This window comes from Tachypleus tridentatus, chromosome 5, assembly GCF_004210375.1.
Source record: "Tachypleus tridentatus isolate NWPU-2018 chromosome 5, ASM421037v1, whole genome shotgun sequence".
Lineage (NCBI taxonomy): Eukaryota > Metazoa > Arthropoda > Merostomata > Xiphosura > Limulidae > Tachypleus > Tachypleus tridentatus.
In genome coordinates this window covers 16,022,575-16,297,467 of record NC_134829.1, presented here as the reverse complement: position 1 = coordinate 16,297,467, position 274,893 = coordinate 16,022,575, and the positions used below count along the sequence as shown (strand labels likewise).

At 32.8% G+C, this 274,893-nt stretch overlaps 4 protein-coding genes across 12 annotated transcripts; 3 read left to right on the top strand and 1 right to left on the bottom strand.

Moving 5' to 3' along the window:
* The first annotated feature begins 63,026 nt into the window (after positions 1 to 63,026).
* On the top strand, positions 63,027 to 92,475 carry LOC143250599 (protein Wnt-5a-like). 3 transcript variants are annotated; one of them, XM_076501409.1, is made up of 6 exons: positions 63,060 to 63,397; positions 64,493 to 64,598; positions 65,395 to 66,447; positions 69,262 to 69,521; positions 75,027 to 75,319; positions 90,142 to 92,475. In XM_076501409.1, exons 3-6 carry the CDS (start codon positions 66,341 to 66,343, stop codon positions 90,598 to 90,600), a joined length of 1,119 nt encoding a protein of 372 aa, XP_076357524.1. In that variant the 5' UTR covers positions 63,060 to 63,397; positions 64,493 to 64,598; positions 65,395 to 66,340; the 3' UTR covers positions 90,601 to 92,475. The 3 variants fall into 3 exon arrangements, with proteins under 3 accessions (XP_076357522.1, XP_076357524.1, XP_076357523.1); XM_076501407.1 differs by lacking the exon at positions 64,493 to 64,598 and having other exon boundaries at positions 63,027 to 63,397; XM_076501408.1 differs by lacking the exons at positions 63,060 to 63,397; positions 64,493 to 64,598 and adding an exon at positions 64,076 to 64,197.
* A 37,160-nt stretch (positions 92,476 to 129,635) lies between these two features.
* Positions 129,636 to 155,413, top strand: LOC143251276 (protein Wnt-7b-like). Its single transcript, XM_076502716.1, has 4 exons — positions 129,636 to 129,706; positions 131,789 to 132,015; positions 151,876 to 152,144; positions 154,925 to 155,413. The coding sequence occupies exons 1-4, from the start codon at positions 129,636 to 129,638 to the stop codon at positions 155,411 to 155,413; spliced, it is 1,056 nt and encodes a 351-aa protein (XP_076358831.1).
* A 7,791-nt stretch (positions 155,414 to 163,204) lies between these two features.
* Positions 163,205 to 169,221, top strand: LOC143250598 (uncharacterized). Its single transcript, XM_076501405.1, has 5 exons — positions 163,205 to 163,469; positions 164,163 to 164,230; positions 167,779 to 167,871; positions 168,461 to 168,487; positions 168,911 to 169,221. The coding sequence occupies exons 1-5, from the start codon at positions 163,382 to 163,384 to the stop codon at positions 169,136 to 169,138; spliced, it is 504 nt and encodes a 167-aa protein (XP_076357520.1). The 5' UTR covers positions 163,205 to 163,381; the 3' UTR covers positions 169,139 to 169,221.
* Positions 169,222 to 171,222: 2,001 nt separating this feature from the next.
* Positions 171,223 to 274,523, bottom strand: LOC143250596 (uncharacterized). Of its 7 annotated transcripts, none has more exons than XM_076501398.1 (23): positions 273,357 to 274,523; positions 249,889 to 250,084; positions 228,453 to 228,620; positions 225,767 to 225,803; positions 222,879 to 224,518; positions 210,002 to 211,047; positions 203,749 to 204,056; positions 199,498 to 199,717; positions 198,313 to 198,635; positions 195,844 to 195,944; positions 194,892 to 194,982; positions 193,654 to 193,779; positions 191,613 to 191,721; positions 183,963 to 184,237; positions 181,946 to 182,163; positions 181,539 to 181,577; positions 180,993 to 181,126; positions 179,673 to 179,857; positions 179,149 to 179,312; positions 177,868 to 177,940; positions 174,921 to 175,061; positions 171,924 to 173,180; positions 171,223 to 171,838 (listed from the first exon to the last, which is right to left on the bottom strand). In XM_076501398.1, the coding sequence occupies exons 1-21, from the start codon at positions 273,695 to 273,697 to the stop codon at positions 175,015 to 175,017; spliced, it is 5,841 nt and encodes a 1,946-aa protein (XP_076357513.1). In that variant the 5' UTR covers positions 273,698 to 274,523; the 3' UTR covers positions 171,223 to 171,838; positions 171,924 to 173,180; positions 174,921 to 175,014. The 7 variants fall into 7 exon arrangements, with proteins under 7 accessions (XP_076357513.1, XP_076357509.1, XP_076357512.1 ...); XM_076501394.1 differs by having other exon boundaries at positions 174,921 to 175,057; XM_076501397.1 differs by having other exon boundaries at positions 174,921 to 175,057; positions 198,313 to 198,593.
* Positions 274,524 to 274,893: the final 370 nt, after the last annotated feature.

The following is a 274,893-nucleotide window of genomic DNA, read 5'->3' as shown; positions in this document are numbered from 1 at the left end:
AAGGTAAAGACTGTAAATTTTGTATGTGACCCAAAAAGATATTTTAAAACTATCCAAGAAAGAGATAAAAGTAGGTACATATTTCCATGTCTTGATTTTAAACACTTCATTGCACTGTAGATTGATGATAATAGCTAAAGCTAGTGTGTATATTTTCCAACAGTAAAGCCACATTAGGCTATCTGCTGTGTCCACTGAGGGGAATTGAATCCCTGATAGCATAGTAAATCTGAAGACTTATCATTATCTCTATGAGGAAAGCTAAAGTTAGTAATAAGAAAGAGAAAATAGAAAGCAACATATAAACAATTACCTTAAAACCTTTTTATCTTGATTTATGAGATTCTAGAGTATGTACGTGAAATATTAAAACTGCAAGATAAAAAATAGTATTTGTACACTTAACGTAAAAATCGCCTATTGGGTGAACTATTCAGAGTGCAAAAAATCAAAATAAATATTTTGTTTTTCTGAAATGAAATACGTTTTGGAAAGTTCTTTTTAAAATTTAATACAATTTCAATCACTAGTTTTATCTATGGAACGAAATATAACAAGAACGATGTCACCTATGGCAACGCTCATAGCTGGCAGTCGTAGGATTACGATGGATTACCATCAGTTACTATGACAGCTGTCTTTTCAACTATACAGAAACCTACTTTTTAAAACTCACATTTCAGAGTATCTAAATGACTATAATTGAGAAATAGATATTGAGATTTAGAGAATCATCATACATACCTGATTAATAAGACCAGGTAGCTATCAATGACTAAAATTGAGAAATAGATATTGAGATTTAGAGAATCATCATACATACCTGATTAATAAGACCAGGTAGCTATCAATGACTAAAATTGAGAAATAGATATTGAGATTTAGAGAATCATCATACATACCTGATTAATAAGACCAGGTAGCTATCAATGACTAAAATTGAGAAATAGATATTGAGATTTAGAGAATCATCATACATACCTGATTAATAAGACCAGGTAGCTATCAATGACTAAAATTGAGAAATAGATATTGAGATTTAGAGAATCATCATACATACCTGATTAATAAGACCAGGTAGCTATCAATGACTAAAATTGAGAAATAGATATTGAGATTTAGAGAATCATCATACATACCTGATTAATAAGACCAGGTAGCTATCAATGACTAAAAGTGAGAAAAAGATATTGAGATTTAGAGAATCATCATACATACCTGATTAATAAGACCAGGTAGCTATCAATGACTAAAAGTGAGAAATAGATATTGAGATTTAGAGAATCATCATACATACCTGATTAATAAGACCAGGTAGCTATCAATGACTAAAAGTGAGAAAAGATATTGAGATTTAGAGAATCATCATACATACCTGATTAATAAGACCAGGTAGCTATCAATGACTAAAAGTGAGAAATAGATATTGAGATTTAGAGAATCATCATACATACCTGATTAATAAGACCAGGTAGCTAACAATGACTATAATTGAGAAATAGATATTGAGATTTAGAGAATCATCATACATACCTGATTAATAAGACCAGGTAGCTATCAATGACTAAAAGTGAGAAATAGATATTGAGATTTAGAGAATCATCATACATACCTGATTAATAAGACCAGGTAGCTAACAATGACTATAATTGAGAAATAGATATTGAGATTTAGAGAATCATCATACATACCTGATTAATAAGACCTGGTAGCTGTCAATGACTAAAATTGAGAAATAGATATTGAGATTTAGAGAATCATCATACATACCTGATTGATAAGACCAGGTAGCTATCAATGACTAAAATTGAGAAATAGATATTGAGATTTAGAGAATAATCATACATACCTGATTAATAAGACCAGGTAGCTATCAATGACTAAAAGTGAGAAAATAGATATTGAGATTTAGAGAATCATCATACATACCTGATTAATAAGACCAGGTAGCTATCAATGACTAAAATTGAGAAATAGATATTGAGATTTAGAGAATCATCATACATACCTGATTAATAAGACCAGGTAGCTATCAATGACTAAAATTGAGAAATAGATATTGAGATTTAGAGAATCATCATACATACCTGATTAATAAGACCAGGTAGCTATCAATGACTAAAATTGAGAAATAGATATTGAGATTTAGAGAATCATCATACATACCTGATTAATAAGACCAGGTAGCTATCAATGACTAAAATTGAGAAATAGATATTGAGATTTAGAGAATCATCATACATACCTGATTAATAAGACCAGGTAGCTATCAATGACTAAAATTGAGAAATAGATATTGAGATTTAGAGAATCATCATACATACCTGATTAATAAGACCAGGTAGCTATCAATGACTAAAATTGAGAAATAGATATTGAGATTTAGAGAATCATCATACATACCTGATTAATAAGACCAGGTAGCTATCAATGACTAAAATTGAGAAATAGATATTGAGATTTAGAGAATCATCATACATACCTGATTAATAAGACCAGGTAGCTATCAATGACTAAAATTGAGAAATAGATATTGAGATTTAGAGAATCATCATACATACCTGATTAATAAGACCAGGTAGCTATCAATGACTAAAATTGAGAAATAGATATTGAGATTTAGAGAATCATCATACATACCTGATTAATAAGACCAGGTAGCTATCAATGACTAAAATTGAGAAATAGATATTGAGATTTAGAGAATCATCATACATACCTGATTAATAAGACCAGGTAGCTATCAATGACTAAAATTGAGAAATAGATATTGAGATTTAGAGAATCATCATACATACCTGATTAATAAGACCAGGTAGCTATCAATGACTAAAATTGAGAAATAGATATTGAGATTTAGAGAATCATCATACATACCTGATTAATAAGACCAGGTAGCTATCAATGACTAAAATTGAGAAATAGATATTGAGATTTAGAGAATCATCATACATACCTGATTAATAAGACCAGGTAGCTATCAATGACTAAAATTGAGAAATAGATATTGAGATTTAGAGAATCATCATACATACCTGATTAATGAGACCGGGTAGCTATCAATGACTAAAATTGAGAAATAGATATTGAGATTTAGAGAATCATCATACATACCTGATTAATAAGACCAGGTAGCTGTCAATGACTAAAATTGAGAAATAGATATTGAGATTTAGAGAATCATCATACATACCTGATTAATAAGACCAGGTAGCTATCAATGACTAAAATTGAGAAATAGATATTGAGATTTAGAGAATCATCATACATACCTGATTAATAAGACCAGGTAGCTATCAATGACTAAAATTGAGAAATAGATATTGAGATTTAGAGAATCATCATACATACCTGATTAATAAGACCAGGTAGCTATCAATGACTAAAATTGAGAAATAGATATTGAGATTTAGAGAATCATCATACATACCTGATTAATAAGACCAGGTAGCTATCAATGACTAAAATTGAGAAATAGATATTGAGATTTAGAGAATCATCATACATACCTGATTAATAAGACCAGGTAGCTGTCAATGACTAAAATTGAGAAATAGATATTGAGATTTAGAGAATCATCATACATACCTGATTAATAAGACCAGGTAGCTATCAATGACTAAAATTGAGAAATAGATATTGAGATTTAGAGAATCATCATACATACCTGATTAATAAGACCAGGTAGCTATCAATGACTAAAATTGAGAAATAGATATTGAGATTTAGAGAATCATCATACATACCTGATTAATAAGACCAGGTAGCTATCAATGACTAAAATTGAGAAATAGATATTGAGATTTAGAGAATCATCATACATACCTGATTAATAAGACCAGGTAGCTGTCAATGACTAAAATTGAGAAATAGATATTGAGATTTAGAGAATCATCATACATACCTGATTAATAAGACCAGGTAGCTATCAATGACTAAAATTGAGAAATAGATATTGAGATTTAGAGAATCATCATACATACCTGATTAATAAGACCAGGTAGCTATCAATGACTAAAATTGAGAAATAGATATTGAGATTTAGAGAATCATCATACATACCTGATTAATAAGACCAGGTAGCTATCAATGACTAAAATTGAGAAATAGATATTGAGATTTAGAGAATCATCATACATACCTGATTAATAAGACCAGGTAGCTATCAATGACTAAAATTGAGAAATAGATATTGAGATTTAGAGAATCATCATACATACCTGATTAATAAGACCAGGTAGCTATCAATGACTAAAATTGAGAAATAGATATTGAGATTTAGAGAATCATCATACATACCTGATTAATAAGACCAGGTAGCTATCAATGACTAAAATTGAGAAATAGATATTGAGATTTAGAGAATCATCATACATACCTGATTAATAAGACCAGGTAGCTATCAATGACTAAAATTGAGAAATAGATATTGAGATTTAGAGAATCATCATACATACCTGATTAATAAGACCAGGTAGCTATCAATGACTAAAATTGTGAGAAATAGATATTGAGATTTAGAGAATCATCATACATACCTGATTAATAAGACCAGGTAGCTATCAATGACTAAAATTGAGAAATAGATATTGAGATTTAGAGAATCATCATACATACCTGATTAATAAGACCAGGTAGCTATCAATGACTAAAATTGAGAAATAGATATTGAGATTTAGAGAATCATCATACATACCTGATTAATAAGACCAGGTAGCTATCAATGACTAAAAGTGAGAAATAGATATTGAGATTTAGAGAATCATCATACATACCTGATTAATAAGACCAGGTAGCTATCAATGACTAAAAGTGAGAAATAGATATTGAGATTTAGAGAATCATCATACATACCTGATTAATAAGACCAGGTAGCTGTCAATGACTAAAATTGAGAAATAGATATTGAGATTTAGAGAATCATCATACATACCTGATTAATAAGACCAGGTAGCTATCAATGACTATAATTGAGAAATAGATATTGAGATTTAGAGAATCATCATACATACCTGATTAATAAGACCAGGTAGCTATCAATGACTAAAATTGAGAAATAGATATTGAGATTTAGAGAATCATCATACATACCTGATTAATAAGACCAGGTAGCTATCAATGACTAAAATTGAGAAATAGATATTGAGATTTAGAGAATCATCATACATACCTGATTAATAAGACCAGGTAGCTATCAATGACTAAAATTGAGAAATAGATATTGAGATTTAGAGAATCATCATACATACCTGATTAATAAGACCAGGTAGCTATCAATGACTAAAATTGAGAAATAGATATTGAGATTTAGAGAATCATCATACATACCTGATTAATAAGACCAGGTAGCTATCAATGACTATAATTGAGAAATAGATATTGAGATTTAGAGAATCATCATACATACCTGATTAATAAGACCAGGTAGCTATCAATGACTAAAATTGAGAAATAGATATTGAGATTTAGAGAATCATCATACATACCTGATTAATAAGACCAGGTAGCTATCAATGACTAAAATTGAGAAATAGATATTGAGATTTAGAGAATCATCATACATACCTGATTAATAAGACCAGGTAGCTATCAATGACTAAAATTGAGAAATAGATATTGAGATTTAGAGAATCATCATACATACCTGATTAATAAGACCAGGTAGCTATCAATGACTAAAATTGAGAAATAGATATTGAGATTTAGAGAATCATCATACATACCTGATTAATGAGACCAGGTAGCTATCAATGACTAAAATTGAGAAATAGATATTGAGATTTAGAGAATCATCATACATACCTGATTAATAAGACCAGGTAGCTGTCAATGACTAAAATTGAGAAATAGATATTGAGATTTAGAGAATCATCATACATACCTGATTAATAAGACCAGGTAGCTATCAATGACTATAATTGAGAAATATATATTGAGATTTAGAGAATCATCATACATACCTGATTAATAAGACCAGGTAGCTATCAATGACTAAAATTGAGAAATAGATATTGAGATTTAGAGAATCATCATACATACCTGATTAATGAGACCAGGTAGCTATCAATGACTAAAATTGAGAAATAGATATTGAGATTTAGAGAATCATCATACATACCTGATTAATAAGACCAGGTAGCTGTCAATGACTAAAAGTGAGAAATAGATATTGAGATTTAGAGAATCATCATACATACCTGATTAATAAGACCAGGTAGCTGTCAATGACTAAAAGTGAGAAATAGATATTGAGATTTAGAGAATCATCATACATACCTGATTAATAAGACCAGGTAGCTGTCAATGACTAAAAGTGAGAAATAGATATTGAGATTTAGAGAATCATCATACATACCTGATTAATAAGACCAGGTAGCTGTCATACTTCTTTTTCAACACACCTCGTAAAATTACTTTCGAAACTAACTCCAGAAAAACCCTAAAAAAGAACCAACTATTTGAACTAGTATTTTAACGTATCTAATGAACCAACTAACATAATGAGCTTTTTTACATACATTGAAACAAGTTATCTGTAATAGCAGTTCAAAATATGAAAAATAATATTTTCAACATACCAATAGTTATAATTCATGAGAATTAGTTACTTACTATACCAACAGCAAAATTACTGATAATTCTTGAACGAACTAAGTAGCAGTCAAAATCAACCTTTTAATAAACCTAGAGAACCAATTATCAGAGCAAGATTTTTAACAGATTATAAGAGTAATGGTTAGAAATAACTTTTATTATGAATTATACACACATTTCAAAATTATATACAGAGAGAAATAACTTTAATAACCAGTTTCCAATATGTTTGGAGAACTATCTATATCAGAACAAGCTGTTCAACATGCCTAGAGAAATATCTATTAGTACTAATTCTTCAACATTCTGCAACAACTAAATTTACTAGCTCTTCAACATATATAGATATCTAATATTCAATGCTAGTTTTCCAGCATTCTGAGAGAATCATAAGAGCTACCCCGTCGCGCCAAACATGCTCGCCCTTTCAGCTGTGAGGGCGTTATAATATGACGGTCAATCCCATTATTCGTTAGTAAAAGAGTAGCCCAAGAGTTGGCGGTGGGTGGTGATGACTAGCTGCCATCCCTCTAGTCTTACACTGCTAAAATAGGGACGGCTAGCACAGATAGCCCTCGAGCAGCTTTATGCGAAATTCAAAAAACAAACAATCAAACATAAGAGTTAACTCTAACAAATCTTTATTACCTATCAGAACTAGTTCTTCAACTTGCTTAGAGAAGACTATATAAAGTTTGAATTGTCACACGCTTTTTTGTTTTTGAATTTTGTGCAAAGCTACACGAGGGCTATCTGTGCTAGCCGTCTCTAATTTAGCAGTGTAAGACTAGAGGGAAGGCAGCTAGTCATCACCACCCACCGCCAACTCTTGGGCTACTCTTTTAGTGAAATCGAGCAAGTAGTGGGATTGACCCTCACGTTATAATGCCCCCATGGCTGAAAGAGCGACCATGTTTGGTGTGAGGGGGATCGAACCCCGCGACCCTCGGATTACGAATCGAGCACCTTGATCACCTGGCCATGTAGGGTCATATTATTCATTTATAAAATCAAAGTTGTAACAAAAATGGAATAGAATAATAAAAGAAAAATAGCTGAACGTAAAATTATATAAAAGCATAATAAAAACTGCATACAAACTTAAACTGAGTAAAAACTTATTAAAACTAAGGTTTATCATATTGCAGAGAAAAATACAACTAAGCATGGTACAAAATCAAATCAAATCACATGATAATGAGCACAAAACTAATCGAAACTGAAAACTAATTAAACAGTACATGAAGCAAAATTAAAACATTGCAAAATGAATTAAATTTCTGAAAAAGGAATTTCCAGCAAATCTAAACTAATTTTGAAATAGTGTTTACAGTTGAATAGAAACAGAGTACAACTTAACATTAATAAAACAGAATACAAATAAAACCAAATATAAAATAAAACAATGGGAAGCAACCGAAAGTTACATTATAGATCACGTGAGAATTACAAAACTTTAAATAAAAACAAGATCATCAATAGGAACTTGGCTTAGTTGTCTATTTAGAATCAAGGGAGAATAAAATTAAAATGGAAATTAAGGCAAAGTGCAAAATAAAATTTTAAATTATCTGTCAAATTGAGCACAATGGAAAATTAAATGAAATGCAGAGTAAATTAATTTGCAACTTTCAATGACCATAATAAAATAAGCTATAAATTAAAATACTTCCAATGAATAGTGAACCTTAAAATCAAGCGTGAGAATGAATAAATTAAGCTGAACATCGGACCAAAGTGTTCTTACTTTAATCCAAATTTATACAAAAGAGAAATACACAAGATAATTAGATTCAAATTAACCAGACACACAAATAAATGTATAATTATACAGAATTTACGATATCCTTCCAGAAAGTCATATATTGTTTGACTAATAAAATTGAAAAGCATTTTAACACCAAATGAAAATATCTTTATCAAAAACAAACTAAAACAAAAAACACTTTACTACTTTTACAGTTAGATAAAGGGTAATCACCAAATACATTCATATTTGCATGTTCTGTCCGATTCTAGTTCCCAAAGCTTTTGCTCTTATATATTTTAATCAAATAAAGAAATGGATCCATATAAAACACAAACTATGTATATGTTAACACACTAAATGTATATAAAATCAGCATTACAATTAACCAGAGTTTAATTGCAGTACATGACCCTATCATCCAGAAACAACTATGGCAAACAAAATACACCAATAGTAAGGATAGTAAATTGTAAAAATGAAAGCAACCATGGGCGGAAATTTATGAAACTGGTTACCTTCACTACCATAGGAAAGCAGCCAGCCCGAGCTGCTAAATCTTTTGTGTTAGTACATCAATTTAGAAATAAAACATTCTACACAAGATAAATAGGAGAAATAACTCGGAAAAAAATCTGACTGTATAATACATATTCTACTACAAAAGCACAATTTAGAGCACATAAAAATCAGGATTGAACATTGAGTGCATAAGCATATATGTAGCGATTTAAAACACAACTGCATTCTTAATGCACTTCAAAACCATTATATGTCCCACAGGTATGATTCTACATTATGACACAACATAAGGTCTTTGAAAGATAGACTTCGTTCTTTTGCTTTTTTGTTGGAAGTTAAACACGCAGCTACACAATGGGCTATTTGTGTTCTGCCCACTACAGGTATCGAAATCCGGATTTTAGCGTTATAAGTCCACAGACATACAGTTGTGCCAGTGGGAGGCAAAAGATAGTCCAGGAAGATTCATAGGCAACTGTCCACTAATACACACTATAAAACGTAATACTCTTAAAGCAAACTGCTATATTCAGGCAATAATAACGTGTAATCCTCAGAAAGCAATGCCACCTTCTTTCAATGAATATTTTTAAATCAACTAACCATCTTAGCATGCAGATCAAACAATTAATTTTAACCATAATGATTAGAAGACAGATATCGACATCTTGATTATTCGTCAGACAGCTTAAACCACTCACCCATTAGTATCCACCCTTATGTACTGTTAACATCTTCTTCCTCATCAGTTGAATCGTGATTATGTAACACAGTGCTGTAACCATCAGAGTCAATGTACTTATACACCTATGATTCCTGGAAGATCTATACCACAAGATGCTCATCAAGATCATAGAGCTTCAATATTTCGATATGTTGAGTGTGTATATATGTAAATATACACAGCACATGACTGCTGCCTCGTAGTTTACTTCTTTGGGTTTTTGACATACAAAACATGGATCAATCCCCCCAGAAGAGAGTTGCTTGTGCACTGCAAGTAAGCAACTAATCACTAGATTCAAATATTCTGCTTTTTATTTTATAACTTGCAGTTTGAATTATCGCTGTTTTACTACATTTTGAAGCACAATTTCATATGCCCCAATTAATACATAACACAACCATTTCACGTATTTTTAGGGAAACTGCAGTGCACATGTTTCAGGGAAAGGTCATGGATCAGATTCATTAGGACCATTAGCAACCAACCAGCAACTAATACACATTTGCAGGTATATCATCATAAGGTATGTTAGATGTTCACAAGCTTGGCCACTATCCATATCAGTTTGTGTCATCCACCTAATCAGTTTGAGGATGATAACTTGAACTACACATTCTTACCACATCTAATATTCTATTGAGCTCCACAAACAACTTCATGATGTACGTGTGGATCTCACCAAGTACTCCAAATTGTGCTCTCCATTTGCTGTAGGCCCATACCTAATATGACACTATGTGATCATTGACTGTAATGTATATTGCTAACACAAAGTCAGAGGTTTGCCTTCCACTCACATCTAGTTTGTCATCATTTATTAGAACTGACCAAGGTGGTAGGTAGATTCACTCAGAAATATTGATACACAAGAAAGCAGAGTAGTGGCTTGTCTACCTTAATGTCTACCAGAAACTCAAATTCATGTCCTTGTATCTTTATATAAACGTATCATCTCAGACCAAGTCTGTAGTTATTCAAATCAGCCACTATACTGTTGAAGGCAAATTCACTACTGTTTCTGTTTGACCTGGTGGCTGAATCAAATTCAGGCTCAACAAGTGTAAAATAAACTTCATGAAACCAATACCAGATCAGAGCACAAAACTTTAACTTTATAGTTTTACTATTCTGTGATATTCAGGATCATCGATGTCCAACAAATAATATCGAGGTCTACAATAAGCAGCATTTAATAAATGTTTTACGAAATAATAAATAAACACAAACAGCATGGTACTGAAAATTGAAATCCCTATGTAAAAACAAAAGCAGTGATATTTATTTCTTACACAAACATAATGTTTATTGCTGACGTCGTATTCTATTGTATTTGCCAGCGTTTTTTTTCCGTGTTCAAAACCCACACTAATTATTCAAAAATAAAAGAGTAATTTGAGCTTCATCATAAGGTGATGGAAGAATCAAACACTATTTACTTATAACAAACTTACTGCATTCTATTCTCAATATTCATATAATAGATATTTAAATAAGACAAAATTTCTGCTTCTACTAAATCTTATAACCTTTCTGCCATTCCTCAAACAAGCCTTCAGTGACTTTTATGGTATGTAACAAACTCATTGCAGAACACCTGAACAAGGATGTTGAACAGAATTACCTGGTTATACTTAAATAGTTTTTTATCACTAGATATGAAAAACCAACATTTCTTCAACTATTTTATAAATTTTATAAATGTATACTTGTAAAATGTACGACTAAATCTCTCCTAGTTTTACCTTTGCGTTCTGAAAATGTATATTTATTGTGTCATCTTTTATCACTGAGATATATATATACATATATATATGTTTTAAGATAGTTTTAGACTAACCCCAACACATATTTCATTTGTGTAAACATCTGTTCACAAATATGGCTTGAATCACAGACTGAAAACTCAAGTAAAGACTATTTTTTCGATATTTTTCAATATGTGTTCATGTTTTCCTTTACTTCATGTCTTTGTTTTATAAAACAAAAAACAAAAAACAAAAAAAGTTTGATGTTACAGGGAATGTGTGATAGAGTAAACAACCTTTGGCTTTCATGCCTATAGTGTTATTAATACTAATTTCAGATTAATTTGTTTTTAGTGTTAGAAACGCTGATTTCAGGTTAAACTGTTTTTCAATTATTTATTTGTTTGCGCAAAGCTATACAAAGGGCTAATTTTGAGCTGATATATGATAGAGAAAGCAGCTACCTAGTAAACATCATCCACTACCAACTGTTGTGTTATCAGAATAACAGTAGTATTTCATCATCAGTCTTATAACGCCCACACATCTTCAAAGTGCAGAGCGAATTTATATGGTAAAGGGCCGCAAACCATAAACTCCCTGATTCACATTATGAGCACGCTAGCTACTAAGGTCATGATTTCTGGGTACTGAGAATACGAGTCAAAATTCTATTCGGTTTTATTTGCTTAATAAATGTATTTAAGAAATAATTAACTGTTTGTATGTTTGTGGGAAGTTTACGTAACATGTCATACAATATAAATTCATTACATGATAAGTCGTACGTCTGTTCATAAACAACAAGAGCATTCACTAGTAGTATGTGCATGTTCACCATCAAAACACTTTCTAAACTTTAAATCCTGGGAATGTGCCATAAGTCATCACTAGCCCTGAAATGGTTAATATGTTTTGACATTAGTCACAGAAATGTATCCAAAACTTTCTTCGGACAACCTACACCTTAACTCAATTCTGAAAGCCGTAGCCCTAATCAACCACATTGTAAGTATAATAATGTTGAACAATAACATTTGATTTATATTTTAAAATTTAATTAATGTTTGATTTTATACTTATTCTAGTAAATAGCATATACAGTTGTAAGTTAAAGTAAATATGAACAAAACCTAGCCAAATTTCAACTACAATAACCTACTTAATGTTTAGATACATGAACAAAATTAAGTTTTAAAAAAACTAAATTAAATTCACTAATCACAAATATAAATATTTATATACATACATACAATATACATGAATAAGTCCAACGCTAGTACAGCGGTAAATATACGGAATTACATCGCTAAAATCTGAGGTTCGATTTCCCTCGGTGGACTCAGTAGATGACCCGATATGGCTTTGTTATACGAAAAAACACACACATATACAAGGATAAAATAAATTCACTTGTTTCTTCAAGTAGATTACACTAAAATAAATAAAGGTGGGAATAGTGTTAACGTAAACAAAAATATTCCAATGTCTTGGTAACACTATACTAGAATTAACTCCCATTTATTACTTTGTTTCAAACCAAATAGTTTTAAAATCGCATAAGCATTTAGTAGAGACCAACCTCAGAATACTATCGAAGTAGAATAAATTACGGTGCAAGCAAACTCGAATACAAATTAAAATATAGTAATTTTCTCATCATATTCTATTCAAAACAATCATTAAAAATTCTAGATGATTGACAGAAAAGACAAACAAACAAATAATATACACTTAATGAACCCTGTTCGTTATAGAGAAGCTCAAATGAATATTATTCTGAAGTTAAAATATTTTTGCAACATGAGTCATGTTTTGTATGTAACTAAAAATATAGTATTTAGCGTTTATAAAGACAAGTAAACAGGTACTGAATTCCTCTAATGTAAAAACATGTCACTTTATGTTGAATAGGATTTTCGTCCTTAATCTTCGGGTTTAAAACTCTTTGACTACCAACTTCAGTGTATTGTTTATTCACCGATTTACTGATAAGAAAATTCAAGAAAAGCATACTAAAAGTTTACACATATAAATTCTATGCATGTTGTCTCATTTCACTTCTATAGAACCTAAATGCCTTCAACAGATAACAAATAAACATATAGCACATTCACATCACTAACAAAGATTTTACATAACAGTTCCGGAAACTAACACTACTAGTTGTCGTGAAATATTCTACAGGTATTTCACTGTTAGATTTTAGTAAACATAAAGCTATATTTACAACTTTTGTTCGTCTGTACAGTAATGTTTATTGAAGCAAAGTACATTTACACATTTATCTGCTGTATGTTCTGACAATTAAGAAAAAGAAAAAAAAAGTAATTTAGGATTATTGTTCTTAAAATGTAAACTGTTTCTAAGAGATAGGCACACAAATTGGTTTATTTTGGTAGATAAGAAATGGCTTCGATATTCGTGTTAACATTATTCACTTTTCATTGAAAGAAAGGCATGGCAAAGAATTTCTAAATACAAAACGTGAAATATTAAGCCTAATCATATAAATGAACTCAAACCAATATAAAGGAACACCTTTATACCTATACTGACTAATAACTATAACATATACCGCAACGCCCTCTACAACCCGTAACCGTTTACATCCTTATCTCTAAGACATGTTTCCAGTAACGGTCAGTTGCAAACTTTATGTTAGCCTGAAGATGACCTAAGGTCAAAACGTTGTTCTCTACTCTAATTTAATAAAAGTTTTATTACCCATACCAGCTGTCTTGAGTGACAATCATATGAATGACTGTAAAGCCGCCTTTAGTGTTTATTATCGCTACTATGAAAATGTTTTTTTGTCAAGATCATTTTCTCTCTCTTATACATATTTTTATGTTTAGTACAGTTAAAGTTGCTTAAAAATGTTTAGGTAACGGAAAAATCTTTGATGTTTCTGGTATTTCATTTCATTTCAAACAGATTATGGACATTAGATTCTGTTTGTAAATGCAAAGTAATGTTAGTAGATTAGGATGGTGAACTTCTGATGATGCGCTTGCAGGATGCTGTTTCTGAAAGGAATTATTTTCTAGTCCCGAGATGGTTTTACTAGAATATGTTTAGTGCGTAAAATGCTGTGATGTAGCAAAGAGATATGTGTATGCTATAAATACGCTTAACTTTTTTCAACTATGTCAAATACATTTTATAACAGTAGATGTATATTCGTTATATCCTGATACTATTGTGGCATATAACAGAATGTTTTTGTTGCTGTTGTTTTTAGTGAATGGTTAAATAATGGGCAATATGTACTTTGGCTATCGCGAGAAATTCAGCTTCGGATATTAACAATATAACTATAAACTTACTGTTGACCCACAGGAGAGTTCACACGCTTATTGTTGTGATTTACTAAGGAACTACGAACACTTCCTATGTAACTGGTTTTATTGGTATGTTTAATAAATACGTCAGCTGAAGAAAACAAAGCACGGTTTTAGGCGTACTCTACAAGTAAATGAAGCAGAGTAGTTTACAAACTTTCGTGTTATGTTTCAGTTAGATTGTTACTGTTCTGAGTAGAAGAACGTTTTGATCCTTGTGTGTGTAGCCATGATACCCCTAAAATACGTTAACAATTTTACGACGTCCTCTCCCAGTTTTGTTATTAATTCTTGTTATTAGCTATAGAAACACTAATAGATCATATGATACAAGATGTGTTTAGTTTTGAAAAATCAGAAAGATACAAATGGAATTACAACTTCAAATAAAAATATTTCGTCTTGGAATGTTTCTTGCATAATTTCCTAACCATGACTGTGTATATACAGGACCCTTACCTGATGGCTCAGGGTTTATAACTTTAAAAATTAGGTTTCGATACTAGTTCAAGCCCAGCATAAACAGTTCATGGTGTAAGCAGTGATGTCGAGAAAACCCACTTGTAGAGAAATATATATGCAAAAACGGCTCGTTTGGGTTGAGAAAATATTTTACATAGAAGAGCGAACAACGTTTCGACCTTCTTCGGTCATCGTCAGGTTCACAACCTGTTCATGGTGTAGCTCTGCGCTTGATAGCAAACAAAAATAGAAATACACATATATATACACATACTGCTGTTGTTGTTATTTTACACTCGGTATTGTCCTCATAAAAAAGTATAAAGAAAATTTCTAGGAATTCGTCAGCCACGTTATTCATCTTCTATAAATAAAATAATTTCACATTGTACGCCTACACCAAATGAAAGTACCATGATTAAGAAATAAACAACCATCCGCGGTGAATGGTAGATACCTCTAAGGCAGACTATTCTGGGATGGCAAATCTTTCCTTTTTGTTTTTTAGCAGCAAGATCACACGCGAGACCTGCATCTGTCACTCATCTTGCTTAATCGCTGTGGTAACTGCTTCTCTTCTCGAAGTCCACAGGTAAAATAATAATGGTAAATAGTTCAGTTTGTCTCTTATGAGCTTCTTCTTGCCTCTGGTCATGAATATAAAGATGGTAATTGTATTCATATTATCTTATATAATGTGAACTCGTAAAGAGACCTAGTTTTCCCTGGGTTTTGTCATACGTTATCTTATATAATGTGAACTCGTAAAGAGACCTAGTTTTCCCTGGGTTTTGTCATACGTTATCTTATATAATGTGAACTCGTAAAGAGACCTAGTTTTCCCTGGGTTTTGTCATACGTTATCTTATATAATGTGAACTCGTAAAGAGACCTAGTTTTCCCTGGTCTTTGTCATACGTAATTTTATCTTATATAATGTGAACTCGTAAAGAGACCTAGTTTTCCCTGGGTTTTGTCATACGTTATCTTATATAATGTGAACTCGTAAAGAGACCTAGTTTTCCCTGGGTTTTGTCATACGTTATCTTATATAATGTGAACTCGTAAAAGACCTAGTTTTCCTGGGTTTTGTCATACGTTATCTTATATAATGTGAACTCGTAAAGAGACCTAGTTTTCCCTGGGTTTTGTCATACGTTATCTTATATAATGTGAACTCGTAAAGAGACCTAGTTTTCCCTGGGTTTTGTCATACGTTATCTTATATAATGTGAACTCGTAAAGAGACCTAGTTTTCCCTGGTCTTTGTCATACGTAATTTTATCTTATATAATGTGAACTCGTAAAGAGACCTAGTTTTCCCTGGGTTTTGTCATACGTTATCTTATATAATGTGAACTCGTAAAGAGACCTAGTTTTCCCTGGGTTTTGTCATACGTAATTTTAACCTGCTTCACATTCTAATTTCTTTTCTTGTATATTATAGCGTTTGCATCTTTTTAAAGGATACACTTCTTAACTTTACCTGTTCTGTATTATTCAGATTGTCTACCTACATTAAAGCAAACATTAAAAATACGAAGCTATAGTTATATGATGCAAGGTACAAAAAAGGCAATGTGCACATAGCCGACCTTAATTTTTAACTGATGTATTTGAAGGATGGCAGCTTTTCAACAGCATCTTACTGCCAACTCTTTTTGTCTGAGCAAAGTAGTGAGATTTACTGTTTTTTCTTACTGCGAATCCACGACTCAGTAAATTTTCCAAAAATAAGGGTCGCAAACCATAAATTACTTGATTTAAAGTTCATACACACTAATCACTTGGCTACGTCTAACCATATTTATTTTTATTCTTTTCTTTTTTTACCCATTTACACTGACACCAATCAAGAGTTTAAATTATTTACAAAACGCATATTCTGGTATTTTTATGAAAAGTTATATTTCAAATGAGACAAATACACAAGTAAACATAAACAGATAAAATAAATCCTTGTTCGCCGAAGTTTTCCTGGTCTGTTTTTAATAATCATGGACTAGTCTAAATATAAGATTCAGGAGAGAGAAACCCAAACTCATAACAATGAATCTGCGTATCTGTCGCGTACATTATAAAGGGTTTGTCACGTTTCAATGTGTCGACACAGGCAACCGTTGATGTATGCAACCTTTATCTTAGCAAAAGGATTGCAGCACGTTTTTCTTCGACATCTAGTTCACAAACATTTAGCAATTAGATGCTGATTATCTCCACGAAAATTTAGAAAAAATATCCGAATATACTTTAAAACAGACATGTTATAAACAGGTATGTAGAGGGTGAAATTAGTAGTTATTTTAAACATACCACTTCTTAAAATTGTAGAGCTTTTAAAATGAGAATGGAATGGTAGAGTGTGTTTTTCTCCTTTTAAAATGAGAATGGAATGGTAGAGTGTCTTTTTCTCCTTTTAAAATGAGAATGGAATGGTAGAGTGTGTTTGAAAGTCATATGTTGAAAAACAAATACATTGTACTTTGAAACTTGATTTTATGTTTTCCTGTGATGCTTTCTTTTATTAAGCTGAAATATATAGAGTAGTTTATTTTTGAGAGTGCTTTTGTGAAAAAGATATTTGAAACTATTAAAATATTTACTGTTTCTACACACGTAAAAATACGTATTCAGGGAATTGAATTCGGCGCCAGATCTACGCAGTTTGTTCCCCATAATTAGTATACGATTTTCCTTTCCGTGAAAAAAATAATTTCTGAGTACTAGCTCGAAGTTACAAAGACCTAAACCAGTTGTCTTTCAGACTTATCTCAAAAACTCACAAATTCTTCAAATGAAAGATATTTATTTACCATAATTATTATCATTGTTCCAAGTATTTATATGACAATACAAATACTGCACAGCTGTTAAAACATATTTGAATGTATAGTACAAAACTGCCTCACTTAGCCTGCTTACATCTAAAAATACAGATTTAAGAAATTAAGGATAACTATTGTTAAGTATTACAATTTTAAATAGCCTGAAACTGAATTAAATGATAATTTAAATTTGTTAAAATTTTTGTATATAAATCATCACTTGTAGTAACCGTTATTATAAATTGTTGTATTGTTTGTATATTAAAAGATACTTGTGTTGACTGTGTGTGCGTTTTTCTTATAGCAAAGCCACACGGGGCTATCTGCTGAGTCCACCGAGGGAAATCGAACCCTTGATTTTAGCATTGTAAATCTATAGGTTTACCGCTGTATCAGCGGAGGACATTTATGTTTAAAAAGAAAATTGTTGGTATCAATCTTGTTGACAAATATCATAAATTTGATACATATTGACATTTAATTAATTTCTAAGTTAATATTTTGAAATAGTAATACGTAACGTACGTAACATAATAAATCGGATACTTGTCTGGGATAAACTGTAGTACTTAAATGTCGTATAATAATAAATTGGGGGCTCGTCCGGGATAAATTATAATGAGTAACAAATTTTTCTGATCATTTCAGTTTAAAGTTAAGTTCGCTGTTTTTTTTTTCTTTGTGTATGTAATTCTCAAAGTTGTAAAACAGTATTGCTCAAAATATTTTTTAACTTTATTTTTCCCCAAGGGCTAATTGAATCAAGTGTAGATTAGGCATCTTCATGTCTAATTCTTGTATAATATTCCTTTTTAATAAGCAGACTAAACAATTCCTGTTGGCGAATCGAGCAGCAGCTATGGGGAGGCGCGTACACAATATTCACTGCCCATTAATCAGTTGATCTAACAAACACTGTTTTTGTGTGCGAGAAAGTCGAGGTTTTATTGCCACATTTAAAATGGTGTTGGAACCTAAGACTAAAAAGGCAGATTTTAGTAGACTTTTACAGTGATTTTCACCTTATAAATTTCGAAGGGATTTTAGTAGAATAAAAGTGTGACTTTAGTTTGGAATTAAACATCATTTTTATAGTGTTTTTGTAACTTCTAACTTCTGCGTGAAAATTCTGAAAGTTATCACTTCCTTATCAATAAAAGTGTTAATACCCATACCAGCCGTTCTGAGATACTTTCTCGCTTTCAATTGTTGGTAACAGGTTCGTAGAGTGTAAACCTCCAAGAATTCTTTAAGGAGTCTTGTGACTTTAATGTTAATTTTCATTTTCACTTGTGTGTGTGTGTGTGTGCCGTCTGGCTTTCGCCTATAATTTAATTGTTTGTTTAAGTGTGTCAGTGAATTAATTTTGTATACGCTGCTCCATAGAATTACAACTACTACCCTCACACACATTAACACATTTGTAAGGAAAGATGTCCCTTTCGTGAACCTATGTCGGCCCTCTTTATGATATATTACAACAAATAATTATTCATAGTTGCTGTTATCACACTATCCAGGATTTTCTCTCTAACCAGTAAGAGGAACTGGACTATAATTAATTTTTATGATAACTTTTATCAACTCTTTGAAATAGATTTGTTTTGGAATTTCGCACAAAGCTACTCGAGGGCTATCTGTGCTAGCCGTCCCTAATTTAGCAGTGTAAGACTAGAGGGAAGGCAGCTAGTCATCACCACCCACCGCCAACTCTTGGGCTACTCTTTTACCAACGAATAGTGGGATTGACCATCACATTATAACGCCCCCACGGCTGAAAGGGCAAGCATGTTTGGCGCAACCGGAATGCGAACCCGCGACCCTCAGATTACGAGTCGCACGCCTTAACACGCTTGGCCATGCCGGGCCAGCTTTGAAATAGAACTGATGTATAAACTCACCAATCCTTAGGCACCATTTAAACTTTTGTTAAAAATAATTTGTTCCCAGTGCTTTATCTTTTTCGATCTATATTTTTAATTACTTTAAATCTAGATTTTACTTTTACTCAATGAATATTTACCTGCCTCTTACTCTAAAATACTTGGATTTATAGTGGAAGAAGTCTCCTAAAGCTTCAATGATTCCAGGATGAATTTGTTGTTTGGAATGGCTATAGAAGTGATGTTTCGTTCATCATCATAAACAAATTTATGATAAATATTACTTAGGTGAAATAGAGGATGTACTAATTTCACGAGTATTCTACGCATACAAATGTAAGCTTCGAGTTAGATTAATGTTGGCTAGTTAAATAATGTGATCTCGTGACCATATTGAAAAATTCAAAAATATTTTTTTAAAGTTTGGCACCTAAAAATGAGGTCAGTGTTCTAAAGAGTTGAAAGTACCGTCTTTAGTTTACTCTGTCTATATGAATTGGTGTTGTGTTTGTGAATTTGTATGTCCTTGAACTCTTCCCGTCGTTTTGGGGCTAACAGAACCAAACGTGGCATGTTGAGTGTTCTATGGTATGTTGTTATCTGTATGACGTAACCCCTTACCCTTATTCATTTTGGGTACTAAGAAGGACTGAAATATATCCGAGAGTCATCTGGGCATTGTAATACCTAGGAGCAGGATCATTTACTTGAATCTAGAATTGTTATTTGTTTCCTTGGTCTTCTTCAGAACCCCCTTCCCCTTGGTAACGCTATAAAAATAACTAGTGATAGTGTAATGAGATTAATCAGAATAATGGGGCTTCCTTAATCATGAGGGGGGCTTTTGAACTCCGCAGAAGAGTGCCGGTAGTTTAGGCTAATGAACTTAAAGAATAAAGCTTTGTTTGGCTTTATAAAATTGTAAAGAATAAACCTCAAAAATATTTTACAAAAATCTTTAACCCGCCCAGTAGCACAGCAGTGTATGCAGAATTACAACGCCAGAAACCGGTTTTCGATACCAGTGGTAGGCAGAGCACAGATAGCCCATTGCGTAGCCTTGTGCTTAATTTCAAACAAGAAACCTTTTATAGTTAACCTGACACAAAGAATAGTTCTTTGCTGCAAATTGTTACAGAGCATAATAAAACCGAGATCCTCAAAGTATTTCATAACTGCCTTTTGTAAGCAAATTTAAATTAGCTATTGTTTTGAATGCCTAAAAACATAGAAAATCTGATGCAATATAAAACAGTTCTTATATTAATTATTGTCCATAAAGACGACCTAAACATACTTTTATAGAATACGTAAAAGTTCCTCCAAGATTATCTACAGAATTTTAATAGAAACCATTACCTTTAAATGTGAGGTGAATATTGTTAACACGAATATCAAAGACATTTCTTCTCTACCAAAAAAAACTGATTTCTGTACCTGTTTCTTAAAAAAAATGTTTTAAGTGAAATAAATCTAATTCGTCTTATTTTTATTTGTCAGAACGCACAGCAGATAAGTGTGTAAATGTACTTTGTTTCAATAAATATTACTGTACAGACGAACAAAACTTATAAATGTAACTTTATGTTTACTAAAATCTAACAGTGAAATACCTGTAGAATATTTCACGACAACTAGCAGTGTTATGTTTTCGGAATTGTTATGTACAATCTTTGTTAGTGATGTGAATATGCTTCATGTTTGTTTGTTATCTGTGGAAGGTATTTGGGTTCTATAGAAGTGAAGAGACAATTGCATAGGAGAGAAAAAAATACAAAAAAATCGAATTTTCGCCTCATTCAGACACTGGCTGCAAAGGAAGTCGAAAAAGCACAAAAAACCGTTTTAATCTTCCAGTTTCTTGATTTTCAAGTGGTCTACTTTGTTCTTAGAAAACTACAACCTATTATTCTAGCTTTCATTTTCTATCTCATGCAGAAGTTAACATTGCTTAAACAGCCGCACAGACAATGTTAACACACTATTTATATATACGTGAATAAATATATTTTGTGTATGACTGTAATTCTAAAAGCTACATTGATGAAGCTTGAAAGAATATGCCATTTTACAGATTCAGATAAGATCAGTAGTTGTGGGTATGCATCCATTACTAAATGTAAAGCGAGCTGGCTTGTGATACTAAGTAAGGTTAGATGCATCAGAGAAGTGTATTAGCGCGATATCACATTTGTCAATGCTTTTTTTTTGTTTATTTTGTTGTTCAACAGAAACGTACACAACGGGTTATATGTGCTTTGCTAACCAATGGTATATCGAAATCCAGTATTTAGCGTTATAAGCCTACAGATTTACTTCTATGTAATTTTGGGGTTTTCATAATATTCTCTTGCTGTTTAACTTTTGCCATGGAATTATAGGTTTATTACTGTTTCAATAATTCCGATGCATTTTCCTCAAGAAAAGACTACATACGTGCATTACTGGAAGATTAAAGAATTGAAACTACTACTAAAAGACACGAACCATAAAAAGGTTTGAACGTTTTGTTTTAAAACAATTTTGAGTATGCAAATGAGCAAGTTACATGACAACCAAAGCAGATTAAAAGTCGCGTTGAAACAGCGTACCTTTAACATTTTATCTTAACAATGTTACTTCCACGTTATGAGAGACCCACGTCACTAGCAAGTTACAGAAAAGCCACAGTATAGTTTATACACCATATCAGTAATGTCGAGAAAACCCACTTGTAGAGAACAATATATATGTAAAACGGCTCTCAACCCAAACGAGCCGTTTTACATATATATTTTTCTATACACCATATCGTCCCCCAAAGTATCTCTAACAGATGAATGTCAACATTGAGTTCACTTACGTGAACATCATGTTGCGAAATGTTTCAACCTATATACGTTCCTTGTTGTAATTAACTTCTCTGTCAAAGGCAACTAAAAACACTTTCAAGGAAATCAATAAGCATGATATAATTTCAAAAGTAATATGCTGGATAAACCTTTTCATGTAGAACAACGGGCACAGAAAAACTGGCTTTATACTAACAGAGAAAGAATTTTAAAAATTCGAGTTTGTTAGATTTATCTTGCATCATTTACCTTTAAAATGTGAGCTCTAATGTATATCGTATCTACCACCTAAGTTAAAGCCACTGTAATGTTCGAGTGATTTTGTACTTTTGTTAAATATCACGCCTCCTAATATATATAGTGATTACAATACAAACAATCACATACAAAGATTAATCATTAGACTAACAAATAATAATAAAAACCCTGGTGGTGACACAGAGTATACTGTATATATAGGGTAGTGTATGACGATTAGAAAAGATCGATGTTCAATACGAGAAGTGACTATAGGTTAACGAAAATCTATCAATCAGCTAAATTAAGTAAAACAATAAAAGAAAGTAAAAATGTCTAGTACAGTTTTATAGATACTTTTACGAAGTTTAAGACATTTTTACTAAACCTATTGAGAAACCAAGCTTCACGGATAAATAACACCCAACCACTCATCGTTTGTTATATACGTATGTATGTGTTATTAGGAGTTGGGTGGAGGAACATAAAGTGATTAACCGTAACAACCAATCTGAAGTTAAACAAATAAGTTTCCTGAATACATATTGTCTTTACTTGAATTTTTTTTATCGCCATTAGGCTAGAGATTCCAAACTTAAAACTTATTTAAAGAGCCCAGTCACATATGGATTACACGACAGTGTAATTGGTATTTCAAACTGGTAACAGCTAGGACCAAATCAGTCGTTAACGTAGTGAATCTTCATTACACCTCTAGTTCAACATAACTTTATATTTGCGAGATAAAAATGCCTTATTTAAGGATGGATCATTTGTTACATACGATCTTTAAAAAAATATCACTTCATCAATCTAGAAAGTGAATATTTTTTAAGAATACGGTTCTTGCAGACAGCTTTTTTAAACTCCATTATACTTTTGACTTTTCATTTTCTCAACATAAATCATGAAAGACGATTTTGAAATAAGGCACCGCCAAGTGGCATAGCGGTACGTCTGCGAATTCACACCGCTAGAAGTCTGGTTTCGATACCCGTGGTGGGCAGAGTACAGACAGCCCATTATGTAGCTTTGTCAAGCAATGTCACAAAGAACAATACTTATATGGAGTTCTAGCTTCAGTACAATCAACTACCCACATACATAAGAAACCTCTATTTTTAACTTTTCAGTGAGGTGATTATTTGTTATTTTTACACTAAGTCGCTATTGGTTTAATTACCATATGGCATGTTTTGATATTTTCGTATTTAAATTGCATAGTGTGAACCTACAGTCCAATTAAATCTCTCCATCTTGTTTGTCACTGTTTATCAAGTTTATCTTTTTTCTGTTTTCTGATTATTCTACGTCTTTAACGTACAAGTGATATAAAAACACATCATGGTATTGAATATATATTGCTAGTCTGTTGCTAAACGAGACCTAGAATAAAAACACACTAAAAGTGTAAATCACAGCAGTACGTCTATTTAGATAGAAGCCACTTTTTTCCTTCTTCGTCTCTGTTTTTGAGCATCCAGTTAATTTCTAGAAAACCTGAGATTGTAAGGTATTTTCCCTGACATCTTTTCCACAAACCTATTTGGCAACACCCACGGAAAATACACTTTTATCGGAAAGTCAGCTCAAAGTTGCAGTTGAAAATGATTCAACCTCCCTGTTTTTACACAGAAGTTTATACCAGTGTTGGTTTACATTAGCTGTATTGCTCTTTTTATATCAATATGCAACGTTTCTGGAAAATTGAAGCTACTGAAATAATTACTCGGCTATTTCTCATTGGTCACCACCAAGTAGCTGAAACATTTCTTCAGGTATTTTTTATTGGTTATCCAGGCGCTGATACAGTCATGCCATAATCAAAATGTGTCTTTTTATGTCCATCAGCTTTACTTAAGTTGTATTTACTCCCTATCAAAAATCCATCGATGTAAACACAACAAATAGCTGTTCATTACCCGTAATAGAAAACATATAGATTTAGAAATAGGTTTAGTTTCTCACTAGCAGTACATTACTTTTTCCTTCGCTTCGCTTGGTTTATTCAATTCTCTGTCACAACTTACGTGTATTTCTCTTTCTTTCATTGACTTAAGAGTATTGTAATATCCTAATTCCTTAGAGCCTAACTAAAGTCCGGCCATTTTTTCACACTTTCTTAACTTTACCAAACTTTACAAAAGTAATTTTCACTGGACACCAAATTGTTGAAAAAAACTCATTTTCAGGTACTCATCGTTCCAAGTTGTTCAGCAGAAAGTCTAAAGGTCTGTAACACTGAAAATCGGGCTTCTATACCCGTGGTGAGCACAGAACAGATAGCCATTTTTTGTAAATTTATGCTTAATGGCAAACGAACAAGAAAAGGTGTTTTTAATTGGTCACTAAATGCTGTGGAAATAATTCTTCAAGCACTTCCTATTGGTTACCAGTCTTCTAGAACGTTTTTAGATATGTTCTCTTGTGAGAAGTTTCACAAATGAGATATTTTCCTTAACAGTAAAACAACATGTTGCTTCACAAACCATGGATGCATTACATCCTTAATTAAATAGTCACCTGGCAAACATAAAAAACAAGAGAGTTTGCCGTTTTGCTTATGTCAGTATATTTGGTCATATTTTCTGTACAGTAGTTCCGAGATATTGGAACGATTATTTTGGAATAGAATGCAACGCAAAGGAATATTCCATCTGTGTCTAGTGTCTACTGATGACAAAATGAACTCACAAGTCAATATTTGAATATGTCCATCGTGCTGCTACATTTTATTATCAAGCTTCTACTGTGTTAATTTTAGTTCACCGACAATTTCTACCATAGTTTCTGTTAGTTTCCTTACAGGGTGTTACTTTCCATAGGTTCAAAACTTAACAAAATTGTTCTTGCTTGCTGAGTTATTCAGAATGTTTCAACATTGTGTTACTTTCTATTACAAATGTTAAAATCAATCATTTTGTATTTGCATAACTTGACAATTAACTTGGCATAATTAACTTCTCATAAATAAAATAACACATTCTCATTTACTCAAATTAATGATTAATTCCACTTTCATTTCATTTCATATTTAATAAAATAAAACATTTTCATGCTACAGCCCCTTGTTATCATACCTTTTATCGTGTGTGATACATTAGGTTATCCAGAAATAAATGTCGTTTTTGAACTGTGAAGTTTGGAAAAGTATAAACCAGTGTTGTAAAACATGCTTTGATAAAAGTAAGCATCATTTGCTTCAACACACTTTTGCCAACGTGTAACGATGCTGTTTATGCCCCTGCTGTAAAAATGGATGTTGAAACCCGATTTTTAAGGTTATAAACCTTCAAACATGTGATTAAGACACCTGGAATTGCTGCAAAAGGAAAAAGAAAAAGTTGGCTTTCGTATTTGAACTGCACTGAGACATTTGTAAACCGCACTCTTCTCTCAAGACATCATTGTGCAGGTGTAGTGTTGGAAATATTTTATTGTATGTAACTGTGCACTGAAACATTTGTAAAGCGCACTCTTCTCTCAAGACATCATTGTGCAGGTGTAGTGTTGGAAATATTTTATTGTATGTAACTGTGCACTGAGACATTTGTAAAGCGCACTCTTCTCTCAAGACATCATTGTGCAGGTGTAGTGTTGGAAATATTTTATTGTATGTAACTGTGCACTGAGACATTTGTAAAGCGCACTCTTCTCTCAAGACATCATTGTGCAGGTGTAGTGTTGGAAATATTTTATTGTATGTAACTGTGCACTGAGACATTTGTAAACCGCACTCTTCTCTCAAGACATCATTGTGCAGGTGTAGTGTTGGAAATATTTTATTGCATGTAACTGTGCACTGAGACATTTGTAAAGCGCACTCTTCTCTCAAGACATCATTGTGCAGGTGTAGTGTTGGAAATATTTTATTGTATGTAACTGTGCACTGAGACATTTGTAAACCGCACTCTTCTCTCAAGACATCATTGTGCAGGTGTAGTGTTGGAAATATTTTATTGTATGTAACTGTGCACTGAGACATTTGTAAAGCGCACTCTTCTCTCAAGACATCATTGTGCAGGTGTAGTGTTGGAAATATTTTATTGTATGTAACTGTGCACTGAGACATTTGTAAACCGCACTCTTCTCTCAAGACATCACTGTGCAGGTGCAGTGTTGTAAATATTTTATTGTATGTAACTGAATGATTATTATCAGCAACTACTAACATTTCTTTTATACAAAAGCTAAATGAATGTTTATTTTGTTTCCAATTATGGAATAACTATTAAAAAGAGTTAATTTAAACGCATATAAACATCCATTTATATGGTTCCCCTGTTAGTTAATGGTAAGTTTACGGATCCACAACGCTAAAATACGGGGTTTGATTGTTTGACACGAAAAGCGTGAAGATAATCCATTATTCAGCTTTGATCTAATAAAACAACAACAGAACAATGACATGTTATAATATATTAATAATAACTTTGACCATTTTGGAAACTATACCTTCGTTACAAACAAGCCAAATTAGAAATGATTAATATTATTCAAAAGTAAATAATTGTACCTTGCATAACTTCCTTCAGCTACAGGTTTAGATTAGTGTGGCGTGAAAAAAAAAAAAATTTGCATTTTGATTATCAACACAGTCCCACTATTCGTTGGTAAAATAGTCCAAGAGTCGGCGGTGGGTAGTGATGACTAGTTGCCTTCCCTCTCGTCTTACACTGCTAAATTAGAAACGCTAGCGCAGATAACTCTCGTGTAGCTTTGCGCGAATCCAGAAAGAAACAGTAGGTTTTTATAACCATACCGCTCCGTGGAAGAAAAATCTAAAAAATAACACATCAAAACAATATCATAATTAAAGAGGCCAACATTCGCGGGGAGAATGCAACGTATCTCTCCCATGCATTCTTACCATGACCCAATTGAGACAAGAAAAAATCTTGGAAAACATAAAGTAAATAGAAAACTCTCTAACTCTCTGTTTGGAGCCTGGAAGAAGGTATTTTTCGCACCAAATCCATGTAAGTTGGTTGATATATACACGAATAGTTGAAAAAATCCTAATCTGTAGTTTCATTACTTATTTCGAGTTTATTTAACCTTCTGATCCCTCTAAAATGACTAAAAATGGGCATATCCCACATTTTTGTAAGTATATGTATGATATATTTCGAAAAGTATATTTGTAAAAAACCTTATGTAACTTCGTCAAAATACGGCGAAGTAACTGACCAAACGTCCCAAAATGACAATTTTTTGTGAATTCTGCTCCTAAAAAGTCTTAAAATGAGCAAATCCAATTTCTTTATAAGTCAGTGTGTTGGACGTATGAAAATTTATATTTCTGTCAACTTTCATCTTGATTACTGTAATATCACTGCGCGGAAGCCAAAATATATAATTTTGGGTTGTTTGACTCTTGTTGCCATATAATCCTTTAAAAAAACCTATAGAAAAAATACAAACATACATGAAAAATGTGTCTGGGCATACAGGACCGAAGTACAACCCTGTCTAGGTTCAAATGAATCCGCCAAAGAAAAAATAGGTCAATGGTAAAGTGTTAGGAAGAAAAAGCAAGCAATAGGAAACAGCATGTTTCTCTATGGAGATGTAATAAATAACAAACCAATAGGGAGGCACATTGTAAATTATATAAATGTACAAACTGGTTATAATGTGATTCTTACGAATTAGTTTCTCCAAGTAGAAATGGAGATTTTTCTTCTCATCACACTTCCTTTATTCTTATTACATAATCCAACGTACTTGTGCTTAGCATGAGTTGTTGATGGCTTGAATTTACCAAGCATGATGTTGAGCCATGTTACTGTTACGCATGAAGTAACGATTCTAGTTTCCCTGCATCATTTCTAAGGTTCGTTTTGTTTTGACCCCAGGAGGTAGTGATGGTGTAGTTTCGGTTCAGTGAGCTAGTTGAGAAACCCTCCATGTAGCAATAAATCAAGCAGACGTGATAGTTCTCTTCTATCCATATACTTGTGTTCATTTGAATTCAAAGTAATCATTCCTTTCCACAAATAAGAACTGTAATGACCTTAGTAATTTTTTGCTTCTATATTATAAAATAAACCTTTCTCTTTTACTACAGATGCATGCAGTAAACAGTAAACAATTTTTCAATAAAATGTGTATATATATATATATAGCATGCTTACGGCAGTTTCTAGAGATATTCTTCGATTTTTTGCTCTTTTATAGCGGTATTTCAATATGATAGTCTTGTGAACATTGAAATAAACAATGAGCTGAAGTTCAAAAATTACTACTATCGTTATCCAGAAAATAATTTTACGAAGGTAAACGACCATAAGCAACATAAATTCATTTTAAAAACTATTTTTTTATTTAATACTATGACGAGTTCTTAATTTGCTCAAGAAAATTACTTACCTAGGCCTAAATAATATTTCTGTATGCTAACGTATGGGGGTTAAAAAGTACCACACCAAGCCGAGTTTAATTATTATAAAGGAACAAGCGTAGAATCAAACTATTTATATAAAAATTATTTTGTATCTAGTTATTATTTATATTTTCTCACACTGAGTTTGATAACAGCAATATCAGTTTTTAGGTGTAATAAAAGAAACAAGCAGAATATGTTAATATAGTTAACCTTGTGGTATTTCTTCTCGGAAGTTTGATAAAAGCATTTACAGGATTAATTTAGGCCTAACACCTTCAAACAGAATCTTATTTTACTGTTGTCGAAGTTAGATGCTTACATATGCAGAGAGAAAATAAACATTTATAACTGTATTCTGCTTCCTGAAAATAACTTTATCGCCCAGTTTCAATTGTTAGGCACAGCTTTCCTGTAATTACGAGGTCTGTTCAAAAAATACGCGGACTGACGTCATAAAACAAAATGTACTTTATTTAGAAGTTACAGGTCTGGGACCCCTTCAAAGTACTCTCCTCCCCAACGTACACACTTATCCCAACGGTGTTTCCACTTGTTGAAACAGTTCTGGTACGCTTCTTTTGTAATGTCCTCCAGCTCCTTCGTCGCATTTGCCTTAATCTAGGGAATCGTCTCAAATCTTCTTCCTTTCAAGGGTCTTTTGAGTTTGGGGAACAAAAAAAATCGCAAGGAGCAAGGTCAGGTGAGTAGAGGGGTGGGGAAGAACAGTGATCGAGTGTTTGGCCAAAAACTCACGAGTTCTAAGGGCTGAATTTCGCAGCAACGCGGTGCATCTTCAGTTTTTCGGTCAAAATCTCGTAACAAAATCCAACTGATATCCCACACTCTTCAGCAAGCTCCCTGACAGTCAGACGTCGATTTGCCCGCACCAGGGTGTTGATTTTGTCGACGTGTGGGTCGTCAGTTGACGTGGAAGGACGTCCAGGACGCTCATCATCTTCAATGGACTGTCGACCATCCTTAAAACGTTCATGCCACTTGAAACATGCCGTACGCTTCATAGCAACATCACCGTAAGCCGTGTTAAGCATAGCAAAAGTTTCAGTCGCATATTTTCCAAGTTTAACACAAAATTTCACAGCAAGTCGTTGCTCCTTCAGGTCATTCATTCTGAAATCCGCCAAACGAAAAAATCGCACTTCACTTAAAACCGCGTAGCTAATACACAAATGAAGATATCTGCAATCGGGAAATGGCGTCATAATCAGCTGATTTTACAAATCTAGCGACACCAAGCGGATTCCCTTGGAACCAACTGGAGCCGCGCAATTCAAACAGTCCGCGTATTTTTTGAACAGCCCTCGTATAAGAGATTTTGAGCTTTTAGCTCAACTAGAAGAAGCAGGCACTGTAATTCTGTCTGTCAACGTAAGAATACTGTATATATCTAACGGTAGGGCTCATTGGTGAACTGTTCTCTTACCATTTGAGTTAGATAGTTCATACATACTTTTATATTTAAGTGAAATAGAAAAACTAAGCACTGAGAGAATATGTCATTACAGTTAACCTTGTGGCATTTCTTCTCGGAAGTTTGACAAAATCATTTACAGGATTCATTTAGGCCTAGACAAGTGTCCAAAGTAAAATTTAGTTCACGAATAAACACAAATAACTGAAACTTTTGAAAATTTATCCAACAAAACACATTAACTTGCTAATGAAAAAAATATGAGCCCAATATAACAGTTGAATGACAAGATCAGACTTGTGAACTTTACCTCCCATTGATAATGCACTTCTCCCAATGAGTCAAGCTAAGAGAAAAAAATTAAACCAAAGTAGTTCTTCTGGATCACCTAACAATATTGGAGTTATTGTTAGGTCTACATGGTAACACAATACAACAAAACCAAGTGTAAAGCACATGCAACATTTCTATGAGTTGATGTATTACACTCACATGGCGGTAAAAATAAACCTTCAAATGTTATCAATAGCTAAGTTTCTTAAAATAAATACAAAAAGTGTCTCCTACTCTTTTACAATAATATCAGCATTGGATAAAAATAACCTTTTATCTGATTATTACGTTACAAAATGTATTTAAAATTTTTAAATAGTCCATGCGAATATGGCCCGGCATGATCAGGTGGTTAAGATCGCCGGTTTGAATCCCCAAACATTCATACCAAACATGCTCGCCCTTTCAGCCGTAAGGGCGTCATAATGTTACAGTTAATCCCCCTATTCGTTGGTAAAAGTGTAGCCCAAGAGCTAGCGGTGGGTGGTGATCACTAGCTAGTATCCCTCTAGTCATACACTGCTAAATTAGGGAAGGCTAGCGCAGATAGCCCTCTTGCAGCTTTGCGCGAAATTTAAAATAAAGCAAACCATATGGAGACGCCAGTTAATTAGTTATCTAAATCTAGTCTTCTTTAATTAAGATAATATTAAACTGCTTGTATTGTTAGATAACAACAACTCTTCTAATTTACAATATAAGCCAGCCCCTTGATTTAACAGCCTAATCTTGTGACAGTCCCTTACATTTACTGACCATGTATTTAATTAACTTCAAATACAGTAAGTTACTAAATGTAGTAAGCAGCAACAGTGATAACATTAATGCATTGCAATATTTCATCCACACTGAAAACAGATAATAAAGCTTAGATAAGTATAGTGCTATTTAAACAACAATAACAAAAATGAAAGAAACAGATAATGGATCTTACATAAGCATAGGGTTAATTAAAAACAGTCTGTATATTACGCGATGAAAATGGAAAACATTAGAATGCACAGGACCAATCATTAAATGCCATTTTGAGAACTCCTGAAACTGTGTGCATTCTCTTTGTTTTTTCTGTATATTGTAAATGTAAACACAAGTCATCACAGTGCTACTTGACTGTATTTTACAAACAACATTTTGTACATGCTTCATTGTATTTACATAGTATTATATCAGTTGCAATGTACCACTTAAACCTGCGGGAATTATGCCTGAACTATTTTACCCTACGTTAAGATTGAATTTAAATTTGATGACGAGAAACTCACTTTTTATAAAAAAGTTTGGAGATGAAGTGGAAACTTTATTACAAATCAGTTTCCATAAGTCGAAACGTTACATGTTTATAGTTTCTTTCACTACTTATTTCCAAACATTAAGGTCAAAGTTGTTATAAGATCACAGATATTGTCTCTGTTTGTTATTTTTTGGGTTACTCTTCCCAATACCAGCTCGTGTTATCTTTAATGGTAAAAATATATTCCAACCATCCACTATCTAAAGACTTCTTTCTTCTTGTGATGTGTCAGAAAAGAACCAATGCCACTCACAGAAACAACACACAAAAGATCACTGTTGTTTTATTTTTTCTTAATTTCTCACAAAGATAAATGAGGACTATCGGCGCTAGCCACTCTTAATTTAGCAGTGTAAGACTAGAAGGAAGGCAGTTAGTCATCATCACCCACCGCCAGCTCTTGGGCTACTCTTCTACCAACGAATAGTGGATTGACCGTGTAACGGATTTAATATTAATTTAATAGCCATGTTTGTTTCAGTTTAATATATATTTAGAAAAACGTGTAACCTATATTGTTAAGAGAGTATTGCACAGGTCCCGTTAGTTCTTTAACTCTAAACTTGTAGCAGATTTTCGAGAGTAAGAATTAACAATACATGTTAATATTGTTGGTGCAAGTGAACTTTGGAGGATTTCTCCTAACGTTTATAAATCGATACGCCACGAAACAATAATAGAATATTATTAGTTTGCTACAATCAGTACACTATAAGCCTTAGAAGCTATATCTGTGAGAAACGCTTATTAATCGGAAAACTACATATATTTGACCAGGAACCTTTATAGATTTCGAACATCACGAACTGTTCAACTTCAGAGAATTAACTTCGGTTGTTATTATTTCTACGAGAACATTAAATGTCTATCTTTTTCTTTGAAAAGTAAGGTTATGAACCGCGCTAGGTCAAACAATAACAGAGCTAGCTAGCATTCCTGTCAAGTGAAGTGTATCAGTGTATCAACATGAAATTAATTTTCTAATCATGAATCTGAACCGTCAATAAAACATTCAGTTTCAGACCAGAGACAAGACTGAATATTGTTTGTGAGTTCATAACAGTTTTGTATATAAATAATTATTTGTAATAACTATAAACTGTATTGTGGTTTGCATTTTAAATACATTTGTCTCAAGAAAAAACATTGTGTGCATCAATCTTGTTGGCAAATATTGTAAATTTAATACATATCGACATTTAATTAGTTAATTAATTCTAAATTAAAATTAAAATTCCGATTATTTGAAATCGTAAAACTTAACGCTCGTATCATAATAAACTGGAGACTCGTCCTAGTTAAATTATAATACATAACAACCGTCACATTATAACGCTCCCATGGCTGAAGGGGCGAGCAAGTACTGAACATACGCTTACGATGTAAGTGTACGAATAGTTTGCTTTGGATAGAGCTGTTGTATAGCTTTCCAAAAAATTATTAAATTTTAGTGATACCACGCTATAAAAAATCACAAACAATATGAAAAATGTATTTATGGTACATTCCATTCACTTCAGCTTGGTATCAACTGTTACTGTCAGTTGACATGTTGGTTTGCGTATTCAAATTCATTTGATATGTAACGCAACTATAATTTTTTTCTTCTAAAGTGTTACATAAAGTTAACGCAGAAAGAAAAACCTCATGGTAAGAAGTAACATGCCTCTCGGTACACTTAATACGCTTTTCTTTGTTTCACAACATAATATCATGTATTTTCCCCTTCGTTTTATTTCTGAGGATATACAAAAACCTTTTGTATTTGTTTTGTTACCCTGTGTGTTTTTGGTTCTTTTTTTATCTCTTTTTTCCTTGCTTTTTCAATTATTTTCTTAACTAGTATCTTTCAGTTTGGCATCTTTCCAACTTAGGTCTCTCCAATATTTTATCTTTTGTTGTATTTGCCTCAGTATTATTTTTATTACAAAATTTAAACTTTACTTTTCAATGTTTTCATATCTATCCTTTTATATCTTTCTATTGATTTTTTTTTCTACACCCCTTTCGTTATTTCTTACCACATATCATTTCAGCCTTCAGACTTAGCCCTGAAGCTTTTAAACTAGGTTGCAGCAGACAAGCGATAACGCATCACCTAACACTGGCAGCTATACCCTAACACCATGGAGGCATTGATTGATAGTGAAAATCGATTTCTTTTGTTTTTCATCTCTGGACAACTTCCAGAGGTATAATATACACATACACTGCAATTCTAAAACACTTTCGCTCAAACCGTAAATTACAGCGCGAGATTCTGCGTGATTTGTTGACGATATTAATATTCCCTCGTGTAACATACGTGCCATGCACGTTTATAGGGTACGTTTAAAAACTTAGTTATCTTTAAAAACAAAACAATAAAAAAACCTTTTTGTCACCTGGTGGTAGGGTTAGTAAACATCATCGTTTATGACCTTGAAGTGTATGATTAAAGGGAAGAACATGGGAAGCGATATAGACATGCAAAACAAGGGAAACACCTAATTTTTTATACTATTTTAACAAGCTGAATGTCTACTAGATAACTTTGTATTTGATTTTCTGGGTAGTTCGATGAAGAGTTTTGTTAACACTCATTACTGCACATTCCTACCACGATAATTACTGAACTTTTTACAGTATCACTCATTACTGCACATTCCTACCACGATAATTACTGAGCTTTTTACAGTATCACTCATTACTGCACATTCCAACCACGATAATTACTGAACTTTTTACAGTATCGCTCATTACTCGCAAAATTTTATAACTTTTGTATTATCTAGTTATCTAGTTTAGTGTGCTTTCATATCTTTTTAAGAAGCTAAAATAAATAAGCAATGAAATCGAACAAACTGAGCCGAAATACGTCTGTATTGAAATACGTATCACGCGGATAACTCAGTGGTAACCTCCTAGCGAAACAGCGAAATACCTGCGGACTCACATCGCTATAAACCGGATTTCGATACCCGTGATAGTCAAAGCACAGATAGCCCATTGTATAGCTTTGTGCTTAATTCCAACCACTCAACATAGCGGTAAATCTCAAACCTTTTCTTTTCTCTGTGTTTTACGCAGATAGCCTAGCTGCTTTGTGCCATAAAACACTAAATCAACTCTATGTTTTCGAGTCCTGGGCCGCTTACGACCTTAGGAGCATCTTAGATATGATGCATCATCAGTGGTTCGCAGTAGGTTTAGCTGGTAGCACCTATCTCCTTTCCAGATAGCTGTCCCTAATTTAGCCTTGAAAGACTAGCAGGAAGGAAACTAATGAACGCCACCCACTGCTGACGCTTGTGCTATTCCTTTATTGGTAAAAAGTGAGAATAATCAACACATAATAACGTCCTCGTTGCTAAAAGGGCGATCATGTTCGGCGACAAGGATTGAGACACACAAATTGAGAGCCAATGCCCTAACCACCAGGCTATGACAAGCCTCATGTCTCACAACTTACAACACAAAAATTTAGATATTGATAATTGCGTTGGACAGAGAGCACAAATAGTTCATCGTGTAATTTTGTGATTAATAATAAACAAAGTAAAATTTGCAATTTCTATATGGTAAATTATTTGGTTGGTGTGATAGATACATTACGTAGTATGTTAGCTTCACACCTTTTTCTCTGTGTCAGCTTAAAGTCATGCCATCAGATCTTAGTAAAATCTTCGCATTGATTGGTGTATATCTCACACCAAAGCTTATTATACTAAGCTTTTGGCCAACGCTGTCTATCAAGTGTAAGCATCAAATCTACAATATTGACGGAAACAGGATAAAAACCTTTTTTTCTTACTCGCTTGAAATTTTGTGTGAGAAATTATTTACTGTAACATTCGCAACGTTGCTTATTTCCAACGTTTCATAAGTAGTGTTTGAACTTGAGTAAAAAAGATGGTGGAGGCTATCCAAGAGATTGTTTACGATTCATAGCATGAGCTTTCATGTTCAATCACTTTGTCAATAGTTCTCCCGTTGTCTGTGACTACACAAGTTTAACTTCTTACCCTTTAGTGGCAATTTAATTGGAGATAACTGTTATGATGATTACTTCTAAAATTAATTACTTGTGAGTGGCTTACTTTATTCGACATCCTGACACGTACAACAGTGTCCAAGAGAGAATTTTCGGGTTTAAAGGAAAAGTATGTATGCAGTATTTATAACTAATGGTAGAACAAGTGGAGTCATAGTTCCAAAAGGATCAACAAGGTTGCGTCACCGTCGAGTACCAGACATACATTAGAGGTAAGAAATAAAGTTAAATAGTTTGTTACAGTTGCTAAAAAACACAGTCATTTATTTTAGCTAATGCAAGAATCTTCCTTGTAACTAAACAAGAATATCACCATGGATTCAGACTAAAAAAATTACACAAAGTCTGCCTTCACACACTTCTACAGAAATAGCCATACAGAAAAATAACTGTCTGGCATCTGACAAAAGGAAATATATCCTCATTTTCGACGGAACACATGTCTACTTTAAATCAGCAATAAAGTCTGGGTGATGTTTGTGTCTATCGACTTTTTCTAGCAATTTCAGGTTATAATTATAATGGTAAGCTAAAGACCACGAAACTCATGAAAATGCCAATGTGGGCTTTACATACTCTACAAAATAACTATGTTATTATTAATACGAGCAATACACACACATATATATATATATATGAAGGATTTACTTGCAATATTTTGATCGGTTTTTACTCTACTGTGTGTTGTATTAGAGCAAAGTCGCTACAGGATAATTGTTGTACCCATCGAGGAGAACCGAATCCTTGATTTTAGCAGAGTTATTTTATTATACTTTTGTAACTCCGTTTTATTCAAAGAGGATCGAGAAAACTGTTTTCATTTGACGCCTCGTTTCGTCTTTCTTTACGTAAATAAACGTAAAGTAATTATCATGGAGAATATAAACACAAATATTTTTTGTTTAACATATTTCAGATATTTATTATACATTCTAAAATCTAGAAAATTTTCAATTTAACTTTACTTAATTATTTCAAGAGATGGCGCTTCATGTCATAGTATTTATTATCTTTGTATTGACTAGTAAGCCAATGGAAGAGAGAAAATTGCTAAATTTTGTTGGTTGATAAAAGTTTATTTGCGTCATCTTATTTCTCATTTTTATATAATTTGCATTCACAAGTAGTTAAATGTAATAACACAAAAAAGTTTTAACTTTTAAAGTCAGTAACTTTAAATGTTTGTTCTTTGAACCGATAGGTAACTTAAATATATGCTTTATACAGATCGAATCTTTTTTTAAAACTACTATTGCTAAATGAAACGTGAATCGAATTTTAAGCTCCGAAGGAAATATCTACAAGTTCTGAGAGATGATATTAGAGTCCTTTTGTTATTAACATGAGAATCCGCGATGCTAAAGTAATAATACACTGCTGGACAAAATCTTAAGGCCAATGAACATAAAGAAAAAATATGCATTTTGCGTTGTTAAACTCAAACACTTATTTGAGTAGAGTTTCGAAAGATGAAAATAAGAAAAAGGAAAATTAAAAATAAAAACTTTTTTAGCATTTAATAGGGAAAATGTGAACACTAGACCCGTGATATAGTGACAAGACCCGTGATCTAACCAAATACCATGAGAGTCAACACGGAGAAGTTAACTTGTAAATGTAAAGAAAACCGATGTAGCAATCACACATGCTTGAAATATTGTAGATGTGTTTTATGAATGTGGTAGTTTAAATGTAGTGTTTAGGATAAACCATTGGTCCAGCTCGGATGAGGGAAAACTTTTCGAAGATATCCTAATCGATTTGACATACCAGCTGAATCGGTAATTCGTCAGTTGATTATTGTATTGACAGCAAAACATAATAAACAGGTCCAATAGTATTGTGATTTTCACAAAGAAGGAATAGGATCATGTATAATAAATCATTGGTTTCAGTATCTTGTGAATCTAATGGTAGAGTTAAACCCAAAGATCCACTGTTGATTTGGAAGCAGATGCATTATCAGGTGATTTCCTTAGGGATTTTCAAATTAAAAATGTAATTTCTGCAATGAACAATAAATATAAAAAGAATGCATAGTGCTCGGTATGGTATCACCATAGTGTTATCCATATTGATTTCATCATGTCATATTTTCATCAATAAACATTTTGTATGTTTTCCGTTTCTGAAGTTGTGCTGAGCTTCATTCATTGAGATCTCTGAAATAACCTCAAATCACCAGTTTCTGGAATGATACCTATTGACTCTATTAGGTTGAAAACTAAAAGATGTTGCGTTGGCTCATGTGGCAGGTGCTAAAGAACAGCTCCTTTAGAAGGTAAAAAAATGTTGTAGTCAGACGTAAAAAATACTTGGATTGGTTTGTTGCTAAAAATATCTGTGCTGTGCCCATCACGGGGATCAAAACAGAAACAATATAATGTTGTTTGCAGTCATTCTAACCCAGTAGACTTATGCAACTATTTTTTGCTTATATTGAAAGATATTTAGAGCCGTCTCTGATTTGATAAATCATTTTGAACTACCTCCTGTACGTGTATGTAAGTATAGTCTCTTTTACTTTCAGCCATCTTTGTTTAGGAATATCTGTGACTACCATTTGTTTGTCTGTTTATTAAGTAATGAAAATGATAGGTATGAACACTTGTGCTTCTAAAATTATTTGAGCATGCATTTATTAAAGGTAAATACCACTCAAGTTTGCAGTGGTTTATATAGATATATTGACATCCCTCAGTAGCACGGCAGTATGTCTACAAACTTATAACACTATAAAGCGGGTTTCGATCCTGTAGTGGAGAGAGCACAGATATCCCACTGTGTAATCTTCTGCTTAACAACAAATAAATGAAAGATAACTGAAAGCTTATACAAATCTAAAGTTTTGTACCCTTAGATGGTTTCATGCTCAGAACAGATCTATTAAAGTAATACATTATTTTGCAAGTTGTCTTTTCTTTTTTTCTGCATTGCAGTGAAATATAGGTGTTTAGTCTGTTTGCTGGGCAGCCCAGCATGGCCAGGTGGTAAAGGCACTCGACTCGTAATCCGAGAGTTGCGGGTTCGAATCAATTTCACAACAAACATGCTCGCCTTTCAACCATGGGGGCGTTATAATGTGACGGTCAATCCCAGTATTCGTTAGTAAAAGAGTATCCCAAGAGTTGACGGTGGTGGTAATGACTAGCTGTTTTTCCTCTAGTTTTACACTGCTAAATTAGGGACGGCTAGTGCAGATAGCCTTCGTGTAGCTTTGCGTGAAATTCAAAAGAAACAAACTGTTTGTTGGAAGACATATTGTATTTGATTATACATTCAAATGGTTAAAAATGAGCTAAACAGGCAGCACGTTTGAAATACCCTGAAATTATGTGACATATAAAACTAACAAATTTCACAGAAAAATGTGTAGGAACATTGGTGTAGGTGCTGTTTTCTGGCGGCCATTTGGCTTTTTTTTATTACTTTTTAAAAGTTAAAAACAAAAGCTGAAATTTGGCAGTCAGCAAAATTAGGCTTAGCTCTCCAAAGTGGTATGGAAAAAAAGTGCCTGTCAACTTTTTTTCTCAGAAATGTTCACAAGATTTTATGTAGACACATTTCTCATCTTTTCTACTAATCTGTTACATAGTGTTTCAGGTTAAGTTCTCAAATTATGTATCCAACTTAAAGTGACAAGTGTTTACGTTGTTCTACGTTTTATATTTCTTTTGCCAAAAAAACAAAAAGCATAACGTAAATAGTAGCTATTCACGAAATCCAAAATTTAGAATTCTTTGAACAATAACATATCATACAGTTCTTCAGAAAAATATATTAAAACGTGTACGCCATCTAGTGTGATACAAATAAAGTAAAGTACGATAAAAATGATATAACTGCATGTTATTTAGATTCTTTGTTTGTTTTTGAATTTCGCGTAAAGCTATACGAGGACTATCTGCACTAGTTGTCCCTAATTTAGCAGTGTAAGACTAGAGAGAAGGCAGGTAGTCATCACCACGCACCGTCAACTCTTGGACTACTCTTTTACTAACGAATAGTGGATTGACCGAATAACGCCCCCATGGCTGAAAGGGCAAGTATGTTTGGATGTTATTTAGAATGAATACATTTAGATTCACGTATTAGAAGAGCTATTGTTTAATTAAACCTTAACCGCTTTAGTATAATTAGCTAACTCAAGAAACCGAACTCATTTAATGTTTTGGTCTGTTATTTTTCTTTAGTAAATTTTATTTTGGCAGGAGTGTCATAGAGTTTTAATACTTTAAAAGATTTTTAAACACATTTCTATAATTTTTATTAGTGTGTTTAAGTTAGGCCTATTGATACTGAATGAAGTGTCAGTGTAGAGTATATTAAAACAAATTAGGTCATCAAAGTAAAGCTATGTATCAAAATGTTAATGTAAATGCAGATCAGTGTGTTAATAATATCAAAAAATTTATAAAAAGTTAATATAAAGTACCGTTAGTATCCTGACAGCTCATAGGCAAGGCTACGGACTTAAAGTGCTAAAACCTGGGGTTCGGTTTTGCTTTGCACAACGTAAACAAGAATAAAATAAGTAGGTCTGATTAATGTTTGTTGTTGTCATTTGTTGAATTTCGCAAAAAGCTACTTTATCTGCGTTAACCTCCCATAATTTTGAAACAAGACAGTTAATCGATACCATCCTCCGTTAGTTTTTTGAATAATCTAATCGAATAGTAAAATTTGTTCAGAATTCTTATAACGCACCTAAAGTCCCGTATTTCGAAGCTAATTTTTTCAGCGGTTAATGGAAATATGCTTAAATAAATAAAACTATCAGCATACGCTATATATCAGAATCAGTAAACAAATGAAATTATCAGCATATGCTATATATCAGAATCAGTAAACAAATGAAACTATCAGCATACACTATATATCAGAATCAGCAAAAAAATGAAACTATCAGTATCAAGCTATATATCAGAATCAGTAAACAAATAAACTATCAGTATAAAGCTATATATCAGAATCAGTAATCAAATGAAACTATCAGTATAAAGCTATATATCAGAATCAGTAAACAAATTAAATTATCAGCAAAAACCACATGTCAGAATCAATAAAGAAATGAAACTATCAGCATAAAGCTACATATCAGAATCAGTAAACAAATGAAACTATTAGTATAAAGCTATATATCAGAATCAGTAAACAAATAAACTATCAGTATAAAGTTATATATCAGAATCAGTAATCAAATGAAACTATTAGTATAAAGCTATATATCAGAATCAGTAATCAAATGAAACTATTAGTATAAAGCTATATATCAGAATCAGTAAACAAATTAAATTATCAGCAAAAACCACATGTCAGAATCAGTAAAGAAATGAAACTATCAGTATAAAGCTATATATCAGAATCAGTAAACAAATGAAACTATCAGTATAAAGCTATATATCAGAATCAGTAAACAAATTAAATTATCAGCAAAAACCACATGTCAGAATCAGTAAAGAAATGAAACTATTAGCATAAAGCTATATATTAGAACTAGTAAACAAATAAAACTATCAGTATAAAGCTATATATCAGAATCAGTAAACAAATGAATCTATCAGCAGAAAGCTATATAACAGAATCAGTAAACAAATGAGGCTATCAGCATAAAGCTATATATCAGAATCAGTAAACAAATGAAGCTATCAGCATAAAGCTATAAATCAGAATCAGTAAACAAAGAGCTATCAGCATAAAGCTACGTATCAGAATCAGTAAACAAATGAAGCTATCAGCATAAAGCTATAAATCAGAATCAGTAAACAAAGAGCTATCAGCATAAAGCTACGTATCAGAATCAGTGTTAAGTGTCATCAGAAAAACACACTCAAGTCTGAAGGTATGTCCAAAATATTTGCATATTTGAAGGTAAGTACAAAGTTACACAATGGGATATATGTGCTCCAACCACCCCAGGTAACGAAATGCAGTTTTTAACGTTGTAAGGTGCATGTGAAAATACCAGTGTAATATGAAATAGAAACGAAAAAACGATTATATAAATGTTAAGGAAGGCTAATTAAATACACTGTACATGTTTTGACCTTACAAAATTCGACCGTCATCAAGTGTAATTATCCTGTAAACGTCGTTATCATTTCACATTCTCTTTTAGAGTTTGTACTAAGATGCAGAATAGTCAGAATGGTCAGAATAGTCAGAACTGCAGGAACTGAGGTGATTAAATGGTGATTTAAAAAGAATTAAAATGACATCACTAAACATTTATTTTAAAAAAGAGGTAATACAATGAATGCAAGTACATCCCTCTTGGAACATTTTAAACTATATTTACTGGCTTTTTAACTTGCAAATCATGGTTATGATCTAATTTTAAGCTCCAAGTGAAACATAAAAGCAGTCACAATGTGTTTTCTTTATGTATAAAAACAGAATAAAATAAAAAAAACTATTGATCCAAGAAATCTAAGCATTTTTATAGTGTGAACAAACTTGTGTTAGCGAAGTAATCAGATTAATTAACATGATTGTTTGTGTTAGCGAAGTAATCAGATTAATTAACATGATTGTTTGTGTTAGCGAAGTAATCAGATTAATTAACATGATTGTTTGTGGAAGTGAAGTAATCAGATTAATTAACATGATTGTTTGTGGAAGTGAAGTAATCAGATTAATTAACATGATTGTTTGTGGAAGTGAAGTAATCAGATTAATTAACATGATTGTTTGGAACTTATCTTTCTGAAAAACGTCTTTCTTGAGACATATTCCTCACCCGCTTCTTCAGCGGTAAGTTTACGGATTTACAACGCTAAAATCAGGGGTTCGATTCCCCTCGGTGGACTCATCGGGCAGCCCGATGTGGCTTTGCTATAAGAAAAAAACACACACACACACAGAAAAATTTGATCATTTGTAAATTTTATGAGGAAATACTGTATTTTATAAGTAAAGGTAGAATAATACTGATGCAATTCGTTTCTCACATCTGTAGTGAATATTAAAATAACGTGGTTTACAGCTGTGCCAAAACGTGCAATTACAGTATACCAAGCCTGTAATATTTATCAAAATTGTCTTACCCCAGAATTATTGTTAATTTTATGTAATTAGTGCATATATATTTGTAGTTAAAGCTGATGTATTTCTGGGACAAGCAATTTTCATCTCTTTATGATATAATGAAATTAAGTGACTTGAGTCTGTAGAGAGCGGTAAAGGTGCAGTTTCACAGGTGCTTTTTCTCGCTATGAAAAGTGTCTTACATCAGATGTGTTGCCACTTATAAGCTCCTTATACGTGTTCATTTTAATAATTAAGGCCTTTTTCACCTCAGTACAGGAATAACGTGATTGATAATTGTAGATAATACTAAAGATTCACTTTCTTAATAGCTTTCTCTCATACTTGAAATATTCCAACTTTTGTAGACTTTATGGACACACGTACAACAGCTAACGCTGCGATACGTTTAGGGCAAGATCGATATTGAGTAGAGAAATAACTTGGTTTACAACTTTAAAACTGTTTCTTAGACGTTTGCCTTCTTTATCAAAAATCCTTGCCCGACAAATATATTTATATACTTTATGAACAAATACATAACAATTTAAAATACGGACTGAATCCAACATCTATGCGCCTCAAAACGTTAATCTACAGGTGCGGGTGTTTTACTAAATTATCAAGCCTACAGAAATAAACCTTTTTCATGCTCTTTGTGTAAAACTAGTGGATAGCATCGCACACGTGACCCTAATCATCCTACTGCTAGTCACTTCGAACTTTTGAAACATTCATTATAATCCTTTCTACTGCGGGGTAGAAAATGTACATTTTCCCAAAAGAAGTGTAAATTGTTAAACAAATTAAACATATTATGAAACAAACGTAAAAGCTTTAAATTAACAGAATTATTAATAAGTTTTAATAGAAACAACGGCACTTTGAACATTGCATGACTTCTTTTATTGTAGTTATTGTTTATAGACAATTTAGTTATATACTTTAGGAACATATCCAATAGATAGCATTGGTATACTTCTGGGACAGCCCCCTAGTGGCTTAGCGGTATGTCTGCGGACTTACAACGCTAAAATCCGGGTTTCGAAACCCGTGGTGAGCAGAGCACAGATAGCCCATTCTGTAGCTTTGTGCTTAATTCAAAAAACAACAACAACTTCTGGGACAAATCAAACCCTTCCTTTTAACCATACGTATTAATGAAAATACATGATTAACCACTAGTTATTCAAAATACCTGCGATCAGCTGAGGGATTCGCTGAAGTTTTATAAGGGAGGGCTGTTACACCCTCCACAAAACACCCTTGTTAGAACACTCACCCGTGATACCTGAACGCGTGTGAATATTAATATTTGAACACAAAATACGACAGCAAATGCATTTTCAGTGATTCTGTAAACCTATTCCTGGACCAGTCATCACACTTCGGTGATCTCTCAAGTGGTTTACCTCGCCTCTCCTTCGAAGAGAGGCTACTCCATATAAATAATGATATTTCTCAGGTTACAACGATTCTGCTTGCTACGTATGGTCCTGTTAACATTAAAACTGGAGTAGGAGTTTTTGGTTAAAGAAACTGTAAACACATGACATAAATTTATATATTATGCAAAACTGTGCAGTCACAGTTTGTTCCAATCTTAATCCTGTTATCATAATAAATAGAAACATCTTCAGTATAATGGAGTATAAGAAAACAAGATGGAATCCTCAATAGCCGCGACACTTGAGATTCATTTTTGCTGAATTAGAATGATACCTATATTTTGTTCTTCTTTGTATTGGCTATATCTTTGCAACACCAAGCGTGAGACGCGCGTATACCCGATTCAGTTTTATTACTCATCAGGACCCCTACCAATCTACCCACAAATTAGAATTATTTCAAGGTAGGATTACAATAAACTAACCTATGAGGACTTGTTTGTGATGGAACAGATAAATCGAAAGAGTACGATCTTTTGAGTACAAAACTGTCATTAAAAATCAAATCGGTCAAGAGGTGACGGAACTATGAGTTAAAAGTTTGTACAAGACCCGTTTCACGAACATCTATACCGCGGATGACAAAGAAGCGCTGTCACAAAAAATAAACACCAAATCTGTAGACATTGAACTTCGCCAGTAGTTACTAAACCTTTTCTCTAACTTTGAGCTTTTTAAAGGGCATAACGCAAACAGACATAAAACACACACGGGTTTACGAGACTGTATCAAAAATAAGCATGTTTGCAATTTAGCAGAGCGCTAACATAACCATAATAAAGCAGAAATAAAGTATGCAGTTTGTATAATTCTTCCAACAATCTAAACGGCTACATTCAACTCCCGCCCCTTTTACCAAGCTACATTTAACAGTAAATTCGATTACTGCTTTTATAGTAAATCGTCTGCTTCATATTAGTATATTGTAAAAATATATACAGTTTACTCTTTAAAAGAGTATAAAGTCCAAATTAAAAGGGGGAAGAGAGGGAGCAATATGAAATTAAAGTTTTAAGTAAACAGGTTTGCGTTCAAATTAATCAATTCTACTTTTTTTTTCAGATTCGTTATCGCTTTGTCTCGCTGTAACGGGAAAACTCTCACATAAAGGTTCCTATTTCTACATGATTTACACTCGTTACAAATTATAGACGCAGGGTTTACTTTCTTTCCGAGACGAAATTAGCTCAGAAGCACAACCTAATTATCAGTTAACAAAAGGTCCTTTCACATTATATTGGTGCCATATTTAGGGAGAGAATTACGTTTCTAACACGAAAAACAGCTAGCTCCAATAACACACCAGTATTATCAATTACATATGTGTCCATAACGATTATAAAAAAATTATAATAACTTAAAGACACCGCGCCTTCACTCCTGTGTACAGCTTTCAGTGACATTATTTGTTGTTTGGAATTTCGCATGAAGCTACACAAGGGCTATCTGAACTAGCTGTCCCTGATTTAGCAGTGTAAGACTAGATCGAAGGCAGCTAGTCATCACTACCCACCGCCAACTCTTGGGCTAGTCTTTTACTAATGAATAGTGCGATTGAACGTCACATTATAACGCCCCCACAGCTGAGAAAGCGATCTTGTTTGGTGAGACGGAGATTCGGAATCGCGGCCCTCAAATTACCAGTCGAGCTCTCTAACCACCTGGCCATGGTGGGCCTAGTGACATTATGTTATTACTTAGTACTGATGTGAAAAAAGGCTTGCCTCGGAAATATATCAACATACCCTATTAAATATTTCCGTACTGTCCAGTATAAAACACAAAATTGTTAAAACAGGAAGTTTAAGTAAATTAGTAATTCAAGAAATGGTTAGATTTTTAAAAGAAACTGTACTATTATCACAATTTAATTTATTGTTTACCTTTTCCATTTTCACTTAATTCTGTTACATTACTAATTATGTTGGTTAGTTCCGTGGTTAACAAATTACTCAGCTAATTCTGGTATTTTTTGTCCTATTACATTATCAAGTGTGCACATTAGTTTTATAGCTGCCCAATGCCTCAGCTAGTCCTGTTATATTATCAATTATACAAATTACTTTGCCAACTGTGTGCGCCATAAATTAAACCACGTTTACAATTAAATTTTAGAATTACAACTTTTGTTGTTTTTTCACTAAAAAACGATAAATAGTTTTTTGCTAAAATATTTATATTTGACTGTAAAATCTGTACAGCCAATTCGGAAGATAAAGTACCTATTTCTTATAAGTAAAAAAAATTCAAAAAAGGAAGTAAATATCGGGATGGCTATATCAATTCTAAAAACACGTTGCAAACAGGATAGTAGGGAAGACATTTGTATCATATCTACATAATAACATAGGAACCTAGTTTAGTAGAATGTTAACAGGCACAAATAGGATAAATTAACCTCAACTGTGAATAAATAATTCTATATATATATTACTATATGTTAATTTTTGACTATGCTACTATGTAGGAATGATGCAAATGCCATCCCTACTATCTTGTTTGCATCGTTTTTGGAGAATTGATATTAGCCATCCCGACATCCACTTTCTTTTTTTGAATACTTTTTACCATGTTTTTTTCTAATGCAGTGTTTCAATACACATACGAAGGCGGTATTTATAATCAAGTTCTAAATACAACTGCAATATTTAATGTTCACCTGTTATTGGCTGGAAATCAATGTTTCACCTCGTACTTAAGCTTTAAGAACACCATGTTTCTGTAGAAAAAACAACCTCAAGGGGTAATGATAACATCGTTTACACTGGAATTATTTTAAAATTACTACTAGCTGTTAAAAATGCTTATAAATGCGAATACTCAGTGCAATTAGGCGACATCATCGTTTTGGTTTTGATATCATGTAAAAGAAAACAAACAGAAGAAAGAACAACAAGAAATTCAAATTTTTACTATGATATTTACAAACATTACCAGAACTTGTGACTCAGTTTTACATAGGTATTGTTATAAAAGGAAACACTGCATATTATTGTAAAGTTCTAATGACATCTTGAAGAGATATTTAAAATACCTTTTCATTGAACAATCCGAGATATCACTACATAGACAGTGTTACCACCTGCTTGATAAATGCAATTTACAAAGCAAATAATCTTTATTGCATCATTAAAGATACAAAAATAAGCATCGTAGCATTTGACATATATCACTTTGATTTAAAACATTTCGTATTGTTCTTTCATTCAGTAATTTTTCTCTGAATCATATAAATGAGCTACAATATAAAACACACACTTTTCATTGATATAATTTTTGAATCATATAAATGAGCTACAATATAAAACACACACTTTTCATTGATATGATTTTTTTATGTAGAAATAGTAACTACATAACGTATATTTACTGTCTACTCTTTTTAGCTGGCCCCTTGATGAATCAGCGGTAAATGTGAAGACTTGTTAACGTTAATATTTGAGTTTCGATATTTGAGGTGGTCAGAGCGCTGATAGCCCAGTTTTGCAGCTTTGTGCTTATTATATCAGACAAACAAAATCCTTCTAGGTGTTTCAACTGCTATAAGAAGTGGTCATTAACATAATACCTCCAAGGACTCTACAACGTTCCTTCTCTCGGAAGAAGACCCGCGTGAAAACACTCTTTCAAATACTTCATACTAAGAATAATTGTTTGCTTTGAATTTTCCACTACATGAAAGATATCTGCGCTAATCCTCCATAATTTATCGGTGAAGAACTTGAGGGAAAGCAGCTAGTCATCACCACCTATCGCCAACTCTTAGAACAAAGAACTGATCGACACATTATAACACCCTTACAACTGGAAGAGTGGACATGTTTAGTAAAACGGAGATTCGAACCTACGACCCTCAGAATGCGAGTCAGTTACTCTAACCACTTAGCCAGAAAATTTAATTCAAGTGTTGTTGTTTGTAATTGTGTAGCAAACTTCACAAACCTTTATAGGTATACAAAGTTTGAAGTGAAAACAAAATTTATAAAAGAAAAATATTATACCTAATAATGACATGAATTTACAAATTCATACATGCAGGGTTGTTTTTATTTTGTTTTCTAAAAGTTGTTTATTATGCTATCAGTTTAAATAATAACAACTGCAAGTTTAAAAAGTGTTCTTTAAAATAATATGTATCAGGGTCTCAGTTTAATGTTACGCTCATATAGACTAAGTGTAGACATAAATACATATACAAGTTCGTCACTCCTAAGTTATGCAGGCTCACCCTAAAGTGTTAACATAAATCTATCTATAAAGGTCTGTTAAAAACACTAGTATCAACGTACATCTGTGTATCAGAGTATCATATCATTATACAATCATTTTGAAGAACGCCATTGTCAACCTAAATGTGTGCATTGAATAACATTATAAAGTCATTTTGAAACACACACAAGTGTCAACGTAATTCTATGCATCAGAATGTGTGTAAAAGTCATGTTGAGAGATTACAGTGTCAATTTTAATGCATCTCTCAGAATATGGTATAAAATTATATCGAAAACACTCTAGTGTCAACATAGAGTTATGTTCCAAAATGTCAGTGTAAAATTACGCTGAAACACATTAAAGTGTCAACATAATGTCATATATATATATCATAATGTCAAGTAAAAGTCATCTTGAGATATTCTAGTATCAATATGTGTGCCAGAATATCAGTGTAAAGTTCAATCAGAAACACCAAAAGGTTAGCATAACGTTATGTATCTGGTGTTAGAATTTGGTGTGATTCAACGTGACTTTACACTGTTTTTCCGATAGATACATTTATTCTGGCACCAGAGTGTTTTTAAAATATCAGCGCGTTATGCTGAATCAACCCAAATGATAATTTAAATGAAACTGTTTTATTAAATGCATTTAGCAGTATCGTGTATACAAAAAAGACTACTAAAGAACGAAAGACAATAATGTTCTTTGAGTTGAAACAAAAGAAGAAATCAGTCTATCCTATTAATACATTTGTGTGTAACATGATTTGGCTGAACAGTAAAGCGCTTTGATCTTGTTTCTAGGCTGTTCCTCTACAAGAGTTATGTTACTTCAAAAGCACGTAGGAACACAGAGAATGACAAACCGTATTGGGAAGAATCCGGTAATTCGAGTGCTTTCGGACGGTGGAATTGTTTTTTCTCGCGGATGAAGTGGAATTGAGAGAAAAAAAAAGATATTGTTCCCTGTAGATTACACAAGTATTGCATGTGTTCACACTGACTTTAAAATTCAGACGTTCAATGTAGCTTCGACATTAGTCAGCGCAATGCGTAATCATGCCTCGAAAGTGGAAATCTCTTATAGGGTGAATATACAAGTGGCTTAAAAGGAAACAGGGGGTATAAGTACCTCAAATCCTACCCCTTTTTCTTGTTCAACAGTAACAATCAAAATAAACCGCGTCAAATACAAATTCTGTTTCTAAACTAGACGTAAGTGGCACAGAAACCTATGTGATAAATGTCTTTCCTCCTTTTCTCACTGAACAAAGAATTCTGTCATATCAAATTGCTTCTCTTTCTAGAACCAACGTATATAAGAAGGTTAAGAAATCGACTGCGGATAACGTAATAGAAATACAAGTATTTAGATAACAGCTATCAGTACAGTTAAATAAACTAAATACAAGTGATTCAGTAGAAAGAAATAACTTAGTTGATCTCCTTATTTAACCACATAGGAATGAGTGGGAGATCTAAAAATCACTGTTTTAAACAAAACAAATAAAAACAGTCTTTGAACAGACTTCTCACAACTGTAGCTAGACATTCAAGATGTTCTCCTATAAATATATAACTAACAAGTCAGTAGCATATATATAAAAACATGATAATTCATGACTAACAAGTCAGTAGCATATACATAAAAACATGATAATTCATGGCTTCAAATGTAATACAGTTTTGCAGAAGCATGAAGCACTTGCTAGGCTATTCAGTGAGGAAAATGTGCACGATACTTTACTATGTACAGATTTTACACTTACTGCATATTTGTCACTGGGATCTAAGTGATCTGGCTAGGAAATGCTCCCCAAATTCATATTATCCTACATAGGATAACAGGAAGAGCTCAAATTGCTCTGCCTAAGGAATTATGAAACACTTTGTTATCCTGACTAATATGCTAGAGCGGACTTGCGTTACTCTGACTAATGGGTTAAATGTGCTCGTCATCAAGAATTAAATGTGCATGTGTTGACCTGGCTAATGTAATATACCGGACTTGCGTTAATCTTACTAATGTACTAGAGAGGACCCGTGTTACCCTGACTAATGTATTAGAATGTGCTCGTATTAACCTGATTAATGTAATATACTAGACTTGTAAAACCCTACATCAGTTATTAGAATATACTATATCATCCTACAAAAAGCATTACAAGCATTTCAGTTATCCTGACTAATGTACTAGAATTGGCCTGCGGTAATCTGGTTATTATACTATAATGTACTTGTGTTACCTTGACTACTGTTGTGAAATGGACTTGCATCATCCTGTTTAAAATATTAGACTAGACTTGTAAAACCCTGCATGATATTCTAGAAAATACTATTTAACAGCACACGATGTATTACAGAGAGCTTCTGTTATCATTCCTAAGGTACTAGAGTGAAATTCGGTTAGACAATACGATATTTATAAGCGCCTCTGTTACAATATACAACCTAGAAGAGAGGTCTATAATACTTTATATATTCTGCTCGAATGTGAAACTTTTCTAACATTTTCAGATAAAAACTCTTGTTTTAACCATAAGAACATTTAAAAAGTAAACAGAAGAAACACACATATGTATCGCGGAATGCCTTAACGAAATTAAACGTTTAAAAGTCTTACAAGCATTCGACAGTTAATTGAGAGAGGCCTATGTTATTCTATATAACCTATTAGAGAGGCCTATACTATCCCACATAACTTATTAGAAACATATTCTATGTAACTTGTTAAAGGAGAACAAAACAAAAAAATTATATTGTCTAAAGTAATGCGTTACAAATGAATCCGTATTACATTAATAGACTGAAAAGGATTCTTAATAACTTAAATAATGGACTATAAAAGGCTTAGATTACCCTATGTAACATGATGAAGGGAAAACGTGCATCAGTGAAATAAATCTTTATACCATATTTTATTAAAATCCACGTAGAACGCATAATTTTAAATACGCATAACTATTTAAAACACATTGTAATAAACAAAGCTCGCAATATACATGCTTCCAACGGCACCAGTTAGTTATCATCAATATACTAGAATGTAGCATCATCAGGATAATACAGTGTAGCACCAGCCAGTAATCATCAGGATAATACAGTGTAGCACCAGTCAGTTATCATCAGGATAATACAGTGTAGCACCAGTCAGTTATCATCAGGATAATACAGTGTAGCACCAGCCAGTAATCATCAGGATAATACAGTGTAGCACCAGCCAGTAATCATCAGGATAATACAGTGTAGCACCAGCCAGTAATCATCATGATAATACAGTGTAGCACCAGTCAGTTATCATCAGGATAATACAGTGTAGCACCAGCCAGTAATCATCAGGATAATACAGTGTAGCACCAGCCAGTAATCATCAGGATAATACAGTGTAGCACCAGTCAGTTATCATCAGGATAATACAGTGTAGCACCAGCCAGTAATCATCAGGATAATACAGTGTAGCACCAGTCAGTTATCATCAGGATAATACAGTTTCGTACCACACTAGCTAGTAATCATGGTGATACAATACAGAACCAGTCAGCCATCATCAGAATGTCGGTTTTTTTGTCAGTAGTGGAATTTTAATTGCTGCAAATGTCTACGTTAAGTATTAAAAATAAATGTATTTAATTAGCACTGATTTAATATCGTCTTGTTTGTAAATACAATATAACAGAAGTTGTAATTAAACGCACAACACTAATTAATATCACATATGAAAAATCTTATGAATGGTTGTTTTTATTATTTTGTAAATTAATACTTAAATATAGAAACACATAAGGCTTGTAGCGAGTATTGTAAAATTTAAAATCGATTCCTCTTCATGAATAAGAGCTTAATAAAGCGTTACTTAGTTGTCGGCATCTCAAAGCATTTTTTTTAAAAGGTCAAGATACGCGAATACCGCCAAAGGGAAAAAAAAACGCCCTCTTCTGTTGTTGTTATCAAGTTATAATAAGTGATAAAAAAGGAAATCTTTCTATGAAAGCCCGTCTCAAGGCTCACTGCTTCAATTAACAGTACGCCAGTTTATTCCAACTTTTCAAATCCGTTTCTCTAAGTGATGGTTCCTAACTTTAAATTCGATATAATACAAGAGTATTATACTGAATCAACTCTTGGTCTACAAGTTTTGATGATGGCTGTAGTCTGAAAACAACAATAAATTCCACCTTTATTATCTTTATTGAAACATTTACCTTTAAGTATATTTGTTTAATTTACTTGCGATTAAATTTAACATATATAATGGTACCTATGGCGCTTTTGTAAAAATTGTAAAAAAACAATTTTTTTATTACGTCTAACGCCTGAAATATATTTCTTATGCACACATATCTATTCTTCATTGCTACAGTGTTTGCAGAAACTGCCACGACATCTATATTGGAGAAACAAGCAGAAAATGGAAACCAGATTCAGAGAACACACACATACAAAAAAACAAACACTTTTACACGTTTTTAAATACTGAAAATCAAATAAGCAAAACATGACCATAGAAAACACCCAGATAGTAAGTAGAGAAATAAATATAAGCAAACACAAAATCAAAGAAGCCCTACTTATACAATGACTCAAACCAATATAAACGAACGTCTTTACACCTATACCAGTTAATTACCTAACATTTAAGTACAACGCCCTCTACAATCTTGTACTTGTTTACCATTCCGTCATTAAGACGGAACAGTCATATGTAAACTGTCTTTGTTAACCTGAAGATGATCTAAGAAGATCGAAACGTTCTTCTGTACTTTACTTTAGTCACTATAATACCTGGCCTGGCATGGCCTTGTGTGTTAAGGAGTTCGACTCGTAATTCGAGGGTCGCGGGTTCGAATCCCGGTCGCACCAAACATGCTCGCCCTTTCAGCCGTGAGGGCGTTATAATGTGACGGTCAATCCCACTATTCGTTGGTAAAAGAGTAGCCCAAGAGTCGGCGGTGGGTGGTGATGACTAGTTCCCTTCCCTCCAGTCTTACACTGCTAAATTAGGGACGGCTAGCACAGATAGCCCTCGAGTAGCTTTGCGCGAATTAAAGAAAAACAAACAAACACTATAACACGCCTACCAGGCGTCTTGTGAATACACTATAGTAACTATAATATCCCTAACAACCGTCTTGAGAATACACTCTAGTCACTATAATACCCATACCACCAGTCTTGAGAACACACTCTAGTCACTATAATACCCCTAACAACCGTCTTGAGAATACACTCTAGTCACTATAATACCCATACCACCAGTCTTGAGAACACACTCTAGTCACTATAATACCCCTAACAACCGTCTTGAGAACACACTCTAGTCACTATAATACCCATACCACCAGTCTTGAGAACACACTCTAGTCACTATAATACCCCTAACAACCGTCTTGAGAATACACTCTAGTCACTATAATACCCCTACCAACCGTCTTGAGAATACACTCTAGTCACTATAATACCCCTACCAACCGTCTTGAGAATACACTCTGGTCACTATAATACCCCTACCAACCGTCTTGAGAATACACTCTAGTCACTATAATACCCCTACCAACCGTCTTGAGAATACATTCTAGTCACTATAATACCCCTACCACCCGTCTTGAGAATACACTCTAGTCACTATAAAACCCATACCACCAGTCTTGAGAATACTTGTGAATACAAATCTATCATTTTTACTGGCTGCAACTGATTTCGGGAAATTCTACTTCTCATCAGTAACCTGTAATATGTCACCTTTTTACCTGTTCGTACTTTTATTCAAGAGTAATTACAGAATGTAAAACTTTCAAGAAGCAACTTGAAACCAGTAGCAACGTTGCAAAAGATGGGGAAAATTCTTTATTGGTTTAAAGGTAGTTATCGCCATCTTTAAGAAATAAAAATTACCTTACGCACTTTAAGATGATGAAATTTTTGATATGAGATCAAGTGTGAAAAGACAAGATAAAAGAAAATGTTAACTAAAATGTAGATTACGATATAAATGGATAATTTAATGTTGAAAACATCGGTAACACATTTTTTAAAAGCCATTATTTCATTAATTGTAATGAAAAATCAAATTCCAATAGTTCAGATCCAGCTTCATTAAGATTTAAAGAGATTTTGAGCTGTGAATGAACACATGAGAAAAACGTAAGGAATATTTTGTTGGTTTTTGAATAACTTAAACCACTAAAGGAAATCACAGAACACGTAAAAAGCACGTGAAATTTTACTAAAAATTTTTATGACTATTCTGGTTTACAATGCTAAAATTCGGAGTTCGATTCGTTGCTGTTGCGTAGACAAGGTCGGAAATTGCCAGGCACGTGCCCATCCAATGATTGAGTGTGTAATGATACATTTTCGATCTACAAAGGAACTCAAGCGCAATTAATCTAGTTTGTTGCAGGAAAGAGGGAAAATATTTGTTTGTTGGTTTTATTGTTAAGCACAAAGCTACATAGCAGGTCATCCGTACTGTGTCCACCCCTGGTATAGGAACCCAGTTTTTAAGTTGTAAGCCATCAGATTTACCGCCTAACTACTGGAGGACAAGGGAAAAGAAAAGCAATAGATTGCTGACTTAACCCTTTTTACGTTTTGCATATAGAGCCATTAATTATTACCTGGATACATAATTTTATAATTTGGCTCGGAACTTTAGTAATCCATTCACTTTCTTTGATAACTTAGTGAATACAAGTAATCGGTTTACTTGATGATATTATACTACCATATATTCTAGTTGCGAGAACTTTTCCTTTCCTTTTAACTTATTTAGAAAATAATATACTTCGTTCATAGACTTTGTTACTTAGCAACCAGATGACTTAGTTGTTCAGTTGTAAAGAATGATTCATATATCCAGTTGTTGAGCTTCGTCACTACAGAAAACAGTTTACATATAGCTTGACTATCAGTTTACTCTTTGCCACCCAAGCTTTCTCGAAACCTATTAGACTTCTGCCAAGCTAGCAATAACATATGAAGGAAACAAAGTGGTTAGGCAGGCGTAAGTGCTACCTACCATTTGTAATGTTGACTCAAGTACTGCGCCTGCTCTTGTGTCCTCATGGCCTGTTGATGTGATTTAGGTCCAACAAAGCCTATAAGATGATGACTAAGGCAGCACGTCTTTAATAAGCGAGTACAAACACATCCCAAGAAGAGTCTAATACGCATATTGTAGTGTCTGACATGCCTACCTTAGAACACATTGAAGTAGAGTTCAGTTACTGTACAAACACTAGTGTAACATAATATGTTAAAGCCGACACTCGTCAAACTCTAGTTCAACCTGCCGTGATTTTTTCTATTGAATATTAGGAAGTAAAAAGCAGTTATTCATATTTGAGTGGTATAATTAAGGTACTCGAAAGAGAAGGATTCCACTTTCTCTTTCTCTTGTAGCCATATTTTTTGCAGACAATGGATTAAAAGCATTCATTTATAATTACTTTTGTGACTGGAAGTATTCACTTGTAAAACAGAATAGTTCAAACAAGATCATAAGTATGTGACTCACAGAAAAGCCACTATTGCTTCGGGGAGCATGTGTCCAAAAACAGAGTTTTAACAGCTCATCTAATAGGTTGGTCTCAGCAAGAGTGCACAAGTAAATAATGTTTGCTACATGAGAATATTCTCTTGTGTTGAAGTCATCCATTACATGCAGGTACGTATGTACTGTTGCATCACAAGAGAGACTGAACCCTCTAATCTTGGAAGGCAGTTGGTGTAGGAATGATGCCACGAAAAGCAGACATGTGGATGTCACCAAGTTGCTCCTGCACCTTGACTGGTTCTCGAATTGAATTATTCAGTCACACCTTAAGATGTCAACACGAGTGAAACTCTTTTACATGTGCAAATATGTATTGTCTATTGTACATCCAACAGGAGATTGGTTCACATTGAAATAATTTGACTGTACATTAAACAGGTATACCTTCTAGGATGTTCTACAGTTTATCCTTATATATAGCAAAACTATTCTACAAAAGAGGCTGATATACACAGATCACATGATATCCGAAACTAACTTTTGTGTGGTCATGGGAAAAATAGGTCGAAAGGCAGTCAACAGAAAACTGGATTTTTCACAATGGTAATTGATAAAAGCAAAAACTGTAGAAAGTTGAAACATTGAGCTATTGTTTTCAAGTACGCAATTATTGACATTGGTATTATTATTACTGACAAGAAGTTCCCGGTTGTATTGTCAACAGTCTGATATCATATTTTAAGATCCTTAATAAGCACCAGTTAGACCAAAAGAAGATAGTATATCAATTTTTTTCATAGTGCTTTAGTCATGAATGATTGTTTTCAAGTGTCCACGAATTTGAGCAACAGATAGTGTACACTCACTGTTATGCTCGCTGTCTTAATTTGGCACTAGTTGACTGCATCAAATCATTCCCTCTTGGCATGGGATTTCTTTGCATGTATACGAGCTATCTGTACCTTCATACTTACTTCTAAGGAGAGGACAAGAGTTTCAATCATAAACAGCAACAGCTCTCAGGTACCAGGAGAGTATGTCCAAAACAATGCTGCTTATTCAATAACTGTACTTTTGTTTCAATTTTGGCAACCTGTAACGAGAGTGAGAATGTTATCATTGAGCCAAAGCGTTTGGAGAAATTTTTGTTTCTTCTGCATATCAAGTATTTCTAACTGGTTTTGTCTACAGCTCTCTTTGTAGAGTCATTTCGTGTACCAGAGGCTCTCATATATCCTACAAAGCACTGAGACTGACCTTGCCAAAGATAGTGATCTTATATCTCCTATAATTCAAACACCGGAAACTTCTTAGCAGATAAGTACTGGCACAAGATCTTTGCATATGATGTAAATATTTCACAGCATCATAAAAATGAGGTGGAGATTCAATCAAGGTGACAGAACCAACCTCCTAAGCTGCTAAAACACTTTCTCATTGCATTGTTAGGACATCAGGAATTTACCAGCAACCAATTATAATGGAAATTTCAAAGTGACGTTTAGTTATGCTGCGTTAAGTGCATTCCTATCAGTCAGTGGTCAAGGAACTACTTGCAGACAAAGAACTTGTTTTCATTGATGCTGTTACAGTTGAGGTTCTTTTGGGATCAGCATTTCTGCGAAGTAAAACCATAGAAAACCTTAATGACGTTTTTTGTAGTAGAACCTTTTCAAAGCACACTTTTTTCTATAATTAAAGTTCTACAAATTTAAATCATTGTAACCGTAAATATAGTTAAGTGTGAATACAGGTTTTCAGAGCTAAAACAAATTAAGGAAAAGGATCGCTTAATCATGATATAACCACGACTCCGTGACCTTTCGTTCTGTCGTTCAAAGACATATTTTATAAACCTCTACATGCTGTCTTGTTGTTCTAAACTTTGCTTCTTTAGACAAGAACCACAGAATTGTGCGGAATTTATTTTCCTACCTACCTTTATCTTTTCATCTGTTTTATTTAGTGTTTGGTGTATAAAATTAAATATATCATATTAATTAAAATTCAGAATTCACTTTTACAATTCATTTCTGTATCTATGTACGTAAGGAAAGTGCAAAGGGGGAGAACAAATAATGAATTGATGGAAGTACATAACTAACTATATTATTCCATTTTGTAAGATTGATTGTTACTTCGTGTATATAACGTATAACTTGGCTAGTTGCTTATAACATACTATTGTTTTATTGAAACTTTATTCAGTATAATATCAAAGCATTATTCGTTCCGTTGCAAACATTCAGGTTCTACATACATACACACAAAATGACCAAAGCAAAGCTCTATCCGTAATGTGAGCATGACCTGATGGTGTCCATACTATTTAAAAAGCTTATTTGTTGATACCACTGATTTTTTATTGTGAGAAAATTATTTAAAGAACCGTCATTGTACACTAGTAATCTATTACACCAAGTGTACTTTATACGTGGTATCGAACTGGTTGAATTCAAGCTTTAATTTATGTATAATCAAGCTTTATTTGATATGTTCATCTTTAGTCCCAGGTAAGAACTTAAAACAAGTTGAACGAACAATTATGACACATTAATCTGGGACGTGTACTAAGACGCTCTTGTCTAAACGGTATAAAGTACAGTACTAAAGGCTTTTGAAAGAAACGCACGAATAAAAATAAAACGAATTAGGACAAAACGAAAAGCGAAATTGACGTAAATGAATGTTTTATTCGTTCTTCATAAAAGCCACAAATTTCGCACAGAGCTGAATTCTAGTACTCAAAATAAGATATTTGCTGAAATATGAGGAGGAAAAACAACATTCTTATTCAATGAGGAAAGAAATGTTTTAATTAAAATACCACACTCTTCACCAAGTCAGAGAAATATTAAAGTATCTCACAGTTGAACCTTTCCTTCGTCACTAATCATTCACATTAGAAATTGAATGGATAATAGATCATGAAGCTATCAAACTCAGATGTATTGAAGAAATAATATACAAAATAAATTGAAAATATAAAAAAAACTGAGTGAAATAAACCTAGAATTAAATGGAAAATTAAACTCAGTAAAGTTTTACTGAATATAGTACTGATAATAACACTGAGTAATTACAAGGTAAAATAATAGTACTTCATAAATACAAACTATGAATTCATGTAAATTCAAAATCAAAATCAACCAAGGTATCTTACACAATTAAAGTCTGAACTCAAAACTTTACTAACCAAATTAAACTCAAAATAAAGAAAGCTAACTTGAATACAACATGAAATGAACTAAAAAAAGACAGGATTTAAGGAAAAGGAAAATGTTTATTAAGTAAATAGATTTAATAGTTAGGACATAAAGTAAATCAAAATTAAGCCAGTACCAGTATAGATACACAGTAGGAATGTAGTAGCTGTATAGAGATGACCAAAGGCTATTTATTTCCTCTGTGGTTTCCTCCACTTGACTAACATCATGAAGAAAGTTAACCATTTACCCCTGTTTTCTGGAATAACTAGTTCTTGGGAGGTTTCTGAGTGATATAAAGTTTCTCTTTATAAATATATTCAATGACCTGCTAATCATTACGTTTAAGTTTCACTTCATCGAACAGTCACTATGAAAGGTATGAATCAGACCAACCACATTAGAAATTCTTACATACTGCAGAGTAGTACAATATTGTTTTGTCATAACATCTGTTTTGATGAACAGCTAGCTGCCTATAAGGAGAACTTACTATTTTAGTAGTAGAACTTTCTTCGACGCTAGCTGCCTATAAGGAGAACTTACTATTTTAGTAGTAGAACTTTCTTCGACGAAAGAAACTTTTTCTCATCTCTTTTAATTTTGTTAGTCTCACTATAATATATACGAACCGTTAGGCCTATATTTATCGTTAGGCCTTCTTTCTCTTGTCTGAGCATTTCTTTTATATAACTTTGTTTCTCGTCTGCTTTGCTTGTTTGTTGTTTTCCGTTCATCTCATACTATTTATGTTTATTAATAAATCGTCTGCTCGTTATTTTATATATACTCGACATCAATAAATTTCACATATCCTTCTACATCGATGAGCTAGCTATAAACACAACGTACGAGTTACTGAGTTACGTAACTAAATTTGCCATCACATTTACTTTAAAATAATTGCTTCTAGCTCTTTTGTTATAAACAAAACTGAACAGTTATAAATATTCATTCACAAAATCAATGAATTAATAATTTCTACACTAAACAGTATTTTATGTCATGATACCGCCTTTAAATAACGTTTGATGCACAACTTTATATGTATTAACATTTGAAGGTTTGTTTTGTTTGTTTTTTTGGAATTTCGCACAAAGCTACTCGAGGGCTATCTGTGCTAGCCGTCCCTAATTTAGCAGTGTAAGACTAGAGGGAAGGCAGCTAGTCATCACCACCCACCGTCAACTCTTGGGCTACTCTTTTACCAACGAATAGTGGGATTGATCGTCACATTATACACCCCCACGGCTGGGAGGGCGAGCATGTTTAGTGCGACGCGGGCGCGAACCCGCGACCCTCGGATTACGAGTCGCACGCCTTACGCGCTTGGCGATGCCAGGCCTACAACATTTGAAGGACTCAGCCAATCAATATTTCCATGAGCACTAAAGTATGTCTGAATTGTTTGGTTGGCCTACATGATGTTCAGAGGGCTCTGTATTTCCCCTCTAATCATCAGGAGATTTGGAGAATACCAAAATTAATTGTTGTTACTTGCTGAATACAAAGTAATAACTTGTAAATGTTCTTCATCTCAAGCGTATAAAGTAAAGGACACAGATTAACATTTCAACCCTAAGGAAGTGGTATTTTTTTACTGTATCACATTCGGATGTAGCGAATCGACGTACCTGTTGTACGATTTGCTTTATTGTATTACGTAAAAACATAACGCGAAGAAACTGTTTGAAATTAAGCCATAACCTGAATAAATTGTTTGAAACTTAAGCCATAACATGAAAAATTATTTTAACCTTAAAATAAATCTGCTAGTTGTTATGTAACCTTTACAAATAAAATACATTATTTTTATACTAATATTTATATTAATTTGCACCTCTAAAAAATTGGAAAGATTTCATTGTTTTATGATTTTTTAAAGAAACAATTTAAAATGTTTATCTATACTGTGAAGGTAAATACTGGTTTCATGGTTTACTAAATTTTAGTAAAAGTTTTCCTGTAAAGTTTTAATTCATAAAACTGTAAATTCTATCTTTGTTTCGATTAGAAAAAATACACACGTGTTTTCAGTCTGTTTAAAATTACTGCCGTACAATGGAAATAGTTCTTTTACCATATCAAAACTACAAGCAAACAAACTTTTTTAATTGTTAATACGCAGGTTTAATTTAACGTATATAAAAAATTTAAATCCGTTCTATATTCGTAAGTAAATATTCCACACATTCCTTTTTTTGGTGATTTTCTTTGTCCATTAAAGCGGTTACTCAGGCTTATAAAATGCCTAATGTTAACACTACGTAACACACCTCAGTAAAGTTAACCATGAATATAACATCGTACATTGAAGATACGTATGCATACATATATATGGACAGTATATAATTCGTCTTGGTGTAGAAATTTTATCCTTAGCTCTAAACAAAACAGCAAATTATTGGTTGTGATTTTAATATAAATTCTTATGCCAATAATGCGAATAATATGTTCTTATTCCTTTCCTTGAGCTGCTAGTGTATCTGGTTTGTAGAGGGCCAGTGAACAATATTATGAAGGATTTGCAATATCTTTTTTTTTCTCTCACACACTGCTTCATTGTCTTACATGTGAACGAGGCTATTTCTATAGCTTCTAAAATTAGAAATTTTGGAATACTAATAAAAATACACACAACTACAGCAAACGAAACAAGGTCTTTCGTCCAGTGAAGATTTTAAAGCAATGAGATCTGATTCGAAGAAGAAAACTTTTCAGATCAAAGTCTTTATATATTAAACTATTTCAAACAAGCCTGAACATGAAATGGTTCGTCTCGTCATTAAGGGTGAAAATGCAAGTCGTTATCGTCAAGTTTTTTAAAGTATTTTAGTGAACTAGGTTTTTTCACTCAAAGCGTACTTTATCTTCACAATTATGACAAATTCTATCACACTTTAGTTATCCTTCAGCTGTTGACTAATTATTGCCAGGACAGTGTAATAAACAAATTAAAAAAAGGCGGCTTTGAATGCCTTATTTTATCAGAAATTATTTTCAATCCAACCAGCATATTTTGTTCGATATGCCGTTTTGATTGGTTCAAAGTTTTCTTTGATCTTGACTCGCTTTTTCCCATTCAACAATTTACTCTACACGTACACATCCAACCTACCAGTGGAAATACACAACCAGCCAATCAGCGTATCAGTAGTGTTTCTGGATTCACTCACTATTGGTTGTTAGCTACGATGAATGTTCGAAGCCAACTTTCAACTATATGCATTAGAGTGTGTATTCACGTATATAATGAGTGCGTGTGTATAAATATCTACACATTCATTCCGGTAGTACTACTATAATTGCGTATGTAGAATGCAAGTTGTAGGGTAGTTCGATCAGTCGGATCGCTGGTCTCAAAGCAGCGTTTAACAGATCGTCGTATATTGGGTGACCAGGGCAAGATGCAGCTTGTAGCTTGTTATGTATCTGGTAAATAATGTGATCTAATATAATAGTTAATTGTACGATATAACAATGGTCGTATTCACTCTGTACAACTGAGCTTCCGACATTGCCTTATGAAGATTTGTCCTGTCTTGTGTTTGATAAACAGTTATACAACTGTAGTGCAGACTGACGAGTTCTACTAGTAGCCACAGAAGTTGAAAGTAAGTCTGTTTAGCTTAAAGTGAAAACTTAGAACCTGACTTTAAAAAGTTTTTTGGCTCATGATATGAGAAGTTGTCGTTTTCTATCACAAATTGTATTATTTATGATATTTGCTCTTATATTTTTACTACTATATTTAGTCTTCTTTCACCCACTTCAGTTTAGATACAGTTGTTGTTGTTTGGAATTAAGCACAAAGCTTCACAATGGGCTATCTGTGCTCTGCCTATCGCGGGTATCAAAACCCGGTTTTTAACGTTGTGCGTCCGCAAAAACATACCGCTGTGCCACTGGGAGGCTTTAGATGCAGTCTTTCAATATTGTATTAAGAACAAATGAAGACACTGTTCTTTTTATTTTACGTTAGGGACACATAAAGATAGTTTCCATTGTGGTTTTCACATCAGGGGTATACGAAGACACTATCTTTTGTGACATTCACACCAGGGATATGTGAATAAGAAGAAACAATTTCTCTTGTCTTGCACATTACAAATACCCGAGGACACTGTTTTCCGTTAGTTTTGTATCATGTTTCCTTAATTCTAATTAGAATAACTAGCTGTAAGAATTTGTAGTGAAATATATAAGCAACCGGTTTCTTCAACTCATGTTCACAGAAACTTAAAAAAAAAACCGATATATATAATGGTATCGTGTGTGTGTTTTTCTTATAGCAAAGCCACATCAGGCTATCTGCTGAACCCACCGAGGGTAATCGAACCCCTGATTTTAGCGTTGTAAATCCCTAGACTTAACGTTGTACTAGCGGGGGGTACATATAATGGTAAAGAAACAGGTATGAATTTTATATTATCTGTAATATCTATAAAAATGTTACACCAGCTGTTTGTTCGAATCATATCCACGAAAAACATTATGAAATACAAATAAGTAAATGTTAAACCAACTCCTTCCTTCAATCGATGTCCATAGACACCGGTATAAAGAATATAAGTAATGTTAAATTAACTGGTTTATAATATATATAATGTTAAACCAACCAATTTATTCCATATATTTAAAACAACAACAACTTATAGTAGAATAAAGAAGTGACATTAATACAATTACTTCTCACATGGACTTGTTAGAACAACAGAGTGACGTGCTGGAGGCATGATGAACTACTGACTGTGTCTTTGCAGTAGGAATCTGTTGGTGTGACAAATAATTAACGAATCACGTATTCTTAATTTGGTAAGACTTTAATTGTGATCTCGCACAGTAAGACACTTTTAAACTGTTAAATAATTAAACGTTGTTTCACAGAAGGACGTTGTTAAAATGTTAAACAATTGAACAATATATCACAGTGGAACATTGTTCAACTGTCAAATGATTAAACGTTGTATAACAGTTGGACGTTGTTAAACTGTTAATGATTAAACGCTGTATTACAGTGTAACGCCGTTAAACTGTTAAATGATTAAACTATGTATCACAGTGAGACTTTATTAGGAAATTATTAAACTGTTAAATGCTTAAACGTTGTATCATAGTGGGACATTGTTAAGCTTTTAAACGATTAAACGTTGTATTGCAGTGAGACGTTGTTAAAATGTTAAATAATTAAACGTTGTATCACAGTGTAACGTTGTTAAACTGTTAAATAATTAAACGTTGTATCACAGTGTAACGTTGTTAAACTGTTAAATAATTAAACGTTGTATCACAGTGTAACGTTGTTAAACTGTTAAATAATTAAACGTTGTGTCACAGTGTAACATTGTTAAACTGTTAAATAATTAAACGTTGTATCACAGTGTAACGTTGCTAAACTGTTAAATAATTAAACGTTGTATCACAGTGTAACGTTGTTAAACTGTTAAATAATTAAACGTTGTATCACAGTGTAACGTTGTTAAACTGTTAAATAATTAAACGTTGTATCACAGTGTAACGTTGCTAAACTGTTAAATAATTAAACGTTGTATCACAGTGTAACGTTGTTAAACTGTTAAATAATTAAACGTTGTATTCTTCTTCTTTGCAGGCAAAATAAAACAGATCTTATCGTCATTGACTCAAAATCACTGGTAACGTTTTTCCGGAGACCATTTCTGTTATCAAGTGTTTGGACCCTCTCATTTCGGAATGCACGACACTCGTTAAATCGGTTGCAAGTGAATCACGAGTTTAGTTAGTTTCTGGACCTTCCGTAACTTGCTAAGCACGAACACTATGTTGTAGGGACCACATTACATTTGGGATTATGAAAACGTGCTAAGAAAACCATTGTATGACGTCAAACATTATTTTATTTATTTGTTTTACTTGTGAATTATTCCTGGCGAAATGGATAATGAAAGTATTGTAGCAACAAGTGGGCGTTTTGTAACGGAGCATTTCAAAGCCTTAAAGCTATGTCAATTGCACCCTCTGGTAAAGAGTTATTGAACCTATAGCAAGACAAAATACCTAGAATAAAGAGTGGAGACCAACTCGTAACTTTGTGTAAAATATTCCATATAAAACTTGGTACAATCACGGTAGTTTTTTTTATATGTGAAAGTATACTACAAAACAAGCCTATGCGGTGCGGTTTAAAAACGTGTGGAGCGTTTTAATCAGTTAGAGATCTGAAATTCCTGAGATGAAGACTTCTCTGATTGTTCCATAAATTGTCTAAGATCATTTATTTTTGGTTTTCTCTGTCGAAAACGTTAATTCTAATTCTAGGAAGTTACATAAGTTAGATGCCAAAAGATACATAAAGCGCGAGTTGGTTTTTAATATAACACTAATTTTCGGATGTGCTTTTCTTACGATTTTAAACGTTTTTAAAATACTGAAAATCTTGCTGAAATCACACCTACGAAGAAACAACTTCATCTCTACAAAAATAAAAAAAATCCAATCAGTCCATGTTTAATACTATATAGTAAGAAGTGTTCATCACGTCTTGAAAGGTGTTCAGTTTTTGAGTGATTCTGTTGTATATGTTTTGTGCAATAATAAAAATGAAACCTGTTTCTTTGAGAGTGGATGTAGCTGTTCTTCTTTTGATAATTGCAGCAGCGGCGGCCTCTAGTTTAGGAAATTGGATGTAAGTGGTTTTTATTAATTTTATTTTTAAATATAGTTTGATGTCTATAATTGTTGACTGCACGTATTGGAGCTTGAATTATCGTTATATTTATAGCATACATGACCACAAAAGTATATTGATAGTAATAAAATATTAAATAATAATAATAATAAAATATTAAAAACAAAAGACTTTTCTTGTCATCAAGCCTATATTCAAACTATTCTTACCACAGCTTCAGGCGATATTTTATAGCACTATAGTTATTCCTATCACTGTAATATATTGTGTAGATAATCAACGAAATGCATTCAGGACGTCTTGTACAAAATAATTCTGTTAACGCTCTGATGAAAATAGATTTTCCTCACATAACTGAAGAGCAAACACTTTATTACGATACAGTCCGTTAAAATTACAGTTATTCTCTTACCTATCATAGATCTGTCAAATAAAAAGAGAACTAGTTGTAAAAGACTGACATATGGATAGCCCTAAAACACTAGATTATTTTTATTTTAAAACATACATTTTAAAAATAATTTTTATTCTTAAAAACGGTTAATTTTAGAAATAAACACGTATTATTTAGATAAAGGCGTATATTTTAAAATATGCTCTTATTTGTGAGGGGCCTGGCACTGCTTAGTACTAAGGACACTCGGCTCGCAATCTACGGTTCGTGGGCTTGAATCCCATCACCGAAAATTCTCATTCTATTAGCCATAAGGACGTCTGAATGTGTTGTCAATTCCGCTCTTTATTGTTAAAGAGTATTGCAAGAGTTGGCTGAAAGCCCTAACCCTAATCTATGACTTATTAACTGGGGACTGTGAGCGCAGATATCCTTTGAGCAGCTTTCCTTGAAAACCAATAAAACAAACAATAAAGTTTATTGTTATGGAAGTAATAACTACTTTTAAAAAGCGGTGTGTATTCTTAAGAAATTTGGTTTAAAAGAAAAGCTCTTTTTCTTAAAGCAACTTTTTATATTTTAAAAACTTTACATTTTAAAAAAGGCAATCATTCCTTGGGAAAGATTTAATTTTTAATACTTTTCTAGTTCAGTTGAAAGGTCTGCCTGCATTCTTAGATAATTTCTTATTGTTGACTGAAGGATTTTTACATATAAAGAGGTTTATATTCGTGAAAGTAAATAAGGTACAGGAGGAGAGATTAACGGATAATTATTCTTATTTCTAATAAGAGATTTATTGTTTTAAAATAACTGTTAGGTTTATCGAGCAAACGTTATTATTATACGAAATAATGCTTTTTTTAATTTAAGCTGACTTTCAAAACTAAGAGTTTATAATGTAATTTCGATTATCCTATGTGAGTTGTAGCTACTGATAGGATACTATGAATCCCATACGTTTAGGAACAATTTGACTTTTGGTTCTGAAGAATTTTAAGAATTATATTAAAAACTATTTTGTGTTAATACTGAAGAAAAAATAAACTCGTATTTTAAGTAAACTACTTCAACTTAACATGAGAGATTTTCCGATTGTATTAGATATACTTATGACATTAAAATTAAACATGTGTTTGAAATATTAGTTTTAAGACTAGGATTAAAAACCTTGCATTAAAATTTAGATCTATCTTAAGAGCATGCTTAAGGAATTGTGAAAGACCCTTAATAGTTTTAAGTATAATAATGCTCTTTTAAACAACATATTTGGATAACATATCACGTGATTAACATGTTTTGAGCGTATGCACATATGATGGCTGTTTACGTGTCCATCTTCATGTTCAAATATTTGCAAAGTATTATTCAAGACAGATTTAAATAGTCTAATTATCTAGTGTTTGTTTTCTCGTGAACGCGTTTTAGTTGTAATATTTTTAGCGAATACCCTAACTTGTAGTATACGAAGTGTTCGAAATGTCTGGAACCACAGGCACATCAACGAATTTTACAGAATGTGTTCCACGTGATGTCCTTTTACTTCTAAACACGTTTGGATTAACAACAGCATTAACTTGACCTTCTCCATAATCAGTCAAGTATCTGAAACTGAGAAAGGTTGTAAATAACTCAGTATTCTAGACATTTCGGAAACGCTGTATATGTTTCCAGGTGCACGTGTTTAACGCCAATAAGAAGAACCTATATTTTTTAAACAAACTATATTATCTCAAGATACTAGTTTCGTCATATTCATGTGCTCTCCTCAATCGTCAGAAAATAACAACGTGCTGACGAAGACATGAATGTGTGGTAGTTTTTCTGTACAAGTCTTTTAATGGAATGTATTTTCTTTGTTTTGCACGTTATTAGATGTCGACGACGTTTAGAACTTTGGCATTTTCGAATAACGACATCTTATGTGACTCATAAACTAAACGGTTAGGTGACGGATCTTAAGGATAAGGTATAGCCGACCTTAACTTTAAAATGCTGGCCAGAGAGAAGGCAACCAGTAAACTGGACCCGCCGCCTGTATGAATACTCTTAACCCTGGTATTAACTGTCATTTAAGTATTTAATGAGCTCACATGTTAATGTTTTGAGCGTATGCATCAACATATCACAAGTTCGAACTTTAATGTTCAGATCCACAGTTCAGTGCTAGACCACACTCTCTCTGTTATTAGATTGGTCATCTTTAATCACGTGTTTTTGTATCATCATTGCTTATCATTCAAATTACATAATAGTTTCTTCATTTGAAAGTCTTTAAAATTTTATTATAATTTTTTTTGCAGTAAACCCTCTGCTGCTTTTTTTTTTTAATCCAACGTTACGCAGTTGTTGTTTTTACTTGGAATTCTAAGCTGTTTCCATATTTATTATTAATACTTCTGTATTTTCTTATTTAGGTCCATAGGGTTTCAGGGGGTGAACATCATTAACAACCCTCAAGCTTATTTAATTGGAACCCAACCTTTATGTACTCAGTTGACTGGATTGTCCAGAGGTCAGTTCAAGCTCTGCCTTCTGTATTATGACCACATTCAATATATCGCGAAGGGAGCCAAGATGGGTATCAAGGAGTGTCAGTGGCAATTCCGTCATCGGCGGTGGAATTGCTCGACTCTAGCTGACAACAGTACCTTTGGTAATAATATCCTTCGAGTTGGTAAGTTACAACAATTTCAATGGTGTTTCATCACTCTTCTTTAAGTTGGAAAGCCGTATCAAGTTTTTAAAGTGTTTCAGCATTATTCAGTAAAATTCGTAAGTAAGATTAATTCCAGTGACATATTTGGTAACGCATTTCAAACTGTAATATTAATGTTAGAACGTCTTTACCTGTGTTTTAAAAACACGCTCAACTACATCGACTCCAATGTCTCACGAGTTCTTCTGTTAAATTGTAACTGTTAGTGTATTTGGTAATGTTTCAAAGTTCGATAATATTTAGTAGTACACTCTACAATGGTATAGTTTTAGTAAACTTTTCGGCACTTTACATTATGTTAATTAATAAGCTAGACTGGTTTTAGCACGAGAGCATTCTTCTAAGAGAGAGAGAAAGGAAAAAAGAAAAATTACAGTGTGTTAAATACAAGTACGTATTCAAGTTAAAAGCTGAACAAAACTAGAAAGTCAAGAAAAGCGGAAAACAGTAAAGGTTTATGTTGGAGACTTGTAACAGCAACCAAAGCGTTTATTTTTCATATTTTCTTTTTCATCTGAATCTGCCAAGATTTAAGCTTCATTATGAAAGAAATACAACTTGGGCAGGAACTATTGTTTCTACGTGTGTTTGTTTGTTTTTGAAATTCGCACAAAGCTACTCGAGGGCTATCTGTGCTAGCCGTCCCTAATTTAGCAGTGTAAGACCAGAGGGAAGGCAGCTAGTCATCACCACCCACCGCTAACTCTTGGACTACTCTTTTACCAACGAATAGTGGGATTGACCGTAACATTATAACGTCCTCACGGCTGAAAGGGCGAGCATGTTTGGCGCGACGGGGATGCGAACCCGCGACCCTCAGATTATGAGTCGCACGCCTTAACACGCTTGGCCATGCCGGGCCCCGTGTGTTTTGTTGAAAATGAGAGAGTCTAATTTTAATGGATTGATGTATTTATACATGTATAGTTTAGTGAGAGATGTGCTTCTCCATGTGACGTTTGTATTTTAAAAAACACCAATAATCACCAACCAATAAAACACATTTCAAGATATCTTCGGTTTCTGCACCAGAATCTTAATGAACATGCTTTGTTTCTATACTCTCACCGGAATCGCAGCCAATAACTGGAGAAATAAACGCTGATACAGTGCCACGACATAATAAAATTAGCAGTTTTGCTAAAGAGTTTATTACATTGATGATATAAATCTACAATACAACTTAAGTACGAGACTGAGAAGAAACAGCCCCATCAGGACCCGGTAGCTTCACTTTTTTGTATGTTCGAAAGGCTTCCTCATGTTCCGTAGTATTATTGTAAGAATGTAGGTATTTCCAGAGAATACCATTGGTTTTGGTTCGCTTATAAGTCCAGGCGCTGCAACATAGCACTTTAAATATTGAATAAGCAAACAATGTAATTGTTAACAATTCAATATGTTTTCTTAAACTTAAAATATACATATTTACAATGAGAAAAAAGCCAAAGTTCCTCTTTCTTTTTAATCCATGCGTAAAAGTTAATTTCAAATTTAATGTTTTAATGTATAATTTTTCACAGTGACACAGCAGCTACAAGATGACGTCGGTTTTCACCTCACTGTGACACAGCCGCTACAAGGTGACATCAGTTTTCACCTCACGGTGACACACAGCTACAAGGAGACATCATTTTTCACCTCACAGTGACACAGCAGCTACAAGGCGACATTATTTTTCACCTCACAGTGACACAGCAGCTACGAGGTGACACCAGTTTTCACCTCGATAAATCATTACAACTCGTATAATAAAAGCACGTCATGAAAAAAATTGTAATTTAAGAAAAGACTCATTTTCTGTGTAAATTACCAGCCTTTGTAACACTTAAGATGTGAAGGAATAATTTTCTTGTTAAATCTTCACACATTAATGTTGAGAACCTCTATAAACGTGACTAGAAACTTCACGTCGATATCTAATTTTATTATTTTTCAGAACATGACATCATTGCATTGTTAACTTCACTATGCCATGGTAACCTAGTTAACTTCTTTGGTGCAGCTATATAAAATACACCAAACGTATAAGGTACCAATTGAGTAATAAGCCATTTATTTAAACGTTTTAAATACCTAAGTCAGTACAGTCACATCTAGGAGTTGGGTTATTCAGATAAAATCTGTTTCCATGTTCTGTTTCTAGATGAATATCTTTTTATAAACTAAGTTTAAGATACCTTAATTTTGTGTGAAAACAATTGATGAGTACATCCAAATTCAATTGCAAATGATGCATATATAAAATTATACGTAACGTTCTATGTTGTTCAATCCAATCTACCTAAAACTAGAAGTCCATCTACTTGAAACACTACAAACAGTAGCTTTTTCATTACCAAAAGGATTAGGTATAAAGACACCCTAGTCAGAACAGGACAGGAACGAGCATTGAACCTTAGTTAATATCAGGACAACACTTAAGCAGGTATTTGAATTAATATAACCTTATACAATATTTTTACGTAATACACAAGTTACAAAATCGTCCTGTCCAATCTAATAATTATATATCCTAAGACGGCAGTTTTGTACTTCCATGATGATGTCTGAGTAAAACAAGACCGGTTTTCTGACCACTAAGTTTAAAAATAAACAAACATGAAATCACAAATAAAAAATAACATTTCAAGAAGCAGATAGGTGTTACGTTCCCCATGATTTCGAATCTGTTAGCAGTGAGGTTTCAACGATAACTGAAGACCAAAAATATAGTAAAGTTTTCTTGTTTTGAAAATGTTATAAAAGGGAAAATTTCATATATGGAATGTTACATTAGAAACGCCAACGCCTACAAACATTTACAGAACATTCTATTGAGTTGCATGTTCAAATTAACCTAGATACATGATGTTTCAATTAGTTTTGTGCGATACATGATTACAGAAGTGTTATAATATAGGTAGTTTGCAATAGAACGGGCAAGATCAAACTTTTCTATGACTTTCAAAGGTGTAATATGTAAGGACACCCATCTACAGACAGAGCGTCATTATCAATAACTGTCTGTTATTCCTTAAATCAAACTTACCTAACTGTTACTGTTTTACAACACGAACAATTTACTATATTTGTGGACCTCAGCTGTCTTTAGAAATTCACCAAATCATAGGTCTACTTCTAGAAATGTTGCTTTGCCTTTGTAATCTTATTGGTTTGTTGGATCTTCGTACTACTGATTAATTAACGTAGTACTAAAAAGATAATTGTTACAAAATGTTCTAAAACCAATGTTTAAACACCTTTGGCTGGCTTTTTTCCTGATTTCAACACTTAAACCCTACAGTAGTTTTCATTGAATTTCCCCTAGATTTCTCCAGTAGTTTCCAAAATGACTTTCCTTCAGGTTTCTATATTCAATATCTTCAGTCGTTTTCGAGTTGATTTTTTCCCAAGTTTCCGTATTTAAGATCTGCAGTTGAATTTTAGCTCATTTTTGTCGGCTTTTTCGAAATTCAGTCCTGGGTCTTCTTGTTATCAAAAGGTTGGTGTGCTGTCTGCTTGTCAAATTCATGCTAATAAAGAAATAGTTCTTGGGATTTTCGTCTTGTAGACAGCAGAAGAGTATGTGTTTTTTCTTATAGCAAAGCTGCATCAAGCTATCTGCTGTGTCGACCGAGAAGAATCGAACCCCTGATTTTAGTGTTGCAAATCCGAAGACTTATCTCTGTCGACAGCAGAAGATCAGCCGCTGAAATATAGAATATACAATAATTAGTAATTAGTGCTTAGAAAAATAAATAGTTACTGTTTAATCATTATAATTAGGTAGCCGTATAAACTATTAAATGTAACATTAAGGGATTTAACCGTAAGCTGAGAAATAACAGCTATGCAACTAAAGTATTATCTTTATGAAAGAGAATATTAAATATAACAGTTATGTCTCATTACAGATATATATATATAACTGTTATGTCTTATCACAGATATATATATATAACTGTTATGTCTTACCACAGATATATATATATATAACTGTTATGGCTCATCACAGATGTACATATATGTTATGTCTCATCACAGATATTTATATATATAACTGTTATGTCTTATCACAGATATATATATATAACTGTTATGTCTTATCACAGATATATATATATAACTGTTATGACTCATCACAGATATATATATATGTTATGTCTCATCACAAATATATATATAACTGTTATGTCTCATCACAGATATATATATATAACTGTTATGTCTCATCACAGATATATATATAACTGTTATGTCTCATCACAGATATATATATAACTGTTATGTCTTATCACAGATATATATATATATAACTGTTATGTCTTACCACAGATGTACATATATGTTATGTCACAGATATCATCATCAGATATTTATATATATAACTGTTATGTCTTATCACAGATATATATATATAACTGTTATGTCTCATCACAGATATATATATATATAACTGTTATGTCTTACCACAGATGTACATATATGTTATGTCTCATCACAGATATTTATATATATAACTGTTATGTCTTATCACAGATATATATATATAACTGTTATGTCTCATCACAGATATATATATATATAACTGTTATGTCTCATCACAGATGTACATATATGTTATGTCTCATCACAGATGTACATATATGTTATGTCTCATCACAGATATTTATATATATAACTGTTATGTCTTATCACAGATATATATATATAACTGTTATGTCTCATCACAGATATTTATATATATAACTGTTATGTCTTATCACAGATATATATATATAACTGTTATGTCTCATCACAGATGTACATATATGTTACGTCTCATCACAGATATTTATATATATAACTGTTATGTCTTATCACAGATATATATATATAACTGTTATGTCTTATCACAGATATATATATATAACTGTTATGACTCATCACAGATATATATATATGTTATGTCTCATCACAAATATATATATATAACTGTTATGTCTCATCACAGATATATATATATAACTGTTATGTCTCATCACAGATATATATATAACTGTTATGTCTCATCACAGATATATATATAACTGTTATGTCTTATCACAGATATATATATATATAACTGTTATGTCTCATCACAGATATATATATATGTTATGTCTCATCACAGATATATATATATAACTGTTATGTCTTACCACAGATATATATATATATATATAACTGTTATGTCTCATCACAGATGTACATATATGTTATGTCTCATCACAGATATTTATATATATAACTGTTATGTCTTATCACAGATATATATATATAACTGTGATGTCTCATCACAGATATATATATATAACTGTTATGTCTCATCACAGATATATATATATAACTGTTATGTCTCATCGCAGATATATATCTATATCTATAACTGTTATGTCTCATCGCAGATATATATATATATATATATGTATATATATACAGAATATATTTGTTTCTGTTCAGCAAGCAAAGAAGCCGCCTTCGTGCACGCCATCTCAGCCGCCGGTGTGGTTCATGCTGTAGCCCGTGGATGTCGGGACGGCCAACTAACTAGTTGCGGGTGTAGCCGAGCTGCCCGACCGGAAAAACTCCAAAACGACTGGAGATGGGGAGGTTGTGGGGATAACGTCGAGTATGGCTATCGTTTCACAATGGGTTTTGTCGACCTCCGAGAGCGAGAGTATAACTTCAGAAGGGGAACCATGGAGCAAGGGCGCAAACTCATGAATATCCACAACAATGAAGCCGGCAGAAGAGTAAGTCTTTCGCGTTTGATTTGATTTCTTTTCAACAAACATCAAACTAACAATAAACCAAATGGGTAAATTCTAGAACAGACATGGCCAATATAGGAAGTTCCCCCTGTCCAGTGGTTTCCAAACCTAAAATAAAACATTTTCTAGAATTAAATTAGTTGGAACCATTAAGAAGCTGCCAGTTCTTCGATTTCACACCAGATTAAACATAAAAACATGTTTTTGTATAAGTGGTGAAAAACAAATACATGTATTTTACCTTCAAAGTTTACGAAGGTGAAATACGAGTTAAGTTATTCAACACTTTAAATTGCTGACACTATTAAATTTTCTTTGATTAACATTTGTAAATCTGTCATTGAAGAACAGTAAGATACATGTTGATAGGGTCTCTGGCGATGATTTGTGATAACACGTAAAGTCTCTTTGTCAATGAATTCTTTCGTGTGAGGATATTTATTTTTCATTTTTTTTTTACATGCCCTTTCATTTCATATATTTTTGCAGTAGTTTGTACAATTCAAGCCAGAAATTTTGAAGTTCACTTGTAATAGTTCTTTAGTGTTAAAAACAAAAATTCATTTGGCCCTCGGATAAAATCTGAAATATGGTTTCTGCAAACCTATTTTTTTGGCTCTATAAAGTCAGCTATTTATCTTTGCATCACAAAAAATAAAACACTATCATGAAGATTGTTAAGAAAACAAATAATTATACAGAAAAATAATTAATTAAAATGCACAATAAAAAGTCCAAGGAAAACATAGTAACTTTTGAAGGTTTTCTTCATTATTACTTTTACGATATTTTCCAAATCTTTTCATTCTTACGCTATTGAGCTATAAATAAGACTGATATACACCTTTCAAATATTTTCGTTATATATATATTGTAGTATAGCTCCGTGTTAACTAAGAGAAATAAATAATATAATTTAAGTCTTTTTATTCGTATACTGGAGGTCCTCAGCTGGTACAGAGGTAAGTCTATGGATTTATAACCCTACAATCAGGGGTTTGATTCCCCACGGTGGACTTACCAGATAGCTCGATGTGACTTTGTTATAAGAAAACACCTACCTACACTCATATTTTACATTTGGGTGGCTGCGAATAAGGCTAGTTGAACGTATGACATATTTCAAATGATGTCCTTGTTACAGTATAGTGTGGTTAGTAATAACGATTTACATTACCTATGAAATATTTTTATTTTTATTCTGGTGTGATAGTGTTTAAAGTATATCTTAACTGACTTTCCTTTGTTATTTCTGAGAAAATAACCTAGTGTTGATGTTCTTACAAGTTTAAAGTGTTTACACAGGGAAATTGTAGACTCTCGCTGCGTTCCACAAATAAAACGTAATTTCAAGTTTTATTGATCTATGTCTCTACGAAATATTCTTAGTCAAATAAGTGGTAAGTTACTGCTAATGGTTATGTTTAAAAGAAACAATAATTTATAATAATCCCACTAAAACTGTCAAAAAATACGACACCATCATTAAAATCGGATTGTTTCTAACATTGCTAAAAAGAGACACACACAAAATTACCAAAAAGTAAGCAGATATATTTGGAAAAACTGTCACACTATCACATTTAAATTAATTTTTAAAATAACCAAATGACATTTCCCTGAAAACGTCTTTCAAAAATGTATACAAATTATAACAACTAAGCATGCTAAATTCTTGTGAATGAAAATATAATTTTAAATGTCTCCTTATAATTAAGAATTACTCGTTCATGTAATGTCTTTCTATATGCGTATGTCAAATCTTTGAGGTTCAGTTTCTTATAACAATTAATTTTGTTATGTTTACAAAACACCTATAACATTTTAAATTCACTTTGGAAAATTTTGAGCTTGCACAAAGCTACACAAATACTCTAATTTTAAAGCGATACACTAGAGGAAGAGCTGCTAGTCGTAAAGCCTCACCACCATTAACTCTTCTCTCATTGAATAATGGGATTTAACTGTCACTCTTATAACGCACTCATAACCCCAAACTGCTTACCGGGCTTTCGCAACAACAGGATGTGAATCATGAGCATGCGGATTAACAGTCCTGCATCATAATTTCTGGACCAAGCCCGATCCATATTGGTTCGTAATTATCTTTTAGTAACTAGGCATTATACATGTAGTATTTCTCAATCAACGCTATGTGTTGTCAGCTATTAGCCATTTTAAAATTAAGATACTAATAGTAAAGCATAACAAAGAACTTTACGCATGTTGTTGTTGTTAAGGGTAAAGCTACACAAAAGCTACCTTTGCTCTTCTCCCGTATCGAAACTCAATTTTTGTTGTTATAAGTTATTAATCTCATTATTGAACCACAAGGAGGCGGGCTTTTACGTCTGCTAAAAGCTTGTACTTATGAATAAAATATAATACATGTGGAATCTCAGAAAATCGAATTAATTGCAAAAAGTGAAGCACGTATTAATCATAGTACGATTATTTCAATCTATGACTGGAAGAAGCGAAAGCCTATCAGAACAACAGCAACAACGAAATATTACAGGTCACGATCCACATCCTATTCAACACAGTCCAGATAAAATATTTTAATAAATGAAATTTCGAAGAACTTTTGCTTGTAACAGTAAATGCTGTTTCTCTTCGTGAAATCGTGATCTTTTTGTTTTTCTTTCTATCTTTCACAGCACGCTGAGAAAGAATAAAGTATTACAAATGCCGTACAAAATATATATATACGCCGTGCTAGAGTTATGTAACCAAATAACGGCCAGTCTGCGTGTGTGTTTTTCAGATAGCAAAGCCACAAAGGGCTATCTGCTCAGCCCACCGAGGGGAATCGAACCCCTGATTTTAGCGTTGTAAATCCGGAGACATACCGCTATATTAGCGATGGGCGCCAGTCTGCTGTAAAAGAAATAACACTCTTCTCCTTTATTAGTAATTATAGTACTAGACTGATTCTACCAGCACCACGTGCTTTGCGATATTTTATCTACTGATGTAAGCACGACAGTAAGGTTAAACTCGTGCAGTGTGGTGATTTTCGAAAGTAATTAAACTTCGCAGTTTAAACGAAAAAGAAACAAAATAAACGGTTTAATATATGAATAGTATTTATAAGCAATCCTGATTACGTGAATAAATCTTGCGTTCAAATATTTCTTTTATATTCTGAGTAAACACGTTTTGTATATTGTTTTCTACCGATTTTCGTAATCGCCAAAAGCGTGATACTTGTTTGTGGTTGTTCTCGTAAATTATTTGCTTCTCATAATTTTCTACCTCTCTGTATAGGAAGAACGATATTATTTTGAAAAACAAAGTTAATAACATGTAGTTAGCATAACGACTAAAAGAACAGGAATATAATTCAAGGACAACCAAAAGTTATTTGTGTTGTTGTTTGTTTTAAATCCTGGTACATCTTTGACCTATTTATATTTATAGTTTCTGGTACTGTGAACAGAGATACAAGCAATTTCATCTTACAAATGTGCATTAAAGAGTGTATTTGCAGCTTGCATGTCGGGTTTTCTGAAGTTTTATTTTTTCGTAGTTACCATCTGTACGATACAGATTTGTACTTGTGAGCACGCGCGAGGTGACAAGTGACTTACAGTTGAAGGTCACGAGGATTCTTTCTTTATTTCGGTCTTTTGAGCGTGCTCATGTTAAACAGTGGCGCCTTCTGTTACTTTATACACATAACAAAGGTTTGTTCTTTCCATGAACACTTAAGATGCTTTGAAATTTTCCGGACAGTTACTCGCTCCAGTTCTTCCACATTCCGGGGGTGAGGTTTATTTTTCGTGTAAACAGCGGACGTGGTAAACTGAATATAGTATTCTATAAAAACTACGGAATGCCGTTTTGAAAGTTTCTGACGTGTGATTTGAACAATGACATGGAAAATAAAATACGATACATATCATTAAGGAGACAGTGACATATGTAGGTATAAAGAAGTTTTACGTAACGTGAATTTAATGATATTTTCGAATAAGGTGAAATATTAAAGTTTTAGTAAAGAGATGGCGAATCAATCATAAATTCTGATTTTAGCAATTCTTCAGCATCTAATACAAATACAGTGAAATATTGTTTTAAGACTTTCACCAAGGCAATATAGCCATTTACTGAAGGAGCCTTAATAGGACGTTTCGTTAACCTCGTGGCAAGTTCACACCCCAAGCGCTCGAAGTGACTGAAATATTATTTCTGACGTCATACCTGATACAAAATTGTCTTTTATAATACTGATACATCGACGAATAGAAAACTGCCTACGGTAATACGTTAGACACTGACACACCTAACCCTAGCATATTTAATCAAATACTTGTATTCATATGCAGTCGATGTTTGTTATGGCTTTCTGTACACACTTGATCATTCTGAAGTGCCTCAGTGCTGAGTTAACACAAAGAGGTGTTGTTCGACATCTAGAACAACAACACTGAAATGCTTGAATACGATAACATGGATCCTATTGTAAGACATGAAGGGTCTTTGCGTAAACTTTGTAAAAAATAAATGTATCATGAACTTGTATGTAGAATAAAATTGACATAATTGTTTCTTTTAGACACATAGGAATAAATAAAAAAATAATGGTTTCTGTCTTACATTTTACACAAATATATAAAAATATATCAAGTTATTGGATGTATTTAGAGGAATGTATTACAATAAGCCTTTTATTGAATCACAATGCCAAGAAAATATAACGTAACCTTTTCGCTGTTGTTCTACTGTGCTCATGTGCAGTCATTAAACTGAAAAAAAAAAAAAAAAATCTGGCCATATTCGAATATAATTGTTGAATGCATTATTGTGTAGTTCTCGTATTAAACTAAATGAAAAGTTAATTAATAACATAAGTAATTAAGTAAACAGTGCTACTGGGGGCATAACTGTGAATGTGCTGTTCTACAGAGTAAGATTCCAATGTAAACCATTATTTAATAGAAGTACATATGTATGTGTCCACTAGTAACAGGCAAACTGCTGGACTGATTTTCACCGAACTTAGAATGTACCCACAGAGACTCCCGGAGAGTGACATATGATGTCAGCGTGCAGACCTGTTCCCCTACGTTTTCCCCATGCGTTTTGTAAGCTTACAACTGGTGAATCTTGGGACCAATTGTCACTGAGCCTGGCATGCACCCTTAGGACCCTGCGGGAAGTGACAGAACTTCTATATCACCCTTGTGGCCTCCTACGTCTTCCCTGTGTATTGTGTCAGTTTCAACTTGCGAACCACTGTATCAATTTTCATTAAACCTAACACTACTCTTAAAGGTTCCTCATAAGGAGGTTGGGGTTCAGATCTTTATATGCAAAATGGCTCGTTTGGGTTGAGAAAATATTTTACATAGAAGAGCGAACAACGTTTCGACCTTCTTCGGTCATCGTCAGGTTCAGATCTGATCCTTTATCTCACCCTTGGGGTCCTCTATATCTTTCTCTTTACGTTGAACGGGTACATAGATATTTGTACACAAACAAATGAAATAGAAAAAATTAGATGGATTGGAGGAACCGACAGATAAACTCTGAAGAAGTTACTTTATATCGACGAAGAAGTAAAGTAGTGAATAGTGAGACAGGTGGATGAATGGACCTCTAACAAAATAAAAACTATGACGTTGTTTTGCACCTTGTTAAGAAACTTTAAAAAACGAGCACGTGTCCTCGTGTTAGTGGTATCTCCAACTTAAGAAAGTGGAACAGCTAAAATAGTACACTTTACACTTAATCACTTTACTTCTTGGAATACTTGAAGTCAAGCAAGAATTATTCTACTCAGGAGTAAAGTTTAATCATTGTATAGCCTCTATAGTGGTTGGCTTACAGTCGTTATAAATGAGGCTCTTTGAAACCAGTCACTGTTTAGTGAGAAGTCTTCTATAAGATACTACATATCAAGCAATTTCATAATAAGACACTGTAAATAAAGTAATCTTAAATCAGTTGCTAGAAACTAAACAATCTTAAGTCAGTTATAAGGAATCAATATATCTCGAATAATTTGCTAGAAATCAAGTAATCTTAAACCAGTTGCCAAAGTCAATCAATGATAAATCAATTACTATCAGTATAGCAACTTCAAACCAGTTACTATAAATGAAATGTTTGACTTATAAATTTGACTTATAAATGAGTTATAATTGAAGCAATCTTAAATCTATCAGTAGAAATCAAACAATATTTTTTATTAAAATCAGACATACCATGAACTATAATCAAACAGTTTTATATACCTCAGAATGGGGCCCGGCATGGCCAAGCGCGTAAGGCGTGCGACTCGTCATCTGAGGTTCGCGAGTTCGCATCCCCGTCGCGCCAAACATGTTCGCCCTTTCAGCCGTGGGGGCGTTATAATATGACGGTCAATCCCACTATTCGTTGGTAAAAGAGTAGCCCAAGGCTGCCTTCCCTCTAGTCTTACACTACTAAATTAGGGACGGCTAGCACAGATAGCCCGCGAGTAGCTTTGTGCGAAATTCAAAAACAAACAAACCTCAGAATGGAATAAGCATTTTAAATCAAGAACTGCAGATGTTACCTTAAAATTTTTCTAGTTAATGTCTTGCTATCTAAGATTAAGCTTTAATAAATATATATAATTAAGTATCCCATTAAATGTAAATAGATAGATCCATCTATGAAGAACTCCTTTTTAGTCCAATATCAATGAATATTTGACCCATGGTTTAATGTGTAACTAACTGTTAGTAGGCCTTCAGAGTATGTACCCCCAAAAGCATTATAGTTAAAGTTTAATTTGAACTTTAACTAAAAAATACTATCTTTGACTTATGAAACCTTCTAGACAGAAGCGATAAGAAAATGAGAATTCTCAGATTGAACTATGAACTATGTCTTCAGGAGATTTTTTTTACTCCATCTTTCATTTTCTAGTCTTCTTTCGGGCGTATTTCCCTTTTATCTATACGCTTCTTTCACAGAAAACTCTCTACTGAAACAATGAGTAGCTAACCCATTTTTCTGAAAGTACAGGTGCTGTTTCGACTTAGTAACAATTCGCTTCTGCAGTTAGCACTTAGAGAAGAGTGGTGATTAATTGCTACTTAACTTATTCTCCGACTTTCTTTTTGGTTTACTATAAGATCAAATTAGATTTATGGATTTCTTAAACTGGCAAATCCTTCATCTTTCCTTAGCAAGTGTGTCCTTTCGGCCGAATAACACATAAAGAAGAATGTAACCAGATAACCCTTTGGTACTCTTTTCGTATACTTCTCTTATTTAAAACAATTCAAGGTTAGGTATAATTTGCCCAAGAGGCGATCTTTCAAAGAATATGATGCTTTATAAGTGTACATAAAAACACTTCAAGTTAGGAACTTTTCTCTAAATAAGTACGTTTTCAATTAACCGTATAGAAGCACATTCATGCCAGAACCAAGTACAACTTTCGTATTAGGCCTTATTTCATGCAATAAACTCGCTAGTGTTTTATCTTATTTTCCGTTTTTCTTTTGTTTCTATTTTTTATTCTTTGGAATATTGGTATATTTTTTGTTGTTTGTAGTTTCGAATGTTCTCGCCTTAAAAATTATGCTTGCTTTAGTTAAAGTATTTTTCTATCTATTTATTGTTTATTTTATTTGTTCTTACTAGCTGAGCAACAATGATATTCTTTTAACGAGTATTTTGTTGGTTCTCAGGATACAGATGATTGGGTTTTCTTTTCTGAATGCCTCGGAAATAAACTCTCTACTTGTCGCGTCCTAAAATAATTACATGTGATCCATTCTACTGAAAAACAAATAATGAATATAAAAGAAGGGCATATGTTTCCTTCAAAAATATACGAAACAGTGAGCATTACAAACAAAGATCTCCTTTTCGGAAAGAGCCACACTTCGTTATTATGAAGACCAAGTCAAGTCTCTACGTTTACACAGAATTATAATGTCTTGCTCCAGTGTAACCTGCTATATTTTTCAATCAACAAAATAATTTTGTTTTTAATTTGTCTCCTTCATTATCACCTTTGCTTCCTCTTATGTTTTTTATAATTGACCTTTTTTTCATTTGTTTCTAATATACTTTTAAAATTTTATCCGATGTTTCTTTTCCATTTTATGTCTGTGGTCTTACAACACTAGAAACTAGGCAGTCCAATTTGTAACTTTGTGTTTAACTACAAACAAGCAAACAAGTTCTCTCTTTGTCGCGTATGAAATGATTATTCATAAATACGTAACGATTGAACTTCGATTCAGTTTGCAAAATGGTTAAACTTCCAAATTCAAATTATAAAAGAAGCAAACAAAAAAACCCACTGATATCTTGATAATTTTTTCGTTTGAAAAACTTTTCTTTATAACGGTGTGGGTTGTTAATAATACAACTTTATCACTTTAATTTTCTTTTTTGCATTTGCGCATGATCTGTGCTTCGTTCTTCCTGATATTTGTCCCAAATAGATTTTTTTTTCCGAGAGAACTAGGAAACTTACAGGAATAATTAAAAAGTCAATAAATAAAACATTTCAAACATGTACGAGTGGATCAACTAATTAAGTTTTTCTATTGTATGTTCCTTATCTTTTCGATTCGTTATGCACTATAAATTACCTGACTAAAGACATTTTCTAAGGTTCTTCACTTCATCAGAGGAAGAACAACATCAGTAAAAAGGTCCCATTAAGAACATAAGATTTGTCTCCTGTTCCGAACTGGTTAGTCTAGTCGAAGATTGTTTGTTTGTTTTAGAATTTCGCGCAAAGCTACTCGAGGGCTATCTGCGCTAGCCGTCCCTAATTTAGTAGTGTAAGACTAGAGGGAAGGCAGCTGGTCATCACCACTCACCGCCAACTCTTGTGTTACTCTTTTACGACGAATAGTGGGATTGACCCTCACTTTATAACGCCCACACGGCTGAAAGGGCGAACATGTTTGGTGCGATCGGGATTCGAACCTGGTGGAGAAACCTAAAGTCAAGTGGTAAGTTGCAAATTCAGCATTACCTTTACCTTTAGATAGAAATTACGTAGTAAAATCAGAAATGATAACCTATACTGATAGGAATCTTTGCAGGAAATTTATTATCAAGTTTTACATTTGACTGAAATAGATAAAATGCATATTATTGTGATTTAGAATTATTATTAAACAAAATCGCTTCATCTGTATATTTCTCTTCACATCAAAAACACCGTTGTTCACTGAGCACTGGATATTTGTGTAACTAAAAGAAAATCATGCGAGTATTGGAATCTGTCTAAAGGTCATTAATCTATTCCTAATTTCATTTTGTCTGATAAACAAATGAAGAAATTCACCCGCAAAACCTTGACACTTAAAGTACCGGTATTAACATTACTTTGTTGAGTCCTTAGGTACCTGGGAGCAATATTACTGAGTTTTAATACTTGAATCGGATACCTAAGTATTGACTGTTTTTTGTTTTATTTCGCACAAAGCTACACGAGAGCTATCTGCACTAGCCGTCCATAATTTAGCAGTGTAAGACTAGAGGAAAGGCAGCTAGTCATCATCATTCACCGCCAACTCTTGGGATACTCTTTTACAAACAAATAGTGGGATTGACCGTTACATTATAAATCTCCCGGCTGAAAAGGCGATCATATTTGGTGTGACGGAGATTCGAACCCACGACTCCAAGTCAAGACGTTTTAAAAGCGTCACTATATCTGGTGGCATACCTTTTACTTGATAAGTCGATCGGTTTGTCATTTTGACCACAGATTTCAGATTCATTCAGAGCTTGACATACCTAAATGCGAGTCAACTGGCCTCCATATGCAAATCAATTTAATGTTTTGATTACTTTAAATACACAGCGCTACCGTTACATTTTATTAACGTTGTGCAGTCCACTACAAAATACCATAAGCAGAAAAAAAAATCGTAACAAAGCACACGTTTTCATCCTAGTTCAAGATTATAAAGCCAATGAAACACTAATCTATCTATTTTTGCTAAGCAGCAAATGCAATCAACAATAGTTGTACTTATGTTTAGATGGACTTCCCAAATGAGGAAATTGCTAGTACAATAATAACTTATATAGTGTTCATATTACAGTTCCGGAATGGTACCGTAGATGAAAGACAGAAATATAATCTGTATAGTATATAAAGAGCAATCAATGAATGAGGGTTAAAAAGAAACAGTATTAGCATCTGTGATTCATGATGAAAGATTTCATTGAGTGGGGAAGGTTTAGCATAACAGAGAAAATATCAAATGTTAGGCCTGTCGGCTACTTACATCTCATAGTCACGGTCCTGTCTCTTTGTCAGTCTTGAGGTAACAGACTCGTGCAACTCACGATGCTGATGCAACACATATAGGGAAACAAGAGCCGTAACTATCAGAAACTTCGTGTTATTATCTTGTATATTTTACTTATTTAAAAATAATACACTCATTAATAAATGTTAGAGTAACTTGTCAAAGCAAATATCTTAACTTAGAAAGTACTTGTTTAACGTGCAACGTATCGTTGAGTTGTGAATTTACACTGTTAGTTTTTAAATACGAAGAGCATACAGTCAATAAAGCATAGCGTAAAAATATAAACTTAACTGTTGTGTTTTACTGACAAAGTAAACAGTAATAAATACTGAATACGTGTGAAAGTTTTTTAGTTAGAGCTCATCGATGATAAAAACTTAAAATGTAACAATTATTTGTCAGATGTGGGCAAATTAAAAATACATTGATGAAAAATAAACAATTCCGAATATACTGCTCATAAGTCTGATACGAAGATGCCTTCTAGTGTCGAAGATAATAACTGATCATTTTTCTTTTATGATAAATTAGTGTCAACATTTTTCATAAACACACTTTTCCATTAATATCGCCATTATTAGAGTTAATTTAAGTTTCTGTTCGCAAATGTGAATATGAAATGTGATTTAAAATGCCAATAAATTAATTCAGACATATCATGTGTTCTTTAAAACACTAAACTTCCTTCACATGTGTTGTAGCAAAATTACATTACAAAGTAAAGAAAATCAACCTTGTATGACGCCACGATTCGTACCTTAGTGGTGACATTTCCATATGAAATGGAGTACACATGTGGCATACACAGTGGCGTAATTAGGTAGGGTCTCGAGGGGGCTCAGCTCCAGGGCACATGGTCTTAATGAGGGCCCACTGATAATTCTTTTCTATAGAAAATTACATGAGATGTATGGCCCACACAACCTTAAATCCGCCAGTGGACGTAGAACCTTGTTTGTATATAGAACAAAAATAAAGCTGTTAAGTTAAACATTTTCAAAACCTTTTTACAATACTTTGACAAACATTGAAGATTGAACTAGTTAAGTTTGTTTTACTTGTTTGTTTTTGAATTTCGCGCATAGTTACTCGAGATCTATCTGCGCGAGACGTCCCTAATTTAGCAGTGTAAGAAAAGAGGAAAGGCAGTTAGTTGACATCAGCCACCGCCAACTCTTGGGCTACTCTTTTACCAACTAATAGTGGGAGTGACCGTGACATTATAACGCCCCCACCGCTGAAAGGGCGAGCATGTTTGGTGCGACGGGGATTCGAATCCGCGACCCTCAAATTAGGAGTCGAACGCCTTAATCCACCTGGCCATGCCGGGCCAACTACTTAAGTAAGACATAATTATGCTCGAAAGTAAAATATGTATATATATGGCAAAATTCCATAGCCTAAAAGCGAGAAATAAGACACTTTTCTTTATATGCGTTTATATAGACTATAACTAGAAAAAAAAAAAAGACAAGGGACAAAGTATTTTCTCTAGTACTTGAAATCACGCCAAAGCTTATATGATTTTAAAATGTTTTGAAAACAGATTATCACGTGGTTTTTAACTGCTTTGATTAGTGGTCAATTTTCAATTGTGATGGCAAGTTAAAATTAGTATACGGCCAATTACGATATTTTTTTTTCTTATTGTTGCAGTTGTTGACTGTCACTCTTCTACTCCCGTAGATAAATAAGAGGTTTGTATAAATCGTTTTGCGCAGACGCAGACCACCTGGTCATCACGAGTTTGTGTGGTTTTTGTTGTTTCACAGTATAATTGTTATATACGTACATATAACAATAATATCATTTTTTTAACACCACAAGTTTTAAAAATTCTTAGGTTAAAAATGTGACAGAAACTTCAACTGAGCACAGGGAAAGAACATTAGACAAAAAGAAATATTTTAGACAAAGATAGTTCAAATTTATAAACATCGAAAGTAGTCCACTTTCAAATAAAGATTCCACAAGTTTACGAACATCTAAAGACGTTCATGTTATGGAAGATAATAGCATAAGTTTTGGATGTTAGAGAGCCATCTTCTGGACCAAAATATCTTAAATGTGATGAATGTCCATATAAACTAACTTACAACAAAAACTTTCAAGTTTATTAATTTCCTGGGAAATTCTTGTCCTAGAGAAAAATACCAAAAGTTCATGTATATCCAGGGAAGCTCATGTTCTAGACAAAGATAAAGGTAAGTTTGTAAATGTACAAATGAGCTCATGTTTTAAACAAATATATTCCCGTTTAATAAATAGCTAGATAAGCTCATATTATAGACTTATATCTTAAGTTTATGACTGTTTGGAAATGTTCAGTTTTAGAAAAAGATATCTCGAGTTTATTAGTAGCCAAGGAAGCTTGTGTTCTGGATAGATACCTTAAATTTATGACTTTCCAGAAAAGTTTATATTTTAGACAAGGATATCTCAGATCAGTTAATAGCCAGAGGAGCTCATATTCTAGGTAGATACCTCAAGTTTATGACAGTCCATAAAGGTTAATTTTCTAGACAAAGATATTCCAGATTTATGAATTACTAGAGAAGTTCGTATTCTGGACAAAGACATTCCAAGTTAATGAGTTACCAGAGAAGTTCGTATTGTGAGCAAAGGTATACCAAGTGCATATTCCGAGGCTATGGCAATTGGACATCAATTGCTGTCACTATGAATGCTTTATATGATTATTAAATGCAATTGTTGATTTGTGAGTAATTTTATTACTATACACTGATTAATTTGATCCATCTAACGGTATTCTGTTATCGTCTTGAGGGAAATCTTGATTAAAAATCACTTGTTGTAGAATTTTTCCTGAATACGGCAGCGGACTAGAAGTAGGATATAAACTAATTTATATCTAGCTGGAAAACAGTAACTAATAAAATAGATTAACAACTAAGACAAAGTGTCAATCAGGACTTGAAAAGGAAGTTTTATGCTGCGAAATCACTACCATTTTATGGAGATACAACCAGATCTAACCTATATGCTCGAAATCACTACCATTTTATGGAGATACAACCAGATCTAACCTATATGCTGCGAAATCACTACCATTTTATGGAGATACAACCAGATCTAACCTATATGCTGCGAAATCACTACCATTTTATGGAGATACAACCAGATCTAACCTATATGCTGCGAAATCACTACCATTTTATGGAGATACAACCAGATCTAACCTATATGCTCGAAATCACTACCATTTTATGGAGATACAACCAGATCTAACCTATATGCTCAGAAGTTACCATCCGAGACGATCGCATTTAGAGCACACCAAACCGCCTCACTATCATTTACAATATAATTTGTGAATGCATACTCTAGTATCTTAGAGAAACAAGCAGACTAACAGACGGGATTGATGAGTATAATAAATATGGAAGACTGTGTAAAGGTTATCTGTGTATAAGGGTGCATCATGACAGAAAAAAAATATAATAGACTTAAGTGGTATGACACGAAGATAACGAAATAAGAAACACACACAAGAAAATAAAACAAGGTGAAAGAAGATATTTAACAGAAGGCTTGTACAATTATCTAACTTATAACACATGTCAACTAAGCTCACAAATAATCAAAACCTAGATAACTCTCTTTAAATAATTCGTACAGTTAGTTCGTTTAAAGTCTAATCTTAGAAGATTGGATAGATGGTTAACCTTTCCTAAATCCTATTACCGCAAACATGTCCACCACAGGACATACCCACCAACGGCACTGATGGAACAGAAACGTGAGGTTAGTTTCTAGTGTTGGAAAACACAGTAAAATTTTGGTGAATTATCATTTAGGCTACTCTAGTATGATACGTCAATTCCTTCTTTAGACAACTACGTACTTCATGCAACAATAGTATTCCATACAAATACGTCTTTTGTTTAAGAATGTCGAGAAAAGTTCATTACATGGAAAAATTACTACCACATTTCATCTCTGCAATTTATATGTTTAAATATATTTAACTGATTTTTGTTATTCTACTTTAATCTATGTATTCGTTTTGCATTTAATCCATAAAGACAACAGTAAAAAAAATATCAAAGACAAATATTCATCATATGTTCCTCACATTATAATTACCTAAAATCTAACATTTTTCTAAGGTGTTTCAATGTATATGTTGTTTTACCTTACAAGTATTTTTCTTAACTCACACACACAAAAATAACACTACATTATTGGATTTCTTAAGGTTATCAATTTACATTTTTATCATTTTCTTAGATGACATTATATGTATTTTAACGTTATACACTGTAATAATGAAAAAGTCAAGATGTCCTCTTATTACACATAATTGTTGTTTAGTTTTTATCATTGCATAAATCTTACGGTAACGATGTATAATATAATTTTACTTCAGACAATTTAATTTTTTTAATGAAGGTTAATAGGAATATCAGCACGAGCAACGACATCATAAATTATACATACCAAAAGTAGCAAATTAGAACTATGAATAAACATATGTCTACCATTTTTTCTATTTTTGTTATTTTTCAGGCGATTATTCATAACATCGGCGTCACGTGCAAGTGCCATGGAGTTTCTGGCTCATGCACCCTTGTCACGTGCTGGCAACAGGTGTCTGCGTTTCGAGAGATCGGAGATTACCTTAAAGAGAAATACGACAGTGCCACTGAAGTAAAGATTAATTGGAGGGGAAAACTGCAGATCAAAGATTCGAAAACTCCTCTTCCAACAGGGGCAGATATGGTATACCTGGAGCAATCCCCGGATTATTGCGTGGCCAATGAGCGCACAGGTTCGATGGGCACACAAGGTCGGAAGTGTAATCGGACTTCGCCCTCCACTGACGGCTGTACTTTCCTGTGTTGTGGTCGAGGGTACAATTCCCACAAGACCTGGATGGAGGAACGGTGTGACTGTAAATTTCATTGGTGTTGTTATGTAGAATGTAAAACTTGCAGAAAACTTGTAGACATGCATACGTGCAAATGAAAGAAATACTGTGTTTTATACAGAAGGAATTATTCAAATACACAGAAAAAAACAGAACATTTTAACTAATAAGAGATAATGGTTCTAGAGTGTTTTTATGTGTATGAACATAAGAACACATAGTTAATATTTAAATGTTTATGGAACAGCTAATTCCAAAAATTGGGATTCGTTTGGGTGCGTACATCCTAGTTCGACTTTCAGCGTGTTAACAATGTTCAGTGTAGAAAAAAAAATATTGCATTCCCTTTATGAAACAAAGAAGTTTGTAATGTTAGGTCTGAAACTAGAATTTGAGGCTACTCAGGTCATTTACTACTCATTGTAGTTAGTAAAGAAGTCTCAGACTAAGGAGTGTGTTTTAAGTGCTTTGCAACGTCTGTTAAAAAACATTCCTGAGAAATTAAGTGAGCTCAAACTAAATAAACTCTCATTGAAACGATTGAAAGAACTATAATTAAAATTATATGAAATAAGTACTTAGTGGACTTATATTACTTAATCTTGGCTACAAGAGAGGAGTGCACTCAAACTAAACAGTTCTGAATATAAATGATTCAGTGAACCAGGACTTAGCAAGTTTGATTGAAAATGATAGAGTGTTCTGCGATTATAAAGTTCTGTTTATAGGCGATTGAGAAACCTGAAGGAAGAGGTACAAATCAACGCACAAATTTACTGTTATTATATGTAATACATTGTCTTGAAGACTGGGCCTAAGTTTTTGCATAATGTTTACACCAGTTTTTGTGTTCCAAATTGAATATCGTTTCGGTTACGATTTCCTCTAAAAATTAGAAGAGAAAAAAATGAGCGCTATTGGTCACTTTAAGAAAACAGAACCTAATGACCCAGGAAACGTTCAGTTACTGAAGTGAAATGAATGGCTCACCCAGGAAACGTTCAGTTACTGAAGTGAAATGAATGGCTCACCCAGGAAACGTTCAGTTACTGAAGTGAAATGAATGGCTCTTTTAAAACCAATTCCTAATGGTAGTTTTCGCCAACATCTTAATTCACCTTGCGGTATTCAGTTACTAAATGAAAAACTGCTTAAATGTTTGGGAACGTACAATTAGGTAGGTATGAGCCTGATACACATTATGTATACTTATATAAAGCTTCTCAGTATATCAGCAGAATGGTATGTAACATACTAAGGATATTTGTCTTTAACCCAGCGGCACATCCAGCCAATTGGTCTCCACAACAACAAAAATGTTTTTTGTCAATGTATACAACGAACTGATACAATAGTAAAAACTGTTCGAAAATGTTTTCAGCAAAATAATGTTACTAAAATTTAAAATTATTATTAATATATCGAATAAATCTGTATCTGTCATAGTAACAATATTTGTCATTATACTCAGCAAACTCTTGACTGCCACAGTAAAATTGTTTTCCAGCGTATCCAGCAAATTGTTGACTGACACAGAAAAATGTTTGTCATTATATCCAGGAAACTGGTGATTGGCATAGAGAAATTATTACTAGTAGTGCCAGCGAACTTAAAGTTGTCTAAAGTAGTAAACAGTTTCTGTCAGTATACCCAGCAAGTTGTTACGTGCCATTGTAAAATGTTTCTTTTACAACATAGCTATCACAACACTGACATTGTGTGTCTTAGTAAAAAAAAAAACTTTTCTACTATACCCAGCAAACTCTTTTCTAAAGATAACAACACGCTTTGATTTTGTTTTACATATTTTCCTACTTTGTTTGTAAAGCAGAACACATTTTACAATGCTAAAATCTGGCGTTAAATTTTCTATGATGAACAAAATCTAAATAGTTCGTTATGTATCTTTGTCATAATATGATATTTCATGTAATAATTATTTTCGTGAGTAATATTTGTGTCACAAATTTCCATGTATATTTTTTGTTTCGTTTTGATTATTCGCTTCTCATCAACGATTTCGAAAGCTATTTTTACTTTGCAATTTATAAATCGTTTTGCAATTAAAACAAATAATTCAAATGCCATAATTATTTCACAGAAGAGTATATGAAGACATAACATCGTTTATATACCATCTCTTTCGCACCGTACACTAAGAAGATCAAAAATAAGATAAAATATCAATATACGTAAGTTTCGTAGGACATCCGAATCTAATATAAACACTAAGGAAGAATAACTACACAACATTTTTACAAGTAAAATATTTTTCTTTTTCTATAAATAATTATTATATTTTCCATTAATATATTCGTTACCTTGACGTAAGTTCGAATAAAGCATATTTCAAAACAATATCAACTTGAATAACGAAAATATTATTAATAATTAATTATTGATACAATTTCACTGAGTAAAAGAAGTTTGTATGATATTTCTAATTCACTAGAGGGCGCAACAACATTTATGTGTTTTTTTTTTCTTCAAATTTATTAGAGCGTTTTTTGTTTCTTAATCATACAAACGACATTTTCTTTAACATCAAAGCTGAATATTAATAATTCGTAAGTAAATTAGTTTGTGTTGGATTTAGTGCAAGGCTACTTGAGGGCTATCTACATTAGCCATACCTAATTTAGGAGCATAAGACTAGAGGAAAGGCACCGCACCTAGTCAACTCTTCGGCTACTCTTATACCAACGATTAATAAGAATGACCGTCACCTTATAACACCCTCCACGGCGGAAGGGGGTGGATGTGTGGTGTGACAGGGATTATTCGAACACGCGACCATCAAAGTAGAATTTGAGTGCCTTAACCACCTACCCATGCCGGTAGTAGTAAATTTGCTAATCTTTATTTATTATTTCACTAATTTTATCAAAATAACTCGATTAGAAAGTTTAGTTACTCAAAAAGTTTTGTAACTGTTAATAAATTTTAGTTGATTTTGGTGCAGCTAACATTGGAAGGGTTTAACGTTAATTGGAAAAATAGTCGAATGATCAACAATATTTTCCTAGAAAATGTACAAGAAACTTAACACATTTGAGCTCTACTTATTTTTAAATCTATGAACTTCTTCACGTACAAACAATATGTTTTAAAAATAAAACAAAAGTATTAAAAAATTATAAAGAAATTGATGATTTATTTTTCTGAATTATTTAGTAGACTTGCTGTTTAAAATACAAGAAAGAAATGCAGAGCCCGGTCGATTTGTTGAATCGCCATTTTTCATATTTTTAAATGCCATATTTATGTCAGAGAAGATTGTATGAAGACAAAACATAAATATCGTACTATATATCCATCTCTTTCTCACCGTACACTGAGCAGATAAAGAAATAAAATTTTATTGTGGTGTATTCCAGTTAACTGTTGGAAAATCATGACGTCGAAGAAATACGTAGCCAACTTATTTACGAAACAATTAATAGTACACAAGATAATATATTTACCAAAATTAACTGTCTTTTAGAATATGTTATTCTCAATACATACTTCAACAAGAGCTTTTAACAGGTTGAAGCAATTGAACATAAATTGTCATCTGAAAAAAATTAAGGCATAGTTTTGTAATGGTTATGACCTTTATATTATAATAAAAATGTATTTTTATAATACAAGGAATTATTTAAGTTAAAAAAAGATTAGTTGTTCTGCGGATTAAAGATGCTTTTTAAACCTTGGTAGCGCATTATAAAATAAGATGATGAAACCTGCATATAATTCGTAGAAAATCCAGTTTCATTTTAACATAAAAAGGGCTTCATTGTTATAGGAAAAAATATATAAAATGAAATAAGCCTCAACTTGTTCTATTCTGTAAACAATTTGCACATGACGATAATCATGTTCTATTTAGAAGTGTGACATAATGTGTTTGTATCTTTTAAGAGCTGGTAGATTATCAGGCAACTCAGGTATTTGATAGCCATCTACCGGAATTTATGCAAACCACAAAATAAATCAGAGTATCATAACATTAAACTAGAAAAAAAAAAAAAAAAGTGCCCCCCAGTGGCACAGTGGTATGTCTGCGGACTTACCCACTAAAAACCGGGTTTCGATACCCGTGGTGGGCAGAGCACAGATAGCCCATTGAGTAGCTTTGTGCTTAATTCTAAACAAACAAATAAACAAACAAACGAACTAGAAAAGAAAATTTGACAGCTTACGAAAAAGTTATATTTACATTTACAATAACGAATTTCTGCTAGAAAATAATAAATAATTAATCACTTCAAGCATTATATGACTAAAGCATTTATTTATACAACTTTTAAAGTTATGGTATACATGAAAATAATAGACGTTTCAAGAGAAAGGGTGAAATTGTGTGATTAACATTGAATTCAGAACGTATCCTGTGAATACAGACTCTTTAGTTCGTGTATAGCATCTCTTTGATACACGATCTCTTCAAGATGTTGAAATACCTAGAAATGATATTTAGATTGCATTCCTGTAAATTCTGGCGAGAAATGGATGACTGATTATGTACAGTAGCATTTCCGAAAATATTTCTTGGCCACGTAACTCTTTTCAGCTCAAAAGAAACTTACGGAACACTCATAACATATTTTGGATGTTTGATTTTGAAATTAAAAGTGGAGATATTAGTTTACAGCTTTGTTTTACAACGATAAACAAAAATAAAGAATAATTAGACTGAACAATTTACTAAAAAATATTCGTTAAAAAACTACTTTAAGGTCAAAATAATATTTATTTATGATTGACATAAATCAGGTTTTAATGGGATTGGTGTATTTTCGTTTTCGAATCACAAATTCTCTTAATATCAGCAACAAGACTTGAAAGCTGAATTCTCATATTAGATCCAGCATTTAGACTGTTCTTATATTTTGTCTTTATTGCAATCTAATACGACAATCCAGTCTCACATAAATAAGTCGAAGGAAACGGAAGAAGCAGCTGAAGTGCACGTTTAGTATAAAGTCAGGTAATCTGTTATTAGGCTACTCCAAAAATTATTTAGCGGAAGTTTCTTGAACTTCTGCTTTAGTCAAGAGTCAGAAATCAAGCCAATTATGTCCTCGTAGTCTCGCGCTGCAAACCGGACCAGCTTAGCTGTAACTTCAAATGAATTTTGAACCCAGGTATTATCATTAGTACTAACATGAAAGTATTCCAATAATGCCGAGTGTAAGTCACGCAAGTGTTGTAAAATAGTGTTGCTAGCTTTCTCGTAGTTTTCTTCATTTATTTCTGTAAGAAATTCATTTCAACGTAGGAAAGTAGTCAAAGATATTTTTTTCTACAGACTACATGTCCAGAATTCTAATTTCTTTATTTTAACGACGAAATTTTATCCATTGTAACAAAAATTGTAACATTCCTTACTTACAATGATAGGTTAACTTCATTTATAATAATTTACAAAATATATCTGCATGATATGCTTGTCTCATCAGCCACAAGTTAGTTGTCAAACAGTCATTGAATCATCGTCCTGAATTACTGAAGTGGAAGAATTTCAATCGTTCACTACGAAGCTCAAAAAGCCTTACAAGTACTTCACCTCTGGACAACCACCTAACTTCTGACCCTCCAGTGTCTCACTGGTATGTCTGCGGACACACACCGTTAAAAACTTGGTTTCCATGCCTGTGGTGGGTAGAGCACAGACAGCCCATTGTGTAGCATTGTGTTTAATTCTAAACAAACCAACCTAACTTCTGTACGTGAAAAAAAAAACGATTTGTTTTAATTACCCATATCCTCGTATAACATTTTAAATAACCTCGGTTGAAGTGAACAAAATTTAACGATATTGAACAATTGTACTGCTTCGTCTAGTACGATTTTTTCATCTGTCTATGGGGAACACACTGACTGCTTACCATTGTGGTGTCACATTTAAGGTTTGGTTTGTCTTGAATTTCGCCCAAAGCTGCACGAGGGCTATCTGCGCTAGCCATCTCTAATTTAGCAGTGTAAGACTAGAGGGAAGTCATCACCACCAACCGCCAACTCTTGGGCTACTCTTTCACCAACAAATAGTGAGAACGCCCCCACGGCTGAAAGGGCGAGCATGTTTGGTGTTACGAGGATTCGATCGAACCTGCGACCCTCGAATTACGAGTCGAGTGCCTTAACCACTTGGCCATGCCAGGCCTATATGACATAAAAGCAATGCATTGTCCCCAAATTTTGTGATGATTAAATAATATACTGATTCATTGGGTTGCTAACCTAATTATCAGCAACACAATTGGATATTATCGGATAAATGATTAAATAAATATTTTGTAACAATAACTACCTTAAACTATACCAGTTTAATCAGAATAAGAATTTATAATGTGTTTCTTTAAATTGATTTTATTATAGTCTAAGCGGAACAGTTTGAAACCTTTTTACACATTTTATTCAAAATATAATGTTTCCTTTGGTGATAAATTTTATAAGATGACGCGTCACAATAATATGCATTCATTAACAAAAGAATGATAAAAATATAAGTCGAAAGACGTTTTATACTGTTTAAAAAAACAAATAAAATGAAACATAAAAAAACGCCGGAACTATTCACTGGTTAGACGATACCAAGTAATGTTGGTTAATTTTTTTTATAAAAGATGTCTCTGTCAATCGCGTGCAACTCAATTTGTAACGTTATGAGCCTTCTTGTTTACCGCTGAGCCACTGAAGGGCATTGACTTTTAGCAAAGTTTTTCCATATAAGATTTACTTCATTGAGTTTGGACGAACAAACTTTCAGGCCATTGCTTATTTTGACATTAAATATTACTGAATATTTGAAATAGAATTTAACAAAAAAAAAAACACCACAAAATGTTAATAGTACAAAAAAATAAATTGTTAATTCGGAGCAACATCAAACTAAATTACTAAACTTTCAAGAAATCCAAAGTAAAAATGCTTTAGTATCGAAAACGTACATTATGGTGTCTGCTTGTTTAATTTACTTAAAATATTCAAATAAAATATGCTTGCATTACCAGTGACACCTTTCAGTATTGAACTTTGTAAAATTTACGTTTTTGAGTTAACCCATTACAAATGGCAGATTTTGTGTTGAGTTGATATTGTAGTAGTAAACATTTTTCACACCTATTATATTTTGAAAACAATAATAGGTTATTTCTGGTATTAATGATCATTATTGTATATCACAATTTAATGTAATTGACTCACATTAGTTTAACAATTTGTCGATAGGTGCCTCCCCAGTGGCAGACCATTGATATTTCTTCTATTAGTTCTGCAGTAATCAGCCGGATAAGCAGTAGGTTACCAGGCTTATAATAGAAAAATCCGTGGCTCGACTCTCGATGATGGATAGAGCGCAGATAACAAACTGTGTAGCTTTGCCCTATAATTTTGAAAACAATGAAAGAAAAACGTCTCTGTTAAATTTCTACAGTAATTTAAAAATAATGAATGATAAACTTCCCTGTTCAAGTTCCAAAGTAATTAAAAACAATTAATGAAAAACTTCTCCTTTCCATTATAAAAACTTTTTGGTAATGATCTCCCAGTTTCAAAAATAGTCAATAAGTTTCTCTACACGTTGCGAATAACTATTATTTGTTTGTCACGTGATGTTTGGATCTACAATTAGTTTAAAAAATTGTCAACAATAACATAAAATGAGTGCTAAAAATATTTATGATGTTTTATCTCATAATTATGTATATTAAAGATTAAAGTATAATTTATAAATTGTCTTTAATATTACACTGATTATATACATCAGAACTAAATAATTTGTAGAAGTTATTTATAAACTAATGAAGATGATCCTGTACAAACAAAACATAACGAACGATAACAGTTAAGGGAAAAAAATCATATAAGATATAGCAGATAAGGTATAATAATCTGGGATTTTCCTACACATTGATAACTCCAAACAACAGCATATGTACGAGTTTTTCTAAATTAAAGTTAAGCGTTAGAATGCTGGTTAAATTTATTTATATTTATTCTTAAATTATAAAGTATTAATTTTACTTTTTAAATTATTAAATATGTTGAAATTATGTAAGATTTAATTATAGAAGCTGGAAATACAGTTAATAAGGAATACAATTGTGTTTTCAAGTGTCATTAAATATCACTTGTACAAGTTCATATAATTGATTCATAAAATCATTAGCTTCTAATTGTTGCTCTGTTTATTCGTTTGTAATTAATTACAAGGCTACATAAGGAGCTATCTGTTCTTTGCTCATCACGAGTATCAAAACCTGGTTTCTAGCGTTGTAAGTGCCCAGACATGCCGCTGTGCCAGTGGGGGATATTTAATTCTAGCAATTCCAACATGTACAAATTGTATTTAAAAACAAACAAACAAAATTCAAATCTAATGAGTAATTAAAATGCTATATTTTTCTGCGCACCGTTAAATTTGAAGTGACGTAGTAACGTCATATAGAATATGTGATTATTTTTTTAAAAAAGCCATTGCTGCCTTCATTAGACATATGTTAAGTGTGTTTCGTATATATAGCGCGCACCTCCCCTTGTGGCTCAGCGACGGCAAGTCTGAAAGCTTATAACGCCAGGTATCGTGTTTTGATACCTGAAAAGTTCTAAGTGTGGTATCCTGTAATCAGTGGCTTACTCATGTTATTAAATATTCCAAATACATCATTCAGGTAAGAGAATTTACAACTCAAAATAATTTGTACAAATGTCTGTGTTACTCTTTGCCCAAACCCATTGAGAGAACATAAACTTAGGCGCAAAATGATATCAACTTCAACAGGATAGTTTTATGAAACATTTATTTTCGATATTTTCGTCATCGGTTAACAAGAATGTCATAATTATAATTAAAATTATATATATATATATATATCATCTTCTTAAACATACATTCTAAACAACTTATGAAAGGGTGAAATTAAGAGTTATATCACCTGTGACAGCTTTACCCTAATTAGAGCGTAAGCATAACCGAACCATATTAGGTTGTTCAGCTTTAGTTTAACACACACGAACTTAAATTTATTGTGTACTACGAATTTTAACTCTTACGATTAAATGGAGTTCACGTTAAATATTACTCCAGTCTTTTACATTAAATTGTCTAAGTTCGTAAATAACGAACTAATTATTTTATATTAATTCAATAATATCTTTAATGGTTTTTCTGTTAATTACCTAAGAAAAGATACTGAGAAAAGCCTGTTTCTACACTTTAAAACTCAACCACACATTAAGCTATATAATGGTTATCTCTACATAACTTCCCCAGGTGTGTGCTTCTAGGCAAGAGGAAAGCATCTAGTCAAACACATACCGCCAATTGTTGGACAGATTTTGTCTGACAGATTAATAAGAGTTGACTGGTACTCTTAAAGTACATTATGGCTTTGAAATGAGGAGAGCATTTTTGCAACAATGGAATGCGAATCATAGGTCCTCCGATTTATAATCAAGGCTTCATAGCCACTGAATCATATCTGGTCCATATTTTGTAAGTATTAGTTCACTATAATCTGTTTAAATATAAGTGGATATTTTGTAAATAATGTGTTTAGCTTAATTTTAGTTTTATTAGCTCTCTGACTTTCTGTTGATCAACTGTAGGACCGTTTATATGGATAAGTTACAATAAGTGAGGAATTTTCCAAATTAAAGTAGTTATTATATCGATAAAAAAACATTTTAAAATTATCCTTGAATTCCTAGGCCTAATTGTTTTAATCTTCTTTCTCTTATCTTGATTCTTAAAATATTTATGTCTTTATTTATTTCTCAAGGAATATGAGTATTTTAGGTAGGTAAATTTACTGTGTCAGTACTATGGTAGTGTAATCTTCAGTAAGCTCAGTTAGTTTTTTCGTATCCTAACCGCATCAGTTAACTGATACACATGTTGATGAACTGAGAGTAAGAAGGACAAAGGAGTCAACACCATCTACCAAGTGATGATAACGAATATTTAAATTAAGCACATCAAATACAGATACCCAGAACGAGAATCAGAAATATTCACCTAATTCGTTTATTTCAAATGTATAAACAAGCAATTAATCATAGACATGGGTGCAAACTACTTCGTATTTATTAGGCACGTTCTCTAATTCTGCGTACGAAATCTAAATCCTAAGGTAATTAATAATTTAGTGATTTTCTGAACAAAGATATATTGCTAATTCTTCTCGTGTTGTATTGACCAGGAATTTATTTTTTGATTAACATCATTATTTATCAGCTGTGGCAAAGTTAAGGACGTTTAACATATTTGCATCAATAATGTTCTTGTTCTTTAACTGTTATGTTCCTGTTTAACTATCAAGTAACAGTTTTATGATGTCCACATTTAAAATCTCCATTGGGTTTGTACACTGGTAGTTGGTTCATTAAGAGAACACAGAGAGAAAGAATGACGTTACACTTGGATTTTGAATATTCGTTGTTACGAAAAAAACTGCACAGTGGGCTACCGTAGGCATTGAAACCTGATTTTTTAGTATTGTAAGCCCTCAAACTTACCGATAATCCATGATATTTTGACTACACGTGGATCAAGGAAATCTTAGTATTTGGCTCTGGTGTACAAACTTTTTATTTCCATAAAGGGTATAATTAATTTCTATATTATGCAGTTTTATATACTTGGAATATAATACACAACTTCGTTATAAAGTTACATTATATATCATTGGTTGAAGTTTAGAGAAATGAGGAAGCAGCCGGCCTTTGGTCAGTCTCCGAGGAACCGAAGAATTAAAGTATTCAAAGTCATCAGACAATTACTGAATTATTATAAAATGTTATAATCCGAAATACGGGAAACAGGTGTAACATGGAATTGAAATGTATCAAGCCAACAACTAACATACGTCAATTTATTTTCAGTCATAATTCTTTAATACTGTTAAAGTTACCAGTATTACAGTCACAAACGCAAACACCTTCAGTTTAACTCAGAATCATCTGCGTGTATTAGGTTTTTAAACGTCACTTTAATTTATAAGTAAAACTGATTCATAGTCGTTTCACTAATTCCACGTGTATGTATCTTCCCACCAACTTGCTACGTCAAGTAGAGAGTTGTTTGATTTTAGTTAAGCACAAAGCTACATAATGTAAGATAACGCAAATATCAAACTAGAATAAGATAAACTCGAACGAGGTTACGTAAGCTTGACTTAGAAATCATTTAAGCTTATTTGTACTCATGTTTTGTCGTCTGAATTTAGACGATTCAACCAGTTTAAAACTAGAATAATATTATCATTTTTAATTTCTGTATTTACGAAATTATTACTTCCTTTTTATTATTATTTTTTCTTGCAAAGTAAAACGAAACAATTCATAAAATAAGCTTAAACAAGTTATATTGTATTTAATTATGAAAGTGGTATGATTTAGCAAGTTTTAACAATAAAATAGTGTTAAGGTTGACTATGCCAAAAATAAGACATGTTGATACTACAACTAGCACTTGCCAACTAGCATAAACGTGTGTAATTTAAAATGGTTTAGAATTCCATAACCATTTCTTTATACGTAATAAATTTCTATAAATTAAAAAAAAAAAAGAAACAACGTTCCTCAATTCATAACATGTTCCATGAAAGTAAACTTTCTAACATATATTATTAAAATTTAAAAATTCGATAAGTAGAGAGAAACACTGGACGTGAAAGATAGGCTAACAAGGACGATGATCTAACCGAGGGTACAAGCTGTTTTTATTTACCTTTGTTTATGAGAATTTTTTTTAACCATGGGTATGAAAGTATAAAACTTTAACTTACTCTGTATTGTTCTGGTCAGGCAGTTAGAGTATTTTTTATCATCCAACCACATGATAAGACTCGACTAACATATATACTTTTTTATTATTATTATCTTTAATTCATAACATACGTCATGTCAAGATGGTTAGGGCGCTTGACTTGTAATCTGAGGGTTACGGATACGAATCCCCGTCACACCAAACATTCCCACCCATTTAGCCTTGGGGTTGTTATAATTTTTCGATCAATCCCACTATTCATTGATTAAAGAGCATCCCAAGAGTTGGTAGTGGGTGGTGATGAATAGCTGTCTTTCTTGCTAAATAAAGGATGTCTAATGTAGATAGCCTTTGTGTACCTTTGCGTGAAATTTAAAACAAACGAACATAAGATAAATCAATAAAAGCAATTTTTCTGTGAAACATTATTACAACTGAGAAAACCAATATATTAAGGGAAACCCCGAGACTAAATGGTGGTAAATCAACCCAATAACACAACAACACAAGGTAATATAAAATTTCTTACTCATAGTTAAAAAGCCGCAAGAGGAAACACAAATGAGGAGGACTTGTACTCTTGAATAGATCTTTGGATTGTCAAAGTCCTAGAGTTTCTTTTCACTTCTTGGCATTGGACTTGATAGTCAGAGGTCTTGACTACCAGTCAGAGTCTTAGAGTTCCTTTTCACTTATCGATAATGTTTATTAGAAAGAAATAATAATAATTTTATCAAAAATAAAGAGATCAAACATAAAAAAAATTGACAGTTCAGATAGAAAGATCACATTTTACAAGAATATAAACGGTTGATAGTTGTTTTGGAATTTCGCACAAAGCTACTCAAGGGCTATCTGTGCTAGCCGTCCCTAATTTAGCAGTGTAAGACTAGAGAAAAGGCAGCTAGTCATCACCACCCACCGCCAACTCTTGGGCTACTTTTTTACCAACGAATAGTGGGATTGACCGTCACATTATACACCCCCACGGCTGGGAGGGCGAGCATGTTTAGCGCGACGCGGGCGCGAACCCGCGACCCTCGGATTACGAGTCGCACGCCTTACGCGCTTGTCCATGCCAGGCCGAATATAAAAGGAAGAGTATCGATAAATTTGTTTGATTTATTCCAAACGTAGACCATGTGATTCGTTATTGTGCTAACTGGTTTCATTCTTTACTTAGCTTCTGTAAATTAATCCTTGAATAATTATTATTTAAAATAATTAAATATCTTAAAAATGGCATTTTGATTATCATTTCGTTAATCAGAAGAAGCAGTTAGTCTTAAAAATTAATGAAAGTTTCTGTTAAAAAAGACTATACAACGATCTCATCACAAACTGTCCATTTATTTTTCTACCATCTAAAAACTAAGAGAATGATTGTTTGTTTTGAATTTCGCACAAAGCTACTCGAGAGCTATCTGTGGTAGCCGTCCCTAATTTAGCAGTGTAAGACTAGAGGGACAACAGCTAGTCATCACCACCCACCACCAACCTTTGGGCTACTATTTTACCAATGAATAGTGGGATTGACCGTCACATTATAACGCCCCCACGGCTGAAAGGGCAAGCATGTTTGGTGCGACCGGGATTTGAACCCGCGACCTTCGGATTACGAGTCGAACGCCTTAACAAACTTGGCCCTGTCGGACCTAAGATAATTGATACATAAGATGGAGGAATGGCTAACTTGGCGAACGTGTTGTCCGAATCTGAGCTCAGAAAAGTTCGGGGCATTGCTTTACGTTGTACTAGTATGACCAGTCCACAACAGAATGATTAACTTATTTGTTCAGTCTCAGAGATAGACATAATTCTAATTCAAAGAATAAAGCTAAATTGATCAGGTTATGGTCAGATAATTAGTTTATGAATTCCCACATGCATTCTACGTGAATAATTTCTCAGTGTTTGATTAGAAGTTTATAAGTAATGTACAACATTTTTACTAATCAATGTAGCCACACCTGTAGCTAGGTTTGTTCTTTCTCTGTTCCAAGTTGTATAAGTGAACCTTTGTTGTACGATTTCAGATCACCAAGCATGGTTTTCTGTGCATTAGCCACTTGTATGCGATTTTTAATCTAATACAAACTCTATTCAGAAGATGTAAAGCTAGCACATTGAGTGACATGTATGTTTTTTACTACAAAAAATGAACACAACATTCCACGTTATAAATTACTGATGTACGTTATGAAGCAATCATTTCTGAAAAGAGATCGGTTAATTAAAAATATTTAGGGTTAGTAATAATACGACTAATTAACCTTCTGTGTCACTCCTGTTTATCTTTGCGCAGTTAAAAATAGATAAGGTTCCTAGTGAAGCATAAATTCTCTCTCTACTGAATCTGGGGCGACTTTTAAGCTCCTGCTTTTGTAACTACATATTTTATTGATGTCAAGTGATCATTTAAAAATATACCTTTAATAACTGTAATATCGAATCAATAAAACTATTTTCCTTTAATCTCTGAGTATTGTATTTGTTATTCATGGAAAGAAGCAACACTGATCAGTTATTTTAGTTGGAAAAATTAACACACATACCCGATACTAAATATTATTAATTCAGCTGTACCATATGTGAACACCAAAGAAGTTGAACTGTAAAAAATAAATAAAGTATGATCTTTATAACCTATTACTAATAACCTACTTAGATAAACTATCACTAATAACCTACTTAGATAAACTATCACCAATAACCTACTTAGATAAACTATCACTAATAAGCTCTTTTCATAACATGTCATTGATGCTATACGTTTAATAATTTGCATCTACTAATTCACCATTGACAACCTCCTACTGATAAGTCACTCTTGAATATCTGTCACTCATAGCCTATCCTTAATAACCTGCCATCGATAATATACCTTGATGTTCTACAAGTGATAATCCACCTTTGATAACCGTTACTCATGACCCCCTTAGTCAATGATAACTTACCATTGATAACTTGCCAACACTATTCTACCTTGATATTTTACCACTGATAACCTAATCTTGATAAAAAGTAATTGATAAATCACCCTTGATAACCTGCTATCAATAACCCATCTTGATAATTTTACTACTGATAAACCACCTTTAACAATTTGATACTAATAATCTAGATAATTACAGTCTGTCATTGTAAAAGAATTAGATAACATGCCGTAAATAATCCATTTCTGGTAACCTGTCACCAATGATACACTAAGGGGAAATGTCACTGAGATCCTAGATTTGACAAGTTGCCACGGTTACCAAATTTAAGAACGTACCACCAATAACCCACCGCACTGAGATTCTGGAGCTGATATTATCGATGTTCTTTAAATGTTTTGTCAGCACAAAATAACAGTAGTCTTTCAAATAACTAGTGTCGACAGACTTGACAGATACGATTTGTGAATTAATTTATCGTAATGCTTAACTCACCAAAACTTTGAAAAAACAAACTAAAATGTACTATTTCGTCACGTTATGTCTAACCTGCGGAGCCCCAGAGGGAGCCGATTGAGCACCAGGTCATTAGTTCGGAGTGATATAGTAGCATTTCTCGCTCCGAGAACCAATAGAATCGGTTCAGGTGCGCACCATTTCGCCAGCTACCAAACAACCTCTTATTACCTGATCACGAAGATCATATACCAGTTTAAGTAAAAACTATTCCAAAATGTTAGCAAGATCCACAATAACTGTGCCCAATTCAGGTTACATTTTGTAAGTTTTCTTTAGTTAAACTGTTTATTGTGATTTATAGACATTTTTTATAATGTTGCTGGTTAGCTGAATTTTTATAGACACTACTCAATGAGAAACATGGAATTCTTTTGAATATCAGAGCGAAACGTATGAAACATTAGCCCAGGAATGTCTGATCGGCGATTTTGAGAGGGTTTCCATGACATCACAAATAGCGTTTCTCTGAAGAAGATGCAACGCCTGTCCATAAATTTCCCTGTAATTACTAGTTTTGTCTTACTGTTTCTGCTTGACGCTAGTTTCTGGTAAGTTTAAAATTTTGATACAGACTGGACTTTTGAGTTTAGGAGAACAAAATACAGGTCTAAAATAACAAAAGGAGGTGTTTATTTAAATCCAAGACTTGCTATTATGTTCGCCAGTACTACTTTAACGGCTCTAAAAGAACTATTGTAAGTATATATGTATTTGTTCAGTTCATGGATAATTCACTAGATAAGGTCAGTGATCACACACCTTTCGTTTTTATCAGTAAATTTTTCATTAAATAACGTATGTCCAATTACTTGACCAGATCAATAGACATTGTTATAATGATTATTTCGTATGTTGTTCATGATACTACATTCAACTGCTTGAATAACGTACATAAATAAGGAATAAGGAATTGAATAAATTAACTTTTGAAACAGGAATATGGGAAAATAAAACAGAATAAAAAGGCATATTACGACCTTGTACCCGATGATTATAAGCAAATTTCTTAAAATGTAGTAATGTGTTTTACTTTCTAGTTTTATCTTCCAATATATCAGTTTTAAAAATATGTTTATTCAGTGTACCGATTATTTCTCTCACCTGACTTGCTATTACTTAAGGTAATTACTTTGTTTATAATTTTTTTTTATCATAGTACATATTTTATTGCACTGCAGTAAGCTAACAGTAACGACAGTAAAACAACTAAAAACAAATGACAAGGTCTAAACTTTATTCCAACATTTCGGTGACCGCAAAGTTCACCTTCATGAGGAAAGACCACAACGTTCTCTGCTGACCACAACTGCTAAAAGAATGTATTATAATATAAAGAACAGTTGTATAGTAGTTCAGCCATTGATACTTCTCGACATGATCAAACAATTAAAAATGCTGTTTTTTTGTTTTGCTATTCCTTGTTGTTAAGCACAAAGCTACCTAAAGGGCTATCTGTGATCTGCCCACCACAGGTATCGAATCTCGGTTTGTAGCAGTATAAGTTCACAAATATGTCACTGTGACACAACAGGGCTTTTTGTTTTAAATAAAATATTTCTGATAAGTAAATAAACTATAGGTGTGATACAGTATATAAAATATATGAACAGTATGTAAGAAAACGAAACGAAGAGATAACTTTAAAACAGGAAGCTATTAGGCAGGTATTTCGGTACGAAGTAGATTAATACATGTTTTTCTTCTCTCCTTAATTTCCGGTTCGCTTTTAGCTTTAACGAGATATATGGATTTAGAAGCTTTCATTCCACAGGACTGATTTCTTGTAAGCCAGATGAAAATGGACGTACATATGTTCCATACTTTATTATGATGCTTTACAATATAATACTCTCTATTAAATAACTTTGTGATATTATCTTAAGTCTGTGATTGTACGTTTCGAGACATGTAGGAGTGGTTTAATTTTTGTCGCTTACAGTTAGAAGGCAGGACATACGAACAATTTTATTTGAATATTTAGTTTGAATATGTTTATTTAAAATAGCTCTTTTAATCATGATGAAGTTTAATGAAGAAACATTTTGCTCACGTATTTCGTCTCGAGTAATAGATTTTGTGTCTTCTTACATTATAACAAATATATCATAATTCGAATTCATTGTTTGGTGTACATTAATTCAAAATTTAGGTGAAACCGCGTGTTATTTCTACTGTTGAACCTATGAAAAAATGGTCCTTTGTGCGTGTGTGTGTGTGTTTTCCTTATAGCAAAGCCACATCGGGCTATCTGCTGAGTCAACCGAGTGGAATCGAACCCCTGATTTTAGCACTGTAAATCCGTAGATTTACCGCTGTACCAGCGAAGGACGTCTTTCGTGTGTATAACGCTTTTATATTTAGATATATTTAATCAGAACATCTGGTTGTTGATCAGAATATTAAGTTTCCAGGAAGACGAAATTTTAATTTATAACACGAATATGTAGCTAGAAATTAGGATGTTTTATATCTAGTAGGCCAGATACATAATATATGAATTAGATATAGTTTAGTAACGATACTCGTCCAGTCATATGAAATCACCACAACTCAAGTAACCCACTTGAAGTAAAAATGTATCTCAAGACGGCTGGTATGAGTATTAAAACTTGTATTAAAATAAAGTAGAGAACAAGGTTTCGGCCTTCTTGGGTCAATTTTAGGTTAACAAATCACTGAAACGTTACACAAAAATATAAAATATCAGTATTCAGAGAACTGAATGGCTTAACCTGTGCAGTAGCCTTTGAAAGCAACCACAGAAACTAAAATCACAGTTAGACGTAGGTAAGATAAAATCTATAACATTTTTATCATCTTAACAAAGTATTATATCAGAGAGATCTACATTGTCGGTTAATTCACTACATTTACAATTATAGTAAATTTATGAAAATAAATCATCTTGCCTCTGTGTGAAGACAAGAGAATTTGTAGTAATTTTGTATGTAATTGTCTAATTTTGAATTAATTCTTCAAAAAACATGTTATATTTTTTTAAATATAAATGAATGATATGGGACTAGTGGTATTTGAACTATTAATGGTTCTTATTTGAAAGACATTACACATTATCATGGTTTGTCTTATTTTTTTTCTTTTTCCTCAAAAATGTCTAAGCAATCTTTTCCGTTTTAAACAACAAAGTTAATTCCTCTTTAGGTTTTAACGTTTTGCAAAATGTTTACATTATGTCCGTCAATAAATTAAAAACTTACATATCAAGATCAAACGTTTTGTCTTATTAAAAGGTTAACGAGACTTTCACAAAAAAACAATCACTTTTTCAATTCAGTTTTAACATTCTCTTTCTATATTGGATATTGTCGTCTTTCTTAACTTCACCCAGAAATACTCAATATTCGTTCCTAGTTTTGAAATTATAAGCTAGTCTTCACTATTTACTACCATTCATTGAGATACTCTAACATAATACTGAGATTGACCGTCATATTATAATGACCTCATTACTGAAAGTACGAGCATGTTTAGTGATGGTATTCGAACCCGCCATCAATAGATAGGAAGATGAATGTCATAACTACTAGACTGTGAGAGGTCAATAATGTATGACTTAAAATGATAGCAGTCCATGACTTCCGTACTCCAAGCCGGAACTCGTATTCAAAAATTTGACTGCTTGCCGTATTTTAAGCTATATTTTTATATATTTTTCTTTTTAAGTTAAAATAATATCAAGGGGTAGACTATTCTTGTGTTAAGTTGCTTCAATAAAGTCGTTAAACTATAAGCTAGTATTAATACAGAAACTAATCTTTCAACAGTATTTTGACGCGTGGTATACTAATGCAATACATTATAACATAAATAAAACTAATTAGGTTTCCGACTGTTTCGTGTTGTTAATATTATAGCGAGACAGTATGGGGTCGTCCTATGATTTTTATTCGTTGGGGGTCTGAAAGCTACCATGGTAACTTTGTTAATAGGTGGACCTTTTATTTGTTCTTATTGCACATCTACATCCCTAAATGTTAATTTTCTACTTCGTACAAACATCGATACAAAAGCTTGTTTGTTTGTTTGTTTGGAAATTTGGCACAAAGCTGCTCGAGGGCTATCTGTGCTAGCCGTCCCTAATTTAGCAGTGTAAGACTAGAGGGAAGGCAGCTAGTCATCACCACCCACCGCCAACTCTTGGGCTACTCTTTTACCAACGAATAGTGGGATTGACCGTCACATTATACACCCCCACGGCTGGGAGGGCGAGCATGTTTAGCGCGACGCGGGCGCGAACCCGCGACCCTCGGATTACGAGTAGCACGCCTTACGCGCGATACAAAAGCTAGGACTGATTATTGTCAAACGGCCCTTAGCTACAATAAAAATGGCCCTTGGCAACCGTCTATCTATATGTATATATACATATAGCGTTTCAACCGAGGCTTTGCGTATTGTAAACCCAAACGTTCTAATGTGGTTTGGTAGTCGGTGAAAAGTCTCGTCGGCAGCAGCGTTTTAACCTGTAAATATGCTGTTGAAATGATATTATGTTCTTCTCACTGATGTGATGAGTGCTGGAGTGTAGAGACATGGGAAAGATAAGCTCTTAGAAACCTTTTTGTATTTTTTAAGGTTCAAATTAATATTCTCGCCAATTTATTTAAAATATTTCGATTAATTTCAGTTTAAGTTTAAAGTACAATAAGTATCTTCAGTTAATATGAGCACATTGTTATACAGTTTTTATTAAACTATTATCACTAGGCTAGTCATAGTGATTATTACAATTAAATCATTATATGTAATCTTAATCTCTGCCTTTTTAACTTACAATATACTATATTCTTCTTTAACTGAAAAAGATGACAGGAGAAACTCACTAATGAGGGATCAGAAAGCACTTCTAATGAGGGATCAGAAAGCACTTCTTGAAGAGGTGGAAAGTGATAAGTGTTTCCAACAAAAAATGATCATAATAAAAATAACATGTTTTATAATGAAAACGTTTACATTTATGTTCATATCATTTTAGATGCCACCATTCAACTTCGCTTGTGCAAGAAATATTTATTCAATTAATTCTATAAAATTACCTATTTCTGTTCTTGTGTTAAGCGGACTTGAGTAACCGGTGACAACATTTCATGTGGAGACTTGTTATCCAACAGAAAGTAGAAGGGGACTTTTTTTCTACTGATTTTTACGGTAGTATTTTTGATGTATATTTATACAAGTGATTTGTCGTCATTTGCTTTTTCTAGTTATGTCATACAATACTTTGTTTGCCAGTAGAATAACCCCCTCAGTGAAGACCATCCATGGACATAGTATTTTCACTTTACTAGTGCAGAAGAAGTCGATACCCTGCCAGTAAAGTTGTTCCTAATTTCATTTGGGCTTTTCTTGCGAGATTGCTAGCTTTCCCTTTCAGTTTTACGTCTGCATAGTGTGGTACGTACATATAGATTATTTTTTTTTAACCACGCAGTTGCGTTAATTTCTGTTATCCATCTGGTGATCAGTTACTTTCAATAGTACGTAATACCACCTGCAATTCACGTATGAATTTCATTTTATGGAACTCGTGATAATAAATAGTCCCACATTTATTATCTCATTTTATGTTTATTATTGCATAATTATATATGTATTAAACAAGCACACGTAGTTAAGCAAGGAAAATACTTCCACGTGCAGTAAAGATGTATCATACGTGGAGTTCCTTTACTGAACTTCAGCTTTAACTCCAGTTCAACTGTCAGTAACACTAACTGCGATTACCTAAAAACTTAAATCTATAAAGAAACAGCTTAACACTTATAACACTGTATGTATTAAAAAATAAAACAGTCTAATTCTGTGTTTGAAACTAAATAATGATAACTTGTACTCAACCTATATGGTAATTCCGTAATGTATCTACATTAAAACCAAACTCGTGCTACTACATTTGTACTTACAGGCTTACCTATAACATAGCAATTGGCTCATGTGTGATTAAATTAAATGGTTTATTAAATTAGTTCTAGTTAATATTGCTAAAAACGAATCCAAAATCACTCAAAATTCCTTATAAACCACTATAAAAACCTTATATTTTAATTCCTTTCCTCATTGTTTGTTTGTTTCGTTGAGATATTTGCCAGAATACAAACATTTCAAAAAATAAATTATTCCAACTAATTTATCACTAATTTTTTGTTAAGCTTCTGTTTCATAACACATCCAGGCTTAGACTGAATTTAAAATAATTTGAAATAGGTTTAACGATAACCTTTCATGAGATCTCATAAACTGTCATAAAGGAGTTGAAGGATGTTATTTTATCCTTTTTTAACGTAAATAATAAAAAGGAGATTAAAATTTTAATATAAAAGAGCGAAGGTTAAGATTCACCGAACATAAAAGGTATAGTTATAGTAACAGAACAAATAATCGCAAAGCCTAGTAGCTTAGTAAAAATATACACAATCTCAAGTTATTTACATATTCTCAAAATATACAGAAATTAATTACAATAAGAAATGAATGAACTTTAAAAATATAAGAGGTTCTAAGAACTGATCTGTTACACATCTTTACTATCCAGAAACCCCCTCATAAAAGATCGTCGCAATAAACTGATACATCTGTTTGAATAATATGCATCTATTTTACTGTATAAAACCTGAAGAAAGTAAGACGTAGATAGAAATAAAAAGTTATAAAATAGATAGAGAAAATAAATGCATTCAAAATAACTTAACCCAAAAGTTCTGAGAAGTTATAAAAGGTGTGGTATTGGCAAATCATGAATAATCTCACAAAATCTTATTACCATCTATTTCTGTGTAATATATTTAATTACAAAATGAAAGTGCAGATAACGTGAGAAAACACTGTATTGACATGGAAGATCTGATTACTTAACAACAATGTCAGTTGTACAATATTAATGACCTAGAGTTCTGATGAACATAGATGGTTGTCAGTATTATTATCCCATCAAGGGCAACCCAACTTCACACAGCCGGAAATATCGCAGACAATACTTTTTTTTTTTAATGCTGTCTTTGTTATTGAATCTTGCGCAACCTCATTGGAGGACCAGCAGTCCCTAATTTTGAATTGATAAACTAGAAAAAATCAGTTAGTTATGACCATCCATATCTAGCTTTTGAGCTATTATTTGCGAACGAATACTGAGATTGACTTTTATGTTATAACGACTAAACAGTTGAAAGGGAGGGGTTTTTGCTGACAGGATTTAATCTTCCAAGCTAATTATGTTACCTAAAAAGTCATGCAACATTTTAGCAGAAAACTAAAAATAAAAGTTTGTTTGGTTTGTTTTGAATTTCGTGCAAAGTTACTCGAGGGCTATCTGCGCTAGCCCTCCCTAATTTAGCAGTGTAAAACTAGAGGGAAGGCAGCTAGTCATCACCACCCACTGCCAGCTCTTGGGCTACTTTTGTACCAACGAATAGCAAGATTGACCGTTACATTATAACGCCCCCAGGGCTGAAAGGGCAAGCATGTTTGGTGTGATGGGGATTCGAAATCGCGACTCTCAGATTACCGTTACCCATTACAGTAATAATGTGAGACGAAGCTTCTAGAAACTGTAAACAATCAAAACTTGCACGAGATCAACATGAAACAAAAGTGTTTATCTATTCCTGAATTTTGAGTGACAACTGTTTTATTGTTTTCTTTTTTTTTTGGCATGCAAAAGTTAAACATTCAGCTTTTTAAATGTTTATCTTTTATGAAAATTTCCAATTTAGTAGTTAAAATAAATTCAGTTTCGTTTTGACTATGTAAAATAATCCATAAGATTTCTATCGCCGCATTACATAATTAGATTTATCCAACTTTGTCTTGGATAGTAAAAACTTTGAGGCTGGAACAGATTACTTGTATTTATAATTAAATATCTTTCCAATTTTTCTGTTTGATTTTGTTACTGAACGTCATAGTTCAAACTCAAAAGTCCAGATGTAGTACAAAACGTTCCATAATGGGTAACTTAATCCTGATAAAACGCACACTGTATAAGCACAAAGTAGCTATTCGATATCTTAGATTATTTGTTGTTCTATTATTATTTTTCATTAAGCTTTAAAGATATTTAAAAACAAAATATACTGATACAAAATTCTCGCTTGGCGTCATCTTCCATACAAGAAATATATTGTATTACTATATTTAAAACAGTTATTCATGTTTGAAAAAAAAAACACACACAGAAAAACAGAGTGCACCAACAACATTACTTGATGAAACCGAACTTTCATAAACGATTTACTCATTCAATGTTTAAATGTATGTACATTTTAAATAAGCAGCCATATAAAAAACCAAGTAACACACTTTACCGTTTTTTGTTTGTCTGTCTAAGCATTTGTTTTGTTTTTTTAGCCTTGCAATATGGTTCAGTTTAGGTGAACAGGGTGTAAATTAGGAAAATAAATTGAGAAGAAAAATGGATATAATCACAGTTTATGGACCAAAGTTTGTTATGTATAAAGTAACAAGTTTGTTGAACTGTATTATTTGGTAGTAAGATTATTTGTGGTATTTATGTGAGCAAGTTAAAGTATCCATCAAACGCAGGTTCGTGATCTTTAGACGAAAAATAAATCGAACAGAGACAGGAGAAAATCAAACAGTAACAACAAAATATGTTGTTTAAAAAGTGTAGTGCATTTCAACAGTTAGGCTGATTTCTAACGTTTTGTACTCAGACTAGCTGCTGAGCTTGGAGAGCTCACAACTCAACCACACAGGACAAGGACGGAAGAATTACTCTCATAACGTACTTTTATGACAGATAAAAGTTCTAAGTGTGGTATCCTGTAATCAGTGGCTTACTCATGTTATTAAATATTCCAAATACATCATTCAGGTAAGAGAATTTACAACTCAAAATAATTTGTACAAATGTCTGTGTTACTCTTTGCCCAAACCCATTGAGAGAACATAAACTTAGGCGCAAAATGATATCAACTTCAACAGGATAGTTTTATGAAACATTTATTTTCGATATTTTCGTCATCGGTTAACAAGAATGTCATAATTATAATTAAAATTATATATATATATATATCATCTTCTTAAACATACATTCTAAACAACTTATGAAAGGGTGAAATTAAGAGTTATATCACCTGTGACAGCTTTACCCTAATTAGAGCGTAAGCATAACCGAACCATATTAGGTTGTTCAGCTTTAGTTTAACACACACGAACTTAAATTTATTGTGTACTACGAATTTTAACTCTTACGATTAAATGGAGTTTACGTTAAATATTACTCCAGTCTTTTACATTAAATTGTCTAAGTTCGTAAATAACGAACTAATTATTTTATATTAATTCAATAATATCTTTAATGGTTTTCCTGTTAATTACCTAAGAAAAGATACTGAGAAAAGCCTGTTTCTACACTTTAAAACTCAACCACACATTAAGCTATATAATGGTTATCTCTACATAACTTCCCCAGGTGTGTGCTTCTAGGCAAGAGAAAAGCATCTAGTCAAACACATACCGCCAATTGTTGGACAGATTTTGTCTGACAGATTAATAAAAGTTGACTGGTACTCTTAAAGTACATTATGGCTCTGAAATGAGGAGAGCATTTTTGCAACAATGGAATGCGAATCATAGGTCCTCCGATTTATAATCAAGGCTTCATAGCCACTGAATCATATCTGGTCCATATTTTGTAAGTATTAGTTCATTATAATCTGTTTAAATATAAGTGGATATTTTGTAAATAATATGTTTAGCTTAATTTTAGTTTTATTAGCTCTCTGACTTTCTGTTGATCAACTGTAGGACCGTTTATATGGATAAGTTACAATAAGTGAGGAATTTTCCAAATTAAAGTAGTTATTATATCGATAAAAAAAACATCTCTAAATTATACTTGAATTCCTAGGCCTAATTGTTTTAATCTTCTTTCTCTTATCTTGATTCTTAAAATATTTATGTCTTTATTTATTTCTCAAGGAATATGAGTATTTTAGGTAGGTAAATTTACTGTGTCAGTACTATGGTAGTGTAATCTTCAGTAAGCTCAGTTAGTTTTTTCGTATCCTAACCGCATCAGTTAACTGATACACATGTTGATGAACTGAGAGTAAAAGGACAAAGGAGTCAACACCATCTACCAAGTGATGATAACGAATATTTAAATTAATCACATCAAATACAGATACCCAGAACGAGAATAAGAAATATTCACCTAATTCGTTTATTTCAAATGTATAAACAAGCAATTAATCATAGACATGGGTGCAAACTACTTCGTATTTATTAAGCACGTTCTCTAATTCTGCGTACGAAATCTAAATCCTAAGGTAATTAATAATTTAGTGATTTTCTGAACAAAGATATATTGCTAATTCTTCTCGTGTTGTATTGACCAGGAATTTATTTTTTGATTAACATCATTATTTATCAGCTGTGGCAAAGTTAAGGACGTTTAACATATTTGCATCAATAATGTTCTTGTTCTTTAACTGTTATGTTCCTGTTTAACTATTACGATATGTACTGAAGGGCAGTCAAGTAATAGTTTTATGATGTCCACATTTAAAATCTTCATTGGGTTTGTACACTGGTAGTTGGTTCATTAAGAGAACACAGAGAGAAAGAATGACGTTACACTTGGATTTTGAATATTCGTTGTTACGAAAAAAACTGCACAGTGGGCTACCGTAGGCATTGAAACCTGATTTTTCAGTGTTGTAAGCCCTCAAACTTACCGATAATCCATGATATTTTGACTACACGTGGATCAAGGAAAGCTTAGTATTTGGCTCTGGTGTACAAACTTTTTATTTTCATAAAGGGTATAATTAATTTCTATATTATGCAGTTTTATATACTTGGAATATAATACACAACTTCGTTATAAAGTTACATTATATATCATTGGTTGAAGTTTAGAGAAATGAGGAAGCAGCCGGCCTTTGGTCAGTCTCCGAGGAACCGAAGAATTAAAGTATTCAAAGTCATCAGACAATTACTGAATTATTATAAAATGTTATAATCCGAAATACGGGAAACAGGTGTAAGCTCAGAAAGAAAATGTGGTTTAACGTGAGTTTGGGAAAATATTATGAAAGAAAGGAGACTGTGACATGTGAGAGAATGAATAACCTGAGAAGTGCAAAAAAAAAAAGAAAGTAAATAATAGAATCTGTTTTAAATTTATGTCTTATTGTCAACCAGTAGGAAACAGAAAGTTTGTTTACATTGATGTGAGTCAATTCCAAACAGAAACAAGTAGAACCTTAGTACAGTTGATGGACAAAAGAAGGGCTAGCAAAGAGCAAGAATAGACGTTATGTAACAAAAGTTCTATTTGCATACTGTTAGTGGTTAGAAAAAAAACAACGAATCCGTAAGTTATAGATATATAAACAAACAACCAGAAAAAATGATACAACTGAACATTGTATTCAGACAAGTTTGATCTTTATTTTAGGTAAATAAAGTTTTTTCTGTGGATTGTTTTATGTACAAACAACCAGAAAAAATGATACAACTGAACATTGTATTCAGACAATGTTGATCTTTATTTGTTTATATTATATATAAACATTTATATATTTCTGATGGCAGTTATTTGGCAATTTACCAAATTGCATACTGAATTTGGTATGCATTTGTGATTCCAAACACTAATCTTATGTTTGCAAGATTAGTATTTGGTTCTATCCGCTAACGATAGAAACCAGTTTTTCTGGTTGTTTTGGATATTTAAAAACAGCTTGGAAAGCTTTTAAGTAAATTTAAATATAATTATTTAAATATACGGTTATATTTGTTTAGTAAATATAACAAAGTAGGGAAGAACATTAAAGACTACACTAGCTATAATATTAGGCTACTATTTGGCCTAATAGTAAGAAACTATACTTTTCTTAACAGAAGTCGGCAATATAATATAGTTATATTATAACTATAATATAAAAAACAGTTTATATATACTGTTTTAATCAACATTAAAATGTTGATTTTAATGAGAAAATTACTTATAGAAAAAAGTATTTCTATCTGTAAAAATAAAGGTAATCATAAAAATAATGTTTCACTACTTAATGTCACTAAATGTCATAAGCAGATGGCACAATATCCAATATCAAGTGTATAAACACTAGTATTTCGACGAGGATACAGAAGACTCATATAATATGCTACAATTTTATTCTATGGGTTCCACGGTTAAAATGCTGTTGAGATTAGGGTTAGATGGACTGCTCTTGCATTTTTTTTTAAAGTGTGACGACGTTTTAACTTCTATATAGAAGGTTTCTTTATCTCAAAGCTGTTAAGTTTGTTGTCTATTATTGTTGGTTAGCGTGTTTCTCTGAAGGTATTTTATCCGAACGTAATGTATTTGGTCAAAATATGTGGTAACTTGAATAGCCCACTCAAACCAAATCTTTGTTATGTCTACACCGCCTAAAATACCCTTGAAACGACATACCTATTTCTTTACTGTGTAGCCTCCTTAAGTAACTAAGTTTCTAAGTAATGTTTAAAATGATATTTATAGAGTCTTACAACTTTTCACATGTTGATTTTAAATGTTTGACTCTAATGAGACAGTGAGTGAGAGAGCAGCAGTTTATTATACTGTTGACTATCTTACCACTGTGAGAAAAACAGCAATTCGGTATATTGTGTCTACCTTCATTAGTGAAAAGCTGCATATCAATACACTATTGACTGTCTTGCATTTCAATACACTATTGACTGTCTTGCATTTCAATACACTATTGACTGTCTTGCACGCACTACTGACTGTCTATACCAGTGAGAGAATAAAAGTTCGACACACTGAGTCCACCTTCATCAAAGAAAGGACACTCTAGTGTCTTATGTTTGGATCGTTAAAAGAAGAGCATCATCAGTGTGACATCCTCTGCTTATGTCATTTCAATTCATCGTATTCGGCTTTCACAAGCTAGAAGACAGTATTTAAATATACGGTTATTTTCCTATATTTCTCAGTGGTCAGCAATACGTATGAATTTACAAGGTTACCGAGCAGAATATATTCGGTTTATATTTTCTTTTCTTAAAATTTTGAGCTGTTAGTAAATAATTTTTGCATTAAAGACTACGGTTTATTATGTATGTTAATGTATTGGAGAAATTTATTGAACTTCAATAACATAAACACATGTCACGCTAAAGTTATTACACTTTAATACATATCTAACATAACTGAATAAAATAAGATTTTAAGAGCAAAACGTTTTTCTCTAAATATAATCTGTACATATTGTAATTGCTACTATTAAATATCTTCTAGTGGCACAGCGGCACGTCTGTGTACTTACAACGCTAGAAATCAGGTTTCAATACCAAGAGAATAGATAAGCCATTGTGTAACTTTGTTCTCAATTACAAATAAACATAATATTATCTTAATATAGCTAACAAGCATTCTCAACAATACACTTTCCTATCCTTATTTGACCATAAAATAAAGTAGGAGATCGATTTATCATAATCTTAGTAGTATAGTAATGTCTCTGACTATTAGCAATATAACTATCTTAATACAACTAACAAGTCTCCTAGCAGTTCACTTCTCTTCATATTGCCCAGTATGTATTAGTACTGCAAATTTTCATAGTATTTGTCCAGTCTGCTGTAGCGATACAATTTCCTTAGTTAAGCTAACAACTCTCTCTTACATTGCTCTAATTGTACAGTTACCTAAACTGCTCATTTTAGCAATATATTATTCCACTATGGTAGTTAAACAGATTATCTTATCATCAGATTTTTGTTAGATTTTAGCTTACAAGACTATCATAAACAGTGCAGAATGTTTCACTTTCTTACACAAGGTATGACGGTTACAAAAAAGTTAACACACACAGTTATACATGTTAAATGTTGCTGGTCATATTTTCAGTTGAAAGATACATTGATATGCGTTTATATATTTTTTCACTTTGTTAGAAAATTCAACAGACGTTTCACGTTTTTTTTTTCATCACCTCCTAACTTCTCATCCTTCAAAGGTAGTGCGGGCCTACTTAGGAAGGTGCTACGTATAAGACTTTCAGTGGTAGATTCAATAATCTTAAAGAACAGGACCTGTCTTTTTTAAATTTAGAACTATTAAGAAAAATCATCAGTGTTTACGCGGATGAATTATTGAAAGTTTCACTTTTAGGATTGGACCATAGGCAGACTCAACAAAGTTTTTGTGTAAGGTTTGCCTTTCAATTTCACTAGCTATTCCCAATTTATCAATGATAGCTAAGAGGGAACAAAGTTATCAACACCATCTACTGTCATCACTTGTACTACTCTTTATCACCGAACAGTGAAATTAACTGTTACACGACAACGCCCTTACAACTAGAAGAGACGAGCATGTTTAATGACGGGATTCGAGCTTAAGACCCGCATATTGCGAATTGAGTGCTCTACCCACCAGGTCATACAAGACTCTTTTGTGAGAAATAGAACAAATAGTGAGTTAAATCAGAAACATTTAGTAACAGAGTCAGTATTATTAAGGAATTTGGCAAGAAACATTTAAACATGCAGAATCAGTAATGTTTGAGATAGTTTGAATTTTAAATCAGTATAGATAAGAGATATTTATTATCATGAGTAAAGTCAGTGCGGTTAAAGATCAGAATAGGTAATTTTAAGAAAACAATCAGTAAAGTAAAGTAGCAGAGTCAATATGGTAAAAAATCAATGATAATAGAAGTATAAATGGATTATAATAAAATTTAGAATGATAAAGGAACAGAGTCAATAAGACGTGAAATAGGTTGGGACAACAATTGTTATAGTTAACGAATAGATTCTGTTAAACGGTAATTTTAGTAGAGGAATATAGTCGGGGCATTAAAACAGAATACAAAATCATTTTTATTAAGAAGAAATCTTTACTGTTAAAAAAAGTCAGTAGGGGCTGATAAATGGCAGAATGGGTATTGTTATATACAGAACGTGAATAAAGTCAGCGAACTGGGTCAGTAACGTTAGGAGTTTGTTTGTTTTGGAATTTCGCACAAAAGCTACTAGTCAGTAGGGGCTGATAAATGGCAGAATGGGTATTGTTATTTACAGAACATGAATAAAGTCAGCGAACTGGGTCAGTAACGTTAGGAGTAAATCGTGATTAGACAAACCAAATTAATGAGGAAAGTCAGCACTGCTAAGAAATGAATTTCCTTCTGAAGATGGTATAAAATTGTCGCGTATGCATCGAAATATAATTTTGTATGTAGTTTGCGAATGTTATTATGATACTTAAACGGTCATAATGGGTAATAATATATAGTACATTTCATAAAATGTAGTTCATTTTGTAGGTATAAGATGCAAATTAATTTCCCGGAAGCAGGAACACAAAAGACACCTATCCATATCATGTTCAATCACATTGAAAGATAAAAAAAAAAATAACCTGAATTATCGTGAAGTCGTCGTGTGAGTCTTAACTTTGAATGACAAGTACAGTATACTAATCACTTATCTCATGTGTTAGTTGGGCGTTTCTAGTTGTAAATTTATATCACCAGTTTTATCTTAAAGGAGAATCGTTAAATAGAAGTAAAACATACTAAACAAATTGGAAATTATCTTTGCACATACACGTCTGTGTAGTAAATTTCAAACTTGAACACTTTACTCTAAAGTTGTTATAAAAATGTTAACATCGTTTACCAGTGAAAATTATTATCGTAATGAAAAATATAAAAATCTGATTTAATATTTCTTGCTAGTTTTGTAATTTGCTAATGGGTTTAGTGATTTATTTAAAAAAGAGAGAACTGCACGTAGAATAAGCTTGTGAATTATTTTAAAATAATTTTATAAAACTTAAACTTTTAAACAATAATTCACATTCGCAGGTTGTAAATAAATGTATACAAGACATATCGTAAAGACTGAAACGTTTTTTGTAAGTTGCGTAATCTAGTGAAAACATAACTGTGGTTTTTCAGCTTACCTACGTGGCTATACTTGTTGCATTAACGCAAGGTTAAGTAAGTAATTACTTGGCGCAAGAAAAGGGTAATTTTTCATCGTTCATTATCTGCTATCATAGAGATTTTTTTGATAATTAATGTTGCCAGGGTGTACAACGGCGAAAAAATCATAAGATCTGAAAGCTTGGACAATATTTTTACGCCCACTATGTAAAAAACAACAACAAAAACAGCCGCGAATTCTCAATTCTCATAAACGAAGATATCAAATACTTAATCATTAAATGAAATGTGTTGATTATTAATATATAAATATAGTTTTATCACTTATGATGTCTGTAGTCGTTATTAAAGTACAAAGTTTCACAATAGGCTATCTGTGCACTGTCCACCGTAAACTTACTATTAGCCCACCAAGGATATCACTTGAGAAATATGTTCCTTTCAACACACGTTTTCGAAGCTGAATTAAGATTTCTATTATTATTTTATTACTACTTTCAAAAGTACACAATAGTATCTATATCCATTATAACATTTTATAGCATTTATAAGTAAAAAAAAATAAGTTAAGCAGCAATATGATGTATGTTATAAGGAATGATATAAATCGAGAAGGACAAACTCGCAAAACGTTATAGAGAAATGAAACTAAAACCACGTGGTAAGTAGAACAAAGAAATCCTTCCTCTTATCCGAAATTTATCTTATTATATTACACTTCGAACTGTTGTGTATAGCTGATAAAACCCATTGCAACTTCATAAACACATCTTACGTTTTTATACTGACAATAAAAAGATAAAGATAAAACATAGCACTTGTTAAACACATCCAATTTTATAATACAAAATTCAATAAAGCTGGTATTCTTTGTTCATAAATGCACTTCATAAATCCATACAAAAATCCACATTTAGTTACATTCCTCAAAATGTTAAGGTACTGAGAATAGTTTATTTTCCGAATAAAAATACCGAATCTAAACAAAATCTTATCAGACATCTTTACTGCAAGAATAAAATTTTATTAAACATCTGTACTGCAAGTCCTAAACCTTATTAAACATCTGTACTGCAAGTATTAATTCTTATTACACATCTGTACTGCAAGTCCTAAACATTATTAAACATCTGTACTGCAAGTCCTAAACCTTATTACACATTTGTACTGCAAGTATTAATCCTTATTAAACATCTGTACTGCAAGTCCTAAACCTTATTAAACATCTGTACTGCAAGTCCTAAACCTTATTAAACATCTGTACTGCAAGTCCTAAACCTTATTAAACATCTGTACTGCAAGTGTTAAACCTTATTAAACATATGTACTGCAAGTCCTAAACCTTATTAAACATCTGTACTGCAAGTGTTAAACCTTATTAAACATCTGTACTGCAAGAATTAAACCTTAATAAACATCTGTACTGTAAGTGTTAAACCTTATTAAACATTTGTACTGCAAGGTTTAAACCTTATTAAGCATCTGTATTACAAGTGTTAAACCTTATTAAACATCTGTACTACAAGTGTTAAACTTTATTAAACATTTGTACTGCAAGGTTTAAACCTTATTAAACATCTGTATTACAAGTGTTAAACCTTATTAAACATCTGTACTGCAAGTGTTAAACCTTATTAAACATCTGTACTGCAAGTCCTAAACCTTATTAAACATCTGTACTGCAAGTGTTAAACCTTATTAAACATCTGTACTGCAAGTGTTAAACCTTATTAAACATCTGTACTGCAAGTCCTAAACCTTATTAAACATCTGTACTGCAAGTGTTGAACTTTATTCAACATCTGTACTGCAAGTGTTAAACCTTATTAAACATCTGTACTGCAAGTGTTAAACCTTATTAAACATCTGTACTGCAAGCATTAAACCTTATTAAACATCTGTACTGCAAGAATTAAACCTTAATAAACATTTGTACTGCAAGTATTAAACCTTATTAAATATCTGTACTGCAAGCATTAAACCTTATTAAACATCTGTACTGCAAGCATTAAACCTTATTAAACATCTGTACTGCAAGAATTAAATTTTAATAAACATCTGTACTGTAAGTGTTAAACCTTATTAAACATTTGTACTGCAAGGTTTAAACCTTATTAAACATCTGTATTACAAGTGTTAAACCTTATTAAACATCTGTACTACAAGTGTTAAACTTTATTAAACATTTGTACTGCAAGGTTTAAACCTTATTAAACATCTGTATTACAAATGTTAAACCTTATTAAACATCTGTACTGCAAGTGTTAAACCTTATTAAACATCTGTACTGCAAGTCCTAAACCTTATTAAACATCTGTACTGCAAGTGTTAAACCTTATTAAACATCTGTACTGCAAGTGTTAAACCTTATTAAACATCTGTACTGCAAATCCTAAACCTTATTAAACATCTGTACTGCAAGTGTTGAACTTTATTCAACATCTGTACTGCAAGTGTTAAACCTTATTAAACATCTGTACTGCAAGTGTTAAACCTTATTAAACATCTGTACTGCAAGCATTAAACCTTATTAAACATCTGTACTGCAAGAATTAAACCTTAATAAACATTTGTACTGCAAGTATTAAACCTTATTAAATATCTGTACTGCAAGTGTTAAACCTTATTAAACATCTGTACTGCAAGCATTAAACCTTATTAAACATCTGTACTGCAAGAATTAAATTTTAATAAACATCTGTACTGCAAGTGTTAAACCTTATTAAACATCTGTACTGCAAGCATTAAACCTTATTAAACATCTGTACTGCAAGAATTAAATTTTAATAAACATCTGTACTGTAAGTGTTAAACCTTATTAAACATTTGTACTGCAAGGTTTAAACCTTATTAAACATCTGTACTGCAAGTGTTAAACCTTATTAAACATATGTACTGCAAGTCCTAAACCTTATTAAACATCTGTACTGCAAGTGTTAAACCTTATTAAACATCTGTACTGCAAGAATTAAACCTTAATAAACATCTGTACTGTAAGTGTTAAACCTTATTAAACATTTGTACTGCAAGGTTTAAACCTTATTAAACATCTGTATTACAAGTGTTAAACCTTATTAAACATCTGTACTACAAGTGTTAAACTTTATTAAACATTTGTACTGCAAGGTTTAAACCTTATTAAACATCTGTATTACAAGCGTTAAACCTTATTAAACATCTGTACTGCAAGTGTTAAACCTTATTAAACATCTGTACTGCAAGTCCTAAACCTTATTAAACATCTGTACTGCAAGTGTTAAACCTTATTAAACATCTGTACTGCAAGTGTTAAACCTTATTAAACATCTGTACTGCAAGTGTTGAACTTTATTCAACATCTGTACTGCAAGTGTTAAACCTTATTAAACATCTGTACTGCAAGTGTTAAACCTTATTAAACATCTGTACTGCAAGCATTAAACCTTATTAAACATCTGTACTGCAAGAATTAAACCTTAATAAACATTTGTACTGCAAGTATTAAACCTTATTAAATATCTGTACTGCAAGTGTTAAACCTTATTAAACATCTGTACTGCAAGCATTAAACCTTATTAAACATCTGTACTGCAAGCATTAAACCTTATTAAACATCTGTACTGCAAGAATTAAATTTTAATAAACATCTGTACTGTAAGTGTTAAACCTTATTAAACATTTGTACTGCAAGGTTTAAACCTTATTAAACATCTGTATTACAAGTGTTAAACCTTATTAAACATCTGTACTACAAGTGTTAAACTTTATTAAACATTTGTACTGCAAGGTTTAAACCTTATTAAACATCTGTATTACAAATGTTAAACCTTATTAAACATCTGTACTGCAAGTTTTAAACCTTATTAAACATCTGTACTGCAGGTGTTAAACCTTATTAAACATCTGTACTGCAAGTTTTAAACCTTATTAAACATCTGTACTGCAGGTGTTAAACCTTATCAAGTTACCTTTTACATAAACGTGTTGTTGTTTTTTTAAATCAAGACATGTTTTATGTTATTTACGATATCGCTCTCTTAAAAATGTTGAGGAAAGAATTATCTTGTTATGTAAAAATAATTTCTCTGTATCATAACTAGTAATAAAACGTAAGAATTTCCTTTGAACACAGGCTAAATGTCAACCCTGAATTATCAGGCTCCTTTCTCGAAACCTGATTATTAAGCAACAAGAAATTATCGACCCTCACTCTACCAGTGAACCATTTAAGGTCTAGTAGCTAAAGAAGTTTAAAAATATTAATCGATTCCAATAATCAAAGTTTTATTGACAATCCATCTAAATTAACAATATTTTAGTGGTTTAATAAGTACAGACTTGAAATCTAAAAAGAAAAAAACACCAATCATTGAATAATGTTGTAAAGATTTATAGAACCTCACACACTTTTCAATCGCACAAAAAATCTCTTACGATATTCGAACATTGGTTCGATCCATGCTTCAAAATGTTAATCAAAATTACTTAAAGTATAAACGATTTCATTTCTTACAAATTAGATTATTACAGCGCAGGATGATAAATGTATTTTGTTCTTATAACTTCAGAAAAACAATTTTCTGATATTTTGCCAAATTTTTCCATATAAAAAGCCATTTAAAACTTCTCTGTTTAATCTGTATGTGTTTGTTAGTGTAAGCACAGTACTTAATCTTTAGTATAATAGATTAAGACCTAACAACAAAGAGTTCAACACAAAAATATTACGAATGGATTACGAAATTACATTTATGTCAAAATATAAAAACAATATACTTAATAATATTCAATAAGTGGAATGTCCACTAATTTAATACCTGATATATTGTTTAAATGCACTGTCTCTATAGCAAAGCAAACTGTACAATTAAAAATGTCATATGCAAATTTCTGGCTTGGGAGTGTTTTAGTCTCGAAGCTGGTTACTACCATTGGAACACCTTAGACGTTGTTACTAATAGTAACAATATCTTTTTACCAACAAATAGTGCGATAGATTGTGGTGTTATAACATCCTCTATGGCTGAAAGGACAAGTATTTTTTGCAACGGATTTCGAACACGTTATCCGCAGACTGCGATCATGCCACGCCCTCTTTTAATACGCAAAAATAAGTTTGAACTTTAAATCAATGTGTGCCAGGTCTATCCTGGAGTGTTTTAATACTATTAAGGTATTATTACACGCTACTTCTTCATATCTTTCTTAAATCATTATTAGTTTTTATTTCGGTTAGTTACAACAATCAATATTCGATAATTAATGGCTAGAAGATACGACATACGTGGCACATTTTACAATTTCATTTACCTGTAACAATCCACATTCCATAACTAATGACCAGCACAAATGATATATGTGACATAATTTTAGCTTTCAGTTATGTGTAAAATCACATTTTAAAAACTAAAGGCCAGCACAAACGATATATATATGATACAATTTTCGCCTTCAATCACCCGTAACATCACATCTTGAAAACTAAAGGTCAGCACAAACGATATGTGTGACACAATTTTTTGTAAATTTTATAAAACTTCGCTTCTAAACGTATAACTGTTGTTAAGAGCAATTCTGAGATAGGTTGTAACTTATTAAATTCAACCTACGTTCCATTTGTGGATGTTCTTTAGCAGTGTTTTAAATAAATAAATAAACATGGCTTTATATGTTCTATTATTTAAAGGTACATACTATATCAACGTTTGTTGTTTAGTTTCTAGAAACCCCTGTTGTCAGACTAAAATGATTGGCTATCTAAGTCATTTTATGATAAAAGAAATGTCAATGTGACGTGAACATATATCTTGAAATGCTTTATGGGTCATTGTATTATTGTTATTTTTTTTCTTGAACTTGTTGTCAGTTCAATTAACTTCGAAACAAAAGTGTCATTTTAAAATTCAAGTTCGCCCCTTGTTTACTCACGCGTGTGGTCTAGCTCAAAACTTGAAAGAAATTATATTCTAGCCATTTTTCCACGAGTTATTTTTGTAATAGTGGTTTCAAAACCACAAGAGATAATGTGAGCTAACTGTACACGAAAAGCGTTTTAGTGATACTTAATGTTGGAAAATTCTCAAGTTGGCGTGAAATGTTCATGGCCAATAAAACCCATTATCTGTCACAATGCCAGTGGCGAATCAGAACAACACTTACTCTTATCAGATCTATGGCTGTCTGTTTATGTCTCCTGACAAACATTTACACCATTTTGGTAATTTCTGTTTGAAAGAACCAACGAAATTCACTTCTTTATCTGTGCTAATTTAACATTGTAAAACTAGAAAAACATTTTCAGCGGACTTCAAGATAAAGAATCATGCTTTCACACTGCAACACTAAGCATAAGTTTTGTCACTTTAAATAGGAAAAAAGTTGTTATCGTTACCATAAAGTGGTAACATAGATTAAAACTTAGTCACCTTAGATTGCAAGTGAATAAAATAACGACGGTATGTCACAACTTAGGACTAATAGTCCTCATAGGACTAATTTTCATGTTAAGTTTATTATAATAATATTACTGAAATGCCATAAAAAGTGCTATCGAACGATCGCATTAGTTCATTTTACTGATGTCACAACCACTCTTTAAAATCAAATCAGAGAAAATTTATCACGCAATCAGTGCAAAAATTTACAAACAATATGTTAAGAAAAAATGTACAAGAAATTATAAATCAACGAACAAAAGATGACTTGACGGTGCTGGTGAAGTCATAATACGGATTAACCTATAAGTGGCTGTAGACAGCGAGATTTTTAGATGTAAAGCAAACCTAAGTGGTCCATCTTTTAATACATAACAATATGATGACTTACGTTCTTTTTTATGGCTTATAATGTAAATAGGTTGAAAATATAAATCTCACATCTCATGCTGACAGTGGGAAGTATTCTAGTCTGTCAGATCAAAATTAGGGACGACTAGCTCTCGAGTATCTTTGCACCAAATTCAACAAAACAAACACAATCTACACATATTCGTCAAACACCATAATAATCTCAGAAACAGATAGGAATCTTGATATGTTTATTAACTATAGAAAGTTCTACTGAAAACACAACTTGGTTACTGGTGAAACTTATGACCATGATTCTTATTAACAGCGGTTAATTTTCTATTTCAGCGTGAAAGTTTTCTTCATTTAGAATAATTACGTTGTAATTCATGGCTTAAGTTTCATTAATTAGCGGAACTACGCTCTAAATAAAAGCCTAGATGTGGAAGTTTTCTCAGTTAGCAGAATTACGTTATAACTCGAAACCTGGATATAAAGGTTTTCCTCAGCAAAAATTGTCATAACTCAAAGTTTGACATAAAGTTTCCTCAGTTAGTAAAATAACTGAAAGCTCCTCTCAATTAGAAACATTATGTTTCAGTTTCTGTTTAATACACCACTCATATTCTCACCGAACCAAACATTTTGAATTTTGAATTGATAATAAAGGTAGCAGTATATAGGAACTCGGTGTATCATAACTCCGAACTTACTTTGAATGTCGTTTTCTTTTCTTGATACTTCAACATATAGTTGATGCATGTAGTAAAGACAACATTGAAATAATTACTTGCAACTGGACCGATGCTATGTAATATGCACTGTAGTGCTTATTGTGTGTTCAGGTTCTGAACGTTCACTTGTGGTGAGGCAAAATAAAGGAAAAAAAAACCGTAAATTATTTATATAAACTTTACTGTGTAAAAACAGCGGAATAAAAGGAAAAAAAGTCGATTTGAATGTTAAAGGAAGTTCTACGATTCAGCAACTTTAGCTTATATTTTACAAATGTTTTACTAATATGATATCAGCTAACACATCTAATTGCAAGTTAAATTAGGATACAAAAAGCCAGAAAAAAGTTTCGTAAAGTTGGTCTTTTATGCTAAACGGTTATTACTATGATTTGTCATCTGTTTGACAGAAACAGTTCATATTAATGAGTCGATCAAACGACATATTTTGCCCATAAATGATGTACTATTCACATTAGACTTAGGTATGAGACGCGTACACTTTTGGAGAGAACCTGGAATCATATCTAACTCCAATTTCAAAGAGGAAAGACACACGTATGGCAAAAGTAGCATATTCGTTTTAGCAGGGATCAGTACTGATAGCCACATAATGTTTAGTGGTTACGACATGATATTATTAATGTCTTACAGTAGATCAGAAGTTTCTTCTAATTGACGAAAAACCGTATGCAATAGATCAGCAAAGTCCTGAAAGAAAATGTTTTGAATGAAAAGTCAGCTTATGTTCAAATCTCGATCAATTGTTTAACATATGAAGTGCTCTAGGAAGACAAACGGTGGTGTTGATAAAGGATAGAATCATGTAATCCAACACCGCACTGACTTATTTAATGTCATCCTCGATAATTAATATAATATTATCACCAGGCTTTTGTTTTACTTACACATTTGCTTAGAGTATAATTATCTATTAACAGTAGTCGCGCTAGCATTCGATCTGATTTTAAATGTATCAATATACTCAAATTCGAAAGTACAGAGTAATATAAACCATTTTAAGTTTGTAATAGCTTCTGAATGCTACAAAGTACTGATATTCGTACAGGATGTTTGTCATTACTAGCATGCTTATTTTATTTGAGAAAAAAATTGACTGTGACAGTTTTTATAAAGAGAAACGTACTCAATTTTTGCATGATTATTGTTTAAGAATCACCACAGCTTCCGATTTATAATATGTTAAGTTTATTTGTTTTTAATTTTGTGCAAATCTCCACGAGGGCTATCTGCGCTAACCGTTTCTAATTTAGCAGTGTAAGATTAAGGAGAAGGCAATTAGTCATCACCACCCACCCCCATCTCTTGGGCTACAATAATGGGATTGACCGTCGCTTATAACACCCCCATAGATAACAGGTCGAACATGTTTGGTACGATGGGGATTTAGACCCGCGACCCTCAGATTACGATTCGAGTCCCCTCATCACCTGACCATGTCGGGCCAATATGTTAAGTTATTGTTCTTTGATGGTAAGAAAGTTTAACCATATAAATGTAGCTGTTTAGTTACATTTATCATTAGCTAACCTGTAGAGAATACATATTAGTTTCTTTGTGGACTTATACAATTAAGTGTCCTGTGGTGAGGATTTCATTAATTTAACTAATGAAAGTTGGAGTTTTACTACTACTTTAGTCTAAGGATAACAAAGTTATTGGTAGATGATTATCTTTAGTGTTATCTTTAAACAATTATTGTATAAACTTACCTGAAAAGGAAAAGGTTAATTGATTTTGATGTTTAATGGTGTCATCAAAACTTACCTGAAAAGGAAAAGGTTAATTGATTTTGATGTTTAATGGTGTCATCAAAACTTACCTGAAAAGGAAGAGGTTAATTGATTTTGATGTTTAATGGTGTCATCAAAACTTACCTGAAAAGGAAGAGGTTAATTGATTTTGATGTTTAATGGTGTCATCATTCAGTATTCTTACAAGGAAGAGACTTCACAAGGTGACCATTTATATACGTATGTGAATTGAATGAAATATGTTGAATGGGTGATATCTAATTAAAGGCTGATATAGATAACTGGTGTGTGTTGGAAGAGTGTATGGTAATTTTAACGCATTTCATGTTAATAAGGTTATTCAACACAGTAAATAACGTTGGAGTTGTCTAATGTTTTATAGTTTCACACCAGTTAAAAGACACAAAAATGTAAGCCTTTTAATAACTAATATGTGTGATATCATATCTCAATAAGAGTGAACTAATTTAAATCACACTGTTGTTTGCAGTAATGAAACACAGATAAAGGTTGTATACAACCTTGAGATAATTTTCGTTTTGTCAATTTATTAGTGAAAGACTTGAAGGAAGGTAGCTAGTCATCACCACCCAACGTTAACGTTTATACTACTCCTTTATCGAAACATAGTGAGTTTAACTGTTACATTATAAAGCCTTCGCTGTTGAAAGGTCGAGCCTGTTTGTTTTCTGAACATCTTGTTGTTCTGAGATTCATTTAATATTTCTTTGAAAATTAAAATCTTGTAAAAGAGATCAAATTTTCAATAGGCTCTTTCAGTCTTTAAATATCGTCTTTTCATAAACTGTGTTTTCGTTTGTCAAAAACCCCATGTGATTCAAGCAACTTATTTTGTTCATTGCAGGACCTTTCCTTCCGTTGTAGCTTTTAGTGCCAAACTGCTATGTGATAAAATTCCAGGACTAACACGTGGTCAGCGACAAATCTGTTTTCAAGATCCAGACCTACTGATTACTATTGGAAACGGTATTAGAAAAGGTTTTAAAGAATGCCAGCGTCAGTTTCAGGGTCACAGATGGAACTGTACCAGTATAGGTAGCAGCACTTTGTTCAGTCATGTGGTTGTGATAGGTAAGAATAACTTATAAATTATGTAATCATTATGAAAACCCATAATTGGGCATAAGGTAAACTTTTGCTGTAAGGCTTTTGCTGTGTAGAGAGAAAAAAACGTAAAATGTCTGACAGGGATTTAGTTTTAAAGGAAATAAACTTTCTCGAATTAGGGTGTTCAAGGATATTAGTGTCCACCCATTGCCCCGCTCTCGATAAATTATTTACTAAATTTGCTAAATTTCTAAACGAGAAGAGTTGTAAATACTTAGAATGAGGTTGTTATTTTCGCAGTAAAGAAGTCTATTGAATATAATGTGTTTAAGTAATATTCTTAAATAATGTGATGGATTTGAAGTACTGAAATTAAAGAAGCAGCTAGAGGGTCTGGAGACAGAGCGAAGGTCAAGGACGATGACGTCGGTAAAGCGAAGAGAAAAAGCAAGGTGACAAGGGTCACCTGGCGACTGGGATCATTAAATCCAAATAACATAGAATTTGACATGGAGGAAACTGGAGTACCCAAGAAAACTCCCTTTCACATGAAAGGCGTCAAATTATATTTATTTGCACTCTTTGAATGTATTTATGTTACTTTGGAAGATAAACACTTGTTGTATGAGAGACACTCAAACAGCAATATCATATGCATATTGTGAGAAATAAGTACATATTATTAACAAAGACAATGTCAGGGAGGGGTGAGAGTACGGAGCCTTAGGGGTCTGCAGCAGTAACGTTAAATAATTTTGATATGGTTTCATTAACTTTGAATGTTGCTGTATGGTTACTCATGTAGTTGTATATCTACCAAGTTATTGTTTTATTTACTTTCATATTACGATGTAGCATTAAACAGTATTGTGCCACGACGGAGTTGAAACTCTTCTTTACGTCTAGGAATATAGTTATTGCTGCCTCACTGTTGTAAATCGATTCAGTTAAGCTGATTTTTCAGTCTTCTGTTTGTCTACCATTGCGGGAAGAGTTGTAATTACTTAGAATGAAGTTGTTATTTTCGCAGTAAAGAAGTCTATTGGATATGATGCGTTTAAGTAATATGCTTAAATAATTCAGGAGTCTAATAGGTCTGAAGTTATCAGAGGTTGAGTTATTTGATGTTGGTTTAATAAGAACTGTGATAGTGTCTTTTTTCACTTGTGTCCAAGAAGGAATACATTGCTTGCTATGTTTTTGATAACTGTGTTGTGAATTACACAGTTTTTGAGTGACCTGATGTCAGTCGTTAGTTCTTATAAAATGCATTTTTTAAATGAGTCTGAAGTATCTGAGGATGTTTATGTTTTAATGTAAATTGGAAATTTTTGAGTGAATAATTCATTCATCTTCTGAAACAGCGAAATAAAATCAGTATCAGAGAAAGAATCTCTACAGAGGTTAGCTAGTAAAATTGCTTTTTTAAAGTTCATTTTTCCATTTTTATTTTTACCCAAAATCATTTTGGTTGTTTTTGACTGTTGTCTAATGTTTCAGAATTGTAACCAATTATCATTTTGTTTAAGCGATGGATCACGTGATGCTACGAAACTTCTTAGATGTTTTCGTTTGTCTATAACTAAAGACAAAGATACACAAATGCCTATCTATGTCCTTTTCACCACGGGTATCGTAACGTAATTTCTAGCGCTGTTAAGGTCGAAGACTGTGCCACTGGAGGAAACTAGTTTACAATTTATAGTGTAAAATATAAAGCATAAGTACATTGTCTAACAGAGTACAGTATTCGTAAGCCATTAGTGCTTACATCGAATACCACCAGACACCAGCAAAACATTTGGGATCAAATTAATATCTTTGTTGCATGGATATTTCCTTAAATAGAAAGCTTTTAGTATTGTACAAAAAGAAAATTATAATCGCGAACTCCGAAATATGTAAATCTACTTATATTAAGACTAATATTAGTTAAGCCTTCATTAAGCCTATATTTGATAATGAAATAACACTGTAAGTGTGTACGTTAATTTTTTTTTCTTCACTAAAACTAATCTTTATCATACCTAATAGTGTTGGTAAATAAATGTATTCTATAATACAACATTGGAGCTTTTTAAAAACGTTTATAAGCTTTTAATAAATTGCTCAACAAAATGTGTATTACAATATATTTACATCTGTCTTTTGTTAATATCACAACAGAACAGTCGAAAACTAAATATTATTATAACAGATAAGAAAGAAGTTAAAATGTTTTTATTACATTAAAAACGTAGATGCTTTCTATGTTGCATCACCATATTAGTATGTACAATTGTAAGTTGAAAAACAAAAAACAAATGAACAAATCTCGAGTATGTTAAATCAGAATAAGGCTATTGTAAACTGTGTATTTGCTCTGTGCAGATTCGCTAGTAAGTTGAAAATCGCAACTTTATCGATCAATTTTATGGAGATGTTATTTCTAGAAACTTAAAACACAACTCTGGTATGTTGTTCCAAAGGTTATAAATAATGTTAGTAAATATAGAAAAATAAATTTTATAACTGCTCATCGAATGTAGATTAAGTGTTGCTGATGACGTCTGTGACAGTCGTTTCAAGTCTAAAGCTGATAAGAATTATTTTAAGTCAAATGTGTCGCAAGACAACTTAAACTGCCTGGCAGAAATTTCCATTGAACTTGACATTTGTCTGAAGCTCAAAATTCAGATGTTGTATAATACTTTACTGCACCTATATCATCAAAAAAACAACTATTTTTATTGAGTTGTTACCTTACAATAAAAATGGTGTTTTAAAACCATTGTATAATTGTTTAGTGTCTTACATTATTGTGTTACATGTATAGCTTGTCTTTTTTTTAACGGCGTTATTTTTTACATTAGGCATATAAAAGTGCTTTTTGACATATTGTTTGTATGGACTTGTCGCCAGATTGATAAGTAGTATTTAGTGTGATTCTATAGTAAAGTATGTAAAACCCTAAACAGACGACAAACAGAGGTAAATCTGACGGTAAATCTGAGGAGTTAAAATTGGATCAACAATAAAATCAATTATATTTAACGTCATTCTGTTACCAGCATCTAAAACCAAGGACGACTGTAGACAACATGTAAATCACAGCAAATATTGCATAATGCCTTATATAAGACATTTATATTGCGTACGAGAACGTTTCTTACGCATCTGAAACTTACACTGTACTCGGTAATCACAATGTTTTCAACAACAATTCCATTTCGTGAGGGGGAAGGCAAATCACAGACACATAAATCGATTTTTCCTGTAAGGCCCCTACTGTTTCATCAAACTTATCTCAAACAGAGGATTTAGCATGAAGTTTCATACTGGTATCTTGTTACTCATATAATAACTATGGCTTGTCACAAAGGATCAAATAAACCTACACAGTTAAACAGTATTCTGTTTAAGTATGATGTACTTTTATTTCATCTTCCAGTACCAGCAAAAGAAACGATGACAAACATCAGTGAACTTGTAAAAGAAAATTATATACTTATGACCTTTTAGAATTGTCAGTTAATTTCATATTCTGTTTAACAGTTCTTTCCCATTTGGAATCGATGTTTAGTACTAAATTCAAGGAATCGTATGGCTGTCTACGGTGAAGAAAAAGGGATATAGTTTCATGGATGTATAAACGAACACATTTGAGAATGAAATCGAAGGTTGGAAAAAATGCACTTGCTGAACATTGTATCTTGAACTACTGACACATCAAGAAAAAAAATTCCCCAATAACATTTTAAATTCTTAATAGTGTTGAAGATTTCTTAAATTGAAAAAAGTCACTTTTCAAATAAATATATAAACCATGAATAAATACAGATAATGGATGACCTCTTCTCTTAAATTTAATGCATTATTAATTAAATTAACAGAAATACCCGCTCCCCTGTGGAAAGCTAATTAGGCCTACGACCTTTTCAGGAGTCGTCTGGCAGCTCTACAACAATATATCCATTCCTGACATTCAGTAATGTTTACAATTCATGAGAAAATGGATTTTATTCAAATTTTAGTTTTAAAATGAGATGTCATTACAGCATTACAAGATAGATTAGATTTTATTGAAACAGAAGCTATCAATGAAAATGCCTTACTTTTCTGTTGCAACACTCGAGATTTTTACTAAAGAAAAACAAATACTTTTTGCAGTTTCTTTCTATTTTTTTGATATGGCACAGTGGTATGTCTGCGGACTTACACATTAAAAACCGGGTTTCGATACCCGTGGTGGGCAGAGCATAGATAGCCCATTGCGTATCTTTGTGCTTAATTTAAAACAAACAAAACAAAATCTTTTTTGATTGTTTAACATATGAAACTTATTCATTTTTGTAATTTTTGCTGGTTAAATCTGAAACTTACTCCTTTTTTGTTCGTAATTATTATTGGTTAAATCTGAAACTTACTCCTTTTTTGTTCGTAATTATTATTGGTTAAATCTGAAACTTACTCCTTTTTTGTTCGTAATTATTATTGGTTAAATCTGAAACTTACTCCTTTCTTGTTCGTAATTATTATTGGTTAAATCTGAAACTTACTCCTTTTTTGTTCGTAATTATTAATGGTTAAATTTGAAACTTATTCTTTTTTTATTCGTAATTTTAATTGGTTAAATCTGAAACATATCATTTTCATGGAGATTTTAACTGTTTTATTTATTGTTCAGCTATAAAAAATATTGCTTAATTATTACCCAGTTCTGATCGGTGCGGTAGTTTCCGAAATCAGAATTTTGGACGTTTACGTCATTAGCTCAGTTACGTATATATAATAAGATTTTGACTCAGGATATCGGTAACAAACGTTAATTTGTAGGTAATAACCTGCACACCAATTAATGTTATTTAACTTTTCCGTTAAAGTAATTTTTCTCACTACATGTGATATGTATTTGTTGAACAGTAATGAGTACATTATATTTTTATAGTATATGCTACGAACATTCGTAATAATCGATGTTTCATGTATCCTTTCATCAGAATTTCAAGCATGCCTATTATTTATTTTACTTCCAAGATAATCCAACGGAAACTGGATCCAGCAGTAGTTCATGTAATGCCGTAAAAATCTGCTCTTTTAGAAGTTGTACTTCTAAACGGAAGAAAGAATGTTGCAGATAAAAGTGTACTTCCGCCACCTTCAATACTCAGAGATGAGAAACGCCGCTAAAACTATCTCAGAACTTCAGTTGTAGAGTGGAGTTAGCTCACGGCTAGATGATATAATATTAGCTTAATGACATCTTGTTAAATGACCTTTACAGCAAGTCGTACTTAGTTCAATTGAGAAAAAGCTCACCCTGGGTCCTGTAAACACGCTGATAATTATATCGCTAAGATAATTGAGACAAGCCACAAGAAAGTTCGTGTTGATAATGTTAATAGCTTTTGAAAAGAGATCCAAAAATTCAGTCTATCAAGATTATCATTAGACATATTTCAAAACGAAAATTTATCTTCCCGCCCTTATCACTTTCTTTTCTCGTTTTATAATGTTTAATATTAACTTCAAATCATACGAAGCTATTACATTGTATCAAAACTAAAGTCGGTAATGCGTTAGCAAAGTAAATATACTGTTTTATTTATAAAGATTAAAAATAAGTGTTTGATCAGTTGTGTTGTAATAATACATAATAATAATGTACAATAATAATTATTATAATTATAATAATATTATAAGAACGTTCTACAGGATTCGTCTACCTTAAAAAATATACTAAGCTACCAATTCAATAACACTATGCAACAGAATTTTTACTTTTTCTTGTTACTGGGCAGAAAGTATTATTTCCCAATTGCTTATGCCAACGTAAATGGAAAAGACCTATTTTTCTCTTCAAACTTTGCTTTTGTGGCTTAGGTAATGAAATTTCCAAATTTACCCATTTTCCAGAACATTTCAGGTATATTCACTGTTGAGTAGCTGATAGAGAATTTTCTCGAACTTGCAATAATTTTCTAGAAGGTAGTAGAAGTTACGAGAATTTTCAAGAAACGTTTAGAATTTTCTAGAACTTTCCATGGTAATATATATACATTTTTCAAGCTTCTTCCCTCGTCAAGATGGGCTCTGCTCCTGCCACAATGTATCCGTCTGTGCGAGGCAGTTAGAATTGCCTGTAACCCCAACGAGTGACGCCTCTTCATTGATAACTCATCCAGAAGCCTCAAAGCTGTGCTGCTCCATAACGGGAATAAGTATACGTATCCGTCTTTTCCCCTGGCACATTAGGTGCACCTCAGAGAGGAATACAACAGCGTCAATATCTTGCTAGAAGACTTGAAGTATGATGAGTATTGATGGGAGGTTATCGGAGACTCCAAAATGGTGGGATTCCTGATGGGTCTCCAAGGAGGCTTTACCAAGTTTCCCTGTCATCTTTGCCTTTGGGACAGCAGGGTCACCGCAGCGCACTACAAAAGGAAGCACTGGCCACAAGGAACCGAGTTCTTTGTGGGGAGGCACAATGTTAAGTGTGAGCCACTAGTGGATCTCCAGAAAGTGTTATTCCCACCATTGCACACAAAAGTGGGGCTTATGAAACAATTTATCACAGCTCTTGATAAAGAGTCTGCAGCCTTCAAGTACCTTCGAGACTTCTTCCCTAAGCTGTCTGAGGCAAAGGTCAACGTTGGTGTCTTAGTTGGACCACAAATAAAGAAGAGCCTGGAGTGCACAGAATTTCCCAAGAAGCTGAGTGGGAAGGAAAAAGCTTAACACAGCTTTGTCGCAGTGGTTCGGGACTTCCTGGGCAATCACAAGGCAGAAAATTATGTGGAACTGTTTTAGGCTCTGGTAAAGAACTACAGCAAAATGCACTGCAGGATGTCCCTGAAAGTTCATATCCTTGACACTCATCTTGATAAATTCAAGGAGAACATAGAAGCATAGTTAGAGGACCAAGGCGAGCACTTCCACCAAGATATACTGGACTTTGAACGCCGCTACCAAGGAGCCTATAACAAAAACATGATGGGAGACTATATTTAGGGGCTGATACGTGAAAGTGATTTACATTACAGTCGGAAATCTCGAAAAACTTCGCACTTCTAAACATTTTTGTTCATTTTTGTATAAATTTAGTACAAATACACATAAGTCTTGATTCCTATGTTGTTTTATTCAGACCTTATTTAAATAAAAATGTGTAAATTTGCCCGTTTTTACACAGAAAATAGGTTAATTTTTAAATTTCATTATCAAGTCACAAAAGCAAACTTTGAAGGAATAATGGCCATTTTCTGTACTTTTACAACATAAGCAATTAAGAAATAACACATACTATCCAGAAACAAAATTTGTGTTACATAGTGTAACAAAAGTCTCACCCTGATACACCCATAAGTCTACGGATTTACAACGCTAAAATCAGAGGTTCGATTCCCTTCGGTGGACTCAGCAGATAGCCTGATATGGCTTTGCTATAAAAAACATAAATACAAAAATAAAAATATAGTTAAAGATTAAAACAAAATTGTTGAATCTTTTCAGCTGTGTTGTCAATAAGAGTAATATTAAAAACAGTAGTTTGTCAGGCAGGCAGGGTGAGTACTTAGGTAGAAATGTCTCAGTGGCAGGGTGAGTACCTAGGTAGGGATGTCCCAGAGGTAGGGGAAGTACCTAGGTAGGAATGTCTCAGAGGCAGGGTATGTATCTAGATAGGAATGTCTCAGTGGCAGGGGAAGTACGTAGATAGGAATGTCTCAGAGACAGGAGAAGTACCTAGGTAGGAATGTCTCAGAGGTAGGGGAAGTACTTAGGTAGGAGTGTCTCAGAGGCAGGGTAAGTACCTAGGTAGGAATGTCTCAGTGGCAGGGTGAGTACCTAGGTAGGGATGTCCCAGAGGTAGGGGAAGCACCCAGGTAGGAGTGTCTCAGAGGCAGGGTAAGTACTTAGGTAGGAGTGTCTCAGTGGCAGGGTAAGTACCTAGGTAGGAATGTCTCAGTGGCAGGGGAAGTACCTAGGTAGGGATGTCTCAGAGGCAGGGTAAGTGCCTAGGTAGGAGTGTCTCAGAGGCAGGGTAAGTACCTAGGTAGGAATGTCTCAGAGGCAGGATAAGTACCTGGGTAGGGATGTCTCAGAGGCAGAGTAAGTGCCTAGGTAGGGAATGTCTCAGAGGAAGGGTAAGTACCTAGGTAGGAATGTCTCAGAGGCAGGATAAGTACCTAGGTAGGGATGTCTCAGAGGCAGGGTAAGTACCTAGGTAGGAATGTCTCAGAGGCAGGGTAAGTACCTAGGTAGGGATGTCTCAGAGGCAGGGTAAGTACCTGGGTAGGGATGTCTCAGAGGCAGGGTAAGTACCTAGGTAGGGATGTCTCAGAGGCAGGGTAAGTACCTAGGTAGGGATGTCTCAGAGGCAGGGTAAGTACCTGGGTAGGGATGTGTCAGAGGCAGTGTAAGTACCTAGGTAGGGATGTCTCACAGACAGGGTATGTACCTAGATAGGAATGTCTCAGTGGCAGGGGAAGTATGTAGATAGGAATGTCTCAGAGATAGGGGAAGTACCAAGAAAGGAATGTCTCAGAGGCACGTAAGTACCTAGGTAGGGATGTCTCAGAGGCAGGGGAAGTACTTAGGTAGGAGTGTCTCAGAGGCAGGTAAGTACCTAGGTAGGGATGTCTCAGACGCAGAGTAAGTACCTAGGTAGGGATGTCTCAGAGGCAGGGTAAGTACCTAGGTAGAAATGTCTCAGAGGCAGAGTAAGTACCTAGGCAGAAATGTCTCAGTGGCAGGGAAGCACCTAGATAGGAATGTCTCAGTGATAGGGGAAGCACCTAGATAGGAATGTCTCAGAGGCAGGGTAAGTACCTAGGTAGGAATGTCTCAGAGGCAGGAGAAGTACCAAAATAGGGATGTCTCAGAGGCAGGGGAAGTACCTAGGTAGGAATGTCTCAGAGGCAGGGGAAGTACTTAGGTAGGAGTGTCTCATAGGCAGGGTAAGTACCTAGGTAGGAATGTCTCAGAGGCAGGGGAAGTACCTAGGTAGGAATGTCTCAGAGGCAGGGGAAGTACCTTGGTAGGAATGTCTCAGAGGCAGAGTAAGTACCTAGGTAGAAATGTCTCAGTGGCAGGGGAAGTACCTAGATAGGAATGTCTCAGTGGCAGGGGAAGTACCTAGATAGGAATGTCTCAGAGGTAGGGTAAGTACCTAGGTAGGAATGTCTCAGTGGCAGGAGAAGTACCAAAATAGGAATGTCTCAGAGGTAGGGTAAGTACCTAGGTAGGAATGTCTCAGATTGTTACTCGAAATGGTATTTTAAATATCTCCTCCTCAGGTCATCAGAACTTTAAACAGTAAATAGTGTTTCCTTTTTTTACAATAGGTATGTAATTGTTGAGTCTAAAGTTCTTGTAATGTCTGTAAATATTAAAGTAAAATGTTTGAATTTCTTCTGCTTCTTTTTTATTTTATAGTGACATAGTTTCAAACGTAATATCCGCATTTTTAAGTATTATTAACTGGCAGTAATTTTATAAAACCATAATTATAGTGTAATCACTATCATCACTACCCCTTGAAGAAAACGTATTTTGAGGAATATACATGGTGTTGAAAAAGTCACTGTGCACTTAAATATTTATTAACAGACGTGTTTCAATATAGAATACAGGAGATAAATATGAATGACAATTATAAACAATGTTGAAAGTGACCTCCGTTGGCATCAATACAGGCTTGGATCCTTCTTATTTTGTTTCTAAACACCACTACCAGTTGTTGGCTTGAAATAGACTGAATGAATGCTGTTATCGCTGCTTTCAGGTCATCCAGCGTGCGCGGACGATCTCGTCACACTACAGATTTTGCTGCTCCCCACAGATAAAAGTCTGGTGTATTAAAATCTGGTGAGCGTGGAGGCCACACGTCTTTAGAAATAATGCGGTCTCCAAAACATTCCTTTAATAACTGCATAGATCTGTCAGATGTGTGGGCAGTAACACCATCCTGCTGAAACCATAAGTAATTGATTTCATCACTTGTCATCTGACCGATGAAGGTGTGAAGAATTTCCGAACAATAGGGCTTGCTGTTTATTGTGTTCATAAAGAAAATAGGGCCAACAATTCGATGTCTGGAAATCGCAACCCACAGACCAACCTTGAAATCATGTAGGGGTGTTTCGTGCAAACTATGAGGATTATCGGATGACCACAATCTTAAATTTTGTAAATTAACGTAACCCGAGAGATGGAACCATGCTTCGTCGGTGAAAAAATTCACATCCAACAAATTAACTGTATTATCTTCGATAAATCGGTTAAACCATCTGCAATAGCGTATTCGTTTTTCATTATCAGTTGCTTCCAGTTCTTGGACCGCCATTATTTTGTATGGGAAGAGCTTTAATTTCTTTCTGACAGCCTTATGAGCAGATCCAAGACTAATATCATGCTGCTGAGTTAACTTTCGTAATGATTTTGATGGACTCTGCATCACACTATCAGAAATATCCAACAGTGTCTCCTCCGATAGCTTTGCTAGCCTTCCACAGCGTTTGGCATCATCCACTGATCCTGTTTCCTGAAACTTATCAACAAGGTTACGAACTGCATTGCGATGTGGAACAGGTGTATCTGGGAATTTTTCAGCAAATCGCTGTCGCACCACATTGTGTATCTACCACCTTCTCGGAATACGTGTTCGACGAGCCATACACGTTCTTCAGTTGTTAAAACCATATTGGGATCAAACTCTGAAATATAATAAAATATGATTACAAAACTGCACAGTGACTTTCCGAACACCCTGTAGTATTTCTTTACACTATTTAACTGAAGGATGAAACAGGAATTTCCAGCCAGTAATAGATAAACAGTAAATATCATTGTATTTAGAACGTAGTTAGATATATAACCATTGAAAATCTACACTAAAAACAATCAAAGAAAAAATTAAAAAGATGGCTAATATTAGTCGTTCAGAAATGATGCAAACAAGATAGTAGAAATGGTAATTACTTCATCCTTACATGAGAAACCAGTCATATTATCCACAATCTAAGACTGATGAATAGTAATAAATATTAAACAAAAGTGCATTTGAGATGAACTAGCCTTTAGGACCCGGCATGGCCTGGTGGTTAAGACACTCAACTCGTAATCCGAAGGCCGCGGGCTCAAATCCCCTTCACATCAAATATGCTTGCTCTTCCAGCCGGGGGGCGTTATAAGGGTACGCTCAATCTCACTATTCGTTGGTAGAAGAGTAGCCCAAGAATTGGCGATGGGTTGTGATGAATAGCTGCCTTCCCTGTAGTCTTACACTGTTAAATTAGGGACGGCTAGCGCAGATAGCCTTCGTGTAGCTTTCCGTAAGGAAATGCCTCTTGCTAACTTGAAATAATGTAAAACTACTTTTATTAGTATTGTTCATAACACTTATTGTTGTCAGTAATATGGAAGATAAAGAACTGCTTTTTCTTCTCCTTGGTACGCAAATATATAAAGAGGAATCAGTTATGTTTCGTTCTATTTCACACATTCAGATTCTTCTAGAAGCGTAAAAAGAGAGAAGAACTCCATGTGTTTGTACGAATAAAAAAACATTAACGGACAGCAGTCAATATTGTTTTCTTAAAACTTTGAACTTATTTTAAACGAAACTTATATTTTATTGTGTGTATTTCCGCTGAAATGCTCGTTAAGTACCTCTGGTGTATAAGTGTATTTCTTTGAGTTTTGGTGTATAAGACGACCCATCCCCATTTATCAACTAAGTCTAGAATGTTTAATTTGTAAAGAATTTCTTAGAAGTTATTTTTAAATTGTGTTTTGATCGGTGAGCTGGGGTAATCAATACAACCATAAGTGTAGTTTTTATGCGACGTAAATTAAAAATATGTTACAAATAATTTTGCAAAGTTTTCGTCACAGTTGAACTACTTTTCTGTTATAAAAATACTAAACCATAAGACATAATGATCTACTATAAAAACATGTTCACAAAATTAGTCTACTCAGTTTTTCTATATAGTATTAGCAATATTTTAGTATGGTGTTGAAATCGATATATTTCAAATCAAAAGTGTCTTAATTAATAATAAGTATGTGAGATAAATGATTATGAAGAATCGAGACAATGATACAATCACCAAAATGTTATTATAAAAAAGTAAACGAAAGTAAAAAGAACGATGTACTTTTAGGAAAATATTGTGTTGACAAAAGGTTTGTTTGTTTCTTTGTTTTCCAATTTCGCGCAGAGCTGCACGAGGGTTATCTACGCTAGCCGTTCCCAATTTGGCAGTGTAAGACTTGAGGAAAGGCAACTAATCATCACCACCCACCGCCAATTCGTGGGCTATTCTTTTACCAACGAATAGTGGGATTAGCCGTTACATTATAACGTCCCCACGGCTGAAAGGGCGAGCATGTTTTGAGTAACGGGGATTCAAACCTGCAACCATGGGATTACGAGTAGAGTACTTTAACCACCTGACCTTGACAAAAGGGATCTTACTGAAACTCTATCTCTCAATCTGCGTATAAGGCGAAAGGTAAAATTAGACACTGTTTTAAGAATAAAAATTATCATATTTTATACCGGTAAATACAGCAATCAGTCCTTAAATGTGTTATTGGGGTCTTTTATCTCCTCATACACTTCATTCGTGTTATGAAAGATACAAATAATAAAACATTCTTTTCAGCAAAAACAAACTTTTATAATGTGTACATCAAGAATACATGTCAGTTTGTGATTGTGATGAATTTTCTTTTTCCATAATTGTTTTAAGCGTTATCAGCAGCTGACAATGTATGAAATTTTTGTGTAACGAGAGGTATCTCCTTAAATATTACAGACCAGTGAGTGTTTGGGGACATCGTTTACTGAACTATGCTTGGGCTTTCGAACAGACCGTAGATATCCGTCCTGACATTTTTGCATCCGTCTCTCTAAGATAAGTTCTCATGACCTATAATCTATACCTGTCGACTAGAGTAAAAATGTGTTAAAGATTTTCAGTTACACTACTTCCCTATTCTATTTTCCTATAAGCAAGGCCTTAAGCCAACTAGGAGAACAGTCATGTCTTAAAATCAACTAGTATTAGTAAAACGTGTTTTTCTTTTAAATTTCTACAATTTTTTACTTTGTTTACCTTTTTATCTTAAAGTTGTGTAAGCTGTATGTATATATATATATTAGTATCGTTAAGTATATTTATATTTTAAGCCTCTAGTACCTCTAGACCGTTATCATTTTTCACCCTTTAAGTTACATTAAACTACTTTTACCTTTTACTCTCCACTGCAAAGCGGAAATTAAGTACCTTATGTTTCATCAAAACCAAATATTTATTTTCACTAGTAATTGTTGAATTTTTGTTCAAAGCTACTCCAGAACTACCTGTATTAGTCCTCATTAAATTATAGACTAAAAAGATAGCAGTTAGTCAACGCCATTCACACCCAATTTTTGGCTAATCCTTAACAACGAAGAGTGGAATTAATCGTTATTTTACAATGCCTCTACGGCTGAAAAGGTGAACCTGTTCGGCATCAAGTTTCTATTCAACGACCCTCAGTTTTCGAAACGAGCACTCCAAGCATCAGGTTATGTTAGGTCTGACCACCAGTTCTCAGATCTCATATTTTAACCTGGATTCAATACTGAATAAAGGTTTAATAGGAACTTTTGTTTCTCTCATCGTCCAGACCAACGGACGACTTCTAGTATTAAAGGAAAGTCCTTTTGAACATTAACTTATGGTAGACAACTAGAGATCTGAGGTACTTTTTGTCTACGCTTTTAAATAGAATCCGAAATAGACAAATTAAGAATACAGTGGAAAAGAACAGCATTGCTATTTGTTGTAACTTTTATTAACGTTAAGCCTATCCGTTTCAAATTTTTCGTCAGCTTTCTGCGTTTGAATCTTAATTTCATAGATGGTTCTATAGTTCTTTTGTAAGTTCCACGAATTAATTTTAAACCACACAATAGCGTAACTCAGTATATCCATTACATCAGATGCAAAACAATGATTTGCAATGAATGTTTGTAATTTTCTGTACTGTTTAAAAGTTTCTTTACTGAAATTCGAAACACTTTCACAGGGTCACAATCTGTACAGTAAAATATGTTATCAGTATGTGTATGTGGAGTCTCCATATTTGTTGCAGCCTATGAAAAGTCTGTATTTTATCAAACAACGACCTATACTAAATGAAAAAGTAGAGTAATAGCTTACTTAAAAGTATTTTGATATTTTAAGGTTCTGCTCTTTATGTCAATAACCCTATCAATAACCTTGTTAAACCCTAAAAGCGCTGTAAGCCTCGACTACTTCTGTCTTCCTATTGCTTTGTTTGCCAGTTCAACAATAATGTATGAAAACATAGTTCTTGTACATTTTACCCCATTTTCATATGTTGTAAGTTAAGAAAAAAACATATTAAGTTGAAAAGAATTTAATAAAGGTTTATAACCTTCTGTTTTGAATAAAAACGAGCAACCTTTCTTCAGTATCTTAGTTAGGAGCACAACAAGGTTTAATATTAGGAATAGATGAGTTTGGTTATTTCTCTTCGGTTTATCTTACTGAAAATATATTTATTACAATGCAGATCAAGAGTGTTAAATAAGAGGAGTTGTGAACCATAACATACTTGAGGTCAGATAGTCTGACTCTACAGTCAACTTTTGGCTGTAGAGTGGACTTTAACACTGCATAACACTCTCTGCAGCATGACTATTTGAGTTGATAAAATCAACTCGTTATCCAAACTGTTTACGTTTTCTGTAACTGTTAGTAGACCAAAAAATGTTTGGACTCTATATACGTTTGTCTATTAAGGGTTAGAAATGCCAACAACGATCTTTTAAGATCCTTTGGGAAGATATTTTTAACAGTATATTTACTGACACTCTAAATAAAATTAACTTTACAACGAAAAAGTTAAAATAATATAAAACCAATGGTCAGAAATCTGTCGTAGAAATCTTCCTATGCTGAGAAAGAACTAATTTGTGTCTAAACATATTGCATATTTTTATCATCAGTTGAACTGATGTTTAACCTTTTGTTTTGTAAACATAATTTTATTTGATGTGTCATTAAACAATTTGTTAATGTTATTTACCCAGACCTTAGTCATACTTTATGTTTAGAAGATCTCTTTAGTACATCAAAGTTATAAGCTGGTAACAACTAAGAACACTCTTCATCGCTCAATAGTTATATATGTACAGAATATGGAGAAACTGTATTGTTAATGAAACATTCTACCTATAACTAGAGAGGGTGTTTTTATCAGACAGTCCCATCCTTGACTATGAGTCTGCTATGATGAAAGCTGGCAAAACAAGAGAAGCAACAAGTAAGCGAAGACCAAGATAATAAAAAGTAGATTCACTCATTGTGGTGATAGATCATTACATTGGATTAAGATCAAATGGGTTTGAGAGTCATGTGTTCTTAATGACATTGGTACAAAATCTAGCCAACAGTCACAAATATAAAAACTAAAAACTGCCAGAAAAAAACAAATTAGTGTGCATTATTTTAACAACTAGTACTTTAATGTATTCAGGTCACTTCAAGAAACATTCCAAACAAGTAATTTGTGGACTTGGTCCTCAATTCCATTAAGGATATAGATAAGGACCATTTGAAGTTTAAGTAAACAATAGTGACCGAGCCTGAATAGAACGTTCAGACCTGTGAAGTTCTGTGCAGTCAAGACTAAGTTTAAAGTTTATTAATTGTGATAAATTAGGGAATGGTCAGCTGAATGATGGATAAGACATCACATTGGATTCAGGAACATAACAACTCTGATAGAGACTATATCTGGAGCCACCCATTCAAAGTATTTACTATGATCAAGTCTTCATGTCAATATTATTTGCTGCATAATTTAAATACTCACAGAACTATGTGAAACTGTCCCTTCTTTTTTTTAGCACAAAAAAAGTGTAAGCCAAATATAGTAATGATGCTACGCTGATCGTCTGTTCTAACAGGCAGAAGCCAGCAGATAAAATATAAAAAGAATTTGCCATCTATTTAGACTGAGATCATTCAAATGACCAAAATACTTCTTTCTACAGTAGACAACGAACCCTCTTATCCGTGTAGTTCCAAAATAAAATGTATAATTGTTACTGAAAAAGCAGGAGAACCAAACAACGAGTACTGTTAGCTGTGGTTCACTTTCCCCTAAACCACAATAACTTTGGTTGGATCTGGCTACTGATCTGGAATGAGGCATCAGTCTATTTGTTTCCAGCTCAGCAACGACATCACTGAGCATGTCTTGGTACATATTTCTACATGTCTATATGTTGGAGCTTCCAGTAAGTACAGGAGTAGCCAAATTCTTACTCTACTTCGCCCTCTACCAAGTATTGTCAGTCAAAACGCCATACAGGCCAATAACCACCAAATTTACTTTATATTTTTTTTATGGTGACATCTTGAATGCAAGTCCAGTAACCGATATCTAAGTTTTTATTCCTTTACACACTAGAATGAATGGATGTGTTTAAAGCCCTTATTAGTTTAGTGCATTAGATTTTGTGTCCAGCTACTGGTAGAGTAAAATCAAAACAAAGAGTGCTTTCGTCATTTACAATATTAGTTCTACTCTATGCCATTCAACCAATCATTTTTGAATAATTGGTGTTAACAGTGCAAATGCTGACTTTTCTATGCAGATGACATCTGGTGTTTGCCCACGTGTTTCATGTTTCCGCTAACAAGTTCTTAATTTATTTCAACGTATACAGAAAGCACACCTGAAACTGTAAAAAGTTCATTTCTGTGTACATAGTTAGGACTTTTAGGGAACCTTTTATGCAAGGAATGAGTGTCCATTGTTTTACAAAATCGATAGGAGGAAGGACTGAAAGCAGCCTACACACGTATGAAGGAAGATCATAACTTTCTCAACCTCACATTATATTATAGGTACTTTGTGCTGATAAGGAATAGCATCACTATTGTCTGTACTCATTAAGGTTTATATTTTAAGAGGTTTACTGTTGTCTGTATGCATTAAGGAAGATGTATATTTTAAGAGGTTCACTGTTGTCTGTATTCATTAAGATTTATATTTTAAGAGGTTTACTGTTGTCTGTATTCATTAAGATTTATATTTTAAGAGGTTTACTGTTGTCTGTATGCATTAAGGAAGATGTATATTTTAAGAGGTTTACTGTTGTCTGTATTCATTAAGATTTATATTTTAAGAGGTTTACTGTTGTCTGTATTCATCAAGGACGATGTACATTTGAAGAAGTTTCATTACAACGAGCAGATTTTTTATTCACTGAAATACTCTACAGATTTTGCATCTCATTGACTTATGTAGGAAATTTTATCCGCCTATCCCAGGTTCAGATACCACGGACAATGATATTAACAGCAGATTTCACAGGCATACGGTAAAAATGAGCATAGTGCATGTTTTCAGATACAGAACACCTCTAAAGTTCTACTAGTCATTAGATAAAATGAACCACTAGTGTACTGGTTGTTTGTTAAGTACTTCTGACACTTTCCAGGTGTATGACGTTTCATTATTGGAGTAGTTGATAGATTACTGGAGTATGTCCCAGAAGATATGATAGCCATTATAGAAAAATAAATTGCATGGCTATCAGTATACAGAACCATATTAATGCAGACATGCTTTCTAACTAGCCAGTGAGGTGTTTGTTGAGTGACTTGACCGAAAACTTTATGGTCCTTCGTGAATTATTATAGATGCAGCGACACCAGACCTTTAAGTAGTTATTAATTAACACTTCCATTCACGCTCATGGAATTTAGGATAAAACTTGTTAATTAGGTATTACTTGGTTTGTTGGGAGTGATTATTATAAGTCAAAACTTCATTCATAGAAACACAAAATTTTCGAAAAGTAAGTTTGCGTAATTGTTACTATCTCAGCTGTCAGAGATGAAAGCATTCTCAGTGTTGGTTGGGTGTGTTATTGAATTTTTAACCTAGCTTTCGAAGAGAGCAGGTTAACCTAGAAGCATTTTGGATAATGTTACAAGAAGACTGACAGTAACGACACTTTTAGTTAACTCTTTTTTAAACGTTCAGTCATTTTCTTTACAGATTCAACTTCTTTTTTTTAATTTTTTGAGTAGTTTTTTTATATTTTTCTCAATTTTTGAGAGATGTCTAAATCCAATATACTCTGACTCTGTTACAAATTTTTTTTCAGTTTCACACAAGCTGCTATAATAACAACAATCTGGTGAATCTTTCGAATTTCCTAATTAACGGATGCTAACTCCTGTGTGGTTCAAGGTTTTTAATAAGATTACTACACTAATAGTGTATTTCAAAATATAAAACTTTAAACTGTGACGAAAGATTATCTAAAACGTTAGGGATATTTCATCACAACTAATAACAGCTGTCTTTACAGTTAAATCTGTTCATTGAATGTGATAACGATGTGACCCTGACTTTTAAGATTCGTATGCAGTTGGAACGAATAACAAAAAGGAAAATCAGCAAAATTAGATAAAAACATAATCTCTAAAAAATTCTTTCAGTTTTTTTTAGTCACATAAAACCCAGAAGCCATAAGCTGTTGATATTGTACATAAAACCCAGAAGCCATAAGCTGTTGATATTGTACATAAAACCCAAAAGCCATAAGCTGTTGATATTGTACATAAAACCCAAGCCATAAGCTGTTGATATTGTACATAAAACCCAGAAGCCATAAGCTGTTGATATTGTACATAAAACCCAAAAGCCATAAGCTGTTGATATTGTACATAAAACCCAGAAGCCATAAGCTGTTGATATTGTACATAAAACCCAGAAGCCATAAGCTCTTGATATTGTAGAAAAACTAATAAATCTCAACGTGTCTCGAGAACCATTTAAGCTAAATAAATATGATCGGTTTGTTTTGAATTCTGAGCAAAGCTACACGAGGGCTATCTGCGCTAGCTGTCCCTAATTTAACAGTGTAAGACTTGAGAGAATGAAGCAAGTTATCACCACTCATCGCCAACTCTTGAGCTACTCTTTTACCAACGAATACTGTGATTGATCATTACATTATAACGCCTCCACGACTGAAAGGGCGAGCATGTTTGAACAGCATTCTGAAATTTATAATATAATATCTTTTTTATAATGCAACTCTCATGATCCCAAAAGTGTCCAATAAAAGACACCGTCTCACGTTAGACATAATTCTATGATGACAGTTTCTTCTGTTTTATTGTAAATTGGAACCCTATTGACATATCAAATTACCAGTACGTAACTTGCATATGAAAACAGCAAAGGAGACTGAGTTTGTCTTGTGTTACTATAGAAGTATTTAATAGTAATTACTTCCAGCGTTAATCCTTAAATTAAATGTATGTTACTATACAAAGTAAAAATGATTGGTTGTATTAACATTGTTATAGTGTGTTATCTTTGATGATACTTTGTTTTTATATTCTAACTGTGCACTGAATATTCACAACTGTAATTTATATCATGCTATTATATTCTTTAAAATGTTTTCTATGTTTGCTTTATGGAAAGTATCACTTTTAGGAGAAAAAATATTGTATTCTAAGATCCATCTACCTTAAATTATTTGTTCCGAAATGTATCAATCTGATAAAATAGTAAATCAAGTAACAACAATTGATAAGTATACTTTTTTCCTTATATATGGAGAAAACAGTAACAGGTTTTTCTATACAATGGGTCTGTATTGTTCACATACTTTCTGAAGAACGCATGTCAATGTTCTGTTGAAACTTGTATTACGTTATTGACAAGAACATTATACTATTAAATCGTTTTTGGCATTTTAACACTTTATGTCTTTTATATGCTGCCATTTTTTGGTAGCGCATTATTATCAAGTGCTTTTCTAACCGTTTTACTTATTTTTGGTAGGAAGTCGAGAAGCAGCCTATATTTACGCCATAAGTTCAGCAGGTGTGACTTATACTGTAACGGAGGCGTGCAGCCAGGGCAACATTGGCAGTTGTGGGTGTGGCGTCAGCAGCGACAGTCTCAAACACAGGACAAATTGGAAGTGGGGTGGATGTTCTGTTAATATAAAATATGGCATGAAAGTCGCCCAAAAGTTTCTGAAATCTCGCGAAGTTGAAGAAGATGGTCGTTCACTAATGAACCTGCATAACAACAAGGCTGGTCGAAAGGTATAAGTCTAGACAGATATAGTAAACGTAGAGGTAAACACTGATACTGGTCACAAGGTAAATTAGATACCTATACCAATCAAATAATGACAGTGGACTAAAGGTAAGTCTAGACAAGTAATAGTGCTGGTCAAAATATACGTACCAGGACACACCTGTCGAAAATTAAGCTTAATCGGACATCACAAGTGATCGAAATATACTTATAAATAGTTGTGTGTTTGTAACTAAGCACGAGGTTATACAATGGACTATTTTTTCTGTCCACCAAGGGTATAGAAACCCAGATTCTAGCTTTGTAAGTCTGCAGACATCCTGCTGTGCCACTGGAGGCAAGTATAAATAAACATTACTACTGGTCACAATAAAAGAGACTATGATACTGATGGAAAGATATGTTTAAGTAAATACTGATATTGGCCGAAAGGTTAGTTTAATATAACAACTTAATTGTTATATCTCACGTCTAGCTTTTAGCCGTTTGTCGCTAACTTACCCAAATAGACGAAAAATATTGAGAATATTGCAATTATATCGAGAACTGATTTAAATTTGTTTACGAAAATAATTTTGAAGCTCGTTTACTTTAGAATAGCCATTAAATAATAGAACAATTTTCTAAAGATTTGTATAAATAATACGCTTGCTTGTGTCTATCCAGAATTTTTTTCGAATATTTCTTTATCAAACGCTACAAACTTCCTATAACCAGAGCATCCTCCTATGTCTGAGGAGTCAGGATTGCATTTCGGCCTTTCAATTCAAAATCACCTTACTTGATATTTGCTTAGTCAAACTTTACAATGCTAGGAGTATGGTACATAATAATACGATATCGCTGTCATCACGTGACGACTGGATTCGATTTGAACTTTAGTTTTTTTATTTTGCAAAGCGTTTAACATAAACAACAATTAACCCATATGTAATTTCCTGTAGGGAAACCTGATCATTCCTATTATAAAATAACATGTAACTTTATTAATAAAGTTACATCTAAGTGAACTTGTTTGTTTGACCATGTATTTTTTTTTTTTTTGAAATAAACTAAAATTTCTCAAAGTAGCACGTAATACCTGCAAGTGAGCGTAGCTTAAATTGGATGCATGAATAGGACAGAATAAGGAAATTTCAAGAAAGTTACCGCAAATGCTTTGTGGGTTGCAGCTAGCTTAAATAACAATATCTCGATTAATTTTAAGCTTTTTTTTGAAAAAAATAAAACTGAAAAAAACAAACTCAGCTGCACTGATTGTTTGTGAACAACTTCTGAACAATAACATTGACGTTAAGAGCAGAAAAACGTCTTCTATATATATATATATCAATCTCCATTTAGTCTCACTCTAGTCATTTATATATTTTAAAAGAAAGTAAAGTCTTAGCTGCCTTTAAAACAAGACGTATAATTATACATATAGTAAAGAACGGAACTTTTGCTTTAAAATACACATAAGTAGTAGCGTAAGTATGTTTTTGCAACCTTTACAGTTGTGGGGCCAATATCAAAGGGGGCTCCAAGGTTCTGACAAACTTAAGAATTGTCGACAAGAGGATAAACATACAATTTAGTTTATTTGAATTAAATGATGGTTGCATAGTCTGTTAAGTTAAGGATATCAATCAGCCAAAACCGTAACTACAAAATGTCTCCCGCTGGGGCAACAGTAGCTCAACTGATTTACAAGGCTAAAATCAGGGGTTCGATTACCCTCAGTAGACATAGCAGTTAGCCCGATGTGGCTTTGTTATAAGAAACACACACACAACTAGAAATATAGGAAAATAAAAATATGGGCCTATCTCTAGTTATGCTATTGCTGTAGGACTGATTTTATGTGACTTAAAGTGATTTAAGTGATCTAAATTATAGATACATTTTGTGCTCAATTTGTATTGCTACAAAATTTTTATAAACTATAAATTCAGGATATAATTAAGTGTTCCATATTGCTGTAGTGATCAAATGTTAAGTAGGGAAACCTGATCATTCCTATTATAAAAATACAATTCTAAACTCCTTCTATTGGTAGAAAGTGTTAGCTCTGATTATGATTGTTTTTGTGAAAGGTAAAACAAAAAACAAACAAACAATAAAACACTCTAGTATGGGAAAACATCTTAATAGTTTTGTTTATTTTGTTTGTTTAGCGTAAAACTTTTAAACAGTCATGGGTCTAATTTATTAATAAAGCAAATGAGACAAACATTTCAGTTTCAGTGCTATATGTGATTGCAAACAGTTAATAAGTTAAAATAAAAGAAATAAAACACGTTTGATAACAATACAAAACTATAAACTAAGTCATATACGAGACAATGATGTGCTATATTTATGTGGAAAATGTACATTTCTTTTGAAAGACTTATAATATTTATTTTGACTTGCACGTAGTAGTCCATAACAAGAACGTTTAATTTTTTTTTTCTATAAAATTCTGAAACGGATTTTAACTTTTTTCACTTATCCTTACAATAACATTTGATGAAACGGATTTTTTTCAAAACTTAATTAAAAAAAACACACTAAAATATAATTTAGCACTAATGTAGTAGCCTTTATGAAGTGTAGTTCTATGAGGACTCTATGCGAATAGATTCTTCTCGAAAATAAGTAATGGGGTAAAAATGAATTATTCAACATTGTGGTATTTTAAAGATAAAATCATAAACTGTTTCCTATAAGAAGTAATCTTTCCAAGATTATTAACATTTATTAACCAAGTGAATTTTTAAGAAGTGTTGATGGAATGAAAGTTGTTATTCATTTGCATTTTTAGGTAGTCAAACAGAGCTTATTAACAGAATGCAAGTGTCATGGCGTCTCAGGTTCTTGTACCATTCGTACTTGCTGGAAGACTTTGCACTCTTTCTCCTATATTGGTGATATTTTAATGAAAAAGTATCGAAAATCGAAGAAAGTAGTTATTCTCGTGAGGAAAAAAAAAGCATTTTCGTATTCACTGCACCTACGCATGCGCAGGTCCAAGACGTTTGATTCTAAGCCAAAATCCACTGATCTTGTTTACCTACAAAATTCTCCAAACTACTGCGAAACTAATTTGTCCGTTGGATCACTTGGAACCGTAGAACGACGCTGTAATCGAACATCTAAAGATTACGACGGATGTAGCTTCATGTGCTGTGGACGAGGTTATAATACTCATCTGCTTACACGAACCACACAGTGCAACTGTAAATTCAGCTGGTGCTGTGACGTGAGATGTAACACATGCAATGAAAGATTGGAAATGTATACGTGTAAATGACATTAACAGAAAGTGACATTAACAGAAAGTGACATTAACGTACAGAAAATAATAACTAAAATAAAGTTTGTTGCTTTACTCTCAAGATACTGTACCACGTGATGTTATATAACATTATACAGTTTGAGTACATTGTGTTAAAACGATTCTTAAGCCTCATAACGTCGTTACAGTACATGGCAACACGTTAAGCCATCTTCTATGTGAAGACCGTGCACCATGACAATATTGTTGAAGCGCAAGACACTCTATCATAAGGCTTACACTTTTAATACATGCTATTTCTCTCTGCACGCCTTCCCTTTCCATATACCATCTACTCTACAGAACCACGATATTTCCAGTGCTTATTTCAATAGTTTGATCTCACGATAATTCATATGTACTGATTCCGACGAATTAACAGGTGCGTGTTTCAGTTTACCAGCAGGAATAGATATTTCATTCTCCAACTGCCTGAAGTATATGATGGTTGAATGGATATATCGAGGAATTAGCTTTGTACTCGTAACTTGTTTGGCTTTTTTCAGTTGAATTCTCTTCGACTATCTCGCGTATTATTGCCAGAGGGAATGTAAGTGGGTTTTGCCTCTGATATATTACAAGATCACTACTGGGGTCCGACTTGTTGCAGGTTTCTTTCTGGGTGGTTCTGTTATCCCAGGTTGATCCATATTCATAAGTACAATAAATATCCCCAACATACCTTTCTACTGAAACTTTATATGGAATGTGGTTTTCACGTGACTCGCTTATTAGTATATAAAAATTCGTTTTAGTATGATGCATTTGACCATACGTACTGTGCACATTATATTAATCAGTTAATTAGTTATCTACTGAATATTACTGTGTTACAATAATATAACGTAAAAACTGTCTATTAATAGAACATAAACTGCTAAAAGAAATCATCTTTTATGGTATGAAACTAATAGACAAATCTCACAATACTTGAGAGAAATATATAATCAACAGATTAATGCTTAAGTTAGGAGACAATGAGTAATACTTAAGTTTATTAATTATTTTACCTTAGAATCTCTATGAACGTTAGATAGCAGAAAAGTACTAGGTGTCTGTATTGTTTAATTCACATTTTGCTGTTTTATAACCTTGTTTTGACATTAAGTTGATTTATTTTATTTCTAGATTTAAATACGCTTTAAAACTCACTTTATTGTTAACAAAAATTAACACTATTAATTAAATAGTGACAATAACTGCAAGGATGCTACAAAGACCATAAGTAATACAAAAAATAAAACCTGCATTATTTATGAATGAAAGAAGATCAATAGAACTAACCCTAAATATACATATATAAATGAATGTGTACATATAAAAATATATATATATATTTTGCTTTTATAACCATAAACCTCTCTGTTTTGTATTTCATGTATTTCCATCAATGAATTGCTATATGTGTAAACATTTGTGTTTATCATACTTGATGTACATTAGACGTATGTTTAAGATTGTAACTGCTGCAAAATTTATGCGAAGATTTTCTGGTAATGATCAAATTACTCATTTTTAGTATTATTCTTGTTATGTGTTATATAGTGCAGTGCTGAAATGTTATTACTATCTTATATTTAGTGTAATCACTCTCACCTTCAACTGTGTGTTTTTATTTGATAATAATATTTTCTTTCATTAGTGAAATTTTAACATGTATTAAGAATTTTAACATTTTGAGGTTTTTTAAAACGGAAATCATAAGAAGAAAATCTGGAAACTTTTAGAAAGGGCTAATAATTATTCCAACATTTTGGATCTGTGCCCACCGAGTATAAATAATCCTTCAGACCTGCCGTTAGGCCTCTGGTGGACTTTTGTGTCTAACTCATTAATATTTGTTATATTAAGTAACGTGGCACACAAAAATATTAAATTATGAAACTTGTTTCATATCATAATATCAAGTCTTAAGTAAACCTTCAACTTCACAAAATGTAGCAAAAACTATTTAGTTTTGCTTCTTTTCCACTGTTAATATTAAATAAAAATTTCAGTTATCTATTCAAAGACTTCACATTGTTCTTTAATAGTTGAAATGAAGATTTTTATTGTGTTTGTACGTGATTATATTTCATTAAACATCTCATACATTGCTATTTTAATATTTCTATAATGATACAAACATGTAAAACGCTTTGCTCGAAATTGAGAAAAACAAACATTTAATATGTTCGTCAGATGGAACATCGTCAAAGCTAGCAGTTATCAGAAGAATGTGCTGCCATCTAATGACAGTGTTTGTGTTTGATGGAGCTAAAAAAATAAGAAAAACGGTAACATTAATTTTGTCGACAGCATTTAGCTGTAATATAAAAAAATATAATTTACTTGCAATGTGTTTATATAGCATTGCAAGTTATATTTTACTTACCACATACACACACTTGTTTTTTCCGGGTTTCTGTTTTACCATTTGCAGGTGATTGTGATGATGTTTCTTTGTTGTTTACAATACTGCTCAGATACACATATAAACTCTTGGTCTGCTTCGTTTCCGGAGAACTGTAAAAACTGTCACTAATTTTAGACATATAGACTCTAGATAAGGAAGACTGTTAACGGAATCTATCTCCAGCTCTTAGACCATTCTATCGGAATCTTAGGTTACATCTATGTTTTTTAATTCGGAGCGCATTTTATGGCGACAAAAGGAGTTTGAAGTATGAAATGTTGATTTCACAGCCCCGAGCGCCATTGAGCTATGACTAGCTCACCCCTCATACACTTAACAGATAGGGGGAAACCAATTAATAGCTTATCAAAATTAATAAAATATTAAGTAATTAGTTAGGCCTTGTTGAAACAGCTTTGATAATTATATAAATTAAAAGTCCACGTTTTTTATTTTGTTAAATAATGATAGTCACAAATATTCCCTTATAAGGTTATCTAGTGCTAAGTTATTTATTAACTTTTACAGTTACCAAGAGAGTTAGTAGTAAGCCCTGCACTATCACGGTCACAGGATGTCGCCTCACGCTGATTGGCTGTCTCAGAGAAAGGGGAGTAGAGAGAACCGTTAAAAATAAAGACGTGTAAATTCCAAAAGTTGTTGTCGCAAGAGGGCGTTTCGACAGGGACGTGTTGCTTAGCCGCAATGACAGGCGGTCATCATGTCACATTTCAACAAATTGTCACCACACGATGCAGCTAAACGTATGGGAAACTGAAATTATATATAGTTCAGTAACAGACAGGCAGCTACAATGAATGATTACAGACTAGTACCACAAAGAAGAACATGTTTTTTTAGGCAGCCATGACTTATACATGTTTCATCATGTACATAAATAATCATTAATTAATTAAATCATTCTTAAAAGGATGCTTAAGACTAATTCAATAAATCATTTATAATTAAATCACCTCATCATAAAATATAGAGTATGTTTATAGGTAGCTACGATTCATACAATATATATGTCTTAACAATAATATAATTAATTAATAATTCAATAGTTAATTAAATCATATATAATTAAATCGTCATGAAGAGAACACTTAATGCGAATTCATCAGTTAAATAATTAATTCTAGAAAATACATTACATTTCCTTATCATTACTCTGTCCTAAAAGGACATTACGATAATTTAATTTTTTTCTCAATCAAGTGATAAAAGATTTTCAATACTACATTATTACAATTAAAAAAAACATCCTAAGAGGACTATCTTACTTAAACTGATGCATACAATACATGATAAGTTTACTAATTTGTGACAAGATAATTACCAAGTATTTTAGAAATACGGACTTTCACATATGCCTAATCGTCAATACTGCCATAGTTTTTAGTTAGTCATCACCATTAGATTCCATCTATGAACATAGGGCCGCAATCGCTTGCGGATTCTTCAATAAATATTTAAGTGAGTAGGTTGTTAGCCCACTGCACCGAGCCGTCCCTAATTTAGCAGTGTAAGACTAGAGGGAAGGCAGCTAGTCATCACCATCCACCGCCAACTCTTGGGCTACTCTTTTACCAACGAATAGTGGGATTGACCGTAACATTATAACGCTCCCACGACTGGGAGGGCGAGCCTGTTTGGCGCGACGCGGGCGCGAACCCGCGACCCTCGGATGACGAGTCGCACGCCTTACGCGCTTGGCCATGCCGGGCCCAATACTGCCATAGGATTTTAACAAATGTACTGTGACAGTCCTACAAGCCATCAATGACCAAGTTTAATTAGCCCTGCAGGGCCAGGTGGTTAAGGCACTCGACTCGTTATCTGAGTGTCGCGGGTTCGAATCACCATTACACCAAACATTTTCGCCTTTTCAGCCGTGGGGCGTTATAAAAGAGTGTTCAATCCTACTATTCATTGTTAAAGAGTAACCCACAAGTTGGCGGTGGGTGGGGATGACTAGCTGCCTTCCCTCTAATCTTGCATTGCTAAATTAGGAATGGCTAGTATAGTTAGCTTTCGTGTAGCTGTGGGCGAAATTCAAACCAAATGCACTAAATGACTTGGACATCAATCAAGTAATACAGTCAATATACCTTGAAAGTATAAATATTTACCAAAGGCAGCAAGGTGGAAAAGAACTAAGAAGATATATTTTTGCAAACAGGCCTCACACACAGAACTTATGCAACAAAAACTACACTTACATTAAACAACATATATCAGTTTTACTAACCAAAGTTTCAGACACAGTGGACGATGGTCTAAGAAATTCGCTTTTATTATATTTTAATAAACTGTTATCAATACACTTGACGAATGTGAGAAAATTTCCCCCACAACCTTAAAAAATTATATTTAAGTTACTGAAACATCTATAAAACATTGTGTGTGGATTTCATTGTCACTCAATATAACATACGTGTGATTTAGTATTTCTTTGTTTCCTTCTTATTAACGGCTTGGTCATTGTGCGCTCAACTCGCAATGTGCGGATCGCGGGTTCGAGTCTTCGATACTGAACATGTTTCCTCTTTTGACAATGGAGGCGTTATAGTATCACGGTGAATCTCACTATTCGTTAGTAAAAGAGTAGCCTGTGAGTTGATGGTGAGTGGTGTTGATTAGCCATCTTCTCTCTGGTCTATTGTTTCTAAATTTGGGACACCTAACGTAGATTATCCTAGAGTAGCTTTGTGCAAAATTCAAACGAAAAAGATTTATTCATACGAACAAAATTATACTATGGGCTATCAATGCTGTTCCTACTACGAATACGGAAACCCGGTTTTTTTGCACTCTGAGCCCTCAAACTTATTGTGGAATCACTGAGGGTACACGTTAATAAAAACTATTTCCAACAACAACAACAACTAACAAAAAATAACATATATCAAAGTTTTGAACATTTTAGAAGTTGTTATTTAGGAAATGCCACCTATTGGTAACAATTTAAAAATATATTCCCAGGTGATGCTTGTAAAGTTGGAGTTTGTGTATCTTGGATTTTGATACAGAGTATTTACACGAAAAATATAAAATAAACAACAAAGTTTTCTACACTTTATGTTATAAATAACAAAGTATCGTTTAATATACTTACAATTAACATACAACTTTAAATAAAGACTATCGCCTAATAGGCGTGACAATAATCATTATCCGTTCGTCATATTATCACTGTAAGGATTATACATGATTTACCGTAAGTCTGTGTCACTACTCTTCAAATGAGTAGGTGGTACTACAATCAGAACAAGTTAGTATAAGCTTGAAACTTATCTCACTTTGAACATCGTTCCCAGGTAGGACGTCGGTAAGTCTGTTAGTGTTTCATCTTCTCCCATCACGTTTTTCTTGAGTTCCTTCTATAACAACATGTTTTACTGGTACTTTATGTAAAATGGTGTGTTTTATTAATGTTTCTTGTGTATCATTATGTCAGACTAATACTGGTTGAATTAAAATATTGAGCTTCCAGTGCTTTATTTGTATGTACCATCATGGTTTCAGTGGGCGTCATTGTACTTAACGAGTGTTCAAAAGCTGTTGCTTTTCAGAATTTTCGCGCAAATTTCCACTAAGGTCAATAAGCACATAGCCATCCCTAAATTTGACCCGATAGATAAAAAAAACAAACAGTCACAATGAAATCACGAGCTACTTTTCTTAGTTCCAGTAGTGGAATTTGACTCTCATTTCCATAGTGCATCCATTGCTTCAAAGTTAGGAGTGCATTTGTGCAGCAAAGAGCCATGAACAATAAACCCGTTTCATGTTTTTAACATTTCATATGTTTTATGAGTATACAGACAAAGGTACTCGTCCCAGTGACGGGAAACATGTTTACGTTATAATGTGACGGTCAATCTTGGTAAAAGTAGCCCAAGAGTTGGCGTGGGTGGTGATGTCTGCCTCCAGTGACACTGCAAAATTAGGGACGGCTAGCACAGATAGCCCTAACCTTTCAAATATAAATTGTTTCATGGCCCAGTGACGGAAAAAGTTAATCTGTGTTTCTCCAGTGACAGAAAGATTTAACCTTTCAATATAAATTGTTTCATGGACTTTTTAAAAAAGTTAATTGTAACTGAATATTTCAATCATGCTAAAAAATGATCAAAGATAAGATACATTTCAGTCATGTTAAAGACGATCAATGATAAGATACAGTAACAGTCATGTTAAGAGACGATCAACAATATTTTGAAATGTGTATGATTGTTTGATTAATTCATAATTATTTGGAGTAGAATATCCTGCTGGTGAAATAAAATTTGACATCAACATTATTCATGCCTGTTATAGCGTTATTTTAACAATAAATGTTGAGTTTCGTCTGCCTGCACAGCTTTTCAAACGGGAGATTGAGAAACGCTCAGACAAACAACACGGTTCACAATATATATAAAGTTTATTTCTCCTAACAATTTGCATCTATCGTCACATTTTAGTAGTATTACCATTTGTTAGTAGTCTCATGTGAATTATCATATAATCCTAATACTTCGTTTATCAGAGTGTTTCGATAGTATTTTATAAATATCTTGAATATGTTTAATATTTCAGATATATAATAACACCTAACAGTAACTTTGTGTAACACGTGTTTCATGTTTGTTAGCATTGTTACTAGTGATTCATGTGTGTTAGCATGTGTTACTAGCGATTCATGTGTTTTAGCATGCATTACTTGCATGGATTGCAAGTGTTTCGTGTGTGTTAGCAAAGCTTGGTGGTATTTCATATATTCTTTGCTAGTGTTTCATGTGTTTTAGGATATCTTGTTAGCGTTTCGTTGGTATCGGTACTCTAAAGTGGTGTTTCATTTTTATCACAATGCTTTACTAATGTTCATTCAATTGTACCATTATGTTTCGTGTGATGAGTATAGTTTTACTATTGTTTCAAGTGAATCATCATGTTTTGATAATATTTCGTGCATATTAACATTTTTGTTGGTTTAAATGTTTGCCAAGTTTGATCTTTACCATATACTGAAAATTAATAATAATTATTACTTTTCCGAAGAAACTACTTCTGTCAATAAGAAAAAAAAACTTTCAACGGAAACCTGATGTGTGAGATACTGTGAGGAGCACGAAATTTCTCTTACATTTACGAGTCCATAGTTTTGTCAGAAATCAACCATATCATGTGCTCTCACATGATGTTATGTACACAATCACTTAGACTGCATTACTTGTTCTCGAAACTTACCAAATACATTTTTTCTCTTCGTAACAGTAACACGCGCATATCACAAAGTGTATATAAACAGCTGTCTTCTGTTGACTTTCCCTTGATTGTTCACCAGCCTACATTATCACCCCTTAGGCCTGTTCTTTCAGCTGCTGTTACAAAACATAATAATCCCAGTTGTCAGAGTTGCCCACTTTATTCTACCAGTTAAATAGGAACTCTTTAAATGTAGAGAAGGTATAATTCAACCAGGTTTACCTCTGTAACAACGATAGCTGAAATCTTGTCACCACTGACAATTATCTGTTATTTCATAGTGAACTGAATAAATGATGAAAGGTTTAATTCTTATCTTGGGTTTTATTGGTTTTCCTGTGTTTAATTCTCAGCCACTTTCCTCTTCTTTCCTAACCTGTCGTAAGTATTCAAGCGATCTTAGTAATTCATTCATTCTTTAGTTTCACACCTATGTTTTTTTTTGTAAAATACTTAGAGAGTTTTAATGGAAAATTATGTGTCTTCAAACGTTGTTTATATCAGCGAAGAAAAAAATACGTGGAGAGAGATAAAATAGTGGCCAAGAAAATTGTTATTTGTTATTTATTTGAAGACAATTTACTATTACAAGATTTATTGTTATAAAGAATGACAAGGTAGAAATGATGTTATATAACTTTGTATTGAGACAACCTCGTTCATAGACAATTCGAAGTTAACAAGGATTTAAAATGTTTATGATAAAACTGATACTAAGTAAAAGAGTAACCTTAGAAACAAGTAATTTAGTAACTCTTTAGTATAATACTAGAGAATTAAAACTATCAGACTTGATATATGTTTCTTAAATTCAATATTCTAAAATCCGAAAATATTGCACTCATTAATCGCCGGTATTAGACTTTTCGTAAAGTACGCCCCTTCCCCCCAGGGAACTTAATAACGCTGAAACCTGGATTCCGATATTCATGGTGAGCACAAAACATTGAGTTTATAGTGTAACGTTGAGGTAAACTAGAGACAAACAATATAAAATCCTAAGATTATTTATTTTTATTTATTTCACATATTTTCGTTTCTTCATTTTGATTTATTTCTCTTCTTTTTCTATAGCTCAACCATTCGTTACTGATGGAACAATTCCAGCGTTGAATTCTTTAGTAGAAGGCCTACCTTTACCAGTAAGAAAACATACAATGAAATATATACATCTCGTACCTTTTCCTTTGTTCTAACTATTTGTTATAATGAAGTCCAACAACATGTTAACCACTTAAAAAATCAAGTTCTTTTGGTTCATATTTCTTTTGTTTTGTTTAGAGCAGTGGTAGCCCTGTGGTAAAGCTTATTATTTCAGAGCTGACAAGGGGCGTTGAAATTCTCTGTGAAATCACAAAAATAGTTCCCGTACTTTAATTTCCCATAAATACGAGTACAATTTTACCTGCACCCCGTGGCATAGCGTCATGTCTGCGGATTCACACCACTAGAAACTGAATTTCCATACCCGTGGTGGGCAGAATACAGATAGCCCATTGTGTAGCTTTGTGCCTACTTTCAAACAAACTATTTTAGCTAAATACACAGGGCGGTTATTTATGCACTGATGTAAGTGTTTTATTATGCGTTGCCCATATCAGTTTTAAATGAATATCAAATTTGTGATTTCTCGGATTAAGCAATACAAAGAACAAACCACAAGATGATATAAATTTGTACTTAATTTGATATTTTAGTTATATTTTTTTAAACATTTTCCCAGACCTAAGTCAAAATAGGACACTTAACTGTTTTTCTGAGAAAAAATAACTTTTTGCAAGGACAACCGACGTGCGCTGAAAAAATGTAGAAAACTTCGTCTATTTATCTGTATTTTCAACACCATTAGCAAAACATCGGGTCATATTGTTTTCTCTATATTTGTCAAATAATGTATATGCGTAGAATATTTAAATATTATTTAGTCATACTTTTATATACGTATTTACTTAGGTGAGTCTAGGTGCACTTGTGTAACAAGATGGTGTAGGAATATTTGTGTAATAAGATGGTGTAGGAATATTTGTGTAGGAAGATCATGTAGGAATATTTGTGTAGGAAGATCATGTAGGAATATTTGTGTAGTGATGTAGGAATGCTTACATAGTAAGACGGTGTAGTTATACTTTTTAAGGTATAATTGAATAATAGGACGATGTAGATATATTTGTGTTTCAAGATAGCGTGGGTATATTTGTGTAACTAGGTGGTCATGTGTATCATTTTTAGCAAGGTATAACCCTGTAACTAGGTGATGTAGATAGGCTTGTGTCGCTAGGCGATTGAAGGTGTGCTGTTTTATAATAAATAGATGTAATATATGTAATTGTAAGTCTAGGTGAATGTTCATGAGCTTGGGTCACGAGAAATGGGTTTCTTTGCTTATGTCACTGGGTGTTTGTTTGTTTGAGTGTCTAAAAAGTTTCTGTACTTCTGTATATCTAAGTGGTGTAAGTCGGATTGTGTATCTATGTGTCGTTTATATGCAGTTAAGGAGAAATTTATGTTATTGTGGGCCAAGGAATGTGTACGTTACAAGACTGGTGCTCATGCGATCACCTATGTGGTGTGACTATGTACTTAGGTGATAGTTTATTTCCTCTTGTACCAAAGTAAATGTTTACATCCTTGTGTTTCTGTACTTATACACCTAGATCTATGTATTTATGTTTGTGCACTTTGATGGTGTTTGTATGTATGTTTGTTCACTAAGGTGTTGTATATACACATATGTGTATGGTAGTGCAGTGGTGTGTTTCTTAAATTGTTGTGTACGAAGGTGTATTTAAATGTTTAAGTGGGTATTAGGAGGATGTCTATGTGCCTGTGAATCAAACAGGTACTTGCATGCGTATTTACCTATTTATGCATTTAGATGGGTGTTAATATACTTAAATGAATGATGTATGATTATGAACCTATTTGAATATTTATAAGCTTTAATGTTTCTAGGTGGATGCTTATTTCCTTGTGAGAAACAGGTGGTTGGATATTTGCTGGGTACTGTATGTTTATGTACTTTGGTAGATATATGTCTTTTTTTTCTACGCGTAGGCCGGTTTTTATTTTTATATTCCTAGTTTGTGCATATATATCTGTGTACTTAGTAATGGCATTGTATATTTGTGCACCTAAATCTATGTTTGTGTAAGTTTATGCAGGCTTCTGTATCTAAATATATTTAAGTATTTGTACTCGTGTATTTAAATGGATATTTGTATGTATGCTTATATTGCGTACTTAGGCTGAGATTTGTGTATTAAGATGAATATTTGTAAGCTTGTTTACCTAGGTAGTATGTAAGTGTGTGTTTGTATACCTAAGTAAGTGTTAGCATGCGTATATGTGCAGGTAAGTGTTTATGTGCTAGGGTACTGAATGTGTACACAAATGAGTGCTTGTTTAATAACTACCTAGGTATATGTATGCAGGCTTATGAACCATTGATGGTGTTTGAATGCATATCTACATGAATGGTTTCTTGTTTTTCTATATAGGTATTAGTGTGACTGTGAACTAGGCCACTATAGAAATGTGTTTTGTGTCCAATATGCATGGCTGTGTAACCAAATGGGTGGATTCATGTCTGTGTACTCAGAGGGCAGATTGTATGCATACCTATATGTACCTAAGAGGGTGTTTGTTTGTATGTGCATCTCAGTGGGTGCATGTGTGCTTGATTACCTAACAGAGATATTGACTTTGTACATAGGATGGTGTATGTATGTTTGCGTACTTAAGGGAATGTAGATGTGTTTATGTATATACGTGGTTGGTTGAAATAAATATTTACTATAAAAACATCGTGATATGTATGTCTCTCTCGTATATGCATATAATGAATCCCAACAGAGGAAATTATATTAAAACGATTTTGAATATTCAAATTAGCATGCCACCTGATATTTAAAGCTAAGATAAAGTGCCTCATGCAACATAACTATATTTTAACATTGTTTGGCGTTACGCAAAATTTGTGTTAAAATGAAACAGCCAATTTCAACACATTTTATATACTCATATTATTAAAATGTTTTAAGATCAGAAGTTTAAAATTTTTAACATATAGGAATTCCCTGTACTTAATTCCATTGGAAAATAAAGTATGTTTCAGCTTAAGGTACCAGGGCCACATAGAAAGAAAGCTATACTAAGCAGTTCTCCAAATGAGATATACAAAATCCAGTATATTTTAACAGTAGAGAAATCACTAATATGAAGTTAAGTGGAAAACAATCATCCACATGAAGTAGGCAACAACTTTCAACATAATAAAAAAGTTATCTCCATCTAAAAACGAAACTAACAGGGCATGTATAAAGACATATTGATCAAGTTACCTGACGCAGCGCCTATAGATTTCTGTTTGATCCATTTGTTAAAGCAGGCGCTGGAAAAGCTTCATCTTCATAATCTATATGGATAAAACAAAGGTATCGGCGAAGAGTAGTATGCTTTGGACATGGCATCCTAATGATGGAGCCTTTTGTAATAGAAACTATGTTACAGGGCTATTTTCAAGATGCACAGAAGTCAGGTAAAGCATGATATCAGATGCGGAGACATGGACTTTAACGAAGTGCTAAGACTCTGAAATCGTTTTAGTATAACGCAATCAACTCTGTATATTTACTTTTTTTTTTACTTTTCCGACTAGTTTCCTTTGATACCTACATGTTTATCATAATAGATGAAGGATGCTTTCAATGCATGTAGAGAAGCTGTTTTACCTGGCTTAACAGACAACGAGTTTGTTGGCAAATTATGCACAGTATTTCAAGAGGTAAGAAAACATTTACAACATTTCAAAAGTTGAAAAAATATATAAATAAGATTAAAAATACTTAGAGACCATAAGAACATATATATATATATATATATGGCATTGATAGTATTTCAAGACTTGCAAGTATATACACAGAAAACAGTGACTTTAGTTGAAAATGCACAAGAAAAAATAGATGACATCGACAGTGTTTTGAGACGTACAGAAATTATAAAAATACACACATACGTATATATATATTGTCAAGGAAAGATTTTCTTCATTGACTTATTGTGGAATAAGTAACGTTTTAAAAGTCATACGAAATACTCTTTATTGATGTTAAATAAATGAAAAACATTGAAAATACTGCAATAAATTGTAATGTGGCTTTAAACAAGCTCTGTGTTTGTCTTTACGACTGCTTTCAAACGTAACAAATCACGTGATGAATATTACTATAAAACCCTTGAAATCAAATTTCGAGATACTAGCTAGGGTTAAAATCTTCTATTATAGCCTTTCTCACTTTAGTGTTGTGTACTCTTAGTTTGGCTTTAGCATTTGTGCTGTTTTCACACAAATATTTTTGTATTTCTATCTGTAGTTCCATGAATGTGTGATGAATAAGACGGTAAGTGAAAGCTTGAGGCTATTTGAAAAAAAATTGACCAGTGTTTCAGTCAAGTATAATTTACTATTAGAAAAAAAATAATCGCTCTGTCAATTCATCATAAAACTAACTGACACTTAAAATATTAGTAATTAACGTTTCATATTAGTGTTTATGAGAGAAGTATAAATTATTATGGATTTATAGTTTAAGATATAACCGATAGAAGAAAATAATTAAATCTAAGTTTAGTATATTTAGCTACATTTTATAGTTATTTATGAATTTTGAGAGATTTACAACATATTTATATATCCTCGTGTAAGAAACCATAACTGGTAAATTCTACATTGTTTTATTTATTTTGTACAGGATGCAGCAGTTAATTCTGAGTTGTTTTTGTTTCTTTAACTTATAACTTAGATGTGTTTCTTATATTTACAGGGAGGCTTAGAAGGCTTCTTTAATAGTCCATTTTTGGTATCCCTAAGGAATATCATTAACAAACAGCTTGAAATGGTGTGGTCAATGATGAGACATTTTTTTGGTGAAGACAGTCCAATAAGAACTTTCTTTCAACCTGATCAACAAAACCCTTTTTTCTCGAGTATAGGAAACATGTTCAACAGAATATTCCGTCAAAATGCTGGTTCAGCAATCCAAACTCAGTAAAATTTGCCAGAATCCTTGTTCAAATAAAAATGTAATAAATCAACCAGGCTTTATATTCAAATAATATATGAACTGAAACACCATGGTTTAGTGATGTGTCAAGTGTTTAAATCAAATCATTGCATTTTGCAATAGAATTGACATAAATTTTAGAAATGCATTCTCGAAACATGTTTTATTAAATATTTTAACAGCAAACAACAAACGAGATTAAATGACTTACTAAACGGAGAAAAATTACATGGTAAGTGTAACCTGCAATACACGGTTTTAGTTATATTCATAAATTACATTGTAAGTGTAACCTGCAATACACGGTTTTAGTTATATTCATAAATTTATATCAAACATTAAATTAAAAAATGTTTAATTCAATAAGCTATACGTCTGTCAAATTGAAAGACAGAATCGATTTTCTAAAGTCTGAAAGAATCACAGATATACACAGAAGATAAGGAGCTTTGAGGTTAACAGAGGAAGAGAGACAATATCATTCATTAAAAGAACAAGTCTCTAAATAACAATACTTTAAATAATATCTTTCACAATCTGTTACTTCACTATTGATTTAAATCACTTTCAAAGGCACAGCGTTGACCAATAAATCCACAACTTTTCAATTTTCACGTCTGTTGTTAAATACTTAAATTTTCGAATCTTTACTCGTTGTAATTTGTTATTTAAAACATTATTAAATCTTTAATTTTAATTGATATGTACTCTAAAGATAAAAATAAAACACTTTCTCCATCTTCCTTATAAGGTTTATAGAACAACAAATAACACATTAACATTATGTCATTTCTTTGCGTTCACATGCCTTATTATCGAGCCCCTATAATTACGACTTTAATAATTTTTTCTTCGAAAACAAAAGTTTGCGAAATTTTTATGAAATGATTTCATGTTTTTTAGAGGGTGCTTACAGGAGAGGTTGTGGGTGACACACATTATTTCTATAAAACTGCTACACATTCTAATACTATCAACAAGATATGCCTTGCTTTTCAAACCATATTATAAACCCACAAATGAATATAAACTTAAGAAACTAGCACCATAAATTTGAAGTATATTGGAATGCATAGAAGTTTTCACAATGAATAACCCAGTGTTCCACTTTTATTTACTAAGCTAAGAAACTTGTTATTTGGCACAGACAGCTACAGCAGTGTCAGTTGATGACGAAACTTTAAACGTCACAATACATTGTGTTGAGACCGTCACTTTTACACTAACAATGTATTTCATGACGTATATTATGCTGATGATTCAGTTTCAGAGAACAGAGAATGTTGTATCGGTGACGTCATTACATAAGTTTAGAAATCATTGTATTACATCTCTAATTACAGAACATTATTTAAATAATATTAAAAAAAATCAAAATGTATAGTGTGTTGGTGACAACATTTCATATGCAGTAATATTTTTATGAGGTTTCGTTATTTCGAAAAAATGAATTAACTAGGTTTAGTGGAATCTTTTCGTGTTTTACAATTCATCATGGTTACTTACTGCGTTTCGCAAACTTTAGAATACATTGTGTGAATGACATATTACTCAAAGTCTAAATAGAGTAATTTTGAGAATATATTTTTGTATATATCTTATTCGTCATGAAATAGAAACCTTCACATATGTTCAATAATGCTTTGTGATATTAGTACTAAACATATTTTTAACTTTTAATGAAAGACCTAAGCGAAATAAATTGATAGATTAAGAGAAGAATTTTGGCACTCCAATGGTGACATCTGGTGATAAACTTTGAAATATAGTATAAAAATTCATTATAAAAGAGCATAAAAAGCCCAAGACTCTGACAATATCGAAACGTCTATAAGTAATGATAGTTATACTTATTGTAACCTTAACGAAAATACAGGTTTTGCAATTGCTAAGGAAATTAAATTATGAATATTAATAGCATGAAATATCATTTACAAAAAGACTTGAACAAATCTGTCTAATAATTTCTAGGTGTATTTTAAATAAATGGACTTACACTTTATAAAAACAACGAAAATATTGTTTTTAGACCTAAATAGCATTCGTACAAAAAATTTAAATAAGTAATGATCTTTTACTATGTATATATATATTATTCACACCCACACAGAGAATATTTATGAAGTTAGCATCCACAGCCAAAACATTTTCTTTTGCAATTCGGATATGAATTCATAAAGAAAAAGGTAAATCTAAGATCAAGAACAGAGTGCAAAGTATCGATACTGTAAAGTATCAAGCATGTATTAGAGAAATGATATATAAAATTGCATAAATAAGGATATAATATGAGAAAATTTCTTCTAAAAGCAAACAGTTTGAAACTTGATTTTCTCTAACAAATGTGTCCATTTCACAAAATGCGAAGTTTATTAGCTGCACCCCTTTGCAGTATATCATTACGTAATTTAAGGATGGTTAAACTATCACCTACTTTCCTGATTACGTAATTTAAGGATGGTTAAACTATCACCTACTTTCCTGATTACGTAATTTAAGAATGGTTAAACTATCACCTACTTTCCTGATTACGTAATTTAAGGATGGTTAAACTATCACCTACTTTCCTGATTACGTAATTTAAGGATGGTTAAACTATCACCTACTTTCCTGATTACGTAATTTAAGGATGGTTAAACTATCACCTACTTTCCTGATTACGTAATTTAAGAATGGTTAAACTATCACCTACTTTCCTGATTACGTTTTAAGAATGGTTAAACTATCACACTGACCTTCATTATACGTAATTTAAGAATGGTTAAACTATCACCTACTTTCCTGATTACGTAATTTAAGAATGGTTAAACTATCACCTACTTTCCTGATTTTATATCACATGACCTTCATTATAATTTTTCACTACTCGAGTGTTATAAAAAAGAGATTGTTCACAACTAATTTATTTCAAAGAATAGATTGACGCTTTCTTTTAGTTAGTTTTCAAGTATTTTGTAAAAAATCTTTAATACATATTTCAAGCAAACCATCACAATGTAACCATCGAATAATGAGCTTTGAGACAGCTTATAAAAGATGTATTTGATAGTTCACAAAATTAGGGATTACAGTGTAACCATCAAAAACTGAAACTCTCAAAGTTTATAACAACTGTAGTAGTTAGTTTATGAAGTTAGGGATTATAGAATAGCCATCTAACACTGAACCGACAAGCAGTTCGGGTATAGTTTTATTTGACAGTATGATTTTAGGAATTATAGTGTATACACCTAATACTTCACCCTCACACAGTTTGTACATAGGTATTTTAGACAATTTATGAAATTAGAGATTACAAAATACACATCTGATGTTTAACTCTCATAAAGTTTGTAACAAATATGTTTAGTAGTTTATAAACTGAGGATTACAGAGTCCCAGAAGTTTGTGTATAGTTGTGTTACATAGTTTATGAACTTAGAGATTACAGTTTACCTATTAGACAACTTCTACAGAGTTGTGTAACACAGTTTATGAACGTAAGTATTATAGTATACCTTTCTGGTATTAATCTCTCAGAAGTTGTGTTAGACCGTTTCTAAGCTTATAAATTACAGTATGATCATCTGATATTGAATCTTCGGCTACTATACACAGTTGTTTTAGGTTATAAACTTTAAGAATCCATACTGTATATAGAGTCTATAGAATTTTGTAGCATTTCACACGATTGTGTTCTCAGGAAGAAATGTCTAATATAAGACTGTGATCATATTTAATATCATAATTATCTTATCCAAGTTAATAACCAACTAAACTAGACTAATTCGATGTCAAGGACGCCGTCGAAACAGCGATTTGAGGCACGTAGCCATGAAGGATTGGTTATAGAGGAGCAATCTACACGATCAACATGAACGATAAATAGGATCAATTTAGTCCAAAGCTTTGTGCATTCATTCAAAAAGGTAGTCCTAGAATAAATAGTCCTTGAGAAGAAAAACGTCGAAAATACCACAGAATAACCAGCAGCAGCAAATGATTGGTCCAACGTTTATATTTTCTGTTTGTCATTCTTGCTTGGTAATACCTGTATAAAAAAAATTAAAAAGTGTTTTATTTACTTTTTTTGTCAAAATTTTTCAGTGAATTTCGATTGTTCATTTTGTTTGAATAAGACTTTGGAGCTTATTCTACCCTGTGAGATGATTTACTTGAAACTTGAATAAATATTTGGTTAAATTAGTGAGAGTTTTAAACCGAAGTTTTGACTAGAACAAGCCTGTTTTGTTTTCTTCGTTGCTAAGATTTAGATAAGTTCAAATAACGACAATATAAAGAATTTGATGGTCGTTAAATGGTTTTGAGAAATAATTCTGTAATAATAATATAAGTTACAGATACTGACTGAAGAAGCTAAAATATAAAAAAATGGACAAAACTCTTCAGCGTCTCTTTGTGAAGTCAACAATTCTTCAAATTATTTAATAGTTAGCAAAGAACATCAAGTCTGTGGCTACCTTGATAATAAAAGAGGTCTAAAAGGATGGACAAAATGAAGATTATGGTTTGGTTTGTTTTGAAGTTCGCGCAAAGCTATACGAGGGCTCTTAGCGATAGCCGTTTCTAATTTGGTAGTGTAGAGGGAAGGCAGCTAGTCATTATCATCCACCGCCAACTCCTGGGCTACTCTTTTACCATGGAATAAGGAGATTAACCGTAACATTATAACGCTCCCACGACTGAAAGGGCGAGCATGTTTGTTGCTACGGGGATTCGAACCCGCGACCTTCAAATTACGAGTTGAACGCCTTAACCCACCTGGCCATGCCGGGCCAGCTATAACATGGGCATGTATGTTTATAGATGACGTACAAATACTGCGTTTTCTAAACACTGTCTTTAATTTAAGATATATACTTAAATGATATATCGACCTGGAAACAATTCAAAATTAAATATTAAGATAAAGTTTACCATTCAAGACATATGTAATCCTTTTTTTTATTCTAAAGCATGTTTCCCTATATGCGACATATAATATAAACTATCCATTTAGTTGTAGAACATTTGTTAATTTTCTTGGTATATAAAGCCTCTAAATACTTCTTAACTTTGCTATTAATGAAATAAAGAGAGAAATATTTCTTTATATATGTATATTTATTTAAATCTTCTTCATGAAACCTAGCAAAAGAACTATTTGACAAATTCGATGTATTAAAATGTACATTTAATTATTTTTCACTGATAGAATTATTGTAATATGCCTTAGAATTAAAGCAAGTAGTAAAACTATCTTAAGTTGTAAGATTTATCCTCAAATTCGACTTAGAATTGTCTTAAGACGTCACTTCGTTTAATCAATTATCATAAGTTTAAATACAGTGTTCCAAAACACAGTACTATTACGTCATATATTAAAAAAACATGTGTAAAATACTCCATATAATAAGTGAGTTATTTTTCAAAATGGATTACAAAACTACGACTTTCTTCCTGTGGTCCAAAATTTAAGTATTTTAGGAAACTCGTCAAACGAAAAAATATTGATAACCAAAGACATTTTGGGAATTCACAAGTTACGTCCAGATAGAATATTAGAAACTGTGTTTCGTACTTCTTACTACTTAAGTTCATATAGGTTAACAATCAACCAAGAAGTACCTTTTTAACACACGCAACCAGAATATTAACCTTCTCTGTTAGTTGACATTGTTTATTGCCTGTATTTTCAAGATAACTGTGATTATTTCCACATACAATTGGTCAAGATTTTTTACACTACTAAAACCAGATTTTTACTGTCCTTAAATGACACATCACCTACCGAGCTCCCGTTTGTGGCGTCCAATATAGTTTGTTAGAATATGTTGCACCCTGCGCCGTGGCACCCTTGAGGTATCAATGGATGAGCTGTGAGGTTACTTGTTGGGAAGATAGAAACCCTGTGGTTCTGGCCACTCACTGGCTAGGCAAGGAAAGACTAGTTGATTAATATGTACGAAGTGTCTCTCAAAACTCAAACTTTATTGAAATAAATGCAAACAAAATTGAAATGAATATATAAAAATCGCGCACACACACATCACACATAAAGATACATGTACAATAACCGTATATCACCGGCGTTCAAGGTACATCAGAGCTTCATAGATTCCTTACCCACGACAATTCCAGTTTTATACTATACAATGTTCTTACGTCTCCCACATATCTTCACATGGTTGATATCTTCATTATGTGATCTCTTCACATGTTCAATTAGATCTTTTGAGGAGCAACTAAGGATTTTTAACACCTCTAAATGTTTAATGATTGGAAACATCTGTGCTTTCTCTCCCAGGATGTTTATATTTGGAGTTGGTTCTGTGAAGCAGTAATAACTTAATAGTTAAACTTGCAAGTTGATATTTGTAAAGATGTAACAGCTACTTTATCCATTCATTGAAACCTACAGGATTTTAATTTTGTTATGGACCATGAATATGTCATCTGTGTTCTTATATAATGGAGGTACTTCAGAAACTGAAGGAGAGAAGAAAAGGTGGAAAATAGAGAAAATGTTAAAAAGGAAACAATAGAACAGAAAATTATAACAAGTGCAACTATAGTGTAAGTAATTAAGGTAATAGAAAAACGTTAAATCTATTGTAAGGGTAAAATAATTATACGACCCAAACATTGAGCAAATGAGCTTATTCTGGGGCTTGATGAAGGTCGTTTGACAAAAACATTGACCGTATGATCAGTTTCTTTAAAACAGTTGTTACCACTATGCCCTTAATATATTTTGAATATATTTAGTTCTGGATTTTAGGTTCTACACACATAACAACAAGCAATTTCTTGGATATCCTCATAGTTATTGATTTAATTCTATAAAGGGAAATATATTTTTCTCTGATTTTCTTTGCTCTTTCTTAGGTTGCTTTGATCGAATAGTTATGATAAGATCTGAGGTTTTCTTAGTAAATGCGGATCATTTGAGGATTCTAAAAGTTATAATTTTTATATGATCATTTAGATCAAAATTAATGACAAATAGATAGGGATTCAATTCAGAAATATTTCTCTCATAAGTGTACTATTAAAATTATAAAATTTAAGAAATAATTTGTGTAATAAAAGTAGATTATTGTTATATTAAATAACGATACTTATTTGACATTATGAAAACTATATCTTAATTTATGTAACGTTTCACGAAAACTAGTCCAAATAGTTGGATGAGGATTTGAGTCATTTTTTTAAAAAGCGTATACACACACACACACATACAAAAATCCAAATGCCTATAGTAAGAGTTCCTTATGCTATATTTCTCTCTTAAATAAGTTGCAACTTATGAGAACAATCATAAAGCAAAACTGAAAAATCAGTGACAATATAGAAACATCTGGTTGTGTAAAATTTACTTACAGAAACGTCCAGTGGTAGGGTAAGTAAGGTCTGCTACAGCACTACAGATTGTGTAAAATTTACTTACAGAAACGTCCAGTGATAGGGTAAGTAAAGTTTTCTACAGTACTACTGATTATGTGGAACTTATTTACAGAAACGTCCAGTGATAGGATTAGTAAGGTCTGCTACGGTAGTACTGATTGTGTAAAACTTACTTATAGAAAGATCTAGTAATAGAAAATAAGATGTACATACACTTGTTCAGGTATTATAATTGAGATCTTCATTGTGCCTTTATGATATGAAGCTTCAGAAACAAGAACGAAGTGAAAATATAAGCATATCTAATTGTTAAAAGCATACAGACTAAACTGAACGTGCTTATCCAACAACATTTGACAACAGCAGTTGATACACATTAATAAAGTAATTTCAGGATTTCATTATTAAACAATAGCTCAAAATAAGCTTGAAATTCAAATATGCAATAGCGAACAAGACATTACTTTTTAACATTTGAAATCAATACTAAACATAAAACGTACTGCTGTTAAAGATGCAAATACGACGAAAACAACACTACAGAACTATTGTGCATATCAAATATGTACAAAACATTTCTTATTTAAAAAGGGACACTATCAATATGTAATTTTACTTGTGCTTTTGTTTTATTTCGAGACGATAAATAAACTGCAATATATTTTTAATTACTATGAACTGTACTAAACAAATACCGAATGTACACCCCTTAAATCCAATATTTTAAACACGAAATATTTCATACTACTTTTCAATTGTATAAGGTGTTCATAATGTAGGCTATTACAGCTATCAAAATAAGTTCTAGTTCAATAAAATGTTTCCAATCGTTTATATTTTTCACGTTTACTATTTCATGATATTAACATCGGATAAAGTTTCGAAGTAAATAATGCTTAGCTCATTGACACAATGAGGAAATAATTAATTAATACAAAAATAAGTTTATAGTTTATATTTAGCTAAGTGTAACCATTAAATTTGAAGTTTTTAACTTTCTTTTCTTTTACAAAACTTACAATGAATGATAAACTTTGAGAGACAAAAAAATAAAGAACAATACAAAAATAGCATGCGCACTCGTGTAATAATAGTGATGTGAGAAACAACCCGGAAGTCAGCACGTGCAGTCATGTAACGCTGGCTTAAGTAACAATCCGGAAGAGAACATGAGCAGTCACGTTTTGGGACACCCCATAAGTGTGCATGCGCACTCATGTAGTGATGACTTGAGCATTACAAACATACAAGATTGGACCAAGCAACATCGTTCGGTTACATTGTGTAAGCCAATCCACATCACATACAGATAAACTTAGATCTTTTCATACCCTTTGTAGGATCTGTCGATACCACAGATTTCCGATGGTATTGTTTGTTGAACTTTTTTTCATGTTCGGAATGCTGTAAAATTGATGAGAGTAGTGGATAGTTTGGATTCATACTTTCATCGAACTTTCACCTAATAGGCTGCTTATATATTTTCTTTTAAGAATAAAAAAATCAATTAAACATACTTCCGTTAACTTAAGAATTAGACACAATATATAATCTTTTTGGGGGGAGTTGGAGTGTAAAACTTCTCAGTTCCATTTTACTTCGTTATATTAGCTTTACAATCATACAAAATCTACTAAGACAACTCATCTGAAAATGTCATGTAGCAGGGAATAAATTAAATATGTGTTTAAGTCTTTTTCATATTCTTTTAAAAACACTCTATTTCAAATAATGTTTAATTATCTGGCACTCAGTATAATTGAAGTAAACTGTTAATGGTAAATGATTGTTCCCAAGTTTATACGACAGATGACGCTACTAAATGCAGTCTTTATAAAGTTTCTAAATGAAGAATGTCTGCATTGGCCAAACTGAGGAAGAGACGTAAGTAATTATCAGCAGTTAGAGCTAATTAAAACCTCTTCCAATTGGTTTATTCACAAAAAAATACATAAATTATCTGTACCACAAACAAAAATTTCAACTGAAACGTGAAGACAAATATTAGGTGTAATAATTAATTAATAAAAGCGTTTAAAATAAAACGAAATAACCGTGGTCAGTTTAGTGCAATTAAAGAAAGGGCAGCCAAAAAATACTAATATATTGCATGAAATATACCTATGAGTGGTAGTTGATTATATATATATTTAATTAAATAACCATAAACTTGGTTTTTCTGTGTGTTATGATTGTATTCGTTTATTTATTTGTTTTTTGTTTGTGAACGAACTGATGAAAATTGCATTTCTTTTAATTGTTACTAGATATGAAAATAATAATACATAATGTACCTCAGAGGGTCTGGTATGGGTATCAACACTTTTACTGAAGATGACCTAGGAAGGTCAAAACGTTGTTCTCTGCTTTATTAATAAAATTGCTAATACCCATATCAGTCGTTCTCATTTTTACTTCAAGTGGGTTTCTCGTCATCAAGAATAATACATAATATTCTAAATATCTTTTTCAGGCTACCAGTGTTTCTCCAGCTATAGCTTCTTTGTCATCTGAAAATTAAAACAATGTATTGTTATACGCGATATAATGTTAGATTTATATAAAGTATAATTTATGAAACTAAGATTAATCTCAATGAAGAACTGACTTACAAACTTAACATCTCCGTTTGCATGATTCAGGCGCGCCATCTTGTAATCTTCTCTGTCATCTTCATGCCTACTTCTTGTTTTCCCCGATGGGTCACGTGGATAACGACTTTTGTCATGTTTTTGAAGCTTATACCAGCGAGCCTGTTCATCAATTATACCCTCATCTGAAATTATATCCAGATAACTGCTGTGTTGACGGTTTATATTATATCATATCAGAGTTTAATATTAATAAATTATCCTACAATACAGTGGTCAAGCCTATGTTACATTTCAAGAAATCGTTCGAACCGATATCATGTTACAAAAAATCGTTAGAGCTTATATCACATTATAAAAAAGTAAATGGAACCTGTATAACACGTTACGAGATATTGTTCTTACATGTATAAGATTACAAACCATCGTTAGACCCTATATAACGTTAAAAGATATCGTTAAAATCTTTATTGCGACACACACTCACACACAAAAAAAGCATTGGAGTCCACAATATACTACAAAATTAATAACTAGACACTTACTTGCAAGGTTCAGGATGATTTCTCCAAGAAATTCGCCAGGTTTATGTATATCATAATTCCATACGCTAATTTCCAGAAACTTTTCCTGAAGCATGCTCATGGTAACATTAGGATAAACCATTGTTTGGTTCCACTCTGGATTACTGCATCGCGAGAAATACCTTGTTCGTCTCTGGTTCTCGATACTGAAAGAAAACAGTTGTAAATATTCCGATCATAAGACAAAATCACACTAATCAAAAATATGACAGGATTTATCCGACGAAGAAACAACAAAACAGTAACGAGATTTAGAACTCTAAGAAACAAGTCAACTGGTGAACACAAGAATATTAGAACTCCAAGAAACAAGTCAACTGGTGAACACAAGAATATTAGAACTCCAAGAAACAAGTCAACTGATAAACGCAAGAAAAGGCGTTTGTAAATTTAAAGAGAAAATGCAGAAACTAAAAATACCGAAAATCATTGATACATACAAATATCAACCGAAACAAATACAGTAGAAGGATGAACTCATTCAGAATTTTAATTTTTCAACAATTTTATGAATATAATGATAAGCCAATTTTCTTTTTAAAATAGGTTAAATATATATAAAAATAGGTTGGTAATAGTTAAACATTCATTTTGTAAGGCCTACTATTTCTTTCTTTGTTGTATAAAAACTATTAGATTACGTAAGCAGATAAACTTTACTCTGTGTGATTAGAATCAAATTAGGATTAAAACAAATAATAGCGAGAAAAAGTTACAGTTTGCGTAAAACTTATCTATCAAAAATTTTTCATTTCCACAAACGTGTATGCTAAATAGTTTTGTTTCAATGTCTGTTCTTTTAATATTTTGTCGGTTTGCCGTTAACTCATTTACTTGTATTTTTGTCAATATAAATCTGTAGACATTTTCTAAACACGTAATGTTCTTCTTCCTTGTCATGAAAGACCAGTAAGCCTGAAAGCTTATAAACGCTAAAAACCGAGTTTAACTGCAGACACACAAAAGAATAATCTTCTTTTGCCATATGTATCAGGAACCAATTTGAATTTGTTTGCCTTGGTTACTGACGTTACGCCAGTAAAAGTCTTTTACAATTTTATCAGATTTATGATAGTTCTTATATAAGAATGAGAAATTGAATGAACTGTTTTTTTTCTCCCGCAGTTTTACGAGGAATCAAATACTTTAAAATTTTGATAACATACGAGAAATTCCCAGTGTTTTAGTTTACTGCAGTATTTAAGAAATTATAAAATGTTCTCTCTCGAATGTTGTATCTTTTATGTCACTACAAAGAAAACTTGCAACGAAAAAGCTTACCATCGTCCTGGCAACAGATAACACTTAACAAAAGGATCGGGAAACCCGCTATTGTCTCTTGATGTCCCTAGATTTCGTGCTTTAACCACAGTTACATACAATATCGATGCTTTCGAGTCAAAACATACTTGAATCTACGATAATAACAAGTAAAATATGTGTTTACTGTTTTTATGCAACAGGTGGATGATAATCAAGTTGTTCTACATTAATGGACATGTTTAATCCCGGATTAGAAGACATAATATAATACTTTTACCTCAAAGTGAAACCGTAAACCATATATATTGATGATTTTGATATAAATCTTTATCAGAAAGAGAGCATTTATTAGAGCACCTAAATGTAAATAATAATACTGGCACTATTACTTAAAAATGTTTTATCAAAACACTCCCTCATTAAAACAACGACCTCTTCAAACCTTTATCAAAGAACAGACCTCCATGATGAAATATGTTAATAAAATATCGGACTTACGTAACAGAAAATTTGTGTGGAAAACACAAAAGGGCACTAGAGATCAAAGTAAAACACTAAACATACCTTGAGTTCTCCGGTTATATGTTGTGCTTGGAGCTTGTACTGTAACAAAAGAAATGATGGGTTAACATAAGCTGTTATCTACTTATTAATAAACTGTAAAACATCCTAAGCAATGACAGCTTAGATTTTAATCTACAGTACATATTACAACTGTTTATCTTCATTTCTAAAGTTTGGTGCAACACTATTATCACAGAAGTTATCTGCTTTCGATTTTTCATGTTATAACTTAATTAATTTTCTTAATTTGAAATATGCCATAGTCTGAAGAGCGGAATCATTTGGTAGACAGATGGATTATACATTAGAACAAATTTACTATTAACTTTGCCTACTGTGGTTTCGTGTAATGGATATTGTGCATCACATTCGAAAGAATTTATTCAAAATGTTTTTCTTTAAGTCACCTGCTCATCATCTGTTGGACTGATTTTCGAACAGTTTTGATTAAAGGCTCGTGAGACAGGCGTAGCAGCAGAAGGTTCCTGGTGGGATGATGTAGAAACAGGTAGCATCGAATGACAGCTTTGATTGGTCGCTTCTGATTGGCGATGTGTAAGCAATGGAATATCTTCAACGTCGGCGTCAGCAAAGCTCATTTGATTTTCTGTGTTAGGTTCAGTCACTGAGATAAAGAAACCATAATTATTTTGTATTTTTTCTTATCCAACACAAAGCAGTAACATCTTTTCTATATCAAGCGTATAATTTAAATGAAATATTCATTATGATTAGGTTAAAACGTTCACCATAAGGCTTATTTAGAAGTAATATTATCAGACCGACATTTAACATTTTCGCATCAAGGAAATAAAACGTGTGTTTTAGGTTAATAAGGATGATTTTGTCACTTTGAGCACCTAAGTATTAAAGTACGGTATACCTCTTTAATTTTAGTTTTAGTTTTATTTAATCCGACTGGAAAATTTAACTTCAATGATTCACGTTCTATTTACCAATTTATATATAATAAAAGTCCCTCTTGATCGGTCCAGCATGCACAAGTAACGCTGGACTCGTAATCCGAAGGTCACGGGTTCGAATCCCCGTCAAACCAAACATGCTCGCCCTTTCAGCCGTGGGGACGTTATAATGTGACAGTAACTTCCACTATTTGTAGGTAAAAATAATAGTCCAAGAATTGACGGTGGGTGATGATGACTAGCTGCCTTCCCTCTAGTCTTACACTGCTAAATTAGGAACGGCTAGCACAGATAACCCTCGAGTAGCCTTGCGCGATTTACAAAAAACAAACAAACATGCTATATCCAATGCCTTTGACAACTCTTATCTATTTTTCATGTGTTTCATTCTCTTTCAGAAACGTATCTCTAACCTTCCAAATGCTCGCTTCTTTCTGGTGATTTTAATTTTACTTTTACATTACTGTTAAAGTTCTAACTATTACATTACATTTTCAATTCTCTAATGCCTCTACCTAATTTTTTATAATCTAATTTCTAAATTTTATCCTAACCTCTTTATGTTGTACACAATTTAGTATTCTCATAATTTACCAAAAACTCAATGTTGCTATCATCTTATTCTCATGTTTTAACTTTTCTTTTGGTGAGTTTGGATTCCTCGCCCTAACCTTACTACCGAACAAACACCTTCGGATGTCCACACCGTTTTTAGTATATAATATGTTAAGAATCCTCTGTATATTCACGTATTTAATAACCTATCACTTCAAGGTGTGACTAGATTCTTTCATAATAGTCATAATCGTTTTATTGTTATTTTTAAAATCTTTACTTAATTCAATCACAAAACTTCAGGAAAATCAGACATTTTCAAGCTCAGTTATGCTGCATTGCATGTAGACTGTGATTCGGCTAAGGCCAGTCCTTCTCTTTCCATTAATAATTGTTCAAAGTTTCTAAACCAATTTTTTTTCCACATAACACTTTTATCAGTTTATTATGTCAAAATAAATAACGTATAGAAATCTGTCATTTACGTAATAAAGAAATTAACTTAAAATGATTTGAGTTAAACAAAAATATTTTATATTCTTGTACGTGTGTGTGTTTTCTTACAGAACAGCCACATTGGGCTATCTGCTGAGCCCACCGAAGGAAATCGAACCCCTGATTGTAGTATTGTAAATCCGTAGACTTACCGCTGTACTAGCAGGGAGCGTTCTTGTACAAGTAGGAGCGCTAGAAGATGACTTACTGCCCACGTTTACCTTACCAAATAAACACCATTTATCATAAAAACTTATTATCAGATTAAAAGTACACAGTACAGCCCATCACCCTTATTGCTAAAATAAAACACTTCAAAATTCTGCACGTGCTCAAATGGAAGAAGAGCATTTCTTGTTAGTCATTTTTAAATTATTTTATACCGCATGAAATCAACCAGGGGATATGAAAACTCCCCCAAATCCTATTAAATCTAACAAGGGTATGGTACCAGAAAAAGTTAAGTTATGAAACCCATTGATTTGTGGGTTGGAGAGACGGGATGAGGTTGGGTTTTCGACGTTATTGTGTCTCCAGCCACCTCGTGAACTGTTGTTCCCTCTGAAGTAGTCCTGTTCCAGGGATAGCCTTCCATAATCATGTCCTGTACTGCCATAGTCACGTGGGTTGTGACCTGTAGAAAGATCGTCGTATCGCCTAAGTCCATCACTGGAAGAATGTCGTTGCACGTGACTCATTTCCTGCTGTTTGAGGACATTTAAATCACTGTGAGGGAAATATGAATTGGGCACATTTTAATTAGTTGCTCGAGATGTCATGCTTTATTATACAAACTTATATAAGTTACTATATGTATATATATAGAGAGAGAGGGAGAGAGAAGGGCAGTCTATTAATGAAATATAGTTTATTGTATTCTAATAATACAAGTTCAAAATATTGTCTGTATCATGAAACTAAACTTCTGTTATCAAACTTACACTAAATTAGACCAACATAAATGTTTATTCGGATGTATTTGTAACAAAAGGTTGTTTGTTTTATACCTTTATGAATTTATTAGATTGCTTTATTGATACCACAACAAACTAAAACTTAAGACATCATCCATCTGTTATCTTCTGTCAAAAACAAAGTTTGAATGTTCATAATTAAATACGTTTCATTAATTTTCTAATTCACTATACTTGCTATAAAACATTTGAAGCTTTCAAACAACGCTCTCTGGGCATTAAATGGAAGTGACCCATAGAAGATATAATGCTTCAAAAAAGTTAATAGCGGTTTGGTTTGTTTTGAATTTCGCACAAAGCTACTTGAGGGCCATCTGCGCTAGCCGTCCCTAATTTAGCAGAGTAAGGCTAGAGGGAAGGCAGCTAGTCATCACCACCCACCGTCAATTCTTGGACTATTCTTTTACCAACGAATAGTGGGATTGACTGTAACATTATAACGCCCCCACGGCTGAGAAGGCGAGCATGTTTGGTTTGACTACTAGTAAGTAGTATAAACGGTTAGACAAAAAAATTCTTGAAGGATGTGATTTATGGATCTAATAGAATATCTGTCTGTCTCTCTCTCCACACACACAAATATATATATACATAATGATTTAAAAGGCACTTACAAGTCTAGTACATAAAGTTAACTGAGGTCTGACAATTTTTTTGCCTATCAAATCAGTTAACAAAGATCAAGACCCAGAAAAAGTAGTATGAAAAACTTCCGGAAACCAATAACTCCAATATAGTAGAAATTAGTAACATGTTGAAGAGAAACAGTATTAAACTGAAGGAAAGCTTTGACAATATAGAAGAAACTAACAACAAAGTAGTAACAAACTGCAATAATATTGTAGAGAAAGAGTGGAAGGTTGAATGAAAACCATGTCAAAAATTGAGAGAAATAAAAAACAGAAGAAAAGCATTAACAAACTGAAAGAAAACAATAACATGCTGTAGAAAAATTAAATGGAAGCATAGAGAATGTAAATTTATATAAATATTTCTCAGTTAAGATGTACCATTTGTGATTTTGTTTTTTCTAAAATAATGAAATAAAGCAGGGAGATTCTGAGATAGATATAACAGGTCATCCCTTAAATAATGTCTGATTCTAGGTACAGAAAAAGAGAAAGAATTTGAAACGTTATAATTTTATTTAATCAATAATTTATGTCCAATTTTTATTAATTACTTCCTGCCAACGATTCACAAGCTTCTGAATGCCACTTCTATAAAATTCTTGAGGTTTGGAGTAGAAGGATGTAGATAGGGCAGTTTCGACATCTTCATGTGTTTCAAACCCTTTTCCATTAAAATAGCTCTACAAACTTCAAAATAAATGATAATCAGATGGGGGCAAGGTCTGGAGGATAAGGGGGATGTGGAAGTGTTTTTCTAGTCTAGTCCTTCAATCTTTGCAAGTGTGATCCTGGCTGTATGGCGTCGTTACGTTATCCTGGTGTAACACAACACCTTTACGATTGATCAAAGCAGGTCTCTTTTCTTTCAGTGCATCATGCAAGCGCTCTAACTGTTGACAGCCTGATGTAATCGATACATGGAGTAGCAGCAAATTAAAGTGGACCACACCAACAATATCTCACCAAACACTTAAAAGACTTTCCTAGGGTGAAGGTCCATTTTGGGCTGTGCTTTAGCCAGTTGAACTGCACTGAGCCATTGTCTGCGGCTCTTATCTTTTATATAATATATCTATTTTTTATCTCCAGTCACTAACCTGTCCAAAAAAGATGAGTTACGTTCACAAGAGTGCAGAGAAGTGCAAATATCCACTCTTGCACAAAGGTGTCAACTTATGAGGAACCCATTTTTCAAATTTTGATACCTTTCCACACTGTTGCATATGACGGTGAACTGTTGAATGGGTTGAATTAAACTTCTGTGCCAGTTCTTGAACTGTTACAGCACAATCTTCATCAAGTGCAGCCAGCAGCAAGTCATCATTAAACTCAACAGGACGACCTGAACGTGGTGCATCACTTAGGCTGTAGTCACCTGATCTGAGCTTCTGAAACCACCTTCAACATTTTCTTTCATTGAGAGACTCTGCACCATAAACACCATGAATGTTTCGTATACTTTCTGTTGCACTATTATCTTTTTTAAACTTATAAAGCATTATATGGCTGATGTGCTCCTCAGACACATCCATCTTCATAAAGGTTTATTTGATTAATGATTTGAAAAAGTGGAATTTAATTAGTTTATTTTATTTGCCTGAACATTTTTTTTATACACGTCCTACAACATAGTTTAGTCATTAAAGCCTTCTACAAAGACAGAAATGATACACTTTCTGTATTATATTTTCGGACGTTACTTATGAGATGGCCTGATATAAAATTGAAGTGTTCAGGTTGATAGAAGAAAAACACTACATACCATTTTGGATGAAACAATGATAAATTTATGGAAACCAGTCACAATTTGAAGATACACAATAACTATCTGAAAGAAAACACTGAGAGAGAGACGGAAATTGAATTGAAGAAAATGGTGTCAAGATAGATGATAGCAGTATGAAGTTAGATAGAACCAGGAACAGTATGAAAGGAAAGAATAAAAATGAAATAAAACTCAAGGAAATGAGTAAGAATTTGACATAAAAAATACCAGACTGGAAAAACAGTAACATGCTGAAAGAAGATAGTGGAAACTTGGAGGAAATGCCTGCATAAATTGAAAATATAATTACTCCAGTGTTAAAGAAGGGGAAAGAAACAAAATAAAATGCTGAAAAAATTGAAACAGATATAAGCAATTTATAGAAAAATAGTGAAATACTGAAATAAAACAAACACTATTTGAAAAGAAATAGTAAATAGCTGAAAGAAAACCATAAGTAATTCAAATTAAACTGTAATAAGATAGAAGAACATAGTAAGATGATGAAAGAATGCAGTAAAAACCTGTAAAAAAACACTAAGAAGTTGAAGAAAAAGTAAAAATATAAGGAAACTAACATCAAAAAGAAGAAAAACAATTACAGTTGAAATTAACAGTAACAGTTCTAAAGGGAACACTAAAAAATAAAGAAAGTAAATAATAGGTTAGTGGAATACAGAAAGATTAAAACCAACTGAAATTTTAAGGAAAACAGTCTACAATATAAGAAATGTAAGGAAAGTAGTAAGAAATTGAGGAAAAATACTAAAACACTAAAAAGAAACAGCAGTAAGTTGAAGGACATTGTAGGATTTTGAAGGAAAGTAGTAAGAAGTTGAAAAGAACACTAAAACACTGAAGAAAAACAGCAACAAGTGAAACAAGATTGTAGCATTTTGAAGAAAATAGTAAGAAGTTGAAAAAACATAAAAACATTGAAAAGAAACAGCAGCAAGTTGAAGGATATTGTAGCATTCTGAACGAAAATAGAACGGAAATGATGATAAACCTTAAAACACTGAACAAAAACAGCTGTAAGTGGAACCACATCATAGTGTTCTCAAGAAAAAAAAACATGAAGTTGAAGAAATACAATAAAATGAAAAGAAAAAGCAGTAAGTTGAAAGATATTGTAGCATTTTGAAGGAAAATAGTAAGAAGTTGAAGATAAACACTAAAACACTGAAAAGAAACAGCAGTAAGTTGAAAGACATTGTTGGATTCTGAAGAAAAGTAGTGAGAAGATGAAGAAAATAACTAAAACACTGAAAAGAAACAGCAGTAAGTTGAAGAATATTGTAGAATTCTGAAAGAAAGAAGTAAGAAGTTGAGAAAATATACTAAAACACTGAAAAGAAACAGATGTATGTTGAAGGGTATTGTTGGATTCTGAAGGAATATTGTGAGAAGATGAAGAAAAATACAACAACACTGAAGAGAAGCAGCAGTACGTTAAAGGATATTTTAGCATTCTGAAGGAAAGTAGTAAGAAGTTGAAGAAAACACTAAAATACTGAAGAAAAACAGCAGCAAGTGGAAATAAGATTTTAGCATTCTGAAGGAAATAGTAAGAAGTTGAAGAAATACAATAAAAATGAAAAGAAACAACACTAAGTAGAAGGATATTGTAACATTCTGAATGAAAATAGTAAGAAGTTGAAGATAAAAATGAAAGCACTGAAAAGAAACAGAAGCAAGTTTAAGGATATTGTAGTCTTCTGAAGGAAAGTAGTAAGAAGTTGAAGAAAAACACTAAAACACTGAAAAGAAACAGCAGTAAGTTGAAAGACATTGTTGGATTCTAAAGAAAAGTAGTGAGAAGATGAAGAAAAACACCAAAACACTGAAAAGAAACAGTAGTAAGTTGAAGTTCATCGTAGCATTCTAAAGGAAAATAGTATGAAGTTGAAGAAAACACTAAAACACTGAAAAGAAACAGCTGTAAGTTGAAAGACATTGGAAGATTCTGAAGGAAAGTAGTAAGAAGTTAATGAAAAACACTAAAACACTGAAGAAAAACATCAGCAAGTGGAAAAAAAGATTTTAGCATTCTGAAGGAAATAGTGAGAAGTTGAAGAAATACAATAAAAATGAAAAGAAACAACAGTAAGTTGAAGGATATTGTAGCATTCTGAATGAAAATAGTATAAAGTTGAAGATAAACACTAAAACACTGAAAAGAAAAAGTAGTAAGTTGAAGGACATTGGAAGATTATGAAGAAAAGTAGTAAGAAGTTGAGGAAAAACACTAAAACTCAGAAAAAAAACAGCAGTAACTTGAATGTTATTGGAGGATTCTCAAGGAAAGTAGTAAAAAGTTGAAGAAAATAACTAAAACACTGAAAAGAAACAGCAGTAAGTTGAAGAATATTGTAGAATTCTGAAAGAAAGAAGTAAGAAGTTGAGAAAATATACTAAAACACTCAAAAGAAACAGCTGTATGTTGAAGGGTATTGTTGGATTCTGAAGGAATATTGTGAGAAGATGAAGAAAAATACAACAACACTGAAGAGAAGCAGCAGTACGTTAAAGGATATTTTAGCATTCTGAAGGAAAGTAGTAAGAAGTTGAAGAAAACACTAAAATACTGAAGAAAAACAGCAGCAAGTGGAAATAAGATTTTATCATTCTGAAGGAAATAGTAAGAAGTTGAAGAAATACAATAAAAATGAAAAGAAACAACACTAAGTAGAAGGATATTGTAACATTCTGAATGAAAATAGTAAGAAGTTGAAGATAAAAATGAAAGCACTGAAAAGAAACAGAAGCAAGTTGAAGGATATTGTAGTCTTCTGAAGGAAAGTAGTAAGAAGTTGAAGAAAAACACTAAAACACTGAAAAGAAACAGCAGTAAGTTGAAAGACATTGTTGGATTCTAAAGAAAAGTAGTGAGAAGATGAAGAAAAACACCAAAACACTTAAAAGAAACAGTAGTAAGTTGAAGTTCATCGTAGCATTCTAAAGGAAAATAGTATGAAGTTGAAGAAAACACTAAAACACTGAAAAGAAACAGCTGTAAGTTGAAAGACATTGGAAGATTCTGAAGGAAAGTAGTAAGAAGTTAATGAAAAACACTAAAACACTGAAGAAAAACATCAGCAAGTGAAAAAAAAGATTTTAGCATTCTGAAGGAAATAGTGAGAAGTTGAAGAAATACAATAAAAATGAAAAGAAACAACAGTAAGTTGAAGGATATTGTAGCATTCTGAATGAAAATAGTATAAAGTTGAAGATAAACACTAAAACACTGAAAAGAAAAAGTAGTAAGTTGAAGGACATTGGAAGATTATGAAGGAAAGTAGTAAGAAGTTGAGGAAAAACACTAAAACACTGAAAAGAAATAGCAGTAAGCTGAAGGATATAGTAGCATTATGAAGGAAAGTAGAAAGAATTTGAAGAGAAACAGCAGCAAGTGGAACAAGATTGTAGCATTCTGAAGGAAATAGTGAGAAGTTGAAGAAATACAATAAAAAATAACTTTCAATAGAAAGTTGAAGGACATTAGACGATTCTGAAGGAAAGTAGTAAGAAGTTGAAAATAAACACTAAAACACTATAAAAACAGCATCAAATTGAAGGATATTGTAGCATTCTAAAGAAAAATTGTGAGAAGTTAAAGATAAACACTGAAAAAAACAGCAGTAATTTGAAGTATATTGGAACATTCTGAAGGAAAGAAGTAAAAAGTTGAGGAAAAACACTGAAAAGAAGCTGTAGTAAGTTGAAGGATATAGTAGCATTATGAAGGAAAGTAGAAAGAATCTGAAGAAAAATGGCAGCAAGTGGAACAAGATTGTAGCATTCTGAAGGAATTAGTAAGAAGTTGAAGAAATACAATAAAAAATGAAAACAAACAAGAGAAAGTTAAAGGACATTAGACGATTCTGGAGGAAAGTAGTAAGAAGTTGAGTTAAAACACTAAAACAATGAAAATAACACCAGAAAGTTGACGAATGTTGTAGTATTATGAAGGAAGGTAGTAAGAAGTTGAAGATAAACACTAAACCACTGAAAATAACAGCAGAAAGATGAATGATATTGTAGCATTCTGAAGGAAAATAGTTAGAAGTTGAAGAAAAACACTAAAACACTGAAGAGAACAGCAGAACGTGTAAGGATATTGTAGTATTTTTAAGGAATGTAGTAAGAAGTTGAAGAAAAACACTAGAAAGAAACAGCATTTATGTAAGAAAGTTAACTGAAGAAATACTGTAACACTTTCAAGGGAAAAAGTTGTCAAGTTGAATATGAAGAATATTAGGTTTAAGGAAAGTATTTACAAGATAGTGTAAATTGCAAAATTTTGAAGAGAAGCAAAATCTTCAAAGAAAACCACAACTTCGAGGGAACTTTTAATAAATTAAAATACTACATTTTTAAATTTGAGAAGAAGTGTTGAAAGCTAGAAGAACACAGCAATATATTCATGAAATTACAAATTTGAATGAAAACAGTGTGAAAGAAGAGAATTTTTAGTGGTTGCATAAAAATTGTTATAAGAAGGGAAATAATAATAAAAACAACAAAAATAGTAGCAAACACAAGAATAATAGCAGCTAATTAAACAAACACTGTATTCAATTAAAAAATGAAGATAAAACTAGTAAAAGTTATTGAAAATAGTAGCAAAGTAAAAAAGTTGTAACAAGTTGAAGGAAAGTACAAACAATTTAACTGATAAATAGTAACAAATATAATAATTGAATACTTATTGCTGAGTTGATTATTACCTTCTAATAATCATTTCTACTTCATCTCCGGAAGATGCAATAATTCTTTTTACTTCTTCATAGGTTTTTCCGTTTAAATTTATTCCGTTCCAGTCTATAACCTGATCACCTGTTCAAGATAATATTTATTATTTTGAAATCGCAATTTACACAAATTTCTCAAAGTCTTGTGCGTTTTATTGAAAAGTTTTTAATACCAATTCATATACTATTACGTTTTCTAACCTATTGTTTTGCGTTGCTGATAAGATTCAAGTATTCTCATAAAGCGATATAATTATCGCAAATTCATTTTTGATAAAATTCATTCGACTACTAAAGTAAAGAATAGTTTACAATATATTGTTTTCATGTATTTAGTTAAATTTAAGATATAGTTCTTGAAAGATTATTGGACTCAAATAAAACGTAAAATCAAGCTTCATTAACTTGCTTCACCATCTAGTGTGTTTTTCACAGAAGAAACATAAACTGCTTCTCAGAAAATGTAAATTACTGATAAATTTTGATATTTTAATATCGTCAATATCATAAATTTACCTAACTTTAAAGCTCTCTTATCATTTAAAAGTTTTTATTCTGCATGACTGTGTAATTATAACCGTTGTTGATAAGATAGAAAACCTTCAACAGAGTTTACATTTGTTTCACATGTTTACGATTTAAATAAACAAACATCCTACGCTTGATGATGAAGGAGAAAAATACCACATGTTGATAGAAGTTATTGCATCCTACAAAGAAAATGAGAAATATATTTTGTTCAGGATTTTGTTTATTAAAAAAAATTGCTCACCGCCGCTATTAAATGGTGATAAGTTTCAGGAGTTAGCAAAGAATGTCCATTTAGTTTTCTTTACGTCAGCTGATATCTATTATCTATTAAATGGTGATAAGTTTCAGGAGTTAGCAAAGAATGTCCATTTAGTTTTCTTTACGTCAGCTGATATCTATTATCTATTAAATGGTGATAAGTTTCAGGAGTTAGCAAAGAATGTCCATTTAGTTTTCTTTACGTCAGCTGATATCTATTATCTATTAAATGGTGATAAGTTTCAGGAGTTAGCAAAGAATGTCCATTTAGTTTTCTTTACGTCAGCTGATATCTATTATCTATTAAATGGTGATAAGTTTCAGGAGTTAGCAAAGAATGTCCATTTAGTTTTCTTTACGTCAGCTGATATCTGAGATCTTCTTTTGTGTTATTTTACATGTCCTGATTACATATATTAAAATAGTTAGTGTTTTATATTATAACTTATATCTCGTACTTTCATTTCACCAGAATCAACATTCTTTCTGCATTCTTTTCTTTCTGAAATACTTGTTTTTCCAATTCAGCGTTTCTCAACTTTTGCCATACGAGGGACTGGCTCACTGCCTCCCTAAACTGTCGGGGACCACTAAAATGCTAATATGACGAAAACCCATTACGACTCTGATATGGATATTTTCTTAATATTTATTTACTTGTTAGTTTTCGTGAATTTTCGTGAACTGGCAGTGCTCTAGTTCATTGAGAACTTATGATTACATGAAAATTAACAGTGTTAAAAAACAACTTTAAAATAACTCTTGTTTTGGTAACTACACTTACCAACAGCAGTTTTATTTGATATATTATTCATCATCACTCTAAGATAACTCACATTTTTAACTGTTATTTTTTAATTACGCTTAATAACAGCAACATCATTAAACATGTTTACAATTTAGGTAAACAAACATCCTATGTTAGACGATGAAGGGCAACCAACGCTGCGTAAATTGTTTTTCTTTTTATATTATAAACATGCCACAACCACTTCATGATGTATCAGTTATCACTGTGGGATAACTAACTTTGCATAAATTATGTTTTTGTATATACACTTACAAACAGCAACATCATGTGATATATCAATCATCGTTCTAGGATAACTAACTCTGAATAAATTATATTGTTGTATATAAACTTACAAACAGCAGCATCATGTGATATATCAATCATCGTCTATGATAACCAACTCTAATTAAATTATGTTTTTCTATCTACACTTACCAACAGTAACTTCATTTAGTACACTAGCCATTATTCCAGCGTAGATTTTAGCAATATATGCTCCAGTTAAATTATTATTGTTTGGAAGTTCTTTACCACCAACAATTTCTAAGCCAAATCCATTACCTAAAGAAAGGAACAGAAATAGTCATCATCTGTGATTACATGCCAGCCGAAAATACTTTTATACAAAACGTAACAATTTAATTTTAAGTTACTAAAATTGTGGATAATTGTTTGTTAATCTTCTGATCAAACGACATAAATAACTTGATTTCAAAACTCTTGACAAGTTCGAAAAAATGCATTTTTTAAAAATAGGGGTCAATATTTATGCCGATAAAATATACAAAATCTTGTTTGATTACTAGCGTTTTCACTTGCAACGTGCTGAACTTTTACCAAAAACTGCAAACATCTGCGATGATTTTCCCGAAAAAGTCGCAACAATAAAACATATTCAGTTTTTTTTCTTTACGATGCAAGAGCTTTATGGATATTAGAAACGTAACAAGTTTCCAAGTTACAGAATAGAAGATATTTTATTAAGTGGTTCCACCAAGCTTAGTCTTATAAAGGCCCGGCATGACCAAGTATGTTAAGGCGTTCGACTCATAATCCGAGGGTGGCGGGTTCGAATCCAGGTCGCACTAAACATGCTCGCCCTTTCAGCCGTGGGGGCGTTATAATGTTACGGTCAATCCCACTATTCGTTGGTAAAAGAGTAGCCCAAGAGATGGCGGTGGGTGGTGATGACTAGCTGCCTTCCCTCTAGTCTTACACTACTAAATTAGGGACGGCTAGCACCGATAGCTCTCGAGTAGCTTTGTGCGAAATACAAACCAAACAAACCACTTTAGTACCAATTTAAAACTTTAACAGAAAACCAAGTTGTTTACGAAACATCTCGTACATGCCCCAGACGTTAGATAGTTTCATATACAGTAGATAATAAAAACATTATTGAACAAAGGTAAGGTATAACGAAATGAATACATTAAATATAAGTTATATTAACATTTGTGAGCCAAGGATAAACTGTTTGATACAGTATTACCCCACTTAAGCAGACCCTGGTAGACGTGATATAAAAGTGATAATTAGGTGTCAGAAATGGTAAACAAAAATAAACTTTTCTTAACCAGTGTAATATATGTTTATTTAGCTTCAGTATGATAAATAAGTATGATATTACATAACTAAGAAGATGCTGATAAAGTAACAAGTTGTCTACATACCCTTTACAAACCGATCCTTCGGATCCCGTGTTAGAAGAATTCTCTTTACTGGAAAGCTATATGTGCACCGCCACTTGTCTGGTTTCTTCTCCTGAAACGCATAGAAAATCACATCAAGTAATTATTCGTGTGTTGTATGAAATACATAAAAAAATGTGCATTATAAGGACTTTGAACACAGTTGTGTGTCAACGTAGTTTGGAGATGTATTTTTATCTTGCCTGTTGTTTCGTATATTTTCGTCTCTTGACTGTTTAGTAAATATAAATGCAATACTATTTTCTGAATTAATATTGATATAGTAGTTTATAAGTCCAAACTCCTAATTCTCTATATTTTTATTTTGACATATCTTTTTTACCCTATGTTCATAGTGTATTTCCTTGTTAGTTTCTTTTTAATTTGATGATATAAGGTTCATACGATTCGACTCGTGCCGCTGTGTTTTGCTTTAGATGCTTTATATTTTAATCGTCCGATGAAACCTACTTTTAAGCGAAACTCTGGATATAAAATAAAGAAAAATAGAAAAATAAATATTTTCTGTTTGAATGCCGAGTTGTTAATTCTCTTAAATGCTAGTACATTATTAAAAGGGTGTAATATTTGTCCAGAGTGGTAGATTCATGTTTCTTACACATGAAATGGGATTTCTTAGTTTTTATTTGGTTACTGGTGACGAAAGCAAGTAAAAGATATTGGAGATTTTTTCTAAAACGTCCTTATTTTGTGATATCATTATAAGAACGCACAATAAAGATGAATAATTGTGGAAATAAAGTTAAATAATTCACATAGTCGGAGTTAGTTTGAAAAAACACATTTACAATCACACTGAAATGGCATGCACTACGTAAACAGGAAGAATGAACTAAATTACAAACACTGAAATGGCATGCACTACGTAAACAGGAAGAATGAACTAAATTACTGAAATTTCGTACGTTCTTACTTGGACTTTCTCTTCATTATATACTTCTTCTCTGATCGTTCCGTTCCTCGAACGACCTCTAGACCGGTCAGAATTACTGATGTTTCTTTGAGATTGGTGAGCTGAAAAGAGAATTATTGGCTGTCTTGATCGAACAGTTTTTCTCGTCTCGCCAAGTAATGACCCTGTTTGCCGTTTCATGTCTGCCTCAATAATATTGTGCTACCTTACATCTGACTGTTTGTAGTTTATTTGTAAGAATATTATGTAATGTGTTTGTGCTTTCGCTATCGTATGATTTTTCTATTGAAATCATTAAAGAGTATATCGCTTTTTACATTACGATATATACATGTATGTATCTTCTGACATCACCAATACTTTATTTTTTTCTACCAGCAAATAAGGTGTCAGTTTCATACGATTCTCACTATAATTATTTTACAGTAACAAGTTTAATAGCAGCTAGTTACGGGTATCAACACTAAGAAATGATTTAACATTTTAAGTGGGTAACTGAGGGTTAAGAACTAGTAACATTCATCAGATCATGAGCCACAAAAACAAATTATTTAATGTATTCAATCAAACTACTTGCACTATAAAATAATTTAAACCACACTTTTTAGAAACAAAACTTTACTTTAATTATTGAAGAATTTATAGCATGTAGATTTATAAAACTGTCTTTCATTGGGTCAGTATTAAATTTAAGGATTTCAACAATAAAATTTGTTGTTTAAATCCTCTTGTTGGACAGAGTTCAAATAGTCTATTGTGTAGGTCTGCGCTGAACAGAACAAATTTATATAACTGGGAACGAATTTTAAAGTACTTTGTTTAAAATGAGAGTTTCTTAGATTTAGTGATAGCAAAATGTAAAAGAAAAACGACTGAAAACTAGCAAAAAGACAGTACTTTTGTAACTACCCAAGCAAAAACTTACAGAGAGGTTAGGTATGTGGCTTAAATTACTCTTAAAATTGCGGATTGAATTAAAAAAAACCCACAAAAGATTATTGTTTCATTGTTGGTGTTGTTTTAATAAGAAGGAGAAAGTAAATACAATGTTTGAAAATACAAAACGTCGTATTGTATAGTTCTGAGATTAGATATTAACAAAGTCTTATTTTGAAAATACAGAAAATCGTATTGTATAGTTCTGAGATTAGATATGAACAAAGTCTTATTTTGAAAATACAGAACGTCGTATTGTATAGTTCTGAGATTAGATATGAACAAAGTCTTATTTTGAAAATACAGAACGTCGTATTGTATAGTTCTGAGATTAGATATGAACCAAGTCTTATTTTGAAAATACAGAACGTCGTATTGTATAGTTCTGAGATCAGATATGAACAAAGTCTTATTTTGAAAATACAGAACGTCGTATTGTATAGTTTTGAGATTAGATATGAACCAAGTCTTATTTTGAAAATACAGAACGTCGTATTGTATAGTTCTGAGATTAGATATGAACAAAGTCTTATTTTGAAAATACAGAACGTCGTATTGTATAGTTCTGAGATTAGATATGAACAAAGTCTTATTTTGAAAATACAAAACGTCGTATTGTATAGTTCTGAGATTAGATATGAACAAAGTCTTATTTTGAAAATACAGAACGTCGTATTGTATAGTTCTGAGATTAGATATGAACAAAGTCTTATTTTGAAAATACAGAACGTCGTATTGTTTAGTTCTAATATTTTTGGACAATGTTTTATTTTCGGAAAATGGTGTTCCTTTTTGTTTACTTCAATAGCTATTACTACCTTTATCTTTTCATACATAGTGATTTGAATAATTGTTTTCACTTAAATTGTAGCATTATTTAACATGTTAGATATGGATATATGTTTAAGACAAAAGTCGTTGATTTTTCTTTATGTTATAAAAATACTTATTACATTTAATAAGTTTGACACACGTATAAAATTAAAAATTCTATATTTTGTTTTTTGTCATGGGTTTACTAAGTTAAACAAAGGAAACTATGATATTCCGCTTAATGTTTTCATTTAAAGTTTATGTAATATATCAATGCTTTGCGTGTACAAACTATATCTCTAGCATACGTCACAGTGATACAGAAATGTTGCACAATTTATTATATTTATGTTTAATTGTATATACAAGGATGCCTTAAAATACATAAAGATGTTTAACGTAATTTAACTTGAGCGAACTATCAACATTTAACAATGCTTTTTTCTCTCTATAACACTAACATTAATACAAAAATGTTGCACAGTTTCTTACTTTTAGTTTTAACTGTACATGTAGATATGATTTGAAAATACATAAACATGTTTAACGTAATGTAACTTGAACCAATTAAAAATATTAATAGTAATGAATCACTATTTTTATAAGATGGACATATATTTAATAGCCTTGAGTAAAGACAGCATGGGTTTGTTTAGACAACATAAAGAAATATTTGCTTTAGTAACATTTCTCCATAGTAAAAAATTCAACACTACTTACAGCGACGAGCAACAATATTAGTGTCGTTGAAATCATCCAGGAGGTTTTGAGGACAATAATCAACGCCAGGAGGAACTGGCACATTATCCGGGTAATCTGGTGGAGTCTCAGAGTCTGTTGTAGCAGGAGAGAAGTCTAGGATGGACTCTATTTGTAATCGGTTCTGGCGCCGAGTTCTGTAAGGTGTTGCTGTGGTTGTTGGGGTACTTATTAATGCTCTTGACATACTTTTATCTTCGACCGTATTTTCTTGAAAACGGGTTAATGGACTCGTTGGTTCGCTACCGTAATAAAGTACGTCAGGTTGTCGAACATACCCATATCTAATAAACGAAAATCTAATTTTATTGATATCACTAGTTGTTGTTGTTTTTTTAACTGGGTAATGCGTTGTTAGTGTTGTGTCGAAAAATATTTTAAATACTTATTTTCATACAATTACAATCTCAACCAAAAACTTAACTCCTTCTATTTCATGTCGGCGATAATTGGTACGATAATGTAGAATAAGGACTGGTTTGGTTCTTTTTAACTTACATATTTGTTTTAGTAATATTTCACTTTAATGTCCGTTTGTGATACCTTTTCTGATTAGCGTTGTATTGAAATTACTTAGCATGGAAATTGACTGTGAATTTCTTCCAAAGCCACATTTCCGTCGAATTCATTATCGAGATAAAAGTTTTTATCCTAATTAAATATTATAGCCTTTATTTAACAAAGTAATGAAGCTAACTATTAATCGATGTGCCAGCAGTGACTTTTCGGCCAGTTCTAATTATTAGTGTTATCAGAATATAAGTATCAAAATCAGTAATTAACTTCGCTAATTTTTACTATGATTATTAAGTTCAACGCTTTAAGCTTATATCTAGAAATAGAGTTCGCTGTATGTAAACTGTTATGCAGCTAAATATGTCTGTGGTTTATCGAAACTTTAATTAAAGACACAACCTGATGAGTGACGACTCTGGTACAAAATAACATTACTTTTTTGTACCTTTTAATCTAGACTGTAGTGTAACAGCTAAAGTTGAAAATACTCAACAGTATGTAAGTAACGTGTTTGAAGTAGTTAGCTGGACTTGTAGTATCATGATAACAATCACGATTTAACAACACACTGTTTTCGTGTGAAGAATGATTATTACGTTTATAATAACACTCCACAGAATTATCTTGTACCTGGATAGGGATGGGTTTGAGTAGCTAACGGGGACAGTGGCATTAAAGTAGTCGCTAGACTTTGTTATCTTGCTACCTCCCGTATCATGTTTAGTCCACGTTGGTCCTGTATGATACATGGCAGGGTTTTGGAGATACAAGTGTTCTAAATTATTCTGTCCATCTCGTATCCGTCGTCGAGATTGCATCATTCTTTCGCCAGGATAAGAAGCATTGTAACCTAAACCGAAGAGAAAAAAGAAATCACTGACTTTACTATTAAACATTTACACTATGTTTGTAATTTATTGAAGACGAAACTATTTACAGAGAGTTAAGTGACAACGACTATAAAAAAACAGTCATAGATTAAGTGTAACTGCACTACAAACAACATTGAAGTATTGTAAAATATTGTTGCTTTGAAAAGGCAAATTCAGTCTTAAAAATACATATCAATTAATTCCTCAGTTTACTTTTATGAAACTTAACACTTGATGATCCGCACACGAGTTGAAATTGAAAGGCTAGTTATTTAACTTAAATTCGTAAATTAACACCTGGTGGAAGTGCTTAATAATTCTACAGTTCGTGTTATTTCACTCCCTTATTGAGTATGTTTGTTACAAACAGCAAGGGTGTTAATAAACCCTGGATGTTACTGTAGCATAGTGCTAAATATATTCTGGTCTTGCTGTATGGCATTCATCTAAGTGACATTTCGCGATGTGAAGCACAGAACAGGCCATTCATTGATTTGACATCTCGTGACGTGAAGAACAGAACAGGCCATTTATCGACGTGATATCTCGTGACGTGAAGCACAGAATAGGCCATTTATCGACGTGATATCTCGTGACGTGAAGCACAGAACAGACCATCTTTTTTTATTTGCCTGTACAGTTTATCTAAATTTTCGATGAAAGCAGCCAAGAGAAAACAAGCCCTTTAACAGGATTTAACAAGAATTTTGAGGCTGGTCACAAGGGTAATTGAGCCAATTAGAATCTATGTTTAAAACAACTAAATAAAACTATTTTAAGGAAGTTTACAAATAAGAGCACTCAAGCTTTGCCACGTCACGATCATCAATGGTTGTTACAAATTTAATGATTATGTGGTTATTCAGTGTTTTTAAGGATAAAAAAACAAGTAAAAGTAATTTACATTAAAAGACATGCACTGACTTAGTTAAATAGTGAAAAGATTTATCTTGATTTGGAATTTATTTTAGAGTCAAACAGTCACAACTACACAGACCTTATCTGTCGTGGCGAAGTATATTAGTTATCAACTTAGGCTATGAGAGGCCGATGACTCTATCTCATGTATAAATAAACAGAAACGCTAAGAGTAAGTATCTCTTTTATTGATCTATATTTATGGGGTTGACACTAAAATATAACTGCGAATTGTCACAGCATAGAATGTGTTTGTACGCTTTCCTTGTAGAGTATGGTTTGGGCTATTCTTTTGTCTGAACAGTTGTAGAATTAAATCGGAGTCAATTCCAAATTTTTCTAACAAAATTTTGAGGCACTTGGAACAAAAGCAAACTAATATAAATAAATTAACTAGTAAAGAAAATTCATACAATAATAGGATAACACAATGAAAATAATAAATAATATAAGCTTAATATATTTTAAATTACTTGTAAAAGTGTAGTCAGGTTACTCAACTCGTAATCATAGGTTATGGATTCGAATTCCAGTCATTGTTAACGCTCAACTTTTTAGTCTTTTGGGTGTCATAAAGTTATGGTCTATACCACTATTCATCAGTTAAAGTTAACTCAAAAATTAGAGAAAGGTGGTGTTGACTAGAATATTACTATGGGAATATAATTCCCACTAGAATATTACTGCTATATTACTATGGGAATGTAATTCTCGCTAGAATATTACTGCTATATTACTATGGGAATGTAATTCTCACTAGAATATTACTGCTATATTACTATGGGAATGTAATTCCCACTAGAATATTACTGCTATATTACTATGGCAATGTAATTCCCACTAGAACTACTAAATTAGAGACGGCTAGAGCAGATATCTTGTATAATTTTGCGCGAAATTCAAAACAAACTAAACTTGTATACACATTTCTTTCGGTGGATAATATATGCTGCATGCCCAGCTAATCTGATGAGTTTTAGTGTTTGACGAAGAGCCACGTGGGCAGCGGCGTGAAAGTCTGCAGTTGGGATTATCTTATGATACTTTTTTTCTGGAAAATCATATAGTACTAGTAAGAAATTTTCAACCTCACTGAGATGACGTATTACATAAAAGAGAGATAAAATTAGCTAATAATCTCAAAATAACCAACGAGTAATTTAAATAAAGCATAATTAAATAAATTAACAATTAAAAATAGCAAAAAAAATAACTTGAAAAGAAGTTACGTAAGTGCCCCCCCAGTGGCTCAGCGCTATGTCTGCGGACTTACAACGCTAAAATCCGGGTTTCGATACCCGTAGTGGGCAGAGCACAGATAGCCCATTGTATAGCTTTGTGCTTAATTCAAAAACAACAAGGTACGTAAGTTCATTAATAATGTACTAGAAGAGTATTTATTAAAATTATTAGCAAAATAAAAATACATGAAAAGTACTTTGGCAAATTAAATACCAGAAACTTTTAAAATTACTTAAGTATGTTCTGGTCGACTGTAATTGCATATAAATTTTTAGGAAGAAAAAGACAATTATATTAATTACAGTGAACAACAAAATTTAAAATATTGTAAACAGTACTGAAAGCGCTAGGAAAGCTAGTGTTGTTTGAGTATTTTACATAAAAACAGGATTAACAGAGTAGTAAATCATTGGCTAAAAGCACAAATCGATGAATTAATTAATTAGTGGTGTGGTTGAAGTTTCAGGCCTTTCCGTGTACATAATTCGAACACGTCCGTTATAGGATAAATGGTGAATTTTCATCTCACACCCTAAGTGTTAACATTTCTAAAATACCACTCGGGTGTAAGAATATAACTTTAGTTTAATTTAATAAAAATAGATGAATAGAAGCGACTAGTGTATGTTTTGTTTTTATTACAACCATTTAATTATTTGACATTTATTTAATGATTAATTATGTTGCTGCGAATGAAGTTCAATTAAACACTGTACACGTAGTGTGTAATTCGCCATTAAAATAGTCTCGTCTTTTTCTTCGTTTTCCTTGTATTCAAAATTAATAACGAAGGATGTAATTTCCCGAAACTGATTGGCATGTAACGAATCAATGAATGCTTGATTTTCATCAGAATTCATAATATTTGTGAGAAGGAAAAACATATTATTTTCTCATATTTACAGGTATTATCTGAGACAAGAATAAACGAACAAATATAAACCATTAAATAATCTCTTTACCAGCAAGAGTCTTGATTAGATAAGTTGAATCTTCAAACGACTGGCAAATAGAATCCTCTTAGGACCCATCAGATAACATTGAATTGATGTCACATAAGAAAAAATTGAAGTCATTGTAGTGACCAAAAACAGGTTTGTTATTGACTCGTTTTAAGTTTTTTTACACCCACTTACTTCGTGTGATAATTTAGTAAACTTCTGATTGTTTGTTTCTTTTTTTAATTTCGCACAAAGCTACACTTGGGCTATCTGTGCTAGCCGTTCCTAATTTAGCAGTGTAAGACTAGAGGGAAGGCAGCTAGTCATCACCACCCACCGCCAACTCTTGGGCTACACTTTTACCAACGAATAGTGGATTGCCCGTCACATTATAACGCCCTCGCGGCTAAAAGGGCGAGCATGTTTGGTACAACAGGGATTCGAATCTGCGACCCTAAGATTATGAGTCGAGCACCTTAACCCTCTGGCCACGCCGGGCTGAATAAACCTCTGAATGTGTTTAGCAATATATAATTTCCTAAATTAAATATTACAAATTATATTTTAACAAATGGAATATTAAAGCACTGTTTTTATCTTAGATTGTTACTTATCATAAACCAGCTAGTTTGAGAAACTATATAACTTGCATTTTACAGTTTTTAACAAGTATTATATAATAAACAGTTTGAACATGTAGTTCAAAATAACAAACTGTTGCGTTTTCCTTTTCTGAAAGATTGCACATAATCACATAAAAGCGCCACGAAAAAACAATGTCTAACTCCCCCATTGCATGAATATTTAAATATAATTACACATTATTGAACTGAATATTGGCTGAATGTAAGTTGTCAGTATGTTAACAAACCTCTCTAAAATGTTATGATCTTTTCAGAAGAACTCACTCGTTCTTTCGTAAGTTTCTCGTTTTCTTGCCAGCTTCTTAAGCTCCTTTCGAAGTCTGTCTGTCTCTCCTGCATAATGAAGTCTTCTAACCGGCTCTCGTTTGATTCTACTAATTTCGTCCCTTGTTAGTATATCTTCTTCGTCATCTGAGCCATAAGGAGATGGATGCCACGATCTTGGTTTACGAATCAAGGGGTCTTGTCGCTTCTTCCTGCTTTCATAAAAGAAGGAATAACCTCTACTCATTTCGGGAGAATTCCACCCTGTTCCTATATCAGAAAAGGAGTCCCCGCTGTATCTTGGATGTCTACCACATAGAAAAATAGTTCGAAAACCGACACAGATCAATCAACTTCTCAATGAAGCAAAATAATACTTTTCAAAAAATAAAGTTATTTTATAACATCAAATTTCGCGGAGAAATGACTATAATTTAAAAACCTTCATTTACTTAGAATTCAATTTTTAGCTTTCAGCTACAGTATGAATATTAAGAAAACTTTATAATTAAAATGACTTTATATTAACATTACATATTCCAAGAGAAATAATGTTGCACCAGAGACACATTGTGAATTTTACGTTTTAACCAATAACATTAAGGCATACTGCGACTGTTTTAAAAACTGTTCTAAAATATACTCCCCTTCACACTTCTTATCTTGTATCTATCTGAAGTTACGACAATATTCTACTCAGTTAAAGCAAATTAACAACTTCATATTGTTGAAAATGAGATTAAGAATAGAGCTTTCTCAATATATCCCTAACTCTCGTTAGTTTCTCTAAGATAATTCGTTTTTAAGATGTCATTTTAAACATGGATTTTTCTGAACAACTCGACGGGAGGGATAAGCACGAGACATACATCAGCTACTTACATTGTTAGACTCGTCTTGTTTAGGTGTGGAGGATGAGAAAACGTACATCAGCTACTTACATTGTTAGACTCGTCTTGTTTAGGTATGGAGGATGAGAACACATACATCAGCTACTTACATTGTTAGACTCGTCTTGTTTAGGTATGAAGGATGAGAAGACATGCATCAGCTACTTACATTGTTAGACTCGTCTTGTTTAGGTATGGAGGATGAGAAGACATACATCAGCTAATTACATTGTTAGACTCGTCTTGTTTAGGTGTGGAGGATGAGAAGATATACATCAGCTAATTACATTGTTAGACTCGTCTTGTTTAGGTGTGGAGGATGAGAAGACATACATCAGCTACTTACATTGTTAGACTCGTCTTGTTTAGGTGTGGAGGATGAGAAGACATACATCAGCTACTTACATTGTTAGACTCGTCTTGTTTAGGTGTAGAGGATGAGAAGACATACATCAGCTACTTACATTGTTAGACTCGTCTTGTTTAGGTATGGAGGATGAGAAGACATACATCAGCTACTTACATTGTTAGACTCGTCTTGTTTAGGTGTGGAGGATGAGAAGACATACATCAGCTAATTACATTGTTAGACTCGTCTTGTTTAGGTATGGAGAGTGAAAAGACATGCATCAGCTACTTACATTGTTAGACTCGTCTTGTTTAGGTGTGAAGAATGAGAAGACATACATCAGCTAATTACATTGTTAGACTCGTCTTGTTTAGGTATGGAGAGTGAAAAGACATGCATCAGCTACTTACATTGTTAGACTCGTCTTGTTTAGGTATGGAGGATGAAAAGACATGCATCAGCTACTTACATTGTTAGACTCGTCTTGTTTAGGTATGGAGGATGAAAAGAAATAATCAGCTAATTACATTGTTAGACTCGTCTTGTTTAAGTGTGGAGGATGAGAAGACATACATCAGCTAATTACATTGTTAGACTCGTCTTGTTTAGGTGTGGAGGATGAGAAGACATACATCAGCTAATTACATTGTTAGGCTCGTCTTGTTTAGATAGAGAGGATGAGAAGACATACATCAGCTAATCACATTGTTAGACTCGTCTTGTTTAGGAATGGAGGATGAGAAGACATACATCAGCTACTTACATTGTTAGACTTGTCTTGTTTAGATATGGAGGATGAGAAGACATACATCAGCTACTTACATTGTTGGACTCGTCTTGTTTAACACGGGGAAGGTATAAACACGGTACATAAAGCAGTTACTTGTATGGATGACTCGTCTTATCTAATTTGGAGGGAGGGTGAGAAATATTTCTATTCTTACAGAAGCGATATTACGTTTTTGGACGGCATCGCATCTAATCCCAGTGGTAACCTGTACTATGTGCTTTACATGGTGAATCCCCCCTTGAAATTAGTTATTTAACCTCGGAGGTCCCTCGTTAATACAGCGGTAAGTCTACGGAATTACAACGCTAAAATCAGGGATTCGATTCTCCTCGGTAGACTCAGCAGATAGCTCGATGTTGCTTTGTTGTAAGGAAACACACTTTAACGTCGCGGAGTAATATCAAATGGTATTTCTAATTTGCTCGTCGAATTCAGAAGAATTCAAATCCTGAGTATAAAGCAGTGATTTTATGTTAAATATATTTATAATTAGTTCACCTACGAAGGATACACCTCATATTGATGATTTCGAGTAAGTTGTTAAAGTTAGCTACGTTCGTTAAGTCAGCTAAGTCTCACACGACTTTCTCACCGGTCTCGCAGACAATCCTCGACGGCTTACCTACCGATTTCTCCTCACGCCAAATGATAGCTTTCATTCACGAATATAAACTAGGATGTTACGCAGAAACGGCATCTTCCTGTAGCCCTCTATCATAACCCACTTTAGCTATCTGTGCATTCGATATAATTCTGTTTCACCAGTTATATACGGCACCACTTCAAGCTCCAACAATCTTTTTCAGATATTACTAAGATTCATTTGCCCTACAATCATCCCTGAATATATCCTTAACTCAATAGAAACAAAATATAAAACAAAGCTTCACGCTGTCTATACAATCCACCCAAAAAAACACGGGTTTCACGACGAATTTCGTCAAAAAAGGAATTATTATAATTTGTTTTTTGATAAAATTGACAAGACGACAGAATAGTTCCATTATATACTTGTGTGTCGTGATGAAACTTTACCTTGATCAGTTAAAGTTTATATTATTTACATTAATAACTGTTTCACAAATGTATACCTAAGGCACAAGCACATTAAAATTAAAATAGATTGAATTAAGATGTCTAGCAAGTACAGTAACAGTTCTGAGGACTGGATTTGTAAATTATTAAACATTTTGTAATGCAGAGTTCAGTTTACACGTAAGAAAATAATATTGTAATTTCTGATATAGGATGAACAGCAATAAAACAAGAAATATTACTGTAAATTACTGTAAAACTTTGGCGATCAGATATCAGTCTGTGTCATAGTTACTGCAGTAAACTTAATGAAAATATATAAAATAATCATTTCACGTCCACCTAACTGATAACACACTCAGTCAACTTAGTAGTGAAGGAAGTAAAATTTCAATACCAGTCTGAAGGGTGAGACCCCAGTCGAGTGAACAACGTACCATATTTCCGTCTAGAAGACCCAGGATCGTATTTCGTATACTACCAACACAAAAAATAGATCTTCTTATGGTTGCATTAAGAGCCGAAACATAGAGTAAAAATTAGTAAGTACCATTGTTTTGAATTTCGCGAAAAGCTACACGAGGCCTATGTGCGCTAGCTGTCCCTAGTTTAACAGACTAGAGGAAAGACTGCTAATCATCACTACCCACCGCCAACTCTTGGGCTACACTTTTACCAACGAATAGTAGCATTCACCATCACATTATAGCCTTCACACACAACTGAAAGGGTGATGCTGTTTGGAGTGACGCGAATTCGAACACGCGACCCTCTGATTATATGTCAAATACCCTAACCACCTGGCCCTGCTGGGAAATTAGTAAGCAATTAGTTTCTAACGATTGAAAAAGGTTAATAATTTGACACAGGTTGTCGTATACGATAATTTACCATGACAGAAAGCACTGCTACATGTATAAACTATTATTTGTTTAATTTGTTTTAGAAAAATATATTACAACAGTGCTTTCTGATACATATATCTATACATATGATACTGACATATATATCTATACATATGATACTCACATACATATCTATACATACGATAACACTAATTTACGTTTTTTTTTCGTTTCCACTTGAAACGTAGAAATGATGAAAATAAAGTTTTTCCTTGATTGTTTGAAGTTCAATTTACATTTTCTATATAATATCCTAAAGTCTTTCTGGATGGATTATATTATTACATATTTTACTGAGTAATTTATTTTCAAATTAAATTTCTCCCCATATCAAAGATTTTCAAAGATTGTAAGGGAATAAATAGACGCATCAACAAATAAAGCTGTAGTTTTGTTTACGGTAACATTGTTCTTCCACGTTGTCCATGAAAACCTTTGTTTGACTATAACAGCTGTTACTGTGTAATATTAATGATCCAGCTACTTTTATAAGTAGAATATTTACCAATAAGCTAAACTTTGATAAGTAATCAAGTCCATGCTTTAACAATACCATCGTCATAAGAAGCCAAGCCCATTTGCCAGATATATTTCGCATCTAAAATTAAGGTCTTAAAACCTGAGCAATGTACTGTACATTGAAGTATTGTAGTTTTTCCTTCTCTGAAGTATAACTGTCAAAATGAATATATAACAATACATTCCTTAGCCCAGAATACAGATAATCATAAACACGCTTCAAAATTGTGTTTTATAAATGTCCTAGACAAATGAAGCCATACATACAGAAGGAGAGAGATATGAGCCAACGTTATTTATAACTGTCCCAGAGTGATTTACTGATACGTCTGCAGTCTTATGACGCAAAAATAAGGTTTTAATACCCGTGGTTGTAAGAGCACAGATAGCTTATGTGCAGCTTTCTGCTTAGCAGCAACGAAAACCAAACTTGTAAGGTGTTTTGACTACATAATTTTTCAGGTCTCAAATATAGCAACTGTCATTTTCCACTTTTTTTTTCAACAAAAAATTCTATTAATCATAGAAATAAAATTTACAATTTAACCACATTTCTTACTCAGTTAAACACTTCATACCAGCACTTCAAACCAAGGCCATTAACCAGATCGTATTTCATACTAGATGGCATCAAACGGATTACATTTTAAACTGGAGAGCATCAAACAGATTCTGTGCTTTAAAAGTCGAATTTTCTTTGTTTAAAACTTATTGCTTTTCTATTATATTAGATCAACACTTTGGAAATTCTCAGGTATAGCAAGCAAGAATCTAGTTAGCTGGTTCACAAACACTGGACAAACGAGCACTAAATTTCGAATCCAGATGTTTACAAAATTTAGAGTTTCTTCAACCTACAACAGGATATACCCTATTTTGGATCTCCTTTTTCATCATTAAAATAACTTTTCAGTTAATATTTTTATCCGTATAAATGTAAACGTCACAGAAGAATAACATGTAAATGGTTTAAGAATGAATTTCCAAATGTAAATTTTTATTACATGAATAACAAATTCTGTATAATTTAATAAATACGTTCGAGACATACAGAGATATAGCTTAATTGATGATGTTTTGGTAGAACCTGAATAAAAAGACATAGAAGAAATGAGGAATATTTAGAATGCAAAATCTTATAAATCCGAAATCTGAAGTTGTTTCATTTCATGTCTTGGAACAAGAGTTTACCTAGGGACGAATTGCATTGTATGCTAATACACAATAAAACCGTCACACCAAACATGTCCGCTCTTGGGGCTTTATAATGTGACGGTTAATCCCACTATTCGTTGGTAAAAGAGTAGCCCAAGAGTTGGCGGGGTGGTGATGACTATCTGCCTTCTTTCTAGTCTTACACTGCTAAATTAGGGACGGCTAGCGCAGGTAGTCCTCGAGTAGCTTTATGCGAAAAAAAGAAACAAACACAATAAAAATATTTTGAAAAAAAAAGTTTCATTTTAGTTAAAACAATTTGTTACTTTGAAAAATTGGCATAAAATTGACTAAATATTAGAAGATTTTTAGTAAAATTTATGTAATCTTAGTAAATGCTTCGAGTTATCACTTTACTCTCAACCAAAGCAAATTAAGTGGCAAGTTATTTTAAGAACTAATTTAAGAATAACACGAATATACAGAAATATAACATATTGTATATGCATAGAATGGAAAATTTATTTTGACTTTTTTGTTCAGCATTTTGAAAACACAGATTTCGTAATTTTAGGTAAATTTAGAATAATTTTTACAAATCAACTCCTACCTTGTTCGCCCATGTTTGTAACGGTTTAATAAAGCTGTCTGATCTCTGATGTTATCAGATATAGCGGTTTCCCTAAGTCGAAGCGCAAGCATGTCTCGAGGATTATCTTGTGTATGGAAACCTGTTTGACGAGGTAAACCTCTGAAGGTTTCTGGATACCATGATGGTCTGAGTAAGTCATCCGAAAATTTCTTGTCATAGGAAGACTCGAATGTTTGTGTTGGAACCAACATATAGCGAGTCAAGTCATCAGAGGAGTCCCTGTTGCCTTTGGCAAAGAGGATATTTCTTTTTTCTGTGGTATATGCAGAAGGCTGAATATGAAAAAACTCTTTTTCTATATCTTGAGGAGACGTCTGCGCTGATGTTGAAATGGTTCTAACAGGTCCGGAACGAATTCTTATTCGTTTTCCTTCACTGTACAGAGCCTTTCTATTCGTTTCATTAAAGTAATCGGTAGGAGGCAAGAGAGAGATAATATCAGTTTCACTTTTATGATGTAAATCGGCGAGCCGTCTTCTTTCTTCTGTCACCGTTTTAATTTCGTCCCAAAGCCGTTGCTTCAAAGTATGCGTGTAGGAAGGGAGGGCTTCTGAGGCCACAACGAGCTCTGAAGATTGCCTCATTGTTCGAGGCAAAAAATCACTTACAATTGTGCGATTCGGTTCTTCTGTCGTTGATCGTGCATAATAGTCTGTTTTAGGCATGTAATAACCGGATAAGGAGCTGGTCTGACGACCTAAATGCGTTTCTGAAGAAGAATAGATTGGAACAAAAGAAAGGGAATTGGCACCTACAATATTAGAACCCATTGAAATGGGACCACGTTCTTCTAAAGAAGACGTCCGTTGAGGAAAAGGCCTGTACTGGGGCCTTTCTTCAATAAGAAGTGGGTTACTTCCAACAGATAAGTTTCGTCTTCGGTCTTTCCGGTGAGGGACGACTGCTGTGGAAGGCACTTCCCGGCGTGAAGATATGTATGGAAGTCGAAGTTTGTCCGACATCGTACTTCCCGCTTCACTCTGTGCGTCAGACGAATCTCCTGTCTAAAAAAAAGTAATCAGTAGTTAAAATAGTTTAAATTACTTATGTCAACCAAAAATGACGTTTTAACAAGAGAAAGCTACTATAATCAGCTTCTATTAATACATTTGCTAGCAGGTAAAAAAGAAGGATTTCATGCTGACATTTTCTCTACCTGTGGACGCGGAGGTAAGTCAAAGCTAAAATAGGGGGTTCGATTCTTCACGAGCTAATATTTGAAGTTTATTAAAACTTCAATCTTGTAAACTCTTTTAAAACCTTTTTGCCAAATGAAATATCTAATTTGAAGGTGCCCCCTAGAAAAATTAGAAATATGCCTCGCCATATTACTACAAATGGAAGAATCACAACAGTATTTTACACAGTCTACCAATGCGTAACCAGACATTACCCATTATGTAAATCAACCATCTCCATAACTTAATGTTCATGTAACCCTAACGTATCAATACAGGTGTAATTCGTTAAAGACTAACACAACACAAACACCCATACCAAGAATGAAATTATCCCAATAATTAAAGATATTTTAATAAGACCATGTAATTTGGTCATGGGAAGATAATTAAAAAGCCAGCAACAATCGCCAAGTCACCTGTAATATTGTTGTCCAATGCAGTCTCAGTCATGTTAAATAACAATAGTTTACAATAGTTTCTGCACGATGCACCGAAAAGCAACTGAGCCATTTCTTCATGCTTTGTGGAGAAATGTTTTGTTCTTTGCTTTTATCCCATATTCTTAGGAAGGTATTCAAGGATTAACTGTACTAACCATTGGTAATCTTGAATTGACAGACTGAGAGTATGCAACTAGTTTACCGCGAACTCATGGTCTACCCTTGTCCGAACGAATAGAAATATTTTGCTGTGACGCTTGTAACATACTCAAAGCCCCAAAATGTGGGTAGTGATTTGTTGTTGTTTTTTAAGGTAATGGAATGAAAACTTTGTTTGTCACACACTAGACATTATTGAAAAAAAATGCTTGTCTTTTAAGAAAAAGTACAAAAGAAAATAATTTGACAGAACGGACTACGTCGGTAGAGTGGTTAGACGATAGTGTATACAAAAAAAATAGTGAATGTTACAATCACGCCCTCTGTCATTATACTGTGAATGATTTACCAACAACTCCGTATTTGCATAACTTTCGGTCAGAGAAAAAGTGAACGCATCTGACGGTGGAACTGTCATCCGATGTACTTTCGTCAAACTACATGCAAGCCACGGGAAATTGCGGTATTTTTCTGTTATTGTGTGAGAATTGTTTTCGCAGTTACAAGGTATTGGTTGAAGATATAAAAAAGACTGTGACTGCAGCTTAATTTGTCACAATTTCCGAGCTGTTTAGACCAACGACCAGTTTACCAGACAAGGAAAGGCAATGGTTTCATTCAACGTCAGTCATACAAAGATGGCCTGAAGTATAGGGCATCCCCAATCTTGCGTGGCCAGCCAATTATTGGATATGCATTCTGTAGACAATGCATGGTTAATTTCTGATCATCACCGCGAAAGTTTTCCAAACAATTAATTTTTGGAGACACTTTCAATCAACTTCTTCGCCAGGAGATAGGTGCAATGATTCAAGATCAAATTTTGGATTTTTCGTTGTTGTATAACATATGTAGCTGTTTTGCTACCTTAAATATTGCAAAAACCACATTCACTACATACTAACGGTAAAAATTATCAAATAATATGAAAGCAGAGTATATTATAATATAAAGCCAATTACACCTAAAATTACAACTGTTTTCTCTGTGGTGTGAAGATTGGTTTGTGTTGAATTTCGCGCAAAGCTACTCGAGGGCTATTTGTGCTCGCCGTCCCTAATTTAGCAGTGTAAGACTAGAGGGAAGGCAGCTAGTCATCACTACCCACCGTCAACTCTTGGGCTACTCTTTTACCAACGAATAGCGAGATTGACCGTCTCTTTATTATGCTCCTACGGTTGAAAGGGCGAGCATGTTTGGAGTGACGCAGACTCGAACCCGCGACCCTCAGATAAGGAGTTGAGTACCTTAACCACATGGCTATAGCGGACCTGGTGTTAATTACTGGTGTATGTTAGTAATTTCTACGAGTACAAAAACTTTAGTTTGATTGCTTTCGGTGTATAGCAAAGCCACATTGTGCTGTCTGTTGTGTTCGCAACGGGAAATCGAAACCCGGATCTTAGTGTAGTCAATCGCTAAATTTACAGTTTTCTCACCGGGGAACTGTTGCATAAGTACTTAGTGTAAATATGTAAGCCTAATATAAATTACTAAGTAAACTGAACATTAAGAATTGCTACTGTTATAAAAATATTGTTAGGTAACTTAATACTAACAACTACAACAATTTATATCTAATTGTCACAAATTTATCGTAAGCAGCACTTATGTGATACTGACTAAACAGCGACCACTAGGTTGTAGATAAAATCGGCTCTAATCTATAATTAATGATCAGGAATAACATAGTCAGTCAGTAACATCTACCAAAACAAATGTTTTATGTGACTTTAGTCCGAATAACACTATATATATATATATACACAAGAGCATATTAATTTATGTCTATTTATGCGTATACATATATTAATATTCATATATGATAGTTATTTAGGTGCACTAGACTGAAAAGTAGTTACCCAGGAAAGACGTAGTGATCCATGCTCAACATTATACACTTTCCTCTGTGGATATCTGATAAAATTAACAGTACTTATTGATATTTAAATTGGACGCATAGACAGCGCCTCCTACTAACTGATTGCTTTATTTCTGGGCTGCAACTCTAAGTTAAGTAGCTCTGAGGTCTTTTTTTTCAATAATTAGTTGTATACCACTGTTTTCCTTTACATGAAATTCTAAAACCAACAAAGCTGTCAATATCAACTGTTTATCAAACTCAAAATCTGTTTCTATTACTGTTTTTTATATGGCCTGGCATGGCCAAGCGCTTTAAGGCATGCGCTCGTAATCTGAGGGTCGCGGGTTCGCCTCCGAGTCGTGCTAAACATGCTCGCCCTCCCAGCCGTGGGGGAGTTATAATGTTACGGTCAATCCCACTTTTCGTTGGTAAAAGAGTAGCCCAAGAGTTGGCGGTGGGTGGTGATGACTAGCTGCCTTCCATCTAGTCTTACACTACTAAATTAGGGACGGCTAGCACAGATAGCCCTCGAGTAGCTTTGTGCGAATTTCAAAACAAACAAACAAACTGTTTTTATATATCTTACATTCAATTTTTATATATCTTACATCCAATTTTTATATATCTTACATTCAATTTTTTTTACTTGTTCTTTATCTTATACTCATGTTACTCCGTTTCTCTCTTAGGCACCCCGCCAGTACAGTGGTAAGTCTACGGATTTACGACACTAAAATCAGGGGTTCGATTCCTCTCGGTGGGCTCGGCAGATAGCCCGATATGCCTTTGCAATAAGAAAAACATACATTTTCTCTTATAGTCGGACTTTCTCTATCTGTTTTCGGCATCTCACTTACAATTTCTCCCTATTTATTTGTTTTTAGGTATCACGCTCATAACTTCTCCTGTTTTGTCTGATTTAAATATTTAAATTATACTACGTCTTTCTGAAACAACGTCAACATATTTGCAATAGTAAGTTTGTAATACTTTTAACGTATAATCTTAACTGAATCCATAAAAAATTGTCTGATGTTTTATACATAACTCCAAGTTTTTATTGGGTCTTAGTGTATTCCTAAGTAGGTGAGAAATTAAAACCTTTGAATCAGTTTATAGTTTAAGCCAAACGTTTTCATGGATAAACCCGAGGCCAAGAAAGCGTGGTCTTTAATAATATTATAACTCTAAAGAAGCAATAAAATCATTATCATTACTTGTCTACCTAATGGATCGTCATTCTCTTCAATATCTGCATCGTGGATATAGTCACCTTTACTTTGTGCTACCCTTTGCTGAGAAATATCATTCTGCAGTACAGCAGTAACTCTAATTACGCTAAAGTAAAAACAAAATGCAATCTTAGCATGGTGAGAAAATTGTGTAGTTTCATAGCAATAATACCCACTTCTTCCAAAGACACAGCCGTTTTCTGCAAGTTCAAAAACAGACATCCTTTTCGACAAAGCTATTTGAAAGAATCACTTAAGTACTTGGGGGTAACCTTTGACTTCTTCAACCACGTTAACAGTGTTAAAAAGAGCTATCAAAGGCACCAATTCACTGAAAGTTGCAGCAGGAAATAAAACTGAAGAACTTCAACTGCGTATACTGTACCAGTCTTATTCGTTTTATCCTGAATTATGCACTACAAATAACTCCCACAATGAGTGTTATACAATTAGATAAGATTGAAAATGACACAACACTCCGACTTAAGATAAGTAACAGAGTAAATTTTAAACATTCATCAAAGCTCAATTAAACTTCAGAAGTCTCAGAGGCGTTACAAAGCACTCACATCACTTAAAAGCAAAATTATTCATTACTGAGTTAATCTGTCACCACCACAATTTAGGGGCCAAATGTAGACTGCCAAAAAAAAGTCAGCATAGACAAAAAAGTACATTGGACATAGGGTGAAAAAGTAACTGCCATTCAACACCTAGTTAAAATCATTGTGGACAATCACTTGTTATAATCAGAGGTAGTTCTTTAATAACAGATATATAGAAAGCCGTCAGGGCACTTGTCGTCTTGTAGAGCATAAGCATTCTGCATAAGTTTAGTGGAAACTTTCAGTTTGCTCCCAAGCTGAGCGAGGATGGAAATAGAAGCCATAAATCAAGTTTTTTTCTGAACTGCCAAAAACAATTAACTGCAAATAGACAATGCGACCAACAATATATTTGACAAATAGACAATGCGACCAACAATATATTTGCGATTGACTCGTAAACAGCACTCTATAAAATTCAAGACTGTTGATCTTTAGAGATCTATGGTAAAAAGCAAAACAATTACATGATAAAATTATAACCTAGATGCATATATCAGGCAATACAAGAGTAAAAATAAAAGAAAAATGAAGAAGCTGGCGAATATTGGCAGGATATCGACCTCTTATGCTCTAATAAGATAAAAGCAGTCTTCATAAGCATTCAGATAAAATAAAGCTGTTGGAAGAAAAAGTATTTTATGTTATAGTAGTAAAAAGCAAAACACGGAACATTAATATAACAATATGTGCCCCCCGCTAGTAGAGCGGTATGTCTCCGGATTTACAACGCTAAAATCAGGGGTTCGATTCCCCTCGGTGGGCTGAGCAGATAGCCCTTTGTGGCTTTGCTATAAGAAAAACACACAAACACACATAACAATATGCAAATAGAAGACCAGTTGGTATGTAAAGGGCCCGGCATGGCCTAGCGCGTAAGGCGTGCGACTCGTAATCTGAGGGTCGCGGGTTCGCGCCCGCGTCGCGCTAAACATACTCGCCCTCCCAGCCGTGGGGGTGTATAATGTGACGGTCAATCCCACTATTCGTTGGTAAAGAGTAGCCCAAGAGTTGGCGGTGGGTGGTGATGACTAGCTGCCTTCCCTCTAGTCTTACACTGCTAAATTAGGGACGGCTAGCACAGATAGCCCTCGAGTAGCTTTGTGCGAAATTTCCAAACAATGTAAAGTTGTATCGCTATGCGTAAATATAACGCTAACGTTACAGACTTTTGTAAGACAGTAATAAATGTAAAAAAAACAATATATATTTCTGGGACCATTTTAGTAAGTTTCACATTGCAGGGTCTATTTGGTTTGCCTTCCGGAAGAGATACGCCAATATGACACATTTGTAAAATAAAACAAAACAGATGTAAAGCTAGACGATGAATATTTCAGTATATGAAGTAAGTGTAGTGTATACTAGAACAATTTTTTATATAAGTATGTTCTTTCTACGTCATTGTCCATTATATTGACATGAACCGTTACAAACAAAACTAGGCAGTAATATAAAATAATTATGTTGCTAGATTTTGAAAACGAAATTATGTCTTGTAATTTTCTCACTTGGGTTTTTTACAGCTATACATAATTTTAAAGATTATTTTATGCCTAAAAATAAAAAATAATTATTGTAACACATCCTTGTAACTTTATTATTATATATTTTTATAAGCCAATAAAAGGGACTCGTTTAAGAGTCTCACACCTTTTCTTCATATAATTATTTTGAAGTATTAAGTGGTTACTTGTAGTTTGATATTAAAGTTAACGATAAAGCATTCATGCAACGTAAAACAACGTGAAAAGCTAAAGTTGTAGTTTATACCTTCGACAAACTTTGTAAATCATTTCTCCGAAAGGGGTCTTGGAGGGCACCTGTTTTTATCACTTGTACCATTATACACTAGCGTGGTGTTTGTAAGTCAGTCAGTAGACCCTAAAATGACGTCACGTGACAATTTCTACCGTCGTGACATCAATCAAACGTGTACATGTTATGAATGCCGAGAAGAATTATGTGTTCGGTAGGCTACAGTAGAACGTGACATATGAACTTCAAAAGTAAGAAATAAAAATATCTGCTACTTTTAATATTGGATTTATTTACTCTTGAAATAGATCACTGCGAAAGTACATCAAGTATCTTAAATGTAAATTCTGTACACATTTTTCATGAGATAAACCGTTGTAAATAATGAACTTATTAACAAAACTTACAAAGTTCATGACAAACATTTTAAGTGGTATTGTATTTATTTCTGTCATCAATTCAATAGTAAGTTATATGTTTATTTTAATCAGCTTTTACACCAACAGTGCTGAAAAATATGCCATAAGTAAGACAGTACTTATTGTAGGAATGGATCAGATGACAATCTCTGCAATTCAAATTAAAATCTTAAATACTCTTTATGGAGTCCAGAGCTAGTCACTGAGCAAGTCAGACGTGCTGATATCTCTGCCAACATGCTTTTAAGACGAAACGTTCATCCTCGCCAGTCAGGCCGTTAGTACCGCCGGTAATCGTCGACGGTCTACCGTCGAACCTCACGCCTCTTCAAGTCGCCACGTTGATCGCCCGAGCCAAGCCAGGGGCAACCATTGAACCGTCCAGGACCCGAATCTTACGCCGGGGCAGAATTCTCATCCAACCCGCCACTACCGCAGACCAAATTTATCTGTGCCAGCCATGGAACACCGAATTTAATGTAAGTTTTTCCCCTACCAAAAGTCCAGTCAGTCTTTATTCAGTATTCCTCAGGGGCGTCGACCCATCAATACAACCAGAAGAAATCAAACAAGCCATGGAACCTCAAATCCAAGCCAATGTATATGCTGTTCATCAAATTTTTTCTAAGAACACTAACCTTCCTACCTACTTCATGAAGATAGTGACAACGTCAAAGTACAGTGCTGACTGTATTTTACGTGACGGCTGTTATTATCACATATTCCACTTTAGAGCCGAACGCCCACATCGACGACCATTCAACACTTCGTCAAACATAGCACTCAGACATCATAAACAACCAACGAACAATTTCCAACGAGAAACTACAAAAATACCGCCAAGTCCAGATCTAACCAGAAGAAACACGAAGACAGATACAAATAACTCAACCCAGAAGACTTCAACTTCCTCTGTTAGCAACACGTCAAGATTCACCAGTCCAAGAAAGAAAAAGGACAGATCATGCCAGACTTCAGTCCCAGTTCCACAGAATTCAACAATCAGCCAGACTCAAACCACTATCAAGATAACTATCGACGCGACAGTTCAAACTGAAAAACAAACTACCTCCACGCAGAAAACTCAAACCAAAATCACAAGAAGAAACAAAGCATCACAGACCAGTGAAGGATAACTCACCGAAGAACAGCCAGTTGTTCCACCACCTAGACCACGTTTTTCACTTGCACCAATGGGCTTCAAGTGTGAAAAAAGTTCATGACGAAGTTACTACCTGATCTACAAGACCGCAGCTGACAGTTTCCATGTATACCACCGTCACAGTTCATCAGTTTTTCTTTTTTTTCCTATGTTTCTTCCCAGCTACTTCCGGGCACGGTCTGGGTAGATTTTTCGGCGCCCAGGCCGTGAAAGTGGGTTTTCTCGGGGTACTCCCGTTTCCCCCCACAGCAAAATCTCTGGCATCGGATCTGTAGGTTCCAGCCACATTCTGAAAAGAGCCGTTTATTCAGTCATAGGTTATCCAGCCATAGTAAATTTTAAATCAATTCGCCAGCCGCCAGTGTACTCCGTCCTCGGGCCAAGGTCTGGCTCACTTCACTTATACTGCTCTCGTCCAGTTCTCCCGTCTTTCCTCTCACTTACAAATACCCCACTCCACCTTAAAAATATCAAAATAAAAGTAAAGGAAAGAAAACCCATGGAAATTTTAACAATTTCTCACGTGAGGGGACGAAGAGGAACTACAACTTTCCTGAACACCCCAGTCGGAGAGAGAATTCTTCTGATTTTTCTCTCTCTAAACTAAACCCCTGCCACGTTAGTTTGCGTTTGAATGCCGAGAAGAATTATGTGTTCGGTAGGCTACAGCAGAACGTGACATATGAACTTCAAAAGTAAGAAATAAAAATATCTGCTACTTTTAATATTGGATTTATTTACTCTTGAAATAGATCACTGCGAAAGTACATCAAGTATCTTAAATGTAAATTCTGTACACATTTTTCATGAGATAAACCGTTGTAAATAATGAACTTATTAACAAAACTTACAAAGTTCATGACAAACATTTTAAGTGGTATTGTATTTATTTCTGTCATCAATTCAATAGTAAGTTATATGTTTATTTTAATCAACTTTTACACCAACAGTGCTGAAAAAGATGCCATAAGTAAGACAGTACTTATTGTAGGAATGGATCAGATGACAATCTCTGCAATTCAAATTAAAATCTTAAATACACTTCAAACAGCATGTGAACGAAATTTTATAAGCACTTTAGACATATTGTTGAGTAATAAATAGATCAACTTAGGAGCAACAAGCTAATAAAGCCCTTAAGAAAACTGGTAAAGTAGCCACAGTAAATTAACAAAACCGTAAATTTATCAACCTGACTATATGACTAACTAACGTAGTTGAAAAGGCATAGCTCTCTCCTGCCTTCATCTGATGCAAATCAAAATACACATGATTGAATTACGTTACCTTGGCTAAAAATGTTTTTTTTAGGTTTTACTTATAACCTTGGTAATAATAAGTAACACTTACAACCATTCTGCAACACCACAAGCAAGCTAACAATACACTAATAACCATGTAATATGGTTACGAGCACGCTCTGCGAGATGACAAGAAACAATCCTCTCTCACATTACATCACAGTGCACGACTGAATGTGCTCATACGCTACGTGATCAGCCTATAGCTTTAATGCTAGGTATACAAACGTGGATTACATAGCTCTAGATCTGAGTTCTAACTAAAATTTTATGTCAATAACCTTAAAAACATCTTTGACCCAGTGAAGTGAGCATTGCTGCAAGATTAGATATCAGGTTAGAGACAGTAATGCTGAATATGAGAAACAAGTCTTTGCCACTAATACAGTCAAAGAAAAGGTTAACATCCTAGCTGTCTAGATGAAAGAAAAACTACAGAAAATAGAAAAACCAATAAATGTCGAGAGATTGCTCTAAGAAAACCTACAAAAAGAACAGGCCCAGAGGTCAGTCACTCTCAAGACTTAGTACCAATAAAATTATAAGACAACTGTAATCAATTTTTAAATTAAAAGGTTGGTAAGTAGGGTCGGGAGGACCAAAAAAATAAGGAAACAATGTTTGAATGGGCAGAAAAACATTATAACATTTGTTGTTTTAGACACTGTACAGCCTCAAAGTGAATGTAACCATCGTTCAGCTGATTTATACTTCGTATCTTACTTTCAACTTTGATCTAATCTTAGTCTTGAATTGAGTTTTATTTATAAATATTCAGGAACTTGAATATTAGAACTATCTGTAGCTCTGATATTATTCTCTTGGCCCACCCCTCACTAGTCAGATTGTTATAATGTCTCCCATAAGCAAAGTATGACTATTGGAGCTTCCTATCTCACCTCCAACTTCAAACACTCCTCTTATGATGTTATCCCTTTCGTTAGGGTCACCTCTCACTAGTCAGATTGTTATAATGTCTCCCATAAGCAAAGTATGACTATTGGAGCTTCCTATCTGACCTCCAACTTCAAACGCTCCTCTTATGATGTTATCCCTTTCGTTAGGGTCACGTAATCAGATTATACATGTATTTCTACTTGGTTGCTGGAACAAAGTTTAAGTAAGAGAAATTTAGCTATATACACTTGCATTTAATTTGAACAATTACCAAGTTACAGAAAAGCGCACAACATAATAGCCAGTACCACTTTGAATCTGCAGCGTGTCAAATATCAAACAGTGTTCTAATGTTAAATACCCCATTCTTGCCATATCTCTACTATTTGCTGCTCCCATCTACTTCCTAATTAAAAAAATACAATACCGTTATGTTATTTAAATTTTCAATATAGTATAAAAAGCAGCCTAACAGAAATAATTATTAAAGTCTTGTCTTTCGACTAAATATTAATATATAACTTCTTCGGATATTTAAAAAAAATATTTGTTGATATAATCGGGTGATAAATAGGTAACGATCTCCTTATGCTATGCATAAATTTTTAAACTATTTGTTGACTATTCAGCACAACCTAATATTTAAATATATACCTAATTAATTAAGAAAAGTCAAACAAACCTAAAGATATACTATTATCAACACAGTAAATATCTATATGGCTTAAGGTTATTCGAACTCTATTTTAATATTGTTAATAGTATCGTACAAAACTACTTCCACGAGAAATATCAGATGACATTGGACACATTGGTATGAACGTATTTAATGAACAAAATACATGTTTTGCAAATTTAACGGTCATAGCACTAGTTATGGAACTAAGTATATACGTTAGTTGGCTGAGAAAAGAAGTTTGAGATGATGAAATCGTACAGGTCAACTCATAAAAAACTTGTTATTGATAACACAGCGGAAATCAACTGATTGACATATCATGGTAGAGATTAAATGTTGATGAAAATAGAACGAATCAGCTTTATTAGTCTTAAGATAATAGGAGAATACTATAATTAAGGAGAACTTCTTTCTAATTCTCAATCCAATAGGCCCAGCATGGCCAGGTGGATGAGGCACTCCACTTGTAATTTGAGGGTCACAAGCTCGAATCCTCGTCCCACCAAACATGCTCGCCCTTTCATCTGTGGGAGCGTTCTAATGTCACGATCAATCCCACTATTCGTTGGCAAAAGAGTAGCCCAACAGTTGGCGGTGGGTGGCAATGACTAACTGCCTTCCCTCTAGCCTTTCGCTGCAAACTTAGGGACGGCTAGAGCAGATAGCCCTCATGTAGCTTTGCGCGAAATTCAAACCCAAGCCAATGAAATTGTTAAAGCAACTCTAATTTAAAAGTGCAAGTGAGAGAAGAATGAGTGTTTGGAATTGCTGGTGTTGATTTTTTTTTAGTTTACTTTTATTTGTTACCCTAATTTTATTTCATTTAAAGATCAAAATTTAAAAAAAAATAGGTACCTTGTACAACAGCACAATGCTTATTAGTACTTTTAACATTACAAAACTTTTTAATCATAAAATAAAAACACAAACAGTAAATTTAAAAGTTGTTTTAACTGTTTCAAACTACTACGTAATCATTATGTAAAATGGTGTGAAACTACATTAAAGATATGAACGAGTGTTGTTTAAGTAATTGTTTTATTTTACATCAAAGATATTGAGTGGAGACAAGTATTGCTTGGAAATTAATTTATTCATTTTATGAATTGCTCGAATCTTCAGATGTGTATTTATTTACCTTGTCTCTTAATCCTAGACTGTGCACCCCGATCTTGCTGACAGAGTCAGGAACAGAAGACGATCTGCTGTAGCTAAGGTTTGTTGTTTCTAGTCCTCTAGTATTTACAATATCTTTTTCCGGTTCCAAGGGATATATCTGGGATGAACCCCTCAAAAATGGTTGACTACTGCCGTACATCATTCCCAATGTCGATGACATAGCTTGAAGGCCATCGTTAGACGGTAGACTTGTAGATTGGTAAGTGGTTGAAGAAGGCATAATTAGGCTGTGTGTTTCACCATAAGGTTGTAAACCAAAAGATGATGCTGTGGAAACGTTCAAGTCAGAGGCCTGGGAAAGAAGAACTTTTTCTTCGGAATCGGCGGTTGTTATTTTCATCATTTCACCTCTTTGTTCCATTTCTGAATTTGCAAAAGACTGGTGCTGTTTTTGAAAAACTGGACCTTTATCCATTGATTTTTGTTTTGATACATTTCGCCCTTCTACACTACTGACTAGTCCCTTCGAAGTTTGTGGAGACCCTGTTTGACAACGATTATGGGATAATTTGAACTTCGGGGTTTGAGCTGCCAGTGCTATAGCCTCTTGCATTTGCTCTAAGGTAGGCTGAGGCAACCTTCTGTGGACTCTACGGGTGCTACTAACTTTTGAACTTTGAGACTGAGAGGTCGCGGAAATCTGTGCCGTAGAGAAAGAAGCTACTTGTTCTTTAGAAATTGGCCGAGTTCTTTCGGTCATCCGAGAAGGCTGATTAGCTATCGTCATAGAAATGACTTTGCTAGCTTTGGATACTTCTACGGATGTCGCAGGTACATGACGTGCTTCTAAGGATGAGAAATGCTGCATCTTGAGTTGAGAATCTTCAGGCGTTTGCTGTAGGGACTTTTGGAAATTTTCTAGCATTTCGGGAATAGTGCCACTGGTTACTCTTGGCATAGACATAGGAGGAATGTAATCCTGGTATTTTTCCATTAATTCCTGTTCTGCTGCTTCTAGAGAAGGTGAAACGTCAACAATAGGAGAAAGATCTATCATTGAAGACCATTCCTGACTATCAGACCGTTGCTTCTGTTTCTTCTGATTTTGCAATTCATTGATGCTTGATTTCGGTAATTGGTATGAGAGCGCTTGTTGCTGTTTCTTCTGCTGCTGAGGAATGTCCTGAAGCATAGAAGAATAAGAAATCATCTTTTCTGAGGAGAAAAAAGAAGACTGTCCACTGGTACCGTCACTAGTAGTAACATGACTCCTGCTTGAAAGACTATGCTGGATACTAGAAGAAAGCATAGGCTCGACGTCCGCTAAGCTTGAATGTTGCAAAGGGCTACCTTTTTGGGAAGACTCAAATGTTTGTTGAAGCCTCATTTGATGAGATGGTGCAGTAGTAATTGAAGCCCGGGGTAATAGTGGCTGATATGATTTTTGCTGATCAGATGAATGTGTTGTCACAGAAACAGGAGCCCAAGGTAGTGGAGGTTGGTCCATAGCATCTTGAGAAAGTTGTTTTTTAATTGTGCGGTAGTTCTGTTCATCTTCCGATATGCTGCTATGGAAATCGTTTCTTTGTATCTTACTCTCTCCAGAAAGTTCTCCCTTTTTGGTATCTTCCTGTTGTGTTTGACCCACCCAACCCGTTCCTAAAAATATAATATATGATTAAATCTTATTAGTGAATTATTAACGTGTCTTTACAGTTCCTGAAGACATTGAAATAATTAAATCTACTAAAAGCGTTTCCTTTTATCGATCTATCGATAAAATATTACATAATGTCTATTTGTTCGTTATCAAACTTTAAGGGCAAATTATTTTATTTCTAATTAATTCTTTAAATGAAACACATTAGTGTCATACATATGACGATATGTATTGTCAGAAAAAGTGCATAATTGTTCTTAAAACTTCAGATCATGCAAAAACTGAACCTTAGAAAGTGATAGCAGAAAGTGAGCGACATAGAAAAATAAAACTTTCAATCTAATTCTCATTAAAAACGATTAAAAAATGTACAGCTTCATTCTCAAGACTAAATATGTATTAATAATTTAAAAAAACAAAAGCTAATAATTCTGGTTCGCGAAAAAAATCGGTTTAAAATATTATTACTAACTTGAATGTATATCTATACTGTATTAACTTTAGTTATATATAAAACGTAATCAATGATAAAATAGACAAATTTATTAATAAAAAAATTGCCTTTTGTTGTAAGTTAAATAAAATAACGACCTTTATCTCCAGAGTGTATCTTTGATAGTTCAATATTTTGCTATTACTGATTTAATTCTATTAGTGAACTTGTAGAATATGAGTTCGAATCCACGTCCCACCAAGCTCGCCCTTTCAGCCGTGGGTGCATTATAACGTTTCGGTCAATCCTACTATTCCTTGGTAAAAGAGTAGCTCAAGAAATAAAGAGAGTGATGATGATTAGTTGCCTTCTGTTTAGTCTTTTATTGCAAAATCAGTGAAGGATAGTGCAAATAGCCATCGTGTAACTTTGCAAAACTAAACTAAAGGAACATCGAGGATTCCTCATTAAGCTGTAATGGCAAAACACTATGTTAATAAAGATATACGTACTGAAGACACAGGTAATTATTTTGTGCACTTTAATAGAAATGTCTCGTAATAATCTCCAGTTGAGATTAAGAATAATAAGCTATGATGTTTCCTTATGAGTGGTTACTTGTTTCATTTAACCATAAAGTGCAAAATTTTAGTTTCATTGAATTTACAGCCATTTCACATTAAATTTGGATGCCTTTTAATTACAATGCAGTTTCAGCTTTGTAAGAAAAACGTATAACCACAGATGAACAAGGTATAAATGTTTAAAAATATATAAGTTTAAATCATAGAAAAATATGATTCGAATTTCTTACGAGATATGGAGTGTTGGCGCTTTCCCTCTTGATTCTGCTGAAACAGAAAGGTATATACAATTCTAACAAAGCATTAGTTTTGCAACCAAAATAAAAAGTTGAAAGAATAACAAAAACTACTTTTTTCTTTAAAAAAAACAAACTAAAAGTCTAGAGATACAGCTTTTGAATGGATTATTTATTTAACTTATGTTTACCTTTATTACAATATTTTGACTACTGACGTCTATTGTTTGACATATTGCGCAGGCATTTTGTTCTTATTTGGAAAACGCATAGGGAGACAACTGTGTTTCATGAATAATTAACAATTATTTTATTTCTTTCTTCTGTAAATGTGGTTCTCACTGCATAATATTGTAAAGTTGCTCATGTTAATTGGATGTTGATTCGTTGAGGTGTATACGAAAACTTGTGATAGTGAATTGTTAAGTTCTTTGTTCCTAATGTTTACGTTCCGTCCAATTTACCCGATTAAGAGCTGCCACATCTGTCATACTGATTCTTCCAAATGCTTCAGTCATTGAAATTGTCAAAATAAACCCTTTTCAGATAAACTTTAATTTCAGTTCTCGATTTTGGACAAAAATTACTTTACTGTTTATAGTGTATTCTTCTGACACCTGTTTCTAGATATTTATGGTGGGTTTGTTTACATAACCATGATATGGTAAGTCTACTATCGGTGTGTCTGAATTTGTGCATTTTGTTTCTTTCCTGGAATTGTGTTTTTCTTTTATATTTGGCTGGGGTTATAGTTACTACATGCTTAGGGAAGTAAGAATTGTTAATAAAGTTATCTAATCTAATAAATTTATATTTAAACCACAACGATTACAGCATAAGTGTCTAGGGTTGATGCAACACAAAACAAATACATAAAATGCATTTGATAATGCTTGTGTGGAAAAGAAAGCACCCACAAAAGTCGCTTTAGCTTAAACGTGGGGTTATATATGATACAAATGGCAAAATAAAGCAACATAGTATCACTCACATTGCACCATTTTATTCATGGGCTGTAAAACTGAATTTACCTTAAACCTAGCTCCTAATTGTACTGCTTCACATTTTGTTCAATGTAGCTCAGTGACTATTCTTAAATTAATTAGAAGCCAAACTGAATGTTAACTTAGATGCACATGGATTTGATGATGCAATATGACTGATGTCAAGCACTTTATTTTGTCGAGTTTATGAGATATCATCTACTGTTTCAGCTAAAGCAGAATTTTTAAGTAAAAAATGTTGTTGGAATCAGAAAGTTAAAAGCAAACTAAGTGTGTAAAAAGTGTATAATAAAATACACATTGAAGAGTACAAAATACAGATTAGAAAGTGCAAAAAGAAGTCTATAATAAAATACAAAAAATAAAGAATCACTGATCGCTTAAAATTAAACTATGTAGAAAACTATAAAATAATAGTAAATTTGGCCCGGCATGTCCACGTGGTGAGGGCGCTCGACTCGTAATCCGAGGGTCGCAAGTTCGAATCCCCGTCACATCAAATATATTAGCCCTTTCAGCCGTGGGGGAGTTATAATGTGACGGTCAATCTCACTATTCGTTGGTAATAGAGTAGCCAAAGAGTTGGCAGTGGGTGGTGATGACTAGTTGCCTTCCCTCTAGTCTTACACTGCTAAATTAAGGACGGCTACCGCAGGCAGATCTCAAGTAGCTTTGCGCGAAATTCAAAACAAACAGTAAATTTAAGATACTTCAAGCGTGCTGATTATAAGCTTCATACAAAATAAAAGAAAAATTGATAAATAAATTTTAATAATAAAACTAGTGATATAGCAAAAGTGAAAGCAGGAAACTAACGAAACTTGTAAAGAAAAAATAACTATTGCACAGAAAAAAACTAAAAATGTTAAAAATTACTAAGATGACACACAAGTTGAAAATAATTTATTTGTATAAATATAAATTAATAAGAATTATTGTGCACAAAAAGTAAACGAAAGCGAAAGACAATAAATTAAATTTGATATATAACTTGTTTTTGCTTTCATGTCTCGAGTTTGTGTTTTTTCTCCTTGATTCTAGCATAACATTCATAACTGATTAACTTATTTTTTTTCTGTCATTTATACATCAGTCAGAGAAGATAGGAGAAACGGAAATAGGAGATGAAAACAAGACAATTGTATACATGTATTGCAGATTCCTTTCTCTATTATAAGACGATTTGTTCTTCCGACCATAGCACCGAAATAACAGAAGTTTGGAAATATATTTTAAACATTTAATTTTACCATTTTCCAACAATAATTCCTATCTCTATCCGATGGCGTTTTTTACGCTAATGAACTTATGTTGTTATAACAAGGAAACCTATTCTTGAACTTTCATGATAATGAACTTAAACTGAATGAATTAATAGCTAACCCATCCACTGACACAGCAGCATGTCTTCGAACTTACTACACTAGAAACTGGGTTTCGATACCTGGGTGGACAAAGCACAAATAGTTCACTCTGTAGATTTGCGCTTAATTACAGACAAACTAATGGCTATGCCTACCTAACATGTAAATTATCTCCTTGTGAAATTTATATTAATGACTATTTACTAATATAATTAATATATACAGTTTGTTGAACAATTAACAAATCAAATTGTAACTAAATGTTGTGGCTGTGACATTTATACCACATATAATATCTATTAAACAACTTACCCAGTCTTCTCCACGAGCTTTTTCTTTGTATCCATCCTGTAGCTTTCTACTACCAGGTGGCGCTAAATATTGTTTCTGATAAACTGTTTCTCGGTCTGGTTGTTTTCGGGGTTGGCTGCTAGACATTTGTGATCTACGGCGTATACACTCCACACAGACCCAGACAGCCTAAATAAACATAACTAAGTGACTTGAGTTATAGTACGATTAAAACAAATAGAAAAAAATAGAATCAGTCTGTAGTAAAGAAATTTTAAAACTATCATTATATAATTTTAATATTTATTAGCTTGGTTTTGTCGATAATGTCTTACATCCTGTGGTGTAAGTATTGTCCTACTAAATGGAGCGAACAAAAATGGGTCCGAAGGGCTTGGCAAACTCAAAAATTGCTGATAAGGGAAGAGAACATTTAATCTGTTTGAACTAAACGGCGGTCGCATGATTCTGTTAATTTGATAACATCAATCAACCAGAATGGTACCTGCAAGGAAATAAGTTTAGGAGACCCTATTGGTTTTCATACGGGGGAGAAGGTGTTCATCTTTTGTGGTTATACCACTGCTTACATCCCGAAGTAAGTCAGCTACGTCTTCATCAGACTTATTAAGGAAATAAGTTTAGGAGACCCTATTGGTTTTCATACGGGGAAGGAGGTGTTCATCTTTTGTGGTTATACCACTGCTTACATCCCGAAGTAAGTCAGCTACGTCTTCATCAGACTTATTAAGGAAATAAGTTTAGGAGACCCTATTGGTTTTCATACGGGGAAGGAGGTGTTCATCTTTTGTGGTTATACCACTGCTTACATCCCGAAGTAAGTCAGCTACGTCTTCATCAGACTTATTAAGGAAATAAGTTTAGGAGACCCTATTGGTTTTTATACGGGGAAGGAGATGTTCATCTTTTGTGGTTATACCACTGCTTACATCCCGAAGTAAGTCAGCTACGTCTTCATCAGACTTATTAAGGACGATTTAAATGTTTGGAATGAGAAAAAACAATTTTAATAGATACATTTTCTGGGTAATATTTTAACATTTCTTCTCTGAAGTGATGTGACATGATATGGAAAACTAAGAGATCCAGTATAAGCGGCTGTAAGTTACGATGTTAATTAACACAGTTATCAGAACAAGTCTGAAACGAGAACATACAAACAGAAGGTAGAAGAATTTGCATAATGTTTTTTGCGTTTAATTTCTGTACGCTAAGTGAACCTTAGGAATTTAATGTATGTTATGACAGTTTTGTTAAAGGACTACTTGCAAGTCATGATTTTTAGTAACACTCAGTAGTTTTTACATTGGTGTCGAAAACTCTCATGGTGTAAAAGAGAAAAGTTTAAGTTTTGACTCAACTGAAAATGTAATAAATTATTTCCAGCTGAGGGAAAATAACAGAAGTGTACCCGAATACAATTAAATCTGAGAGACCGTCTTATACAGTCTTTGAAAATAGAATTTCATATCGATTTTATATCTAAACAAATCTTAACGCGATGTTAAGACAAACGCATATTCACTTACGATCGTGCCAGTTATGTAGTTCTACATTTGATGAACTTCACGCAGTTATTAATTCCTTGCTTGGGATTTTTTTATTTTATTCTTTGATAATATTGATACCAGACTTATATTGCTACTCGCCCCAATCTGAGCAGCAGTCTACAAAAGTTACACACGTTTTTGGGGTGGATTTATTTTTGACCTATCTACTGGAACACTTAGGGCTTGACACCACGTTTTGGCTTGCAATACTTACACAGCTAACTACATAATTTCTTTGTTTTAATTTTCATTTCTTCGTAAAGTGTTTCTACTCCCAGGCAGCTCCCACATGGAGCTCACAACTCTGACTTTTCTCTTTGCCGAATACTTATCCAACTAGCAACATTTAAAACAGAGTAAACAAAAGGACGTGGCCTATTTTTCATTAAGTATTAATAGCTCTAGCATTCTGTTACCTCTAATATAAAGGGGTTATGCTTGTTTCTTTAGAAGACTAATATGGCACCGAGAGAATAGACTCAAGATGCTTTAGTGTAACCGAGTTGTTTAATATGGTGGCAGGGAAAATGAAACAAGCACCACATCTCACAAATAGCAAATCAAATCTCATTTACACACATACACACTGCTGTTTCCCTAAATGGAATTTAGCAACGTCGCCACCCACTCAAACATAATCTGTATATAAGACTTCTGTTTAATAATATCTTCCCTGACATGATCATTAGCCAGGCTGCCTTTATTAGCATGCACCATCGTCCCAAGCTTGATCATTAGTTGACTGCTTTAATATTTATCCTGACTAGTAGTGCTGTATAGTAATATAATCTTTCCTAACGTGTTTATTAGTTGCCAGTTATCTGTTAAGATTATTTCTCTTCACCTGCCATTGACAAGTTGTTTGTGATTTTTAGTCATTTCTGTTAATAAAAAGCATTTCACGATAGAAAAAAAGTTTGATTAATTCCTCAGTATTAGTAACTGTTCACTACACTCTCGGGCACCCAGCGGCACAGCAGTATGTATGCGAACTCACACCTCTAAAAACCGGGTTTCAATACGTGGTAAACGGAGCACAGTTAGCCCATTGCCTAACTTTGTATTTAATTCCAAACAAACAAACAATATATTTTTTATTTTATTTGTAGAACGAGAATTATTATCATAAATTTTCGTCCTCTTCATTGTGAAACGATCTGTAGGTCATGGATCGTCACATATTACTTCTATTCAACACGAGGGACGTTTAGTAACCGATTAAAACATTCCTAACTTTAGCTGTAGCTGTGAACCATCACATATGTCCACAACGCAAGGAATGCATAGTAACCAATCATAACACTTCTTACTTCATTATATTCCAGAATTGTTGAAACGAGATTTAGTGTCTGTTTATTTTAAAATTAATTAGTTTGTGTACTAAACAAAGAGAATAACTAACTACTTTATATTAAGTTTGTTACTTCTCTCTCCCTAACTAAAAATGTGTGAGTTTATTTGCTTACAGACACACAATATAAAAATTATGTTACATCTTGCGATAAACTCAGAGGACTAATGAAGACAGATATATACATCATCACGTACTTTTCTCGATAAACACAGAGGACTAATGAAGACAGATATTATATACATCATCACGTACTTTTCTCGATAAACACAGAGGACTAATGAAGACAGATATTATATACATCATCACGTACTTTTCTAATCGCCTATTCTTTGGTTTCTATATGTAAAACATACTGATGGGTAGGGAAGAACACATACTGATATAAATGCTTGGAAAAACAAAGTGAGATATAATTTGCACAACTAAAACCATTGTGGAAATTATAACATTTTTTTTTCTCAAGACCAAGCTGAAATTTCTCAGTATAAAGGTAAAATCCGTATTGCTCTATGGATCAGACTATTGAAAAACCAATGAAATAACTGATAGAAAGTTAAGATGTTTTTAATAATCCTTAGAGAGCTGTGACCCAGAAAGATCTCAAACAAAGAAGTGAAATATAAAACAGAACAGCAAGATATTATTGTAGAGATTAGTAAAAAGACATGGAAATAGATAGGCCATGGACTAAGTGAAGAACAAGGTTACATCACTAAAAGTCCTGTTTTAGTGTATTCAAGCAGTTTTGATGTCACTGATTAGAGTAGTTTTAGTGTATTCAAGTAACGTAGATGTCACTGATTAGAACAGAATTCTTTGTGACAATATATTACTATCATAAAAATATGAACTAAAAATTTAAATATTAAAGTTTGATATTCAAAACGTAGGAAATATTATTTTACGAAACACATGACAATTGTTTAATGTTTATAGTGTATTGGGTTACATTTCAATATTGCCAACATGTGTTATTTACTTGTATGTTTTTGCCATTTATCAATAAATCCAAAATATTACATCTCAAAAATTTCGTTCAAAGATAATCATGATAGCCTTGAGTGTCTACGTCAAATTTGAAAATGATTCAGTAGTAAACTTTATGCGATCGGCTAACGATTGCACCAAGAAATTGAAGTTTCCAAATATCACCTCAATGTAAAATTAGTCTTTAAAGTTCATTATATAGATGTACAACTGAAAGATTATTCATCCATTGCAAACTCTTCAGATTTTAACGTTTATGCAATGGCCTGTGACGTTTTTCATTTTCAAAATGGCCTACTTGCCATATATATGCTTATATATTATTTGTCATTAACTCAGACTGCTAGAAATAGGATTTCGATTCCAGGAGTGTTTAGAGCACACATCGCTCCTTGTCTAGCTTTGTGCTTAATTCGAAACAAAACATTAATATTTAATGCAATTTCCCAAATTTCGATGAAATTACACTCTATCTGAGTACACTTTACTACGATCTTACAGACATTCAGTGTTCATGAAAGGTCTAAAAGTTGTCAACTGGGTACAATAATGTGAGTCTTCTGGTAGCAACAAAAACAAATAAAAAATCACAGATAAACATTTTCCTACACAAAACAATCAGTGAGACATGAGATAAATTGAAGTAGTAACTGTATTGTGCTGAACGAAATTCAGATGTAACATTCTTAGTAATTTAACTTCAATGTTCAAACTAATAAAAAAATTAACTTGTATACAAGGTGAGTACTTCAAATATACAATGGTGAATAATATCACCCTTATTAAACATCAATTCAGGAGTCACACAGTTTTCTATAAATTAATAGTCTGCGTATAAAAATAACACTTGGTGGCAAAATAAAATAAAAATAAATGTGTTGATTTGAAGTAATGCTTTTATAAAAATACTTTTCAAACAAGCCTAGACGTTCAAAATTCAAAAGTAAATAACTGTTTGTATGTGTGTGTGTGTTTTCTTATAGCAAAGCCACACCAGGCTATTTGCTGAATCCACCGAAGAGAATCGAGTCCCTGATTTTAGCATTGTAAATCCAAGGACTTACCGCTGTACCAGCGGGGGACACTGTGTGTAGCTTGGAGATGATTTCTATTCACCATGCTGCTAATAGGTTCAAATCCTTCTCCTATGTTCAAATCTTATGAACACCATTTTATCCACGCAGTGAAAACTCAAAAGGAGACTTAGATTGGTTTAAAATCTGAAAAGAAACCGGAAGCTGGTTGCACTGATACATTTGGTATTGTTATTTTCAGAAATGATTGCCGCTTCAATTTCAAGAGTCCTCCGGTTGGTCAGCAGATAATTTACTGACTTACAATACTTACATCCGAGGTTTGATTATACGCAGTGGATACAACAGCAGGTCATTGTTTTACCATCATATTAGAAAAGTTCTCAAAGGAACCACAAAAAGAAAATAATACATTTTTTATGAACAGCGCATAAACGCCATTAAGAATTCATTTGAATTTCAAAAAAGAACCGATTGACTGCCTAGTATTTTCGGATTTATAGATGACAAACAAATAGAGATTAATTAGCTATTTCTTACAGATTTTAGCCTTTTATTTTTAAACAACGTAATTATTTACTACCTTCAAAATACTCTTAAGTAGCACAATGGTGTGTCTGCGGGCTTAAAACGCTAGTAACTAGATTTCGATACGCCTGGTGGGCAGAGCGCAGATAGCCCATCGTGTAGTTTTGCCATTAACTTCAAACAACAATTTCAGAATATTAATATTTTTACGAAAACAAATATAAAAGTTCAGTCAGCACATAGTCGTTTCCTATTTAAAAATTGATAAATTTGAGGCAAACGGAAAAATTAATTAATTATTTTTAGAAATATAGAATAAAATGTCAATTACAGTTTGCAGTAATTAAACTTTTAATCACTTACAGACTTGAAACAGAAGCTTTTATTTCACATTATCAGTTGATCCAATTTAAAATGTTATAATTTTAAGCCTTCTTAATTTCGCTTTTCAAAAATTTATCCCCAGCTTTTAACACTAACTCTAAATCTTAATTGTGTACCGAACATTTTCAGTGTATGTTCATATACATTTTGCTACTTCCTCGACGTAGAGAAGTATGGGTGAAAGTAAACATACCAGTATATAACACATATATATAATCTTTCATAAAAAACTGGCTGTATAATAGATAACTAAATATCAAATGCTGTAACTATCAAAACACGCACCAGAAACTTTGATAACATAGTTTTGTTTCGAAGTTTATTTTTTTAAGGATTATTCCAATCTTCGTAACGAACAAAAGTGCGCAATCCAAAAGCAAACATATCGAAATAAGTGTAGCACAGATCTTCACTTATAAGCCTAAAATCCATCTGTGAGACAAAAAAAAAATATTTATTTGAGCTTGAAATGACACATCATGATACCCGTTTTCAAAACAAAGTACAGTAGAAGAACTCGAGCAAGAATTTTGATAGCATTGAGTATTAACCATCTAATCCTCTCTTTTGTAACGTATATGGAACTGCGTGTGAAATAATGGTTGTTCAAACAAGAACTTTATTGTATCTGTTCCAAACAGTGATAAATTTATTGTAAATAAATGTTGATAGAGAATGACAGTCGTCTTATCAAGATAGATAACTAGATATACTGTTTTTAACTCAATAATTTAAATATTAGCTCTTAAAATTTTTGTGTTATTTTAGGCTCGAATTAAAATTTGCATTAATTTCCTTTCAATAATTATAATACTTTGATTTATTTTGAGATTTAAATAAGTAATTTAGTTTAATGGACTCATAATGTACAGATTTATAGTATTTTAATACGCGTGTTTTCTTACGGCAAAGTCACATCGGGCTATCTGCTGAGTCCACCGAGGGAAATCGAACTCTTGATTTTAGCGTTGTAAATCCGTAGACTTACCGCTGTATTAGCGGGGGACAGTATTTTAGTAATATGAAACTAGGCTTGGCGAGTGTTTGTATTGTCACAAAGGTCGACAAAGCTTAATACTCTCCAACATATATTTTTTTTAAATCTAGGCCTAAACTATCTGAATTTAGACGATAGATTTTTATTTTAAAAATCCGAACTGCATATCTTATAATAAGTATTAATTTTCAATCACAAATTACTTGCTTAGAGCGGAATTTGCATTCAACCTGGTGTTGAAATAACTATAGATCATTAAATATACTTTCTTACATTCTGTTTCAAAAAATTAGAATGCATTGTTCTTTCATTGGATACTCTCGCTTTTAAAGATACTTTAGACAGTAATCTCAATAATATTTCACTAACTATAAACTAACTATATCAAACATTTCAACAATATAATATAAAGTATATCTTTCCTACAGACCACAAAAACATTAGTAGCTAACCCTAAGCAGTGTCGGCCCGGCATGGCCAAGCGTGTTAAGGCGTGCGACTCGTAATCTGAGGGTCGCGGGTTCGCATCCCGGTCGCGCCAAACATGCTCGCCCTTTCAGCCGTGGGGGCGTTATAATGTGACGGTCAATTCCACTATTCGTTGGTAATAGAGTAGCCAAAGAGTTGGCAGTGGGTGGTGATGACTAGCTGCCTTCCCTCTAGTCTTACACTACTAAGTTAGGGACGGCTAGCACAGATAGCCCTCGAGTAGTTTTGTGCGAAATTCAAAAACAAACAAATAAACCTTAACAGTGCTAAATGCTTATCTCAATAGACATCTATACTTGTTGAGCTAACCTGTCACCTTCGTTCTCTTCTTACTATGACCACCCTTCTGCAATCTTCAGCCAAGGTCTATTAGATACTTTGTATAAACAATTAAGTCGTAGAATGATGTCCACCAGTGGCTCAGCGGTATGTCTGCGGACTTACAACGCTACAAACCGGGTTTCGTTACTCGTGGTGGGCAGAGCATAGATAGCCCATTATTTAGCTTTGTGCTTAATTCAAAACAACAACAACTTAAAATGATTTAAATACTGTTTAGGCCTAACATTCATTAGGCTTCTAGTATAGGCTTCTTACTATAAGTTTCGGTTAAATTCTAAAATAAGACTGAAAAATATTGGTGTTTTAGGCCTTATAAACCGCTATAAAAAATTAGAAAAAAACTTAACCTTATGTGTATTTACCTTAAAATATCAGGTTTTATGTTACGAGTAGTGTTTAAAATTGAAACTCAACATACTTAAAAATTAAGTGTTATCTAGGTTTAAAACTCAGAAGTGAAACTAGATGTGCTTTTGGAAGGTCCTCGAAAGTATTCTGTTTCAAAAGTAAATAAAACCGAAATTAAGAATTACAAATATTCTTATTTCTTGCTTTCGAAATTCATGTCATGTTGTGTTTTAGCCTACAGAATGTATAATTCTTTTCGTCACGTTTTACTGATGTCATTGCAATGCTAAGAATCTCCTATGTGACATCATTTTAGTGTCTACTAACTGACTGAAAGACAACACACTACTCTATATGGTGGAAATGATTAAAAGAAATGTCTTTGGGCGTCCTTTCAGGAAAATCACTGTAAATTATTATTGGCTTAGGGTTTAGCTATCATAAAGTTGTAGATATACCCTGGAAATGTAAATACCAAAGAAGCGGAATATTAGAATACGTGCGTGTGTTTTCTTATAGAAAGCCACATTGGGCTATCTGCTGAGTCCACCGAAGAGAATCGAAGCCCTGATTTTAGCGTTGTAAATCCATAGACTTACCACTGTACCAGCGGGGGACTATTCCACTGCAAAGATATCTCGTGAATTTATGTTATCAATACTAAAGTCCGAATTGGGTAATTCACAAGAATACATCGAGTTTCATACAGAAATGTATTTTAAATATTCATTTATGATTAAAATATCTACGCGTATAATAAAACTAAAGTCACAGTATGGAAATCATTTTATACTTAAAAAACAAGACTAGCCACTAAAAGTCCACAATGCATAATGACAACGAAATAAAAAGTAAAAGTGTTTGCTCTCAATTGATTGGTTCTGTATGTTTTGAAACAAGAGATGGTAACACACTACCATGATTTCGCACTAACAAACGTTTCCTACAGGACTCCGTATACATACGGAGGGAGATAAGCTTAAACTTTGAGCGGTGATAAACCCCTCTAGTGTAAAAGTCAATTAATTAATGACTGACTATTGATTAGATATTTATATTGACAGATATAAGCAATAAATGATCAACCTATGTTCACGCTGTACGGACGTCTATATTATATAGCGAAGTACAACCGAACAAAACAAAGATACAACGTTGTCATGGAAACCAGAAGATAGCTCTTAGCTCGAAATTTCTGTGTAAAGTCTCTAACTTGTCTGATGTTATTTTTACGTGTTTGTTAATTACTCTGTTTCTCGACAAATGGAATACAACCGCTATTTTATGGAAATGGAATTCAACTTTTTTTTTTTGCTAGTCTTGTGAAAGAAACACAAAAGAAATCCATGAAAAAGGTTCTAATGTATGAGCAATTACATTAATATTTCATGTTCTTAACTAAAAATCTAATTAAAAAAAATCACTTTTTTTAAGCACAAGAATATTAAATAAGGCATTAGGCTTAGATCAAACAATAAAGTTCCTAGTCTTTAGCTTCAGCCAGTGATTTTAAAATTGTAAAATTGCAGTTATATTTTAAAGTTATCCATAGATGAAAAAGCAGAGAGTGCTCAACAGTATACTGCTACTCGATCTTATGGTCTCCTTGTGCACATACCCAATCCAACAATATATACACATAAATCATATATATTTTCTTTACATGTTTTCTTAAATGTAAAGAAAAACCCGTATTCCAATCAATACTGCAGGAATAACAACCAATATCAACTAAATATCAAAAGTGTTTCTGTACTTACAATAAAAGCAATTACCTAAATCAGTGCACAGCAAGTAGTGTGCACCATTAAATATTGAATAAATGGTCTAGGTTAATTGTGTATATACTTATTTTCTTAAGTCTTATCTCTAAATTATTGGTAATTTTCTCTAAATTTAACAAATTACATCGAACTACGAATAAAATGTCAACCTCATCCACAGATTTACGCTTGTCCAAAGTTTCTAATGAGGGGAGAGTTGCTCAGAATTATCCAAGAATTTACCCTTGGTCAAAGGTTACTGATAAAGTGAGGGAGTTGCCCAACATCATCCAAAGATTTGCCCTTGTCAAAGGTTACTGATGAGAGGTGGAGTTGCCCAAAATATATATAACTCAGTGCCAGGGGCTATGGGGCTTCATAGTTATTTTTAGTGTTATCTAAAGAATTTATGAGCATTAACAAAGATTACGGCGAGGAACAAAACTATGAAAATGGGAGACATTTTTCGTTTCTTGTTGAACACAAACCTATACAATGGACTATCTGAATGTTACCCACTGTGGATATAAAAACCTGATTTTTAGTTTTAATATCCTTTAACCTTACCACTGATTTACCAAGGTGGGAGGGGAACTATTATAAGGGAAGGGAATTCAAAAATAACTTCTAGACAGACGGGTAGAATAATTCTAATAATTTATAATTTAAACTGAGTAAAAAAGAATTAAATATATGTATGTTTCGAGCAAGAATCGGTGGTAGAACAGGTTTGAGATAGTTGAAAAAATAGCCTTAATAAAAAATTGTAGAAAACAACTGGTATTTCATGTTTGAACATAACCAAGTGTTTAAACAAGCAGAGAAAAGCACTCAAGAACAACGAGTTATGAACTGATGATAAAAAAGACTGGATGTACTGTGGAAAGGCTAAAAATAAGTGTTTTTGTGCAGAGAAGTGAAAATGAGAAAGTAAAGCACGAATATATTAACAAAACAGTGGGACATGTTGATGGGAATGTTTTCTGCTGACTGTGAGCTATCATCACGTTTCATAGTAATGTGAAGTGCAATATAAAAATATATTATAGTTTTGTACTACACTAGACAACGCTTAGTTAACAGTGGGTTAGAATTTCAGCAGGGTAGCAATCCTGTTGAATAAGGGATATTTAGGGGAAGAAAGAAAGAAGGAGATATAAAAGCTATGAACAAACTAGCTCCACGTCCAATACCAATCCAATTAAACACTAGTAATGCTGGTTGAGAAGTAATATTGTTACATAGAAGCCAAATAATAAATAAAAGCTTTGAAAGTATAGCAAAACCTACAGGAAATAATAGCTGGTGGTGTCAAAAAACTACCAGCTTTTACAACTGATGGATATAGCCATATATTTAAGACTAGAGAACTCGCAGAGAGACGTTAATTATTTAATTTACTATGATTTAAAATATATATTTTACACCTAACATTATAGTACTGAATATAAATCCATTACATAAATACTCAGTTTTTGTCTGTCCTGAAACGCGCGCACACATTACTATTTAATTGCGCATATGCGTGTATTTCATTTCAATGGATGTAAACACAAGGCATATGCAAATATACTTTAGTAGAATCGTTGCATAACAAATATATATAGAAAAGCGTATCAAAACTTCATAAATGTATGATGTTAGATCGTAAAGTAACATTATACGTTTATTTATTGATAGTATTAAGTACTGTAAGATTTGTATCTAACTAAAATAAAGTAAAGAAAACATAGCCAAGCTACAGTGTTAAGTTATCTCTTCATTGAATATACATCGCAGTTAATAAAGGCTTAACTAAAGATAGATCTAAGACAAGTAGATTTACGGTATCTGTGGTTAGAATTCTATTGTATTATTCTAGAAATCTTGTATTTAAAGAAGTACTGTAACAATAAAGATATTAATTTGACTGCAGATGGTCCCTTTTACATAATTTACATAATTAGTTTTATTTCCGGTATTGTGTTAACGTTTCATTCCACTAAACCCAAATAGAAATACTTTTACCATAAAAATACTAATTTGATCGCACATATTTTGCGGATCTTTGCTAATATAATATCTAAGCGAAACCTACACCTTTATTTTACATTGCAATAGTTCTAAAGCTCAGAATTAATAATTTCATATTATCTAATACTTTTAAATAACTACGAATGATTGGAACTCTCAAAATTATCCACTTCTTTATATAATATTTACCACTAGAGGGATCTACATACTGAGTAACTTTATAACTTTATCTATAACAATACTTACTGAAATCGATTAACATACAGAGTATCCATCAGCTTTATTACACTACTGTTAGTACTGTTATTTAAATTTTTGTACATCTCACATAATATTATTAGTGTATTAGTGATTATATAGGCAGCAGTCATGAACCTACAGCAAATTTGGTGCTTAAAAAGCTTAAAAAATGTTTTTGAAAAGCCAATGGGGTCCGTATGGTTTGTTTGTTTGTTTTTGAATTTCGCACAATGCTACAGGGCTACCTGCGTTAGCCGTCTCTAATTTAGCAGTGTAAGACTAGAAGGAAGGCAGCTAGTCATCACCACCCATCGCCAACTCTTGGGCTACTCTTTTACCAACGAATAGTGGGATTAACAGTCACATTATATCGCCCTTACGGCTGAAAGAGCGAGCACGTTTGATGCGACTGGGATTCGAACCTGTGACCCTCGGATTACGAGTCGAGGAATAACATTACTTGAAAGCTTACTTCATATATATTAATAACCTTTATACTTTTCATAAGAAGGCCTCTAAGAGAATTAACTGACTTCATACTTCTTTTAAGTTCTCTTTATTAGTGACATAAATAATCTGAGAGAAAGCTAACCTTACTTAATGAAAGCTAACCCTCCTTAATGTCAGATCCCTGCTTTATAGAAGTTAACCCTATTTATTGAAACCAGGTTATTCTTAAGTGATCATATAGGTAGCAGTCATGAACCTACGGCAAATTTGGTGCATAAAAAGCTTAAATAATGTTTTTGAAAAGCCAATGGGGTCCTATGGTTTGTTTGTTTGTTTGCTTAGAATTAAGCACAAAGCTACACAATGGGCTATCTGTGCTCTGCTCACCACAGGTATCTAAACCTGGGTTTTGCTGTGTAAGTCCACAGACATACCATTGTGCTACTGGGGGCATTCATAATGGATATCCTGCTTTATGGAAGCTAACCACAATTAACACACGAGCATTAACTTTTGAAAACTGTTTCTGGTTATGCAATATAGTAAAACATTTATATGACTCTATATATATATATTTTTTTAAAGTGATTGGGTAAAAATTTCAGAAAAAAAAGAATATTATATTCAAAATTTGCATAGCTGAATAATGAAAATTCAGTTATTGAAACCAAAACAGTTTTTATGACGTTTGAATTCGCAGGCCTATCTTACTGAAATGTCACCACCAGAAATTTATTGAAAGATGTGTTTATGATGATTTTGCATATATAGTCGAGCTTTCCATCCATTACCCCGTTTTTCGTCTTCGTTCACCGAAGATTTTTCGTACTTGATAAGTGTCCAAAAAACAACAACAAGAGAGAGACGGAAAAGGATCTGTTTATGTGCTTAAAGCAGTAAACGACATGAAACTTTAGAGACACCGTCTGATAATAAAGATTATGATACCATCGTGTAAAGCGCATTACAGTCACACAAGACGTGCCTTTAAAGCAGCCGTGTCATTTGGGAACCCAGTCTTTGTTTTGTTAACCTTTGCTACCGACTTAATGTTAACACAAAATTATTCAATAAATGAACAAGCGGATAATAATGAGGTTCTTTTGATACAGAAAACGTTAATTCGTTCTTGAATAGGACGTAATAAACATTTCCCTAGTGGCACACTGGTATGTTTGCGTACTTACAACGCTATAATTCCTGTTTCGATACCTGTGGTTGGCATAGTAGAGATAGCACATTATGTAGTTCTGTACCTAGTTACTAACAACTATCTTTTTGATTAAATTTATAAGAAAAAAGTTAAAACCTTTTTTTTTCGGATATGCTCTCAGACTCACTTATAGCAATCCTTTATTTAAATAGGCAATGTTTTAAAGCGAATAGTTTTTGTTATTCACTGATTTAGAAAAATTTTAGTATTGCACACAGTACAAACAAATTTCCTTCTGACTAGGTTTGAATTTCTTTTCCACTATTATATTAATAATAAGACACAGTCCAACTATTTTTTTTGTAAATGGCACACGAACATGAGTATTAGTAATAGGAACTTAAATTAACTTTTGAACACAAATATTGATTTTCTTGCAACTCATTTTTTACAAATTCATATTTTATTAAAGTTCAAGTCAAAATTTTCATCTGTATTTGTGTTTTCCAAACTCGTGCTGTTCAATAGAATTTAAACAAATTACCTTGTGAGTTTAAGAGTTCTTCAACTAAGCAGTCAGTGTGTGATTAAAGTAGTAAACATGAAATTATTTCGAGTTATGTTTACTTTTACTTTTGTTTTAAAACAAGAATTAAGTTAGAAATTGAAGTAATAATTATTAGACTTTATATTATGTCTCAAATTACAAAGGCTTAATAAATACTCTGTGAAGATTGGTATTAGTTATGGTTTCCGTAAAAGTTGACAAGGGATTTGAATTGAGTTGAACATAGGACAATTTTGGAGTTTTTCAAGATGGCTGTTTGTTTATAAATAGTGAAGATCAACCATTATTTGCAGCGCCTGGAGATTTATCTAAACATGTCTGTTTCTGATTGTGCAAAATAGTAAAATATTTATATGATTACATATCTATATTTTAAAGTGATTTGGTATTAGTTTCAAACAAAGAAATTAAGTATTTTACTACCACCTAATGAATGTTATCGCACGCTTGTAACGCACTGTTAGTTAAGCTGACCACTTAAATCCAAATAACGTTTCGCTTTGGCTAAGAAATATGGATTCCTTTATGTTTATTGTACTATTTGCTACTTTCATAGTAAAGACTGTTGTTGGAATTACCACGTTTTTGTTCCCGTCAAGTAAACTATGCAGAATGATAAACACCATCCTTAGTGTTTTTAACCTGGTGATTTCATTGATGCCACTCATTTTGGATCACTGAGTGGTGTGTCAAGTATGACATCCAAAGCGACATGAGCCTCTCACACTGATTGACTCAATCGTTCAGTCTGATCGGTTGAGTTACTTGACGAATGAGATTGAAATTGAGTAGACATAATAACTCAAACAAATTAAAAGTCATATCAAACTTCGATACAACTTTGAAAGTTTGATGACACGACTGAAGTTAGTAGGTATGCTAAAGTCTCAAAATATTACAGCATAATTAAATACAAATTATGATCTGGATGAAATATCTCAGACATGAGTTATGGAAGTGAAATTTCTCAGAGATTAGGGCTTGAGCAAAGATTAGCAAATGTGATAAATTGGATTGATTATTTCTAGTCAAACGGCATGAATAAATTTCATGAAAAATTATTACTTGATTGACATTTCTAATAGGTAACAATCTATGTAAACGTTTAATAATTAATTATCTAGATAATGACCTAAAGAAACTTAGCAGGTGTGATACTTCTTGTGTTATATATCATTCTTATAATCTTAGAGCAGTTTATTAATAGCGTTTATCCAAATAAGACTCGTCAAGGACAACGCTTTGAGTCCCCCGTTGGCACAGCAGTAAGTATATGGATTTACAAAGCTAAAATCAGACGTTCGATTCCCCTCGGTGGACTCAGCAGATAGTCTGATGTGGCTTTGCTAAATGAAAACACACACACAACGCTTTGATTGAAGGTTAACAGACATACAAATATCACTAAATTAAGTTAGCATGATCTCTTGCGTTAAGTTAAGCGACTGTTATTATCTAAGTCAAATGTGACAACGCCATTGTAATTTTTCTTGCACATAATGTTCCATCTACATGTATGATTTCTGTCTTACTGCGGAAAAAAATTATGTATTTTTGAATTGATTTTTTTCGAAAATATTCTTATCATAGTAATTTTAACACTAATATATTTTCAGTACAATAGAATTGTATTTATAATTTTTAAATTCAAGTTATCATCTTTAACCCTTTTTAGAATACATATGATGTGAAATGCTTTTTCAGTCTTTATAACTAATTTTTGTGCTGTGTAATAATGCGAGATTTCCTGTATCCTCGTATATCACTGACAAAAGAAATATCTAAATTCATTACGTTTTTCTTTAAAGGTTTCTTTTGGTTGTTTTTAAGCGCAATGAAACATAATACTCAAAGTTATTAAATAGGCTGTTTGTGCTTTGTGACCAGGCGTATAGAATGTGTTCTTAAAACAAAAACTTTAGTTTGTGCTAGCCAACAAAACTAACCTGAGTAATTAAGAGCTGTTAATGAAATGTTTCTTCATTAGTAAGACCTCAGCTGTACAATAGAGTATCTGTGCTCTTCTCATTGTGGGTATCAAAGCCTAAATTTTAGGCTATGAGCAGCCACGAAGACAGTAATAATGAAAGGAGATAATGACCGATATATTATACTTTCATGTATATAATGGAGATCCTTATTAGTAAATTATAAAATTACAAAGAATGTTAAGCATTTATAAAAACATATCTAATTATCACTTCGCTATCACATAGCTTTAGATATTAAAGTATATATAATCTGTTAATAAATGCCTGATAATAATGCGAAAATTAAGAACTACACAGGTTTCAAATGAATTACAATATCATTCCTAGATGACAAATAAGCGTAAGATAAATCTTTGTCAGATAATATTTTAATGATTTAGAAATCTTAACTTATCTATAATGACCAATTTTAAGACTGTACAAGTCTTAAGCTTACTTCATATATGTTAATAACCTTTATACTTTTCATAAGAAGGCCTCTAAGAGAATTAACTGAAATCATACTTACTTATAAAGTTCTCTTTATTACTGACACAAATAATCTTAAAGAAAGCTAACCTTACTTAATGGAAGAGATCCCTACTTTATGAAATTTAACCCTATTTATTAAAACCTAACTATTCTTAATGGATATTCTGGTTAATGGAAGCTAACACTCTTAACGAAAGCTAACCATAATTAACAGAAGCTAACCCTATTTAATGGAAGCTAAGCACACTAGTGATACTGTCTGTATTGTATTCAATAACGACCGAAAATCCAGCACTAATCATACTTAACTTTACCTAACCTATGAAATATTCTATACCTGTTGCTAAAGTAATTGGAAAATACTTTGCACTAAAGAATATAATGGGCTTCATATATAAAAGTCTGATTCATAATCACTGTTAAAACATTTGTTATGGAAATAAAAATAGTGTGAAGATGTATACAGAGTTTCCACAGTTCTTGCATGCAATTCTTAGGTTTAGAGCTTTCACGTAAAGCTACACAAGGGATACTTGCGTGAGACAGTGCGTATTTGTGAAATAATAAACTAGAGGGCGCAGTCAGCTAACAACACCCACTCCACACTCTTGGGCTACCCTTTTACTGACAAATAGTGCGATATGACCATCACTTTTATAGTGCACGCAAACCTCAAATGTAGAACACGTTTTCGCAGCAACGTATTCAAACTTTGAGCCCTCGGATTCACAGTCCAAACACGCTAAACACAGGACCAAGCGCAGCAGTTTCACAGTAGTTAAAATTGTTGTTATTTCAACAACTAAACATTTTCAAATTGTTCTCCACCACTTTAGTCAAAACATAAAACTAAATACATTGACTGCATAGGAAGAAGCATTTTACTTAGATTCAAAATAATTACACGAGGTTAGTTCAGGTACAGCCAGATATCCTAACGTCTAATTACAATAACTTAATTTTACTTAACTATACTTATCTAAATGCTTATATGACCTATGAATAAAGAAATGCATATACTTATACACGTTATATGTAGTCTCCCGATAAGATAGTGCTAAGCTTACAGACTTACGACAATAAAATTTGGGGTTGGATTGTGCATTATGTAACTTTTGCGCTAAAACAATAACAACATTATACCTATGAAAACTATATTATTTTAACGTATTGTTATTATTACTAAGTACATCGTTTTAAATCTATATTGTGACATCAATTATAAATTTTATAAGATGCATCGACGTTCGTTCATACATTTATATTGATATAGAATTACTAAAGCAGTCAGTGAGATAATAATTTGAAAATAAAGCCTTTGTTCAAACCAACTCTGTAATCTTAATGTTGTAGTTAAAACTGTTTCCTGTGAAGCCGTTGAAACAGCATGTTAATGTTATACTCTGATGTCCTCAAATATCAATTATGTTAGAACCTGCGTAACTACAAACTTTGGAGAACTTGAAGTCAATTGCATTAGGTGTAGTTAGTCTCTTCTCGGAAATTTAGTTAAGAATAAACAATGATTGTAAAGTTTGTACATCAAACATTTACAATTAGCTACCAATTAATTTTCGCTTTATATCAAAAGGAGTAGTCATCTAAGAAAATAATAATTATGAAAGTCAAAAATATGCCTATTCTTTGTATGTATGTATTATTCTATTTTGGTCTGATAGCTGACAAAGAGGCCTGGCATGGCCAGGTGAGTAAGACGTTCGATTCGTAACCTGAGGGTCATGAGTTCGAATCCCTGTCGCAGGGATTCAGTCCCTGTACGATTCAAAGGATTCGCCCTTTCAGTCGTGGGGGCGTTATAATGTGACGATCAATTCCACTATTCGTTGGTAAAAGAGTAGTGCAAGAGTTGGCGGTGGGTGATGATAACTAACTGCTTTTCCTCTAGTCTTACACTGGAAAATTAGGGACTGCCAGCGCAGATAGCCTTCGTGTAGCTTTGCGCGAAATTAAAAACAAACAAAGAAACAAAGCTAGCAAATAGTTGGGACTTTAAAAAGTATTTTCACAACTTTCAATAAACCTTTATTCGATGAGCAAAACACACGTACAGAAGAAAGAAAAGTGCTGTACTTTTGGCATGTGTGTTATTAATTTGTAATTTCAACAACGTTATCAACCTACTCATCAGTTACTGAATGTTTCGTGTTCTACATCAATATCGTTAAAAGCCTCTTCGTGACACGATCCATATTCATTTATTTGGCGCAGTTATAACTGTCACCGAGTTTGCGCTATTTGTTTAGGCTCAGTTAGCGTTTGACTATTTTTTGATCACATTTCGTGAAGTAAATTGCATTAGGTGTAGTTATTCTCTACATGTTGAACGTGTTTTTATACAGTAAAAATGTCGATCTGTTCATTTTATAAGAAATTACTAAGTAAAGCGTGTTAAATATATTGCATAAAATAAGAGTGGGTATTGTCATATGCTGTGGAATGACATGATTGAATGATTCAGACATATTGAAACTTTTTACAAACGTCGCCAAAAAAAATATTACAATTATAAAACGTACGCAACAGTCCCTTATTTTCTACAAACATAACCAAGAATTGCAAATAAAGCAAGCTCGTTTGTTTTTTGTTTTTTTTGTAAACTTAAGGGCTTTATCTGTTAAACAGTAAAAATGCACACGTTTCTACTTAATTTAATTCAAGAAAACCCAGTTTTAAAATGTTTTACTTGTAAATGACATTATTGTAAATTACTGTTGTCTTTTCGAAATTCGCTATAAAATGTACAATGAAAATAGATCTGAAATTAAATTACTATGGGAGGGCCGCCGGTTCGAATCCTCGTCGCACCAAACACGTTCGTCCTTTCAGCCATGAAAGCGTTATAATGGTACCGTCAATCCCACTATTCATTGGTAAAAGAGTTGCCCAAGAGGTGGCGTTGGGTGGTGATGACTAGCTGCCTTCCCTTCAATCTTACACTCCAAAATTAGGGACGACTGGCGCAAATAACCCTCGCGTAGCTTTGCGCGAATTTCAACAAACAAACAAAGAATCTGACAAAACACACTGGTGCAAAAATATAAACAAACAGAACACATATAACTTATTGGCGTCAACTGAAATTATATGTTTTGCATAGAATTAGAAGAATTACTTCACATGAATCTGAAGGTTAAAGTTTACATTGAAATAGGATATACTTTTTTATATACAACAGCTGAAATGGTGATGTTTATATATCTGTTTTATAAATGTATATTTATATTTACTTTAAGTATTTTATAGATATATATGAAGTTAACTGCTTTTATGGAATTTGGTGATACTCTTTTATAAAAGTTTTACACGAATCTAGGGATGTGTTTGAATGGATTTGGGTTTAGATGAAGCTAGAACATAAATTTAAGTAAAGATAAGGATATGTGTTTTCATAAAAATGAAGTAGGTGTATGGGTAGAGTTATAGGTATTTCTTTACAGAGAAGTACGTAACAGAAACCTTGAGCTTACAGCTAAACAGCGTGTTGCAAACTATATACTTTTGCAAATAACAAATAAAAATTATATAATAAAAGTGTCCATAAAAATTTCAGATACATCTCCTTAGCCGTTTTAATATACTCTAAAGACAGCTTGTATGGATAATAAAACTTTAATTAAAATAAAGTACAGAACAACGTTTCGACCTTCTTAGGTCATGTATAGGTTAAGAAAGAGTTACCTGTCGTCTTTATAACACATTTTAACATGCATTTTCTATAAATAGAGCAGGGAAGAAACGATTTTCATGGATCTCTATATGAGCTTAAATTAAACGAAAGTTTTGAATTTTTTTCCTAGTTAATTTTGAAACGATAGTTCAGACGATCCGCTACTTGATTTTTAACTTGCGTTTTCAGTTTTCTATACATAGATATACAGAAATTCACCATCAGGTTCGGCACAGATCAAATTTATTTTGAAAAATACGACGTTAAAAATTAAAAATGTTCCCTCAATAATAGTATCTACAGCACTAGAACTTCTAAAAAGTGAAGTAATATGGTGGGTTAATCTCAGCTGGTGATTGAGGTACGAAATAATTGAGCTATAATCTAAAATAAGACCCGGCATGGCCAGGTGGTTAAAGCGTTCGACTTATAATCTGAGGGTCGTAGGTTTGAATTCCTGTAGCACCAAACATGCTTGCCCTTTCAGCTGTAGGGGCGTTATAATGCCTTAGTCAATCCCACTATTCTTTAGTAAAAGAGTAGCCCAAGAGCTGGCGGCAGGTGGTGATGACTAGCTGCTTTTCTTCTAATTTTATAGTGGTAAATTAGGGACGACTAGCGTAGATAGCCCTCGTGTAGCTTTGCGCGATATTCAACAAACAAACAATAATCTAAAATAATTTTTACTTACCCTATCAAAAGTCCTGTTGCGACAGTGATAATTTTACGTATTTACCAAGCTAACATTCAGGGCTCAGTTTCCCGCCGTCGACACAGCAGAAAGCCTCATGTGCAAGATATATATGCAAAAACGGCTCGTTTGGGTTGAGAAAATATTTTACATTGTGCAAGAATTATTTTGTGTTTCAGAAACTCGAAATACGAGTTATCAGACTGTTAAAAAAAAAGCATCTATGTGCAATATGAATCATTCATAAAGCAAGCGGTTTTAATAGCGATTTTCTGTAGTAATATAACAAAAACCGGAAGCATTCTCGTTTCTCGTTGTATGCTGTGATATAATTTAATATTTTTAATTGATGGACAAAATATAATTGAAAATCAGCTTTCTAAGTAAGTTCCTACCCTTCCCTCTCCTTCCGCCAGTGACGTCCCACATTTTCGACAGGCTGCTATCTTGCAGTCCGCACACTGTGATGTAGTTTCAGCAGTTAAAACCGTCACGTGACATTGGGGGCAAAGCTGTTGATGCTGAGGTAAACCAGTAGATGGCGATGAGGTAGTCCCTAGATTGTGCTCTTCTCTAATGTGCTGAACTTTTCTGAGAAATTGAAAGAATAGTTTTTTCTATGAAAATGTTAAACTAACACATAATGATTTTAACTCTAGAAATTATAGCTATTTCTAACTAAACTCGATATGAATTGTTGTCGACCTTATTTACGCGAAATCATTTTCTGTTGAAGTAAAGCTGAGAATTAGCAAGATTCAAATCTATTTTTCTGCTTTTAATTCTATTTTCACTTCTCCTCCAAAAAGTCTCAGTTTATAGCACTTTACCCATCCTTAAGAATATTTTAAACATTCCAAATATCTAAGCTACGAAGGTGTTTCCTGATTAATATAATTATACCTGCAGCCAGATTTACTGAAGCAACGGTTACAATATTTTTGACATGTCTTACATGCGCTTTGTATTTTCAAGCTTTTGTGAGGAAAAAACTATGTTAACAAATCTCTTTTTCTTTTATCCTTCCTCGTCCAAAGTTTTTTCCTCACTCTATTTTTCCGTTGCTTCAGATTCCTGATAAGGGTCAAAAGCTCACTAGCATTAAGTGACAGAATTAATCAAATATTTCATCAATATTTCTAAAAATCCAAGCTATATAAAGAACATTAATTGATAGCTACAACCTAAAGCATTTTCTTAGTGTTCGTTTTTACCATGAAGTAAAAAAAGTTACTTTGGAGATCCTTATCTGTCAGTATCAACTTGAAATACACTTAAGTGATTGTATATAACTTTAAGCTGACTCTGTTTGTCGATATTATCAATTAGTCGCATAACGATCTCTTAACAAAAAAGAATTATTGATTGGCTCAGTGATTGAGGTTAGTTAGTAAATAAAACTCTCCTTCATCAAACCCACAATTGTTATGATTAGCCTTAGGTGTTGTGTAACCTGCAATTTTTATTAATTATGTAAAATACAACATCACGCTTTGTTGTTTTTCAGTAATGCAATAGTATTTTGAACAATTTCAGCCAACAAAGCTTATGAGTTTCATTTCACGAAAAACAATGTGCTAATAATTCGAAATAGCTTATGACTTCAGCATCAATGTATACAGGTATATAACACAAGCTCATATCTAATAAAAGAAGATTAGTTAGAATTGTTAATTTGAAAAAGAGAAACAGGTATCGTCAAACAAAGTACGAAAACAAGTTGAATAAAAGTGCAAACACTATAAATGTTTTCAAGCCTACAAGTAAGGTCCCAGACAAGACTGGAAATAGTGTCTACATTAATTTCTCAGGTTACACATCCCTATTCTGACTCTATGTCTACAGTACTTATCTAAAACATCACTTTAAACAAAGCTACGCGTTTTCTGAAGCAGGTATTTACTGAGCCAGATGGTTCTATGCCTGAGATTTCATGTAAACATGTTTTGAACACGCCTCGAGTACAAAAGCTACCGTTGACAACAACATCGCATCTATTATGTGTTTACATCAAAGTGAATCAATAAAAAATAATTACCTCTTAAATATGTCATGGATATTTACAGCGTTTTATACAGCACGTTTGATTAGGTTTTGGTGCAAACTATTCAGTAGATTTTTTTGAAGACTTGTGAACAATTAATATTCATAATACTAATATAAAGAAGTGGGCAAATTTTGATTTTGTCTAATAGCAAACAGTCGTGATATTACATATTTTTCTTATTATAAGATTTTGGGTAACCCTAACTATTGAAAATTAAGATTTTGAGTGTTGTTTGAAGAATAAGTTTGTTTTTAAAGTGATTTTTGCTCAAATGTTTTAGTAGAACTTCGAGCAAATTCCTGTGCGATCCATATTATGAACTACTAACCGTTCATAAATTAACTTTTGAACTTACAGCCTTTTTCTTCTTCTTCAGGTTTTAAATAATTTGTTCTTACTTTTTATTCATCTTTTAAAAATACTTAGTGCTAGTTTTCAAATATTATTTAGATTATGGTAATTAAATTGCTGGCAAAAGCTGTCTTATTATTAATTACTAGCTGAACGAAAACGTTCGAAATTCTAGGGTCTGGTTTTACAATTGTTAGCTAAGTCATATTTCTATCTCAGTATTAGAAAAATGCGTCATTGAATACTATATATATAAAAACGGCTAGTTTGGGTTGAGAAAATTTTTATGTAGAGGAGCGAACAACGTTTCGACCTTCTTCGGTCATCTTCGCGTCATCGTCACCTGACGATGACCAAAAAAGGTCGACGTGGTTGTTCGCTCCTCTACATAAAAATTTTCTCAACCCATACCAGCCGTTTTTATACATATATTTTTCTCTACAAGTGGGTTTTCTCGTAATCACTGATCATCATTGACTACGACATGAAACTATTTAAATAGTACACGGAAATCATTGGGTAAGACATCTTACTATTTCAATAATACACAGAGTTTATTGGCTAAAATATCTTTCTTAGCAGTGCAGCTAGATATTTCATTACCAAATATAATTAATTCAAAGCGCGGTGAGATATTTAGTTGAAATCTTTATTTACTTCAGTAGCTCGATATTATTGGCTGAAACGTTAATCATGCAGTAGTCAATCGATATTATTGGCTGAGACGTTAATCATGCAGTAGCCAATCGATATTATTGGCTGAGACGTTAATCATGCAGTAGCCAATCGATATTATTGGCTGAGACGTTAATCATGCAGTAGCCAATCGATATTATTGGCTGAGATTTATAACTTGTATTCGCACTGCACTCGTACTATTAGTAGAGACGTATAAAGTGTGAAACACATGCATAGATAATTTCTATGATGACTGAATATGATATTTTAGTACGGCAAGGAGACTTGTGGCTGACGTTGTAAGTGATACACGTAAAAAAAATGTTTAAATATTTCCTGGAAGAGTGAGTAATAAAAGAATAGTTATACAGAGCATTGTATAGCCCAAATAGTTATAAAGAGCATTGTATAACCCGTTTTAAAGAACGTCAGTTAAACAAAAAATAAGAAATATTATACTTAACGTGACTTCGCCATTCAGTACTTACCTCAAAATTTTATAGCTCGCGGTTTCAACTCCCTTCATTTTCTACTGTATTCTTTAGCTTAGACAAATTTTGCGTTTGAAACAGAAACTCTAAGCTAGCCTTTAAACGTGTTTTTTTTTGTAGTTTGTTCATGGAATTACCAACAATATATTTTATAGAAGTTAAACAAATTATTTTCCTGTTTTCCAATAGGTAAACCACGTATACTGTTTATTAAGAAATAACATTTTATTTATTTCGCTACGTTTCTTTATACTTTTTTCTTTCCGCTTTGAAACTTAGATCTTATTGGTCATTTGCCACATGTTTGATTAAAAAAATATAATAATTCAAATCCTTTAGAAAAAACAGCATAAGCCAACAGGCGGCGTTACTTGTTTAGTAAATGACTGCTATCTTAAAACGAATGTCTGCGGTGGTTATACCAGTAGTCAAACGATCAAACGTTTGATAATTTCACAAAAATATTAGAACCAAAATCATTAAAAAATTCAATGTTTCGTAACATTATCGTTCATTTAAAACACACAATCTCACTTGAAGAAACTACAGAAGGGTATAATATCTTATTAATAAAATAATGCGACAGGGTTTCAGAAATACCTAGGTTACTGGAAGGAAAGTATGGATGCTACTTATATCAGGGTTTCAGAAATGCCTAGTTTACTAGAAGGAAAGTAGGGATACCATATATTTCAGGATTTCAGACATGCCTAGGTTACTGGAAAGAAAGTATGGATACCATATATATCAGGGCTTCAGAAATGCCTAGTTTACTGGAAGGAAAATACGGATACCATATATATCAGGATTTCAGAAAAGTCTAGGTGACTGGAAGGAAAGCAGAGATACCTTATATTTCCAAACTCCTTTGTTTGTTATAATTCTTTTCAATTATAGGATCAATATGCATTCGCTGTGTGTCAAAACCGTCTTGCTGGAAGAATTAAAGGAAACTAACAACTATTACTTGAACGTAAACAAAACAGTTTTAAACACTTTAAGTCCCTTGTCAGCAAGATAATACAGTAATAGTAGTTTAGCATTTATATGATTTAAGCTAAAATTTGTTGAAGACAAATAAAATCAGATGAATTGTGGGGTATGATAGCCAATTATAAAAGTACAGCTACAGTTTCATTATTTAAATTGTCTCTACCGAATATTTCTACCGTAATGACTCTCAGCTACCATGTAAACAATGTGGCGTGATTCAAGGAAGTTGAATTATTGAAACAAGAACATTTTTAAATGATTATACACATAAAAAAATCGAACCTCGATGGGCAGAGAATAGATAAATCATTGTTCTTAACAAGAAAAATCGCTTATCATAGTTAATTCCAGAATTAATTTTACTTTAAAATCTGATCTTTCGGGCTACAAGTTTGGAATACTGAAAACAAATAACGATGTTTAGAGTTTTACTTACATCCATTTTGATTAAATTATAATTGCGTACATACGTTTTGCAATCCTATCTGTTTTTGTTAACAACAAGATTTTTATAAATCATGACAAAAATTCATGGGAAAGCTATTAGTAATAATTATTAATTAGGATTTGTTTTTGTTTGTTTTTGAAATTCGCGCAAAGCTACTCGAGAGCTATCTGCGCTAGCCGTCCCTAATTTTGCAGTGTAAGACTAGAGGGAAGGTAGCTAGTTATCACCACCCACCACCAACTCCTGGGCTACTCTTTTACCAACGAATAGTGGGATTGATCGTCACATTATAACGTCCTCACGGCTGAAAGGGCGAGGATGTTTGGCGCGATGGGGATGCGAACCCGCCACCCTCAGATTACGAGACGCACGCCTTAACCCACCTGGCCATACCAGGCCCCATATTAATTAGGAACTGACTTTCAGAAGGAAATCGATACAACAATGTATTTTTATTTGTACAAAAGGTGCTGAAATATGAAAGTTTTTATATATATGTATATAATGTATTGAAAAGTAAGTATATAAACCACAAAAATTGATAATTTATAGAATTACGTATAAACACAATTTTTAAATTATTAAACACACGGGGCCGGCATGGCCAAGCGGGTTAAGGCGTGCGACTCGTAATCTGAGGGGCGCGGGTTCGCATCCCCGTCGCGCCAAACATGCTCGCCCTTTCAGCCGTGGGGGCGTTATAAAGTAACGGTCAATCCCACTATTCGTTGCGTAAAAGGGTAGCCCAAGAGGTGGCGGTGGGTGGTGATAACTAGCTGCCTTCCCTCTAGTCTTACACTGCTAAATTAGGGACGGCTAGCACAGATATCCCTCGAGTAGCTTTGTGCAAAATTCAAATCAAACACACGAAAGCTCTTAAATTTTGTTAACTGCGTAGTAACTAAAACAAAGTTCTGACAAAGAAATTATAGTAATTAAATGACACTGTGACCTGTTATAGGTTGTTGTAACTCAAAAAAGTAGTAAATTATAAATCGGGATAATTAATAAATCGTAACTTCATTGCTAGTTATTAAGTAACATTGGCAACTAAAACGTGTGTGTGTTTTTCTTATAGCAAAGCCACATCGGGCTATCTCCTATGCCCAGCGAGGGTAATCGAACCGCTGATTTTAGCATTGTAAATCCATAGACTTACCATTGTACTAGCGGGGGGCACAACTAAAATGTCTTAAAACAAAGATGTTTTAACAGTGAATTAACCAAGAAATCATAGAGAATAAAAATTGTGTTAACTGTAATAATGCAATGAAATTAGTAGAAATTGAGTTAATAAAAATTATAAGTTGCTAAGGAACTGTACTAGCTGATGCAATACAATAGTTAGTAAACTCATATAGTCGAGAAATTATTGTGGTTAGAAAACTGTGGGAGTTGATGAATTCAGTAAATTGGAAATTCAGCTAATCGAGAAATTAGTATGACCAATGAATTGTACTAACTGACGTAATACAGTGATTATGAAACTTAGTTAATCATTGTGACTCAGAAACTGTGTTAACGTAAACAATACATTTATTAGGAAATTAAGTTAATCGGGCAACCGTAGTGATTAAGTAATTGTGGTAAATAAAATAATGAACTGAATAAAAGAATAGCAGAGATAAGCAAAATATTATGGCAACAGAGAAATCGTGTTCATAGAAAAGCGTATTTTTAATGAAACTACATTAACTAACAAATTATGGTAGCTATAAAACCGTGCTATGTGAAATGTTGCACAGACAAGGAAACTGAATTAATTAGGAAATAATGGTGAATAAGAACATACGCCAGCTAAATTTATGGATTTTCAAAAAACTGTATTAATCGGGAAATTATGGTCATTAAGTCATTTGTTAGGTTAATTAATGCAATTAGTGAGACTGAGTAAATTAGGACATTTTTTTACAAAGTGAAATGCTGAAGTGAGCGAGAAACTGAATTAATCAAAGAATTGAGGTGACCTAGTAATTGTACTAACTATAATAATGTTATGAGTGGAAACTTTATTGACTGAGAAAATCTGTGACTCAGAAAAAAAATAAATTAATGAAAAAAATTTCATAGCTAAGCAACTATGAACAGCTAAACTATTGCACTGAAAAAGTACAAACTATAGCTATTAAGAAACTGTCATTACTGAATGTAATACAGAGAAAAAAACTATTGTAATCAAGATATTTCGATGACCAAGAAATGTACTAATTGAAACTGCACTAAAACTGCAGTAACTAGCACAATAAACTGACTATAAAAATATAATAATAACAACTAAGAAATTTTGTTCCCTTAATGTAATTACTAGGAAACTGAGCTAAGTGATAGATTGTATGCACTAAATAGCAAATTGAGCTCATCAGGAAGCTATGGCGACCAGGAAACCGTATTAAATCAAATAATGTATATATTATAAACTTGAGATAATCAATAAATTATGATTGAGAAGTGCATTAACTCAAATAATGTACTGAAAACTAAACTGAGTCAATCTAGAAGCCATGATGACTAAAACTGTGCTAACTAAAATAATGGTTTAAGCAGAACCTGACAGAATGAAGAAGTTATAATAGATAGAAACATTGTGGTTCTGTAAGTGTGGTAACTGAAATAATGAATTTAGTGAAGTTGAGTTAATCAATAAATGTTTGTGCCTATTGCAGTATAAAAATGGTATTAAAAAAGAGATTAAAAACTGAGTTAATAGAGAAATTCTTGTGACTAAGAAGTTGTTACGAGTGAATAGGAAACTGAATTTATGCAATCAGTTACAGTGAACGAAAATTGTAGAAACTCAAATAATGAATTGTTTAGGAAATTAAGCTACTTAAAATGTGGTGAATAAAATAATGCACTGAGAGGAAATTGTATTAATCAACTACTTATGATGATTAAGAAAGTGTACTAATTAAAATAATTCATTAAATGGAAAATTAGTTAATCTAGAAATTATAGTGACTGGAAATAATACCAGGAAACTGTGCTGGGTGATATAATTTAATTGATAGAAAATTGAATTATACAATATACTAACTATACTGAGTTAGTAAAAATCACAGTATCTAAGAAAATATTCTAACTCAAATGAGTTAATCAAGTAATTATGTTTGCTCGAAAACATCCCTTATTGTTCAATAGTAAATTTCAGGGTTTCTGTACTCCCTGTATTTTGTGCTTACTGGAAAACCAAAAATAAGACACTGTGACAAAAATAATAGTGCACTGAAAGGAAACTGAATTATTAAAAATATTATGATTATGAAATTTGCAAAGTAAAATAAATGGGTCACTAGCAAACTGGGTTAATAAATAAGTTTCTGTGACTTAGAAGTTGTCGTATATGAGACAATGCATTTATTGCAAGGACTAATTATTTAAGAAGGTAACTAATATAATGGGTTAAATAAAATAATGCAACTTTGATAAGACTAAGTTAATCAAGATGTCATGGTGAAGAGAATTGTGTTAACAAAATAATGCAGTAACTATGTTAAATATAAAATTATATTATACTGAATAAAAAACCGTGTTGACCACTATAATGCGTATTCTGTAAAAACGAGTTAATAAAAAGAAATTATGGTGACTGACAAACTGCACCATTAAAAATAAAATAAAGCGTTGGGTGAAACCTGAGTTAATTAAAATTATGCTGAATACGATATTATAAAAAATAGATAATGCAATAATTAGGCGTTTGACCACAAAGAAATTACGGCGACTAAGAAAATATTTTAACTTTAAAATTTATTAACTAGGAAAATGAATTAATTCTGAAGTTATTGTGACTAAATAGACTAAATAATTAAATAATATTTAATTAATTAAATAAGAAATATGTGCGTGTGGGTGTTTTTTTTTCTTATAGTAAAGCCATATGGGGCTATCTACTGAGCACACCAAGGGAAATAGAACCCCCTGATTTTAGCATTGTAAATCCGTAGACTTACAGCTGTACTAGCGAAGGGCAGTAATTTTAATAAAGTAATGTAATGGGAAACTACGTTAATCAAGAAGTTATGGTGACTAAAACAATAAGCTATGTGAAATATTTATTATGTTGACAAGGGAACTGAATCAACGAGGATATTGATGGCTAATATACCGTGCTAACTAAAATAATTCAGTGTAAAATAATCTGCATTAACCAATTAACTACGGTGGCAAAGAAACTGTGCCATCTGCAACAATAAGTTAATTAAGAAATTATCGTCATTATAATATTTTTAAAAATAAGGAAATGACGAAATGTTTGAGAAATTACGTTGCTTAAATTTCAGTAACTAAAAAACTGTTATAACTGAAAAGATGAACTGACTTGAAAATTGAGTTAATTAAGAACTAATGGTGGCTGAGATTATGTTATATATTTAAGATATTTTATTTTGAAAGAGCAAATGGAAAGAAAGTGAAATTGTATCTATTATAAAAAACTGTAGTAAGCTCTAATCATGTTGAGTAAGTGTCAGTTGGATACCGAAATATGAAACTGCTTGCGAAGACAAAAGACTGCGAAAGATGAAAGAACGACATAATTTAGCCATTACTTACAATCAAAAATGGTTAACTACAGCTATTTGTCTGAGTACGTCAGCAAACTATTTAGGAAAAATTAAAGTCCTGAAGGTTGTGGACTAGCCTTCTGTTTTGTCTGCTTGTTTGAGTTAGCTTTCATTCGACTTAGATTTAATTTAGTAATTAAAGAATTGTTCCATTACCAGTCTGTAAAAACAATAAATAAAATGTAAAATTGGCAGAATGTATAGTTTTAAACTAAAAAAAAACATTATTTACTACTTACGTACGCTACGTGTAGTATGTATTTATTTAAATATAGCGATATTCTCATATAAAAGCAATCCACTATTATAAAATATTGAGTTAGTTGGGCATTTAAATTTGGGCATGGTCTAGTTATTAACGAGCCAAGATGTAAATTAAATTAGTTATGGTTCGCATTCCCTTCTGCATCACCTCACCCTGCACTTTAAGTTATGGATGAGTAATAAGAGTAAAAATCGACTATTCGATTAGTGTTAATTTAAAATTTTGTAATCTGTGCTACTGTCTTCCATTTAGCCTACCAGTTAAAAGTTAGGGCTAGCGCAAGCAACCTCGTGCAGCTTTCAGAGAATATTCAAGTAACAAATAGTCGTGCCCTAAGAAACAAGTCAATTTCTTCTACATTTACTTTGTCTTATAAAAAATAAGCAAACGGAGGAATTTTCTTTTTCTCCAGTTGTATATAAAAACACTAAATGGTACAGTTCTTTCTTTCTTTCTAAGGCTTCAAGTACCAAACAGTTACAAAACAACTTATCCCATTATGATATTAAAAAACTAATAAACAGAATGATTGTATTTATAGGAACATTCGTAGGAGGAAACATAGCATAAAAAAGTCTAAGTGAAATTAAGTAGTGAATGATTACTAAATTATAAGAACATTTAACTTGGATAAATAAATAAACTTATGGGCAGTTTTATAACAGGTATAATTCATTATATTTGATATAACACATACGTTTAGACTGAAATAATATGTAAGAAAAGAACACAAATTCACCCATGCCTTTAGTTTCAACATAATAAGTGATTTATCATATGGCTTAAAAGTAAAATTGAACACTTGCCTTTAATTATCATATACCAGTCCTCTACAACTGAAGTGATTAATTGGTTTTTGTTCAGTAATTGGTGAGCAATAAATTAAAGCATTATATCGGTTTAAGATGACAGGTATAATAAAAAAATGCTATATTTCTACATTAAGTAACTAATTACAAAAACAGAAGAGTAAAAAAATAATAAACTAGAAGATTAACTCGTAATGATATATTGTTATCTGTTGATCTTTTGACATAAAAATGTTCACAGAAATATTCAACTAATTGTCATTAGAATAGGCGTTTAAATATTCAATAAATTCTAATATATTTGTTTCTCTTTTGCGAAATGTTATTGATTGAAAAACAGTAACAACCAAACTAAACTAAATTCTTTGAAACACTAATAGAGTTCTGGCTATTAACATATATCGCTACGCCTGTTAAAGTACCTGCTCATCGGAGCAGATGTGTCATGCAACAAACATTATAATTATTCATCGATACGTTTGTTTGTTTTCAATCCTATTTCCTGCGCAACATAAAACTTTCGTGTTATTTTTAAAAGTTTGTTATTTGTCTTTATGGGACTAACTTTTTAAGAGTATGAATCAAACCTAAAAGACAAAATTCTATTACACGTCTTTAATGGTGACCCTTGTATTCTATCAGTCCCAGTACTTCAAACAAACAAGTTTCTACAATATTCTTCATGCCAGTATCATTCACCTTTTACCAACAAACTTCTAAAATAAGAAATATTAAGCAATTACGTAAAATTTTGAATAGTTATGTTTCATACGTATGTATAGTACTGGTTTGTTTACACGTGTGCTTATTTCAAGTTACAATATATTATTTTAAATGTATATAAATATCATAATTACAGGTTTTCTTAAAAGAACAAGAGTACTGTGTTAATAACCAGAAATTCTGAAGTGAAATTTTACAAAATCTGGTTTGTACATTCACTGACGAAACTATTAGAAACTTCAACCTAATAAAGTCATCAGATCACCGATTCGACGTGATGTTTACTCGACGAATGTTTAGAACATATCATATTTAATCTTTGATATTCTTTAATCATTTTTTCTGAAACTCAGATAGAATAACAATTTGTTCTGAAACGTCCCATAGATCCTAAATAAAATTTAGATCATTTCAGGGTAGTTCACCAAAGTTTATACCCTGACCGGTTTACCAGTTATGGAAGATTTTATCTATATGGATGGTGGTGAGCTTACGGCACTGTTGGTGTACCTGATCAGCTAGGGTGTCAAACATCCAGAACAGAGAAAATACATTAAGATAGACATGGGAACTACCTCACCCCATGTAAATAAACCTCAAAACACTATACCCCTACTAGAAGCTTGTAGAGTTAAGACTATGCAAGAGGGATCCAGGATTCTATTCACTTATCGTCACATTCAAAACCTATCATCAGTGCAGAAAAATCTAGAATTTTAAACACTGAAGACAATGTAGGGTGGATCCAAGACATTACTGGATTGCTACCACCTTATAATCCTACAATAATTTCAGAATAACACGGAACCTTTGTGCAGTGGAAATTACACAGGATAGATCCATTATTGTACTGGGTTGTTTCCATACTCTAAATCTACCGCTAATGAAGGCCGAAATGACTTGCGATTCATTTGACCGCATTACATTTATACAATGGTTCATTCCTGCCTATTTAGGCAGTTCTAGAGACATTTCTTTTTACTGACGGTTAAGAAAAGTGGTTTATGTGAAGGGCGCGATTATCAACGGCTAATTTCATGCAGCTTTGATGTATTTTTTGCTCTGGTAGAAATGGATGATCATGGACTATTAATTAAAGTTATCTGTCATTTCACGTATAATGAATCGTTGTTTGTCTGAACTGATTTTTTTGTATTTGATTTTTATCCCATTTAATCGTTTTTTTTCTTACTACAATATCCCTTATTGACGAGTTTTGTGATGTAATAAGCATGAAGTTTAAAAACTGTGGCATTTATTTATCGATCAACCCGATTATCCTCGCAAGTCAAGCACCCGCCAACTAAGACTCAGTAATAATTCCTCGTTTAAAGCCTCATATGTCTTTCAAATTTCCTTTCCCATTAAAGAATAACGATTGTATAAGATTTAAGGTGTATAGTTATAGATCTCTCGTAGTTTTCATTCTCTAACATGTAAATAGTTTCTTTGCACAAACGGGTCTCACTCATACGAAGGAATTTCTTACATTTGGGTCAAACCAGTATGTATATGTAATGTGCGTGTATTTGTTTTGCTTTCTTCTTCCAGGAACAAACGTTTGTCCTAATGGAGTTTTAGAATGTTCCACGTATCATAAAGTAGTAAAACAATGTATATGAAAATCTCTTACAGTTTTTAACCCAGACGACTAAACAGGCATTAATAGTTTTATTTGAAACATTTTATCATAATACACGCATTTTAATGCATAATTTTATCAACATAAAATAAACGTGTTTATTGTTTTTCTTCCACATATTTAATTCACGTTCAACCTATTAGCTTTATTCACATTCTACTAACAATTCCTTTAAAACCGTTCAAGTGGAATTCTGCCTATCTTCATACTGTAAAGAGTACTTCCATGAAAATTACTATAATTGAGCATAATAGAACATAAAAGCTGTAGGACAACCAACAATGACTATGTGTAAGTATAATAAAGAAACTTAAGTTACTCCACTCTTGTTTTTAATACCGTTATTGATTTTATATTGGGATAATTTCACGCGAGATGCGAGGAAGCAATGAAACATAATACAAACATAACGAACTCAACCAATAATTACTAACACATCCAAGTCATCGATGAGTTTTATTTATGCTAATATTCAAGAAGAAACACACTTTGAAGTTCTTTATACCCTTTACGATTAAATTGTAAAACAAATTTAATATTGTAACTTTTTTTTTATAAACGGCTGGAATCCTTAATGACTTATGATTAAGACGATCTTTCTAGTTAGAAAGAAAACGGACAGGAAAAGGTCAAGCGGTTAAAATAATATTTTAAGACTGGACGCAGAACAAATTTAGTTAAATTAGCACACATTTCTCATAATCATTGTTACTGATCTTCTAAGAATTACAGAGGCGAAAGCTATACCTATATATCTTGGTTTAAAGCCCACACTGCAAAAGAATCAGAGAACATTTATCACATGAAAAAAGTGGGAAATTGTACATTCTTAGTTTCTGTGACATCATGCATGCAAGATTTCAGTATTTAGTGTTTTAGCTGTTGGAACTTGAATAACATAAGAACTATGTAGGTTTACTTCGATTTACGTTACCACAATTACCCGAAGAAAAGGGAAAAATAAATTTATCAGAAATTGACAGATTCCTATTACACCTTTCTTTTCTATTAATAACCGACTCATGAATGTTGATTGTGATATTTTCAAATTTGGTTAATTGTTTTAAATTACTTACAAAATATGAGGAGTTTGCATACTTGATTGAATTTCACTTTAAACGTGATTTTTAATAAAACACAGAACAAAATAAAAGCTAATATATGAAGTGCCATAATAATATGAGTGAGTTAAACAATGTGTTAACTTTTGGTTGACTCAAAACCGAATATAAAAAATAATAAAAGATAGGATGTAAGAATAATATAAAATTAGACATGAAACATTGCATGAATACTGAAATTGTAAAAACAGCTTTGATTACAGTTCCTGAAAGTGATAGTCATTCCTTATCTTTGACTGAGCGTGAATACTAAACAATGAGCACTTATTTAAATAAAACAGACTGCTATTAAAACACAAATACAAGAGATAGTTTTTATCTACTTTTAATTTACTTTATAGAGTTAAGATATACCCCATTTCACATAGAAGCAACTGCTTTTGTCTGATTTTCTTTTATTCAGGTTAGTCTTTGCATATGTTTATGAAATTTATCTATATTATATTTATTTGTGTTAGGCTATGCCTATCTACTATCTACGTTTATATTTCTTTATATACTTTTATTTATGTTTACCTAGACTTGTCCACATTTATTTGAGTTTATTTTTATTTGAATTTATCTTCCTTTATATAGATTTGTTCATGTTTATCTACGAAGCAACTGCACATTGTAATTCACCTGTTATACAACATTGTCGCAGCAGAATTGCTTACACCAACATGAAGAGGGAAGTTAAATTTAACTGAATTTAAAAAAAAATACAAACACAGTGTTATGTTCCAAGGAACAAATAATGATTAATGACTATTAAATTACAAGTACAGTTAAAACACACTACATGGACAGGCGTTTACAGATGTAATAAAAGTGAAAAAAAATCACCCCTTGGTGTGCATTTTGTTCTTTCCTTGTTTTTTTTTTTGGCCTTCTCTCATTGTTTACACCTTTCTGTTTCTTTGTTTTTTTGAATTTCTCGCAAAGCTACTCGAGGGCTATCTGTACTAGCCGTCCCTAATTTAAAAGTGTAAGACTAGAGGGAGGGCAGCTAGTCATCACCACCCACCGCCAACTCTTGGGCTACTCTTTTACCAACGAATACTGGGATTGACTGTAACATTACAACGCCCCCACGGCTGAAAGGGCGAGCATGTTTGGTGCGACGGGGATTCGAAACCGCGACCCTCGTATTACTAGTCGAACGCCTTAATCCACCTGGCCATGCCGGGCCTATTTTTCTGTAAGAAAACTAAACATAATTAAGCAAAAATGCAATGTTACACTACACATTAAATTTGCTCATAAACATAAGATGTTCAATTGGATTATTTCGAGTATTTAAATTTTTGCAATTACTTATAGAATTTAAGCCACGTTTTAAGAGTAAGAATTAATTATGAAGAATAAAGAGCATACTTGAGATTATTTTAAATTGTATTTTGACTCTTTTCTTTTAATCTTATTAACTATAGACAAACATTTGTTTTCAGATACACTTCTTATATTAACATTGAAAATGTTCTAACATCTTTGGGACTTAAGAAGCATTTTTATGATTGTATAACAAAAACACAGAAAAGCAATCTTTGAATCAAATGTTTATTGTGTAAAATTATAACACTCTTTTTCCAGATTAATCTTGATCGTTCACAGTTCAAACAAATAATAAAGTATTTTATAAGCATTTATTCAAAAATTAATTCTGTTTTGATTACATCCATATTTCAAACGCTCAGTATACGTATCCCGAAGAGGAATTTCAATGAACTGAAGGCTCAAAATCACGTGATGTGCGCAGTGTAGTATTTTTACAACGTTCGACTGAGCACTTGTTCCTGGAAGTTGCAGCTGAAGCACGCACACATGCATGCGCCGTAATCAATAATCCACCGCCTGCTTCTAGGTTTTCATGGAAAATCAATATTTTATTTTTTTACTATATAGTGTTCAAAGATATATGTCAAAACGAGCTAGCACCCAAGTCACGTGCATTTTCTCGGTGAAGACTTAGGAAGAAACACGTGTAAAATAAAGCGAAATTCTATTTTTTGACAAGATCTGTTTTTTTTGCCATTACAGTTTAGTTGGTTACATTCTATAACAGTGTAATGTAAACTCTGTAATTGTGTTAGATATATAAACGAAAATAAGTTGTTCTCATACCGTCTCATTCTACACTACTCTGTGCAACTGATAGACTAATGCTAGTCGAAAAGCTTTAGGCACAATCATTATAAAAACGGTATTTTTTATTATATGTCTTATAGTTGTAGATAATTAAGTAGATCGATTCTTAAATACGTAATGTAGTTAACTTAAGAGCTTCCTTATAAAATATCGTCTTGTTACACTGCATTTAAAACAGCAAATTGGACGACTATCACAGATGACGTATGACTACCATTCGTTACTTGTAATATGATAACTTCATATATGCGAGGAAAGCTCTTTTTACATACTGATATAACGTTTCTGATAAATATATCAAACGTGAGGGACATTGTCGGTTCTTGTTTAGTTTTCTAATCCTCACAGCTGAGATCGAAGTTACAATCCCCCGCTGGTATAACGGTAAGTCTAGGGAGTTACAACGCTAAAATCAGGGGATCGATTCCCCTCGGTGGACTTAGCAGATAGCCAAATGTGGCTTTGCTATAAAACACACACGCACACTTGAAGTTACAAATCATAAATGACGATTTCACTTAGCACTTCGACAGTTCTGTCACTTACAATTTGATTGTTTTTCAAGTTAATGTGTATTTGCCATTTTTACTTAAAAATGTATTGCACCAAGCAAGAGGTATAATCATATTTTGTTCAATGAAACCCATATGACACCAATAATAATCCCGGGAAAGCCCACAGGAGTTGGTACTAGGGAGTAAAACTGAACAGATATTAACAAAAACATGTCATATATAGCAAATAATAAACAAAAATAAAGAAGCTATAAATACCTACAACAGCTTCAAAGCCAGAATCCGTCTATTATTTCGAACAAAAAGTGATTTTATATTTCACAGAGGATCTGACTTTTTATCCTTTATCCAAATATTTACTTCGTGGATTATCCCAGTGTTAGCTTATTTGTTTGTTCATTTATCCGTCTGATTAAGCTCTTGTACATTTCATATCTCTTGTGCTGTATCAAGCACACACAAACATTAGCATAATACCCATAGTCTGGCTATGTAATTGTCTAATTTTATGACCATTTTTTATTCTTTAGATATTCGCTCAAATTTTGAGAGATGGTAAAATAATATACATAAAAATGATACACATAAAGTTATTCAAGAGATAATACGTTCTGTAATTCCTCTGAACAACACTATACATATATAATAATTCATCACCTTTTTCACAAGTACACAAATATACATTCTTCACCACATATTTATCTTCTCCACCACTTTCTGAATCCATTGTGGTGGCTTTATTTGATACTGACGAATTACTTTCACTTGTGCTCGGCATGGCCAGGTGGTTGAGGCATTCGACTCGTAATCCTTGGGTCGCGGTTTCGAATTCCCATCCCACCAAACATGTTCGCCATTTCAACCATGGGGATGTCATAATGTTACGGTCAATCCCACTATTCGTTGGTAAGAGTCGCCCGAGTGTTGGCGGCGAGTGGAGATTACTAGCTGCCTTCCCTCTAGTCTTACACTGAAAAATTAGAGACGACTTTGCGCGAAATTAAAAAAAAACATTTTTACTTTCCCGCTGAAAGTCATATAAAAATGTGTCAAATTATATTAGGTTGTTCTTGCAACCACCATTTGAGTTATAACATTATATACAAGTTTTTATTCGTCTTTCTAGTTAAGGAATTCTAAGTATGGAATTATAAAACTGATGTTAACCCATCCTTATTTATAAATGCTCATTTTCATAAGTCAGTTCTTGTAAGTCGCCAAATAATTTTTGATGATCCAATCTTGATATAGATATAAAATGAATTGAACTATATTGGCTTATCCGTTTTTTTTTCATGGCGTTTTTAAATTCTTATTTTTGCAGCTAGCTACGACATTTTTATAAGATATTGCTTGCTACTCCCCTGAAAATGTTATTACATCTATTTGAAATTTTCATACAGAAATTTATGGAACTATGATTGTGTTATCATGTGCTGAATATTCTGCGTTTTATTTTTATATGCAAAAACGGGTCGTTTGGGTTGAGAAAATATTTTACATAGAAGAGCCAAACGAGCCGTTTTTGCATATAAATTTCTCAACAAGTGGGTTTCTCGACATCACTGATTCTGCGTTTTAATGATCAGAGAGATTCAATAATCTAATCTGACGTTGAAATATCGGAATCCGTTTTTTTTAGAAGATGAAACTTGTTAAAGTTTAAATAATATGTTTTTCTCTCCTTAAGTTTGAATACAGAAATGTGTTGAAGTGGGATTAACTAATAAACTAGATTATCGAAGATTAAACTTTTTAACCTCTAAAAAATGTTTTCCTGCCCAATGTGAAGTTCCCATAAGGAAAGGTGCTAACTTAGGGTTAGGTTATTCTTACGCCACTAGCTGAGTTGATTTTTTTCCTACTGTTAGTTAGTTTGTTTGTTTTTAATTTCGCGCTATCTGCGAACCCGCGTCCCTCAGATTACGAGTCGCACGTCTTAACCCACCTGGCCATACCAGGCCCTTTTTTTCCTATTAAACTATACGTTTTATTTGCCACATGGATTTACTTTTCCAAATGGTAAAGAGTGCATTAAAATTATATTTTATTATTTTTTATCATTATTTGAAATTTACAGTTATACACATTAGTAGCTAGAAAATTTGGGTAGTACAATCTGAAATTGCAAAGTAATAATGTATTATGCTAGAATTAAATTATTCTCATGTCACAAGATGAAGTTTTAGAAGATTTTGATTTTTAATCTTCACACAAGTTCATCTGTTTTATCTAAGAATCAGTTACAGAAATTAAGTAATTTCGAGTTAAACTAACCGTAGCTCTACATAATTTTTAAATACTTATGGGAATTATTCACCAAATTGTTTCACCATCTCCCTCTAAAATTCGAATATTGAAATGGATTTGACTTTACCTGAGGCTCACTTTTAAATTTTATGTTTTCTCCACCCTTCAGAAAGTAGGCATAGAAATATATTCAATTACAATTAGATTATTTTTTCTACTGTACTTTTTAATAGTCGGGCAATAATAACGGACCAATATGAGATTCGTTAGTGGAATTTGATTAAACTGATTAAGTTACTCACACTAGATGATTTCAGAAGATCACATTTCTTAATCACCAAGCAACATGGTCTCACAGTCTCAGATTCATAAGCGGAAATGCATTAAACTAAAATTGTATTAACCCTAAAACATTAACTCGTACATCATAAGAACATTTAAGCAATAATAGGTAATGTGATCAGTAATCGATTAGAGATAAAACGTGAGGCGGACTAAGATGTTAAAAAGATTACTTATAAAGTATTTCCATAATAAAACATAAATTAATAAAATTATGATTAAACTGTGTTCTCAGGTGACAGAGATTCCTAAACACTAGCCTAGTCCTCTCTGTTGTCATATATAAGGAATTTACGCTGTTCAACAATTTCTGACATTTTCTCGAGAGCTAAAAGTTGGTGCCTTTCAAACTCACACCAGCCGCAGATAAATTACACGTGAGCAGATCGCCAAATGAAGGCCTTTAGACACGCTAGGACTTCAGTTTTAAAAATAATTATAGCATCCATTTCAATGATAATGTCATTCATCAACTTGATGGAACCAAAATAAAGCAACTACTTACTTTTGCGCTTTCGCATAAAGATTAAAGTTTTAGTAGTAAATATCCTATACTCAATTTACTAATAACTTATAAACATTTCAAATACTAGTAACTATCATAACAAAATAGTAATAATGTTTCATTGTTTAAATCCAGACTTCTTTGTCAAAAACTTTATAAGTTGAATTGTAAAATGATGAACATCACGAAGTATAGTAGAGATAGAAGAAGTAATGTTGCTAATACTGAACAAAATTGTAGTGGTGGTGACGAACTGGTTACAATAACCGAGATAAGAACATTTAATCGATTACTGTTTCTTCTGAAATATAACATAAGCTGAAAAACATATATGATTCCCAAATTATGATAAAGTTAATTTCTACTTACAAATTCTTTTACAAACGGACGTTTTTAAATGTACAAAATTGGTGCATTTACCTCAGAAATTTTTTAAAGATAAAATATGTATGTGTTGAATAGATATATATATATATCCACATAAATGTAGAAAACTATGTTTATAATTGTCTTTATATTGAAAGTCTGTATATCAAACGTCTCTCCGGCGCCGAGTTTTTTATTAAGTTTACGCTATAATATTTTATCGTCATTCTGTTTCTAAGAAACACAAGCATGCGCGTTAGGCACTCGTTTTAATGAACATAAAACTTACTAACGAAAACGAAAACTAGACTTGCGCGTTCAAACCATTAACAAAGATCGGTTATGAAGGCTTAAGTTGTATCTGGTTCCTAAAATAAAACAGTCTTAACCTGCATATTAACACCTGTAGATAAATTACTATAGATAAGAACAGCATTCCGCGCCATCATGTTTATTTTGTTGATTGCGAAACTCCACAAAATTCTCAGTTTATCTGTATATTTTTTATACATTTTCCTTGTGCAAATGTGAACTCCTGTCTACTGCTTAAGCTATTCACTTTGTTTCTGTTTACTACGGCTCATTTCGCCCTAGTACAGTTTATAAGGTATACTCCCACAGCAAGGCTAAACGCCAATAGAAAAGTAGCGCCTAGAGACAACATATCTATTATTCTAACCTAGCATATAGTAAAATTCGAATGTAACAGTTGTATCAAAATCCTTTTATGTCTTCCTGACACGCACGTTATGTATTGACCGATTGGTGCAGAAAGACGCCATTTTGAAATATAATGATATTTTTGAATAAATTGTTTTCTACCGAACGTGCTTCTTATAATTTCGGTGTTTTATTCTTTTTCTACATTTTATTGAGATAGAAATTACTTAATAACAGGTTCCTTGTAGTTATCATCAAGTTACATTAAAAATTACATTACTTCTATTACAAAATGAAAAAAGCACAGCTGAGGTCTTAGTGTTATTATTTCATCAGGGATTTTCATTTGGCTTGATTATTAGATCTTCAACATAATTCAGGATACATGAAAAATGAGAACTAAAGAAAACTTTAAGTAATTCACTTATATCAGCACAGTGTTAATAAATGTGGCTCTGTATTACGTTTCTCAAACATGGTTTTATAATAGAAAGGAAAAGGGAAATTGGTTTCGAGTAGCAGTGCAGTAATCCGTACTAGTTTTCATTCTTATGATGAAAGTCCAATTTTCCCTCAACTTTCAAAATACTAAACTGTGAAGCATGACTAGTTTAACTCTTGCAATAAAACGAATACTTATCAAAGGTTATTGTATCGAACAATAATTTCATATAGATGACATTGTTTTTAAAGAAACAACAAATTATAGGTTGAAATATGAATAAAATATCTCTGGACAGCCAGAAATAACTCAGTCTCCACATTACCTTAAAATACATTACGGAATTAAACATTGTTTCAATAAACGCTATCTATATTAAAATATTAAATAAAATTCCAATGTAGTTATTAGGAAACGATCCTGGTAACGTCTATTGGGGTTCTTGTGTCTCTTAAAGATGGTTTCCTCTCAATGAGTGAGAATGAATAGCCGATGCTGTTATAAATAGGACTCAAAGTTGGCCAAGGATAAAATTTAGTTGTTGCTAACTAAAAATATTAGGTCGAACACTCAGTGGAAGTTGTAATCCAATAGTGATTAAGGGAGGGGCTCTAAAGGTCCTGTTAGTATTTACAGATAGAGAAGACAAAATGGTGTTTGAAAGTATTATTGCATAGCGGTATGTAACGGGAGGTGTTGAAGTTACCAATACTATTTTAAAAAATCCAAGTTTAAGAACGAAATGACAAAGCTGTTAATTAGTATGCAGTTGATAAGCAAATTAAGCTGAAACTCTCAAATAAAACACTTAACTCTATGTAATTAGGATTATTAATATACTTTGTTGATTTAAAAATATCTTTATTAGGACACACTTCTGCACTTTCAGGAATTGTCGTTTACGCTTTTACTATTGGTCATTTATTAACATTTTCATGTATTTTTACACTAGTTTTTCAATTTAAAATGTTCTTTCTCTAAAGATAAATCCATGAACCAGTCACATAATACTCGGTTATTTACAATAGCTAAAAATCATTGTCATTATTATTACTGCTATAAGGAGAAATTAGTTCCTATTAAAATAAACAGCAACAATATTGATTTAGTTTTAAAACAATCAAATTTTAAATGTTCTTCAACTGCCACTTTTCATCTATTTTACAAATTCTGAAGCTTTTAAACAGTTTACAAAAGTATGTTATTGTTGTTTTGAAGTTAAGCACAAAACTACACAAGGGGCCATCTGTGCTTTGCCTACTACGGGTATCGAAATCCGGATTCTAGTGTTCTAAGATCGCAAATGTACCGCTGTGCTACTGGGAGCAAAAGAAAATTAGCCCGCATAACATATTAGTATATTATACTGTAAATTACTCCATTTTTAGGCTGTGATACGAATTATAACAAATGCCGTTTAAATTTCACTTAGCAACAATAATTTCATAGGAAACTTGAATTAGAGTTACTTGAATTCCTTCTTACCAAGTAAATGTTTAACCGATTAATAGGTAAACTACACTTAAGATCAAGCTGATCACATCAGATTTTTAAATTTGAATTATCTCAATTTTTATCTTACTAGCTTTCCCTCCCTTGTGAATAAGCATTTTCTAGGAACTGACGACCAAACTGGTTATATAGAAGGCTTATTTTGAAGTACTTTATACTGGTTCACATCTTAAATGCCACCGAGAAAAATACAGTTGTCTGTCGGGTAGTAGTTATAAATACCCATCCGGCTGCATAAGACTCGGTTTAAATCATTTGTTTCCAAGAATGCTACGCGTGGTTTTGGAAAATAAGCACCTGGATTGAAATGGTTTCACAAACCCGACTCAAAAATATGCTGGCTACCCATTACACTGCAAAATACAAAACAAATTTTGTTTTTCATAATAAAATATCTGATTTGTGGATACAAAGAAAATATTAATTTGTAATAATTACGTATTAATTTTGAAACTTACTAATGAACAAGCTGATAACTTTTTAATTAATACCAAAGATAGGTATTCAATTTAAAACTAAGGCAAAAAATTTTTTTTTCGTGGTATTTAAAATAAAAGAAAAAAATTGGGTTTATCTGATTGTACTGTTATTTATATTTGATACCCCCTGGCACAGTCGTATGTCTACGGATTTACATGGTTACGAAAAGTGTTTCGATAATCGTGAACACAGATAGGCTACTGTGTAGCATATTATGTTTGATTTCAAATATTTGTCACCCATAATACATCAAAACATTCTTCAGTACGTTTACTTACTGAGATAAGTATAGAAACCCCACGAATAAAAATATATTGAGATAGGCTGAAACATTGTCCTTAAAAATAAAATAATTTGTTCCTCAATTGTTTTACATCTTTCTCTCAAGTCAGTCTGTACTTTCAGACTGTAAATTTAATCTACATAAAAGTTTATTATTTTAAGCTATGTGTTTCATCTCCTAATTATATAATAATACTTCTATACTGTGTCGTTATAATTTTCTTGTGTTATAAAATAACAATCAAAACTTACTGTCTATGTATTTCTAGATCTTTGTCCATATGCTCAGCTTGTGCCATAACAGATAAAATTTTGGATTTCTCTTCCTCGGTAAGGTCGCTAAGGTCAACCTGCGGTGCTGCCGGCGCCTGTACAGGCAACGTCGGCGTCATCCTTCCCTGGTCCGAAACACTTCCCAATGTCCTAAATTTGCTCTCTTGGGCTTGAGATTGTTGGGAAGCCGAAATCGTCCCTACTGAACTAAATTCTAATCCAGTCCGCGTCTGTTCTTGTGATCGTCCTGGAAAAGGTTGTCCACTTGGAGCTTGGGCTGTTGGATATCCGCCTTGCTCCTGGCTTGTTTCGTTGCCCATGATGTTCAGAGAATGGCTTTAACTGAACGCTTCCTACCGACTCAAATGTGAACTATATTATTTATTTAACAAATTAAGTAGTTAACAAGAATCAGTTTTCAGAACTACTAACTACTCAAACTTAACAATGCACTGTATATAACTTCTACTCTAACGAACTGACAGACCCATATTGTCATAACAGAGAATCATGTCACAAAACAACAACGTAAGGCATACTGTTTTCGTTATTACTTAATATTGTTTGTCTATGATTCGCACTAGAGGCATAACGACAGTTTTAAAGTGTCTCCTATAATGGATAACAAGTACAAACACACTTCACCAAAGAATAAGAAATCTGTAAAGTTATCTCGTGAAACACTGTAAGTATAAAATATTTCATTCAAAACCGAGCGTTGTAGCAAACAGGATAAACTGAGGTAAACCATAATAGAGTTAGGCTTAATAGATTCAACCATTATACCCCATGTATAATGGGGTATACCATGTATACACCAGTGAATGGTGTATGAAGCCTCAACACTTTAAAAAAAATCGATTTTATTTTCATTAAAAAATCGTTTAAGCCTGTCACTAACGAAATTTCGACTGCTCGGTTTCAGAAGCTCAGTAATCTCTTTATAAGCGTAGAAATCATACGGAAGAAGACCATAACTAAATAACAGAAAAGCGCTTCCCCGCGATCCCTAGAGCAGAATAATGTACAACGTTAATTTTCAAACAGTACGCTATACAACATGTACGCACGCACGCTGCGCTTGACATGCATGCTTCACTGCAAAACTCTGTAGTAGATAATGTCGATTTTCCTTCTGTCGCTCTTTCTCTTTCTCTTTTAAGTCTTGCCGCAAAACATGGCAGCAGGAAACTGCAGACCCGCACACGCACTACCCACTCGCGTGAGGTAGTTGCCCACTTACTAGAAGGGTGGAATTGAGGTGTCGCAAGGGTGAAGTGGGAAATGGATTTATTAGCGTACACTCTATGTAAAGGTACGTAGACTGTATAGTAATGGTGAATACACAAATAGATATTTCAAACAATTCCACGAGGTTTTAATCCATTAAAAAAAGGAAACAGACTGATGTAAATAAAAATAAATCATAAAGCTGAAAGGAGGAAGAGGGTATCATGTTTAGAGGAAATATTTACATAAAAATGGTAAAACTGTGTATTAACTCCGGATTAATTCA

Bases quoted from the DNA above. Each gene is read 5' to 3' on its own strand.
- LOC143250599 (XM_076501407.1), top strand. From the start codon at position 66,341: ATGTTTTGTGCAATAATAAAAATGAAACCTGTTTCTTTGAGAGTGGAT. The intron at 66,448-69,261 runs GTAAGTGGTTTT...TTTCTTATTTAG, and splicing joins TCTAGTTTAGGAAATTGGAT to GTCCATAGGGTTTCAGGGGG. The intron at 75,320-90,141 runs GTAAGTCTTTCG...GTTATTTTTCAG, and splicing joins ACAATGAAGCCGGCAGAAGA to GCGATTATTCATAACATCGG.
- LOC143251276 (XM_076502716.1), top strand. From the start codon at position 129,636: ATGAGACGCGTACACTTTTGGAGAGAACCTGGAATCATATCTAACTCC. The intron at 129,707-131,788 runs GTATGGCAAAAG...TGTTCATTGCAG, and splicing joins TTCAAAGAGGAAAGACACAC to GACCTTTCCTTCCGTTGTAG. The intron at 152,145-154,924 runs GTATAAGTCTAG...TTGCATTTTTAG, and splicing joins ACAACAAGGCTGGTCGAAAG to GTAGTCAAACAGAGCTTATT.
- LOC143250598 (XM_076501405.1), top strand. From the start codon at position 163,382: ATGATGAAAGGTTTAATTCTTATCTTGGGTTTTATTGGTTTTCCTGTG. The intron at 163,470-164,162 runs GTAAGTATTCAA...CTTTTTCTATAG, and splicing joins CTCTTCTTTCCTAACCTGTC to CTCAACCATTCGTTACTGAT. The intron at 167,872-168,460 runs GTAAGAAAACAT...TTCTATCTGTAG, and splicing joins TATGCACAGTATTTCAAGAG to TTCCATGAATGTGTGATGAA.
- LOC143250596 (XM_076501394.1), bottom strand. From the start codon at position 273,697: ATGGGCAACGAAACAAGCCAGGAGCAAGGCGGATATCCAACAGCCCAA. The intron at 193,780-194,891 runs GTATGTAGACAA...TCCTTTCTTTAG, and splicing joins GAAGGATCGGTTTGTAAAGG to GTAATGGATTTGGCTTAGAA. The intron at 177,941-179,148 runs GTAAGTCAGTTC...TCAATTTTACAG, and splicing joins CAAACGGAGATGTTAAGTTT to CATTCCGAACATGAAAAAAA.